Source organism: Motacilla alba, chromosome 2, assembly GCF_015832195.1.
Source record: "Motacilla alba alba isolate MOTALB_02 chromosome 2, Motacilla_alba_V1.0_pri, whole genome shotgun sequence".
NCBI lineage: Eukaryota > Metazoa > Chordata > Aves > Passeriformes > Motacillidae > Motacilla > Motacilla alba.
The window spans coordinates 64864369-65152726 of NC_052017.1; the positions used below are offsets into that span (position 1 = coordinate 64864369).

The 288358-nt window shown below is 41.8% G+C and overlaps 7 protein-coding genes and 1 long non-coding RNA gene across 14 annotated transcripts; 4 read left to right on the forward strand and 4 right to left on the reverse strand.

Annotated features, from left to right (window-relative positions):
* The first annotated feature begins 15897 nt into the window (after positions 1-15897).
* On the forward strand, positions 15898-119641 carry NEDD9 (neural precursor cell expressed, developmentally down-regulated 9). Of its 2 annotated transcripts, XM_038127062.1 has the most exons (8): positions 15898-16033; positions 44403-44616; positions 97530-97970; positions 113056-113157; positions 114012-114113; positions 114521-115744; positions 116088-116177; positions 117022-119641. In XM_038127062.1, the coding sequence occupies exons 2-8, from the start codon at positions 44614-44616 to the stop codon at positions 117511-117513; spliced, it is 2454 nt and encodes an 817-aa protein (XP_037982990.1). In that variant the 5' UTR covers positions 15898-16033; positions 44403-44613; the 3' UTR covers positions 117514-119641. The 2 variants fall into 2 exon arrangements, with proteins under 2 accessions (XP_037982990.1, XP_037982989.1); XM_038127061.1 differs by lacking the exons at positions 15898-16033; positions 44403-44616 and adding an exon at positions 81099-81359.
* Positions 88864-113049, reverse strand: LOC119697030. The gene is made up of 2 exons (XR_005255705.1): positions 101151-113049; positions 88864-94434 (listed from the first exon to the last, which is right to left on the reverse strand). It is a non-coding gene; the product is annotated as an uncharacterized LOC119697030 (long non-coding RNA).
* An 11836-nt stretch (positions 119642-131477) lies between the features above and the next one.
* On the reverse strand, positions 131478-143607 carry SMIM13 (small integral membrane protein 13). Its single transcript, XM_038129123.1, has 2 exons — positions 143425-143607; positions 131478-134870 (listed from the first exon to the last, which is right to left on the reverse strand). Exons 1-2 carry the CDS (start codon positions 143498-143500, stop codon positions 134677-134679), a joined length of 270 nt encoding a protein of 89 aa, XP_037985051.1. The 5' UTR covers positions 143501-143607; the 3' UTR covers positions 131478-134676.
* An 8543-nt stretch (positions 143608-152150) lies between these two features.
* Positions 152151-203114, forward strand: ELOVL2 (ELOVL fatty acid elongase 2). 2 transcript variants are annotated; one of them, XM_038127818.1, is made up of 8 exons: positions 152151-152247; positions 176456-176519; positions 181730-181917; positions 194471-194548; positions 195109-195280; positions 197010-197134; positions 199262-199396; positions 200032-203114. In XM_038127818.1, the coding sequence occupies exons 1-8, from the start codon at positions 152245-152247 to the stop codon at positions 200158-200160; spliced, it is 894 nt and encodes a 297-aa protein (XP_037983746.1). In that variant the 5' UTR covers positions 152151-152244; the 3' UTR covers positions 200161-203114. The 2 variants fall into 2 exon arrangements, with proteins under 2 accessions (XP_037983746.1, XP_037983747.1); XM_038127819.1 differs by lacking the exon at positions 152151-152247 and adding an exon at positions 165547-165573.
* A 3743-nt stretch (positions 203115-206857) lies between these two features.
* SYCP2L (synaptonemal complex protein 2 like) lies at positions 206858-230412 on the reverse strand. Its single transcript, XM_038130154.1, has 31 exons — positions 230354-230412; positions 230135-230220; positions 229924-230012; positions 229791-229825; positions 228927-229069; positions 228376-228428; positions 227967-228012; positions 227098-227190; positions 226948-227008; positions 226375-226523; positions 225497-225557; positions 222736-222854; positions 222272-222341; positions 222066-222111; positions 221390-221435; positions 220361-220422; positions 218797-218845; positions 217631-217686; positions 216957-217011; positions 216273-216429; positions 215136-215185; positions 214406-214502; positions 213891-213982; positions 213668-213731; positions 211965-212096; positions 211144-211268; positions 210561-210655; positions 209154-209253; positions 209016-209074; positions 208460-208529; positions 206858-207285 (listed from the first exon to the last, which is right to left on the reverse strand). Exons 1-31 carry the CDS (start codon positions 230391-230393, stop codon positions 207229-207231), a joined length of 2457 nt encoding a protein of 818 aa, XP_037986082.1. The 5' UTR covers positions 230394-230412; the 3' UTR covers positions 206858-207228.
* A 5935-nt stretch (positions 230413-236347) lies between these two features.
* On the forward strand, positions 236348-241088 carry GCM2 (glial cells missing transcription factor 2). Its single transcript, XM_038129808.1, has 5 exons — positions 236348-236389; positions 237645-237897; positions 238259-238371; positions 239830-239955; positions 240207-241088. The coding sequence occupies exons 1-5, from the start codon at positions 236348-236350 to the stop codon at positions 241086-241088; spliced, it is 1416 nt and encodes a 471-aa protein (XP_037985736.1).
* A 7726-nt stretch (positions 241089-248814) lies between these two features.
* MAK (male germ cell associated kinase) lies at positions 248815-281407 on the forward strand. 5 transcript variants are annotated; one of them, XM_038128418.1, is made up of 16 exons: positions 248816-249046; positions 253805-253861; positions 254143-254477; positions 256206-256260; positions 257188-257309; positions 258344-258423; positions 260210-260342; positions 260427-260598; positions 264835-265002; positions 266758-267072; positions 268089-268279; positions 268815-268945; positions 270876-271007; positions 272840-272914; positions 274465-274593; positions 277358-281407. In XM_038128418.1, exons 3-16 carry the CDS (start codon positions 254377-254379, stop codon positions 277510-277512), a joined length of 1959 nt encoding a protein of 652 aa, XP_037984346.1. In that variant the 5' UTR covers positions 248816-249046; positions 253805-253861; positions 254143-254376; the 3' UTR covers positions 277513-281407. The 5 variants fall into 5 exon arrangements, with proteins under 5 accessions (XP_037984350.1, XP_037984346.1, XP_037984345.1 ...); XM_038128420.1 differs by lacking the exon at positions 248816-249046 and adding an exon at positions 249482-250718; XM_038128417.1 differs by lacking the exon at positions 253805-253861.
* LOC119697544 (transmembrane protein 14C-like) lies at positions 281338-285036 on the reverse strand. Its single transcript, XM_038128423.1, has 4 exons — positions 284876-285036; positions 284462-284563; positions 282356-282440; positions 281338-282127 (listed from the first exon to the last, which is right to left on the reverse strand). Exons 1-4 carry the CDS (start codon positions 284949-284951, stop codon positions 282070-282072), a joined length of 321 nt encoding a protein of 106 aa, XP_037984351.1. The 5' UTR covers positions 284952-285036; the 3' UTR covers positions 281338-282069.
* Between the last annotated feature and the right edge of the window lie 3322 nt (positions 285037-288358).

The window sequence follows — 288358 nt, forward strand, 5'->3', positions numbered from 1 at the left end:
TTCCTATCCTGGAGGGGCCCTTCCTCCCTGCAACCACTGACTGTGGCTGCAGAGGTAGGGCAAAACCAGGCTTCCCAGCTGCTCTGGATGAAAGAAGAGCAATGGCACAAGCCATAGGAGGATGGAGGCAGCACAGGGCAGGAGCACTCATGACAAGTCAGGGCACTCCACCACCCAGCCCACAAGGTAGATTATATTCACCCAGGTCTGGGTCTCCCCTCCCCACCTAAATCACCTGCAGCCAGCCTGAGGCATCACTGTGCTCCAGCTGCCCATCAGCATTTTGGCCCTAGCTCTCAGATCTGTCTTCCAAGAAAAGTTATTTTTCTTGTATGCTTCCTCATGGTGTTGGCTCATGGTGTTGTCATGGTCTAAGGAATGCAGGAGCTGCATTATGGAAAAAAAACCCAAAAACAAACAACAGGTCAATGGAAGGGATAACTAGGAACATTATGAAAGCAGTAGGCCAGATACACCAAGATTCCAAGGTGGGTCTGTTAGTAATTTGGAATGCATTTCTCATTTAGGACAGCCAGTACCAAGAGCTGCAGATCGTAGGTGAATCATCAGGTATTTACTGGAGAGTAAGGGGAGGCAGTGGCTGTCCTGGCAGCCTTGCTGATGTTTTTCTGAAATTGGAATATGCACATAGCAATGCTTTTCTCCTTATCTAGTCCTCAAAAGTTCTTGTAAGTATGCATGCTTGCAAGTCACCCCAGGTTAGCTTTGCCAGAATAACAACCGATCATTCCACATGCACAGGCCTGGCTTTTCGGAATTCCCTTGAAGGTTGAAAGGCATTAAGTTGACATGTTTTTCTCCATGTGATTCCCCTAGTATGGCTTTGTGGTGGCCTGATGTCATACCTAACCACAAAAGACTATGATCTAACATACCATAACTGTTAAAAAAATATAGTGTCCAACACATTGGTTTCCAAACCTCACAGGGAAAATATTTATGCCATAAATCTTCTCAGCTTTTCAAAGAGAAGGGCCCTGAATAATGACATTTAAAATACCATATGGTATACTTGGTGAGTAGGAACATAAAATGGGTGAATTTGCTTTTTAAATTATTATTATTTTACAAAAACATTTGGTACTTCTATAGAATATAGAAAATATTCTAGAGACATGAAAGAACGTTCCTTTCGAAGTCCAGGTCTCTTTTATACCACTCTGGCAGTTCAGCAGTTTGACATTGCTGCAGCAGTGTAAAGCAGCCTCTGGGTGAGAATCTGGTTCGGGCAGCGGGGAATTGCAGTTTAACAAATCAATCATTTGCAGGCTGGAATTGAAGAAAATACTTATAGGAAAGAATATGCAATTCATCTGTGGCAAAATGATGTTAGCGAGGGTTAGGCTGCAGAAGATATTTTCAGGGCATTGTGAACAGGCAGGAGACTGTGAAGGGACAAAGTATATTAAAAAAACCCCAAAAACCAGACAAACCCTTCAAGACAGACTTCAGTGTTGCCATTTATTGCTGCTTCATTTCCAGCAGCTGAGATTCTGTGCCATTTTACAAACACACTGTTTTGTTTAGAGCTAAATGGGTTTATCTTGAAATGCAGCCCTTTTCCTGAGGGCTTGTGGCCTGTACAGCTTTCTTTCTGCCTTTTTTCCCCTTTGCCCAGTTATGGCTTCATTCCCACAGTTGACTAAGGTGGAAGCTGTCAGAGCCTAAGAGGCAGGGATAGAGTTGGAATTTCCCAGGTCAAATGCAGGACTCCAGCCTTCTCCCAGGCACGGGGCACAACCTCTGAGCAGGAAAGGTGCTTACAGCTGCTTTCTGTTCTCCAAGACAAGTTTAATAATGTCACTGTTTAAATTAATTCATTCTCTGCAGAGCAAGAAATACAATTGCTGCTACCAGAGGCAATCTTCAATGCATGCATTTCCATTTGCCCCTCCTTGCAGTGAGTCAAGGAGAAGGTGTTGTTCATTTCTCTCCTCACTGACATCTCACAGGCTTTGTCAGCATGATGGTCCTGCAGCTGATTGTGGCACCTCAATGATCCCAAATCCAGAGATGAAGGCATGGGGGCATCAGGCTTTCCTGGTTGCAACTCAGGCTTGGCCAGATTTTCCTGAGGGGCAGGAATTCCAACTGGTCCCTTACTCTGGTCTGATGCCAGACTCCACATCTGGGCTGATGCAGACATAGATTTGGACCAGAGCTGCATGTTTTGGGAGAGCTCCAGTGAACTGGGCTCTGCCTCAGGTCTGGCAGGCGGAAGCTTGGGCTGCAAAAGCTGGGAAATCAGTCTAAAAATACATATTTCAGTAAAAGTTTGTTTTTCAACTCTGTTTTTCTGCCTTACACACTAGAAATGTTGGGCAAGTGGTTTTTGGTACCAAGAACTGCCTTTTCATTAGAAAAGAATGTCCTCACCAACCACATCCCCATGTAAGGAAAAAGCAGCAACTTACTGGTAAAGCTGTTAAGTGGGAAGGCAGAATTACATTCTCTGCTGAACCTTACTGTCATTTCAGTGAGGCTTCCATGGTTTCGGCAGCTCCTTACCGGGTGTGATGTACACACGAAGGTCAGCACGAAGCCCACTGGGCTCAGCCGAGGGCTCCTGAAAGCAGGAGCCTCACCAGGCTGCCAGGCAGAGCCTCTGCTCCCTGCTGCATCCAGGGTGTTGAGGTCTGTGTATTTACAGAAATCAGAGAAAGCGTGGGGTGAAAGACTTCTTCATTAAGGCTGCAGCTGGGGTCGTGCCTTCCGATTTTTTGAAAAGCCCAGAAAAACGAACATTTAGCACTTAATATTTTTGGGCTGAAGGAGGAATGTCCCAATGTCAAAATGAATGCATGGAGAGTGTTATGGAAAGAAGTGAAAACGTTTCTGTTACCTTGCACAGAAGCGTACCACATGTGGCTTGATCTGTCAGCTGAGGGAAGTCATAAGCTGTAACCAAAACTTAAAGGCCACAAGGCAGTCACTGCTGGGTATTTGTGTGGAAAAAAAAATTATCCTTATAAAATTATCCATATATATATATATATATATATATATATATATATATATATATATATACACACACACACACACATATATATATATGTCCTGAAAGTAAGAAAAGGGCGAGAATAGTTTTCATTCTGATTTTGTACACAATGGAACAATCTCAAATTCCAATCCCTGGGGAAACAATAAGCAAAAGGGAAAGTTTGGGAGATACAAAGTCTGGACACAGGATGGCATTTTGGAGCACGGATTCTTCTCCTGTTAAAAACAAAACCAAACGCTGAACTCCTAACCCAACCACAGTATCCTGCTGATTCAAGAAGCCCTTCCATTCAAAGAATGTAAACTCTGCTATGACAGAAGCTGAGAGCTCTCTTTTATGGAGAGCAGGAAACTTTCAGAAAAGGCCAGTTTATGACCTGGTTGGAGAGCTGGAAATAATTAAGTGTTCTTGTCAAAGGTCAAAGTCATAGGGTTAAATTCCTAGGAACTCAAAACAACTCTCAGTGACTGTGCCAAGACTGATCATTTGGCCCTTTCCTGCCCACAATGGGCAGGCAGTGAGCAGCCTGGGACAGGAGTGAGCCATGCCTCAGTTATCTGCTCTTTCCAATTCCAAGTCTGACATTTTTAGACTCATCACACGCTTGTGGTCTAAAAAAGCAAAGCTGAGGTTAAAAAAATAGAAATAAAATCTGGAAATAAGAATTGCAGCCAAATGACCTATTTATAGCCACACCAAATATGAGCTAAATGACAAATGAAGATCCTGATTCATATTCTTCTTCTGATGTAACCCTGCTCACTTTGATGGGCCACCAGACTCTGCAGGAAGAATCTGGCCCTTGGGGAGCTGTCACGCTCTGCTGTGTGCACTAAAACAGCAGAACTGTCTACACCTATAGGGATTTTGCTGCTTAAATTTGAATCTGTGCATGGTGTTACTACTGAGCAGGGCTCAAAAACGTAATGAGGGGGAAGGGGGAGTTCACTCATTTGGTGCTTTTTACCAAATGATGACATCAGAGGAGCAACAGACTGTCTCCCCTTGTGACACTTAGCTGGAATACAGCGTAACAATGAGTTGCCAACATCCCTTAAGCAAGTTATAAGCTTGTCCTGGTGACACTCTAACCAATGCACTCAGCAGCCTGAAAGCAGAGGCAAGAGGAGGGCACCAGTGGAGAGGACTAAGACTTCCTCCACAAAGTGTGACAGGAGAAATGTGCTGCCCTCGGAGCTGCTTTTCCCATTGCTTCTCGTTCAAAGCCTTTTGCCTTGGCACCTCCAAAAACTATTTGACTCTTGCTTTGAGCATCTTTATAAGGCAAAAATTGCCCCAGAAATCCTCAGAGAGCATTTCTCAGCTCTAATTGCAAATTGTCTGTTATAAGCAAAGCAGATTTTCCTTCTACACCAGGAGAGCAGAATTACAGTTTTGCTCCAGTGCTTTAAGCTCAAAATCGTCTCCACTCAGCGTTGTGCAAGGAATTGGTTTGTCCAAATCCCTTGCTTCAGTCAAGGCAACTCATCTGGCATCAAATTTCTCCTTTAAAGATCAAGGTCTCAGACTGGATCTGAAATGTTCACAAAACTTGGTGGACATCTTACTTCACAATGGGATGAACTGAGGTCAAATTATAAATATTTCTGCAATTTTGCACATCAGATCAGGTCCTGGCATAGTGGGATGAGTCAGTCTCTATTGAAGATGACTCTTCTGCTTGTGTCTCTTCTCAAGCTGTGGTTCTGCCAGTCCTCAAGCAATCCTGCTCCATCAATTCATCCTTATTCATCTCCCTCCTTCCTCCCTCTTCAAATTTCTAAACCTGAAGAGAAATTGAGACCATCCGGTGACCTCCTGAACTGACTGTTCTGTCTTTTGTGAATCTAAATTGATTTTCCTTGCATGGGAACATCCAGGATCTACCCTTTGACCTTCAGACTGAGGTTGTGTATTAGGAGCAAGAGAGAATGCAAAAGTGGCATTTGACTGTCAGTGTTGCCAAGAAATATGAGCCATTCTCTACTAGGAAACAGTCTGTTTGTGTCCGGTGCCTGGAAATATGGGAATTGCCAGACTTGCTTAGAAACAAGGGTCAATATCCTGTCCCTGATGCTAGCCAGCACCAGATGCTTGAGAGGAAGGTCTGAGAAGCCTGCAGCTGGGCAGATATGGGATAATTCCATTCTTATCTCCCTGCTTTGGGGAGCAGTACAGCAAGCATGGACACAAACGCAGACACATACATGCAAACTGGAAACCACCTGCCTCAGAGAGCTCTTTTCCTGGGAATATTGCAGTATTCTGTGTCAAGTCCAGAATTTTTAATACCCATTACCACAGCATTCAACAGACCCCAGGAACATGGCTTTGTTAAGGAAGGGAATGAATAAGGCACGGGATGATGAAGGTTCAGGAAATGTATTTAGCACTTGTTTTCTATAATCAATGTGCAGCTAACAAGTCAACTTAAAATGGCCACTAAAAACAACCTTGTTCACATGCCCAGGAGCTAAAATACCATCATTTTGCAAAAGAACAGTGTTGTTGACAGAAATTGCAAACCCTTCACCCATATTCTACATTTGGGCATATTTTATAACCCAAGTATATCCTCGATCATGGTTTAGGGCCCTTTTTCCATGCTTCTAGGGTCAACTGTTAGGCTTCCAGATTATTTTAGGCAGGTAGTCAATGGTCTTCAAGTCTCTAAGGTATGTTCAGCTTGTTCAGCTTACAGTAATGCTCCTTCTGGTCCCTACATACTGGAAGGAAGATGAAGTGGGACCAGGCTGAGCCTAGATATGTTTCTACACTACCCTGAACAGATCACCCTTTCTACCTATGATTTAATAATGTTGGATTTTGCTTTTTCCATAATGGCACTGATTCACAGGAAAAAAAGAGGCTTTCTTTGTGTCAAGCTGCAGCTGGGGATTTGATGTGACGTTTGTCAGGGATTCTGGAAAGCTACTGGAACAGCCACTGTGGATTTCCTGGCCCAATTTCTTTCTGTGTTTTGAGTATATCTGCTGTTACATAAATCTGATGATTATGAAAACACTACACTGTTTAATATCCACAGCTCAGATGAGAGGGGGAGGAGGAAGTTTGTGCTGACCTGTAAGAGAATCTTGTTATTGATACAGTTGAGGAAAACAGATCTCAGCACACTGCTTATTTAATTAGTGTCTGTTTCTATGCCTCAGCTGTCCCACAGAACTCTTTCTGTACCAGTAATTAAAACACATAAAATTGTACAGAGCTATAAGATTATAATCCCCTTTATCTGATACTGCTGTTATTTGATAGCTCTTCAAATGAAGTACAAAGCAACCCTGACCCTCCTAATGGGTTTTACTCAGAAAAAGACTCAACACAAAGGGATGTATAACTCTGCCCTCTAAAACCAGTGGGCATAGAAAATAGGATTGCAATTTCTTGGCCAAAAAAAGAAGTGTTTCCTTGGTATTAGGGCAGTAAGCTATTTTTAGTTTTGTTCTGAAGCCTTTGTGAGGGGCCTCTCTGAATCAGTCCAAAACACAAAGTCCTTCTCCCTAATCTCGAGAACATTGTACTCTTTCTCTTGCAGTGTATGCTATTGAACAGCAAAAGAATAAACTCATGGGCAGGTTTCTCTGGAAAGGTTTCTTAAATAAAAGCACCTCCTGCCCACCTTCATCCTTTGTAGATGCAGCTCCATCCAGGGTTTACCAGCTCTTCTGCAAGCAAAGGACAGCCAGGGCTGAGTTCCAGGATTAACTCTCTCCTAGGACTTCTCTGTGTGTATCACACTTCATCCTCACTTCACAGCAGGCAAACTTTCTTTTCTTTCTACTCCTCCCCATCCTTCCCACAAGGGCAGAAAACCCATATAACTGCTTCTTTTTCTCAGGCAGGGCATCATTTAGGAGAAACAGTGCATTCTGTAGATACTGCTAGTTCCATATGGGAAACTGTCTGGCCATGTTGTGCAAAAGTTAATCTGATAAAAATTAATTCTGCTGGCTCAAGGTAGTAAAAAAAGTGTTGATGGTTACGCTGGCATTGTCAGAATTAATACCAGAGCAGAGCTTTGCCAGCAGCACAAAGCCCCCATAAGAGTGTGGAATCAGCATAAACCCTGTGCTGCAGGTTTTGGCTAACTGGTCCACTCATCATGTCAAAATGTCACTCCCTGGTGATGATCAAGTGCATACTGATGAGTGGCTGCTCTACAGAGTCTTGCAACAACAAACATCATGCTGGGTGCTCCAGGGTCCCAGCAGGTTTGCCAGTGCCATCCACCACTGCACCTCTGCACAGGGACTTCAAGAAGGGAAGACATGATTCCAGCTTGTCAGATGTTTTCTGGCCTGGCAGGCAGAAAATCCTTCCTCACCCCAGGCTGTGGCATGGTCTTTCAGCCAGCTGTGCCTCATTAGGCAGAGACATCCCCTTTACATGGGATCCTGAGGACACCAGCCCACAGAAACTCCTGGCTGCTCCCAAGGGTGTACTTCAAGTCTGATGTATCCCTGCAATACCAGTCTTCAACAGAAACATCAGTCTACAACTAAGAAACCTCTCTTTATGTCTTGGTCCATCTTACTTTCCCTGAGGAACACAGTCCAGCACTGGTTCCTCACCTTGCTCTGCTAGGAAAGCCAAGCCAAGCCAAGCCAAGCCAAGCCAAGCCAAGCCAAGCCAAACCAAGCCAAGCCAGACCAACCCAGTTGGTTCAAGGACTGCTTCCTGAGCAGCTCCACAAAGCTGCTTGGCAGCAGCTGCCCTATAACTGATCTCATCAAGCTTGGTAGGACAGGCCTAGGCTTTCCAAAAAGAGCCACTTTAGGATGTAACAGGAGAATTAGGAGGTCAGAGCCAGCACAGTGCTGCCTCTGAGGATGCTGTTCAATGTGTCCAATCCCTGTAGCTGTTAAGCAATAAATTGCTACATAAAATCATTCTGCAGTCAGGTAGAGCTTCAGGAACACGACAGTCACCAGAGAGCCGTTGAGTCCTCATAGTTAGTTGCTTGCTGTTAGAAACCCTCCCTAGGTTATTAAAGCTTGCAGGGAACACAAATTCCCCCATAAGCCCTGTTGCTGGGCTGAGGCAGTATAAGGTACCAGGTCCTGTTGGGGGGCCCATCACCTGCTCTTTGAGCTGAAACAAAACCTTTTTCCACTGAAAAAGCTTTCCTATGGAAAAATCAGGGTGCTAGTTAAATGAAACTATCCCTCATGCCCAACTAATAGAGAGTAAAATGTAACCACTCATTAAAAAAATACCTTAAATGCTCCCAAACTCAAAAAAAATTAATCAAAAAAACTGTAGATTTCAAAACCCAGGCCAACTCAGTGTTTTCCACACAAAATGTTTAAAAAAAGAATCTCTCTTTTAGAGGGACCTTCCACCTTCCTATTTTCTCATTAAATAGTCAGGATCATACCACTGTTTTGCTGTTAACAGTAAAATAAAGAAGTTATATAGGCAGTTCAGAAACAATTTTCCCCTGCTTGTATATTCATGATATATTTACACTTGGAAGAAATGGGAAGATATATGGTTGTGGAATTTATTTTTTAACTGAAAGAAAATAGAGATAATTGCTTTCTTCTGATCTTGACGTAAGTCTTTTTCCCTGGAGACTGCAGGAAGAATTTCCTGTATTTTCCCCATTAGCGATGCCCCGCTCTGCTTGATGCCCTTCCGTGGTGCTCCATTCTCAGGGGCTGCATTTGCCCATATGCCAAGGCCCTGCCCTTCTGCCTTCCAGTTTCCTCACTAACTTCACAGAGCTGTAGGAATAAGGTGGCATAAATTGAGAAGGAAGGTAATAGGCCTTCGTCCTGTAAAGTTTTCTTTTAGCAAGTTGAACAGCCTTCATGCTAAAGAGATAATGTGAAATGTTTCTCTTAAATTCAGAGGTTGAAGAACATCACTCCCTCAGTGCTCCCCATCCATCTCTTTCTAGCCCTCATACCTCTTCCTGCCAACAGAGTCCTGCCCCAAGGATAGTAATAACTTTACTATGAGTTCAGGAATAACTGTTCCTTTTGTTATCTGTGCTATTTCCAAACTCTCAGTTGATTTCTAACTTTTACCAAGACTGGAAGTTCTTAAATTACAGAAAAAAAATGCAGTGCTCTGTTCTAAACAAAGCCCAAATGCATTTTCCTCATTTCTTTACAAAAGCACAGTGATAACATTGAAGCTATCGCCAAAGTATAAGTTTACAATGAATAGCCATTATGTGCAGTACCCCACTGTGTTTTTTGGGAGGGGAGGTATGAACATCCCTCACACAAACATAAAATGTGAATAATGATGATACTTGCAGGTATGTGCTCTAAAAAGAAAAACATGGGTCCAAAAGCACTGGACACAACTTTTATCCCTGAGAGTGATTAAATGCAGATGGCTACCAGGAAAGCTGGGTTTCGCAATAGCAATCATATAGGATCCTTCAGACTATTTGGCTAGTAATTTAAGTTAGGAAAGCTATTTGCAGAATGTGACCTCTGGAATGTAGTTCTTCCAGGAAGATGTAACATATTATAAGGGAGTGAATTCCAGGACTGAGTTATTTCTGGTAACAATTGAACTATGACAAAAATATTTACAACTAACTTATAAAATAAAAACATTCAAATATTTGACAAGGAGTTTATTTACAATGAAAAGTTTCTGCAGATTGCATTAGTTTCTACTTAGGAGAGAAATAAAAGGACAGAGACTTTGGAAATGATCCTGTGTGTTCATTTACAAGATACATACCATTCCCATTAATTTTAAACAACGGGGCAATAAACAGCAAAGGCTAACAAGACACGCAACCCACAAACTGCTGCGAGTGCCCTGCTCATAGCTCAGCACTTCACCAAAGTTCTCCATTTCTTCACAGCTGGTCTCCATATGAACCAACAGCTCAGTCCCAATGAAGGCTTTTACCCTTGTCCAAATAAACCCAATGCAAAGGTAACTCAGAGCAATGGTGTTGCAGCTCTTTGCACAGAAGCACAGACCTGCGCAAGCACAAGGCACTAGAAACATGAGGGAAGATCTTAAATGCTTCCTGTATAAAACTGCCCACCAGCTAAAAAGATTTTGCTCTCACCACCAGATGAGAGCAAAAACTTTGCTGCAGATGAGGACAGAAGATTGGAAAGGATATTCCAACCCCGCGTCATACAATTCCTTTCCATCTGCACCTTCAATGGAGATTTGTTTTTTATCCCACCAACACTCCCTGCTCTCATGGGTAGAGGTCTCCTTTCAGGGCTGACATGAGCATTTGAGGTTCATTTATTCTCATGTCAGAGTTCTTCTTCAGCCTAAACACCTTTCTTTTTTTTTTCCAGGGTGTATTTGCTGAAGCTCCTATAAACAGCAATTGTATCTCCTTGAAGCTTTTGTTTTGCAAAGCTAAACAAACCAATAGGCATTTTAATACCTTTTCCTAACAAAAAAACAACCCCTAATCATCTGCTTAATGAACCCAATGACCTCTCTTGGCATCTGTCCCAGTATGAATTGATTTTGCTTGGAAGTAGGTCACTAAATTTCTAGATAACATCTTGTTGGTACTTTACAAAATAGCACTGATATTTCTATGCCCTGCCGGGCAATTTAATTCCTTTTCCTTCAGGGCAGGTCACGTTAGTGACCCTGGGTAGTGTTGTGATCAATTAGTACAAAACTGGCACCCTTGCATTTTCCTTCCCCTCTGTACACAAATCAAGCATGGTGACTGCCCAAGTCACATTCAGGCTGACCCAGCAGTTCCTTCCTCTAAAGCTCCTCTTGCCCCCTACACCAGCCTTGGCCCAGAAATGCAGATTTGAATGGATGAATGGTATTTCACCCAAAACAAAACTTTGCTTCTGAACACTTCCCACTTGTCAACAACCCACAGACCTTAACTGGGTGCCACATCTACACCTTTCTCATTTTGCCTTCCCTGTACACTACTACCTGACACTTCTCTCCAAAAAGGCCTCCCAACCACTCTGCTTACCCCTGTCTTGTCAAAACACTGTACACACGTCAGCCTCTGCACTGCTCAGTCACCCACGGAGTCAGGTTTTACACTGCCTCAGGGCCACCCTTGGCTGGTTTTCCTGGCACCTACAAAAAGGACAAGTGCTTTACTCCCAGATAGTCTCTATTGCTCTGTCCTCTTCCTACTACACTAAAAAATACTGGAACAATGCACAAACTCTTGCTCAAGCAATGCCAGTTACGTACTTCATTATTTCAGGAAGAACATTTTGCAATAGCTAAAGATAGTCCTTGGGTTTTATGTTATTTACTTAAGTGCTTGTTGAGCAGTCTAACCTTAGCCCAGATAAACAAAGTATCCCAGAGTAATTTTAGCACAATAATCTACGTGTCCTGAGAGAAAGTCATGCCTCAGAAGCTTTCAGTTAGAAAGCAATAGGAAAATGGAATTTGAAGTGCAGCTGACTATACATTATTAAGCTGATCATTTCACAGTACTTATTTCTATTACTTCTTTTGACTGCAAGCATTCCAAAGGTGGGAGGTGCATCAGGACACTGAGGACAGCTGAACTGAATCTATCAGGCCCATTGCAATGGCTCAGTTTGTGCTGTACCTTCCCTTCCCAGTGATCCCAGAACTGTCTCATTTGAGGGACGCGGGGCCACCCGGGTGACTGTTGTGCCCTGCTGGCACTGCTTCCTGCAAACTTCTCCTGCACCCTGCACTGAGGTGCATCAGAAGGTGTAGGAATCCGTGGGTTTCGGGCTGTAAATCCCCCCGGCTAGCTTGGGATTTATGCCCGCACGGATCCTACATAGACGAAGTAAAGGACGAGAAGCGCTCTCTCTCCACGTGGTTCTGATGTCCTGTTTATTAGCTGGAAGGGGACATCTGCATCGTAGGGTTTCCAGGTGAAGGAGAGAGGGCGAATGCCCCAACTCAAGGGACATTTATACCCGCGGAATGGGAGGCGGGGACGGAAGGCCACACCAGTGGGGAGGGGCAAAGGGAGGGGCTTCAAAGGACAAGACCATAGGTACAAGACTTCAGGTGTATCTGAGGGATACGCCATCGGAGAAAAAAAAAAGGGGGAAACATTTGTATAACATAACACCCAGTGCAGAACCGAATAACAATCTAGTGCATCACAACAAGAAGGGGTTCAGCTTATCCATTTATAACCCAGCTGTGTTTCATGCAACACTGCTACTTAGACCATGCTCAGAGCCCACCTCTTGGATATGTATTTTCAGTTTTGTAAAGCACACCTGGAAGCCACAGTTGTCTTTTCCCCTCAGAGCCACTGATTTTTTCAGCATCCAAACCAACAGAAGTCAGGAATACTCTGTTTTCACTGGGTGAAAAACATATCAGAAAAACATATCAAGTGCTTTGTGCTTCAGCCTTCCTGGCAAGACACAAAAGTCATACCCATTTTCAGACTGTGATGTCAAAGCAGATGTGGGACCAGATTTACTGTAAAAGGCTTCTTCTGGCCCATGAATTGTCCAAAAAACCTCTAATGCCCTGAGCACAGTTTGGAGCAATTATAGCCTCACTCGTAAACCCAATGAGATTTATCATTTCACATAATTTTGACAAAAGCCCGGTTGAAACTCAGTGGATTTTTTTACTTTTTGGTACCTGCAAATGCTTCAAGGCAGCTTCATTCCCTCAGCAAAGGCAGTGGCAACCCAGTGTGGCAAAATGAGATGGAGACAGTTTGTACCTGGTTTCAATATCTCTATATTTGGGATAGTTTAACATAGATTGTTGTTCCAGTGAAATAAGAAAAGGTTTTTTGGAGTGATTAGCAGAGTCAGAACCAAATCCCCAAAACAGAGATCTATCTGAAATGCAAGTTTTTTCAGGAAACCCAAATGAAGCTGTTCCCAGGACCTCACTGATACACACTGATGCAGACACCCACAAAGTATAATTCCTATTTTTTAAGTCCAAGTCTCACTAGTTCCTTGTTCTTTATTGCTGTCATTTTCCAAGGTTTGTACTGAGGATCACTTCCAATGTATCAATCTAATGTAGTGGCCAGGGGGAGAGGAAGTGGTTTGTAATGATGTTGAAAAAAACACAAGCCAAAAGTCAATCCTGACACAAAGGCATTCAGCAGTTGATGCTGCCAAGGAGAAGAAGAGAAAGAGGGTATTAAAAACATGCCAGAATTTCTTATCAGAGACCACACTCCATAGCAGAGCTGGGAAAAAAGTCTCAAGCCTTTTAGCTTTCAGTCCATTGCCTTAACCTTCTATACCGGTTTTGTGAACACTTATCTTACACTGGGGTGGCACATCCACCTCTTCCTGAGTATTTATTCTGCTTGCAAGCTTCATCACAGGTCGATTTACATCAAGGCATAGGAAAATTGGAAAAAAAATGCAAATGAGCCACAACCAGAGGCTTGCTCTATTAAGCCTAATTAGCTAAGCAGTGCTCCAGGAGCAGCTGAAGGACTGCAGACCCTGTCTCAGAGGGGCACGGGGCTGGACAGGACTGCCTGTCATGACAGCCACATTCCAGAGGCAGTGAAAATGGGAAAGGGGCAATTACAGAAGTCCCTGAGCCTGCTGTGTCATTTTGTGCAACGTCTGTTTCGTGTCATGTGTCATGCAACAACTGTGCTATGTGAAAGCAATTTGTGTAAAACTACCCTTTCCTGAGGAACTGGGGTGCAGATGCAGAGACAGCTCTGGGGGCTGAAGCTCAGACAGAACCTGATGAGTCTAAACATTACAAGACACTAATTACCTCAAAGGGGGCTATAAACATACAGATTAATGGGGCTGAGGAAAGATGATTTGGCCACAGATTTATCTAGAAAAAAAGGAAAAGTTGGCCACTGGACTTTGGGGAAAATTATTACAGATACTCTTTAAGAAAATAAATGGGTCTGTTGGACCAGTGTTGAATAGGAAAAGGATTTCTTTTAAATGAGGAACACCTCCGGAAATTTTGGCTAAGCAGCACTGTAGGCAGTAAGAGAATAAAAGAATTAACAGACAGCAAATCATTCAGTAGTAAAGCCACTGGTGTTTATACCAGGAGTCCTTCCGTGAGGAAGAGGTTCTCCGAGCCAAAAATGCAGCAGTAGCTGCACACTGAAACAAGCTGAAGCTGCCTTAAAGAAAGAGTCTGTTTTCTTCTGGTGTTTGAGCAACACCTTGTTGGTGTTTTTCACCAACTCTGTGGCCATCAGGAAGGATTGCCAAATTTCTTTTTTAGGTCAAGTGAGCTGGGAATTTATTATGCAACCAGTAATTTTAGAGAATAATGAGTTTCATACATGGAACAACAAACCGACTTCCATGTCCATTTAAAATGACAAGACACACAGCTGGCACCAATCTGGACACACAGCATCAGTTTGTCCAGCTTTGGAAAATGAGAAACTGGGAGTGATGGTTTTGACTTGAAAGAGATGGGAAAACCTAAGTCATTATATTTTTGTGCTCAACAAATTGCAGAAAAAGCATCTGCTTATTCCTCTCCATCTAAAGTCAATCTTTCATTTCTGAAGGAAGGAAGGTCCTCAGACATGTTTCCTCACATTTACTGCAAGATTTCTATTATTTGACTTTTCCAGGAGCATCTATCCATATCCCAGCTGGAATTTCCTATTTGAAATTACAGCTCAGAGTTTACAAGCCTATGATGAGACTTCTGAGGATCAGGCAAATGCTCCATCTCTCCACTGACATAGACAACAGCAATTTGCTTAGTGCAGAAGAATTTAATATCAAAAGGGTTATAAACACCTACAAAAATATAAATTATTTTCACCAGTAAGAGGCATCTTTTGTCAATATGTCACAGTTTGCCCTGAGGACTGTGCAGGTTAAGAAAATAATACTTTTACCTCATCAGAATAACAAATCCAGCCTGTTCAGGCCTGATGTAGTCTAATTAATTTGATTTCCTAAGGTTTTCAAATGCCTGAGGACCTTTTCTGCCTTCTGCCTGCCCTGATAATTTGGAGGTAACAGACACTCACAGCCTAAATGCATGGTTGCAACTTCAGCCTGTGCTAAGGAAGGTTCACTTCTGTGGGAAGCAGACTTTCCAAACATGGCCCACAGTGGCAGCGAGGGGGTCTGCAGGCTCTGGGCCACCATCTAAACAAGGAAAAGGTGCAAAAGGGGGAGGAGTCCCTGTAGCTAAAGCTTGGTGTCTGCCTCTGCTTCAGCTGCAGCAGTCCAGCACAGATGGGATCACAAGCCAGAGAGCTCAGCTAGCAGGCTCTGTGGCCAAGTTGAAGCTGTCACCAGTCATTTTGGGACACGTGGTCATTACCCATAAATGCAGGAGCTGGTGCCTTAGCCTGGCTGCTGCACTTGCAGAGGTGATAACCTCTTGGCCAGGGCAAGGCAGGCAACATGTTTTTGTGGACCTGAATCTGAAGCCCTGATATTGCCACCTCAAAATGAATTAGCAGCCATGGAGCTAGGAACTGCAGCCAGCTTGGATGACGAAGCAGAAGGGAAGTACACTCTTAGGAAGGAGACCAGCACGACCATCTGCTGGACATTAGTGCCTTTCTCCTGAGTTAATTAGATTTTCCCCTGCCTTGATCTGACTTTTCAGAGCTGCAAGGCTCTTCTTTAGCACTGTAGCAAGGCTGGAAAAGTCCTCAGGAATTGGGACTGCCAAGTAAATCATGGTGATAAAATTAAATCATTACCCATCATAACTCCACAAATTTGGTGACTACAGGACAGTCACAGATGACCACTGGACTCTCCCTGTGGACTCTCTGATTCGAGGAGCACTCTGCCCAAATATCTGACAAATATCTGAAGCTTGCAAAAATAAGTAGAGAGGAAATAAGAAAAACCGGAAGAAAAACATTTGTGGTTTCTCTCTTTCACCAAACTAAAAAAAAAAAAAAAAAGAGGGGAGACAGAGTAAAAATGTACTCCTACAGCCAAGCCTTCCATATGGAGCCAATGGGCAGATGCGGTTTCCTTGGACTACACTGACCTACCAAGGACACGAGAAACCTGATGAGAAGGGTCGGAGGAGGGAATCAGGAACAGTGCCCCATGCAAGGTAAGTGCTGCCCAGCAAAACCTCTCCGTTTTGATTGCTGGTGTTCTGGAGAGGAGCTGCTGTCCAGTAGCGGAGCTTGGCCTGCAAGCCCATAAACAACCTGGTCCCTCTCCATTTAGATGTGCAGCGACCTTCTTGGTTTTTTTAACAATATGGATTTAAAGTCCGTGCTTGTTAAAGGCCAAATTAATTGCTGTTTTACCCTCAAGGCCTTTTTTTGTTGAAATATTTTTTTCTCTGTGACAACTGACCATCTCAATTTAACTCCTCTGACTGGATCCTGGTAAGCCATTTAACAAAGATTCATTTCATGAGTAATCAGAAAAGCCCTGCTTCATTTCCAAAGGCAAATCAGGAAGTTGGCTTGTAGCAGTGAATTTATTTGCCACTCCTGTTTGAAAAGGGGTCAAACCCCATGTACCTGGTGTTTGAAAAGCGGAAATACATTGTAAACTCTTCTGGACAAAGACCATCTTTAGTCCAAGTTATGCATTACCAAACAGATCATTATCTCTTAATTATATCACTGATTATATTTATCAGATATGAAATTTTCGGTTTTCTTTTCAGCACTGAGTTTACAGTAAAGTACACTTAAGTTGGTCCTGGAAGCATCAGGATATACTGATAGTTCTCCAGGCAGAACTTTAATATGTGACAAAGTTAAAATATAATAAAAATAGAGTTTTAAAGACAAAAGCTGTCGCTCTTTGCAAGTGCAGATTTCACCCTAGGTCTACCTCAGTCTATCCTGTTCATTCCAAGACTTTCTAGCTAGCAGATTCTCATGTGGCTGAATTTACATCACAACTTCTTTTTTTCTTTATTTAGGCAATTTGTAGTGATGGAGGAACATAATGTAATTGCTGTACTTTCTAGTCTGTGGTGGTGGGTGAGCTGTTTTAATGCTAGTGGCATTTGATTTCTGAAGTTAAATACGTTTTGGTAAAAAAGCATCTGTGAACATTATTTGAATAACGACTACAAAGCTGTGTCAGCAGTACCTGCCCCTCTTTCACTTTCTGCAGCTGTTCACAACTGCTCTGTGATTGTACAGAGAATGGGCATGAGTACTCAGGAAATATTATGTGGACCTGCCACAGGCAGCCCAGCCTCTTTCCATATCACCATTCAGGGCATGACAAAAGGTTAATGAGGATATGACTTGAGCCACATTTTGTACTGAAAGCAGCAAATGCATTGTTTTGCCCTCTTTCAGACCATTTGAAGGAATTATTTCCTGGGCTAAAAAATACACTTGGAAAAATGCTTGTAGAGTGAATTTTGCTAAGTAATTTGCAACACCAGGGAATTTGTACTGAACTGAACAATTCTGCCAAAAAGACAAGACAAGGCTGGAGACACCTGTGTAGCAGCCTGACCTCGCTGAAAGTAACCCTCATCAATGTCCTTGTTAGTTGGTATCCACTAGCTGCACATCCAAGAGATGGACCTCCCTAAGCCAGGAAATCCATCTCAGTGCTGAGCCTTCCTCTGAAGAAATGCTGCTTCACAGGATCAGCTAAAAAAAGTTAATCTTTGCTGGTAAAAGTGTGGTATGAGCAGTAGGTAAAGCTTAACCAAGGATGGGCACTGGAGTGTTGTGCTGAGGTTAAGTGCATGGAACACGTAATTTTTTTGCCTGCTTCTCAGGAAAATGAAAGAGAGCTGATAACAGCAACTTGTGTTTCATTAGACAAGCCACACTGTCTCTTGGGATGAGCTGTGACTCTTCCCCTGGAAGAGCCAGGGAACCCACTGTGGCTGATAGATACAGCCTGCATCTGGATAGCAGAAATAAATGAATATGAGGGGACCAAGCTTTGAAGATGCGTGAGTCAAAACCCCTCAGAGCAGGAGCATTCATAATTCAGGTCTGTGACAGAGGATGTGAGAGAAGTGGCAACAGTGAAGGAGGAATCTGGTTTTTCAAGTGGGAAGGGGGATGAGGAAGGGAGAAGCAGTTTGGGGAAGGTATGGCATTCTCCATCATCCTCTGAATAGTCCACATGAATTCCTTCTGCCAGTCATCCCACCTACTCTTCTCCCAGAAGTGAATTTTTCTTCTTACCACTACACCACGCATTTTAATCTGCATGGTTTGCCACAGAAAGCACAAACTTGATAGAGCTGTTACACAAAAATGTAGATTCCTGTTAGCAATCCCCTACTATGTATCTAGCCTGACCTCCTTCATGCAAACTCAGGACTGTTCTCTGTTCCTGGAGTTTGCCCTCAATAATCAAAGTGGGCTAATTGATAATGACTGTTAAGATGATTTTATAGTTACTCTGAATAACTTCAATTATAGGTTATGGCTTGTTTTTTTTGCAAACAAAATACTTTTCATTAGTTTACTCTCACTTAAATTTGCTCCTTCAAAGCAAAGCATTCTTCAAGTGCCTGACCATACAAGCTTGGTGGCAGACATTTTATCAGAAGTAGTATATTTTAAAGAACTATTAGCATTTTAAAACATCTTAAAGTCGTGCCTTTAAGATTCAAAACTGGAAGCTATTATTCTTGCCACTCAGTGGGAAAACATTTTGAATTAATCACACATTAACCCAAGAGTATGTCATGAATATCGAACACTTAAAACACTCTTAACGGCATCTGGGGAACAGCCTGAAAAGCAAAGACTCTTTTCTGCCTGTGAATGATACAACAAATAGTGAAATGTATTCCATTACTTGGTTTGGAGCATGTGCTGTGCTCAGACCCTCCGACATTCTGTCCAAGATTACATTAATAGTTCTTCTCAGGCAGCAATAAAAAGAGATCTAAACAGATTCACAGAAGTTTTAGGCAGATCAGCATTTTACAGAACAACAGTTAATGGTCCTCAATTAATCTTCACAATCCCTCTGATTTAAAACTCAGTGGTTGTGTTTACACAGCAAAAAAGCTGGAAGGGCAATATGCCCCATAATTGGTGGACCCTGTATTCTTTTTGGAGAGACTCTCAATGTATTGCCTAGACATCTTTCCTTGGGTAAGGAACAAACAGGGATCAAACCCATATATATATATTTGTGCTCTTCCCTCTGCCTAATTACTGATCAAGGTCTTCCTGTCCTGTGCCTGAACAACACTGGGCTCCCTGCCCAAAAAGGGTATTCCAGCTGTGCCTGTTGCTGCATCATGGGTTCCCAGCCGAGGTGAAGGAGCTGGAACTGGGTGGTGTTGAAGGTTCTTTCCAACCCAAACCATTCCATGATTCTGTGATCTTCTACTTATCTTTCAGAGAAAGTGTAATCTTTGTTTCAGGACCTTACCTGTTGTTGTGGAAATGACTGAAATGTCCATGCATTCAGCATGAACAGGAAAAGCTCTAAAGGATTCTGTGGTCTTTAGGGATGCTTAAACCAGAGCTGGTCTAAGTTCTGTGGCATTTTTTCTCTAGGGTAGCTTGTCAATCTGTTGGTTTTCTCCCACAGGTTGCCTGATCCTAGAGAGAGCCCAATAGGCTCTGCTAGAGGAATATCAGGGACTGAAACCCCTGAGAAGAGGTTTATTTTCATGTGTTCATGGAAAGAAGGGAAAATGGCTCTTACTTTGCACATCATCTGAAGTGCAAGAAATGACCTCTTGTCACCAGAGTTCAAAGGTTGAGGGATGCTGCCTTGGCTTGCTGGGCACCAGTGTGTCCTTTCTTCACAAGCTCCACATGATGTGCTGAGGAAGGCAATCATGTGATGGCCCGCTGCAGGGACTTGGTTATAGGGGGTAGATGACTCTGAATCACCCACATCCCTATCCCCCTTCTTTGCCCCAAGACACAAGGAAACAAATCTGCTTTTACCGAACTTCACCTCCCTCCAAATAATAGCTTATTTCTCTCTGAATGGATGAACTCCTGTCTGCCAATACAGCATCTCTAAATGTCTCAGGCAGGACACCTCAGCAGGACTTTATTTTGCCTTGCCATTACTCTTGTATGGCTTTCTAAAAATAAGACTCCCTTGTGTGACAGTAGCACTGATTATTTCTACTCCGCTTCAAAGTAGTACAGAAAATGTTCTTTTTCTAAGATGCAACCAAAGAGTTTCAGAAATTTTTATTTTCAGAGGGGCTTTCTCCTTCCTCTAGAATTAACAGTTGAACACTGATAGACAGAAGTAGCAAATTATGCTGTTTCTGCATTAAATAAACAGCATATTAAAAGTGGTACAGAGCTAGAACTCCTGTCCTGCCCTGCCCAGACCCCATAAAAAAACCATCCCTCTTAACACAGAATGTCTTGATCTGAGGTGAGGGAAGAGGAGGAGGTTTTTACAATCATTTAAGCCCCCATGCAGGTACACAGCTCACTTTTCAGCCCAGATAGGGACATGACCCTCTTCAACGGAGATGAGAAAAGAGCTCCTTTTTTGCCTTTCGTGAGACGGATATTCTTCAATTTAGTTTATGGCTACAGATGACATAGCTGTCTAGAGGCACTCTGGTGAGGAGAAGCAAGGAGAAGAGCCAGTGTGGGGGTGGAGAGCTGCAGTTCTGCCCCTCCATTTGATGTGGTCTCTTTTAAAGGTCACCCACTGGGACCTGACATCAATCAAACTATTTTAGTAAAAATGAAGATTTATATAACACATTTGTGCTATAGGTCTTGGTTCTTCTTTCTTAAATTACTTTAAGCAATATAATAACTTTCACAGGCATATCATAGGAGACTGCCAACATTTCAAACATTTCCTTGATGTAGGATGATCACAATTGAAAGGAATGTGAATTTTATCCAGCCGTCAGTAAGGTTTTGTTTTCCTTAATCCCTGAGACTAAATCATTGGATAGTTTTCAGCCTCCAAACTAAATCTTAATTGAGACTAGCTGTCATTTAGGTAACTGCACTACTCTTATAACAAAAGAACCTGGGTACATTTGAAGAGAGACTGGGGCAGTCCCTGGGATGGGGACCCTCAGCACTTCTCATTAGCGTGAGTTGGTTGTGCAAGAGAGCTCTCTAGTACGCAGGGAAAAAAAAAAAAACAATCAAACTTTCTTGTCAGTAATAAAGTTCCTTCATTTGAAGTGCTCTCCTACTCAAACCTGTGAGAGGTGCAAGCCAGCCAGAGTTCCCACAGACTGGAAATAAAGCTGGTGGTTTGTGTCCCAGGGGGATGCCATTTTGCTTTGTGCTGCATACACGGGTGATTTTTTTTTCCCCTCCAACACGAGAGTTCAGTTTATCTCTCAAACTGTACAAAGCCAACACCTTCCATCCCCCAACAAAAGTCACTAGTGGTAGGCTTCTATCTAGGCCTCTTCAGAGGTGTTGAAGATAACAAGTGGTTCAGCTGTGACACTGAGATTAGTAGGCAAGATCCCCAGACAGAGGGGAAAATTACAGATATTTCAGTGCCATTTCTACTGCAATAACTTGGAATACCTCCAAGCACTCTGGCAGGCAAAAGGCAATACTTTTCCACAAAGTAAGTTAGGTCCCTTTTCATGAGGAGCAGAGGGCAGTTTCTGTCCCCTTTGCCAGGATCATCCACAGATGAAAGGAGATGGGAATGGAAACATCAAGTACAACCCTCTGTTCACCTCCCAGCAGCAAAAAATCTACACCAACACAAATGCAGGGAAAAAGTCCTTTCAAAGTGGGAGTGAAGAGGAAGAAGAGAATAGTGTGTTTGCCATGTCCCAAAGTTTCTCCTCCCACCCTCCACCCCCCTGCCAATCTCCATGGCACCCCTCAGGCAACACAAGGAATGGTCTGGAGGCTTTGTTTAATTTGGAGGAAAACCTAGAAGTACTTTCAGTTCTCTGTGACTTGTCTGGGGAAGAACCATTTAAGTTGTAATGCTAAGGCTTAGCTTTAATGAGGATTTTAGCCCCAAGCCTTACTTAAAGATTAATAATTTAGATGGACTGTTCAGGTTGTGCCAGTGCCAGTGAAAACAGACAGGCTATTTCTTACCCTGAAAACAAGTAGGGAAGAGGTGAAATCCAGGAAACCCCAGAGAGACCCATTTCTCCCCTTCTAGACCATGGATTCCTGGCCTGGGACTGCATATCTTACATTCTGGTGATTAAAATTAGGTCAGAGGTGCCAGGCTTTCTGCACCATGGCTTCTCTCTTTTAAACAGAGAGTGAAACTCATTCCTGCTTCACCAGGGAGTCACAAGGGTGAATCCAACATTTTGCACACCAACATTGTGCTGAGCACCAGCCTGAGCCCCTCAGCACTTCATGGCTTTTATTCCAAACAGCGCCAGCAACTTCTAGAAACAGAATTAAATGTTCTTTTTATTTGAGCTATTGAAAGTTCACACATCAGTTTCATACTTCTATTTCATGTCAGGATTCAGCTAAATAATGAATCCCAGTGAGCATTTTGCTTTAGAAAAGGATTCCAAATAAATACCAACAGGCTTTTGATATTTTTGAAGCTATACTGAATACATAGCTTAATGATAATGAATGGGTGACTGCTGCTTCTTATCACAGCTCTCAGTCATAGAAAAGTTTGCCAAAACCCTATTAATGGAATAGTACAGACTGGGGAGCAACTGGCTGCAGGAAGGGGTGTGGTAGTACTGGCAGGGAATAAGTTACGTGTGTGCTAGCAGCACACACTGGCAGCAGGGACAGCTGGCAGAACCCTGGGCTGCACTGGCAAGAGCATGGCCAGCAGATGTGAAGTGGATTTTCCCCTTTGCTCTGTGCTCATTGGAGCATATCTAGACACGGTGTCCAGTTTCATCCATCCCACATCCCCCCTGTGCCAGTATAGGAAAGGCTCTGATAGCCTTGGGTGAATTCAGTGTAGGCCATTCACCACAATGGCCATGGCTGGAGCACCCAGCCTTTGAACAGAGGCTGAGAGACCAGGAATCATTCTGCCTGGAGAAGCGATGGCTTTTGGGGTGATCTATCAGTGGCCCTACAGTACCTATGAGAAGGTCACCATGAAGACCAAGACAGGCTCTTCCGAGGCGCATAATGGGAGAGTGAGAGACAAAAGCTGTACTTCAAATCAAGGGAATTTCTGACTGGGTATGAGTAAAGTAATTTTCCTCAAGGACAGCCAAAGCGTCATCAGGTTGCCCAGAGACACCACAACATCTCCATCCTTGGAGGTTTTCAAGATCAGCTGGACAAAGCCCTGAGTGATCTGGGACCTAGTTTGAGCAAGAGGTTGGGCTAGATGAGCTCAAAAGGTCCTTTTCCTACCTGAACTATTCTGACATTCTTGTAAACTATTATTTGTCATGAAAGAAACAGTATCGATCATCACTGAATGTCTCTTGACACATAGAGAAACTAAGCTACAATGACCCGTGGGCCTTCTCTCCAAGACCACCTTATCCACTTAGTTAAGGAACTTCTGAGACAAGAACTCCAAAATTACTTTCATTATAACTACGTGAGCGGTCATGACTAAATGCTGATCAGCCAAGACCTGGTCTGGAGCCAGGTGAAGTAACTGGAAAGTTTGAGGGTACACATCAGCTGATGTAGATGTCCAAATTTGAACTCATTATTGGCAACTCCATTACGCTCCGTGAGAAGACGTACTTAGGCAGAAAACTAAAATAGGTCAGGCTGATTAATGCCAAAACACATTTACTCTCCCCTGACTGCAAAGGGAGTCTGCCTACTCCAGCTATAGCTATGTATAGTGCACATCTGTGCAGCTAGATCAGGTGGTTCCTGCCCCTACTGACTTCAGTGGGGGGATGAGGCGATGGATTATGCTTGAAGTCTCTTGAGGTCAGCACAGTCAGACTCTGAAAAAAAATGTAGAAAGTCCATGCAGAAAAGTATTTCAGGTCTACCTTCCAGTTTGGAGTTCTAGTCCCACAGCCTTACGATGTAACAGTTATTTATTGAGAATATATTTTCCTCCTTCTCTTTCATTGGTGGCACTGTCTTGAGGATGATAACGAGAAACTGGGTGAAATTTTACAGCAGAAAATATTAGGAAAGCCGAGGAGAAAAATACCTGACTACTAGCATATCTTACAAGTTATGAATGTGCTGGGGGATCTGATAACTTTCCCCTGAAGCCTAGGTACATTGTGCCAAGCTTCTTCCCAAGTCCAGGACAAGGGCAATATGAGCCTGTTCTCATAGCCCTAGCAGAGGAATAGTCTGGTGCCACCTTCCCTGTTATCAGGGAGAATGTTTCCAGCAGATGGAGTTGAGCTGGCCAGGCTGAGAAGAGCTTTGGGAAGCATGAAAAATCTGGGGTTAACTCTGTAGTTTCACTGTCTGTTTCTGTTGGCAGAAGCAGGAGGCCACAGGGTGAAGCAAATCAAGACTCCAGTCCGGGTTAAAAATAACAGCGTGGGAGGAGAGGGCTGTTGGAGGGTGAAGAGAGAGGGGCAGTGGCCAGCTCTGCTTCCAGACAGTCAAGTGCCTGGGAGGTGGCACAGGATGAAGGGTGGGAGTACTGCTCCTGGCAACCACCAGCTCGTGCTGGCTGGGACCTCCTCTAGTGGAAGCCCAACCAGCTGAGGAGCTGAGCCTGGGTGAGGGAAGGTGAAGGAGGGTCTGACTGCTGCCCCAAAACACTCCCAGTGGGGAAATAGAGCAGAAAAGAGTGAGTGACAACAGCTGAAAGACAGTGCCATTCCCACACACTGAAAATATGTTTATCCTGGTCAGTAATATGTTTAGGTTGGAAATTAGAATAGAGTTTCATTTCCTCTTCATTTCACTTATTTTCTTCAGTCTTCAGCATTTTCGCCTCCACAAATAAAACAATGTCCAAACCAGAATCCCTCCGGCATCCACCCTCCATTAATAAATGCCTGCAAAATGACTTCTCTGTCTGCACCCTGGTGATGGGCAGAGCTACAGTACTACAAGGATATAAATGACAATCAGGTCTCAGAGAAGCAATAGCTTGCATTAGGCAAAATGAAATTAGGAAAGCAACAAAAAAGCTTCCAAGTACAGAGATCTGAAGAAATGTCATGTGCCCAAACCTGATTTGTTTCCCCTTAGCAAATATGCCAGCCTACAAGTGTGAACTTCCCCAATCAGCCTTCCCCATAATTTTCTGTGTTGTTTAGTTTTCAGCTCACACTGCCCATGTTGCCATTTTATTTCATTTCCATTTTATTTTGTATTCCTCCCACGTTTACTAAGCCACCTCCAGGTACTCACCACCTATCTACACAGTGGAACTCAGGACACAAAGTGTTAAAAACGGGACAGAGATGATCATGAGGGACAGCATGTGCCCCAAAGGTCTTGCAGGCAGACCCAACACACTTGGCTGTGTACTTTGGAAACCCTTTGATATAGATCAGTCCCTGAGTATTCAGGCCTCATCTCTAGCTTTCTCCCTGCATGTTTTACCCCTCTCCTCCTGCAGAGCCCCTGACACTTGCTCTCTAAGTAGCTGGCAGCAGGCATGCAAGAAACTGTGACTTGTGCTGCATGAGCTGCCACAGAAAAACCCAGGCTGAATGAGCTGCACATCTAGAAACAGCTCCCACCCAAGGGAAGGTGTAACAATTACCATCACTATCGCAATTACCACAATTAACATCTCATCTCAACTCCCAAACACGTAACAGAAAATTCAGATCCATTTCAGACCTTCTTTTCCTACTTTTGGAAAGTAGCTTTGCGATTCTTGTGTAATTAGGAAAAAAAAAGAAAGTAATAAAGCCAATTATCTTGTCCTTGAGCAGGCACTTGCTGGCTTAGTGCTGCAAGCTGAATTCCCCAGCTCACTGAGACAGCTCTGTGGAAAGCTGACACAGTGTTTGGGAATGCCAAGCCAAGCAAGCAAACAGTTTATCAAAACAGGCTTTTCTAAATCTGCCCCATAAAGCTGAACAAGCACATGGGCAACACCATCTCTGTGAAAAGTAGGACCCCAGTCCTTAAACCTACTCCATACTTTGGCTCTAGCATAGCTGTGAAAATAAATACATGTTAAAAATCACCCCATATAAAACCTGCTCAAAGGGAAGGCCCCAGAATGGACACAATCATATTAATGTCACAAGTCCTTCTTCTGATGGTAACATTTACTCCAGTTATGAAATTATTCTGCGCTACAAATGGGTGTAAAGTCATGATTCTTTCAGCCTTCCAAGATGTCAAAGTACATCAAAAACCATGAGATGTGTTACTCACTGCCTGTGCAAAAAGCCTTGCTCTGCAGTGTTTGTATTGGAAGGAAGAGGAAGGCCTTACAGACAGAATCAAGAGGCTTTTTCAGTGCATTTGTTCTGCAGGCACTTATTCCTGGCCCATGGCATGTTTGTAAGCAGGATTGTTCAGGTATCAAACACTCACACAGAGGATGTGGATACACATACATTTTCCCACATCAGTGCAGCTCACACATGCCAGGCAAGCTTCATAGGTTGCCCACATTGACCTCTGAGGTGGTGGAGGCAGATTGCTCAAGAGCGAGACTGCTATCTCTACACTGAGTAATGACTCTCTGTGTCTCTCTTTCAACTCCTGTCTCCCCCTCACAGAGATCAGTGAGCCCCTGCCTCTCACTCCTACTTAACTCCCACCACACCTCATGCTCTCCAGAGTGCATTCACTTCATGTAAACCAGAGGTGTTCCTGCTGCCCGACTCGTGTCGGAACCCAGGACATTCCTCTGACTGCTCAGGATGGCTTGAGCCCCTGGAAGGGGGCTCTGAGACCCTGGCATGCAGCCAAAGGCACCTGTGACTTTGATTTTCACCCATGGAACAAATTACCAACTTTGTATGAAGAACGACAAGTCACAAAGGTTTAAGTAGCATAATAGTAGTAGTCACAAGGTGAAAAGCAGAATTTTGGGATTTTAGAATGGAGGTCTGGGGTCCCAAGATGAAGGAATTTCGGCGTGCCCTGTCCTTCTTTCTCCTTCCTAACCTCCATGTTCTGGGTGGTGCTGGCACTTTTAGGTTGGTTTACAGTAGAGACAGACTGTCTAACATAGGTGATAGGTATTGGAACTTAATTGTTAATATAGTACACATAGTTTTTAGTATAAAAGACGACACCACCCTTGAGGGCGGGCAGTGTGCCTCAGGCTGACCTGCTGAATGGACCTCAGCAGGTCAGAGAAAGAATGTATTAGACAAGAGAAAAGAAACAACCTTGAAAACCAGAACAGAAGAATCCTGACTCCTTCTTCGATTGCCGGGCTGGGAAGAGACTTTCTAAAACATCTCGGGGCCATCTCGACCACAGAAACTCTGAGAGACTCCTTTCAGTCTCCTAAGTCAGCAAGGAATGCCTTTGCAGTGTGCCTGCTACCTAACATAGAATGCCCCCTCTTATGCTCAAGAGCAGCCAAATGTCTAACATTCCCATCCCTATTGGACCTATGGAGGAAAGCTGGTGATGGTCAATCTTGATTCACATGTGAACAATGCAGTATATTCAATCACTGACAGGGTGATTGAAACCACTGTCATTTCAGATTAAAACCTGCTGTCCCAAAACCAGGATTCAGATCCCACAGTTGACTGAGAAGCTCATCCTGACATAGACTTACCGACGTCTAAATGTGCAGTACATCTGTTACTGCTCAGCCTTTAATGTGTTTATGTACAGTTTATGTACAAAAATTCAGTGCCTCATAGGCCCACAAAAAAGCCATCATTTCATTAAGAACTTTGTCCTTTCACATTCTTCTTGAAAGGCTGCCCACAGCTCAAAAACTACAGTGAAAACCTTCACTTTTGCTTGGTGCTTGCAATGTTCAGAAGTGAAACAAACCCAATAGTAACATCCTGGTTGCAGAACAAAATAATTGGTAGCCATGAGGTGAAAATTATTATTAGATCCGTATTTCATCCTTTTTTGTGTTTTGAACAGGCTTGTGATACTGAGCCAAAGTCTGGCTTTCCTCTCCAGGGAATTTAATCGCTAGAATAGCACAAAGCATCTATAGGGCCAGACCTTCCTCCCTAAGGCCCCCACACTGTTACCACAGAACCACCCCAGTGACCCTTTGCCAGGTCTTCTCACACATCACAGCTCCCGAGCACAAGACACCCTTGCCCAAGGGACCAAGGAAAAGCCTTAATCTATGGAGATGGACATGTATCCTGCCTGCTTTAGCACACACCAGGAATGGCAAACTGAGCTAAACACAGAGTACTGGATATGGGAGAAATCAGTCCTGTCCTCTGAAACTCATGAATTCACTTAGCCTGGCCTGCTTAAACTATAATGCCACCTGTGTATTTGGCACAAACTCTTGTGCCTTTACCACAAGGTCTTCTTTACCAGAATTGTATTTTTTTTGAAAAGGATTCAGTGCTTACTTCATGTAACAGGCAAATCCTGCATCCTGAGTTAAGTGGTCAGTTGCTGGCACTGAAAGAAAAAGGCATTTTCAGTTGCCCATTTCTAACCTGTATTTGTCCACCTCCAGCACCTAACCACCTTGCTATGTCCAGAGATAACCTGCCCTTGTTAATTCTCTCCCTGCTTTCAGTTGTTAGTGGAAGAATACAAAATGTCATCTTTGAAAAAATAAATTGATTTAGGCTCTCTTGCCTCTCTTTAGACAGCACAGTTCAGCCTATGCTCATGCAGCTCAGTCAGTCTCTGTTCTCGGCCCATCTGTCAAAATCCTTTTAAAACCGTAAACATTTCAGAAATGGTCTCATTAATGCTGTACACATGGAAATATCACCTCCTTGAACTTTACTCAGCAATCTGCTCCCATCGGGGACAGTAACATTTGCTTTTGAGTACACTGTATACACAGGGAGTGCGTGTTTAGCTGACTATCCATTACAAACAAGCCTGAGTCACTGCTTTCCAAAACACAATTTCCCAGAAAAATAGCACAGCTATTAAAGCACATCTTTGGTCTGTTAGCACCTTTAATTTGGCTGAGGATTCAGATACATATTTTTGGGGATGAGATCAGTTCACCAGACAATGCAGAAGATGCTAAAGAATAGGCATGTCCTTGACATTGTCATTTATTACTTCATCTCTGGTTGCATCATCATCATTGTCTAATGAAATAAGTCATGGGTTCTTAGGTAAGAACCCAAGCAACTGAGTACTCTAAGCCTCAAAGAATGAGCCCTTTGGTATATCCCTCAGAAACATCAATTCTGAATGCCTCCTCATTTACAATTACTTTAGAAAGCATGACTATTAGCCAGATTGCAATTAATTTGATGCCTTTATTTATTGTTATTGTCTTATATTGTTAGAGCGTGGGTGTTTTACTGTTTTTTTTTTTTTACTCACAGCATCATGGGGAACAAAATCATGTCTTACAGATATTTCAATAGGTGTATGTTTAAGTTGGTAACAAAAAACTTTACCTCTACCAATCAAACAGACACCATCTTACCAAAATTACTTTGCAATTACTTCTCAAGACAGTTTTACATTGATTACCATGGATTATATCAACTTTTCCTAATTCCTTCCTAACTTCAGTTCTGTATTGGCTTTCCTGTGATTTGCTCTAGAATTTATCAGGTTGCTACCAAATTTTCAATTATTTGAGCCATAATTCCCATTTTTTCCTAGTTTTTGGCTTCAATGTCCTGACAACTGACTTCATTATTTTCCAGTTCATGGTGCTGAAACATGATGGAAGTACATATGAGTGCAGTAAATGAGAACATACTTTTTCTCAGGTTGTAGCAGAAAAAACTGTGATTTCTCTTGGTCTGACTTCATCTACATCATGTCTCCTCTGCTGGATTAGAAAGAAAATTTCTGCATATGAGCACAAACACAATTGTTTCGGGGAAAAAAAAAAGCAGAAAACCTTTTTAAAGGTTAGACTCTAAAAAGAAAAAAGTAAAAATTCTCAAAACTTTCACCTTTGCTCTTCTTTTGGTCAGGAGAAGAAACCTGTTGAAGAGTTGCAGGTGGAATCTATCCCTTCTCACACCAACCTCTTTCTGAAGTGATGCAACTCCATCACTTCAAGCCACATCATTTGTTAAGCTTTGGGCAGCACCAAAGTCAAACACAGCCAAATCTGACAGATCCCTTCACCAGCACTGCAGTGCACATGACCAGTAATGAGAGGATAACCCTCCTGCCTTCCTTCAGCACCACCTCTCCCTGAAAGGAGCAACAGGTTTGACTTGGGGCAAGGAAAGAGGGCAGATATAATGCGGAAAGGAAAAGCTCCCCTCTCTAAGCACATTAGCCCTTTATTCCTCTGATTCATTTAGAATAACCTCTCTCCATTGCACACAATTAGAGCAAAGGCAGACACCAGAGGAGGGAGGGAGGGAGGGAGGAAGGGAGGGAGGAAGGGAGGAAGGGAGGAAGGGAGGAAGGGAGGAAGGGAGGAAGGAAGGAAGGAAGGAAGGAAGGAAGGAAGGAAGGAAGGAAGGAAGGAAGGAAGGAAGGAAGGAAGGAAGGAAGGAAGGAAGGAAGGAAGGAAGGAAGGAAGGAAGGAAGGAAGGAAGGAAGGAAGGAAAGGAAGGAAGGAAGGAAGGAAGGAAGGAAGGAAGGAAGGAAGGAAGGAAGGAAGGAAGGAAGGAAGGAAGGAAGGAAGGAAGGAAGGAAGGAAGGAAGGAAGGAAGGAAGGAAGGAAGGAAGGAAGGAAGGAAGGAAGGAAGGAAGGAAGGAAGGAAGGAAGGAAGGAAGGAAGTGGCCTTCAGGAGATGACCATTTCTGCTAGGTGCGTCTCTGCGCGTTGTCATTACCATAGGTCTGCAGAATGTGTGCTATTTAAAGAAGGGATAAAGCTGTGACAATTTGAGATTAGCTGTCTGTGTGAAATGATAGTGAGAAACAGAACAGAAACATCCCAGCCTGGACCCGGTAAAACGGATTAGTAAAGACCAGTATCTCAAATTTCAGGCTGGAGTCCACTGCTGTGTCCTGTTACATAAATGAAAACACAGGGCAATCTATCAATTCACTGCTACCTCACACTCTAACTCGCTGCTAAATGCCTGCAACAGGAGCTCAGGTGACCTTGCAAATCCAGGTGGAAGGTTTTAAGAACTGACTTATTACTTACATACCACAGGAAAGTAACTGATACTCTGAAGTGTCTTTGATGAATGTATTTTGTCTAACATTTCATGTGCTCCAAAACTGAGTCCTATTTATCACTTCTGGCAAGAAATAGGGTCACTTGTGTGGCAAGCTTTACTGATTAAGGTTGAAAACAATTTGTCCAATATTATTGCCACCTCTGTTGAAGAAGGAACAGCTGCTACCCCTCACACCAACTTTAAAGGGCAAAGATGGATGGCTGGAATCTGCACATGTATTCATGTGGGAAGCAGGAGGAAAGGAAAACACTGGCAAGACCCACGCTACAAGCACATCTGGGCTCAGAGAACAGGCATCCATGATTTAAGGAATGGCTCCCTGATGCTCAGCTTTGAAAGTGGAACAAATATTTAGCGCTGGCTCTGAATTTTCCAGCTTTTGAGTTTACAGTAACATGAAACAGCCTTTGCAGCATGGAGCCATTCCACACTGATTTGCTCATTGGGTTTGGCTTACAGGGCTATTCTGGGGATGGCCAATTCTCAAGAGGTGATCCACTGTGCCTTGGCTAGCTCTGGAGTCAAGCCACCAAAGATCATAGGAGGTTTCCAGAGGCCTCATCATCACTTCATTTAAGCACCATTTCCTTGCTGATGCCAATACTTGGAAAACTAGGTAAGAGTTAAGGACTTCCTGGAATTAAACAGGGGTGTGACACAAGACGATTAAGAGGATTTTGGGAGGGGACCTTGCACAAAGTCTTTGCCTCCACCTTTTTCTCCCTTTTCATCAGCAATATGCTTCCTCTCCCACAGCCTGCCAGGGTGTTCTCCCTTTGCCAAGCACACTGACTCCCAGCAGGAAGGGCAGTAGCAGCTATCACAACAGCAGAGTGGCTCAAAGGCAGAAAAAGCCACACTGACCTAAGGTGTTTGACATAAAAAGCCACACTGACCTAAGGTGTTTGACATAAAGCACGTTTATCAAGGAGCAGCCGGCAGCTGACCTCCTGGAAGGGACATTTTTGGTCAGCCTATTTTAATTCAGGAAAGGGTGAGGACTATTCGTCTGAGCTGTCAGTGGAAGATGGAGCAAGAATTATTACATAAAGCCTCTTTCAACCCAGCCCATGCTGTTTTCTCAGGGCAAGTCCTCTAGGACTTTCCCAGCAACTCTACTGCCGTGCTTGTGCCTTTGAGATAATACTCTGCAATTTCAGATTGGAAATTTTTTAATTTCACTATGGAGCAAATGAGTATTAAGGCTGCCCTTGATGGCAGCAATGGATGGATTTGCTCAGACTCTGTTCACGGCAAGTCCTAGGCTCTGACTCTTCTCATTGGCTCTCAAAAGCAGCAGGGAGCAGGGGAGATAAAAAAGGTAACAATAAAACTCTGAAGAAGGAAAACCCAGCGGAATAAAGCACCAAAGGAAAGAGGCAGAGAAGAGAGTTCTTGAAATTAAGTCCTATAGGAGGTAGAAGAACAGAAGAATAGGTCAGCCTCTAACAGTTCCTGCCCCATCAGCAAACAAATCATCGCTCCCAGGATCACGTCCAGATTATTTACAAGCCCATTTACTGGCAGTGTCAGCAGCCCTACAGACCACACAGCATTGCTAGTGGCTGTGGATCAAGCCATGGGTAAGGAGGGCAAATAATTTCAATTCTCCTTGGTTGGTCCTACAGGGACCTACTTGGTCCCTGTCTTGTTGGAAAATCTTGTAGGCACTGCAGCCTTCTTGAAAAGCCTTATGTTCATCACAAGAGATGTCAAGAACACTCCCCCTTACCAATACACATCTTTAGTGGTCAGTGGTGGAAACACCTCCAGTTCCTCAGCATGGCAAAAGAGGGTCTGGGCAAAGCTATCATGGCCAGACCCCACCTCCTCCACAGAGGTCTCTCCTCCCTTCCTGCAGGGTGAGGATGTCAGAAAAAGCTGGAGTCACTAGAGGAGGGGAGTAGAGGTAGGGTCAGGATGGAGCTCAACAAAACTCAGTTTTCCTGTTGTCCAGCCTCTGGGTACATGCTCAGGCATTCCATGGCACTTCACTGCACAGCCCAAACCTCCCCACACTCCTCCCTTCAGAGACACCATCCTTTGTATTTGATGAGTGCTGTCTGGAAAGCATCAGAAAGAAAGTAAGTACCCCTAACATCATGTGGGAAAGGCTTCTGGTTTGAGTAGTTCCACTAACAGACTGACTGGGCCAGATTTCCTTTCCCTCTCAAGGAGCATTTGCAAAACTGTCTGTCATGGGGGACACTGCTTTACTGCTGAATCCATAATAAACTGGACTAGAAATAAATCTTCTACATCAGAGAAAACATTTGAGGCTTTGACAGAATTATTCTATAGAAAAACCTAAATGTACAAAGCCAAAAAAACTAAAATACACCTAGCCCTTCTTTCTCTCACTGTTTTTGTTGGGGTTTTTTCCCAGCTTTGAGCACCTCAAAATATATTGATTTTTTTCTTGTTTTGGGGTCCTTATGACTAAATGTTAAAATTAAGGTAATTTTGAGGTAGAGCTTTAGTTATGAGCTGGAGTTTACTACATAAAAAATATCAAAACAGGCCATTCAAATAAAAAAATCTGAAATTTTTACAGCTCAGTCTGTCAGAACTATTAAATCATATAGAAAGGGTTAGTTTTAGACAAAGTAGGATCTAGTTTTGATAAAAAAGGACCTGAAAAAAACCATTCCCAAACAGCTTATCTCTAACCAGGCTGTCAAATGCCTTGTGTTCTTGTCCCAGAGAAACTGTTTTGTAAACTGAAACTTATTGCTATTGCAAAAGCAGGAAGACTCCTCTGACCTCCACAGCTTCCACGCTTAGAAAAGCACGTTCCAGTGCCACCAGAAAAAACTGACCTCTCGTAATACTCCTTTGAATGCACGATCATTTGCTCAACAACAGCAACAAAAAAGTTTCTATGCAACTTTGAGTCTGTGACAGCTGGCAGACTGAAGCAAAAAGATTGAAATTGCTTTCTGATTGCCCCTGTGTGCATCTGAGCACTGCTAGGGCCACCAGAAGGTTACAAATCCCAGTCCTGTCCAGTGTTAATCACTTAGCACATTTAAAAAATGTGTCACCTGTTGAAGGGCAAACCAATGTCCTCTTTCCCAGTGTTTGAATCTGCTGTCGGATTTGACAGAGTTGCCATAAGCAGTGGGATTCACTCCTCTCAAGGCAGATGGTTCCCACAGAATCAGGGGACCAAGTCTTAAAAAAATGGAGGAGTGGTATTTTAGACCTGTTTCTCATTTGTTACATGTAAGGGCAACAACATATTTTTATGGATACAGCCAGGTCTGCTAAGCTAAGCAAACAGAATGATCCCTTTCATTTTCATTTGGTACTTTTCCCTTTGAAATCAGCCTCAGCTGCAACTGAACATTAGTTCATTGCTGTTGTGCAGAGCTAACCTGGGCAGAACCTTGAACTCTCAGGTCTTCACTGCAAATTGTTCAGTGGCTTCCCTCCAGAGACATGCCTCAGGAAACTACAACTCTCCCTGATGCTCCAGCAGGTGACAACGTGTTCGAGGTTCTGCCCAGCTTATTCTGCACAACTACACTGCAGTGAACCAAAGTGATCAATTATCAGATCTATCTGTAGCCACAAAGCATGGAATAACTGTTGCACAGGCATCTTGCCATCCAAACAGCTCAGAGATGAGAGCAACAGGTACAACAGCTCTTATTCCCACACAACATAATGTTGTTGTGTGTGGTCCTGAACACCCCAGGGAAATGGGATGATCTTTCCCACAGGAGGTGCAGAGGACATCCAAATCATGGTCAGAACTATACAACACACCACTGGACTGAGCCATTAAGACTACATTCTGAGTTATTGCCCTTGCAAGGGAAACACTCTGGTTTGATTAGCAGACCCTCTGAATGACAACAGATTTGCAGCAATGTGGGCAAAACAGTCCCAGCCCCATGCTGCACCATGGCCTGGGCTCCCACGAGCTGAATTCCCCTGGAGCAGACCCAAGTCAAGGTCAGGCTTCAGTTCCTCATACCATCTCCTAGGGGTGCTAACCCCTGTGGCAGAGCTGCTGGAGCATGAAAGTCTCAAGAGTTGTTTTCTTACATGAGAAAACTGAATACTGGGGTTATTTGCATGGGTGGCTGAGCCACCTCACACAGCACATTTCATTACAGCCCTGTTTGCCTGCCAGTGGGTGTCCACTCCGCTGCCACGCTGCACCCACCTCCCCATCTGTGCCCTGAGCTCATCTGACCCCCAAGACAGTGAGTTCCAGGCAAGCATCCAATGCAACAATTCAGACCTTGCTACAAACAAGTGTTTTTCATTATTGTTGGAGTTTAAGGAAAATAGCTTACAGAACTTTGGGGACAAAAAAAAAAAAGAAAACAACAAAAACAACCAAAACCCCGTTGTGTATATATATACATTTATGTCAGAGGATTGCTGAACTTGGAGAAGCATTTAGTGCCAAGTGGCTTGCCCTTCTTTTTGTCAGCAAAACCAACATATACATTTGGGCTTGGATGATTGCCTGACTGGGATGCTAAGGAGATGTTTATCTAGGGATGTAACTTGCAGCAACTGGGGGAAGAAAAAAAGCCCACAAAAACACAGAGCAAAAATCAATTACAAAAATGCCACCAGTGGTGTTTCTGTATTTATTCCAACCCTGAAAACAATTACCCTTTGGCAAATTTTCAAATTCTATTTATTTGACAGTGCTGCACGTAGGCCAGGGGAAAATAAGCATGAAAGGGAACAAACTGATATTCCTGATGCAGAACTGGATTGGCACTTAGAGGAAAGCATACCCAACTTAACCTCCAAATGTCATATGCACGTCATGACATAAAAATGAACGAGGTACTATTTATAGGGCTTCAAATGAGTAGCTGACAACTGATACTTAACTATGCACATTTAAATACATATCTCTCTTAGGTAACTCCTGCCTTTCCCATAAACACATTTGGTTTCAATGAAAGGGTATGCTTGGGGATTTATTTACTTTTTTTTCTCCTGCCTCTGGTACAGCATACAGCCAGTGTAAGCTCATGTACAGTCAGAGCTGCTGTTCTGGGTTATGTTCACACAGGCAGGAGCAGTCTGTGACAATGACATCCTCAAGGGTCCTGGCTGCATGCCACAGGTGCCACTCAGAGGGGTCCCATCCCCTTCCAAATACATGGGCTTGAACAGGGTGGAACACCACCCTCCTGACAGCTGCCCAGGCAGAACTTGACAAGTGCCTGCAGCTCCTCTCCACTGGCACATCAACCTAGATTGCTCGTTCATAGCCTGGGACCATGCTGGTTCCTGATAAATTGAGCTTGTGCACCAGAGACTGCAGAAGGCTACGGGTTGATGACTATCTGCATCCCATCAGACACCAGGAGGCTCCTGGCATGCTGATGGGAAGAGTGGGACTCCAGGAGGCAGATTTTTGCACCCCCCCCAAGGCTCTTCTCTGCTGCCTGTGACTAATTCCTCACCTAAATTAGAACACGAGGGCTCCTGCTGATACATGCACTCCCAACAGGACAGCCAAGCTTTATTTTTCGTTAGCTTTCAACTACGGTACTTTACTTTTACATTAACTCGTGTCTGCTCTGCGTGCTGTTCGTTAGGCTCTTTAGTACCCCCTGTTTCACGAGACTTACCTCCTCCTACCCCCACACACACCTCAGGGCTCAGTGGGGGCAATCACCACGCTCACAACACTGTGAATGGGATTAGGTGAGTCTGTAGATTTTCCCAGGAGCAAGTATGTGTATAAGAGGTGTAATCATCTCCCCCAGGCACCTCCTTCAGCCAGGCCACGGGTTTGAAGCCTAGCAGTGAGGCAGGCCTCTGGCTTTTCCATGGCCAGGTTGTACCTCCCAAAGTGTGGTGGGAAAGTGGCAGGGCCTGGTGCACACTGAGTGCTCACTGGTGCAGGACGTGATCCCTGGTGTTTGGTGGTTTAATCCCAACCAGGAACTAAGTACCATGCAGCCACCCACTCTCACTTCCTGCCACCCCTGCAGTGGGATGGGAAGGAGAATTGGAAAAAGGTAAAGCCCACGGGGCTGAGATAAGAACAGTTTAATAATTGAAATAAGATGATCATTATAAAATAGTAATTATAATGGAAAGAGAGACAACCAAAAGTGAAAGGGAAATAAAATGTGAGAAGGACAAGTAGTACACAGCAGAGTTGCTCACCACCCGCTGAGCTGATACCCAGCCTGTCCCCAAGCAGCCATCAGCCCCTCCTGGACACCTCCCCCAGCTGATAGATGGAGCAGGAAGCTCTATTGTATGGAATATCCCTTTGGCCAGTAAGGGCCAGCTGTTCTGGTCATGCTCCTTCCTGCCTTCTTGTGCACTTCCTTGCTAGCAGAGCATGGGAAACTAGAAAATCCTTGACTTAGGGTATGCACTACAGAGTGACAGCTAAAACATCAGTGTTCTATCATCATCATTCTCATACTAAATCCAAAAATACAGCACTGTGCCAGCTACAAGGAAGAAAATTGACTTTAACCCAGCCAAAACCAGGACACCTATCCATCTCTTTATCATTGTTCCCTACTTGCAAATAGGTTGAGCGAGGCCCAAAGAAACAGCTTATACCTAAAAGTTCTCAAAACTGGAAAGTACAGAAGCGTATTAGAGATCTTGTATCCATCTGCTGTAACTGCCCATGCAGAATTTCCCAGTGTTTTCCTACTACCCTGCAACAGATGGGACAAAAGCTGCCAGACACTTCCAAGACTTCCCAGCTTGTTTTTTTCCTGAGCATTGAATTAGCACTACTGAAAAACAGGCCCGGCACAGTTTGCTCAGGGAGCTGACAGAGCTCAACCCAGCAGCTCCAGAGCATGCTGTCAACAGAGTGTCAGCAGCGTTTGCTGTGCCCCACAGAGAAAAGCCGCAACATCCACGCTCCTCTGACATGGAAACACAAACAAATTTCATCGACCTCCAGGAGCAAAAGGCTGGAAAAACTAATCTTTGGTTTTGTTTTCTTCCTCTTGCTAACCTCAGGCAAGGCAGTTACCATCCTGCTGCAACTTGTCATGCCAAAAGCAACACCTTGCGTCAGCAGGATATGTGCTGCAGCCCACTGGTTTTTTTGTGAATTAATATGGCAAAATAACAGAGGCAGCCACCAAAACCTCTCTTCTCCCTTGTCCAAGTGAAGCTTCCCTACAGACCCAAGAAGCATTGTGCATGCCACACTTAGCTGGTACTGCAGGGTCCTGCATCACTCTGCTTGCTTATACCTCTCAGGAAGGCTGAGAAGCTTTAGGCTTCCACTCCCTCAACTGTCCTCTCACAGACAGAATAAAGGCTGGGTGAATAAAAACCAAGCATGGGTTTCACATGAGTATATATGCTTTAAATATGTATATCCATATATGCACACATACATCAATCCTCCCTGCCACATCTCAGTCCAGCACTACTAGCATCAAAAATGTTTGCAAATTAAAAGAATACTGCAGCTACAAAGTCGAGTACTCTGAACCTAGACTGTACAAACAGCCTCTGTGTCTGCATTTCTTGTCTTTAGTCCTCATGCACATGCCCTTTATCACATACTATTTCCCTTAAGTCCCCTACCTCCTTCAGTGCCAGTACTTCAAGTGCTAGTCAGGGGCTGTGCTCTAGCTTCCTGTCTAGAAGAACCCTGCTTTATCTTCTGTAAAAACTCATAATAAGCTGCTGAAGTAGTGAACATAGTATTGAAAGAAAAATCATGGTTTCTTATACTAAAAACATTTCCATAGCTTCAGGTTGTATCCATGACATTTGCACAGCTCCTGAAAAATGCCTATTACCTTATACAACCCCAGGCTTTAAAAATAGTTAATTCATATTCATTTACTTCCAATTAATTACACTGAAACATTTTTGGCCTGCTGTGCCAGGACGGTAGGTACATGCAACAACAACCAAAACCAGAGGGCTATACTTAAATTAATCAAGTAGCATAAGAAAAATGTTTTGTATGAGTAAAAAGGGTTTTGGGATTTCTTCCTCTTAATCTCATTTTGACCTTAAACAAATCTGGTTTTCATATACACCAGCCTGTGAGCAAAGTTGGGTCAAAATCAGTAAATAGTTGTCAGCAAGTATTACAAAAAAATTCAAACATTTGGGTTTACTCTTTCTCAAAACAAAACTGTTTAAGAACATAAGTATTTAAATTTTGATATTAAAAGTATGTTTTAAGTGGAAATGAAAAAATATTTTAAATTGCATATTTTTACACCACTACCCCCCAAAATAATTGGAAGCAACAGACTTCAGCTGAAGAGAGGTTTTAGACATGCCTTTCCTCACCCATTGAGAAGTGGCTCAGATGAGATACCTGGTGGCAGGTGCAGCACATCCTGCCCTGGATAATGATGAATTAACTTTCTGTGCTCCCCTGCTCCTCCCAAAACATTGCCTCTCATCACTAGGCAGAAAAACCCTGTATGGACATCTACAACAGCAGCACTACCTGAGAGCCAAACATAAAAATAACTACATTTACTCAGGACTAAGGGGACATACAATATCTACCAGATCATGCATGGAGCCAGACACTGTGAAAAGGAAACACACTGAGTGTGCTGCATGACAAGGAGAAAAGTTTTATGATTCTATTAACTTAAACTAAAGGTCATATAGATGACCTTGACTTTGACATGTATCCACTTTTGAAAGTACCATCAGAATTAGTTAAAAGCACAAACTCACATTAATGGGATGCTCCTAGTATCACTCTCTTAATGTTTTCCAATAAATATACTGATACAACAGATTTTCACTTGTGAAAAGGGCTCTTTGAGCAACATTTACACCTCTCTGCTAGAGCTAGTGCAATAGCCCATTATTACTCCCTTTGGTCCTCCCAAAAGGTGGGAGAGACAGCTTCCAGCAGGTTTGCAGCCTAATACTGAAACAGGAAATGCAGACCTGAAGAAGAGTGACCTCTGGGGCAATGCTCTTCAACCAGTTACTCTCCAGATTACTTAACAGGCTGAGAGTACTTATGGTCTAAAGAGATTAAAGTTGCAGCTCAGTGCAGCCATCAGACCTTTCCCATGCAGCCATATCAGGAGTGGCTCCTTTCAGGAACTGGGACTGGTTACAGGATCTGTGCCTGTGGTTTGATCCCAAATCCATGAGTCTAAGCCTGGCAGACCTGTAAAAACCTCCAGGCAGGATCTTCCAAGCCAGAAGCATCTGGCAATTCTCCCTGCAGGTGATTTGGGAATTAGGATACATTCCCTGTGTGTAGGGTATGTTCTCAGTTCCCATGCATGTTTTGAACAGCAAAACCAAAGACTAACCAATCAAGGCTTATGTCTCAACCATCTAGTGGGAGGTGTCCCTGCCCTCGGCAGCAGGTTGGAACTGGATGATCTTTAAAGTCACTTCATACCCAAACCCAATTTTTAAGTGAAGTAAGGTCACTTCATACCAAATTTTTTGATTCTATGATCTACCCCTTTATTTAGCCAGCTTTTTCTGGTTCTCTCCACTCCTACCTACCAACACTTTCCTCTGCATTTCTGCACTTAGAATTCTTCTCACTGGCTCCCCTGTAAACAGAGTATGTTAGATAGCTATTTCCAGCTGCAAGTGACTATAGCTGGAATCCTGCTGTAGAGAATTGGCAAAGATGAGACCCTCCCGTGATGCCTAAAATGTGGACTCTGTTGCCCAAGCCACCATTACAAGTCACTTCAAGTCCTCATACCAGGGTTCACTCCCTCACTGTTATCTGCTCAGCTCACAAGGAGAGCCCCTGCAGCCTGTTCCTCAGACTCTTCTCCTAATTAGAATCCAGTAACTTCCTGTAGCACTTCATTTGTACCTGAAAGAGCAACAATTTGAAACACAATGGTGAAAATAAGATACCTAATAAAAGGTGAATTCAGTGTCAAGGAATAAACTATCTGTTTGTGAAGCAAAGGCACAGAGCATTTGTTCATAATGGAGCCAGAGGAGGAGATGAAATCCCTTATGGCAGATCTGGAAGGCATGTGGGTTGTGCCTTATTTTCTTTCCTCACTGCTATGAGAGGGTACAAAATAAAATCATGGAGTACACAGAGCAGCAGTCAGCCCTCTCAGTACAAGGTTGTCCTTTAGAAGAGGGGGCTTAAGATTTTATGTTTGCATTTGACAAGGATTTATTTAGTGCTTTTATTTTTAAAAGTATTTTAACTATCTGTCTTTCCATCATCTTTAGTACTGTGGTTTACCCTCATAAACCACATGGATCAATAATTTGCTCTGGTACCATCTGGGAAAAAAAAAAAGTTTTTTGTGCGCCTCAGATTGTACTACAGAACTGAAAGTATTAATTGAAATGCAAGGGTAGTGATCCCACAACATTCATTTGTGAAACCCTTTTTTACCTCTGGAGTGCTATTTTGTCACCTAAGCTACAAAGTCAAGCTCAAGTATCCTGCAGCCTTTGGTTCACGGGATTTAGCGTGAGGTCACTGCTGCTAACATGGTGGCAAGAAATGCAATTCCCTTCAAGAGTCTCTGAATTAAGCAAGAGAAATGAATGCTCTAGGCACTTCATAAACTGGTTTCATGCCTTACTCTTGGCCAGTGGCAAAATCCCACACCAACAGACGAAATAACATGTCAACAGACTTCAGACTCAATGCCCTAAACCAAAGGCCATTCGGCTTTACTCTGTTGTGTGGATTCCCCAGCCAATGGCTCCCTCCAGATCTGTGTTCCTTCCCAGGCTCAGCATGCACCAGCAGGTCAGTATCACATCTCAGGAAAGCAAGGGACTGCTAGGATCAAACATATTGCCTGTCCTGCCATAGTTGAGAGTTATCACTTCATAAATATCTCAAGGAGACTGAGTTACACTCTTGACCCACAGGCAAAGGAACTGACACTGGCATTACTGCAATGGCATAACCTCACCCTCTAGCTATGCCTGCAGGATTCCCACTGCCTAGACAAACTCCAGCAGTGCCAGCACACTTCCCAGGGCACAAGAGAGATGTGTATTCAGCAGAAGCGAGAAATTCTGCCCAAGCCATGACTGCCCTGAAGGGACACAAGGCAGGCACAGACTGCCCTTCCTCAAGGTCACACCTTGCAGAAGAAAAGGTGGCCTGGAGGGAATACAAGAGAGGGAAATAAGGGTCCTGCCCTCTGTCTCAAGAGGAGGGGCCAAAAGCAGCCTATGAGTCACATACCACAGGGGTTGGAGAGCAAAAGGAACAGGTGAGCAAAAGTGATCACTAAAGCTTTTTCAAAACAGGGTCCAGAGAGAGATGAACTAAGTAAGGCCAAAAGCAGCAGTCCTGCAGCAAGGCAGAACATGCTGCTTTCATGAGGAGTCCCCCAGAGCCATCTCCCACCTGGCCAAACTCTTTGGCCAACGTCTGATCACATTTGTGACTATATACTGTACTAAATACACTGGGTTTGGGGCATCACCTCTACCTCCTTCATTCCTCTGAACTTGAGGTATCTGATGTACACGGAAGTCTTTGATCCTGTTCTTTAAATTTTCTGCAGGCTCGATGAGGGGTAAGCAGTTGGGTCCAACATGTTGAAAACATTTTAGAAATTGGGAGGACAGAGGGAGTAAACAAGAAAAGACACAACCAGCAGCCAGCAGCTACTTGCACACAAAAATGTAATTTCTTTTTCTTTCCTGGGAAGTTCTGCTTCTGTGCTTAAGACCCAGACAGACAGGAAAAGCCCTTGCCAGGACATCAGTTTTCCTCATTTGTGGGAACAGAAAAAGGAGGCTGCTGTGCAACCTTTACCTATAGTCGTGCTGTCAGCTGAAGGAGGGCCTTTCTTATAGCTTACAGCTTACTCAGGGCCTTTCTTATAAATCTATTTTGGTTGGGAGTGGTGGCAGCTGTTAGTGCCATGATAGAAGCATACTTTAAGGCAGCAGTCATTTTGTACAGTCATGTCTTCTGTAACTTTGGACAAAGCATTAATGTTGTCTAGAAGACCTTGGGGCAGGAAGGAAGTCATGCCTCCTGAATTCTCCACATGCTACCAAGAGGATAGTGAAAGCATCTGAAGTGCAGGAGCCACTGTCATAACTCAGAGACCCCCCAGCCCCAAGAAGCCAAAAGAAACAGAGGCATTTGTTACAACCACTTTCCTGAATTTGGAAGTACAAATAGTAAAAGTTACCAAGCTCTTAAAAAAAAAAAAAAAAAAAAGCAAGTGTGCTCTGTTTCCAAGGTTTCCTCCAGACTGATTCTCCTGGCAAACAGAAAAGATCCCCAAGCCAAGTAACTCCACTCAGCCTCATCCTGCGCGTCGCATGCTCAAAGGATTAAGTTATGGTTTACTGCAGCCGTACCCAGAGCCTGCCTAAAACTTCACACCCTTCATGGGCAGCATAAACTCTTTGCATACTCCTTTAACTCACAATTTTCTCACAAGCTTGCTCAGCTATTTCCTGACACCTCCCACGGGTCATTTGGTGGGTTTTTTCCATGCAGCTCATCTTTGAAACCTGAAGTGTCTCAGAAAATTCACACTGAGTAATTGATTGTCAGTGGACAGTCACCACTTAATGCTGCAGAGGCAAATTCCATGCAGGATCACAGTTTCAGTGTCCCTTATCAGAACACGGGTGGGGCCTCAGCACTGTTATGTTTATGCTTGTTACCCAAGGCAACAAGCAGGTTTAAAAAACAAAACAAAATGACCTTTGAAAGTCGTGACAGCACGACTGGTCATTTTAAAGCTAGATTAATGATCTTCAGTGTAGAGATTGACCCTTTTATTATGTTTGCGTAATCCATATGGTGGGTCTGGCTCTAGACCCTGTCCCAACAAGAAGAGCAAGAAAAATATTCTTTAGAAGTCTGAATTATTTAAATTCATCAAGCATTATAATTTGAGACCAAAATTGTGATTCGGTTGTGCTTTGGTTTACCAGCTGCATTTCTCTCAAAGCTTATTAGTGAAGCCCACAAAGTAGCTGATTTTACCCTGGATGAGGTCTGTTTGGCCTTTTGGTTCCCCAGCACGAAGCTGCAACACAGGCTACAGATATGCAGATGAAGGAACTGCTGAAATAAGTATTCCAGAACTATTGAACAGCTCTGGGTATCAGCCTCCCCCATAAATGTATAGGGAGCAGTAAAATAAGGCTATGCAGCATCCATCACTTTATACCTGACAAAATTCCTTAGACCTTAACAGGGATAAAATAAAGCCATGCCATTGATTAAAAATATATATTGCTGACAGTGGCAAAGTTATTTAATGGCATTTTGGAGAGAATCAGAGCTTTTTCCTGAGGAAAGTCTTGTGCACCATTAGGAGAGGCATGCAGGGAAACCCTGTGCGGAACAAAAGTGTTTGAATTGGCAGGACAGTACGTAAATGGAAAGACATTTTCCTCCTTTGCTCATCTCTGTTTCATTGACCTTTTCTTTCAGAGGGCGGAAAAAAAGCACTTGGGTCTGTGAAGAAATATTTGGAACAAGGAAATCCTGCAAGTGAAAAGAAGTCCTACAACTGGGAAAGGCAAAAAACCAGCCAGTGTAACCACAATACTGGATTTCCTATGGAGATAACCATCATCGATGCACAAAGCTCCTGTGTTCCTTCAATTAACATACTGTAGGTGGAAGCCAAAAACACTGGATAATGGTAAGTTTCACTTTCTACAAAGTCAAAAGCTGTTTTAATAGAAGCTTAAGTGCCTTTCTTTTCAGTTCAGCAAGAAAGAGAGTATTTTCTCAGAGGCTGACTGAACACCCACGTTGTTCAGAAGCCAGGCAGAGCGCTCCCTGTTAAGCTTACTTGCAATTACTTGTGCAGTCAAAGCTAGCAAGAGCTGGTATCCTGGGTAGGGATAATGCTGCAAATCTTGGTAGTAAATGCAGTTTCACTGAACATATTGCCAAGAAGATTTTCTCTGGAAAAGAAGGGGATAGCTTGTCTCTAGTAAATGATGTCTCAGGGGATTGGTACAGTCTATTGGTGCGCTGTGCATAAGCACAAAGACATGAGCAACTTAGTCCATCTTCCCATTAGAGGTGAACTTTCGAAGATCACACTGGTCATTTCTCATATTTAAGGGGAAATTCTAGCTGTCAACAGGAAAAATGGAGTATCTCCTATACACAGTCAAAGACACTGCAGGAGGCCTTGTACCCCACCACTCCAAAACCTTCACAAGTTCCCAAATTCATGCTCCCCATTTGCTGGTCCACAGCAGCCAAATTTCCCTGCAGAGGGCAACACCACAGGGTACAAACAGTGAAAGAAAAGGAGATTAAGAATGCACATTTAATGAAGTATTTCTTCTTTCTGTCAGCCTAGGACACAAACATACAGGCGTGTCTATGCATTACCACACACCTACTCTTCAGCATTTGAAGTCTAGATGACCCTTGAGGCAAGAATCACGTCATGCAGAACAAAGCACAAACTCCATGCCATAATAAACATTTTATCAGTAATGAGACCAAATTGGAGCTGAACTACAATCTTAACTTTGCTCCTTAGCTTTCACACCCAAAGAACACTCATAGAACCTACATCCTTACATGGGCGATAGAAAAGATAAGGAAACATATTTATGATGTAATTAAATAAATCATGCTGATCTCCCAGTAATGAATCCATTTCTAATTACCTGAAGTCATCTTGTCTTGCATGTGCTGGTTTCACACTCATTTGAGGCACTGCCAGAGAGCCATGTCAGTAGGACATGGTTGCCAATAGAAACTTCACAGCCCAAATCTGAAGCCAGGCATGCATACCTGTCCCAGTCTCTAGCACTGTATTAATTATTGAGAAAACTATTTTAAAAGAAAACCACAGAGCAATTTTGAAAGGGGTCTGGGTGAAAGAAATCAAATAAGAGCTTGGAATTGATGATTTCATAAGCAACTTAAAATACTTTTTTCCACTTGTTACTGTTTTAAAAAATTAAATGCTTTCCAACTTTCACCATCAAACAGCCCAAACCGTTGGGTTTGATGGAGAGAAAGAATCTCCAAGTTTTTCTTGAAATCCCCTAAGATCCTAAATGCATTTCTTCATATTTTTCAGTGAATCTTTTAACATATGCCCTTTTCTAGAAGCCATACTTGTTTACAATTCACTCCTTGCCCCCTACATTTATCCTGCTCACCTTTTGCTGTTCCCACTGTAAATGAAAGTCATGTTCTTTATACCCCTTTTGAAGAAGTGCATAAATAACCACCAAAAATGTGTCCTGCATAAGGACGTCAGTTATACAATTAAACATTTTCTCCTTCTCGTGATATGTTTTATTGAGGCATAAATCAGGACCACGAGGCAATTTAGCACAGACAGGAATTTTATGGAGGGGGTGTGCAGATCCCCTGGGCTCGTCTGGAAAATGAGAAACATACTCATAGATGATACAGCTTGCTGGGTACAAGATCCACAGGAGCTAGAGAGCACTCTGTCTAGACTGAGATTTAACTCTCTCATTTAAATCAAGTGAAATAGGACTGTGCTGGATGCAATTGCATTAAAACTTTTCTGTGGTGGATTAAGGAGCTTTTTGCAAAGCCAAGTCACACTGAAGAAATTGTGTGGGCAGAATGAATTGATGCCAAATCACAGGGAGAAAGCAGGAGCTGAAAGGTAGCAAGAATCTCCCTGTGTTTAACAAGGCTTTAGCTGGGCTCACTGTCTACCATTAGGCAGAAACTTTCCCTTCTCTCCTGCTACTAAGACAGGCAGAGAAATGCTTGGGACAAACTTTGCTTTCTTAAAGTCAGGACTCTCGGTTGCAGAGCCTCCTTATTTCCCTCTAGGAAGGTGTAAATTGAGGTCAAATAAAAAACTTTGGCTTGCTTGCATCTGGAATGTGCCTGGAAACAGACAGCAGGATTCAGATACAGCTTTTTTTCTTACCTTCAGACACTGGCCAAAACCACCTCCCTGTACTTTGGCCAAAAGGCAAAGTCCCTGTGATGGAAGTGAAGTTTCCGCCTTGCAGTGCTGCCCAGCAGAGGTGATTGTCCCATTGCCATTGATGGAGGATGGGTGATCCTGTTCCTCTCTTAGCTGGGCTATGAGATGTGTACAATCACATTTGTCCCCATGTCTGCCCATTCAGACATCCCCTCCCACCACACCCCCAAGTCCATACTCGGGATTTACAGAAGGAAGCACCACAGTGTTTTATCTCTCCAGCCAGGCCTGCACCCAAGGATCTGGGGCATTAGCATCCACCTCACCTAACAAAGACAATTAGCCTTGCTTGTTCTCTTCACAGTCAATAGAATCTGGTGTTAGACTTAATAGGCCCTGGAGACACCTCACTCTCAGCATCTCAGCTAGGCAGGATACATTTCAGCTTTCAGCCTTCCTGCCCAGAGAAATATAACTTGTACCTAACGCTAGCACCTTCCAAAAACCAGCCAGCTAAGCTCTGCCCACACGTCTTAATGCCTGCACAATAATGGGGCAAGGGCAACATTTTCTTCTCTGTGCACAACCCAGCCCACACCTGGATTCAGGGTAGCTGCATGAATAAATGATATTGTCCTCTTAGCTGCTTATTTGGAAGCAAATGGCAGAAGCAAGACACAGCAGTGAATTACAAGCTGAAACAAGTCCACAGGCTCAGAGGACCCCCAGGCAAGTTATATTTGAATCGTGTACTACCCTCTTGACATGCAGCACCTGAAAACACACAGCAATCATTTTTTATCCCTATGGGCCTTCCATTGTCCAGCACTACCAGCTCACGATACATTCTCCAGAGAACAAGACTATGTGCCCCACCAGCTCCCAGATTTTGCAAGAATCCCAGCATTCAACTGAATGCTTTAGCAAAAAAGATGTATTCTTTTTTTTTTACTAAACCCTCAATGCTTTATCTGCTTCTGCAGTTCAGACCACAAGACCTATCAACCTGGTTTGTTCAAGCAGCCACAACAGGCCCTTCCTGAGGACGTTCTCTCCCAACATGCCATCATGGATTTTCTCTGCACATTCCCTGGTGCCTTTCTCTACAGCAACAAGCTGCTCTGTGACACTTGTTCAGCAGCTCATCCCCAGCCCCTGACCTTCTGCACTTCACCCTTGGATTCCAGCTGAACATATACACCCTGGCTGATTGTTAGGGCCCCCAAACAATGGCTAAAGACAGGTCTGGCATCAGCAGCAAGCTCTGGATCAGGCTTCAGTGGTATTGTCTGACCAGAGGCTAGCACAGGGAGAGGCCCCTTGCCAACGGGGAAGGGAAACTGGGATTAATACGTGTACTAAGACCCACAGAGAAAGCGTGGGAGGGCTAGAAGAACTCCTTGTAAAGAGGGTGGGGGTTAACAAGAGAGCACAGTGCCTTTCAACCCTCTGTTTTGTTTTGTACTTCAAGGTGCAGTAAAACATATTTATACCCAATTCCTCAGTTTACAAGGAAAGCAGGTTGCCTTAAAGGTTTTAAAACTGGCCTCAGCTGAGCAGCAGTTCTCCCAGACTGGATTTTGGAGATTACATTTCACTCCATGAATAATACTTTCATTCAGTTTTTCTATCTGCCTCTTGCTGACAGAGATGGTTTATTTTCATCTCCATTGAAAAACAGAAAGATAAAGGGCCTGAAGTAGCAACTACCTAAACTACAGGCAATTACAGAGCTGTTGTGCATAGAGCTTCAGATCATTAAAAATCCCCATGGAGAAATTTGGGTATAGTGTTGAGTGAGGTAGCAAAAAAAACCTGAGTACCTTAGAATGGATTTTGAAGAAAAGTACCAATTGCTTTGATTTTTAAAAATATATATATGTATGTGTGTGTGTGTATTTAAGGGGGAAAAAAAGGAGCTTCAGACTAAATTAGCAGTGGAGGCAGAAAAAAACAAGCATGTAATGTAGATAGAGAGTTTTGTATGCTTTCCATTTGTTTCCCATCTGCTGTGCAAGTTGTTAGCTCATCAACATACATTGGCCACAGTTTATCTAAAGGAAGCCTGGCCTTGGGAGCAGCTCCTGCATTTACTGATCTCTAATACAGCAGTAAGACCTCAGGGACAACTCATAAGCAGCAAGTCCATCCCCTGATGATCCTCATACAAAAGAGAGCAGTCCTCAAGACATGCTGGCAGACAAAGCAAAGTGCGGAAAAAAGCCTAAGCCTGCTCTGTATTATGCCTGTGTCCAAACCAGTAAGTCCTAGACTGCAGCCAGATACAAATTTAAAGCCAGCTCGGTCCTCCTTCCTTTCCAAGTGTGCCAAAGTGCAAGCAAGGCATATCTCATGCTCCAGCCAACTGGAGAGTAACGAGAAGCAGAGATACAGAGACTTAGCTGAAATTTAGATTATGGATGAAGGCATCCTGGACCAACTGGAGAAAGTATCCCTGAGTTAACAAGGATGAGTGCAGAAGGGAGAGCTCAGGGGTCTAGATGACAAGTTTATCAGCTGTTGAGCAACCTGGTATTCAAGGGCTGGGCTCTTCCAGTGTACAGTTCTTTAATATTTCCTTGGCCAGTTAAAGACAGCCTCTACTTGTTATGTTTCCCTTTTGTGTGGGGTTACCACAGAGTGTATCTGGATCACCAGGATTCACCTAAGAAACAGCAGAAGTAAACACACTGGGTACCAATATAAAGCCTTTATTTGAATGGCCATTTTATCTAAACCCCAATCACACGGTCACCGTTGCTATTCCACTGGAGGGGAGGGGGGGATCCAGAGCAGCTAACTAAATACAGATAGATATAAAAGGGCAGGAATAGGTCAGTGCAAACATTAAATGCTTGGAAACAATGCTTTGATGGTCAGAAGCAGTCAGATACCAGGGAGAAGTCAGAGAGAACTCCCTTTTAATCTGGCTGAAGCCATTCGTTCTGAAGAGCACAAAGAGAAAACCAAAACAAAACAAAGCCCCTACCTTTCACAGTTTCTCTAATGTCACCAAAACCAGAAATACTCAGATTTTACAAGAAAGACGGATCTACAACACACCCAGCAATGCAAACAGCTCAGTGGAGTGTGGCAAGGCAAGACACCCAGAGGGCCACCCTGAGAGCCGCCCACACATGAGCTGGCACATGCAGGGGCACAGCACCAGCCACCACACCTGCAGGCTGGGCTCAGACCCAGGGCAAACATTTGCCTTTCACAATGAAAACAAATGAAAGGCTTTGGGTTGTCCCAAATGAACATAAATATTTTTCTCCATGAATTCTTCTGTTTTGTTTTTGAGTGCTTTTTTTTTTTCCTTTAAACTAAAAAAGAGCAGGGTAGACATGAAGGGGCTCTCTGAAAACACTTCAATGATTTATTTACTTTAATACTAAAGCAAGGAGATCTAGCGTCTACTTCAGTTCCATGAATACATCCATTTCTTATTAGCACCACTATAATGCCATTAAAGAACAGATTCACTCATCTGCCTACAAATTATTCTGCCTTTGCTCACAATGCCTGTTCATTTCCCAGAATATTTTTAAGAAGTCTCATTTAACATTAGTCTTTTTCTCTCTTCTCTCATCCATGACATTTGTGTATGCTCATGATTATTTATTTGGCATGGCATTTTGATGTACGAGAACAGCCAAGCCTTGTGTGCATACACAGCACAGAATTCCCACTTTAAGAGAAGTTGGATTCTGTAATTTATAGATGGCACAAAAAACTAACTTAAGGAGTGAAAGCGGAGAGATGTTTATCTGTGCATGGCTTTTAGCAAGACAAATTGGAGTCATATCATCAACTTCAGCTTCAGACAACTTTTGACCTTCGCCCTGAACCCAATATTACACCTTGAACCTTGCTCTGCTATTGAACCAGAAAAAACATCCTGACTCTATACAGCTGGCCTGCTCTAGGGGACTGCAATACCACCAGCAGTGGCACCCCAAGCCTGCCCAAGTGGACAGGGGAAACAAAAAGGTGGCTTGTCTCAGGCTCTCTGCATGAGAGCTTAGAGATAGACACAGCTCTGTAATTTCCTCCCAGTGACATAGAGCTTCTCCCAGACCCGGGTGATTTCTTTCACAGTTCATCCCAAAGCCATTTACAAGTAGCAGAAGGACTTAGTGGCTTGTCATTGGAATGCAGAGCTCACCTTGCTGTTAAAGTCACACTTGCCTAGGTTAAGCAGCACTTCCCTGCATCACACAAAGGATGATAGCAGCAACACAGGCCGTGCCTGTTGCCTGCTTGCCCACACCTATGCAAACCCTGACAGCTACAAACACCTGGAAAAGGAACTACTGGCTGCTTCCCTCCCTGCTAATGAAGCATTTGAGCTACAGCCATTGTTTATTCAAGAACCTAATAAGGGATGACTGTGGCTATTTTCCACTTAACATCATTAGTTAAACAGAAATTGATTGCAGATGGAGAACAGCTATTGTGTTTTATTACCAATGATTTGTTTCCTGGGATTTAAGAGCAGATCTAGTTTGGCGGATCTGTTCCCTTAGGCTGCAGACACTACAAGGTGTGGTCACACTCCGTGTTTACAAGCCATTACCAGGGCTGCTTTTGGCTTTTTTCAGCTCCAGGCATGTCAATAAGTCTTAAAGGCTCTGTGTGAGAGAAGCTGAGCAGGGCTTGGTTTGTTTGTTATCAGTCAAAAATTGCTGACATGCTTTAACTATCTCATAATAGAAAAGCTATCCACTACAGGTAATCATTACCTGCTTTCAACAGAAAACCTCAGCAGCCCTGAACAGAAATGGGCAAAAAAAAAAAAAAAAGAACCTAAATGGCTTTTATATGCCTTAAGTCATTCTAGTGAAACACAAAAGATAGCTCCAACCCACCAAGTTTAGTTTGGCTGAGCCTTGCCACTCCCCCTATGCTGTACCAGATCAGATTTGTGGAACTACACCTGCAATAACTGGGATGCAAACTTGAACTCTGTCAGGCCGATCTTTCTGCATTAACACTGAATGCATATGAGATCCCACTCAAAATTTTCAGCTGGTGCCTATTAAAAACAAGACCAAGCTAATTAAAACAAGCAGTGGGTGTTCTATCAAGCAAATAGCTTCAGAAATCTTTACTGGCTCCTAGGACGTAGTGGGAAACAGTGCAAAATACCACTGTTGAAAATCTTCTCTGCAGCCTGTCTCATATTTTTGCCTCAGATTTCCCCCTTCCAAGACTTTTCCCCTTTGATACTCCAAGGACAGGTGCCCCAGGTTCCCATTCTGCAAGGTACCCTCCATTTACAGGTATGTTAGCAAATGACAGCACTGGTAGGGTCTTGTAGGACCTGATTCTCATCATTTAGCTATGCAGTATCTCTAGAGCAATTGCAAGATGGTACTGGCAGATCCCTTTCACTGTGTGCCTTTGCCATCTGACGGAGCTTCCCTCCTGAGCCTGGCAGCTGAAGTACATAGGAACCACCATAACAACTAACTGTCCTCCTGATCCATGGGCTGCTTTTGGTGTAAAGCCAGCTGTCTTGCTGAGGTACAAATAACCTAGCAGTGTCCCCAAAGGAGATGCTTGTCCCTGTTATGGATGAAATTGCCAATCTAATTTTATAAATAATTTGCCATAACCGAATTATAATATAATAACAAAGTACAAAATTTATTTCATGTTCAAATGACAGAATTTCGGTCAGCCACGGATCGGACAGAGTCTAGCCTGGGAATAGACCCTGGGTGACACGCTATACAGCTCTGAGCCCTGGCAGCTCCAGAGTGCAGCGGCACACCATTGCATTCTCGAACCTAGGTTTTATACTCTTTTTTCTTGCCGCGGGCTAGGAAGTCCTTTGTCCTTTTCTTAATCAAGCAAGTCCCAAAGGTTTCTCCGGTCTAGTAGAATGCTATCTGATGGAAGATGGTCCAGTCCTCGATGTCTTCAGGAGTAATTCATCGACTTCTGGTCTTGTGCTAGACAGGACTCAAACAATCATGCTGACAATCCACACCGTCCCATACCGAGAGAGATATCCTTGTTAACATTCTAAATACCAGATATTCATCCCTTACTGGAAGTCCCTTTTACAAACTAAGAGATTTCCCAGAAGCAGATTACAAATCTGAATAGTGTGAGCTCCTTCCCTCCGGTCGTGAGTAGTCAGGTGTGCTGTCGATGGCGTAATTCTTTGCTTAACTAAAAACCTCGAAACCCTGAGTTACTGTTGTGCTTCACCTGTAAAGTAGTCTTTTGGTGAGGTATGTGTGTGTGTGCCGGTTTCTCAATCCTGCCGCCTGTCTTTCCCTGGTTTCTCTGAAACATGTCCAGACACGGTCCCCACATAAAACCCAATCCTTTAATTCCTATAACTACTTCTAATATGTTTTATACTATATTACATTTGCTATTCACCTAAATCAAATATGAATTCTGACACTTATCCATAACATCCATAACTTCCATTGGTTATATGTCAGTTCATACCTCGGGTCTGAAAATTTATAGCCCTTCCACTGGCTTCTGACCTGTACCAGCCATAAAGCTGTCAAATATCTGCTGGCACCCAGGTTATCACTGGGATGGATAAACTCAAACAAAGAGATTGATAGATTGTCCTTCCAGGCTTCCCATGACCACAGGACCATAAAAAAATAAATGGTCCACCCTGCCATCCTCACTTCACACGACCATCCATGAAGACATACTTTCATGAAGCCCAGAGATGGCAAAACTGAACTTAGATATTTTTTTACCTTCCTACCAAACAGAAAATTTCAGGAAAAATGTTTTCAGGGAGTTACTGAGACGAGCTGCAAAATGCCTTCCCTAGTGCCATATACAGCAGCAGACATAGAAAACACACGGCATATATTGTAATATTTTAAATACAAAGCTCAACAGTCTGCTGACCCTCCCTAACGTTATGTTACATTTCAGACTAACATCTCACTGATGGCCCAAACTTGGATCAAATTTACAGCAGGTACAAATTATGCAGGGAATGATTTCTAGCAAATCTAGTTGGCTAAGGGTCCCAGAGTTTTCTTTCATGTGACTATTTCCTATCCAATACAGTGGTGAATATTAAGTGCAACAATGGGAATTTCTTTCTCATATGACAAATTTGGTATTCTTTCTCAAGAATAAATAAATAAATAAATTCCATAAATAAACACCATAAATAAATTATTATTTCTCAAGACTTAAAAGTCCATCTGCTGTGAAAATCTACACAGTCTGGTGTCACTAATGGGTGCATTAGCACTGCCTCCTGTGTGACCTTGTACAGTGGTATGGCATTTGTTAGCTTGTTCAATGGCACAAGAATCAACTTGCAAATTCAGATTTCATGAGAGAGTTTTTGTTCTTAAGCAGCAGGACTGCTGGCAGCACTGTGTATGTTGTGTGCAATTGCGTGTGGGGTTTTGTGCAATATCATCTGCAACATTTTATTTTAGATCATCCCCCTCGTTCCTCCCCAAAATGGGACTAGACTCTTTAAGGGTGAGAATAGATTTTACAGAGGATGATTGAGAGCTAAAACTGCATAGGGCCTCAAGATAATACTCCATTTGTAAAGAAAGAATAAAGAATCTGCTGAAAATACATTAAGATTAATGCAGTAATCATCTGCTGACATGGCACACCCTGGGAAAGAGGTTAATTAAAAAGGATTTGTGGAAAGTCACGTAGGATTACTTTACTAAAAGCAGTGGCAAGATATTTGGGTTATCAGTGATTTTTAAAAGTTCTAATTAAGGTTCTAGAAAACAGTTTTACCAAGAAATTGAGACCTCCAATTTCATCTACACTGGAAATACTCTTCATATTAGTTCTGCAAGCATTTACAGCTTTAGGAAATTTGGAAAAGTAAAGACTAGCATTCTATTATCTCAATACTCTAAATCCTCTTCCCATAAACTGCCGGGGTAATGACTTCCATGTACATCAGTGACAAGGTCTGAAGAGAAAAGATGGTAAAGTTCTGCTGACTTTATCAGCTGAAGCATGTGATGCACAGGACATGGCTCCCAGCAAATCAAACTAGCAACCAAATTAAGGAGCTGAAATGCCATCTCTGCTCTTCTAACAGGTATTAATTTTGCCCAAAACACATAGCCTTGAGTTTTTAAAAAGAAAACTAGAAAATGAGTCAAAGGGCACCTCCTTTTCCATCTCTTGTCCTTTGAGGACACTGCTGTGCACTTCAGGAACAGGTGTTCATACACCTGCTTTTCACCTGCTACCAGGAAAAGCTCGATCTTTCCTTGCATTCAGGGAAGGAAATAGCTCACTTACAGAACATCTGTATCATGATCAAAATCGCAGCTAACAAGAAAGAGGGACAGACACAGGCAGACGTGTTTTCAGAAGTAGGCATCCCTTGGAGTGCCATTTGTAAGAAGAGACACAGATTGTGTCCCTGATCGCAGAGCCTCCTGTGGAAACAGCTCAGGTGCTCCCTCAAGCCAGTCTCAGTCAATCACAAGCTACAGCACATGTGCAGGAAAGTTGCATTTCTGCACTTTGTCCATCACTGGGCCTTGCATCTTGCCTTGGCCTCAGAGCAAAAGAAGCTGCATTGTCAGGGCCACCCCAGCCAAGGTTCTGGCTGAGGAGCATTGAGGGATGATAGAGAAGAATAAATTCAAGAGATAATCCTTACAGAAAACACAACCTCATGTCATGATAGGGCCTCCTGTTTGGAAATTGAAGTGTCTTAAATCCCCAAGCCAGAAAGAGAAGAAAACCTTTCTTATAGAAGCGGCAAGAACCAAGACAAAGAACCTTTTTTCTTTGCTTGGTAACAGTCAAGAGAGATACTTCATGGTTTTGTAATGCCCTGAGAGGGCAAAAGTAGCTTTGTGCACTGATGTGGTTTGGTGGGATGAATGATGATGTGCATTTAATTCCTATTTTGGATTACTGGGGAATGATGACTAGAGAAGGTCATAAACAATGAAGTTCAGATCCAGGTCTGAAACACTTTGAGCACTGCAGAGCATGGGTTGACAGCCCTGGGGCTTGGGTTTTGCTCCGGATCATTGGAGAGAAAATGGTCAGCAACACAATTTAGCTCTGGAATCATTCCCGAATTTGTCTAGATTCATGGTTTTGGCTTGGACCCTTTAGTGGTAAAAACTGTGAGCGAAAGCACAAGGGAGGAAGAAAAGATAACACAATAGCATAAATTCCAGTAGCTCCTGGAAGAAATACATTTGACCTTTATTATCTACTAACTTCTAACTGTGATGCTTAACTGTGATTTTTTCCTTTTAAAATATTGTCTCTGACAGAATGGAGTCCAAGGAGAAAATAGACTCTGGAAAAAGTGTGAGACTTTGGGGAGACAGTTATTTACTGGCAGTTTCACAACCATCCCAGCACTTCTAATGAAATTTCATTTGTCAAATTCAGTGCAACTTGGTGACAAGCCAAGCTTATTCCGTCTGCCTTTTAGCTTAGAAACATCCCTTTGGTCTCTTGTTCTCAAGAAGTGCCTTTAATTCATTTGAGACTTAAAAAATAAATTAAAAAAAAATGCAGCTTGCAACTAAAAAGCTGGCATGAAGCTCTCATGGACACAATTTCTTATTTTATTGTGAAAAATTAGTTAAAATTTTGAACTGCTGTTAACACCATGTGTAATGAAACATGCTCCTCACCAATAGTACTTCAAAGGGAAATAGATACAGCTTTGGCAAAAAAAAAAAAAAAAAAACCAAAAAAAAAACAACAACAAAAAACAACCCACAACTGGTTATGATTTTCTATGGACTCACCACTGTCTGGGATGAGGCCACCTAATAGGAGTCTGGTCTTAACATCCTTCCAGCACTGGACGAAATCTGTAGCTTCTAAAGAGGGAATGGATCTAACTCATTATTGATGTTTTTTCACAAGTGAGTCCTAGTTTGTCTACATAGCTTGCATCACATTCCAGTGGTGGGTAAACCAGCTGAGCTATTTTGATTTCTCCTGGTTAAAATACTACTTTAAGCCTGTTGAAAGTTTTTGCATGTTTGGGTGTTAGAGTAGAGCTGTCAACAGAAACAGTCACAGGTTTTGTTTGGATTTAGAGAAAAAGAGAATTAATGAGAAGAGTTAGCACAAACAAAATGATCACACTTACCCCATTGTTCAGGAAAAAAAGAAGAAAAGATCCCAGTGATTTATTTTAGACAGCCTGAATAGCTGGAGACAGAGAGCTAAAATATGGCAAGGAAATTGCTACCCTAAACAAGTTTCTGTGAGGAATTTGTTGATTTTTTTTTCTTTCTGCCTGAGTTACGAGCCCTTGGAATGCACATACCATGGAATTCCTTGGTAATTTGCACAGACATCTCTTCCTGAGGTCCTAAAGCCACTGTATATCCCTGAGTTATTAACATGATAGAGAAGGACAGAGTCTGACTGTTTGCCAGAGTCTGGCTACATAACCTTGTAAAAAACACGAGACACTCCAACTTCTCCCACAAAACATGGGAGCAACTGAACATGTGCTGTCACACACAGAGCAGTGAACATGGGGATACACACACCCGCTTGCCCTTTGCTTGAAATCTTGAAACTTCTGTTCTAAGCTACCCAAAATCTCACAGAAGCATCATTGCTGGGGAATTGAACACCTCCTGGCTGCATATCGGGGGAGTGAGCATCTCTACTGAATGGGGCCTCTTCTTCCGGACAGAAATGTTGTTTGTGCAATGAAATATTTTCTTTTGTTAAAGAGGTTTGTTTGTGTTTTCATCTAAAATATAAACACAACCATAATTATAAACATAAACAGACCACAGTTTTATGGGATGAGATTTGTGTGGGTGGTTTGGTGCCTAATTGCCATGTTCTGCATAAAGCCTGTGGTTCCAACCCTGAGAACCTCTGCCTGCAGACACTGAATCGTGTTTTCTCTTCCATTTGCTCCAAACTGCTTTGTGCCTAAATAAATAAATGTTAAATACTGGTTAACTACAACCCCCCAAAACACATGCCCAAGTGGAGGCTATGAGAACTATGCCACTCTTTTATAAAGGGAGCCAATGGATAATTCAATTTCTGGGACAGCAGAAGCAAGAGCTCAAAGCTTTCTTTGCCTGATATGAAACAAATTGGTGCTTGACAAATGTTTCTCAGACTCCCAGGAGCAGCTATGTTACAAGTTTATCTGGGAGTGATCCTCCTACTATCTCACTAGAGGGACTTACTCTGCTCCCTCACCTAAACTGGGATAGAGATGACACAGGAAGTACGAGGGTACATCAGTAGTCCAGCAAGTTGGATGCTCACCTGGAAGCTGGGCATCAAGCTGCCTTTCAACATTCCATTACATCAGGGACACTCACAACCTCCCACCAGGGAGAAGGAGACCTAAACTGTAGGACCCTCTCTTCTTCCAGTTGTTTTCCTTGGGGAAAAATGGGCAGACTCCTTTTGAAGCCTTCCCCCAACACTCTGCCAGTCTCAGAGGCCAGGGGAGTGACCCACTGTGAATGGTGCTGCTCACAGCCTCTACCCTGGGGAGGGACTGCGGCGACCTCCTGTCTCCATGTCCCCCTCTTCCTACAGCAGCACGGCTCTCAAGTGAGGGGTCTGTTCCTCCCTTTCAGGGTGCATGGGGAGCACCCTGATTTCCAGCAGTAGGGGATTAAGTTCACTGACTCACACAGCTCAGCCTCCTGTCTACTTCGAAATTTATCTTTAAAAATTAGGCCTGAAAGAGACCTGCTGAGATCATCTCATATCATTTTCTGCCCACAGGCAGGGTCTGATATCTATTGGCTAACCCCAACACATGTTTATTTAACATACTCTGGAAGGCATACGAGAAAGAAGAACCCATAAACTCATTCAGATTCCCACTTCACTACTTTATGCTCACAGAATTTATATTTTTTTGTCATATACAGTCAACTAACTAATATTTGCTTCAAATTTAGTTTCTTCTTCTCCCAACATGTCTGAAAGAAAATATTAACTTGATGTAAAAATACTGAAATTAAATTTCACAGTTAAATCTCCTCCACTGAAGAAAGTAATTAGTAGGCAATTTTTCAAAGAAAAATAAAAGAGAATTGCTAAAAAGAGTCATATTTTAATGCTGTGTCACTGTGTATGGAACCTCCTTTTGGAACTTTACTGTGGATGTGGCAGCACTTTGTTTATTTTGAAAGGATAAGTTAAGCAGTCACTCAAGGATGGGTAGGAAAAGCCTGAGGCTGGAGATTACCATGTAGCTTTCTAATTAGACTGGAATGAAAATGGGTCTAAATCCATTGAGTAAACAAAATACGTTTGCATACTTGGTAATTGATAATAATTATGGTTCCCTGTAACAGCACTAAATGCTTAGTTGTTATTTTGTGACCTCAGGCAAATGAGTAGGGTATTTGTTTTTCTTAAGCTGACAAAACTTGTAAAAGAGGCCACCACAATGACATTCCAGAGCACAGGGAGAGCTGTCATTTCATCTGCTGGCTGGTAAAAAAATAATATATGATTTCATAATGTCATCCTACTAAATGCTTGAGGAATTGCACATCTCACTAGCTGGAAGGATCTGCGGAATTAAACACTAGCTGAACAGCTCTAACTGTGCAGTCAAACTTGGTCTTACCTCAGTGCAGGATAAGCAGCCATGTACACCAGCAGCAACACAAGAACAAACTTGTTCTTGAGAAACCGGTGGAAGAGTCTGATTCTCGTTTCTTTACGTTGAATAAATTACAGAAAAGAAATCAAAAAGTCAACTTTCAAAATACGCAAATGCAGACACGTGTGGTGAACATGTGTTAACAGACAGGCAAAAAATACCTAAAGAATCATTGTGGTTACCTATCTATCTAGGAAGGGAACGGAAAAAAAACAAGGGTACGTTCATACAATGGATGGTGGTTAAAAGCTGACCTTTTTCTTTGGGATCTGATTTTAATGGTCAGGACTTGCTTATGCAAAAAGAGCAGAGATTTTCAGTGGTATGAATAGAAGTTATGCAAAAGCACTCCCAAACGCACAAGCCTGGTTAGCACGTAGAGAGGTTGAGATTTGTATGTTGAAAGTATTACAGCAACCACACTTTGCCTTGTGCTCATTTCTGAAAGAGACACTGGTGCAGTCCCTGTAAATGTGCCGCAGGACAAAACAGCACTCAAGGGACCAGTACAGTTTGTTAAACTTGTCAAACTGATCCTTAAATTGACCTACAAAATGCCCATCTGTATGTATGTGCACCTGTGGGGGTGGAGTGTGTGTGTGCCTGGTTTCCTAAGGAAATGAAAGCTTAAGGGATGCACGTGTATGTATTTATTAGAAACTTCACTGTGTATGCAGATGACCATTTATCTAAACTTAAGAAACTCCCATCTCTTGACTTCCAGAGAGCCAAGGCTGGTAGCTCACCACAGCCTATCCCAGTGAGATGGAATTCCAAATTGCCTGTGAAGCCCTGGATGTAGATATAGCAACATCACCAAGAAAACCCTCTCTTTGCAGCGCAGAAATCCCCTTTGTAGCAGACATGCAGCTGCAAGCTGATTTTGCATATTGAAAATTCTGGGGATTTGTCAGGGATTTCACAGAAGGAGATGATCTATCTGCCCCTATAAGTGTCTCTGAACACTTTATGAGACAGCTTCTTTCTGCATTTTTGGTATTTGGGATTGAACTCGGCAACAGATGTGGTTTTCGGGTCTGGGAGATATTTAATCTCTGGACATGCTCAAAGCAAGCTGCTCAGTTTTCCAAAGATTTGGGAGATCCATATGTATTTAAAAATACTTCAGTGCATGTCGGTGGATGAGTTCCAGACACTACAGTGTCCTGCAAAAGCTTCTAGCTACCTCCTTTATGGCAGCCTGGATTTTAGAGAAGGTTTTATTAACAACAGGCATAAGTCCTTTACAGCACTACCTGAGAGAGCAAGAACTGTTCTGCTGGGTAGTCAGGCAGAGCCTTAGTCTTCTTTTGTTTATGTGAATAAATAAACTACTTCAGCTGTTAGCAAAACTATGATGAGCAATAAACATAGAGTTTTTAGTCTTCTAGTGGAAGGTGTTTATAATAGTGAACTCTCATAAAAATATTGGCCTAAAGGAAGGAGAGGTGCTAGCAGTCCAAGTGCTCCTTGGAAGAGGGAGAAGTAGATCAAGAGCTTAAATTTATTTACATATTAAACAAAATGAAAATAAAAATTAACCTCCTCAGTTATTACAGAGGTTTTATTCTCAGTAATTTAAAAATGCAGGAAAATATTTTCATAATCTTAGGAGGCAAAGGGAATAAAACACTTTCATGCAACATCTGTACTCTATTCACAACTGGAAACAGGGTACTACTTCCTCAGACTAGAAACCCCAAAGTTTCACCCTCCTTTTCTACATGAGAGAAAAAGGAAATAAATCAGTCAGAAATACCCCAAAATAAAAGCATGTTGTATCTCTTCCCAAAAACCAAATAATTACATTGAAATAAAGGTCATTTGGCTTTGTTTTAAAATCTCTGCCACCAAAATTTTAACAATTCCATGTAGAAAGGCATGCTGTTTTTTTTCAATCTGCCTCAGTATCATTACCTGCAGTAAAGAGATTGTTTTGAATATGCATAATTTATTTGCCACCATGTCACCATTCTCAGGATACAATGTTCATTTGATTTTATAAACCAAAAATCTCATACGCTACAGTCCTTAGCTAGGCTCTCATCCACCTGCATTTTCAATATAACAGGACAGCATTAGTGGGCAATACAATATTCACAAGTACAGCATGGAACAGAAGGAAAGAAAGAACATTTTTCTTCATTGTCTTAAAGGTTTCCTTCAATAGTAAACTAGAAAATAATTTCTATAAAGTAAAGTTAGTTAATAGAAAAAAATATCTTATGATAAAGAAGAATGAACAGTCTTAAACTAGCATCCATTTATAAATCTGTATAGAAGAACTACACACATATGTATAGTCCCAAAACTATGTAGCAGTTGGATGTGAGTGGTTCGTATTCCAGGAGAAATGAAGGCTTCCCATTCTGAAAACACCTGCAGAGGCAAGTGGAACTACCCAAGTTCCTTAATCCTAATCTTTTGCTAGGAGAATTGCAATTCTGAATCCTATTTTGAAGAAGCCCAGGGAGGCAGGGAACAATGACTTCCAGCAAACACAGCCTCAGTTTTAAAGCTACAGAGGGAAACGGTGGTGATGTTGACATTTCCAGATCTTGTTCTGTCACCCAGAAGGGGACCAGGTTCAATTACTCCATGTCCATTTACTGGTTGTTTGGTTTTGTGTTTTGTTTTTTTTTAAGCTGAACTAGAATGATGGAAAGATTTTTAGATGCAGCTTTCAGAAAGGAAGTAAGGAGGCATGGGGACAATTTTTTCTCAGTAGCCATCCAGAAGCCCATCCCCTCAAGAAATAGACAGGGCTTCCAACCAGAACCATCTATGATTCTTATTGATCTGATTCTTGTCCTTTTGCAGAGGACTAGCAACAACTACAGAAGTCAAAGATCTATATAAAGGTAGAAAGGAAGCTTTTTCTTGATTCTCTAAGAAGAGGCAATTGAAAGGTGGGAAGCAGCATGCACTAGAGGTCTGGTACCTCTTGCAATCTAGTAGAAAGATACTGGACCTTAATCCAGTGTAAATGAATGGATCATCAATCATGAAATTTATGGAATAATTTCACAGAGCCATTTTGAAATGCCAGGTCCCTGATAGTGAAGATGTGAGTTGACTCATTCAAATCAGAGCACCTGGGATGACTTATGCTAAGCCAAGGGACAATCCTGAAATTTTTACACTTCTTTGTATGTCTGCACTTGACACCAAGTGGGAATTTCTTTATGTTTCAGATAAATTGAGCTCCAGTGGCCGCTGTTTAAAATTTTTAAAAAAGAAAATTTAAGCCATTCCTTTTCTTTATTCAGGACGATACCTTTTAAGTTGGAATCTCCAGCTCTTCAACTCAACCTTTCAAGAATTGGTGTCATATGGCATAAAATAGGAAAAAAATGTGTCAAATTCATTTTGCATTCCCTTCTCTTTGAGGTGCTTGTTGCAAAATTCCATACTACATTAATCAGCAGAGGTGCTTGGGCCACAGTTGGTTGTGCTTTCTCAGCCAGAATATTTACTTTTCACTTGCACTTATGAAAGAAGACAGACAACTTACCCAATACCAGTGCTTTGAATGAAGTATGCACTCAGTACTTATTGACTGTGTTAAGGTACTTTTATGGTACTTAAAAACCAGAGAAATTTTACCACTTTGCTTGTAAACTGGTTAAACTGTAAAGTGAGTATCTTTACACGTAGATGCAATTTTCACACATGCAGATATTTTAATATCCATTATTAATTTGGAAATAGATTGCTGAAAGCCATTGTTCTTTTCAGAAAGTACAGAATCCAATATTTGGTTATCCAGACTGAAAACAACTTGGTTGATAAGTAGCATATTGAAATCAGTCATGACACTTCACAAATGAAGAAAAATCCTCCCCTAGAGACAGTTTTAATAATCTGGCCTATGGACTTCTGTACAACTTCTGTAAGAGCTGCTGCAGTCCTCACCATTGACATATTTGCATGCCAGGCTGGCAGGAACAATTTGAAATGTAAGTGTTCAGAAAGTATTCAGAGAAAAGAGTGGCCTGGGAGCAGATCCTGAGAGTGCTTTTTAAAGGGAAAAGCATCCAGTTCCCCGGGCAAACTTTGTTCCACATGAAATAAACTACACTATTAGCAGAACAAAAGATAGTTAAATGAACATAGAATCAGGGAGGGTTCAGATTATTAGAACCACATCCTGGAGTGCAAACACAGAACAATGCTGTTTGGTAGAAAAGGTAGGGGCATTTTCATGTGTGTTTGATATTCTCTGAACTTGGAAAATTATATCAGAGAAAAGAGACATGCTCACATGTTAGCACATCAAAAGCAGTGCTGTTAAACTGAGGGCCTGGCTCAGTAACCACAAGATCCACCCACAAGTGTGAGCCCCCTTGAGGCTCTTTCACTGCTTCAGGAAGAAGCTTCACAGTTGCAGAACAGGGCTGTAATATTAAATTAGAGATAAATGTTGCATGTTGACATGGCTAGATTTGGAAGACAGACTGTGAAAAACCAACTAATGCAAGATTTGCAAAACTTTGAATGTTATGAATGATTCAGTAGACCCGAGGCTATGTTTAACAAAAACAAACAAACAAACAAAAACAAACAAGCAAAAAAAAGAGCTGGAGAATATATCTTGTTTATTTGGGTTAATGCAAACAAGCCCCGAGCTGGCCCTTGATTTTTGCATCTCCACACTACCACATAACTCAAAGTGGGTTTTTTTTTTTTAGTATGGCTTAAATTTTGCAGCAACATCAGATCCAGCAGCAATTACCATCTCTTACCCTGAGCGGTCTTCTGCCATACCAGTGGAAGGATGAGCTGCTTAGGCCAGAAGCCATTTTGACATCATTGTGCAACTCATTAAAATCCCAGATGAAGTCAAGACCAAAAGTAAATGGTTGTGAAGCCTGTTTTTCACATTCAAAACATATTTATGAGAAAAGGAACCCACCCTACAGATTATGATTATGCTCTACATATTTTCTTTTGAGAAAAAGAGAAGCTACTCCAGCAAAAATGAGATACTCTGGAAAATTATTAGAATGTAATACATAGTAATGTTCTTATTCTTTTAATAACTCTTCTTTGAAATGAAGTCATGATTTGTAGCTAGGTGGTGGTTTTAGAGAAGGGTTGCTTTTTTTCGCTGTGAGGTCAGAAACCACAAATTATGTAATAATCTCAAAAGCTTGTCCTTAAAGATCAGTTTACTAACTGGTGGGCAAATATTTCCTTCAAACTTTTCTTTGGTAGCATTTTCAAACCATGATTCTAGGGGATTTTAGACTATGAAGCTTTTTGTTTTTTCCTGTGTCCTCTAAAGAAGAAGAAAGATGAAGACCTGGATCCAGTGCCAGCAGTAAATAAGTCCGTGTTGAGCATGTTCCGCAGCTCCAGTTCTGTTAAATGCGATGCTGATATAAATTTACCAGGGAGAATTAGCCTGGCCCTGGCCCTCTGGACAAAGGCAAGTGTTGGCAAATGCCCACAGGATGAGGCTGGATGTTGAACAGCTGTGCTCATCTCCTGGTCACACCAGGGCTGTCCTCAGCACACAGCACAAACGGCCTCTGCTGTTTGCCAGTGAGCTGAGGAATGTCATCAGTATGGTAAACCCTCTTTCTTCTCCATTTAATAGCAAATCTGTCACAAAGGAGGACAGAAAGCCTTTGGTCTTCCTGTATAAAGATGCATGGACTGCTGAGCTCCCTGCAAAGACTGTATCCCTCCCTGAACTTATAATTCCTCTGATGGTGAATGATGACTGCCTGCCAGCAAAAAGGAAAGGTAGTTTTCTTTCCTGTGTTATGACATTCAGCAGGATTGGGTTGAGTAAATTAATAAAACTTCTTCAGCAGCACAGCTAGTCCCTGCTAAACTAGCCCTGTGTTCCTAGAAATTAGTCAATTTAGAAGAAGCTTCAGGACAGCCACTGCATTTGCTTTTCCCTATCGTTTGGTTTAAGGAGTAGATGTCCCTACCTATGTTTCATCCATGCTAAGCCTCTCATAACTGAATGAGAGCTAGTTGCAGAAAGTAGCTCCCTCAAGCTCCTCACAGGGAGGCCCTTTGCAGACCCGAAACCCAAAAGAGCTGAGTCTTAAACACTGGCAAGGACTTGGCAGATGCTTGGAAACCAAAAAGGTGGCATATAAGGATTCCTTGTATAGGGTAGCTTTAGGTATGGAGTCAAACCAGGAGGCAAATTCTAGTTAGGTGCCCACCTAGGAGGATGAAAAATTCAATATTTATATTGGTGATACCTTCAATTTAAGCAGAAGCCAAAGCAAAAACTAAGGACCAGTTGTACTGAGTATTTGGGCAAGAATCATCATGCTGCATCCTGTCCTAGTTATTGTCCTACTGTACTCAGCAAGCAAGCACTGAGTCTAGCCTTCCCAGCACACCAGTTGCTGTTCAGAGGACTAAAACAGTGAGTTCCATCTCTTTGTGAAGAATAATAGCGAAGCATGGATCACAGCTGGCACTATACAGCAAACTTTCTGAGTTCATTTGGCCCTTGCCGCTCTGTATTGCAAGCTGAAAACCACATCCTGAGAATATGACCTTGAGTATATATGACCTTGAAACTCCCGGTGTGAGGTGTGATTTCAGTCTAAGAAACCAGAAAGATACATTTTGCCATGGCAACTAGCAAGGCAGTCTAATGATGCACAGAGCAGCATATTGATGCACGAGTTAGTTAATCAGTGATGGATTTGAGGGTGTTTTACATATTGCACAAATTAGTAGAAACAGAAACCCAGAGAGAGCAGTTTTCCTTTACAGTATTTTTGCCTTCTGTGTGCATTCCATTAAATGAACAGGCTGTTCAAAAGTCCTGGGAAAAACTTACTGATTACTTTGAGCACTGAGATGCTTGACTGCAATGAATAATTTTCTGTTCCTTGCTGGACCAGGGAAGAGGCCACTTTGTATTCAAAGGATCAAAGTGGCAGAGGTCGTGGTCGCCTAAGCAAGCAGGCTGTGACAACTTCACAATGGATGAATTTTCACTTGGCTGAACCTTAGGGACTGGAAACTGGCCCTGATTTTTCTACCACTGCTACTCTAACTACCAAATCTTTCCTGCTCCCAGAATTCCTGGACCAAATTTTTACCTGGAAACAACTCAAACGTATTTTCAAGATGTGATGATTATTATTTTATGTGTTTTCTCCTCTGCATGTCTGGCTCCTACCAGAAGAAATGATTTGAAGAGAGGGAGAAGCAGGTCTCAAACTCCAGCTCAGCTTTGCTGAGCGAGGAGGTTTAGGCATCTTGGCTATGATCCCAGTAAACATTCAGGGGTTGGATTCAAAAGGCTCAGGCCCCCCATTCTCAACTATCCACGCAAGGGTGTGTATAATGCAATTGGGCATATTGGCTATTGCTGTCTTCCTGGAGCTGCAGCTGTATGTCAGCTGGGGTATCCCAAGACAGATGTGTCCACAGACTCCACGCCCAGGTAACCCAGTCCCATTCCTGGCCGACACATGTTTACTCCTGGAAGTCTAGCCCTCAATATTCACATACCTAAGTGAACCAAACATCCAAACCACTTTGATTTTTCAGGACAAGGACAACACAGGCCCTAGAGCAAGTGAAATCCAGCCTGGTGCTATTTGTAGTACTACAACAGAGGCAATGATGTAGTGGGGGAGATCCAGTGAAAATACAGAAGCCCCATCTATATGTAATAAATCAGAATTATTACCCTACACATATGAATACAACTATCAGCTACTTCAACACAAGCTTTATCAACTGGACTGGTGTCAAGAAACAGTAATGACTCATAAAACTGAGCAGCTTCAGCGCAGCTTGTGGGTTCTCAACAGCACCAAGATCTTGAAGCAATCAAACACCATCTTTAGGATGTATGGCCAGTTTAATCAAGCAGTTATATCACACATGTCTTTAAAACTGGCATGCCTGATATAGTTCAGATTATCTGGGGCACCTGCTTACAGATCATACATCTGAAATCTAGAACCACAACTATATAAACATGTCACATGCATGTTTGTTTTCATGTTCTGAAATGCAGAACAAACCCAGTGAGAGAAAACAACAAAGGCTAAAGCTGAGCTGAAAGCTGTCCAGAGCTGCAGGTAGAAAAATTCCTCTCTCCAACAGGTGTCTTTCATTGTATCACTATGCAAAGAAAAGGCTGAAAGATGCAGACGTACTTTTTACTCACCCAGATTTTTGGGTGGTGATAAATAGGAAAAAAATGACACAAATTCACAAGTTTTTATGGAACTCTAATTTTTCTAGGTAGTAAAATAATGAAACATCTACTGTCATACTCAAAGAGGAGAACTGAAGTCAGCAAACAGAGCAGCCTCAAAGCCTGAGGGAAAAGGGTAGGAGGAGCACTTGCTACTCACCATATGAATGGCAAGCAAAGAAAAAAGCAGAGCTGACCTTTCAGGGAGACCTGGAAACAGCCCCAAGAGATCTGGTCATTAAAACAAAACAAAACACACAAAAAGGCATTAAGAAAACCTCACTCCAGTGGGAAGAGGAAGTGGTTTAAGGGGATTAGCTCCCAAAAAACAAAGCTCCACTCTTCCTCATACTGCTGAGGATACCCAGAAATCTTCTATATTGAACAGGGCTGTGAAAATGGACAAATGTTGGCAACCACTCAACAAATGATAGTAATGTGAGGTGACATCTCTGGACCTCAACCAGCCAGCACACAATTGTCTCATTTTCATGCTGTGTCAAATTAAATTTAGACTTTAGCGCTTTGCTTGTCTTGCGCTGTTACCTCCTTTCCAGAGCAGAACACAGAAGAACATTTACAAATTTACACTGACTTTGACCTGCAGACACAAATGCCAGCCCACAAAAACTAGTGCTGAATCATTTCTTTTCCTAGCTGCAACCTTTTTACCCCCCCGTCCCTTTCATGTCAGACCATTTCTTCATGAGAGGCTCTCGTGCATCTGTATCACAGAAGCATTTGGGAAGAACTGGTGGGTTTGCACTGAGTAGCTGCAGGGACATTTTTCTCAACCAGGAGCCTTTCATGTAGGGCAACAAACACAGTGCCCCTCTCCTGACTGTCGTACAACCACAACCGTAGCAACCACCACAGCAACAACCACAAACCCCAGGGCAGCTCAGTAACCTATTTCACAAAAGTGCAACGCCCAAAAACCTTGGGATGTTACAGAGTGGCAAAGCATTGATTGGATGCAAAACAGACATCAGTTTTGTCTGGGCACTGTAAAAATGCGATAATTGATTTAAGTCTTCTCTACCTTGAGACAAAACTGATGATACAGTGGCATCACACTTGGGTCAGCCTTGACGGGACCAGGATTACACCCTCTCGTTCTTTTACAGGAGTAACAGCCTCTTCAACTGTGCAAACCCAGCCCATCTGGAAGCACTGTTACTGAAACCAGACACTTTAAAAGCCTTGATGCTTTTTTTGGAGCAGGCATTAGGAGTCCAGTGTCTTGCTGCATCAAGGCAAAAAACATCAATCCCTTCAGTTGCAAAATTACTCCGAGAATTGAGCTTTAAAATGGGAGGGAGTTTATGGACTCAAAACAGGGCCAAAATTATAAGTCCTTGAAGATGTTTAGCTGATTGTGTGACTTCAGGAGACTCTGAATTTGAATCTGACTGAACAGAGAGCCTTGCAGAGGTGGATGAGGAAACGGAGATATCAAAATGAAAGTAGGCAGTGCCAGTTCTGGGTAACTGCGTGGGGATTTTTGAAAAGAAATATTGGTATGACTGCTAGATTAGATCTGAATAAGCCTGGGTTTACCACAGAAAAAGAGGACATATCTTGTCCCAACTGCTTCTGCTCAAGGTGGAAATACTAGAAAAATTCCCTCTGCTTCTGGCATTTTGGCACTTCTGAGTTCAGATGATCAGTACTCAAAGATTAAAAATCAGGGAAGTACCTGAACCAGAACCCTATTCAATATCCATTTATTTGAGAACTCACTGCACATGGATCAAACTTTGTGGATAAGTTCAATGGGAGATGGATACAGGAGAGCAAAAAGCACAGTGATTTCTCAAAAACATTGAAAAACTAACACTTCTGGAACAGAATTTTGTTGTACAAGTAGACAGAGATTTATCAAGGACCCAGTTCTGTGAAGCACAGACACAGAAATTAATAAAGGACTTGGGCATGTGTGTAAAATTAAGCATGTGTTCAGTTGCTCTGCTGATCAGAATGTAGATTCTACTCCCTAGCAGTCATTTCCCATTTGGAAACCCTTGTCAGGAAGAGAAAGGGGAAGAAGGAGGGTTGTTTAGCATGATATTTTTAGATAGATTTTTAATGGAGTATTTGTTAAGCTTTCTTCCACCCTGACTCCCCCCTGCCTGCTGTCTGGGTTTTGTGTGTATTTTTTTAATGGCTAGCAATGCATCACAGTGCGGCTGCTGTTTAAATATTTGCCTGAAAAAAATGTAGTCTGTGCTTAAGAAAAGTGGTTTGGCACAAACTGGACATTTTCAAACATCCATTTACCAGATGGATCACTTTGTTCAATTACAAAGAAAAAAAAGATGGTGAAGGAGTTGAAAATCGAGTGGAATGTTCCTAAGCACACAGCATTGTTTACTATCTGCATGTCTCCTGGCATCCTGTGAGAAACTATCAATAGGCTCTTCAAAAATGTTCCTTTCCTTTCAAAAGTCTGCATTTTTAACTATAATAAAAAGGCAGTAAATATATTCTACAATAGCCTGATGGAAAAATGTGCTAAAGTATTTCTATAAATCAAATGTAGAAGTTTGGCATTAGCTCTGAGGCAGTAAATTTAGTAAATTAGGACCAGATGATTTTAAAATAGACTCTTACATAACTTTCTAGCATTATATATTTTTTTTTTAATTTAACACAAATTTGTCTGTCTTCATAAAGTTATCTTGGCTGCTACCAGAATGTGGTTCAGTCTTTAAGGACCATATTTTTTGTTATTTATCAAGTGTAGAATATTTAAAATATCAAAGTAAGAAGTGGAACAGGTTTCTCAAAAGACAGAAAAGGCCATAATATGTACTGATCCACATAAGGTGTGGGGTGCTTTGTATTCCTGATGCCCCTGACTATTTCACTCCTATTATATTGATCAATAATAGTCTATATCCCTATGTATCTTCCTTTTTTTTGCCCTCCTTCCCTTTTCCCACAAATTCAAGGAATCATCTCTCTCCATTACTCTCTAGAGTGGTAACAGCTCCTATAAAAGCAGCTTGGTCCAACAGACTTCTCCCTCACCCATGTGCTTAGGTCAGGAGTCAGCATTTGGGACCTTGCATTTCTCATGCTATCCCACTTTGATCTCTGCACCAGAACCTCCATCTCTGAGAAATAAGGAAAAAGAAATTACAAGAAGAGTCTAAGGAGCCTATGACACCAGCTTCAGTCTAAACCTTTTGGACCTATCTACACATATATCCCCGAAACCTGCTCTCCCAGCACACCTTTGACTTTCATTTCTGCACCAACATTTACACCACCCGACAGTCACATCAGACCACTGCTTATGTTCTGAGGAGAGGGGATGGCATATATATGTCCTCCGCGGTCTTCTTTTTTGGGCAAACACTCAGCCATACCATGGTCTTTCACTGGAGGCAACAACTTCTGGAATAGCTACTGTGGAGCCATCCCACAGCAGCTGTGCTCACTACGGTGCTACAGTGACTGGGAAAGCATGACCAAGATCCTTTTACAGAGCACCCTTACCGAGCCAGAGCCAACACCCTCTATCTCAGGACTTGCAGATAAAGGACAGTCTCTCCAGTACTGACTCATGGCTTCCAGACAAATGTACTCCACAGCGTTATGACACAACAAAAGAGCTCAGCCCCTCCTCAAAAGCTGTAATGACACGTGGAGACAGACCTTTACAGCTTCCAGACAGGGCTGAAATCTGAGGATGTGAAGTGTCAAATCCTTATGACTCAAGCCCTCATCAGACTTCAGAAGCAAACACCATGAGTCAGCTGGGATGTAAGGGAAAGGGCAGACAAAGACAAGAAGAGAGGTGTTGAAGGTGAGGCCAGCAAGAGTTGTACAGAGTCTTCCTTTCATATGAGCCCGAGACTGGTGCTTCCATCACCTGTGCAAGTATCCAGACCGAAGGAAGCAGAAAACTCTGGTGGATACTTGTGAGAGCTGAGTTATCTGCAAGTGCTGTGCCCCTCAGCAGAGCCAGCCTGCTGCGAGGAGCCGGTGAAGTCCTCAGTCCAGGGCTTGGGATGCTGCATGGCATGACCAAATCCTTGTCCCAGTGAAGATGAGAGAAGTTTTGCCAATGGGAGCATGTTCTGTCCTTTTCACCCCGTCTTTGGCTACCCTGTTGTTGGAAGCATTCAGAGTTTGCAAATGGAAAAGAGAGGGAACAGAGTTCCCACATTCCTTCTCTGCTAGCATTGTTTCCTGAGAGTCCTGCAACACACAGCAATGCAATGATCTTTTCTCTAAATGACACCACACTGAAATGCTTGTTAAAAATAACAGAAGAGGAGGAGGGGTTTGAAAGTCAGTCATTTTCCTTTAAAGAATGATTTTGGGAGAGTAGACCATAAACAGATTTAGATGGCAGCAAAGAAAACCTTTTTTGGCAGTTTTGTAGAGATGCAAATTTACACTGAGTATGAGATGAGAGCTTAAACACCAACACCCAAAGAAGAGAAAAATAAGTCAGACAGTGTGAGGCATTTCATATGCTGTTTTCTGTTGTTATGGATATCAACTGATCTCCACAGATCTATTTGAAGCAAAAGAAAGACAAGATGACTGCTTTCCTATCTTATATCCTCCCTCCAAACACCTCCAAACGAAGGAATTCCTCAAGCTTCAAAACTCATCTAGGCTGAGACTTCATGGGAAGCTTGGCAGTAAAGGCAAAACAGAACTTTCTCCACTGTATTTTTTTTTCAATCCCAAACTTGCATTTTATTAAAGTTTTATTTTTGCTTCTCCTTCTACTGGAATAAACTGGCTGCTGGCTAGTGAACAACCACTGAGCTGATGGCCTTACCAGAGAGAAATGCTTTTGGTTTGAAAGGGTGGCTGATGAGAGAAGGGGAGAGAGAAAACATGAATATATAAAATACAGCAACAGCAAGTATTTTTTTTTTCTGGAAGAAATGAGGGAGATTTGTAACAAAAGGTTTGAAAAACAGAGAGAACAAATCTAACAAGCTTTGCAAAAGCAAAATGGCTAGTCCAGTCACGGGACAATTCCTTGAATGATGTGTAAAACTGATGGACAAGTTCTGATCAGGAGAGATTATATTTTTGGGTCATTTTTTATGTTTTGCCAAGTTAAAGTAGTGTGCATTTTGTAAATAGGAGGAAGGAGAGAATATTTTGACAAGGCTGGCTTTGGTCCTGGCTCCCAAAATGGGGTTAAGACACACAAATGCTCTGTACAGAAGATTCATGGGGTTTCAAGGGTTTTTATGCAGTATTTTAAATCTATCTAATACATGTATGAGTAATACAACACACCCCCCTCTTTATACACTATTTTTGTACCTTCATGTGTCTGTACAAGCTCCTTCCACACAAGTTCAGAGCAAAGTGTTAGCATATGTGCCTGGAATTGGGCCTCTCCACCCTGCCAACTGCAGGACTGGGAAGGCAGGAGGAGGGGAAGGAGAGGTAGGCAGGAAAAGTAGACAGGAGCAGGGCACTACAGACTGGAAAGAGCAGAGCTGTGCACTACTGTATTCAAGAGAAAGCTTCTGGGGATGAATGTTGCTGCATGTTACTCTGTGTGTAGGTGAGGAGGTGAGAGAGGTTACACCTCCTGAGAAAAAACTTGCTGATCTTAGTCTACAAAGCCTTACCTTTCCAGGGTGTTGAAGGAAAGTGAACCTTTTTATTCCTGACCACTCTTTCCTACATAATTGTCCATACTGACACTCCTGCTTCCATTTAGAAACTCCTTTGCAGGTGGGTTGTGTGCTATTTGAGTCAGGACTTTGTTCCGACAAACCTAGTATGCTGGGTGAATGTATTCAAAAGAAAACAAATACTGTACTCAAGTCATTCCCATTTTAACAATTTTAGTTATCTAGTGGAATAATGTAACATGTTCCATGTTGAATAAAATCCCAGCTCAGGAGTTCTACCCAGCATGGGGAAAGTTCAAGTAGAAAGTTCAGGTAAAGATCTGAGTTTTTGGATGCCAGCACTATGACTTCTTCCAACTGCATGAAAAGGTTAACACTCCTAAGCTTTGAGCCCAAGTTTGTTGTCTGAGGCAATTCCGGTCCCAGTTCTGGATTCCTTTCATCTTAAACAAGCTGTGATATCTAAACATACACTTCCTCTTGAGCAACCTCCCTATATTTATCATATTTCATCCACACAGTTGTGAAGCAGAAGAGAACAGAAGTCCTTTGCAGTCTCCATAGTTGTGCCATTTCTCAGTTTTTCTTAGGAAAAACAAGAAAAACTCTTTTGGCATCAGTAGGTTGAATGGCATGCATGCCACATGTCTGGAAGCAAGTTGGTATTTTTTAACCCATGCATTAAATATATTCTGTGCTGGAGGGGAAAATAAGGGAGTGTAGCCTGCGAGCATGACTATTAGACTGGTTCGTTTGTTTGGGAAATGAATAACCCTTTGACAGTATCTCTGGAAGGAATAGGCCAGTGCATGCTTCATGCTGACATTCTTTTCCCTCTCCAGTCTTCCCTGCATACCTCACATTCTTCTTCCCCTCCCAACAACATCAGTTCCTAGGCAAACAGGCACCGGAGATCCAATCTGCCCACCTAGATGCCATGGGCTTTTGCCATCTCTCCTCTCACCAGTGGCGCACCAAATCTGCACCAGAGCACGTGCCAAGGTTCCCAGAACTCCTACTTTGCCTCAGCTCTGCAAAGGGTGCATGACCCTTTAAGCTGTCCTCCACAAATTCCTCCCAGCACTGCTGAGGACATGAAGTCCCCCTGACTCAAGTGCTCTACACCAGCCATCTCCATGGGGAGCTGCTGCACGGACCTGGAAAAGCTTTTCACAGAATCCCAGAATATGCTGGTTTGGATCTAGTCCAGCTCCTGGCCCTGCCCCAAGGGTCACACCATGTGCCCAAGAGCATTGCCCAAACGCTTCTTGAACTCTGTCAGGCTTGGTGCTGTGACCAGTTCCCTGAGGAGCCTGCTCTAGTGCCCAACACCCTCTGGGTAAAAAACCTTTTTCTAATATTGGCCTTGGTCATGGCAAATTTGGGAGGAAACTTCCAAAGGGGTCTCTCTAGAAAGCAGATTCAAGCGGCCCCTCCCCCAACCGTTTTGGGAAAAGATTTCCTTGGAGAAAAGTGGAAAAAACCTGTTTATTTAATAAGGAAAGTATTCACAAGCATAAAAAAATGAATATTAAACAATAAAACTTCTTGCTGTTCTGAAGAGATGGCAAATTCAGAAAGTCCTTTTCATGGGGTGTAGCTCAGCTCACTCAGTCTCTTATCGGTCCCTCCTGAGCTGGAAAATGCTGTGTCCCAGGCCCAGGCGGGCCACAGGTGTGAGCACCCGGTGTTTTTCTGGGTTTTCAGTCCAGAGCAGGGCTGATCAGTCCCAAGAAAAAGAAAAGCCACAGTCCAGGGAACTTCTCTGCCTCAGCTAGCTAAAAAAATGAACTAAAAAGCGAAGGAGAGCTCTCTCCCACTGTCCATGCTGCAGAAAGCACAGTCCATGAGAGAGAATGTGTGGGAGCAAGTGCAGCTTCTAAAAACAAACTCCGTGCTTCTTTTCCCCACCTTTGCTCTCAGAACCAGTCTTAAAGGTGCAGAACTTAATATCCAGCATAAACAGAACAGACAATTGGGGATACAAGTATCATAAAGTCACCCTAGGACAAATATCCAACCTGAACTTCCTCTGATACAGTTTCACACCATTCCCTCGTGTCCTGTCATTGGTCACCAGATGGAAGAGTTCAGTGCCTGCTCTCCTCTTCCCCTCATGAGGAAGTTGTAACTGCAATGAGGTCTCCCCTCAATCTCCTCTCCTCCAGGCTGAACAGACCAAGTGACCTCAGCTGCTCCTCATATGGCTTCCCCTCAAAGCCCTTCACCATCCTCATGGCCCTCCTTTGGATCCTCTCTAAGAGCTCCGTGTCTTCTTTGTACTGTGCCTCCCAGAACTGCCCCCAGCACTGGAGGTGAGGCTGCCCCAGTGCAGAGCAGAGCAGGACAATCCCCATCCTTGCCCGCTGGCCATGCTGTGCCTGATGCCCCCCAGGACAGGGTTGGCCCTCCTGGCTGCCAGGGCACTGCTGACTCATGTTCAGCTTGCCATTGATGAGAATCATTTCTGTGGCACTGATTTCCAGTGCTGGAACAGAGATAAATTTACTTCTTTTCAATTTTACATTATTTTTCTTTTCTCCAGAGTAAGATGTGTTCCTCATGCTGTTTTAATAGCCATTCCACTGTTTCCCTTTCCCATGTCCATTCTCCCCTGAGAAGGTGACTGCTTGCTTCTCATAACAAGTGAAAACTGTAGTGGTATTTATACCCTCCCTTTTGTTGTTGTTGTTGTTGTTGGTTTTGTTGTTGTTGTTGTTTTAACTGAACACATTTTTCAGGTTTTGTTCACTGAGTCAGGCTGGTGGCTTAGTGACAAGCCAGTGCCAGAATATCTAAATTCCAACTGCCTTCCATGATTTCTCAAGCTAACAAAGGCTGGATTCACTTTCAAAACCTTTTGGGTGGGAGGACACCAGTATGTTTCTTTCTGGCTGGCATTTGAAGCAAAACAGAGAGGATAGAAGGAGCTGCATTTATTCCTCTTATCTGAAGGAGGGGCACTAAACAGGGCCTTGATGGTTGACTTACAAAGTTAAATGAGCAGTTCCTGATGAAACACTGCATAAAATGCCCTTCTCAAGAATGTGAACAGCTTTTGTGCCTAATTGTGAAAGGAGGTGGGATGCCTGTAAGATTAGTTAGTATATATTAAAGTAGATGTAGAATTATAAAGCAAGGGGGGTGAACTAACCCTGTGGTTAAAAGGCATCTAAGGCATCTTAAAATGGCAAAGGACAGGCAAATTTAAGAAGATAATTCTATGTCACAATTTTTATTCTCACAATTTGATCCTTGCATTTAAATCTCACCACTATAATGACTGCTACCCACTTCTCTGTCTGTCAGGACAGATTTCTCATACTGTTTAATGGAATAGAACACTTGCTTAAAAATATTTCCACCACTGGTCAAAGAAAAATCGAGCAGACTTTGTTTTGGTTTGCAAAATGCAAAATATTCCCTTCTTTGGGTGAGAATGAAATCTTTTTCTTATTATCTCCTACTGAGGTGGGAGAGGGAGCCTTTCTATGCAGACAGACACAGAATGCTGCCCATGTCAGTGGTGAACTTTTGTTAATGTTCTTCTCAGGAAACAAGAGTGTTTCATCTTTTTTAACAGATACGTCCAAGGAAGCAAATTCCACCACTCTGAGTGTGTGTAGAAAACCATTCTGCACTGAAGAAATTCCATCCACTGCATATCTGCTGAACCAGCCTGGGTAGCATTATATAGGTGACAGGACATGAAGCTAATTATGACTCCTACGCTCAGAAAGTGCAGTGGCACTAAAACTAAATTAATTTTAATCCAAACCCCCTGGCCAAGTATCACAGCAAGAAGAAATGCAGATGCCGCACAACATTACCCAAGAGATAGTTAGGCCTTTGTGTAGAGGGGAGAAAAAAAAAAAAGACAGCTCAATGTTTCCCAAACACAGAGCTCACAGACCCTTCCTGAAAAGACTCTCTCAACTGTGAGGGAGACACTCTGCTGTGTCTCTCTTTTCTCAGATTGTGTCAATGGAGAAACAGGAACAAGGGGATTTTTGTTTGAGTAACCTTTCAGAGCAGGATATCTGTCTCGTGTTCCCCTATCAATTGTCACAAGGTGATAGCTGGCTGATGTGCTTCAGCGGGTATTCCCTTCCCGCCCGCTGGCAGCTCTGTTCCATGCCGTATGCCGAGGGCTGCAGCGGGCCAGCCGCAGAGCCCAGTTGATAAGCAGTCCCTGTGGCTGCCCTATAGTGATAACTTCACCTGCTGGCACCTCCCAAACACCTCAGCACCCCAGCTGGCAGCCAGGGGGGCGACGGGAAGACACAGAGCAGAGACATGATTAGAAATAAAGCAAGCAATAAGCTCAGCAGGATGGGGTATGAGAGCAGGAGACAAGCAGTAGGTTGCCCAAATGAGCAGTGAGTAATACTAATTGCCCTCAGCAAAAGCAAGGAAACAAAAAAAAAGCCACTGACAGAGGCACAAGACGAAGTCACAGAACCCATTTGCTACTCTGCTAGAATTGCAGTGGAATAGATATGAGGCAGTGAATCAAGCCATTGCTGTGCTCTGAAGCAAAAAAGGCACATTACATGAATTACCCTCCTGAGAACTTCAATAGGACCTTGTAGTTATAAATCCTGGCAATACAGCTCAAGTTGCCTCTGAAACACAGACATCAGTAATGCCTGGTCCCAGCTTCCTCATCAGCAAGTTGCATTGTATAATTGAGCTGATTATCCAAGGCAACCGACTCAAAACTTCCCTAGGCTGTGCCTGAAATACAATATTGCATAGCAAAGGCACGGCCGCCACCAAGGTCACCGAGAGCAGCGGGGTGCTTGCACTAACCACAGACGTGCCTGCCGCAATCCCAACTTCTTACAGCAACAGGAGGAGCTTAGCAGATCACGCTTACAAATCTCTCTTTTAAGGTATATCGAATTCCCGATACCCGTGATAGACCATGGAGCTCCGCCATGCTGCCGGCTCTGCTCCGAGTGTCCCTCTGAGTGGGAGTGTTTCACCCTGGGGGAAATTAAAAACCCCCTCAGGGTAAATGGAGTGGGTGAGAGAGGGGGAGGGAGGGTGTGTGAATAAAATGAGCAGTGGGACTTCACTGCGCAGTGCTGTGCGATGGCAATCTCTTTTTCTCCCCGTAAAATACCAGCTCTTATGTCTGCTTCTTCAGAGTTGTAAAGCACAGCCACCAACACTGACAGACTTTGTGGGTTTGTGCCCCAAGTGTCATTCCAGTGGCATCTAAGTAAAAGTATTTAGTAAGAGTTATGGAGAGCGATAAAGGCAAAACGATACACACACAGGAACACTCCAACTAGAGTTTCATACTGACACATCTGTTACCTCATATTAAAATCAGTCAGGGACTTTCTACATGCATTAAAAGCAATGCAAGCTAAAATAATAGCAGAAGGCACAGCTTCTCAAATGTGCTTAGGTTTCATAACGTGATTGTAAAGCGTTCTGAAAAAACACCAATTACAAGAAAAGTATCACTATTGGTGGGATGCCTGGAAACCAGATGTACTCTGAGTTTAAATATAGGTGAAGTCAGAAATATGATGTTACTTAGTTTTGTCTCCAATACTTATTTGGTTCTTGCTGATGCGGCTTTACAATCCTTAATGCATTTATCTTCATGGTAATGGTTCCATGGGAGGAGATCATATAGAGCTTATTCAAGGAAGGGGATCTGGATGCTAGTCCAACATCATGCTAACACCTTAGCCATTCCATCCTCTGTATCTAAAATTAATTTTCTACTTGGAGTATGAAGAGCAAAAATATGCAAAAAGAAAAACAGTGTTTCTTTGATTCTTAACTCTTCAATTAAGAAATGCTCCAAAGAGATTTGCACTCTCTTAATAGTAAGCTGGTTATACATAATCACTGGAAGAATTCCTTTCTTAATTAAAGTGTCTAAGGACACAGCATACAAGTGAGTTTTATTCTCTTGAAACTACCCACATTTATTTTGATGCTGCACTTAAAACAACCTTGCCCTAAACCCAGTGCACATAAAATATCATCTATTTCATGTTTCTTCTAGGGAAATCAGAAGAATCAGAAGCAAAAACAAAAATGGAAAGAAAGGCCCAGAGAAAAACCCCTACAAGGGGTTGGAGCAGCAAAGCCACAGTCCAGCCACAGTGGCTCTTCTGCATTGCAGAAAGCAGGAGCTCACGCTTCTCACGAATTTGAGACTTATTTTGTACTGACAGGGACACACACCCATGAGCTATTATGGCATGTGCAGTCAAGAAGACAGCACAGGAAAAAAAATGCATTTTTGCATTCAATTACTAAATTTGTAGAGTACAGCCACATATTTTATGCTGGAACTGAAGAACAGAGGAGATTGCAGATAAAAGTATGGCATTCTTTATCAGTCAAGAAGCCATTTTAGCAATAGGATCCCTCTCTAGAGGATTAGTCACATGAGAATTTAAGGATAACATTGTACTATGGAATGTAGTCATGTTTATAATCTGCTAGTACAAGATTATTCTTTGCTATTTTTCCTTAGGCCACCAGAAATAGCTTGAGTCCATCTGTGACCTAAAAATGTTGGGTAAGATTCAGCTCGGGGAAAAAGGAGGGAATTTATTTCCTGTTCCTCTAAAGAAGCTGGAGTATAAGATTCCTATTATGTGCATCATATTAATCATGCCTGATTAAGAGATCTAACTTGAAAAGCATGGAGGATCACCCCACATCTATTTTCCCTGCTGTTTCTTGCTTCCAAGATACCAGAGTTAATTATTACTCTCTTCCAAATAATCCTTATTTACAATGGTCACTCTTTATAATGGACACCTCCAGGCCATTAAAGCATTCTTGGCCTCTGGTGTCTAACCAGCATTAAAAGAGCAGCCAGGCAAAGCGAACACTTGCCAGATTGATATGAGCAGTAGTAGTTTAAAAAAATCATCTTCTGAGGAAAAGTGAGAACAAAAATAATTACAAAGACTCGAACAAAGCAGTGTTCAGCGCCTCCAAGAGCTGCATGTGAGAAAAATGCCTATGGGAGCGAGGGATGGATGGAAAAGGTTTGCAGAATCAATTGATCTGGAAAAGGTCTCCAAGATCATTGAGTCCAACCCTTGACCGAACACCACCTTGTCAACTAGGCCATGGCATTAAGTGCCATGTCCAGCTGTTTATTGAACATTTGCCGGGTTGGTGACTCAACCACCTCCCTGGGCAGCAGATTCCAATGGGTCCCCCCCCTCTGCATGAAAAAATTCTTCCTTATGTCCAACCTGAACATCCCATTCAGGATGGACATTTTGAGGCTATGTCCTCTTGTCCTGTTGCTGGCTGCCTGGGAGGAGAGACCAAACGCCACCTGGGTACAACATCATGTCAGGTGGTTGTAGAGCGTCAAGGTCCCCCACCAGCCTCTTTTTCTTGGGGGCTAAACACCCCCAAGTTCCTCCAGTCTCCCTTCACAGGACTTGTGCTCCAGACCCACCAGCTCCACTGCCCTTCTCTGGACCTGCTCCAGCACCTCAAGGTCATTCAGTGAGAGGCCAAGACGCGGACACAGGACGTGAGGCGTGGCCTCACAAGTGCCCAGTACAAGGGATAACTGCCCCGGTCCTGCTGGCCATACTAGTGCTGATGCAGGCCAGGATGCCATCGGCCTCCCTGGGCACACGCTGGCTCCTGTTCAGCCGCTGTCAACCTGCGCCCCCAGGTCTTTTTCCGCCAGGGAAAAGTGACGGCGAGCAGCTTTGAAAAGGCACGGGCGGGGTCGCGGGGAGCCGGGCGGCCAGCCCTCGCTCTGTGGGGCTCTCTCTCCCCGGCCATGGGCGGAGGGAAGCGGCGGAGGGAAGCGGCGGGACGCGCCGCAGCCGGTCCCGAACCCGCGCACCGCCGCCTCCCTCCGCGCCGCCCCCGCGGTCCCGGCGCAGGGGGGCGGGGCCCTCTCATGCCCCAGCAGATGGGGCGGCGCTATGCAAATGAGCGTGAGAGTGGCGCGGCGGCGCGCGGCGGTGCGCGCAGAGCGCGCGGGGATGCGGCGGGGAGCGTTGGCGCAGCCATGAAGTACAAGGTGAGCGCGGGGGCGCGGCACGGCACGGCACGGCACGGCAGGCGGGGCTCGGACGGCTCGGGGCTCCCCTCATCTCCTCAAGGCGAGCCGTGTGCCCGCGGGGCGGCCGGGTCTCCCTTCTGCCCTCCGCTGAGCTGTCTTCAGGCGCAGAGCCCCCGGGAAGCTGTCCGCGCGGAGTGGGAAATGAGGGGCAGCGGAGGGGACGGGCTGCGGGGACCCCCCGGGTGCTGTGTCGGTGTTGGCGGTGAGGGGAGAAGGAGCTCCTCTCCCTTTTCCCGCTGGTGCCGGCCCTGGATAACGGGGTGAGCCCGGGATCGCGGGAAAAGTGGCGGGGCGGTGTGTGATGGCCAAGCGCGTTTGGGACAGGTACCCCCGATCCTCCCCGGGAGCTCATCCGCCTCCTTCCCGGCGCTTGTGGATGTTTCCGTATCACGGTGCGGTCTGTTTGGATGGATCACAAGCGAGGGGCAAGAAAAACCCTTAAATTTTTTTAAAATGGGTAGGCTATCCCGCATATTAATTCCTGTCATCCTCGCTTATTCAATAATCGCTTTTAGTGACCTTTTACCAGAGGGGGTGGTGGTTGGTTGGTTTTTTGGGTTTTTTCCCAAAAGACACAAATGTGGAGCCTTTCGTCCTAATATTACTCAAAAACGTCTGGGCATGGTACAGAACTGCCCACGGGGCATTAGATTACTGTACAGACATACCGTAATCTTGTGCGATTGGAAAAAAAGGGGGAGGGAAGGAAAAACTTTCCTTGCCCTGCCAAAAATAACTTCAGCGTCAATAAAAAGGTGATTCTGGAAATGTCACTCGCTATGTACTTACTTGGAGACTAAATTGCTTTGGAAGTGAAGTCCATCTCTGTACTAAACTTAGGCAGCGTGGTGTGAAAGAGTGCTGATGGACTGGCAGTGTGTGTGAGAAGTACGAGTGATACCCAGGTAAATGTGCAGGGATTTTTGTGCTCTTCTGTACATCTCTGAGCTCTGGCCAAGTTTTCAGGGTCTCTCAAGCCAAACTTTGGGAAAAGTCAGAGTTAAGTTTCCAAAGCAACTGCCAGTTTTTTTCCATCTCGTGGAAAGACAAGGGAAAAAGAAATTGTGTTAGATGTGGGTTGACAAAGGTAATCCATGGCTTTTACAATTTTGACGTGGAGCTCATAGTTTGGTTTTTTTTTGTTTGTTTTTTTTTTTAATTGTGTCTCAAACAATTGACTGATTTGAAGTCTGAGATGAATTTTTTCTCTTCTCTTCTATCTACTCCACCTCTGATCAGTCCAGGTAGACTTTATACCTGCCTTTATACCTGAAGGTGTTACTCTGAGCAGAAAACATCATGCACTCGAGGGTAGAAGATCAGTGTCACTCTTAGTCCAAAGCTCACAAACTGCTTTCAGGCTGCCCAGGGCCAAGCAACACTTGTAACCCAGTAGCAAAATAATGGTCCTGCATAGTTATACAGCTTCCTGATTGCTCGTATGTAGGCCAGTGGCACTGCAAGAAGAGGGACAGATAAGGTGGCTCAAAAGGGGGAAGTCTTCCCTGCTCTGTAATGTTTCCTTTGCCCTGTGTTGTGGGAATGAGAATTTAGGATTTGGGTTGTGATTACGTAATTCTAGACAGAGAAAGAAGAAGCCATTAAAAATAAATAAATAAAAAGAGAAGACTGAGGGGTTTGTCCTCAAAAACATTTTTGCTGGATCACGGTGTTTACTTTCCCTGGGAAATGTGAAGTAGTTGCACTGTTTAACTGGGACAAACATTCTTAGATCTATTTCTTATCCCTAGAATAATACACAAAGAAAATACCTGCACATTTGGTCTTTGTTCTTTCTGTATTTTCTCTTTCTTTTATCTTCCTATAAGAAAACAATTTTTTTATTGTACACATGAAATAAAGGCACAGAGAATGCTAATGGCCTGCCTAGGTACATATCACTTCAGAGGAAGCTTAGCATCCAGGTGCAGATTTGGCTCTGTTTAACTGCTCCCAGTGTTATACTGGGGCCTGTCATTCCTTACTTTCATTGTGATAATCTGTAAGGCCTCGTTTGAAGAAATGGTTGAAATGCTCATTATAGTTTAATTTGGAGTTTTAACAGTAGGACAGAACAGGAACTGATTCATGGGTGAGACCCTGAATATGTCTCTCCATCAGTCATGACTTTGCTTTCAGTGTGACTAAACCCAAGGTCATTTCTAGTCTAGAAATCCCTTCTGCTACGCAATCTATACAATTTTTTTCAGACATTTTCAACACTTGTTCCCTCCCTCTCTTCATTCATCTAAGCTTCTTTTATTGTCCATTGCATTCTTACATCTTAATACTCAACTCTGAATCCTCTGAAAGGGGAAATCCCTGTGGATTTAAGCAAGTTGAGAATTTTACATTACATATGTCTCTACACCACTGCCTAGCTTTGCACACTGTGTGAAATTCAGGGGTTCTGTGACTATTTAAAGCAAAAGGAAATTTAACCCCAGGTCAGGTCCTGTTCCCCCATTCATGTACTACTTAAATGCCTGAGAACACAGAAGTTATTTTAACTGAGCTATGGAAAGATGGGAAAGGTTAAGCATAAGAAATACTTGTATTAGTTTGGAGCACTTCTTAGTCCTGCTTGTCCAGAAGCCACTTGCAGCAGCTAATTCCTGTAGGGGTGCAGTTGCATGAGGGCAACAGCTCAGTTCTTTGATGACAACAGCTTGCTTTTGAGCTAAATCCCCATGTACAACAAAACTGCACCCCATCAAGTTCTCACAGGACTCCATTCCAGTGCTCTGTAATCCAGGAAAGGTAGGGTCAGCCTTTTCTGAAACCAAACACAGGCTGTGACTGCAAGGATGGGGCAGTTACAGCTACAATATACTCTGTAACCAGTGGGTTACCGTGATGAGGGAAGGACATGGATGGGAGAGGGTGTATCTGGCCCCCAATTCCTACGCTCTTATCTCAGGCAATAAAAGTGCAACAGAAGCAAAAGGAGAAGACATTATCATAACAAGGCTTTTGTAGCTTGGTGGCTGTTCACATGGAAGACAAAATAAGAGGGGGAAGGAAGGAAGAAAAGGGGACTTGTCTGTTTACTAAAACTTCCAAACAGTGAAAGAGGAGAGGGAAAAAAACCCTGCATTCCTTACCTCATTTAAGCCAAAAGGAATGACGTAGATGTAAAGTATGAGGTCTTGATTATCTATTTTTAGATAATTTGTTGGGCAAGAAAGAAACCTAAATAGGGTTCGAAATGCCTGCCATTTGTGCTAAGGCACAGTCCTGTAATATATAGACTTGATTACAATGTCTGCATGCCAAGACAAACAAAATAGTGTCCCTGGGAAGAAATACAATATTCCAAACCAGAAGTGCTTGTGAAAAGCTGCTTGTAACCCTGGCAATGAAAGACTTTGTGTGTTGGACCATGTAAAAGGAAAAGAACTGTCTGTACTTTATTAACCAAATCCTCTCTGTTTCGTTTATTTGTCACTTCTCTTCGTTTCAGGTTTTTTTTCAATATCTCAGCAATCACAGGCTGGCAATCAAACTCGGAAGCAAATAGGAACTGTAAAGCCTTGTAAGATGTAGTAGGAGAGGAACAAACCGACAAGGGGAAAACCTGTCCACGTTTGTGCCCTCTGTGTTGCTGCCATGAGTTTAGAATGGCAGTTTCATGATTTTTCTCTCACCTGTGCACCTACAGGGTGAGGTGGCTGAGCTCCAGCAGGGTCAGGCCTAAGTCAGCAGCAGCACCAGTGAGATGTAGCCAGAAGGACTGTCCCCTTCATAAAGCTTGGAGGTCCACTGTCATTTTCAGGTTCTGGCTTTAGTCTCTGTGTGCCCTCCTTCCCCTCCCATACTCCCCTGTAGATTTGTATTTGTATACTTAATAGAGGTGGAGTGCCCCAGTACCCCGGGATAGTTGACAACTCAACACACAGTTGTGTGCACAATTGTGTCCACTTGCCCCACCAAAGTCTTGGTAGGATAGCAGAGTGCTTTCAATTCTGTTTTATAATGGAGCTGCTGAGGCTTGGGATGTTACAGGGCTTTTTTTTCAGAGAAAGAATAAGAGCCGTCACAAAGCATTGCAGCCAACAGCATGCAGGTTTTTTTTTTTTTTACCTGATTTCTAAATTTCTATCTTTTTATGCTAACAGCTGCTCCTTAGTAATGTACCTGTGAATCTATTGAATCAGAAACTGGTAGCCTAATCTGTCTCTGTCCAGTAGTTCCTAGTGTTTGATGGGGAAGCAGAACTACCCAATGAACAGCCTTCCTTAAATTTTTGATAGTTCCAATTCAGTTTGATTCTAGATAGAGCAAGAGGCATTAGGTACTTGTCTGAGAGGGTTTTACTCTTGCTTTTAAGGTCCTGCTAAAGGTTGCAGGTTGCACGTTAGACTACTCCTTGGCCTAGAGGTATCTTGACTCAACTCTACTGATTCCAAACAGTGACATACTATCAAAATACCTCATCAAGGGGGACCTATCGGATCAGAGAGCAGGAAAGCTGTCTATAGTAAGACTTTATGGAAACATCTTCTGCAAAGGAAAAATGAAAGCACTTTTCAATGGTTATTGTCTTAGGCTGCAGAACTCTGCTATTTTGCAGAATATAGGCTAGACATCAAAGAAGTGCCATGAATATTATTGGGAACTTGCTAAAGTGTTAGTGCACAGCTCCTAAGACTGCAGACAAACTAATCTTTGGAATCTTACCATCTCAAGCTCAGCAACAAGCAGGGTTAGAAGACTATACTTGCACTGATACTTGATCACTGAACTCCTGTGTGTGGTGTTTGAGAAATTTGTATTAGAGTATTGCCTGTGCTCCATTATAAGTACCAGAATAATTTCAGCAAGGCCATGTGCATCTAGTGCATACAGAAATGTAGAAGACCAGGAGCATAGAGCTTCCTACTTGTCATATTGCTGTTATCAAAGGTGTTAAGGGCATGGGAGTGCCTTCTGCACACAATAGATGTGCTTAGGTCACTTAAGGGCCAATGTGAAGTCATTTTCCCTTGCTTATTTTATTTGGACTAACTTATTACAGCGTTTAAGTACTTAAATCCCATTCATACCAGCAGCAATTAGGAACCCACCTGTCTCCCAGGGTCCAGAGTTTAGTTCCATTTTTAAAGCAACACGAGTGCTTAAGAGGAGTATGCACAGTCTCAGCCTTGGCTGCAACACTTGTGGAGGACCTTTATCTTGCACTGTTCCCATTTCTGGCTGCACTTGATGGAGACAAGTAGCTGAACTTCTTAGGACATTAAAGTCCACATGCCTCTGTAGGAAACCACCTTCAGTGACATTTGGAATCACAAATGCATAAGTCACTTTTCAAGAGGCTTCTTTACATAATAGATGTGCTCTGAGCATCCATGAACGCAGTGGACATCTCCTGTTAGAGCAGTACTCTGGCCCCTGAAAGGTGCTTTGTGACAAGCCTTCAGTGGGCTTGATCAGACACTCCTCTGGGACTGTACTATGAAAATAGTATTTATGGCAGGTATTGAGCAATGTTTACTAAGTCTTTTATTAAGTAAATGCTTATTAAGTAAAGCTGCATGTCGAGATGCTTCTGCCTGTAAATGGCTGCAGCTCTCAGCATCAGTGAAGCTGGCTCACTTTATAGCAGCTCAGAGTGCAGCCTCTGCATATTATTGCCTGATTATCACAGCCTGTTCTTGGCAAGTGCCCATTTTCTTTTGCCTTTTGGTCTAGACATTACAGTAGTGGAAACTGTCTTAATTTTAAGGAGCTCATTTTTCCACAGCAGATTTGGATGTAGTTTGTGTTTGACATGAAACAGGGCTGCTAAAGCTATAGTTCACACTCCTAGAAACACAAGTGCAAAGCATGACAAAAATTGTATATTTTTTTTGTCCATAGGGATGAGGCAAATTCTCACCTTTCTATTTTTATGTTGGTTTTGAAAACACTTTCTTCACAGTCAGAGTGGATCAGCCTGCCGGAAAAGGAAGAGTAATAAGAATGGGTTTACTCTACAGGAATGCAAGTCAACACATCAGAAGCCCTTTCTTAAGCGGGCCTCATTGACAGCAAGGTTGAAAATTTTAGCAATAGCAATACCGTAAATCATTTGGTAACAACAGGTCTGAGAAAATTCTGAAGGAGCCTAGGAGTAAATCTCAGTTCTTCCAGCGAATGACCTGCTTAGGTGCAGACAGAGAGAGGAAGATACAGACCATTAAAAAAATCAGTAATTCTCTTTCTAAAGAAGTTTCTGATCCAAAGGGTTAATTGCAAGTCAACCAGAAGTGTGCACTCTGTTTAAGATACAGCTAGGAGTAGGTAGTGCCATGGGCACTCATGTCCTGTGGACTTTACATCCAGTTAAAATGCTTAGGGTAATAAACCAATTTTTACTGCTACAGAAGGGCGTATTTACAAGCAGATATCTTCTTTTGTCTTCTGTCTCTCTTTTATACTGTTTTATTTTATTTGCAGTCCAGGAACTGCCCCAGCCAATCTCTCACACAATCAAGATCTCACATGATCAAGCTGAAGTTGTGTTTCAGCCTGAGATTGAGCAGAGTAGCCAGAGCTGCTTAAAACTCACCTACACATTCACCATCCCTCTTCCCTGGGGTTATACTTACCCAGCAAATGTCAGCTTGCCAAAATTGAGCTGTTCTAGGAGGTTTGTTGGCTTTTGGCCACTGCCCTGTAGAATGGAGATGGCTCTGACTGGACCTGGCAAACATCAGCTGCCAGCCAGGCTTGGCTCCTCTGGAATTCTCATTCACAGGCAAGGTGCTACCTGTCCCACCAGCCTGCTGAGGGCTGGAAGGAGCCTGGAAATAAGAGTTCCTGAGCTTGTTTTTCTTTAGTTAGCTGGACTCTCAGGGCATCCCAAATTGCAGCTGCTGTGTAGTATCCCGGAGGGTGACACTAAATTGACTGAGTAGGATGACTTTCCCTTTCAATGATTTTTTTTTTTTTTGTGAGACTTGGAGGAAGAAGAGCATGTCCTAGTTCACCTAGGTTCTAGACTTTAAAAAAAAAATTAAAATCATGCCTTTCAAAGCTGAAGCCATCAAACAAGTAAATTGGTGGAAATACTGAGGTCCTTTGTTTACATAGCTATGGTTTCTTGACAGTCGTTATAATTGTTTCCCCAGAGCTGCAAAAGGAAGGGTTAATTTTGGAAAGAAGGTTTGGGTTTGTTGTTTTTTTTGTTTTTTTTGTTTTTTAAGGAAGCTTTGTCTGGGAGAAGACTGTTCACAAATGCCAGAAAATGGAAAACTGAGAACTCAAAACACACGTTTTGGGATTCTTTCTTTCCGTACTTTTTTTTCCCCCTTCTGCTCTGCTTCTTCAATTCTTTAGCATTTAACATCCGATCTCCTTTCATTAAGTTTTTAATTGCTTGCCTGAGGGAAAGAGGTTAAGTTTTACATCTGCTTTTTGATTCTGATGTACTGTGGTTTAATCACAGTGAGATCATATTTACTCTAAGGGTATTGTTTGCATGTTTGATTTTTTTTTTTTCCTATCCCTGTTGATGTCACAAAAGGCACACAGCCCTCAGACAGATTTGAAAAGGCCTTTTAAAGTCATGGAACAAGATCACACCCTTCCTTGGGTGGGGGGAAAGGAAACCAGTTACGAGGGTGAAACATATACAGAAAGCTTAGTGAGTTAGGTGTGGTGGAATTTCCCAAAATATTAATAGATCCTGAAGGTAAGTCAGGGGATGTGGTTTGTATTCCCAGAAAGAGCAAAGAGAATGCTATTCCAGCACTCCTGTAAAACCCCAGGAGGTCAGGGGGAGTGAGAGGAATAAGAGGAATACATGATCAGCGGACCAGTGCTCTGCATGACTGTAGGTGTTTCTGTCGCACTCCGTGTGTGACGCCTGTGATGGCAGCAGCGCGGGGTGGGTGGTCTGCCAGCCCAGCAGCGCCGTGCTCAGTGCCAGGCTGTTGCCCCGAAGGAGCATTGCCCCAGCCGTGCCCCTTGCCAGCAGACCCAGGACCGCCGCGTCCCTCTGGCTGCGCGCACGGCGCTGCCGCGTAGGGAAAGGGAGAGGCCCCGCTTCCCTTGAACTCCTCCTGCTCTGTGCCATTCACGTGGGGTTTGTGATGCAGTACAGCCCTGGCGGCATCAGAAACACCTTATTTAACACCTAGGATATTATGTTTCTGTGATTACCTGTGTAATGCCTCTCACCCCCTCTAACTGAAATAAAACTGGGCAAGCCAATAAACCAAAACTCAGTCAACAGACGAAAGAATACCGTCTGAGCAAACAGAGACAGCCTGGGGTTTTTTTCCTTCTTGCCAATGTAGAATTATTATTTTGTTGCTCTCAATAGATATGGAGCCAGAAATCTTTCTTTTCAACTCACTTTTCCATTGGGAAATATCAGGCACGGCAATAAGCTGATGCACTCAGTGCAGAATTGTGAAGTATTTTATTCACACAGGCCAGAGCACCAGTTAGGATCTTTGTTCTATCCTTTATTTTCACATTTTTTCTTCTTTACTTCCCCCCCATACCCATTTTTTCTAGCCTCCTAATTCCTTCTTTCATAAATGTGCATTTGGATTCCCTCCCAAGCTGCAGGTTCTCTGCTGTGCTTCAGTTTCGCAAACTACTTTGCCAACTACCTACAAAAAAAAAAAAAAAAAGGATACACAAATATCTCCTATTTTCTTAAAATTAAGCAGTTGTGGTGCAGCAAAAAAGGTTCTCAGACCAGAGCACTATTGGTCTCTCGCATGTTTATGTCACATTTGAATCCCAGTCTTGGATGAACCAATGGGCCACATCAGCATCTTGGGCAGGAGTGTGAAGCGCCTGAGCGCTAGGTGGTCTGCTCTGTGCTTGCCCACCCTGCTTGGTGGAGTATTGTGTTTGCAAAAACTGGCAGTGAATATCTGGAGCATGACAGCCGTAGTGCCTACTTTGGCTTTCCCAAGTGTGGTCCTGTAAGAAAGGGAACATTCCCATTTTTCCTCCTTTCTGAGTAACTTGTCTCACTATCAAAAAAAAAAAAAAAAAAAAAAAAAAAAAAAAAAAAAAAAAAAAAAAGTCCCAGCCAGGGCAAACTCTGAAAATCAGGCCTCTCAGGCAGACAGAGGGGCTGGGACAACTTGGTGGAACTCTGAAATAAGGCACTTGCCTCTCTGCCCTGCAGAAAGAAGGTTTTCCACATCTCAACCTCCAGGCAGCTTGGTCTACTTTAGCATGACTAACAGCCTGTGTTCCAGAGATGCACAGGACCAGAGAGTAAGGATACTTAGGGTGGATAAAGACCTTTCCTGCTTATGGCTCTGCTGTGTCTGTTGGCTCACAGCTCTCTCAGTAGCTGTGAAGCCAGTCTTCCAAATCTGTGCATGGAAAACTGCCTTAATTTCCATCCAGCAGGACTTGGAATTGTTTGGGTGAGCAGTGCTTGACCAGAGAAGTATCTTCACTAAACCAAGAACTTGTGGGTTTTGGTGTTAGAAAGCAAGAGAGTGCCTGAAAACTAGAACTATGGGCTTTGCCTGAGGAGTGAACTGAAGCATTACCATGGGGAGCATTTCCAGCTGGGCTCCTTATTTTGTCATTAGCTGAGAGCCATGGAGCTCAGAGTTCCAGAGCCAGGCACAGGTGGGTGCTCAGGGGCCTTTCCCTTGCTGCAGCTGCTGTAGCTGTGACACCCTGCTGGTGCAGAGGCTCTTTGATACATGTTGTGGTAGCACTTCCTGCCTCCTCTGCATAGCTGTAGGCTTCATATTGAGATAAAGAGCAAAAGCCTGCACCCATCTTGTTGCTGGCAATGAGTTGTTTCAGGGCTGCACATGGATGGGGCTGTTATGGCCAAGTGTTGCCATTTCATAGTCCATTCCCCATGTCACTGCCCACAGGGACCTGCCTAAGGACATGCCAGTGCAGCTTTGTGTGTATCAGGTACTGCCTTTGCTGTTTACACTGCCTTCTTCCAGGTTTGAGCAGACCAGCAAAAGACATTTTTCAAAGCTGAATGTCTTATTCAGTGACCTCTGTCAACTTCTGTTAAGTAGCCTTTGTGATAGGTTGCTTGTTACAGACAGACCTGTTACCTACTGTGCCTCAAGAGTTGCTTTCCTTGCCAGCACAGCACAATGAATGCTTTATTTCAGGGGCAGTGACAGTGAGAAATAGAAAAGGAGATGGGAGCTGAAAAGAACCAAAGTTAAACTGTCCAATGACTCTTGCGCTTAAACCCTTCTGTCAGACGGCACAATAGAGCTAAAATTTTCCTCTCCTCTGCCAGTCCTGCTTGTAGGCAAACGGTGTATCTCAGACTAAAACTCACTTTTTACAGGGTTTTCAGAACGATCCTTTTATCTCGCAGGCAGATCATTACTGTTGGGCCTAATGCAGCCCTACAAGGGTATGTAAATGCTTAAGCTTACTTTGGAATAGCAGTCATTCATTTTAAAGAAATCTAAAAGATGGGAATCTGTATCAAAAATATCATGAGATGGATAACTAAAAGTGATCCAGCCAAAATTAAGCTACTGGTTTGTTCAGAGACATTGCCTCCACCTTTCCTTCCTTTGTTCCTCCCTTCCTACTCCCAAGCTAAACATAGGAGAGAAGCTGTTTCTCATTTTAAGGAACAGTTTGCCCAATAATAGAAAAAAGGGGTCCCACCCTCTTTCAGTGAAGAGCAGAGGCAGTTTTCCCAGTCCTGTTTGCACATAAACTCCACACACAGGAAGCAATATTATAAAACAAGACAAAGCCGAACAAAACAGTACGCCTCAGCAGCCAAGCACAGAGCGGGGATCAGTATCCTCATATTGCACCTCTGAGGGATGCAGCAGGAATCCTTTGAGCTTATGGTTGGTTGAACCTCTTCCTCGAGCGTTCATTCATTGTGGAGCTGGCTGAGAGGAGTCAAGTCGGCAGCCCTGTGCTGGGAGCTTGGCACCGCCGCGCTCGGCCCTTAAAGAGACCATTGTGTTTAATCTGTAGCATGTAATTTATTATTCCTACGTTTGCTTCCATGGCTGTGGGCACCTCACACACTCTCGTTACCCACGTCACTGGATGTGTTTACTCTAACAGAAGTGGTAGATGTTTCCACTACTCTCTTTAACTCTTGCCTTTTCCCTCTTCTGCCACTTATCCTCATCAACAAACACCCCCTTCATCCTCCAGACTATGAATTACAGAATTCTGTCAGTTCTCCTCACTGCAGAGAAGGGCAGCCAGAACAGAACAGATCGTGGTCTTCAAAGTATTTTCATGTGTCTTCATCCAGCTGGACATGTGTTAGCCACCAATTGCAACAGGCTAAGGAGAGAGTAGACACCTTTGACAGTTCTGTAATAGACTTCATTTATCCAGCTGAATTTGGCATGTAGTTCCTTCAAGATTTGAGAAGAAAAACAGTTTACAGAGTCTTATTTTTTAGTTTGGGTTCTGTAAGTAGAACAGCTGACAGATTTCAGAGCAGCATCTCTTGCTTACTGGGTCATGCATCCTAGGTGCAAAAGAAAGAAAAATCTGAGGTGTACAGAGAATACAAATTGCACCTTTCCAGCTTTTATCTAATGGACTTTAAATGGCATTAAAGGAAACCTCAGACAGAAGTTTCAAACCCCAGGTTCACTTTACCTAGAGAGAGCTTGAAAGCTTTACTTTTGTCTCAACCAATGTAGAAAGTTGGGACCACGGGCACTGTAATCTACATTTGATCTTGAGAGTATCCGTTTCCATTCCCTTACTTTTAGACAGTTTCTGACAGAGTCAGCAGACTCTGCTGAGCCTTTTCCTGCAGTATGTTCCAGCTAAAATCCCCAGGCAGCAGTCATTAGGGTCAGGCTCCCTTCTGCTTTGACCTGCTGACAACTGAGATAGCACTTTGTTTAACAGAAGCCTGTAAAACTTCTGGTTTTCAGTGATTTTACATAAGATGCTTTCTACTGCACTCACGAGCCCAAGGTTAAGAGGAATTTAAGCTTCTTGAGAACAAATGTGGGGGTTTTTTGTTTTGCTTGTACAGAGCATTAACACTGTGGAGGCCTGACCCTGGCTTCAGCTTCCAGACATCCCAGTATTGGTAGCAAGGCTTGACACAGAAGCTGAACTGAGTCTTTCCAATCAACCATTAGTTGTAGAGAAGCACTCATTACTTGAAATGGGGCTGTAACAACACAGGGAGCTCAGGAGAATGGATCTGCTGCACAGACACCACAGGTACTTTTGGATTTTGCGGAGTGCACCACTGCACCTATCATGTAGTTAATTTAACTGGACCAAAAGACAGCATCAGACACTTCCAGTATTAGTCTTATTAAAAGAAGCTGGTAGCTTCCAGTGTCTTCATTTTATTTATGAAATTTTTGAATTTATGAAGTGCAGCTGATTTCTATAACAAACTTTTTTTCCCTATCTAGCATCAGGTAATTTTTCCCCAGCCTTTACAGAACTTGATTTTGTAGCTCTGCATCTGTTGCCTTCCCTTTTTCTTTTTATTGAGAATATAAAGGGACTTCTGTGCAACTTACTAGTTGTGAAAACAAGTTCCAAGACAATTTTCTCATTGCCCTTTCTCTGTTGCTGATTTGTCTAGGAAATGGCCAAGGTTTTTTTAGCATTTAATGATACAAAAAGCTCACTGCTGTGCTTTTGTCTTGTCATAGCTGATCTTAGTGCTTACTTGGTGCCGGTTCTCAGACAGTTGATGGACAGATCCATGTCTCTTCAGAGCAAGTCCAGTTAATTTCATGTAACTGTCCCCACTCTCTGAGCTGATGAGACCAATGAGAAGGAATAATGATATATGGGCTACAGTGCCCACAGAATCAAAAAAATTTTCAGATTTGTCAAATCTTTGGAGATAAGGCCCACAAGTGTTGAAAGATGTCTTTGACCAGAACTTCTTTCCAGGTGTTGAAAAGTAGAGACTGCCATCTTGATCACCACAGCAGGTTAAAGGTACCTCTGTGGTTTCCAAAAGGTTTCTTGCTGTGGTCACAATTGCGTTTTTCTCAGGGCTGATTCTGCTGACTCGTGAAAGTCACCGTGACACTGTTTGTGAAGCTCGTACTAAGCAGTCCTGTGAAGGAAGAATGAAGTGAGGGAAAACACAGAAGGTTTGCTTAGCAGGAGCAGTGCCTTTGCTGCTGGCACCAAGCAACACGCTTAGTGTTTCTGGTCCCAGTGCTTTTTTGAAGGAATATTTTTCCTGCTTCACTGCTCCATCAGTGACTGGTGCTGGTGGCATGGCTCTGGGCTATTTAAAAGGCCTTGGGGAAATGGCTATGAAACAAGAGGCAACCAATTAGTATAATTCACATGCTGGTGCCTGAGTTAACACCAACAATGAGAATCTGAAGCTGTTTGCAGCAAAGAAGTTCTTGAAGCACATCCAGAAAGTGTTAATGTGCTGCATGCCAGGTGGTGAGAAGGTCACTGGGACAGAGATAATGAGCAGCTAGAAAAAAAAATTCACATGGGAACTTTTATCTGCTCTAATTTTACCATCATTTCAGCTTTGTTCTAAGAATTGCTTTGCTGTAGAAGCTAATCAAGCTTTTCAAATACCTTTAAACACCAAAGTATAGAAGAATACACATTAATCATTGATTTAGCCTGCTTGGTTAGTGCCTCCCCCACCCAGCTGTAATCTTCCTCCTTTAAACAACTCCTCTGTGAAAGTCTTCTTTAAGTTGCACAAGCTCTGGTCCCATTAGTAAAGACATGCTAGTAAAAGATGTGGAAAGATAAGAGATTGACTTGAATATTCAGATTAGGCAGGGCCTTTTGTTTTCTGAGCTTCAGACTCCGCTAAGCAGCCTGGTTGACCCAGCAAGAACATAGAGGTAGTGCTCAAGAAGAGACCACTGGCTTTGACAGTGCTTAAATGGTTTTACAGTCCTGCCAAGGCATGGACAAAAATTGCTCCCTGCTTTATCTATATTGAGGTATCTTAGTGTTGTTGACTGATGTGCTGAGTACATCAGAGGGAATGGTGGGCCCCAGTGCTGCTGTTTACATGGGAGTTCAAAATGGCAATCCTGCTTTTCCAAGCCAAGGCTTCATTTACACCGACCTCACTAATGATGCTGATGAAAGGTGAAGCCAGTGTTTTCTCATACAGTTGAAAGCTGATCTCCCATTCAGAGAAGAGGAAACTGATCTCGTGCACCCCATTTCAGCACTGCATGTCTTGGGAAATGCAAGTTCATCTACCTTTTATGTGATACCTGAGCTTATCCCCCTTCCATCTCCCAGTCAGCCCTGCACACAACCTGCTACACTGAGCAAGGTCAGACTAAAGTCTCTGTCTCGAGGAAGCACGGGAATGATGGGAAAACATCAGTCTGTCAACAGGGAAAGATAGAACAAGTGAGGGATGATTAAAAGAAAAAGTTCTGATATGTCTAAGGAGGAGGATAAATATGACAGATAAAAACACTAAACTGTACTCGACACTATTCCTTTGACATAGGAAAGATAAATCTTTAAGGCAGCTGCATATCCTTTTTGGTGGATTAGCACCATTTCAGTTTGTGTACTGCATGCAAATATTTCAGCTTGAACACTCCAGATCCAGGGCTCTGTATATTTTTTCAAGTGCTTACAATCAGATTATAACCATCTCTGCTGACCGCCTTCACTGAAAATCAGGCAGTCAGGGAGCTATTGTTTCCAATATGTCTGGAAATATCACCAGAGCCAAGAAATTAAATCTTCATGGCCTTTCTGAGGGATCCAAGAATGTTAGTGTAGACAGCCTGCCTACTTTCCGTTTAATACCTTGGCCAGTTACTCAGAACTGGATGTGCCTGCAAAGAAAGAGGGAAGGGAGGTGGTTCCATCTGCAAGGAGAGGTGGTACTTATCAGTAACACATCACAGCCAACAATCTTACCTTTACTCAGAGCTGGCTTAAAACTGCATAGCAGAGGTACTGCTGGAAGTAGAACCCCAGCAGGAGAGAAGTCAGGGCAAGCTTCAGAGCCTGCCTGAAACTCTGGGCAAATGCTTGGGGGTAGAGCTGGGTGAAGTTCCTTGTGTTAATGGTACTGCTCCACTTGACATAATCAAGCAAAGTGGATCTAAGAGTGCCTAAACTATGTTGACACAAGTCAAAGACACTCCTTGGCTGCCCTAAGACTCCCCTTCAGTCACACACAGAGGCTCTTTATGGTGCTGGTTGATATCTACATTCTTAGATTCTTTGAGATGGGCACTGCTTTCCTCATGGCACAGGCCTGACCCTGCTTGGGGTCACTGGGCACATTATTTTTTAAAATTATATTTTTCTCTTGAAGATCTTTCTACGGAAGGTGGACCTCGGAGGAACTGTGTTCTTTGAGGTTATTTTGGAGGGTGTTTTTGTTTTTTTTTTGTGGTGGTGGTTTTGAGGCAGCAGGGGAGGAAGGGTTTTATCTATTAAGCTACTGCTATGCTATGCTGTGCCCCTGAAGAAGTTTGCAGAAAGTGAGAAGGCACAAAGCTACATGCAAAGACGAGCATCCTAGCTCAAAACCTGTGATCTTTTGTCAACTCATATTTTAGACAGTTTTTCTTACTTACTTTTTCTTAGGTGGTCTACAGATCCATCACTTTTAAGGCCACCTGCAGGTATCAGGTAAAAAAAGCCAGGCCACTGTCTTTACACTGATGGGATCTGCACCTCTGTGGAAAGTCTTTTGGGACCCCACAAATGTAAAACTGTTTGGGAAAAATGACTCTGGATTACTCACTCCTTGTGAGTCTTGTTGAGGTTTATTTTTAATGGCTGCTAGCTGGCTGTAGCAGTACACAGAGCACATTTGTAGGGAAATCAGTGTCAAGAGGTTAAGGTACAAGCCCCTCATTCACAGGAAGAGCACCTCAGTGCCAGGAGCAGAACTCCCCTGACTTTCTGTCTGTTCAGGTGACTAGGCCATATAAAGAGCTTCTATCTGACCCACTGTTGCTGGAAAATTTCTCGCTAGCAGTGTTGCTAATGCATAAATCTCTCATTTTCCCAACTTGGGACAGAGGAGTCCTGTGCTTTATGATTTTCCATGTTTTTTTTATTTCCTGCATACTTCTTTTTCAATATCAGTTCTTATTTCCTATCACTTAGAATGTGTTTGAAGACATAGAACAATTCTGGCTTGTTTGTTGACTTGCTATTCTTGCCTTTGTTTCTCCACAGAATCTTATGGCAAGGGCCCTGTACGACAATGTCCCCGAGTGTGCAGAAGAGTTGGCCTTCCGCAAGGGAGACATCCTGACGGTGATAGAGCAGAACACCGAGGGTCTGGAAGGATGGTGGCTCTGCTCCTTACATGGCCGGCAAGGCATCGTCCCAGGCAACCGAGTGAAACTCCTGATAGGTCCTGTGGTACAGGACAGTCCTCCTGGCCAGGATATGCCCAGCTCAGGATTGATGAATCAGCCCTTCAACCACCAAAAGCTCTACCAAGTGCCAAGCTCACATGCCTCAGCACGGGACCCTGTCTACCAAGTGCCGCCTTCCCACCAGAATCAGGGAATTTACCAGATACCCACCAGTCACGGGCTGGTGGGACAAGATATTTACCAGGTGCCACCTTCCATGCAGAGGTGTATTGATGGTCCAGCTGTGACTAATAAGGTGTGTGCATTTGCTTTTACTTCATAGGTCCAGAGCAGCTCACTTGTGCTGAGAGAAGTATGGGATTCAGATTCCTCCCAGGACGAAGCACATTTGGCCTATGGCACTCTCACATTATGTGTTCAAAAGAGCTGCTGCAGCAAGATAAACTCTCCTACTTACTAATGAACAGTTACATCATCTGCCCAAGTAATTTTTGTTTAATTAAAAATTATATACTGTCTTGCTGGAGCAGTCCTAGTGGGTCTAAACTACAAAGAGGAATCAGTGATTGATGTGACAAGGGCCACACTTGTAAAAGTAACAAGAGGATGATGATAATGAGGGATGTTTTAATACTAAACCTAAACCTTTTAATAGTGCACTTGATGTTTATCTACAGTTACATTTCTTGGTTGAAAGTCAGAGCTGCAGCAGCTCTACGATGCAGCTATTACTGCATTATTGCATTTTGCAAGGGTCCTGCCTTATTCCTGCTGTTCTTCTTAAGTTCTCCCCATCTTCTGCTGCTCCCTCATTTACCTTCACAGGATACTTGCCAGGTACCCTGGTGACTGAAAAGGATTAAGGAAGATATCCAAAGAAGGAAGTATTACAAAGCTAAAAAGAAATTCTTACAGTCCCTCCATTCCCAGTTCAACAGCTCCAGATATCAGCATCCTCCTTACCTTTACAGCTTAAAGCACAGCATTAATATGCAATTTATGTGAGTGGATGATGGCTCTCTCAGGAAGTTCTTTACTGGTTTAAACTTTCATCTAATTTAGTTTAGCAAGACCATCTGTTTTGTGGTTTTCCCCCACATCACCCACAAGTCAGCCTTTTTCATATCAGGCCTTCATAGAAGACATCTTCTAATGCTTTTATTTCCTTGTTATAATTTCATTTTCCTTGATAAGAATAAATGGATTTTTGTCTTCTGAGCAAGGGAGAAAGATCTGTGAAACCATTCCAAGTCAATTTATAAAGAGGTTTGCTTGCTCAGCTTTTCATAGTTGTTATGCTTTATAGGCTGTGCAGGAAGATAAAACAAGAAAATTGCACTTGCTGCACAGGCAGAGGTAGGAGCTTTGTTGGAGCAATTACATGAGTTTTCTTGATAACTCCCATGTATTTTCTCTCATTTCCTTCTTTCCATATAGACTACATACACAGAAATCTTTTCCAGGATATTCTTTGCCTATCCACAGTGAATACCCTCCAAGGTAGTTAGTGCACCCTGGTCTGTTGCTGTGGCAGCAGAGAATAGATCTCATTTTAGGATATGGCTGCAGGAAACATTTTACAGCACTGTTCAGAGATGCCTCAGCTATCCAGCTTGGACACAGGACATGCACCATACAGCAGATCTGTACTAAGGTCTGTAGGAAAGCCCAAGGAATGAGTTTGGAATGAGCACTATATGCCTTCATTTTAGTACATGACTTGCCTAAATACTATTGGGATAGTTTGCTTAGCATAATAAATGTGTGTTTCTACTCCACAAAGAGAGAATTCTCCAACTGATAAGAGGTTTCTTCTCCCTCCCCACCCTCTCCAGCTCCAGTGAAAATAACAGGACATTCTGCATAAACCTGTTGTCTGCTAGGACTGTGCTAAAACCCTTGAAACATTAGAATGAGACTGAAATCTTTGTTTTAGTCGAAGTGCAAAGTTCTTGTTGAGATACAAAAATCAGAAGCTGTGAAGCACTTGTTTTCTCCAAGTTTCTGCCAAGAAATTTTTCCAGCAACCTTGATTATGAATTTTTCTGAATTCAAGTCACCTTTAGAAAGTTATCTATTTGTCAGAGCTGTGACTTGTTTTCATTTAATTCCTTACAACCCATGAAAGGCCAGCTGTGCTGCTCACTGTAAAATAACTAAACATACATGTTTGTAAAGCATTTCATCCTCAGTCAAAGTAAATGCCAACCTGCTTAGCCCTAGCCAATATTTGCTACTTGCTTTAGTCCTGACATAAATTTATTTAGTCCAAGAGTCCTTAGTCTCAGTATTCACTGTGTTGAATTAGTGTCTGGCAAACATCATGGCAGCGTCCTACTTTGACCAGAGGTAGATGTGTCTCTTCCTCCTTGCAACTGCTCAGTTCTACACTAAAAGGAACCTGTTGGGATTGAACCCATGACAGGCAAGAGACAACTTGCTAGTGAAGGAGGTGTCTGCGGTAAAACTACTCCGTTCTGTATCGTCCCAGTCTTGCTAAGCTGCTTTTTTACAGTTACAGCTGCAACTCTGCTAATGCCTTTGTGAAAGAAAAGCCTAATTAAAGGGAAGCATTTAAGCACTTGTCTCCTTTGTATGAGGAACCAGTCTGCCCTCCAAATCCTCCTCCTCTAGGGAACAGTAAAAACAATCCATAATATTAAGAAAAGCTGGGCATCTTGAAGGTTTGATTTGGGGTCTCCTTGCTTTGTCTTCTGAAATGAATAATATCTTTTCTCAGACTTGTGACACCTGCTTCAAAGGCTTAAATGAGCCACTCTGCCTCCTTCCATCAGCAGAACCAGCTGGTCAGCAAGCTGTGTATTTTGGTAGCTGTAAGGACGTTGAAGGGTTTTGCTGCAAGTTCTTGCTGTGTGCAAGACTTCTCCCTTCCCACAGCAGGAGCTAGAGAAGAAAACTGTGTCCTCTGGACACCAGTCTAAGTGGGACCAGCAGCAGTTTCTGTGCCATCCCTTTCTGCACGTGTCTGCTTGCTTCCCTTGTGCAAACGTGTGGCTTGGCTTCCATACAGGTTTTGCAGGCAGGGCTTAGGAGCTGCTGTCAGGCAGGAATTGTCTAGCCTCAAGCAGCAGTAAATCAACAGCAGGCATGTTATTAAGCTGTGCTGAGGTAACGCATCTTCTAAGCCAGCGAGGCAGAGTGAGTCAAAAAGGAGTCCTGAGGCAGGTAATTACAGTGATTAATTGATTCTGGCCAAACTGGTTGCTGACAACAGAGCTGTATTGGCTCCCTCTATCAAATGAAAATAGTACCTTCTAGAACTCACTCCACCAATGACAAGAGATAAGGAGCCTTAAAATTAGCCTTAGTTAGCCCCAGGCTTTTGTGGCTCTGCTGCAAGTTCAGTCAACAAACGGTTCCACCCCAAAGCGTGGAGAGTGTCTGAGTACCGTAAAGAGGCAGAAGCTGTGTCTTAGAATTTATTCCTTTTTCTATGCTCTACCTTGGAACTTACTCTCTTTTGCTGCAGCCAGTAAAGAGAAGGACTCTTCAGACAAATCTGACATCCAGGAAACCTGGATTTTATCCTTGTCGCAGAATTCTGCCCGGTCTTGAGTGGTACTTTTGCATCTCATCTGCAAAATATGTAGGTTAATTATGAGGGAAGTCATTCTATACAGATTGCTTTGAGAACATCCTTTGGGAAAGGTGCCAACAAAGGACAAAGATTCTTTTGCATCTGATTAATCATTAGTGATTAATCATTAGTTCACACCTAAGTTGTCAAGTAGGGAAAGCTACACATGAAAAAAAGAAGTCACTGCCATAATTTAAACACTCATTTTCTGGTTCAGTGTTTCCCCTAGCTGATCTGTTGTGCTGTCCCTACCATTCTGAAAATAGCATTGGCCAAAAAAAATTAAGGGAATTATTTCCTGGTTGGAAAACAGCTTTCTGTAGGAACCAGTAGCTGTCAGGAGAACTGTTGGTCAAGGAACCTCTGCACAAAACAGAATGAGGCTGATGTTTGTCCAGGGAAGAGATCACGCTGTGGGAGTTACCAGCCCTGAGCTACAGCTCCCACAGGGCATGGACCAACTCAGGCAAATAGAGATTAATGCCAGCTTGGAGCAAATCACCTTTTTTGTTTGTTGGTCTGTTTGAACTGGAACGCTGCAGTTCAGGAAACACTCCGATTTATCCACCTTTTAAAAGTGGTTAGAGCGGAATAGGGAAGAAACTCATCTTCATTCCTGGCCCATTTCCAAGTATAAACATGTCCCTGACAAATCAAGGGTTTCACACCCTGCCATCCTGCCTTTATCAAGAGGTCGCTGTCTTCAGCAGGAGGTTTGGGTAAACCATGGCTCTGGGAACAGACCTCGTTCCCTGGGTTTTATTTATGTTAAGAGTCATGCTGGTTCAATGAACGAGAAAGGAGAAACAGCACCCCACAAGCAGCACCACCCTGACAATTCCAGCACAGATGTCAGTAACAGGAGCCAGTTAGCCACATTATGACACTTTTCCCTTCCAATTACACAAGTACTGTCCTAGCTGGGAAGAAAGAAATGGCTCCTTATAATGTTAGTTCCAGAAATAGGCCTGCCTTTACATTATTGTCTTCTTTTCCTTGCCTATTTTCACATTTATGAAATAAGAGACATTAAGCACAGTAAATAGTTGTGCGACAGATTATTTTGTTATCAGAAGGAATGGGATCATATCTCATGTTTTGCAGTTTGTTGGTAAAATGTATTTACATTCCAAGATAATGTCCCCATTTACCCTCAGCTGAAATACCACAGTTTCCTGTGATGGGGTTTCCATAAATGGCCCCAACACTGATCATACAGTCCCTCTTCTCTTCTGCTTTCACATTACAAACTCTACTTTGGGGATTTGTATCCCTCGTAACAAAATATTGCTTCTGTGCTAAAGTGCTGAACACACAGGAAGTTTGCTGAGTGCAGCAGGAATGGAAACACATACCTCAACACTCAGAACTCGCTTTCACAAAGTGTGCTCTAAAGGATGAAAATACCTCAAGTTAAATGCAAGCTCAGTGGTTAAAACAGCACGCAGCTGTTTTCTTAGGCTCGGGAGTTTCCCTTGTAACTTTCCATGTGACGTTAATAGGAGAACAACCATTTTACTGATAAAAAGTCAGTGCAGTTAATCCCTCATCCACGAGGCAGAGTAAGCAGTAGTTAGTCACTGATGTGATTTGTGGAGAAGTATTTCAAGAAAAAGACTGCATTTTATTAGGCTGAGCAAATATATGAGCTCAACATTACTCCCTGTTCCTCCCTGAGCACAGGGCTCTTTTTCATCAGTTCTATTTGTAGACCAGAGGTATGCATTTTTCCCTTGGAGTATCAGAAAAAAAGGCCGGTCCTGCAATCTCATCCAATAACCAAGGTCTCCAGGGACAGAAATCTGTCTGCACAAAAGCAGGATCAAACCTTGCTAAAAATAGTAAAACAATAGTAATAGTAATAATAAAAGAAATATGCAAGCTTATGGGCTCTTTCTTGGTGGTTAGAAACCTAACTGAACCTTTCGTTATGTCTGAAACAAATCACTAAATTCAGGTAACCTAAATTGCCCTCTAAGTACTAAAAACTAAGCACAGCAGCAGAGCATTTTAGAAAAAAAAATCCACATGAGTGGAAAACTGATTATTCAGAAAGTGAATCTCATCATAAGGAGGAAGTGTGGTTTCTGGAGATAGGAAATGGGTAGATGAAGACATGCTGCTGGCCATCAGAAAACACAATTCTAGTGAAATCTTAAGTCTTGGCAGGCATTCTATGATTTTTTTAGATGTTTCAGTTTGGAGGATGTCTAATCAGCATCAGAATATCATCATTCCATATGTTTGCATGAAACATTTCAATTTTTCTTTTTTATATAGCAGTGGCAGTATTGCATCTGGTTTTTTGGTTTTGTTTTTTTTTTTTTTTTTTTTTTTTTTTGACAGACTGTTTTTAAACAGGCTGTTAAAATGGGAGCAAAGTGAACTTAAGGTAGTTAAGTTCCTAAGAGACAGGAACCTTCCATAAGCCAGTCTATCCCTAATCCTTAAAAGACAGTAATATATTCCCATTGGGTTTTGCCATCACAACTTTAACGTATGCACAGTCAGTCGTGACTGAGGTCTGGTATAAAACCAGTCGTGACTGAGCAAAAAAAAAAATTAAGGATGGAGTTTATATCTGTTTAAAAGGTGTCTTTGCCTTCCATAAACTTGCCAAAGCAAGCTGTGCTAATCTAAACACCACTTACTAGAAGCACTTGTCTGTACAGCTGCCCTTAGATACCCAGACAGAAATGGAGCCAATACAGCTTGTGAACCAGAAAGCCTCTACAAATGAAATACAATCAAATCAAGTTTCTTCCTTATGGAAGGTTTTATTTGCCTCTCTCTCTCAGAGCAGCGTAGTTCCCAAGTTAAATGATTTAGGGGCACTTCCATTGTTTCTGCCCAAGTGTACCTCTGAGAACACTCTTGTGGAATTGAAACTCTCTGGCAATGCTTCATCTCAACCATTTTTTTGCCCACTGGGAAATGCCAATTCACAAAAACTGAAATTGTTGACAGGGAAGGATCTGTTCTGAGAAATGTCTTAAAGGAAGGGAAACAAGAAGTCATGGAAATACCCTGTTACAACAATTCCCAAATGAAGCTTCCCCCCTAATCTAGAAATTTAATATAGGAGGAAAGAAATAACAGAAAAAAGATGAAGCACCTCAAAAGAATTAAAATTATTTGCATGAACTGAACCAAACTGATTTTTGATTGTGAGCCTTTAGGATTTCATGTCATTCACAGCAAGACACGCTCTGCTCTATCTTTCTTAACACCCCATCCTCTTTCTTTCTTTCCTCTCCTCTGCCAAACTTGCCCTAAAGTTGGGCTTCTGTCTTTGAAAAGAGACAGTCATAGTATTATGAGCACAGAAAACAAGCTCTGGTTTGCAATTGGTTCTTCATGTGACAACCTTTTTAAAGTAGGGAGACTGGACAGGCTGGGGTGGCCAAAGCAAGATGCTCTTTTCTATCGTGGACAAGAGATCCAAATGCTGAGGTGCTGAGTCTTGCCACATACTTTTCATTTATCAAAACTGTGGCTCAGACTTAATCACGGTTTTCCAGAGAATGCTTTAGCAGACATGCGTATTCCTCCACTAAAACTGATCACACAATAACTGGGGGGGATTCTTTCTCTGTAAGACCCATCCATAGACGTTACTTCAGAATTCATGCCTGTTCTATCACCAGTCCTGTACACATCAGCTTTTTAGGTCTGTTGGCCAATGCATGCAAAAATGATCATGTCTGTGCCTAAATATGAGTAATTGTCATGGAGATGACATGACACTGGTAAAACTCTTATCAAGAATGTTGGACAGCTATCCTCTTCACTCTCCGCTTTAAAATGACGATAATTTAATAGTAATGGTATGATTTGCTCATCTCTCTTGTTCTCTTCCTCTCCTCTCAAAAATGGGACATTCTCAGAAGTGTTGGCTTGACTGTCTTTAATTACATTTTGTGAGCAAGAATGACTCTTACCAGAGTCTTGGAAATACCCCTTCCCAGTCAGCCTTGCAATTCAAGGTCAGCCAGCGCCAAGCCTGTTCCACTGAAGCAAGCAGAAATGTTACTCGTAACACAACTGGCAGCAAGCCCTAGAGTTGATGTGAGAGAGAGCGGGATCATGTCACGAAAACATCATAAAATAAAGAAGAAAAAACACCCAGTCAAATCTTGCCAAAGTGACAAAGCTGTTGAGATTTTTTTTGTGCTTTGTACAGCTCATTTGGTAAGATCTGGAGATACAGACCTTTTTATCTGCGTTTAGTTTGCAATCATGAACATCAGTGAGAAAAAATTCAACGCTATCATCTAAAGCGAAAGCTAATGCAAGTTCAGCACTATTCCACCACACTTCATAGAGCCCTGTCATTTTATACTAATCAGAGCTTAGAACATTTATGTAACTCCACAGATTTATTTTTTTTTAATTGTTTGGAAAGACTATAAACCTTCACTTCAGATTACGAAAAAAACAAAACTTAAAAATATTGTATGACCCTGCTTTTGTGTGCTGATTAATGGAAGAAGTCATAAGAAGTCATACCAGAAGTTAAAAATTCAGGATTAGGCTAGTTGCAAAACAATTGGTTATACCCTTTTCACCAGCAGTGAGGGTTTAAATCTAGGCCAGCTTGTGATGTCACATTTTTTACCACAACTTGTCCTCTGTATCTTCAAGACTCACAACCCAAAACTCATGTAAGTCTTGTTGAAATAATACAGCCTCAAAATTGTAACACCCATTTTCCTTACGTGCTGTTATGACAATACCACATGGGCATTTTCTAAGACTGGGCATCTACTGGCACTTCATAGGCACATTTAAAAGTTTCTGTTTAAGTGCTTGAGCCTGCAGACATAAGCATTTTTAACACACCATGAATAAGTGACATCTGGACCTGCTTTAGGTTTTGAGAGCATTTACAGCAGAATCTTCATAGGTGTAGACCTTGGACAGCACATGGAAATAGTGTAGGAGAAAATAAGCGGGTTTTTTTAAAGATAAAAGCAGCATCAAGAAATAAATCAGCTCTGTGTCGGGGTAGTATTTGTCATGTGTTCTTATCTTCGCACATCTGAGTATTCTAAGAAATCTCAGTGGTGAACGCCTCCTCAGAAACAAGCAGAGGTGTCACAATGCGCCTCGGTGCTGCGTTCCTTTTTGCCACGTGCTACAGCTGATAACTCGCTCAGCCCAGAAAATCAATACAGCCATTTCTGTCAATTTCCTCTTGCCGGGCAGAGACATTTGGGCCTTAACCCCAGAAACAACTCATAGTTGAGCTACAAGTCCAGTGCCTCAGAAAAACTGCCTCTACAGACTTCCTCCACCTTCTTCCAGCTTGTGAGACTTGATCAAAGCTCTCCAAGAGCTCAGGCCTGGCAGAAAATACTACACCAGAACATTTTTTAGTGGCCCAATGTTCATACATTATTTGGATTAAAATAAAGTGCTATGAGTTCATAATCTTAAGACCTGTAGCAACTGACAAACCCAAACACTGATAAGAGTATCCTTAGCACTCCAACCTTTACTCGTTGGCAGCAGGGAAGTACACTGTCATTGTATACAGCAAATAAGTAAGTAAAAACACGATTGCTTGGTTTTTTCAGAGCAGGCAACAGAAAGTGATATGGTAGGTATTACTGTCAGGAAATTTATCATCAGTCGCTGGAAATCCTGATGCAGCTTGCAGAATACATGAGTGGAAACTGTGTGCTTTCTGTAAAAATGACAGTTTTAGCCACCTAGCCAGTTTCTTTCAAATACCTAAATTACCTGGGTGTTTTTCAACCCAACCTTCCTGCGGTTCAACTTAGGCACTAAAACTTCCCCTAGGGGAAAAAAATTGGAAAATATTTAAAGAGACACTCATGGCTTCCTAAGTACATGCAGCAGAACGGAAAGAAGGGCTAAGAAGTGGTTCACTGTCTGATCTGACATAATTCAATGGCTTCTGTCACTGCCTTGCATAAGGCTAGGACTTCAAGAGAATAGGGAGTTTTTTTTCCCCTTTATTCTCTCTGCTATTTCCCTATACACTCTTTGTGTGTTTTATGCTTGTTTCAAGCCTAAGAGAGCCCAGGTGGCTCTTACGTATCCATTTAAGGGGCTCAGCAACGGAATTTCAACAATTAGAGCTTCATGTTAAATTTACAGAAATAATTTACAACAGTAAACAGACATGACTTTTTTTTTTTTTTCATTTTCTTACGCTTTGATTCATTTTTCCCACACCCAGCCTTTATGCAAGCCCCCTTTTATGCACCACCACCTTGCCTCCTCCAAGGCAGAACTCTTCCCAGGGTAAGCAGTGGATGGCAGTAGCTCATCAGCTGCTGAGCCCTGCCCGTGGGGTGAAGAGGAGAGCATTGTGGGGTGAAAAAATGTTTTATTACAGTTATTTGTCCTGATTTAAAATATACACCCCTTCTTTCCCACCTTCAAAAAGCACTATTTAAAATCTATTTAAAAAGCAGTCGGCAGGCATCAGTGGGCTCTTGGGGTTGAGAGGCCATACTGGGAGATAGCAAGCTGCTCTTTTTAGCTCCCCTCTGCCTGTGGTTTGGGTGGGTGCAGGGGTGTAATGTACCTCTGATCAGTTCTGTCACCTGTAAAACTCACTTGTTTCCCTTCATTCTGCATACCAGGAACTGCAGTTCATGAGAACAAGCCAAATTCTGTCCTCACGGTACTGCTATAAAGTCAGAGTAATTTTGTTTGCTTCAATAGGTTTATTTGCTCTTTGTCCTTGTGAAACAATGTAAACTACAGTGTTGTGTATCTGCTGTGAGCAGGAGAATGGTCTTCTTGTTGCCATAGTTAGGAATGTTCTCTGTTGCAGCCTAACATGCATTTTAATACTGGAAGAAATAGAATGTTGGTTTTTCACCCCCTATATTTAGGAAAGCGGGATTTAATGAACCACAGGGCTGGATATTTTGTAAAGTACATGCACATTCAGCTCCTTTTTCTTGGTTAGGGACATGCCATTGGTATGAAAAAGGCCCAAGTAATTGCTTTTGGAAGAGCGTGGTCTTCAGAAAGAACAGAACAAACTTTCTGCTCAATTGTCTTTGTTTTGCAGTACTGAAAGTTTGAAGGCTCATTACATGTTTCACCAGAGCCAAAGCTGGTCCCTGTTAGCTGCTCTGCACGGATTAAGTGGTTAACAATGTTTTGAGAATGTTGTTGGGCTAGATAGTTTGTGGGAACACCATCTGTTTCCTTTAACACATAAACAAGGAAAATTGCTGGTTTGAAATGCAGGATTTTTTTTTATACTTGGGTGACCACAGGCATTCTTGAAAGAGAAGTGGTAAAAGGGAAAATAATCCTCATGAGGTATGAAGTGCAATGGCATTTGTTAGAAAATAAATGTGTGAGTGTCAGATGGGGCTGCTATCCCTGTTCTAGAAGTGGCTAATATGGAACATTTCCTTTGCAGTCACCTCCTTCCTTCTGAATTCATCTTCAGAAGTAAACCACCATCAAAAATAAAACCAATTTAAAAAATTGTTCAACAATGCAGTGGAAGGGCTGAGCATCACATTCAGAAGCAGCAAGTTAATTTAATATATTTACGGGTAAATATCCAAATTCAAAAGTTATTTCTAAATATACAAAATCAAAAACTACAGAAGTTACTTCTGTCTGTTCCTCAGGCAGAAGAAGCAGCACAACTCCATGTCCTGATGACCCATGTGAGATCATGAGAGTAAGAACAAATGCCCCACATTTTCCCTTTGTTGAGTAGTGTGGGCATTCTTTTAATTACTGTTACAAAATGTTTACTCAAGATAAGCTTTGGTGATGAGCTTCTTCTGTTCTGAATTGACCAGGAGTAAGCAGTCCAGCTTAAGGAAAAGCGTTGGAAGGAAAGAGGGGTGGAGGTACAACAGGAAACATTCTTGTACTCACTACAGACCGGATTATCATCTGCAGGAGGTTTTGCTGTGAAGTTGCTCATCACATGTTGTTACTGGGTAATAATCCTCCACACAGGAAAATATACCCAAGTCACTGGGAGAAAAAAGCTGTCTTTCATGTTATCAGCAAACCTTGGTTGTTGTTGGATATCTTAAAATCATATTTTCTGCCTTTCATATGACTTTTTTGAAAGCCTAAAGAGAAGCAGACATAAAAGCATCTGATGCACTTTTATTTGGAAAATAAATGTCACGATAAGTAGAGTGCACTGCTAACCACAGCCCTGCAGACACCTCAGGTCTCCTGTCCACAGTTGCACTTGCAGGCGGATTTCACTCGTGAATACCCAGAATCAAGCCTTTTGCACTTTAACCTCTCACTTTCTTTGACAGCATTTAGACACACCCAGAGCACTTCTTTGTTTCAAATAAAGGAGTGACTCTGCTTGACCACTGCTTCAGGTCTGGGAAAGAGCAAAAGTGCCTAGATGATATAAAAAGTCCTGCCGTGCTGAGTGAAACTGGTTTCCTTTGTGTGGTCTGTCTATCTCTAGTGTAGCTTTTTAGAATTGTATCAATACAGTAAATAAAACCAGCATCCTTGTAGTACTGTAAATCTTTCAGATGGCATCTGGGATGTCAGGATTTTTTGAAAAGTGGGAAAGGCCTCTAAAGATGGGCTACCAGAGTAACTGCAGCTGCATGAAACTCCTGTGTGCAGAGTGAGGGAGAATTTCTCTGCAAGTACTGGACATGAGCAAGCTTCTCTTCCATGCATGTTCCAGGCTCCATGGTGCAAGGATATCATCTGTTTTGTGACCAGGGATTCTTGTTACAAAAGCAAAATACCATGTTTATCTGTGAGAAGAACAAGTGGTTTTACTTGTGTGTGCTTAGGGACGTGGCTTAGTGGAGGACTTGGCAGTGCTAGGTTTATGGGTGGATCCGGTGATCCTAAAGGTCTGTTCCAGCCTTCTGTGATTCTATGCCTTATTACCTGTGCTGCTTGGATCAACTCCTTTTTTTATATTAGAAGCCTGTGACTTTGTTCATGGAGATCAATTCTCTGAGCAAGAAGAGTGGTGGTGTCTTTTATCACAGAATCACAGAATGAACTAGGTTGGAAAAGACCTTTGAGATCATTAAGTCCAACCTGTGAGCTAACACCTCCTCATCAACTAAACCATGGCACTGAGTGCCACATCCAGTCTTCTTTTAAAAATGCCCAGGGACAGTGACTCCACCACCTCCTTGGGCAGACCAGTGCCCAATCACTCTTTCAGTGAAGAATTTTTTTCTAACATGTAATCTAAACTTCCTCTGGCACAGCTTTAGATTGTGTCCTCTTGTTTTGTCAGTTCTGTCTGGCAGAAGAGATCAAAACCCCCAGCTGGCTACAACCACCTTTCAGGGAGCTGTAGAGAGTGATAAGGTCTCCCCATAGCCTCATTTTATCCTTAAGCAGTTCAGTCATTCAGTTTCTGGTGTAGAACAAAACTGAACAAGTGGGTATAAAAATTTCACACTGAGCAACCAATATTTGTCTTTTTGAAGCTGACACATTCTGAGTCCTGCATTGTCCATCTAGGCAGCAAGCAGCAGGTGAAGCAGAGCCAAACTGCAGCAGTGCCCCATTCCTCCTGCTTCCAGCGCTGCGTGGGGCCTCTGGCTGCCTGCCATGAACACCCTGTTGTTTCTTTTCTCTGGGATGGTCAAGCAGTTTCCCAGCATATTAGCAAGCAGCCGAATGCCACTGTGTTCACAGCAGGAAACGGGCTGGTGGAGATGGGCTACCCAGGAAACAGCCCTTTGTTTTTACTGAACATTGTCAGTTCTCTCAGAGGATCACTTCAACACACTGAATGACTCACTGAAGCAACTCCATTGTTGGTTGTAATTTTGGAGCTCTTGGAAGGAACTTTTGAGTAAACATGACTTAAAACCAAATCCTTCTGTTCTTGACTTGGGTAGAAAGCATTTGACTGGCAGTACACAGCTGGGGGAAAAAAAGGGATGCAAAATATATATGGCAAACTATTCTAGTCTGGTCACTAACCGTCACTGGCAGAAAAAGCATGAAGAAGTGATGTTGATACAAGTTAAAATTTTCTCTGGCAAACAATATAATCCCAGTACTACATGAGAGTGGCCTGGGAGGGATACTGTCTGGAGTGACCCATTATGGGAAGCTTCCAGTAACTTCAGAAACAATTTCCTTAAAAGTTTTGTCCTTAGATACCTTTTACAGTGCAGTAGGTGACTCTGCGGAACAGGAGTGACCCGTCATAAATGCAATATTTTTCTATTCTTTTTTTAAAAAACTCCTGTGTATGTAAGCCCTATTAGCCCCATGCCCAATTGAGCAGTTCTCTCATATGCAGCACTCTGGAGACTCTATCACTTCTAGTTCCTGTTTTCTGATGGTAATTCAAGGAAAAGCACTTTCAAAAGCCATGGCCTTCCCCCCCTGACTGTTCTTCCTTCCCCCAGGGCTCACACAGTCAGGGCAGGGGCTGGTGCTGCCTTGGGCTGCTCACTGAATCAGACCTGTACTTGTGCTGGCAAGGCACCCACCCGAAGGAGAGTCCAGTGGTTGTTTCATGGTACTGGGACAGAGACTGCTCAGCCAAATCTGGGCAGCAAGTGAAAAAAAGGAAAGCCTGTGTTGTTAACATAGCAGAGAGGAGGTAGGGGGTTAGCATGAGGGACTTTCCCTGAAGTCAAGATAAACTCACTGTGGAATCTTGCCAGGATGCGAGGATTCCTTACAGCAAAAACTGCCTTGAGATCCATACTGAGCGTTTGGGTAGAAATGCTGTTGGGATGCCTCACATACATTTCTAAGGAGAGCTTGGTAGCTCTGTTATAAAATTTTCCCCAGCTGAGTACAAAGCCACATCTTATATGAGCCTATGTAATTTGCCATGTTGTGCCTTTGGGTTACAGTATTTATATTTTTTTCTTAAGGCTAAATAGCACCAGCAGGGGTTAAGATGTCAGCATTTCCACTACAAGCCCAGGGGTTTTTTTGGGGGGGTTAGGTAACATTTCTTTAATACCACACTGGACTGAAATTCTGCTGTGCAGATGCTGTCCAAGACTTTAGGCATTTTTTTCACCAGATTTTATTTGTAGTTATTATGGTAGTTAATGGTTTACCAAATGTCAAAAAATGTAAATTCTAAGCTTTCTTGTTTTTCAGAGGCTGTTATTGCATTATATACTTCAAGAATGGCTTGACATTTCCCATCTCTTAGCCACTAACATGGATAGACCAAGCAGAGACAGCAAATTGAATGTCCTGCTTTGGAAAGTTTAAGCATGGTGTTTCTATGTAAAGAATTTCCAAAACCTCAACTCACACTCATCTCTCTAGGATGTTGTGCTGTGGAGCACAGTAACGCATGGAGTCCTTCTGGAGTAGGTGGGAAATACCTCTACAAGCAAAGGCATAGACTCCCAGAGACTAAACACAGTATTTTAAGCCTCTGACAAGGAGTGGGGGCATTCACACCTAGTAGGATCAGTGTACACAGCCCTGGTCTCAGCGAGTGGGTGGTGCAGCCATCACCTCGTGTGGTCTGTGCTAATGGGAGGTCAGTGGGAAGAAAGGACAGAGCTCTCAGAATCTGAAAGCATAGAATCTGTGCTTGGCAAGTAGAAGACAGTGTAGAGCACTAGCAAACAGTCATGTCAGGGCTGGTCTGGAAAGAAAAAATGCTGCATTTGTAGCTACTAACACTCACTTAAAGTGTTCAGCTCTCAGAAGGGTATGCAGACCGGTGTTACTAACATTGCCAATGATGCATGAATGCTAACAGGATTGGATTGTTACAGAGAGAACATCCTCAGAGACTTAACATTTCCTCTTTTTCCTTTACCCACAGGTAATAATACCAGTCAGGTCAGGACAAGGTTATGTTTATGAATTCCCTTCTAAACACCAGAAGGATGCCTACGATATCCCCCCCGTTCGCCCTCTCCAAGGGGTAGGTACCAATAAAAGTGCCAACAAGGCTGACAGAGTACAAAAGGTGATGAATTTCTACCAGACTTTTATAAGCAAGGCAAGTTCTCTCATTTCAGAGAGAAAATATGTTTTAATTAGATGCTGTGGCTTATTCACAGATCACAGACGTATTTCAAAGTTTTATTTGATGTTGACTAAGATTTGGCAGCAGACCAAACGCAAAAGTCCCATTTATTCTCTCTGTTTTGATCAAAGAGTATATCTAAACAGAATAAACTTGCTGCCTGGGAACATTTCTTTTTTCCCTGTACTTTGTTGATGCATAGTTGACAGTAATTCACTCAGTAAGGGTAAAATTATCGCCTAGATGAACAGCTGCTATGCAGGGAGTTGTTTTCACCACCTATTGACTGCACCATGTCACTGAGCTTGAGCTATATCTTTGTTCTGGGGAGCACCCTTAGCAGTCAGTCCCCAGGACCACAGGCTTGTAGAGTGGATGCTGGCAGGACCAGGAACTCAACCACCCTGAATGTAAGGGTGTGATCAGTTCTGGTCATGCGTTCCCCCCAAGAGGTATTTGTAATAGACTGACCCTGATTTACCTCTCAAGAGGGAAGTCAGCCTTGACTTCATCTCTCCAGCCTGCTGTCCACACTATTGCCCAGAGCAGACCTAGCAAAGTGCATTTCCTCTTAACTGTCCAAAATTCTAGGCAAATCCAAGATGTTCTCCCATATGAAAAAAAAAACTGAAGAGCTCTGGTCTTGTTCAAACTTTCTGAGAGGAAACACAGAAATTATGAAAATTCATCTAATAGCAGAGTTTTCCCTGAGATGACTTGTTTCTGTAATCAATTTATTCTTTCTTCAGATATATGACATTCCCCCCACATCGGTTAAGGGGCCTGCACTTCCAGTTCCCATGGGAGAAGCAAAAGCCTTAGGAGTGTATGACATACCACCTGCCAAAGGGGTAAGCATTACTCTGTTTCCACAAGATCCTGCATTTTCGTGTCTAGCCAAAGACATGTTCTAACAAGGATTCATGTATGATCCTGAAGGAGGAGATTTAGTACTTCAAAAACTTCCTTAGGTTTTTAAATTGTTAAAACTGGTGAAGTGAAGCACTGCATCAAAATTAAGGTTATGAACTATAAATTGATAATTAGACCTACATTATCTTTGTGGCAGCATGCTGCCTATGGGAATTTGCATTGAGATGAGTGATAAAAGTGAGATACTAAAACTGACTCTCAGTCAAACCTAAGATAAGTATCTGACTCTTTGAAAGTCAGTAGCAGATCTTCCATCCCAAATGGAAGATGGTAAATATTTCGCTATTCTAGTCAAAGGTTTCATGTTTTGTTTTCTGTGGTTCAGGTCTATGCTGCACCTCCATCTGCATGCCAAGATGACACAGCGCTGAGGGAAAACTTGCAGGATTTTTCATCTCCAGTGGGCCACAGTGTAAGACCAGAAGGAGTATATGATATTCCTCCTCCCATCACCAAAACAACTGGAAAAGAACTTAATAGATTTTCTCCTGAGAGCCTATTATTGCCAGGTGGAATGGCACAGACACAGAGTGTTTATGACATCCCTACGAACCATCAAAACCATTTTCTTGGACAGCAAATTGCACCTGAAAAAGATGTTTATGATACCCCAAGGGGAATTGCATTTCCAGGACAACAGACAGGACTCAGTGAAAATCCCATTGCAGAAGGAAGAGAAGGTGTCTATGATGTGCCACCACCAATCCTCCAAGACAATAAAGGCTTACAGGATGTGACTGATGGGATGAATAGGTTGTCTTTCTCCAGCACTGGAAGCACGAGGAGTAACATGTCCACATCGTCAACGACATCAAAAGACTCTTCTCATTCAGCATCAACTGCACAGGACAAAAGACTAATCCTTGATCCAGACACTGCTATAGAGAGGCTTTATCGCCTCCAGCAGATGGTGGAGGCAGCTGTCAATCACCTCACAGCCTTCATTACACCAGACTGGCGGTCCTATGGGTATATGGAGAAACACATCAATGAAATTCACGCTGCTGTGGATAAGGTAGAGCAGTCGCTGTTGGAGTACCTCCACTTTGCCAAAGGATCGGCAGCCAATGCTTCCTGCCTGTCTGAGTTCAGCCTCCTCAACAAAATGAGGAGGGAGGTGCAAAGGCTGGAGGATTCTCACCAGATCCTTACCCAAACCAGTCATGACTTGAACAGCTACAGCTGGTCTTTGAATGTCCTGGCTGTCAACAGACTGCAGAACAAGTGCGATGACCTGGATCGATTCGTTATGGTAGCAAGGACGGTCCCGGATGATGCCAAGCAGCTGACCACCACCATCAGTGTCAACGCAGAGCTGCTCTTCAAACAGGCACTGGGCAGCTCCCATGTCAAAAACATGCCAGAGAATATAATGAACGCTCCTGACTGTGTGTATGACAGTCCTCAGATGCAGCGTCATGGAGAAAAAGCACAGAACCACTGCAGCTCCCTTGCCCCACTCCTGAGTAAAGGCCAGCACCCTTACAATGCCACCAGTGAAGGCTCAGAAAAGAGCTGGATGGATGACTACGATTATGTTCACCTGCAGGTAGGTAAACCCAACACCTTGTTCTGCACAAGGCCCTGTAGGAATAGTCTGGTCTGTGGTTTTTGTAGAATCTTCTTGTGGGAAAGCAGCAATTGATTGCCACACTAAAGCATATTTGAGAGTAATTTCACTAGGGTGATTACTTCCTGTCAGATAGGACTGTTGGATTTCTAATAGTGATAGCCTTTTGGTCTGCCACACTAACCTTTCATTTTCTGTACTCTTGGTGGAGCACTACCAGTGAAAAAGCCAATACAAAGCATCCTCTCTCTTGACCTTTGAGCTGCCATTTAGCTCAGAAGCAGTTTTGATTTAACACAGTCTCTTGTGTTATGCAAAACAGGGGAAAGAAGAGTTTGAAAGGCAACAGAAGGAGCTTCTGGAGAAAGAAAATATCATCAAGCAGAGCAAAATTGAGCTAGAGCACCATCAGGTAGGTTCTCCCAGGTGAATAATTGCCCTGAAATGCAACATTCCTCACACATGGGGAACGCTGGTCAAATAGAGCAGGAGGAGCCCTCCCTTTAGTAGTGTCCAAAGGATACAGATAATGAAAAAGCAGAGTTTAAAAACTCTAAAAGTTCACCACAGAAGAGAAGCAAGCTTCTGTGATGTCTCACAGCAGGTGAGTCACAAAGCCAGCTTGAGAGCTTGGCTTTCCTGACCTGCCATCCAGGGCCTTAATCACTGGACCATACTGGATACATGTGCCACCTTCACATCTGCTCAGTGAACATCAATACCATCAGCTTAAATATTGTGCTGAACATCACATTTAGTGCTAAAAAATGTAGGTTCACAAGATCAAGATCACTTTTCCCTCATATTAATTCTTCAGTATGTTGTTGCCATATTGTATGGCAGAAAATTGTACAAGCACTGAGGAGGTGAGATTTAAAGGGTTTTCATCTCAAAATCCTACAGAGATGACAGCTTTTAAAAGATTGTGTAGGAGTCATTGCCACTTGGATCCATCTCTCTCACTTGTGATTTCAGAATATTTCAAATGAGCAACAGCCTGTAAATCCAGGAGTTTGTGTTGTTGGGTTTTTTTAATGCAAATTAAGTATTTAAGATGTTTCTCTCTTCTGAACTCTGCATGTTTGGGTTTATGGTAATCAAAGCAGTTGATCCTGGAAAACATACTGTTACTTTTTACTTAGCATAAGGTCAGTGTAGGATACCCAGGGATGTCCTGAGGCACAGAGTGAAATTGTAACACATAACAGCATCTTATGAGAATGCTTGCTGATGGGAGCTTTTGGTTTTCTTTTCAGATCAATCAGTTTCAACGTCTGGAGCAAGAGATCACAAAGCCAGTGGAGAACGACATCTCCAAATGGAAGCCTCCACAGGCCCTCCAGACCTCCCATGACAGCCGCCTGCTTTTGTTCTACTCCGACCAGTGCGAGACTCACTTCAACTCCCTCCTGAACGCCATCGATGCCTTCTTCAGTTGTGTCAACTCCTCTCAGCCCCCCCGGATCTTTGTGGCACACAGCAAATTCATCATTCTGAGCGCTCACAAACTCGTGTTCATTGGGGACACGCTCGCGAGGCAAATGACAACTCAGGACATGTGCAACAGAGTGATGAACTCCAGCAACCAGCTGTGTGAACTGCTCAAGAGCGTTGTTCTGGCCACCAAGGCAGCTGCCTTGAGTTACCCCAATACAGCATCCCTGCAGAAGATGGTGGACCGAGTAACAGAGCTCTCTCATCACGCACAGTTGTTCAAACTCTCACTGGTCCAAATGGCGTCCTTATGAAACCCAGCAGAATCCAATCCGAGAGCAGCAAAGCAGAAGAACAGACAAACTGGAGCTATTTTTGTGTAAATATTACCTTTTTCTAGATATTTTTTACTAAATATTTTAAATACATTCTTATGCATTAGAGAGTCTAATCAAATCAGGGATCTGGGAATATTGTCTGGTTCTGTATTATGTTTCTTATACACATTTAGATTTGTATACACAGCGTATATGTATATGTTGCTACCTTCCCTAAAACATCAATTAAGCACCTTAAAAATTACGTGTCAGGTAAACAGTGCATATCTTTTGTATATACAGCCTGTTTCCTCAGCATATTTGTTAACTGGATGCTGCATTCTTTTTGTTTCATTCCATCTTGATGCTGGTGCATGGACTTGGTTGTGAAACCTACTTGTAGCAATCCATGAAGCAAGTGTAATGGTTCTCATAGAACTCCATTCCCTTCTTAGAAATTACTTTCTATGGGTTAATTCTGTGAAGTTTAACTCTTCTTGGTGTTACTTTGTTGTGTAAAACATTTGGTCATTCTGACCAACATACATGCACAGCTGCAATAAGCAACATATCAAGCAAGGTGTACAGCATTTGGGAGAAAAGCATTTTTAGGCCGTGTAAGAAACAGGACCTTCAAAGGAGGAAGGCAGAATTGTATATATTTAATATCTTTTGGCATTCAGATTTTGCTGTTTCTAATAACTGTGCAACATGGAATTTCAAAACCGTGGATGCATTCCCAGCAATGTAATTTCATACATGTTTACTTTGTATGTCCATTGCATTTGCAGTTTAATTTAACAGTCAGGTTTGAAAGCCTTATTGTTTATGGACTCAAGAGTTATCCTGAGGGTATCTCAGGACCCATTGGGCTCATCTTTGAGGCTGTGGATGAGAAAAGTTTCAAAATACCAATCCCTTTCAGAAGGATTAACATACAAATTATATTTTGTATGGAAAAAAAGAGTTTAATTTGAAACAACAGATATTTAAACATCTCTATAGCATATACACAATTTAATGAAGAAGTAGCACTTAATTTTCTAGGACATATTATTGGGAATTAATTGCATCTGTTGCAAATCTGATTTCCATTCAACTACTGGGCTTTTTTTCCAGAATTCTGTTGTGTAGGTGCTGGTCTTTTCTGCACTACACTGTTGCCAAAAATGATGTCCTGTTTTAATGGGACTGTTCCATCAGTAAATACACACAGTCCCACCTAGTATTTTTCAATGTAGACCCTGAAAAATTGTTATCAGAGTGTTAGGCTCCTTTAGAAATGTCATGTATGTGGGTCACTCCAAAACTTGTATAAGCTTATTTGTCATCGTTCCCTTCTGTGAACCCCCTAAAAATAAGTCACAGAATCACCATTTTCCTGTGGTCCCCAGCCTAAAAGCTGTGCTTCAAAGTGAGCAATAGCTCCAGAAAATTCCAGGTGATTCTGGCATTTTTAAAGCAGAAACACTACTGTCCTTATTAATTCAGGGTGATCCCACGTTAATGTGTTCAGAGCGTTTGCCAGATCGCTGGTAACAGCAGGGTTGTGAGATCAGTAGCACCTGGGAAACAGGTGCTTCTCACTTCTGCCTGACTCCTGACTTTCCCATTTTGTAGCCAAACATGTGCCTTACTGAAATGGGATTTGTTGTCTTAGGTGACAGAACCATTTCAGCTGTATATGAAACCCTGCAGCCTTAATGTATTGTCTTAGAGCGAAGACCACTGTTCACTACCATAACATTCCAGAGTGCTTAACATTCCTGGAAGGTCAGTGGAAGCCGGCACAACCCAACTGGCTTAGGATGGGCTCCAAGGCTTGGCCTGGTGTAACATCCTGAAAGAGCAGTTGTGATTTTGTAACCTATAACCAGATGCCAAAAAGCAATCTGTGTGAACCTGTTTTGTACTATTGTTGTTTGGGATTCTTATGGATTTCCTTGTCCATTTTATTCACTGTATATTCTTAGAAAGTGAAAACGTGTTTCTAAGTGTAGTGGTTATGTTGATAGTTTGTGCTTTCCAAAGGAGAACTTTTATTGCAACCCTGTATTACAGTTTGTTATCTTGTAGAGAGTAATTTTGGAATGATTAAAATTACTAGCTTTTTTATATTAAAAAAGCAGCTTCATCTTGTTTTTTCTTGTTTTCAGAGTCTTCTAAGTATATTAAAAGGAAATATTGCTGCTTGCTGATACTATCAAAGCCATTCTAAAATGAGGAACTAATTTTCTGTCTTTTCACTAGTCAGTGCTTATAGTGTGAAATGAGAACTTGGTGGTTTAAGAGGAAAGGACAGACAGTTCTCTGCCTGTCCAGAAGCAGCAGGTGAAGCATTTATACAACTCAGCCACACAAGCTATCAAGTCCAAAATACATCTATGAGAGCCTACAGTACATTGAGCCCCAATCCTGCCCCATTCCTTGTGTGTATTCCTGCTGCATAAGCTGCATCCTGAACCACCTCAGCCTGGCACTGACAGTGATCCTTCTCCTGAGTGGGGCAGTTCCTCTCAACACGATCCCACAGGAAGGTGGGGTTGCAGGACACAGCTGTGCCTTCCACCCATTCTGGCCTGCTCCCCCTCTCCAGCACTTACTGGTGAGGCCATTATCCATGCAGGAACTGGAAAAGCAACTTTGCAGTACAGGCACCTGAAGTACAGGCACCCCTCTCCCCACAGCCAGTGGTAAGAGCACCCCTCTTCTACTACATGCCAGGTTGAGCATTATGTGGGTGTGACTTCCATCTGAAACAACCCCATGGCTTTAAGGATCACAAAGTTTTCCCTAAAGTTACTTCACATTTCACTGCTGCCAAGGCACTCACTGCTCAACGTGTCAAACACCCAGGGGTGTAAGGAGGAGAGAGAAGGCCCAGGGCTGGCGCGCCCTTGCACCAGATTTTGGCTGCTAATGAAAGACGTCTCTGCCAGGAGGCGTAAGAGCAATGAAGACCTTGAGAGCAAAGTGCTTGGTTTGGCTCACCATGTCCGTGCAAGGGAACAGATGGGGATGCAGGGTTGCTCTGTGGAGTACTCTTCTACAGAGTGCTCCATTTTGCTCCCCTGCTAAATGTAAAAAGGTCAACTAACAACAAAGAAGGGACTGGACAAACAAAATAGCTCAGAACAGAAACCAGAGCCTCTTTGTTCCCCTCCCTAGAGCCACAATGTCTCCATGCAGTTGTCAAGAAACTGCTGGTGTTTGGCAACCAAGATGATGGCCAGTGTAAAATGAGTGCCTCATGGCCAGTGTGGAAAAAAGTCTGCCTCATGCTAGTGGCAAATGCAGAACACACGTGGCTCTTTATTGCATACATTAAGTAATTACTTTTTCATGTTTATTAGAAAAATGCTTACTTCTCTTCCAGGATGATGAGAGAGGGAGAAAAAAACAGGCAAAAGCCATCCTTGAAATGGGCAAGTTTTAGAGATGTTACCAATTAATAATAATATGACACAGGACATAATTCATACTGCACAACCCCCTGCTGCTACCTCTGCCATTTCTTGCAAGCCACAGGGTTGTGCAGCTCCTGCCTTTTCCACAGCGATGCACTGCTGCAGCCTTGGCAGAGCCACTGCCTGCTGCTCCAGCACAGGCAGTACGGGTGAAGGACACCCACTTCCCACACCATCACCTGATGCCAGAGTACACCCCAGCATCTTCATATCCCCCAGAACTTCTAGGCCCTCTCTGAGCTTTTGGCACTCGCTGACACGAACATCTGGGCTGCATCCCTCCCACACCTGTCACCAGCTCTTCAGAGTGTTGTCACACCAGTGACACCTTCCCTCTGCCTACAAGCCAAGCATCTGTAGCTTTTCAGATCCAAATTCAGCTTTTCCTTATGGAGCTTCCACTTTCAGGCTGCGTGCTCTACCTTAACATGCCTCAATCTCCACCTAAAGGCTTTAGAGGCTCATGGGATTTTCTCCAAAGGTAATTTTTAACCTTCCCTTGCCATTTCTCCCCTCACAATGTCCACAGCTTTAGTCAACATTTAGACAGAAACATTTCCAGGGCAAAGCCAGGATCATGCCAGTCCCAGAAGACAACACAAAGCATTTCTCCCTACTCTAAAATATGCCTGTTCATTTCATCTTAGCCTGTCACACTGGCAGTTTCAAAAGCTGCATGTGCACCTTTCTTAACTCAGCTGAGCCCTTTTACTGCTAGAAGGTTTCCTATCTCAGAGGTGGACTAGACTTCCATCTAGATGATGTAAATTTGGGGTCTTTTATAAAATAATTTATTTTTGTTACTTGCTCCCAAATTCCACCTATGACAGCAGCTTTCTCTGTCTAAGGGCCTGGATGTAGCTGTGTGGCTTTTCAACGCCACAGCAAAGCTACAGTTTTATCTTGTGCTGCAAAGTCCTTCCCAGAAATTCTTCTGACTTGAAGAAGGCATTGAAGCCAAGGCTTGAGAGTACCTGCAGAAAGTGAACAGCAGCAGGAAAAATATCTAATCCAGCCCTATTATAAACCAGTTGACTTCACAGAGAGCAGGAATGATTGACTTCCTGGGAGGTTACATGAGGGGTAGCACAGACTCTCAGTAACTTGTACTACTTCATTTTCCCTCTGATGTACTGCCCAGAGACAATTTTACTTTGATTAAATTAGAGCAAAATTTGGAGTGGAGTTCACATCATGAGCAAGGCCTGACCATGCTGGACATATTGCCAGCTGTTGGATTTATTTCGGAAACCCGAGTAGATCATTCTCTATTCAAAATCCAAATATTTAGCCTTCAGTGCCAGTGACTTATGCAGGGTATGAAATAGCCAGTCAGCAGCTTGAGCTTGGAAGAAACACCTCCTCAGGGCATTGATTTGAGCTCCTGGGAAGCTGCTGGGTTCAGATCAGGGTGATCTTCATCCCCTCACTTTCCAGGTCAGTGGCTAGGACCACTTAGGGGTGGCTTCCCAGAGCAAAGGACCAACAAGGATAGCTTCGGGTCAAAATTTTAGGGTACAGTCTGGGCATGCACACTGCCAGCTGCTGTAGAGGCCTCCTCTTCAGCTCTCAAAGCAGCAGAAAATCAGTAGCTGCCCATTCTGTGGGCAAAAGCTATTTGTGCCTCCTGATAAACCCTTGTCTCTGCAGAAACAGCCTTTGCTCTCAGATGTTGTGGACTGCTGAACAGGAGAAGCTGGAATGCTCAGAGGGAGAGGCAGTGCTGAGCAGAAGATCACTTTCCCATCTCTCCTGGGGTTTCATTTGCAATAGTAACCTCCTTACAGCAGTTTGTGCTTCAGTTCTGTCTTTTCAGCAGACAGCATCAGGCTTGGCTCAACCCATAACTGAGCTGCAGTTTGCTTTCTTCTTTCTGCACCTCTCTGGGTTTAACTTCTGACCCTAGCCCCCATGAGCAAAGTCCACCAAGTCAATGCTCCTCACAGGAATTCACCTTGTTGCTATTGGCCTCTCCATCTCCATGAGTCCTCCCAGTCCCTGCTGAGGGCGAAGCCCAGTGCCTGGGAAACCAGTGCCTAAGGAGCGGGGCTGCAGCTGCAATGGGCTCAGCATCCACACCACCGCCCTGACAGGGCTTCTTTTTTCTCCGCTGAACACCAAGGGAAAGGATATCTTCTGTACAATTCCGTGCCCTGGGCTGACTGTGGTAAGACCAGGAGCATGGAACAGGAAGTCTCAGGTCTCCAGGAGATCCATGGAGCTCAGCTCATCTGCTCCGTGCTGCCTTTGTGGCAGGAACGGCAGCAGCTGCCGCCCGCAGCGGGCTCCCAGAGGGCTACGCATTCCATAAGGCCAGACAAAAATCACAGTTCCCTGCTTCCGTGCAGGCTCGTGCCCACAGAGTATCGGCTCCTGTCAGCCAAGGGAGGAATGTAAAAATCCTGCTGCTGAGTGGGGGGAGTTGTCCTCTGGAATCACGAGGACTTTTTTTTCTCCTTCCACGTAATTTCCCTTAATTACAGCAAGAGTGATCAGGGCCCTTTCCTTGATGTAAAGCTGCAGGAAACCAAATTCAAGAGGCCCTTCACAGCTTCCTACTTAGCCAGCTTTATCTTGCTCAACACTGCAGCAAGGGCTGCCCAAACCATTGCCAACCAGGAAAGCACAATAACAATGTCCCAGAAGTATCTGCTATTTATATGAAGCACACTTAACCGTGGTTAAATGAAGGTTACAGTCAAGGACAAGCAGAAAAATCTGGAGGAGAGCAGAGAATAAGAAAAGACAAAGAAAAAAGCCTTCTCTGGCTTTAAATTTTCTTACAGAAAGGAATCCAAGAAAATCTTACAACTTTTTGTGCAGTTAGAGGACTCCGGAGCATTTTCCTGCACAGTGATTCAAGTTCTCCTCTATTCCCAGTCAAGCACAAAGAGAAAAAGCTCCAAGGGTGAGTGGCCATGAACATGAAAAAGAAAAAATAGACTTTTGCTGTTTTTTCACCCTATGCTTTGTTTTTATGAAGGATGTTAGGACCAGCCCACCCAAAAGCCTTTTAGCTCAGGAGGTGACTCGAGCTGGAAACAGGTACCTGTAATTAGCTTGCATTCCACAAGGGAAGAAGTTAATTTACCTGGCTTTTCTTCATGAGGCATTTCAAAGAGAAATTAATTTTTGATGAATGAGCATGTGCATTCTGCAGTGCTTGACCTGCAGTTAGTTTTCAGGCCTCGCTGCTCTAGACACAGCTTTCACTTGTCCATTTACAGATGTACTAAAGAAATAAGCACAACAGCCCTGTTGGAAACCTGTATCACTTTCATGGGAATTGCAACGACCGAATGGACATTGCCAGAGCAGGGCTGCACTGCACAGGACACTTCACCCTGAAACAGCAGCAGGTGGAGCTGCCTTTGCTCCTGAGAAGGTGGAAATCCACAGGTCCCTCAAATACAGGCATTACACAGAACCACTGGTTCCATCCAAGAAACAGAGCTGCCGAAGACACCAAGATACACAAATAAGAAAGCTTCTTCCTCATTCCCTCCTTTTCTCTCCATGGGTGGTGATGTTCAGAAATGCCTCAATTTGGATGAGCCTGTATCTGCTCTCAGTTTGAGACACCTCAGATGCAATTCATCCTGCCTATCTAAAGACATTTGTTTGTGAGAAATACCATCAGAGTACCCTTTAAGCTGATCAGAGTCCAATCTATGTAATTAAATCTACTTTAGGATAAGTCCTCAACAGGCTCCAATGATTGATTGCATCTTCTTAGGTCTTCAAGGCAGCCAAGATAAGCAGCTCAGGTGCAAATGACCACATCATACACTCCTAAATTTTGAGGATGATGAACACTACCTGGAGACCTGCCTCCTGAAACTTGGTGTGGCCACAGACACAGCTCAAGTCACAACCTGAGCACTAAAACACTGTAGAAACTCATGGACTCCCCCTGGCCCACCAAGCCTAAATCTAGTGTTGGCACATGAAAGCACTTGTCTTGAGGGTCCAGCAAGTCAGGGCACTCCTGGAGCCTGAGCCAGCAAATGTCACAACCCGCATCCAAACTGAGTACCCCCAGTCCTGCCACCTCCTCCTGCCCTCAGACAGCCTTCAGGCTTTGCAATCAGCCCTGGCTCTACAGGCTTATCAACTAAAACATGCTCTGTGCCACATGGGAGAAAAATTGGACATGCAAGTAACTCACAGCTCTGTGCCTCCACTCTCCCAGCAGTTTTCTTGCCAGCTCTGTGCTCGTAGCAGTGCAAAATCCAGGTGGTTACAGAGCTCCTTCCTCAGGAACTCTCAGCCTGAAGGATTCCTGGGTAAGGTTGCTCTTCCTTGTACCAGAGCAGAGAAACACAGGAGAAGAGGAAAATGAGGCAGATTTCCTTAAGGTCACAGAGGTGGTTGATAGGTGAGGTTTAGCTCCCCTCCATAAGTAATCTGCATGTATCTCTGCCCTGCTGAAAAGCGTAACCTGCAGTTTCAGACACTCATTTCCAGAGAGAATATGCACCAGATGCCAGGTTAAATGGCTTTGGCACAGGAAGGGCTGAATGACCTAGAGAGGGTAAAGGAGAGTCAAACGATAGAACAACTCTTAGTTTTAAAATGTTGGCTTCAAAATTATTTTCTGACAAAGTGAATTTTCTTTCTTCTTCTAGTTAGAAATGTTTTGTGAAAGTCTTTTTTTGTTTACTCTGAATGCTTCTCCACTACCAGCACATATGCCTCATCCCATTTTTGTCTGTTTTTCTCCTCGTATGGGAATGAGGATGACACAACTGCAGACAATAAGTACCTTACATGGTGAGTATGTAGATCCAGCTGAAAGAGATTTCACATTTTTATTTCCCTCTTGAGAAAAAAAAGAACCTTCTAAAGATCTTATTCTTGATGCTGTATCAGCCAGGCACTGCCAATGCAGTGACCTGCAGTGGCAGCTGGCAGCACAGGAATAAAGAGTCACACATTTAGGCACTGTGCTCATTAGCTGTTAACCAGATAGAGAAGTGTTGAGATACTCCTAAGCTACTTCTGTCCCACAAACAAACAACATACTGGTTAAAACAAAAGTACCCACTTGGAGGCCAGCCAGCACAGGATACCAGTACTGCCATATAATCCAGAGCCCTGCAGTTGACTGGTTTTCCAGCAAGTGATTCTGCCTCAGGCTGTTCTAGCACGGGGGGAAATCCCATAATTCTTATATTTCATATGGAGCCATTACAGCTCATCAGCTACTTATCAGAGGGGCTCTGCTACAGTTAAGTTTTTATGCTAAAATTCCCATAATAGGCAGAAACAGGAGCCTGTGGCATCTCTTCTACAGCAAACCAAAATCTTTGGAGCAACCCATCTGATCCATATAAGTTATTCACTAGTAATAACTTCAGCAGAAAATGCCAACCTCTACTTCCAGGCAAGGCAACAGAGCATAAAATCTCCATGCCCTGTGATCATTGCTCAGTTTCTCATCCTATGAAAAAATCAATCAAGGAGAAAAGTGAAATTCAGTGTTTCCCACATGAATGCATCCATGGCTTCCCAGGAGGACATTGTGTGACAAGCAGCTAGGCGGCCATTTAAGTAGGCTCTGCTCCTCAGCAATGCTGCTTTTCCACAGGCTCAATGATGAAGGCACAAGCCTTACACACACAAAAGCCACAGCTGTGGCTCCCTCACCAGCTGATATCTATTTTTAAAGCTCTCTCCATGTACACAGAAGCAAGTCCTCCAAGCCTGATTTTTCTCTAGCCCTTGCACTTTAGGCAAAGAACAAGTAATAGCTTTTGCACAAGTAGGAACCTATAAGGAACCTCTTCAAAGCTCCCCTACACAGGTGAAATCAGCTACAGGAGGGTGGGACGGTCTCACACCTGCTGGCTGCAGCTCAAAGCCCAAAGTCCAGCTCTGATCTCTGCTGGTCCTGCTCAGCATGCAGGGCATCCCAGGCAGGAAAGGCTGCCATCTCCTCCCATGGGCTGCACTCAGTGCTGGCTTCCTACTGAGTGTTCAGAGCAGTAAATATGACAGCTACTTGTGAAACAAAGGAAGGGTTCTCTTCATTCTCAACTTGTGAGACTTTTTTAGTTGAGGGAATGTGCATGCATTCCATCGGTTTTGTTCTCTGAGCATTTCTAGCTATCAGCCTGACAACATTTATGTAAGAATTTACCAGGTGGGTCAGGCCATGGAGCACACAGCCCCATATTCTCTTTCTGAAGGGGCAGGTGGGTCTGTTCAGGGTACATTTGCAGGCTGCCTCTCCCTAGTGTACACAATCATTGGATATTGAGTGTTAGGAAACACAGTACTGACTACACCTCTCATTATCCTATAGACTTGGGGTTTGCCCATGGAAGTATCAATTAGTTGGTATCTGCAGGTTCACAACCTTATCTTTGTGACATCCTGTGGCAGCAGATTGCAGGTTTTCATTACCTACTGTGTGAAGTGTTTATCCACATGTGGGACATCCCAAGAAACCAGCATCCCTGGTGCTGTAGCCACCACTGAAGTGCTTGGCGATCCTAGAAAAGAGACTGCTTCTGTCACATATCTGTACCTTGAAACGGTGTACTTAGTCTGTTGTGCTGTGTTTCCTGAGTGGGAAGCATGCACTGAACCCACCACTCCCTCCACACTCCCCTCATCCTGGCACACTTTCTTCCTTTCCCTAGGACAGGCTCACCCTGCTCTCTGTCACAATTACTTCTGATGCACCCGCCAGTCCTGGTTAAAGTGTTGATGACAAGAACATCTCACTTAACATGAACTGAGAGCAAGGGTCTTGGAGGTAGGAGAAAATACAGTGGGACTGAAGTATTTGCCGGTCTTGTGGTCAGATCCTGGCTTGTCAGCCTCAGGCTGGAGTCTGGCCAAGGGAAAAAGAGAAGCCCTGTCTCTTTCAGCCTTAAACACCACACATACAAAAGGTTGGCTTCAGCTCTTCCTCCTGCTGGCCACAGGGCAGAGGCTTCTTCCTCCTGTCCAAGCTCCCACAGGATGGGTGGGTGGCCACAGCTGCAGTGGTCCAGAACATCGGCAAGCACCTACTTTCCAGTGGCATTTGTGCTCCCCATGGAACTGCCAGCTGCCAGGCAGAGGAGTGGTGTAAGAGCCAGTGCCACCCTCAGCCCTGCTTTGGCGTTACAGACAGCCCAATTTTTAACCCCAGCATTTCATCTCAGTTTTGACTTGGACAGTCTCACAAGCACTAGAGATCACTAACACAAGAGCAGCAGCCCTTCAGACCCAAACAGCAGATGAAGACTCCTCAGACACACACCTGCACAGCTGGAATAAGCCTGAATTTCCCTCACAAGCCACACAGACTGAAAAAAAAAAAAAAAAAAAAAAAAAAAAAAAAAAAAAAAAAAGTTTTTTTTGTTTTTAATGCCTGCAACCCTTTAAGTGTAAAGGCTAGATTTGCTAACAGGGACTGACTGCTGTAAGTCTTGAGTAATAAATGAGGGACTCAACAAGAGGAAAACAGGTTTCTCCCAAGTCCTGTGCAACAAAGTGCTTCCTCCTCCCTTAGCCTGAATACAGAGTCAGCAGCAGCGTAACTCAACAAGACTTCCACCATATCTCTATCCCCTAGCTTTTTCTCAAGAATTTTGGTTTTTAATGTAAGGAAAATGTTACACAGGCTCTCTGTCCCCAAATCTAATATTAATATTGTATATTATATTATATCATATCATATCATATTTTAATGGTAGGCTACTATTGGACTAATACTAATACTAAACTTCAGGAGAAGGCTTTATAGTAAGCTGATCATAAGCCCTTGTTTTACCTGCTCAGTAATTAGCAGGATTTAGACCAGCTTTGATGGGATGGAATGTCACATCCCATCTCAATTGGATGCAACATCAAGAGGATGCAACATCAAGAACTGGTTTTGAAGAGATCTGAACAGCAGGCAGCTTGCCTTTGCCATCAGACTAGGGAAAAACCCCACAAAACCAATACTTTTCCTAAGCTGCTGTAGACACTGGTACAGTATGTTTGTAACCCTAAGAAGAAGTGGTGTGTTTCGTAGGCTTTTCTTTTCTTCCTCAAGCATGGTGAGATTTAAGAAAAGCAGACCTCTCCTGGCATTTTTGAGACCTCTCTTCCTGAAGCAGATAGTTTTGAGGTCACTTGCCTTTGCAAAGTACAGCAACGCATCAGTGCCCTTAGACTCGAGGCTCCATGCATTCCCACAGGTTATGCAGTATACAGCCAAACAAGAACCAGGCTCAATACCTACAAGCAGCTGCCCTTCCCAAACCCACTAAACAACAGCAGAATTACTATTAATTAAAATAATAACAATAATAAAACGACAGCTCTAGCAAAGGAGCTCAGCAGCATCGGTCCTGCCAGGAGAGCCCATCCCCAAAGCCTGGCGGCCTGTGCCATCTAGTGGTGACACGCGCCCTTCCCACCCAAACTGGATACTAAAAGCCTCCAGGATTTTACTATCTATTTCTTTATTCAGTATTTCAGACTGAATCTGTAATGTCCACTTCAAGGGTGTTTTTCGCTATCCATGATATCCCTTGAGGGCTCAGAAGAAACGTGAGGACATCCTGGAAGCAGGGACAAGGAAAAGCAAAACCAGGTCTACCCTCAGTATGCGAATCTTTTGGAAAATGTAAAACTAAGGCTGCAGTAGTGTCACTGCTAGTACTTCAGTGCCACAATTGTTAAATGAACTTTGTGATTTTGCCCAGAGAAGCTGTCAGTGCCCCATCCTTGAAAATGTTGGTTTGGATGGTGCTTTGAGCAACCCTGTCTTGTGGAGGTGTCCCTGCCCCTGTCAGGGAGGGTTGGAACTAGATGGTCTTTAGGGTCCCTTCCAGCCCAAACCATTCTGTGATTCTATGATTTTGGAAAATAAAGAAGCTAACAAAGAAATTCAGTAAAAGACCTGCAAATCAGAGCCACACAGTGAAATTCACAGCTCCCTGCCTTGGCGTGGCCTCTCTGCTGGCCTGAATGAAAGATGAACATTTCCCCACGTGGCTGTAGTACTCATGCTGGCTCGTGTTTGCCAATGTGTCCCCAACCCACTGACACCAGGGGTTGATCAGACTGGTTCTTTTCTTGGAATATCAAAAATCAAGTTGTGCCAGGATCAGAAGTCACAGCAGATGTGGTGCTACCCAGCCACCAACATGAGAGGGCTTTAGGGGATTACCATCACTGCAGAGATGCTGCAGACCTGGCATGTCCAAGCTAAGCACATCCTCTGCCTACACCTTGCAGACACCTGCACCCTGCACCAAGCTCAGCCCTCTTGCAACCACCCAGGTCACCAGGCAGCATCTCCTGCTTCTCCTGAGGATCTTCTCAAAGCAGGGTCTTTCCAGAACCTGAGGGGAGCAACTCTTTATATTTCTAATAACTGAGACCACTGATGTTGGAAATAAGTGGTGGGCAGGGATAGATTTTGATACATTCCACTATGGCAAGGAAGTTGCCTAACATTTTTAAACACATTAAAGACCAACAGCTGATCATCTGGCATCGAAAGACTCATTTGCCACAGTAACTACAATTAACCCAAAATAAGCAAGAAGTTCTCACAAAGACAGAAGGCTCCTGATTAAGTCCTTAAGTAGGAAGGAGCAGGGCACTGTGCAAAGAAGTTAAAGATTTAATAAAAATTCAGTGTTGACACAGCCCCAGTGGTTCAACTTAGCACACAGTTGTAGCAAAACTTGCTTTGAGCTACAGCCTGTGTTAACTTGTGAAAAAACAAATTTGCTGCTAGAAGGCTTTAGACTCCCCAAAAAAGATGTTTAAATACCCTAGTGTATTTAAAGGAGAGGAAATTGATGTGACATAGAGCAAGGTATTCTCCTTTGTAGTGTTCCGAGGAAGACACAGGTTATATGTAACTTCTCATTTTGAAACCTTACTGTTACCTGCATAGAAGGTTGGTTGTTTTAATAGAGCGTGGACAGAAGTCAGCTGCCTGAATTGTTCAGCACACCCAGACCAGGGAGAAAGATTCACAGGCAAGTACCGCTCAGGCCACAGATCCCACGTCTTCTTACCCTTTTCAGTTCAAGTACACTGCCAGCATTTGGGATGAGTCATGGTGGCAGTGGCACAAAACAAGCCAGCAGAGGCAGGTAAACCACAAACAGTAGGTTATGTGTTCAATTCGAGACACTTATTTTAGAAAAACTAGAGTCTACAACCACTCTTAGAAAGATCAAAAAAAGCAGAGCGGGGAGGTGGCTTGATTTTTAGGGGGTTTGTTGTTTGGTTTGGGTTTTTTACTTGCTAAAATGAAATGACAACTTTCAAGGTATAAGGCAGAAAAAAACATCTTTACTAACAACTACTCTAAAAGATATACACAAAGCTGCCCTTTACAATGAAATCATCTGCAGGTATTACACCAGCTAGAATGTGACTTTTTTTGACAAGTCCTCTTTTGTAGTGTTTCACACTCAAACAAGCAGTCTAATTCTACAGACAAAAGCCCACTCAAAAATATAATCAGAAAATCATTCAGGTCAAATATTCATATCAAGACTGGTTATTTTATTTTTTCATCTGTGCAGTCAGTTAACAGAACAGTAATGATGAAAACAGACAACCACAGAAGCTTTAGGTACAGTTTTGTGACACTGAAGAAGCAAATGACCACACTGAACACATTCTTTACACTGGTCATTTCCAAATGAAACAGAAGGACATACACAGGTCTAGTTCAGTGTAAAACCTGATATTAAGCAGCAATGTGATCACTAATTGCAACACTGTCACATACAACACAGCAAATTACTGCTTATTCAAAGTTACACAGCCCCTGCAACAAAGATGATATGACTGTATTTAAAATAAGAACCCAAAATACATTCAAGATAATGGCTGCAACAATAAGGCAATCATTTTAAAAATAGATCTCACTAAACAAAACAAGACCAACAAGTTGCCTTCATAAGGTTTCAGACTTGGATGGGTGAATTCAAAGTTAAGTGCTTACCCACCACTAATGTTTCAGAAGGACATTGGTAACAACACCTGAAGACATGAGTATATTGGACTGCCAGCAATCACAACCCAGGTCTTATCACAAGCACATGTCCCACACACACAGCTTCGCTCTTACACGTTTACATGAAGTGCCCCATACAAAGACTTCACTACAGTTTCCTTCAAGAAAAATTAAGCATTGACAGAAGACATTAGCATTTCAAAATTCTTCCAAGCCACATTTTATTATATTATATGCCTTTGGCCTTCTACTAGTAAGATCATTAAAGCTAAACACTAGGGAGACAGCATTATTGGCAGCTACATCACAACAACATTAAAAAAATAGCTTCAGCTGTTTAGGAAAAGAAAGAGACTGAAAATAACTTGGGGGGTGAAACGTACACTTACAGACAGCACGGAAGGGAGAAGGAAATTGTTTGCTAGAGCAGATGAGCTACCCAGAGGTTCCGCGTCCATCTTATTGCATATTCGATCAGTCTGCATTCAAACCCACATGGATTTCTCCTTCATTATCTTGCTCCAGAGTCTTGATTGTTGCACCCTCAGAGCTACCCTGACCTAGCCATGTATATTGCCATAACTTCACATTTCTTCACAGGTCCTACAAGCAGGGACTAAGTTACTGTTTCTTAACTAGCGACACTATAAGCAGCAGCCTTTTGCTGCCTTCTGAGCACTAAAGCCTAGGTAAAGTGAAGTGCAGTGGAGTGTCAATATCCTATGTCAGTACAGAACAAGTTTATTTGCAAGCCTGTATTAACAAAGCTTAAGACCAAGGTGCTAATTTCTTAAGAAAAATGTCCCAGTATTTGATTAGCACTGCTAGACTGGAAGTCTCACCATGTGACAAGACATAAGCACACAAGAAAATTGTGACATTAAGTTACGTGAGGCAAACTGAAAGCAGCAGGGAATCGAATCTGATTGTTTCTGCTCAGTTTGAATAAATGGGAAGTTTACTAGTTAAAGAAAAAAAAAGAAAAAACAATCAACCATCGTTAGACATCCCTTGCCCGCACACAAGACAGAAGAGGAGACAATCAGTATTTCAACATGTGTTTACAGGATATGTGCATAGCACTGCCTAATCATGCTTCAAAATGTAATCTTATGCTGAACATATACATGCTAGCAAATGAAACAGTCTTTTAGACCCCAAAGGAAAAGTCAGGGCTGATCTATCTTACGTATTTAATACTGAAACATCTAAATTATTTTAAGAAGTGAATGCCCTTCATTGGATTTTGATCACTATCCAAAACTGACAAATTAAAACATAAAGGCACTAACAGAGTGCTTTTTTCCCAGATGTAGGCCTACTTGATGAAAAACCTAAATGCTGCTGCTTTCAGCCATGTAACTGAACCAAATAACAATTTGGAAGCCACAGGTTTAAACTTCTTAACAGCTAAAAATACAAGACTGATTTTAAAGTCCTGATTAAGTTTTTATACATGGAACAATGATCCAAACACTGCCACATATCCAAACTTTGAGAGAAAACTGAAGCTGTTCAAGATGAGACCTGTTGGTAGTTCTCTCTCATACACACCGAGGTGGTTACATGCATGCTCCTCATCTTTCCAAAATCTCATGCATCAATCTTCAGAGTTGCTAGATAAACAGAAGTGGAGCACTTCATTCTGAAGTGCAATGTCAAAATAGCTGTAGAATTCATCCTCAGAGAAAACAGGAGTAACTGCTGATTACTGGTAAAAATCTGTAAGTCCTCCAGCAAACATGAGGTATCAAATTCCCCGCTGGAACACTGTCAGAGTGTCCCAAACTGCTAAGAGAGCCTTAACTGCTTCTAGGAAAAGAAGTCATGTTAGATACCAAATACCTGATGTAAAGGTGTACAAGGAGAGCTAAGAGAAGGGCTCATTATCCAAATACCAAAGATGACACTTCAGAATACTAAACAGTGAGCAGTGCATAACCCAGGCACCTTCCCATCTTCAGCACAGGCTGGACTTGGAGTAAAAGGTTCAGGAAAAACATTCAGAAGCGTAGCAGGACTGTTTAAACTATAATCCTTCTTATACACCAAAACCAAGAAAACAGGTCTTGCCATCCAATTGCTTTCTTTGCATCTCCTTCTTTTTTAAAAAAGAGGAGATAATAAAAACCTCCAAATCATGTGCACCTAATAGGATTTTTCATATTTCATTTATACTTTTTATATATACAAGAACTTAACTAAAATCTCACTTTAGAATACGTTCTAAAGCAGGATATTCTTTCAACTGATTTTTTAGTTCATGTGCTTTCTCAACGTTGAAAAAATATATATATTCATATACAGCTAAGGAAATAAAACTCAATTTCATTATATGTAGTTACAGTGCTGTCAAAAAAAATAATTTATAAACTATTTCAAGTCTGAAATATTTACTATGTTCAGACTAATGCAAAGGCTAAGCCTATGGTCCAGGACCTGTTCTTCACCTGCGTGCTGAGACGGGAGATACAGGAGCTCAGCATTTTTGTGATGGAGATTTCTCTCCAGCCCCCCCTTCTTCCAGTATTCTGTGACTTGCTGCTGAAGCCCTCCTTGAACCTCTACCACAGTAGCATCATCCATTGGTAGCTCAGAAGTAAAGGTCCACAGAGATAATGGTACCTCTTAGGTCAGTTTCTCAGTAAGGTCACACCACTGAAGGACACAGTGCAGAGGTGTTAACCATTCACAGTTTACTCAGAAGTTCGATGGAGTACTTTAAGTCGTGTCTTCCGTAGGCACCCTTCGCTGCCGAGCCGATTTCTGTCTCCCTCTCTGAGGCGAGGGCGGAGTTTCCTGTTCAGTTTCAGTTTCTGAAGGCTCGTTGTCTCCCTGCTGGGACCCCGTATCACCTATCAATTCTCTCAGGAATTTGAATTTAGACAGGAACAACTGCCAGACCACATACCATCCTGAAGGAGAAAGAAAAAAGATACTGCTTAGTTACTTCATAAAAATTGATATTCAGCTCGCCGGCAAAGTGCATCACAAAAGGGAAAAAAATTTTGATCAGCTCCCATCCTCTATTTGCCAACCCCAACAGGCCTCCACAGCACATCCACTCCTTTTCACAGTCCTATAAAAACCAATTCAACTTTGTAAAGTTCGCCCTCATCCAAAAGCAACATTTAAGCTCCAGGAAAAGCCCTACACATTCCAAACTGAACTGCCACAGCAAGTAGGTGGGTAATCACCATCACCATCACACAGATAAAGGTCTTAATTGTCAGGAAAAAAGAAGTCTTGTGGTTATATCTCAAACAAGGACTCAGGATTCATTATACAGGCACTGTGAAGGCACAAAAATTTCTCCCCTCACCCAGCAAACACTCCATTCTGGAAATCACATTTTAAAAGTCGCATTACATAACCACTATTAAGCACACTTGCTCAGATCCTCAAATTAATATAATATTTTATAGAAAATCCTATTCTGAAATGGACAAGGTCTTCGTTATGTTCACTAAAAAACCACATCCCCCAAATTCAATGAGATCTCTCACCATGCCCAAATCCCACTAAAGTAAAATTAACATTCTGCGATAAATCTATGTTCTGCTCCACCGCTAAAATACTCTAGGTTCCAAAATTATGCAAGTAAAGAGCTGAGATGGCCACATTTCTAGAATCTATCTTAAAAAATACTTAAGATCCACCTCCTCCTCCTCCTCCTCTGTCTTGTCTAAGTGTTTCTGTAATAGGTAGGCAAAAAACTTGAAAAAGCAGATATAAATACATCTAAACCTAAGCCCAAATCTTCATTTTAATAGAATCCACTGAACAGGAATACAACTTCTCTGTGAAATACAGTTAAGTGGAGCAAAATGTAAACAGCTCATTGAAAATAAATGCTATACAAACATTGTTTGAAACACCAACACCCATCTGGCCTGCACAGAGCTATATATTTAATAGTCCCATTCTCTGTTCAGAAGGTCTTGCCAGCTATTTAAGCCTATACTGCTGACCTATTCAGATATTAAGAGCCCTATTTTACAGAGCTAGGGAAAACTGTCCTCCCAATTACACAGCTTCCAGCAGAAGCTGACTTCTGGGAATGGATAACAGGACATAATAGAAAGCGGGGAGAAAGACTACCAACTAACTAATAAATAAATAACACTTAGATAACCACAGCACCTCTGTATTTCTTCGTGTTCTGTAATCAGAGTCAATACGGGCAATCCATTCCTTATGACAAAAACAAGATCCCATCCACCTCCTCCTTCCTGGAATATTTTTCACATCCTGCAGTTTTTTAATTTCAGTAACTTCTCTGCTCCTGAGGAAATGGAAGAAAAGCTTCTATATGACAATCTTTTATGATCTAAATTAATTCCTAGAGCCTACACAGTATTTCCTTTCCCATGAATACCTAACCCCTTAAATGACTCGTGATTAAAATGAACCTGCTGTCCCGCAAATGCATTACATTCCCTTGCACCTAGAAAAAAAATGATGGTAGATGGTTGGGTTTGGCTTCTCTTTTCTTTCAGAACTAGAAGTAAAAATTGAGGTAGCAGCTCTTTGAAGGTTGCTTCCATTGAAAGGGGAGATGGAGGAGGATGAGCCAAAAATATTCAGGGCACTCCCAGAAGGGTTTTAGGGCACTTTACAGAAGCATGACTTGAGGATATTTGGTGTAAATAGATAATCCATTAGAGGAGGTATTTTAACTTAAGCTAAAAAAAGTGAACTACCTACTTCCTCTATCACTGCAAACAGGCTACTTAACACCAAGAATTACTATGGGTGTGTGTTGGGGAAATTACTAAACAACTTACGAAGTTCATTTGCACTCCCAAGAAAAACAGCACTAATTTCTTTTCAGTGTTTGGTCTGAGTTCGAGAGCACAGCAGAATGGTCTAAATATCCAAAACGCCAAGCACTATAAACAGATTCTGGAGCTTTCTAGCTTCAGACTACAAACAAGACAGTGAAATAACCAGCCAAGGGGACTTGTTCTAGCAGCCAAACAAACAGACCAGGGGCAACAGGCAGGTGAAACAAACCACAATACAGCAGGTTGAAAAGAAAATTACAACAGGCTAAGCCAAAGGCATTAGTGGGAGGGGAACCAGGCTTGAAAACCAGAATAAAAATCCTCACAAGGTCTCCTAGCCTGTACCAGAAACCTTTAGGTATAAAGTAATTAAAGTAGAAAGATTTCTTTCACTTGCTCTAGTTATTGTGCCAGCTTGGGTGGAAAGGTTAAAAAAAACAGAAACGCCCAAAACAAACACATTTGTCCAAATCAAGTTTGGACTTGCCTCTTCAGCTGAGCATCCCTGTCACTAAATAAATAAGAATTACCTTGGAAATAACTAGACTACTAAAGGACAAGTTATTCTGGGTAAGAAAAAATCTCTCCAGCAACAATATCAGCTAAATACATCATTAAACAAAACCACATGCATAGACACAAAGCCTGGAGGCAGATTCACATTGTCTCTGAATCAGAAGACAATGCATTTTCTATTAATTTCTCATTCTCTTAAGAACATTGCAAAATGGTAACACCCATCACTGTGCCATACTGAAGTTACATAACTGTGTTTAAAAAAAGAAAATAATTGTAAACGAATTTAAAATACACACACAAGAAAAGGAAAATGGGCATCTCAAGGCATTCTTTTCTGTATGTGGCTCAGCTTAGCTTTGTGGGTTTTTTGTTGTACAGCTCTTATTACACAAATGACACAAGGGACACATAAGTGACACCATTGGTTTGCATCTCTTAACACTTCCACTCTGTTCCGGTAAGCTGCTTTCAAAGAAGTCCTACTGGTTTAGCCTCACCACACACAAAACATTTTATTAGAATCAGTATTTCAGTGCTTGCTTTATTTTATTTAGCTATTTGATTTGCCTTTTAAAATCATCCTTAGCTTGACTGAGCCTGTGGAAGCCAAACAGCACACCCACAACACGCCTTCAGTAAACAATCAGTGATGACATGCAGACTATAATACATAATATTTCTACACTGACTGGTGAAAGAAGTTGCCTCTCAAAGCAGTAAGCCAGATCAAACATACATCAGCGCAGTGCAAAGCAGGGGATCCAGCTCTTGATGTAGCACATACCTGAATCCAGTGTTACAAAATCTAAGCTACCAGAGTTTTGCAGCTAGGCAAAACAGCAGCACCCAGCCTTGCAGAGTTTAGTACTCATTAAAAGCTGGGTGCCACCACCTCACTTAAAATGCCACAGCCAGATGCCATGCAAAGACACATCTGGTACGGTGCCATCAGCATGTCAACCCCCCTCTAATAAATCACGGTGCAATGTGTTTGTGAAAATGGGGCTGTGAGTCAAAGCCTTTGACTAACTCATAGAGGACGTATGTAACATCCATGCAATTCAGATGTTAAACAGATTTTATGGTTTGACTAGACTTCATGAAAACTTCTTTTTCTGTTACTTTCCACATCAGTTCCTGGTTCTTTGTAAAGGAGAAAGAAACAGTGATCCAACTACAAAGTTACTCTCCAAAAGTGAGGGATAACAAGTCTCAAGCCCATCTACTTCATTCAGCTTTCATTGGCTTGTATGCAACAGCTGAGTTTTCTTTATTGGAGCAGATTTGCCTCTTCCATTTGAGTCAGGAAAAGCAAACAAAAGAAAAACCCCAGGGTTAATATGGAGTTCTGGGTAAAAGCAACTTGATCTTTCTTACGTGAAATACAAATGAAACCAAGAAAGGCAGGATGATGTGATGATGCAGTTAATGCAAGAACAACACAGAGAAGACTGGGCTTCCAGTTCTGACCCTGCTGTGGAATTCCTGTGTAGTCTTGCAAGATCATTTTACTTCTTTGTCTCTACTGATTTGAAAATAGGATCCTATCATGCCAGAGCATGGGTACTAATTTAAAACTGGGGTATCACCATGGTGAATGTTGCCTACATTCAAATGCTGAAGTGCCCATCTCAGAAAATCCTAAACAGCTACAGCTGCCAAAAAAAAAAAAAAAAAAAAAAAAAAAAAAAAAAAAAAAAAAAAGAGCACGGAGCTTGAGATCTTGAGATGCTAACCTGAGATTTGGGAGAACAGGGTTCTTCTCTGAGCTCTGTTAGATTAACTCCTGCAACCATGCATAAGTCACTTCATCCACATCTCTGAAAGAATGCAGCACTAGTATACTGCCCTTGTGGATAGCTTTGCTATGGGGAGGATCAGCCTGAAGGAAGCACTACTCTGACACCGGGATAACAGAGGACATCAGGTGACATGGTGCTTGGCTCTGCACAGCTCCATAAACCTGCTCCCATTTAATGCACCACTACCACTTGCTGCTTGCTGACTGAGCAAAAGGAAACTTGCTCTCTTCTCATCTCCCATTTACAACTGTTTCAAAACTCAACTTCAAATTCAAGGATATTTTCTCTTCATAAGTGGTCTAATCAAGCATGACTTTCCTCATCTGTTAAAGTGTTACCCAAGAATCACTCGCTGAAGATAGTTACAAAACTGTTTAAGCAAAGCATTAAAGAAAAGGAAGAATTCAGGCAGAATTTAGGGCTGAAATGTTTTCCCATCTGCAACTGAATTAATACTTCTGAAGTGAACCACACATTCATTTCAGCACTTAGAGTTACATGATTTTTATTTTAAGGTTGTATGTCTCAACCCGCATTTCATTAGCCTCTTTTGACAAATGAGATGAATGCTTCCATCTGTTCCAGTGAAGGCACTTTGGCAATTTCACTTGGCTTCATGCATTGCTACACTGGGAAAATAGAACAGATACACAGAGGTAAGCAGTACTAGAGTTCACCTTGGCTGGTATTTTATTTTATCCTATATCCTTGACTATGCACAAATTCCTCCCATCTCAGAGGTACATGGAATATACAAAAACAGCAATAAGACCACCAGAAAAAGAAAATCAGAAAAGGTGGGAATGAAAAAAGTGGGAGCAAGTTGTCTTGGCTCCACTTTTAAAAGAGCAACTGCAAATTTGCTGTGTTTACAGTACCTCAGTGGTTTCTGTGTCAGATGTGATCAGTTTACAAATGCTAGCTGCAAGCCTCCAGTGCTTCTTAACTAATTCAGATTAACACTGAAAGTAGGAGTTGCCAGCATTCTGACATATTTTAAAGAAAAGGAAATCAGGCCATTTATTCAAAGTACATTTATAGACATAAATGCCTAATTCACATTGCTGAAGAACCAGACAAAATTATCTTCTGATAATTTGTGCTCTGAACTTTGCTTTTTGTGTTTAAAAAAAAAAGGGTAAAGTGAACGTTTTACTCATTGTTTAAGTTTTGATAGCCGTTACCACATTATAGGCGGATGGGCACCAGAAATCCACGTGATCCTGGATATTTAAGTTTATTACTCTCTACAGGCAATCACACCATGAGTTCTTTTATGAGTCACTCAAAATCCAAGTCCCGGCTCTTTACACTCTTGGCTCTTCCTCTCAAGGCTGTTTCAACACCTCTTGTCAGATGGCTGGAAAATATTCTCATCATCAGATCAGGCTTACTCCAGATTATATACAGCCCTTCCTATGTCAGATTTGTCCATTAATTTGTACATCTCACTGGCTGGCTTTTGCTCATATCCTGTCACACACAGCAGCTAGGCACTTTCTCCACCACCTTCTCATCTAGAGGTTGCTACTTTTTCCAGCCTTCCCAAGGAAACTGCATGTCACTAGCACAGATAAACAATTAAGTTCAAAGTACTCTTTATTTTTTTTTTCTTCCCCATTAGTGGTCTTGACACTGTTTTCCTTGAATATTTCCCATGGCAAGAGAAGTATAAATGGTATAACCAATATTAATTAATTAATAAATGCTGAGTGATGGAAAAATAATTCCAAATACTATAAATCACTATCAAATCCCACTTATTCACTTCTAACATGGTAATAGTTCAAATCTCCCCCAAAAAAAACCCAGTTAATGTGTCAGCTTCCTGTGTTCAGTACATCTGAAATCTAGGTGACTTTTAGCAATCATTTTATAAAGTTTGACACTGATTAAAGTAAAATACAATGAAGGATTCACACCAACGTATTCATGGAATTCAAGATGAACGTCCAATATGTAACTCCAAACAGCTAAGTATTTACAAGCCACTTAAAAATAAAGTTGTTCATTACTTCTGCTTTATTTAACCAAGAAATCACTAGGCAAATGATTGTTATCAACCAAAGTTAATGCTTAGCATTCCAATTCTATTTGTCATATGGACAAAGGCAGAAGGGCCTGAGGAAAATGATGCTTGTTTCTGAGTTTGAACAGCAGGTTGCAAAATTCTATTACACTTTCGGCAAGACAGTAAACAAGGATCTTGTATTCATACTTGGATATAAAAGCCCTAGCAACTACCATACTGCATCTTCTAAATGTTGAAAAGTGGCCAGTCAACACCTAGTGAGGGTAGAGAAACTTGAATAAATGTCTACTCAGGTCACTGTTTAGTCTGTAACAACAGACAGTACAGGCCATGCAGGAAAAGAGCACGAGACCAAGCAAAGTGTGGCCTTGCAGTTCCAGTTATCAGCACTTCACAGATTTCCTCACCCAAGATCATGACCAAGATGTTGACCTTTCTTCCAGGAACTTTAAGTGACAGAAGCTTCAGCATCCAAAATATTCCTTGTTAATAAGCTTGCAAATTATTTCCCCATTGTGTAAAAGACAATTTTTTGTTTTCAGCCTGTTGCTCGACCATTTAACTTCACGTACTCCAACTCCTCTGCAATGATGACATCTCACAATGCTTCCCACTTCACTTTTGATTTGCTGCTCAGTGATATAGCCATCACCCCTTCTCCAGTCACCTATTTTCCAGGCTTGACAGATCTAACCTGTTTAGAGATTCTTCATGCAGAAATAATTTCACAGCTCTCAACAAAGAATTGCTATGGAAACCCTATCTTTTTAAAAAGAGACTAGGATTTCATTTTTTTAATGAGGTAATGCACTGTAACAAGAAAATACACTGTGTGAGACACATGCACATGGATGATTCCTATAGCAGCATAATGACATCTCTTCTATTTCAGGCTTCTAAAGTTTGATTGCCTGTTTGCTAGCTACAAAGCATTACAGAGATATTTTGGAGAAATGCTTGCAATTATTTTAGCTAATCTTTTCTTTGCAGCTCAGTTTGACTCCATTCTATTTCTCCATACAAATTACATGTGTAAAAATTTCACAGTTTCTACATGCCTTACTTCATACATGTTAATACTGGACTTCCCATTTTACTATCCAGTCCCTTGATAATGCAAAATCTTTCCACCATGCTTTGTCATTTTGACAATGATTAGCAGTTTTTAAACTATTAAATATCAGTCTTCACTTTGCTCCCTCAGTTTTTCAGAAACCACTTGTAAACACAGCTGTCACCAAGGTGCCAGGTAGGTTTATAACTGGTTGTAAGTCTCACAAGCCTCTCATCACATATTATGGCATCATTTAAATTTGCTGGTGTGGTTTTTGTTTGCTTGTTTTGGGAGCTGCAAGTTCTGCATATTGGCCACAACAGTCACACACTGCACTGCTTATTCCTTCCAAAAACTCCTAACAGACCTGCAAGTCATCCCTCCCATCAAAATAACCCTTCTCTCTGTGTATTTAAAAATAAAGAAATTAATTAACTAATTAAAAAAAAAAAAAAAAAAGCCTTGGATGAATCATCGAGGTTGGAAGCTTTAAGATCATCCAGTCCAACCATTCACCTAGCATTGCCACTATAACCCCTAAATCACTAAACCGTCTCCTAGCACCACATCCAGACACCTCTTGAACACCTCCATGGATGGTGACTCCAGCACCTCCCTTGGGAGCCTGTTCCAATCCCCGACCACCCTAACAGTGAAAAAATATTTTCTAATATCTAATCTGAATCTCCCCTGTCTCAGTTTAAGGCCATTTCCCCTGGGCCTCTCACTGCATGTACCGCAGATGGACCTCTCTACAGCCTCGTGTCAGGTGGTTGTGGAGGGCGACGAGGTCCTCCCTGAGCCCCTCTCGATCCACGTAAGAAAAAACCTCCTAAGAGCTGTCTTCAGCCAATTCCAGCAAACAGATGTCAGAAGCCGAGGGATGCCAGTCCCAAGTTTACTTCCTGCACTCACTGGCATTTCAGACCCACGCATGCAGGCGCCGCACAGGGTGACTCTTTTTTTTTAGCGAGCCCCATCACTAAAAAAGCCCTAATTTCCAGAGGAAACAGAGAATTAAACACCGAAGTAAGGCTCTGGGAGCCTCTCAAGGCTGGAAGCGACTCGGGAACAAAGAGAAGAGGGCGCTGCACACCACACACGCTCCCCCACAGGCCGGGGCACGGTGCCCTTTTCCTTCCCCCAGTCAATCCGAGCCAAGAGGAACCACCACAGATTGCGAGCCCGGCGCGGCGCTGCGAGGGCGGGCGGGGGGCACCGGCACCGCCCGCCGCAGCCGGGCCAGCAGCCGCCGCCCCGCGCCCCGGCACTCACCGCACAGCATGAAGAGCAGCACGCAGGCCAGCGTGGCCACGATCACCAGCAGGGTCAGCCCGATGCTCTGCCACATGGCGCGGCCGGGGGGAGCCGACGGGACCCGGGCCGGGCCGGCGGCCGCGGCGGCCCCGCTGCTGCTCCTCCTCCCGCCGCCCCGGAGCCGGCGGCCAGGCGGGGCGGGGCTCGCGGAGCACGGCGCTGGCGCGGGGCGGTGCGCGGGACGTGCTGGGAGCTGTAGTTCGCCTCCCTCCGCAGCGGCCGGAGGGAAAGGTCAATCCCCGCCAGCGAGGACTACAAGTCCCGGTGTGCCTTGAGGAACGGGGGTGAGGGCTGTGTGAGCGGCGTGTGGGGTAAAGCCCAGGGGCCGTGGCTGGAGCCCTGAGCGGGGCAGGGGGCTCGTAGGACCCACGGAGAGGTGATTCAAGGCCAGGTTGGCGCGGCTCTGAGCGGCTTGATCTGGTGGAAAGTGCCCCTGCCCAGAGCAGCGGGGGTTGAACTGGATGGTCTTTAAGATCCCTCACAGCCCAAAGCGTTCTATGATTCCATTGCTCTATGATTTAGATTTAGGGATGGGGCAAACTGATTTCTTAATCCTTCTTTTCCCTCTTGCCATTCCTGCCCTCGCGTCTACCCAGTGGGATCGTTTAAAGGGACACCAGGAAGATCCAGGCCTTAGTCAAGGAAGCGATTCTCTGCCCCGACACGGTTCAAATTCCACCTGGCCTTGGCTCTTGCCCTCTGTTGACGTGGTGGTGGCACATCAAAGCTGGCCCTTCCCGCTTAAAAGAAATCTGAGGAAATAATATCTCTCAGAACTGTGAGATGATCTTGATTGTGATATGGACTTTGCTGTTAGCACTGGAATGAAGTTAAAATTTTCCTTTGTAGTGTGTTGGCTAATGTTTCTAAAACTACGGGAAATGCGTGTAAATCCAGTACTACAGAAGCTTCATTTCCCATGGGCATGCCAACATTGTAGTGACACGTCAGAGAAAACTAGTCGAGTTCTTTGTTTCTTTTATATAGTATTTGAAAATCTCCCTGTTTAAGCAATGCTAAAAATTCTTTGTTTTCCTGGACTCCAAGCATGCCACATGCCTCCTCCTTTCAACACACCTGTAAACCAAAATTACCTGCACATGTGGTTCCCCCATCCACATCCTTAAATCTGCTGTGACTTCACTAAATCAGCCTAGAGTTCTTTCTTTACGATCCTAGCCTTCTTTTCCACACGTTCCAAGCCCTGTTTAATACTCTGCCTGGAGTATTGAGCCACTTAGCGTATCTTTTGCAAGCATCATTTAATTTGAAACATGTTTTCTGTTATTTTCCGAGTTTTAACTTTGACGTGACTCCTGATCTTTAGATGTTATTACAATTCTCACCTCAGCACTTGTTACATATATTTAAACAAGGTTTCCTTTTGTATTACAAACAAAGCAAAGTAGTAACAGTTGCTACCACATTATTTTTGAAAAATAAGCTGAGCTGTTCTGTTTCTCTGATTTTTTGCTTATCAGCTACAATTAGAATAAGTTCTCTGGATATGGAACTACGACCTTCTCTTTTCTGTTAAATAGCTGCCAAATGTATGGGCTATTAAAATAGTCCAAATATGTCATCCTATGGTTCCAAACTGGTATAATAATAGTAGTGATAGATTCATTCACACCACATCCCCAAGCACTGCAGAACCACACAGCATTCGGAATTGAAGAAAGATGTAATCTTGCAACCAAATAATTTTGGAGCAATAAATAGATGTAATCCATGTATATAGGCCTTAGATATACATGGATGGATATATATATATATATATATATATATATATATATATATACACTCACACACATGGGTCATACATTCAAACATATATAGTCCTGCTCAAGGCAATATGGAATTTCAGGCACACAGTGATTCTTGGGGTGTCCTGTGTCCTGTGCAGGGCCAGGAGTTGGACTTGATGATCTTGATGGGTCCCTTCCAACTCAGCATATTCTGTGACTCTAATAGACTAAAAAGTAAAAAATGAAAACAAGTAGCAATTGAAGTTCTCATATGTTATGTACAGGTTGAATACCTTCTAGTCAATGTATGTTCAGTTTGGAAAAATGTAATTTTACTTATTTATATTGTCCCTTTCTCTGGTTCATTCACCAGGCTAGTCACCTTGTTGTAGAGGGCCATCAGGTGACTTAGGCATTATTTCCTGCCTATAAATCTATTTTGACTAGTCACAATTACCTTGATCTTCATGTTTTCAGAGACTACATGAATTCCAGGAGGATTTTCTCTCTGACTTTTCCACGGACTGAGATAAAGCTCACTGGCCTGTCCAGACCTTCCTTCTTGCTCCCTTTGAAGACAGAAGAGATGCTTGGTCTCATGCAGTCTCCAGGAACATCTCCCATTCAGCAGCATATTTCAAAGCTAATTGAGAACGGCCTCACAGTGACATCAGCCAGCTCTCTCAGCAGCCAAGGACCCAGCCTCTCAGACCCTGGGAAATTAGGATATTTCCATTTTGTGTAAGTGTTCCCTAACCTGGTCCTCCTCCACTGAGGATAATTCTTCCTTGCTCCATTAGGCTTTCCCTCTAATCTCTTGCCTGAGACTGCTGAATGCCAGTACGGGTGAACTACTGAAATTGTCCTGAGGACAGACATAAAAAAGACTTTCTGGCATAACGGCCAGGGAACTTCAATAGGAGATAGATGTATAGGTGGGGGGTAACTGGGGGTTACACTATAACCAAGTCATGAGCTACAAGAAGAAACTTTTCCTCCTCCAACCATTTGGTCACCACAATCTTTGTTATTCTATTTTTCCCAATACATGAAATAAACCCTTTCTCTTGAGCCACTTTGTATCAGTTAAGATTTATATGCAGATCTTCATATGAATGGAAAAATCCAAACATATTACATGTATTTTACCTAAGACTTTTCTTCGGATGAAAGTTAAATGACACAAATAAATAGACATCTATCCCACTAGGTATCATTTCATGTGCTAATGTGCCAAAAATCTGTAAAATACCAATGATGATGCACTTGGGATAGGTGAGCTGCAATGTGGACGTGGTTATTTTTCAAAACCCCATAAAATCACGCAAAAGAAAACAGAACTACTTTTGGACACATGAGGTTTTCTACTCACTGAAGTTCAGATAAAATGTTACTTACACAAATCTAATCCTGGTATATCCAGTTCCTTAAGTGTATATGTGTGATGCGGAGTCACAAAATTGGAGCTCATCCATTCCCTGAGGAGGATGGGAAAATCTCACTCCTGACATTACGACCGTCTCTCCATCCTCTCGTTAGATGCTCGCTGCATATTATCAATATTCTACATTGAACAATTTTTCCTGTGATGCTCAACACTGATCGATCTTCCCACACCTTCTCTCTGCATGTACAACCACAGACACACTGAGATATATTTTGGAGGTAGGGAAAACAGGGTGCTCTGGCCATCAGGCAGCAGAAGGACTGCAGCACCAGACTGCAGCGAGGGGGCACTCAGGGGGCCTCTGCCCAACAATGCATCAAACCGTGGGCTGGCTCACAGCAGCAGCATTTGACATGTTTCCTCAAAGCAACGAGGCCCCACAATGCTGTGAATAAGAGAGATAAAGACTCTTTAGCTCAGGGAAGAGGGGTGCAGATGCTGAGGGCACAAACCTTATTTTCAGGGTGTGAGAGCTGATGCACCTAGACCAACCAGTTTATTTCACAGCAGCCAGTTAAGCACTGTTTGTGTTTGCATAACAGGACAAGGGGAGGGATCTTATTATCCCTCCTTCACCTGGGAGAGGGCTGAGGCAGACAGACAGACACATTTGAAGAATCAACTGATTTTTGATTGCCCCTTCTGGCCTGCTTTTGAGCTGGCATGTGGGGAAAATCTCATACCTCCCTTTATTTGTAGCACAGCTTTTGCTGATGTCAGGTACTGCTGCAAGTGCTCAGCACTTCAACAAACCCACACTTGGTTACCTAGAGGGAGACAGCAGAAGGAAGAATGAAATCGTTGACTAGCTGTAAAAACTTATATGTAAACAGCACAGAAATTATTCTGTATAAGGCATTTATTCTTGTCCCGAAAAGGATTTCAGCCACTTAAGTTTGTTTTGTTTGTTTTGGTTTGGTTTTTTTGTTTTGTTGTTTGTTTGGTGGTTTGGTTTTTTGTTTGTTTGTTTTTTTTTGGTTTTTTTTGTTTCTTGTCCTTTTTCAGATCCTTGCATCATTTATGGCCTCCTGTTTGTTTATTATCATCTGCACCCTGCATTGATGAAGTGGGAGTGTTGCCGAAGGCTATTATTGCAAATAAGGCTTAGTGAAATGAATGTGGGCAGGATGAGCAAGTTAAAGTAATCCAGGCAGTTTTTGTTCTACAGTGTCCTAATTTTTTAAGCCTTCTCTTGGCACATATAGTATCTCTGAAGGTAACTGGCAACCATATCAGCAACCGGAGCCAAAATCATGTATAGGAACTTAACTGCCTATCAGTTGTACCCCAGAAGCCTGGCAGATAGTTACAGTTCATGCAGAAGGTGCAAATTGTAGCCCCTTCTGCAATTCAGAATGTACTCATTGACCTTCCCACTGCTGATTTTCTTTAGACATTAATACACTTATCTTTTTCCGGGGTGGGAATACAGAGAAACAGCTTCCTCCCACACCTTTCCCTCTGTGTTACACTGTTACTCATGACACTGTGAGCTCTTGGATGTAGGACACAGCAAGACCATCGTCTCAAACTCATTGTCTCCACAAGCTACCCTAACACCAAATAGTGGTGGCTGTAAGAGAGAACATTCAGGTTCATCCTCAACTCCCAGCAGTTAATGCCAGCAGGCTCCTCACAGGAGATATGCAGACAGTGAGGAGCTACGGTCTTTCGTAACAACTCGCCTTCAGTATTTGCTTTGGAGCCCTCATGCTTTCCCCAGTTCTTGGCTGACTTAAATGAACAGCACAGACTATTTGTATAAAGATGATAAGCCTAAGAGGGATGAGAAAGATTTACTTACGTTAATTTATAGAATACAAAAATAATTAACTAAGCTCTATCTGTGACTGCAGCCAAGCACTTTTCCTGTTGCAAATGCTTTCCAGCTTTAGCCAAGCCTTTTAAGAGTAAACACCAGCAGTGATGGTTTGTGTCCGAGAGAGGGTGCTAAAACAAAATATTTACTATAAAACTTTAGAGCTCCACAATTACTCAATTCAGTGCTCCTGCCTGCATAAATTTGTTTTGACTTAGTTTTTATTTTACTTGCTCGCAGCTGGCAATTTAATGCAGGCATTAGCTTAACGGACATATTACACCAGCTGTAGTTTCAAAGCTGAAAATAACATTTAGAAAGAACTAACCATACCAGAGAAAAACAAGGGAACAAACTTCTAAATTTTCACTTCAGCTTCATTACTCAGATTTGATTGCATGCAGTTTCACTACTGACAGTTCTGAATTAATAAAATTAACAAAAGTTAACTGAAGGAGGAGATATTTAGGTTAGATTCATAGAAGAAATTCTTTACTGTGAGGGTGGTGAGGAACTGAAACAGGTTGCCCAGGGAAGCTGTGCATGCCCCACTCCTGGCAGGGGCCAGGACCAGGTTGGATGGGGCCTTGAGCAAGCTATTGTAGAGAATGGTGCCCCTGTTTATGACAGAGAGCTTGGAACTAGATGATCTCTAAGGTCCCTTCCAACCCATTCTATGATTCTTTAAATTCTGTCACACTGACCTTGTAACTCCCCATGGTGTCACTAGCAAAATCGAAATCTACAGGTACATAACCATTGTGCTGTGCCAAAAAACTAGAAAAATAATGGGTAACAGAAGAAATATATCCTCTTTCATCTGAGCTAGATGCTCAGAGACAGAAGAGACATTTTGCCAATGAATTAGATAGAGGCTGCTGGCAGAACAATTTTGTGAAACAAGTGTGTCCTGAGTTTAAATCCCAAGCTTTGGAAGAGGTCATGGTCAGGTCAAGAGCAGTGACTGCTAGTAGGTGACATGGTAATGGGAGACAGAAAGACTTTTCTCTCCTGAATTAAACTTTTTCCTGCTGATTGAAACTTAGTGGGAGCTGAGCGTTGCTGGTAGTTGGCTGATCAGTGATATCTTGTCCATCCTGATTCCTACTGAGCTGTAAGCCCAGTGGGATCTGTCAGCTCTGAAGTCATTGTGACTCAAAGGTGCTTTTCCTAAGATGCAGAGATATCCAAAACCGGACCGGACACCACCTTGGGCAGATGGCTGTAGGAGACCCTGCTTGCACAGGTTGATTGGACAAGATGATCTCCAGAGGTCCCTTCCCACCTCAACCAGTCTGCGATTCTGTAAATTAGGTAGTTTGTGATAAAGTACAACCTAGAACCACCCCTAGACCAGCAGTGCTCAAGCTAACTCCTTGTGGTTTTGCACTTTGAACAGCGGTGGTTGTGTAACAGCATTGCCCCAGAATGAAGTGCTGTTTAAACTGCCTCTTCTTACTCTGCCAGTTTCCAGGGAATTTCAGCTGGAGCTAAGCAAGTCTATTTGTCCATATGTTAGCTTATTTTTCTGCCTTTTTTCTCAGGACATTGGTCTGCTCAACAATCACTGAAAGCTGGCTGGCAGATATCTGCTCTGCTTAGTGCCTGCGATCCAACTAAATGCATGGCATCACTCTCCCTACAAAACAAATGAATCCAAATCCTACCACAGCCCTTAAATCTCCAAATTCAGGTCATTAGAGAGGTGTTAAATATATCTGTAATGCTATTACAGCTTCTCTCAGATGCCACCAGAATCCTATTTGTTCTTCACTGGAGACACTATTGTTTTTCTAAAAAAGAAAGTTGCTACTGTAGAAGGAAACTAGTTAAGGAAGAAAACTATCAATTAGTATGAATATAATGTGTCAGGAACAAGGAACTGAATAAATTAGAAATCTGATATCTTTACCAGACTTGAACATAGGTTTCCTTTCTGTTTCAGACAAAGAATAACCAGAATAAAGACAAAGATACCTTGTATTACCACATTCTTAGGTCTAGACTGGGCTTGACACACTAACCCAGATTGTCCTGGACTAAAAAGAAATTGGAATAAAAATTGTGAAGCCAAAGCATTTCAATGCACTGGGTCACTTCTATGTTTCTCTTGTCAGTCAGCTTCCAAACTGTTCCTCACTCAACAGCACCTAAAGAGTGACAAGTTTTTTGGACAAAGAGGACAATTTTATGTTTAGTGAACAATTTCTCTGGGGAAAAAATAGGTATAGAAAGTATTTCTCCTCAGTATTTCAAGATGGTTTGTAATGACGCACAAAGAATTAAATGAATAACCTATGGAAAAGATGAAGTAGGGGAAAGGTTGGCAGGTCAACCTCAGGAATTGGGGCAGTTAGTTTGGACTAACATGCTGGAATTTGGAAGCTTGAGCAAACAAGTTTGTGTCTGTAAAAGTGGGTTAGAAATTACATAAGGTCACGCTTTCACATGAGTCTCCTGGCAGTATCATTTCTGGGCAGGCAGCAGCCCCGGGAAGATCGCCATCCTCACTGCCTTTGGTCGACCTGTGCGTCTAGATCCAAGAGAAAGCAAGGGCTGGAGTAGTACATGGACAAAGAGCCGATCAGGAAGGAAATCTCAAATTCCACAACATCAGTGCTACATTTTGGACAAATACAGCATGTCTGTACATCAAGTATGCTTTAGTTTGTAAAGATGACACCAGTCCTGCACCACACATGCTCTCCTTGACTTATTTCCACTGTTTGTCCCTCTGACATGGCAACACATCTCTGAGCTGTGGTCAACCAAACTATGAACACAGAATTGAGAAGGCAGGTATGAAAGTGCATGTACGGATATGTATTTTCTTGACAAATTTTCCTTTAGAAAATAAAAATAAAAATGAGAAATAGTAATTGTTTTTAAGAAGTATTATTTTGATTTCTTTATTAAAAGCAGGGATAAAGAAGTAGGAGATTTTCAACCAACTTTGATAGTTTAAATGAATGTTTTATAGTGACTGTAAGACTTTGTTACCACTTGGAGTTTTGAAGGTGTGAGATTTTGTTTGCTGGTTACACCAAGCTTAAAGCCACTTTCTTCTCTGACTCTTTTTCTGTTGTGTATCAGGAGCTGAGTTGTGATGGGATCAGTAGCTCCTGTTCTGTGTGATTTTTGCTTCCTTCCTAGCCAGCCTAAACATTTTCTTAGCAGTTCCTCCCTAACAGACAGATCTCCCGGGAGATGCTACAGTTGGAATCATAGAATCATTTAGAGACCTCTGAGATAATTGAGACCAACCGGTAACCATTAGGTGGTGGATCTCACTTTGGCATAGTGTGTGCAGGATTCAGGACTTCGGGTTAGAGAAGTTCAGCTTGTAAATACGAGTGCTGGGCCACAGACCAAACCCAAGCTGAATCCAAGAGATTCAGTGACCCTGTCTGCTCCCAAAGTGGCCCGACAGTGAATTGAATCTTCCCGACAGGGTAGATTCCAACAAAGGCAAACGGCCACCATCTGCCGTGACAGCTGGGTGGGTGATGGAACAGCACCACACAGCCTCTCCCCCTGCTCAGATACCGCTCCCCACCGCCTCCCCATCGCTCCTCTTTGCTTTGCCCTCCCTCGGCGGAGCCCCGGCCGTCCCTCCCGCCCCGTGCCCGCCCTCACCGGCGGGGGCGGGCGCGCCGGGGCCGGGAGAAGGCGGTGCCTTATAGGGCGGGCGCGGGGGCCGCGCCTGCAGAGCCGCGCCGAGCCCGGCGATACCCTGGACAGCGCCGCGCCGCCGCTCCGCCGCCATGGTGAGTGACCCCCTGCATCCCCTTCCCGCACACGCACGCATCCCCCCGGGCCGCCTGCCTCCGGGCCGCCGCTGCCCCTCTCCTCCCTGCCCCCCGCTCCGCCTCTCCGCTCTCCGGCGGAGAGACCCCGCTGCCCGCCCTCCCTCCTCCCCTGCCGCTCCCCCCGCTCCTACGGGCCACGTTCGGGGCGTGATTTTTAGGGGGGAAAGGGGGGTGATGGCCTCAGATGCCCCCAGCCCCCACGCGAGGCACCCGAGCGGCCGGCGGGGGTCGGGTCGAGCGGCTGAGCTTGGGCATTGTAGGGAAGGAGGGAGGGACAGAGGGACCCTTAGAGAGCGGGGGAGAAGGGGTGGGGGAGAGGGAGCCCCGGGGGCACCCGAGCAGCACGGGGAGCCGGGCGGCGTGCGGGGACAGGCACGTGGAGGAACGCGGTCCTGGTGGAGGGAGCGATGGAGAGAGGGAGCAAGAGATACGCAGCCCCAGGGCATGCATCTCCCCGGGCCCCCTGCGCCCTGCCCCGCCCCAAGCAGGTGCATTCTGCTCTACTCCGAGGTGCGTTTGAGCGTGTTACATAAACCGATTATTCCCGTTAATTTGTTATCTTAACAGAAGCTCTTGCTTTAGCCATGCTATCTGTAGTGGAACACTTCCTCTTTTTTTTTTTTTTTTTTTTTTTCATGTAATGAATGAACAATGGAGTTTTAGATTCTAGTTCACCATTTAAAAGAGTTAAAGTGGAACAATGAAGTCACCTACTTAGTGAGCAATGCCGATTCCCCATAGCACATTGTGTCTTTGCAGTCATAGTAACTTTCCCAAAGGGGCTCATCCTGTTTATAAACAGCAATGCATTTAGTGTACTGCTGACCTTATAAAGTAGGACGCTATCAAAGAAGTGTTTTGCAGCCTTAAATTTTGAGGCACATTGGGATCAATAATTTTGCAAAGGTTCTTGTATCAGAAGCTTGAGACATGATTAACAACAGAGCCTAGTTTTTGTTTTATACACTTTAACAACAAAAATACTTTTTTCCTCCAAAAATGTCTTTGCATCATATATAGTAAATTCTGCCTTCCTTGAGCAAAAATCAGTTTGGACCCTTTCTTCACCCGTAAATCCAGACATGAATAATATTCAAATAGTCATTTTAAGAATTAACTCCAGTCCTTTTTTCTAAAAGTTGTGTATCCATTTGCTGTCAGTCTGAATCTGTTTCTCCTATGTATTCTATTTTCCACCAACTCAGCTTTGGGATGATAGATATGAAAAGACTCTATTGAAAAGACCTGAAATTGTGCAGTAGTTTATGCTGCCGGAGCCCCCTTAGAGTGACATAACTGAATTCCTATTTCCTATCAATTTGGCATATAAACACAAAAGCTTTGACTAAATTACCATAGCTGCACAAAGCCTAAGTTAATACCAGCTATTGATAATGTCTCCCTTGTGGAAGAGGAAGAAGGTTACAAAGATACCTGCTGTTGCAGAAGATAATGTGCATTATTTATCAGGAATTGGTACAGGTAATACCCAGGTGCTCAGGACTACTGAGGCAGCTGGAAAGAAAGGTAAAATACCCAGAACTAGTTAAAATGTTTCATTTTGATTCCTTCTAGGACTGAGAGGAAGTCAGTTATACTAGCGCATATCAAGGAAGCATTAATTGGTAACATAGGCATTGGCAACCTCATACAAATTGAAATTATAGCTGAGACCTTAACCTGTTCTTTCTGGTTCCTAGAGGTGTTCAATTAACATTGACATTTTTCTTGAAATGGCTGGAAGCAATAGCCAGAAGTCTTCACTCAGAGCTAAACGTAGGTTTGGATTAGCAGATGTTGTGCTTCTGTATGTCCAATAATCTTAGTGTTCGAAAGTGGCAGACATTTCCCAAGTTTTGTTACTCATACATAAAGTCATTCTGAGGAAAGAATTGCCAATCTGAGAAAGTCCTTGAAGTGGTATAAAGGCTGAAGGTTACTTTGGCTCTGATAGCTGGAAAGAGTGTCCTTGGAGTAATAGTTACTGAAACAAATACCTGAGATATTGATGAAAGCTGTTGCAATGATGCTACTGCAGGGTTAAAAGTTACAGCACATAGATTTCTAGATGAACCTGAGCCTGGGGGCAAGGGGTCATGGGGACATCGGAGTATACTACCAAAGGTATCAGGAGCAAATGTAGGACAAACAGATTTTTGGCCCAAGTGGTGGGAACATTGATTAAGCATGCCCTTCACTTCTATAGAAATAGAAATAAGCAGGCTTAAGTTGCTATTGTCCTTTAAACTCAACTGAGAGTTTTTTCAGCATCCTGGGTCTTCAATAATCATTATTATTTGTAGAAAGTCACATAAGAAAACTTTTTGTTTGTTTGTTTTGAAATGACATTTTGCTGAAGCAGCAAACCACTGCCATCATAAAGCATTAAGTATTTCCTCATCTTCCTCACTGTATGAGGGCAACCACAGTGGCTTGGTTCTTCTGTTTATGTAGTTCACTGCAGCTCTCCTTGCTTCAGTGAATCTAGGTCAAATTACACTGGCTCAGGATTTGGCTGCACCCTTGAACTTTAAACCGATTACACATTTTGATTTGTCAGTGTATTTTCCATGGGGTCAAATCCCACTTTCATGGAGTAAGAGGGTGTATAACATTGCACAGTCATGGCAACTTATGCTTACAAAGAGACTAGGTAGCACTAAGGTAAGCATAAACATGAGGACTGTATTTAGGTATTATAGACACTGTGCCAGTATCCATACTCTACAAGAATCCAGTGGTAGAGGGAGAGACAGAAGCTAGAACATACTTTTCATTACCTTCAGAGGCTTTGATACGCCTGTAATCTGAAGTCAACACAGAAAGACACCTGACTCTTCTAAGCATTCATCAGCGTCATGGCCACCATATCAGGATATGGACCTTGATATGGGCATACACTGATTGCAGAACATACGCAAAGAGCCCTAGAGAGAGCAAAAAATGCCTCTTCTTTGTTGACAGTAGCCAAAATAAGCCCCTGTCTCACTGTCCATTGGTGTTTGTTCATTTCTCTGAATACTGCATGAGAAAGGGGATTGCAAAGACAATGTTCTTGCCCCTGAACAGTGGCACGCAAATTGGAGGAGAATGTTTTTCAGCAGACAGAGTTCAGCTCAGCACAAATACCTGATGACACAACATCCAGTGCTACAGCACCCACAAGATCTCTCCAGCTCCAGCAGGGTGAAGAGGGAATGGACTGCAGCAGCCCTGCCATCCAGAACCACAGCAGGAAGGCAGGGGTTTGCCAGCTGACACAGAATTCATAGACTATGAGAAAACATGCTGAGAAACTGCATATAGAACAGGAAAGATAGGCTCTACTTGCATAGAAACTCAAGAAGAGACACTGAATCCTTTTGCACATGGTGGAATTGATTAGGGAAAAAACCTTCCAGGAACTGAAGTAAAAGTCCACCAATTCATTTGCATAGTTACAGATGCCTGCTTACCAAAACCTGCATGCCCTTGGTGTTGATCCCTCTCATCTCTAGGAAGATCCTCTGATTCTTGAAGACTGATCATTGTATCTTCATTACAAGCAGTCTGGTCTGTGAAAAAAGCACAGTCCTCTTGTTCATCGGGCACTCAATTTTACATTCATTTAACTTTATAACATCTCTTGACTTTATTGAAGAAAAAGGTTAATCATAGGCAAACACTTTAAATTTGAACCTCTGACTCAATCAAAAGTTGAGAAAAAACCTGCAATAGTATTTTCTTGAGGCATTAGTAAAGTCCAAAGTAAGGCAAGTCTAAAGGGCTGCTTTATTCCCTGATCTAAGCAAAATTCAATTGTAAATAAATAGAATAACATCATAATTCTTCTTGATGCTTTCATGCCATGCTATATGAGAGTTTTGTTAAACACTGCCTGTAAAACTGATTTAAAAGCTGAGACATTTTTAAGCATCATACAAACAGAGTCTGAAATCTATATTCAATGATAAAATAATATATCACAAGTGCAGTCTGATTTGTAATTAAAGAAGGTAACGGAGAAAGGAGGGAAATTATGAGGATGGAATTAAGTGTGCAACTGCTTGTTCCAGCCAGAGAGCTGCTGGGATGAGCCTGCCTCGTGAGGCAGTGGTGGAAAGGTACAAGGAGGATTGCCCAGCTGTAACAGAGAAGAAACAGCCTGGGACATGCAGCTCTGTCACATCATAAATGCCACACTTCAGACTTTGAGCACACCGAATTTATCAGCCAATTTGTGAATGCCTGGCAACAGTGGAGCTTGTAAATCCATTATCTGCATACACCCTCCATGGCTTGCCTTCTCGTATGCTAAATACATGGGCCACACTATCTGAGTGACTGCATCTTTACCCATGGGACTGCTGCACAGCTGACAAGTCGAGTACAATATGAAATGAAGTGAATATTTATGACTTCTGTGGGGCATCTTATCTACCTAACTAACAGCAAAAGCCACTGTAAGTTTTTGAGGAATAGTTAAATTCAGATTTAGGAGAGTAATTAGAATTCTTTACATCTTCAAGAAATGACTACATTATATTGGCATTAATACTGGAAGTACTCTGACTTGATGTCAGTCTAACAAGAACAGAGTGATAATTTTGAATATTGAGTTCATCTAGGTAATGACTTTTAAACTGCCCTGAATTTCCTTTTTTCCAGTCCAAACTGACTGTGATAAAGTGGTAAAGGTCAGCTCCCCATAATGAAGGAAATCAAACCCTCTCTAGTAGAAATTTGTATACAAAGATATGTAATTAGAGAATAAAAAATTAAGATCATTAAGTTTTCATCATTGTTTGGAGAGATTTTGATTTTTTTCACCCTAAGGAGGACAGATACGGAAATGAAGCAAGAAATAGCTCATATTCTGTGTCATCATTTGAAAACCAAACACAGCAAGAAATGGAAATTAGAAGTAGGGTGACCAAGTTTCAAATAAATGCCCTAAACCCAAGCATTAGGAGCCACAACCAAACCATTCTTCCCCTAGTTCTTAAAGAACCTCCTACAGGATGCTAGTATGTAGTCACCATAGATGAAGCTTTTTTAGCCAGCGAAGACAATGTAGTGCAGCAGCCTGACAGGGGGACTGACTTACATACATGATAAAAAGTCTGCAGCTGTTGTTATTTCCTCTAGGTGACAATAGCTGAGGCAGTTTACAGACATTTTGTATCATTAGGGCATTACCATGCAGCACAGTCATTAGCATTTTTATTCTGGGGAAAGTGTTGGTCTGGGTGTTTCCATGGTGTAATGGGTTTAAGAGTCTGGGCTTTAAAATTCCAGTTATGTGTGGATTAAACTCTAGGATACCCACTGTTGGGGCTGATGGAGAAAGGGAGCTAATTAGCTTGTGCACCCTCTTATCCTGTGCCAGCAGACAGTGCTCTGTTATTTGGATTTCATGCAATTTTAAGAAGAAGTGTCCTTAGAGTTCATTAGGGTTCATTTAGGTTTCTAAAGGAGGTAAATTTAGAATTGTTTTGGAGGAGGAGACATAAGAGAACTTCCATACCCTCTGTTTTCTTCTTTATTAAGCTTGAAAATCAACTGTCATTTCCTTTCCTCTCCTTGCCCCATCTTCTTTATACATGATTGAGGTCCAAAACATGAATTAGCATTTGAAATACAGGGTTTTGCCCTCCAGGATTTAAGGGATAAATGGAAGGAAGAAAAAAAAAAAAAGTTAAGGACCAGTTTATAGAAGAAGATATTTCCTTCTTTAATTGTTGTTTTGTGTGCTCAAGTGACACTTTGGAAAAGAGGCATCAGCTTCTGTTTCCTTGTTTCCTTATATTACACTTGCCTTTTCACATCCAACTAGAAATGAAACAATATTGTTTCTTGCATTTTTCTGTAAGCATGGATAAAACTGTTCCAAAAAGCAAAGTGCCTTCAAATTGGCAAGGAATAATGGTTGGCAAACTTTTTGAGAGTGATTTCCTTGTCAGGGAATTGGCACATCTCTTGGTAAGGCAGTTCTGAATATTACTATCCACACCTGCTTTCACTCCCATTGCTGGCTGCAGCCAGCCAAGTTACTTCTGCTGGAGTTTAAAAGATTAACTGTGAGGTTGTGCAAGTTCTGATCTGATAGGAGTTGGTATTTGTGCCAGAGCCATGTTTTACTGTGCACATGGTGCAATTTTTTTTTCAGAGTTTGTCAGTAGTCCATGGAATTCCAGGCGTAAAAATCATAAAGTCTATTTTTATATTTATATGCTTGTCAATTTATTATTTAAATATCTTTATGTATTAAGTAATTTACACAATTTGCATTATGACTGGCTACTCAAAATTATCCTCCTCCCCAAATTCAGATGCCTGTGTGATATGAAAAATATCCCATGCAATGGGATATTTTTTAGAACCAGCTGCATCTGTCCTCTCAGCTGTTAGTATTACATGTCTTCCTAGGGTAGCATTTCAGTGTTGCTTTGCTGTTACACCTGACTGTACTGTGGATTTACATCTTAAAATCAGCCCTTCTTACCTAGGAGTACCCACTTGACTCCTTTCCATGACATATCTCTTAATACTGACAGAAGAGTGTGCATGAATCCAGACAAAAACTCCATATTTTCAAATTAATGGAGGAAAAAGCAAAATCAAAGAGTTAGAAAATAAGTGTATCAGAAACCAGTTCAGATTAGCAAAGTGTTTATAGGTTCCTTTCTTCTTCCCACTTCCTGCTGCTACTGAAAGCAGAAATGAGAGATGTCTTCCAGCCAGCAGTGATCATCACACTCCAAGTAGTAGACAGCTTTTTTTTTATGTGAGTTACCTAAAGAATCCAAATCTTCTCCCAAAAATTATGTACATCCACTGAAAAATGTGTTAAAAGAATCTGGATTCACCCTTAAAAGCAACATTGGAAATTTTTCCTGTTGAAATACTGGAGCTATTTGCTTTATCTGGCAGCTTTCTCATGATTAGGAACCATGAGAAAGAACTGCTCAATCAGTCCTTCCCCAGAACCAGAGAAATGAAGTACATCACATCTTTAGTTTTATAGCGTTCTTTTCAATTTTTTGGGCAGAATTTAGTTACATATTCTCTCTAAGTTTTGGGTGTTTGTTTTTTTTTTTTTTTTATATGTGGCAAAAGCATCACAGGATCTTCAAGCTCTCCTTTGATAGCTGAGATACAGCTTGTGATTTCTTGGTGCTGAAACACATTTGAAACTTGTCTTTAAAACTGGAAATTTGTGCAAGGCAGCAGAAGAGGTAGCATTTAGCTTTATTGTTCAGCAAAATAGAAAAACCTTTCCATTTCAGTGAAAACTGAAATGAAAACCTTTTGGGTTCAATGCAGTTATTTCTTCCTTACTGCTGTAGACATTGTAAGCCTGCATTTTAATAATATCTTCAAAACCCCTTCAAAGATAAAAGGCTAGATAAGAGTTGTTTTGCTTACAATAACTTAAAGAAAAACAAAAAAATACCTCTCATAACCTACCTGCAGAAAAAGAACCATTTTTTTCCAATTTTACATTTACTAAATTAGCAGCATAATTTTATTTGAAATCTGGTATAATTAAAATGTCCCTCCAGGACTACATTTAATAGATTATTTTTTCTTACAAAATAATTTATTTTTCATCAATCAGAAAGTAATTTTCTTCTGTTTGCTAGACACCTTTGGGAGATGTCAGGATTCAGATCAGAAAGTGTTTTGAAGGAAAGGTACAAAGCTGAAAGCCAAGATAGAGAGCAGTGTCATTAAGACAGGTGTAAAAGGGAAACAAGACAGCACTGTTTTATTTTTCCCCCAGATGTCTTTTCCTGAGTTTAAAGGAGTGTGAGTATTTCAATATTCTGGCTTGTTAAACCTCAGTTCTTGCTGAAGTTTGACATGCATACAGCATGCACTTAGTAAACCTTACAGGTCCTGAGCTCTCAACAGGATAAGGAACATCCCAATCAGCTGAAAACAAGAAACCCATACTAGTCCCCTAAGTCTTCAGGAAATTTGGGGTTTCATGTATTCTTGCTTCTTTTACAAAGGCGTCCCCCCATTGTTCCACCTCCAAATATGAACAGCATTGATAAGACACTGGTGTAAGTGTAATTTTCAGAGGCTTTCATTGGATGCAATAAGGTGGTTGTTTAAGCAAAGAGGATGCAATACTATCCAAATAATGAGTCCATGTAAATTAAGATCACTGAACTCAATAACAAAGTAGAAAGCAACGTGAGATGATTTAAATACCTGTGACACTTCATTCATCCATCCAGCATTAGACAGGGTTTGAGAATTTGTTACCTGAAATGATCAGGCATTTGACTCCACAAGCCAGTTTAGGATATATTTTGATCAATATACAGCTAATCAAGTCCTCAGGTTAATACTGCAGGTAACTGAATTTAAATTAGGAGAGAGACATGTACACAGTCAGAATGAAGGAAGCTTTTGATTTCAATTAGAACCCTCAAATAACACAGTGTTTATACCTAGTTGGGGAAAGTACCAGAGGACATCTTCAGACATCACCTCCTGCTTTCTTTCTTATAACCTTAATGGAAGAAATCATTCTAAATAGATGGGTTTTCTTTAAAATCATTGATACTTTGAATTCTTTTACTTTACCTGCTTACCTAACTCTCACAACTGTCACACATTTACTCCCTCACCACATTTATAGGTTGCACCAACTTAAACAGAGGTATATATTTCTTGCTATGGTTGGTTTTCCAGGGGAAAGCTTCTTAGCACTGCTTTTTTGCCTGAAACCTCTTAGTGCTGTATGATATTAAATAACTAGATTTATCATTATTACCTTTGCCACTCTTTCAGACAATGCCTTTCACCAGCAAATGATTATTCTGTGTCTGCTAGTTGGTTTTTCTCCCTTAGTTGGTGTTTTTTGGGTTTTTTTTTGAGTACAGAAGGTTCTCATTTTATCTGTTTTCAAGGTTATCTGTACTGAAACTTAAATCAGCTACAAGTGCCATCAGTGCTGTTCCTAACTTTTCCTGTAAAACAAACGTATTTATTGCGTTTACTTGTAAGAAATTGTCATCTCTTCAAGTAGTTGCTCCTAACAACACATATATGATGCAAAGTAAGAAGTGATGCTTATCCTTCTTGGAAACCTAAGCTGGTAAGGATATTCATTTTCTGGAAAGCGGTACTTGATCGGTGCATGTGATGTATATCAGGTCTCAGATACTTCAAGCTGACCTTGCCAGCAACTCTGTTTTTCTCCCACCTGCTATCTGTCCACTACAGAGCAGCACTGAACCTCATCAATGCTTAACTATCAAAGGAACCAAAATTTTTCCAAATGATGTCTATCTTTATAATGGCTGTTTCTTCTGAGAAACAATCCCTTCAGTCTGGATGGGTGTGACAGCCACTGTGATGCAGGGCTCTCATGGAGCTGTTAGGGCGCATGGAAATTCCCAACTTCAATGGTGGCTTTCCTGGTGACTTTCCAGGTCAGCTTAGGCTGATCCTGTCAGATGATCTTCCTGAATGCTGAAGAAAGCTAGCTGTGTGAAAAGCCTTCACCAAGAAAGCCGATCTTCTAATGCTGGACATAATTACAAAAGCACAAGATGTATTGCAAGACAGCAATACCTGAAGTACTGCATGTTTTCTAATCACGTTTTCTTTACATATTGTTAGATATCGTGACATGCTTACCCTTCAGAATCTTTTGGGTTTTACTTTTCTTCTTTCAGTCAGCAGTCACTGGTAAATGGTATCTACCATCAAATGATAAATTAGGAGATAAATGTCTATTACAACTCACAAGCTTGAAATCTGCTTGATTTAAAATCTAAGGTACGGATTTTAGAAGTAGGTATTTTTACTGAAAACTTCATGCTGCTTTCCCAGAACAATTTATATTCCCAATTGAAAAGCTTCCTGTACTGAGTTTTGTGCCCACATTTGTCACACAGCAGTTAGACGGTTTTGTACATGGGTAATGACCTCGAAGTGAAATTGAAAGGCTTTGCATGTGTTGGAAGATTAAGGCTGAAACCTTAGAAGCTGGGATGTGAACTCTCTAATCCTCAGCAGCATGCTACAAACACCTCCCCCTCCTTCAAATTCTTTTCTTTCACCTTTTCCAACTTACATCCCTATAAATAGCTCAGGAAAGGTTCTATCCATTTGGGCAGAAACTACCCAAAGAAATGGCACAGCAAATGACTGCAAACCAAGGAAAAACATTTCTCTAATGGGCAAAAGAACACACCCAGATCTCCTTCACCCAAGCTGTACAAACAAGAACAGCTGAGTGCTGTTACTTTTAAGGATGGGGCTAAAGCAGGATACAACATGACCTATGTTACCAGTCCCTGCATGGAGAGTAACAGATAGAAAACATGCACACACACACCTCAAGCTTAGTTACCTTGCCAGAGTCCTGCATTCCCTGTTTTTGAAGAGAAATTAAGATACAAGCGCTCCACTGCTGGCAGTGGGTCCTGTGAGTCTGGCCAAGGGGGCTGTTACATCCATGTGGAACTCTGCTGGTCTCTCCAGCAGCCAGCATGGCATTTACCCATAACATGTTGGGTTATAAGTGTGCTATGGACATGTCCCCTCATAAATCTCCTGCTTCTTCCAGGGGCAGGGAGATGGAAATTTGTCCTGGTTAAATGTCCTTGTATAATTCAACAACTTGAGCAGGTTAGACAGAGTATGTATCAGGGTAAGTTTTGCCTTTGGGCAGGTACTTAGCCCAGTTGACTGTTTATAGGTGCAATTTTCCACAGAAATTCTGCTGGACAGAATTCATCTTAGTACATTTAATGCATAAATAAGACATTCAGTAGAGGGTTTGGGGGGAAAAAAAAGCAAACTTGTAATAATAAGCATTATTATAGATGTGCTTTTGTGGGTTTTAATCCCACTTTGTTCCTTTCTCAGCTTTCTGAATTTACAGAGGTCAGTAAAAATCTTCATTTAGAGGTATTAGTTTTAAATATAATCCTGGTTTTACTATTAACAGTGAAAAGCTTGAAAGTATGACTTTAACTTCTGGATCTATGGAAACAAGAACTTGGTGGCTTAGTTCAGTGAAAATGCAGGGCAGAAGGGGTTTGATTTGGGGGATCTATATGAAAGAAGTCACTGCTAGCCAGAGATATGAACACCTTTGCTCCTGTTCCAGCTGCACCAGCTCCCAGGCACACAGCACCATTCCTTTGCTGCGTTCACTGTCCTGCACAGCTCACATGAACTTGGTACAGTGTATTTTAAGAGCTCCAGTTTGGATAGTTTCAATTAACCAATCCCTTTATCTAAAATAGGTAACAGCTGTAGGACCAGCACTGCCAACAGCTCTGCAGTGTCATTCCCAGCCCAGAGGAAGCACAGCTGAGAAGCCTGTGCATGGCAGTCCAACTCTCCAGCCAGCACAGTGGCTTTCATGGTACTTAAAATGCCACAGATGTTTATCTCTGATTTAGTTTTTCTGTATGTTTATAAGGAGTTCAAGGCAGTTAAATAATTGCATCAACTTAAGACTGTTTCACTCGTGAGGATGAAAGTATTTTCAGGACCATTATTAGTTTCTGAAAAAATAAGGTATCCTACATTACAATTTTATGTTTACGCATGGAACCTTTAATATTTAAAACAGGCTTCTGTGCACAGTCCCTAGCTATTGCAACTTTAATGTACTTCAGGAGTACGAAGTTAATAGTAGTGAATTTCACAAATTCATAAGATATTGCCTATATGTACTGTACATGGTTAAGTGATGCAAACAAAATCTGCTGCATTTCATTAATTTTCTTACATACAGTACTTGTAGCATTTTATATGTTAGAAGTGCATTCTAAATCATGCATCCTGACAAATGAGACTTGGTAACTGGTTTAAAACAAGTGTTAATTATGTAGGGAGCTGTCAGTTTTTCCAGCATCTCTTACAGTTTTCCTTTTTTTTTTTTTTTTTTTACATGGTTCAGAGGCTGTGTTCAATCTTCTACCACTCTTGTCCTTGGCAAAAGTATGTCTATCAAGGGAATTAAGACTGCAGGAAAAAGTCTGAATTAAGCAATTATTTAGTTAATATTTTACAAGTTGAGTTCTTGACTTACAGTTTTCTGAAGGGCTGCTGACAATTGCCTGTCAAAGATTGCAAGATGTAAAAAGCAACCTAACACTTTATCTAATTTTCATATGTTTACATTTCAGTACTTTATTTTAATTTAATTTCTTGTCTTTTAAAGAGAAAAACACACAGCCCTACTTTTAAGTGTGCCCAGAGGAACTAGAAATGCTACCCACACAGATTTTCAAATACTCTTGCCTTGTCTCCCCTGCCAGCAGCCAAGGACCCCCCCAGCACTGGTATGAGCTGATTAAGAAACTCAGGCAAAACTGTTCAGTGGGGGAAAGCCCCAGCCAGGGACCACATTTTATAAAATCCTTTTTGATCCCTCTGCCTCTATCAGGAGGGGCAGGCAGTCCCTTGCACATTAATCCCTGCCATGGGGACACAGTTGCAGACATCTGGGACGGCAACCAAGAAACCTACTTCTTTGGCATAGAGTGCCCTTTGTCCTCCTGCACTGCCAGGATTGTGGGAAAATCAGAGCTCTTGCTTTTGGGTTTTTTTGGGGAGTTTTGTTTTAGTTTGGTGGTTTTTTTTAAGGTTCTTTGTCCCGCAAGCCATGAGATCGTGTGCAGAGGCTGAGGATCCGTTCCTGTTAGATCGTGAAGTTTGTTGCCGTAGAAAATTAAGGGATTGTCACAGTACTATAAAGGATATGTGTCAGCTTGTCCCTGTTTCTTTCTCCAGAAAAATGATCAATTGTGTATGCAAAGCACAAAATAGAGTCCTGCATGCATTATACCAGCTTATGGAATCAGCTTCTTTGCAGCAACAAAATCTGCCTGCAAATAGTGAGGAAAACAAATTTATCATGATATGGCATACTGAGAAAACTTAGCTGCCATATAAACTTGTTGTTGTAATTCTCCTCTACCATTTCATTTGCCCTTTTGGTTTATTTATTGTATGGGTCTAAATGTAGGATGCAAAATCTTTGTTGCAAAAACCGTGTAGTAGTAGCACATGTAGCAAATTTTGGGCAAACACTCTACACCCAGTACATATTTGGGGAATATTCTGTTCCAAAACTAAATAATCTGGTAAATCCAAAGCCTTAAAAGGGTGATTGCCTCCTTTGTTTTGGTAGAATTATTTTCCTGTGCTTCTCAAAGTGCAGCTGGCTGTCTTGCTCTTAAATAAGGTGAAATTGTATACTGTCTCTTCAGATGCAGTTTGGTTGGGCATCCTTTATCAAGCCTAGTTGTTTGGAAGCAGGTAAGTTAAGCTGTGCTGGCCTCCGTATTGCTGATGTAAAATTAATTCTGACACTGATCTGTCTTCCCAACGCCTCATAAAGTCAACAAGAGCTAAACAGACAATTAAGAAAGCAACCAAAACAGAATTAACTTCTCTCTAAAAAAAAACTCATCGGGGTTCTTTGCTTGTAACTTTAAGACCTGTCTGCTCCAAAGGAAACCTTTTGTTATTCAAGATAGAACCCATGGCCAAGGATTGTTGCTTTGCTTGAGAAAGTGATGTATTCACTCAGGCTGTTAGAAGGAGGCAGAATTTTTTATCTACTGTTTCATTTTTAACTGATTTCCTTTTTGTTTATTCCCTCACCATCATACATTCTTGTCACATCATCACTGTCAGGAATTACGCTCCAGCCCAGGTCATTCTGTCATTTTAAATCTGATTGTTAGAGCAAAGGAAAATGAGGTCAATAATTGCTACCATTTTCTTGGGAACTGGCAGGCCACATCTGAGGTCTCCCTAGAGAAATCTTCTTTAATTACAAGTTAAGCTGATGTTCCCCTGTGTAGCAGGTAGAATTGAGCAGGATTACTTTTAAAAGGATTGCACTGATCTGCTTTGGTGACAGTTTCATTTTGAAATTCTGATAACAAGCAAGAGGATGGATTACAAAGATACAGTTCTTGGGAGTGTACATGACTGACAGATGCTGCAAATTGGACCACAGCAGCAATTCTTTTTACTCTTCTTTTAAGGCCATGTAAGATCTATTTTAAGAGCTGAAATTGGCTTGCATTACTTTAGTGATTGCTTAGCATGTTCACAAGTAACAGAGGAAAAAAAGTTTGGTAATTGTAGAAGGGAAATCATGCAAACAGTCATTCAAGAAATGGGATTTTTCACTTGGAAACATTGTGATCCTCAGCCTTCGATAAGATCAAGAAATTAAAAATGTGTAAAGGGTGGAATGCTTTTAAGCACTTCAATTATGAAAGGGGTTTGTAAAGTCAAGTAAATATTAATGGGTTCTTAAATCACTTTTCTTCTAACCCATGCAATTGTAGTGCAGAAACCTTCCAAATTCTTTTTCCTTGTGCTTTAAAAAACCCCAAAAAACAAACAAACCAAACCTTGAACAGCTGATTAAATTTGCAAAAGTAATTTATCTCACAATAACTGATCTGACAGTAGTGTGACTGGTAAAACAAGTCTTGCCTCATTTTATGTGAGCAGTTAATATTTTCTATGACTCCTAGCAGATTGCATAGTCCCGAAACAAGACTGATATCTGAAATAGCTCACATAGTTACAATGTTTTCACTAAAATTCTTCTGTCTCTTAGTGCTTTCTCACCTATGGTATTGATGGTGTTTTAAGCTGATTTGAATCCTGATGGAAACCATAAAGCAGCTATTCCTCCATCCTTATTCCCATGTGTGGGATGAGCAGGTGCAGCACTGAGCAGGACTACAAAACCAAGTGAAAATAAACCTCTTGTTAAACAAAATTTAAAATCCCAAAGCAGAAGGGAGCTAAATATTAGTACCCTTTTATCAGAAGTGAAAAGTCTGGAGTATGTTGGGTCACCAGCTGAAAACAGCTCAAACTCTCATTTCCAATGTGAGTCATCAACCCACAACTGATCAGGCTTGAGAGAAAACTCTTCCTCCAGCATCTCCTGGTTGTAAAGGCCTGCCACACAGAACTGAGGTGCTTGCAAAGTTCCTGCTTTTGGCAGCAATCCCCAAAGCCAGGCAATCAGTTTTCAGGAGTTTTACACCAAGTAAAATGTTGCACAACTCACTTCTCAAATGTAACTGCACTAAAGCAATACCTGCTGGGCTTTGGGCTTTCGTCATGCATTATTATAAGTTTGTCAGTACGAGGCAGACCTTGCCCTTCTACTTCACTCCAGCTAAAATCAGGCATTTTCAGAGAGCCGTAAGAGCTCTCTTTGTGATACCTCAGTATCATGAGTTGAAAGCCAGGCTTTTAGAGGAACAAGGGAAAAATAGAAAGGGTATTTTTGTTAGCTAGGAAGAGAGAATGAAAACACAAATGCAAAGCTTTTACAGTTTGATCTTCATTTTGTATCCCAGTCTTTTAGAAAGGTGAATGTTAGAAGATCCAAAGGTAAATGTAATTTTATTTCTTTCATTGCATTGGGTTATTATCCATTGCATTTTCCCTTATGTGTGAGCTAATGTGTCCAATCCTTACGCTGTTGTTTCAGACAAGCAGCAGCAGGAAGGGTTGTCTATAGATTTACACCTGTTAAAAAAAATAAAAAAGAGAAAAAATTCAGCAGTGAAGGTGGATATTGCAGCTGTAGATGAGAGGGATTACAGCTGGTGTGAGGCACTGTGGTTACAGCCATGAACAAATGGGGCGCAAGCATGTTTTGGGAAAGAACAAGCATAGCAGGTCTCCTTGGGTCACTCTGCCATTCTGAGGTGATCAGCCAAAGCTTGGCCTGGAGCTCAGACACCTGAAGCAGGGTGTGCTTGATGTTTTGGGGGCAATGAGCAAGCTCAAAGGGATCTGCTTCCTCAGGGTGAGGAACAATTGTACCCACAACTTGTACTCACAGGTGCCACGAGGACAGCAAGGCAAAGGCTCTGCCTTTAGTAGGCCACTGTTTCTGTAAAAGCTCTCTGAGAATAATACTCAGAGAGCCATAAGATGCCTAAGGATGGGTTGTTAAGGGAGCCCTGTGCTCTGACTCGTGTGGAGGCCACCCAAACTCACACTCCGCAGAGGAAAGTGTGGCAGTTTCTCAATCTTCAAGCCACAAAGTCTTCTTCCCTTTCACCAGAAGAAAAAGATAACAGAGGAGCGGATACTGAAGGATGGGGCTGGCTTTCTGCCCCCAGCTGCTCTAGCAGAAAATGAGAATTGAGTCAGAGGAGATCTGTGCCAAGTCCCTTCTGGCCTTGCTCTTTCCTGTGGCAATTTCTATCTGCCTGTGGGAGCTGTTGGTTTGACTCTACTGCTTCTCCACTGTGGGCATTGACAGGGGATGTTTGCTGGCCCCACTGTTCCTATTCCTAATGTTCTGGTCTGGTTTGGGTGTGGAAACACTCACAAAAAGTACCATTGGCACAAATGGAACTGCATAAAGGTGACATTATTCACCAGACACATGGAATCTGCACAGAAACTTGGTTTAGGTGCATGCTTGCCAAAAGATCAATTTCTAACTCCCCGAAGTGCAGAGGCACATTATCAAGAGGAAGGATTTCTTCTTTGAGCAGCCTGGTCTGGGGGAATGTCCCTGCCCATGGTAGGAGGGTTAGAACTAAATGATTTTTAAGGTCAAACTACTTTTCTACCTAGCTTGAACTCATGTCTGACATCTTTTTATGACTTTCTTAACTGCCTGGGCTGGCAAATCCCCCTGATTTTTTAAGGGTAGTCAGCTATTACCGCCATCAAAGAAAAGGGGAACATTGGAACTGAAATAATTTATCTCAACATCTGGATTCTAGTCCCTGCTGTGACACATATTTAAGTTTTCCATAGGGAGACAAGAACTGTAGTTGCAGAAAAATAAATTCCAGAGTTAACTGCTAGTCTGAGTCTCAGGGCAGATTTAGAATGCAAGTTGAAGGTCCACTGACAGATTAAACAGAGAGCAGGTGTGAACACTTGTATCAGAGGCACACCTGGCATGCCTGTATCCAGGTACTGCTTTCTTATCTTGGCTGTGTTTGCAAGGGGAAATGCTTGTGTGGGTGAAAGATCTGTTTGAGTAGAGAGAACACAGAACTAAAATTGAAGATGAAATTAAATTCAGTTTGCCAGTGTAAGGAGCATCTTTCAGCATGCTCCTGGTAATTTAGGCAGTAAAATATTCTGCTTCAGGTTTGATGCAAATACTACTGGCAGCCTCCCGCTTCCCTTCAGGCACTGCTAAGCTCTGTGGTAAAATTTCTCTGGGCAGCAATAAATTAAGAGAACCTGAAGTCAAGGCACCTAGACAGCTCAAATGCCAGATAAAACTTCTGGCTACATTTAGCTGTGTCTTTCCATGGTTACCAAACTTCATATCCATTCATTTTTTTATATCAGAAACAGCTAGCCAGTCTTCTTGTTGAAGAATCCACTGAGAAGTTGCATTTTCTTCCAGGCAGTGTAACCTGAGCAGCTGCTCAGGGAAAACCTGCAAGCCTGCCTTCCCTTGGCAGCTGCCTTCCCCTTATCTTTGCATCCTCAGTAACACCATCATCAACTCAGCTCTCTCTTCAGTGACTAAATCAGCACAAGGGAAGGTGTTCAGCACTTCTGGCTGTAATCCCTGTTCAAACAGCTGTTCTCAATTCCTTCCAGAAAAAAAACCCACCTATTTGATGAATCAGTTCCCCCACCAATTTGCTTTGTCAGATAACAGGCAGACCTGCAAGCTCCCACCCTCACCTAGGCTGCCAACCCACAGCCAGTCATTTCCAAATACATGCAAAAAATAGCCTTCAACTGCAGAAAAAAACTTTCACAAAAAGTGCTGAATTTGGTTATGTCAACTGGGAAAATATCCAGACATTTGCACCTATGCATGCAAGCTTTATCAGTGGAATGAATCATATATTGCACAGTATGAAAAATTAATAGGAGTAAAATATGATCTGGTTAAAAACCACTGAAAATCAGATAAAATTTCTCTGACCAGACACAGCTCTCAGTAAGACCTTTTAGAAATACTATATTTTTCTCAAACATAGACAATGCTATTCTATCCTACCTTCAAAGGTAGGTTAGAAGTTTTTAAAATAATTTACTGACCACAGTAGCAACATCTTTCTTTCTTGGAGTGCTTACAGTTTAATTTGAAAGCCTGTAGAAGAAATAGAAGCATGCAAAGACTATTCATTTTTTATTTTCTGTGCTAAAGTTGGAACGGCCTTCTTTTATTTTTTCCCATTGTACTGTATTTTTCAGAGATTTTTGCATTATATTAGAATATATTACACAGCCTGCATTTCCAAAACAAAGATACAGCTCTCTCTTTTCTTGGAATTCTAAAAGAATGACTACATATTTAGATGGAGTAGTTAACATACAGTTATTTTCTTAGCTATTCTTGGCTATTTTCTACAAAGTAGGAGCATTACCAAATGTTGTCCACATATTATGTGGGCACCTGTCCAGACCCAGACCACCAGCTGGACTTCCCTCACTTCCCTTGGTTTCAGTCACTTCTGTCGCCATAAATTACATGCCTTTGAAGGAGAGATGGAAGGATTCAGGCAGTGAGATTGCTACAGCAGCAAAAACCTTTCCCCTGGATCCATCTTATGTTGGCAAAAGAGCCCTTTAGTCAGCCCAGGTTACCACAGAGAGCTGTGCTGCTCCTAGGAGTTCTGGCAACACCACTCTGCTGGGTAAGGCTTTTGTGGCACAGCCCCTAATCCTGGTCAGCCACCCGAGTGGAGAGAATGTCCCAGAATGTGGGACACAAATTACCATGTCAAGTAAGGACTCCAGTTTCTGTCTCTTCAAATGATTAGTCTAAAATGCTAATAAAGAAGATCTAAGATAATGTCTCTTCTAGCTATTTTTTCCCTCCCTCCCAGTACATCCATGGGACGTAGCAGCAGCCTCATGCCCCATCTAGTTGTGCTTCTCTCATGAGCTCACTCCAGCTTGTTCCTACTCTCAATGAGATTATCTGGCAGTGAGATCAATATATTAAGCATAAATTACACAAAGCAGCAGTTTATTGGCAGCTCCTGGATGTCCTGCCTCCCAATTTCCTTGAATATCTCCCTTCTTATAAGACACAATTCATAGAAGCATCTGTCTCACCTTTCTGCCTTCAGCTTCAACTTTCTCTGCAGTTTACATATAAATCCCCAAGTAAGTGCTTCCTTTTGGGATTTTTTTAGTAAAATTTATATGTATCTGTTTCCCCTGAAGGTATAACACACAAATCATAGAAGGTAAAGATGACAATATCCTAGAAGATTGTCTGAAGCAATGGAGAATTGTCCCTCACTGTACATCTTTGTTCAAGAGTAATTTTAAATGCTTCAAGCAATATAAAGTTAAACAATTTAATCTATAAGCATTTCTGAGTTGGACTCAACTTTGCTTCATTTCATCTGCTATTTCAGCCATTCTAGAGCCAACACTACAATTTAAAAAATCTTCTTTAATATTTGTATATTTAAATATATGCATGGTAGCATCTAAGATCAGTTTCTTTAAACATGCTGCTAAATTTGGATTCATTCCAGTACTTTGCAGACACTGACTATGTACAGAGCAGAACTCTTTGGGGAATCAAGGAAAAATTAATAAAATAAAGCATGTATGTGTTTTCAATCAGGGTACTTTGAAATATCACTGTTACTTCTAGGAGCTGCATCAGAGAGCAGAGGCTGGCACCCATTTCCACTTTTTCTTTGAAGTCTGAAATGAGATCTTGTTTTTTACAGAGTATTCTAATTTCTATGCAGCTGTGTAAGAAGGAGCAACTAATTATCTCAGATTTTTGAGGCACTGAATGACATTCAAGGCTTTTGAATTAAAAAACGACGAAAACAAACCAACAGTAATACAAAAAGTTCCAAATAGCATAAGTACAATTGAATGCAGTTTAGTCACCTGTAAGAAGTTTATTTCAGAGAGTTTTTTCATGTTTCTATTGGATCCAAGTAGTTTGGTTATAAAACTACAGAAAGAGCAAACCTAAATCATTGAGGCAGTGTTTTCACTGATCAATAAATAATGCCTAATGGCCGACCACTGGTATTTTGAGAAATCAAAGGTATTTTTGACAAATCAAAGTTATTTTGATATCTGCGCTGTTTAGATAGCATTTACCTGATTTTTACATAGCTTATACTGCTTTTGCTAAAACTGCTAGAAATCCAGTAGATATTGGTCTCTCAATGTATCTTACAAAGAAATATAAATATATAATAAGTGATATATTTTTTACATACCCTGTGACTTCGAAATTGTGTTTTAGGTGCAGTGGCATGAAAGCTAATTCACTTATGTGCACCATGCTACCTATTCACTTACCTACATTTCTGTGCAAAAATACTGAAATATCTCATTAGAGAGATCTCTGTCGCTTTATCATCATTGACTTTATACTCCCTCCAGATCTTTCCATTTGGGTGATTTCATTTGCTCAGATAACCTACTGTCTTTTTAATAGGTTTAAGTAAATAGATCTTCAGCAAATCTGTCCAAAATCCTGCCAAGGAATATACATTGCTAATACCCAGAGCAATGTCCTATACAAAAAGAGAAACAACATGAAAGACATGTTGATCTTTAGCCTTGTAACCCAAATACCTTCACTGATAAAGGCTATTACAGTGATTTGCCAGAGAGAAGTGAGTTGACTGAGCACATGGATTTTTGGTTTTGTTTGCTTTTCTTTAGAAATATGACAGATCATGCTCAGCAAGATATGTGCATCTAATCTGCACAGAGGTGCTATTAAAGACATGTTCTAAAACCCAGAAATACAATATAGACACTTGTAGCAGTGTTGACAGGAAGGTGTCAAGACTAGTCACATAAAATTACCTACCTTTTTTAAGAATTTCTTTTCCCAACCAATTACTACTAGTTTTAGGTATATAAACAAATATAATTTCTATAACAATCTTACAAATCTGTATCTTGTAAATTTCTATTTTCCTTCCTGTAAACTAAAATAAGCTGTACAGTGTTGAAAGAGATGCAAAGGCTGTCATATTCTTCTTAAGAAGAATATTTGTTTCTCTGCTGCCCCTCCTAGAAAAATTTCTACTCTCAAATTACGAATGAAGGCAAACCAGGCACTGAATTTTGTAGAGCTAATTAAGATAGATGGGACCAAGTTTGTCAGCTGGTACAAGTCCTCACTGTGTCATTTAAGCACACTGATGAGAGGGTAGATTTAATTTCAGACTGGCTCATCTACTCAGCATGCTGTCTGCTCATTCTAGCCGGGTGTAAGAGGTTGCAAGTTGGATCAATGAAGACAGTAACCTATGCTGGGTGGGAGCATTGATCTGCTGGAGGGTGGGAAGGCTCTGCAGAAGGGTCTGGACAGGCTGAATCGATCATGTGAGGCCCAGCAAGGCCCATGCAGTGTTACAGGCTTGGGGCAGAGTGGCTGGAAAGATGCCCTCTGGAAAAAGAACTTGACCACCTTGTTCCGCTGACTTGGCAGTCAGTGGAATGTGAGGTAGCAGTGTGCCCAGGTGGTCAGGAAGGCCAGTGACATCCTGGCCTGTATCAGCAACAGTCTGGCCAGCAGGACCAGGGCTGTGATCATCCCCCAGTACTCAGCACTGGTGAGGCCACACATCAAATCCTGTGTTCAGTTTTGGGCCCCTCAATACAAGAACATTGAGGTGCTGGAACAGGTCCAGAGAAGGGCAACAAAGCTGGGGAAGGCTCTGGAGCACAAGTCCTATAAGGAGTAGCTGTGGGAGCTGGGGGTATTTTAGCCTGAAGAAAAGGAGGCTCAGAGGAGACCTTATCACCCTCTACAACTGCCTGCAAGGAGGCTGTAGCCAGGTGGGGGTTGGCCTCTTCTCCCAGGTAACAAATGAAAGGAAAGGACAAAATGGCCTCGAGCTGGGCTGGGGAGGTTTAGATTAGGTGTTAGGAAAAATTTCTTCACTGAAGGAGTTGTTGAGCTCTGGAACAATCTCACCAGGGAAATCACAGATTTTATCGCTATCCTTGGAGGTATTTAAAAGATGTATAGATGTGGCACTCATGGACATGGTCTAGTGGTGGAGTTGGCAGAGCTGGGTTTACAGTTGGACTTGATGCCCTAAAAGTCTCTTACAACCTAAACAATTCTATGAATATTTTCTTTTATTCTGTTCTTTCTACTTAATACCCTACAATTCCTGTTCCTCCATCTAACTGTTAGAAGCATTCAGTACCTAATTTCCATTTCAATGCAGCTGAGAATAGGTTTGTCTACAGTATTTTAATATAAAAGGAATATACATGGTGTTTTACTTTGTTCTGGACATGTAAAATTTGTTTATGTAATGTAAGCATGAAAGCAAATAGCTTTGCATGCTCATTCCTACAAGTCACTCAAATCCATTACAGTATTTTTTCCAAAGCAATCTGTTAAGTCTAACCACAAAACCATGAAGCACAGGAGTAGGTCTGTTTCAAATCAATGCAGCAGGTGGGCACATCACAGACAAGCAGCAGTGTGGCATTTCCCAAATGGGAGTATCATTGTCATGAAACAATAACAGAACTACTGTATAGCTTTAGGGGATAAAAATGGAAGCAGATTTTTGCACAGGTACCACACCTAGAAATCGAGTCACCTCCTGTGACATTAGCCATCATTAGACTGCTAAGGTAATTGTCTGAAATTAGGAAAATGCCTTTCTTTATGGGTTGTAGCCAGGACACCTTCCTAAAAGCTAGTTTATTTCCTCACTGCTGTGAAGTATGACAAACGTTTTTGTGTTGTGAATCATCAGTTTCTTTTGAGGAAATATTTTTGTTTGGTTGGTTGTTTGTTTGGGGTGGTTTTGTGGTTTTGTTTTTTTTTTTGGTTGGTTGTTTTTTTGTTTAGAAAAATATACACTTTTCGTTTTGGGGTTTTTGTTGGGTTTTTCTCCAAGAAAATGTCAGTGCAGTAGCATCTTACAGAGACAGAGGTTTATAGCCCAAGGTGCTGAAAGAACCTCCCATTACCAGTTGTTCACACAAAATCTGTCCACTTGGAACAGTCTGAGGACCAAAATCAAGGTCAGAAGAAACACAAGGAAGGGGCTTGGGAGTGCCAGGAACTTGGTTTTTGCTGGCTTGGGAGTGCCAGGAGCTTGGGTTTTGCCCAGATCAAAACCCAATCCTACTGAAGGCGTGGGGAGGTCAGGGCTGGAACTTCCAGTGTGCAAATATGGTTCTTCATAAGGCAAATCTGTTAATGGTGTCTGCAGTCCAGGCTGGTGTGGAGATATCTGTCATCCAAAGGCACCCAGAGGCCTCAGCAGCTCCTGGCCTGCAGAGAGGCTCAGCATCACTCTGTGTCTTTCTCCTCAACCTGGCAGCATTTTCTCAGTGCTGAAATTAGTTCATCAAGCACAGTAGGACACTGTTGGGAAGAAGAGAGGGAGAACCTGGGGTTCTCCTCAGGTTGTGGCAAAGAATTGTTCAGGCACAGGCATGCAGGAAGCCACTGCCCAGAGCTGCAGTCTGGAAAGAGATCACCACATCCAACTGGGGGAAGGATTGTGTAGGTCATGGCTTACCTCCCATCTCAGTCAAAAACAGACACAAATTTGCTAAACCTGCCAGCTTAGCAGATTCATTGACTAAGACCTCAAAACACAATGTCTCTGTAAAGTTACCTGCCTCTTCCTGCCACCCTACGTGGCCTGAACTTCATTACTGGACCTCTGGGTTCTTCTGTAGGCTTGCTTTATAGGAACTTGGGGCCTGGTTTAGAGAATTCTCAGTTGGCTCAAAGTCAATCAGTCAGTCAATCTCAGTTGGCTCAAAGTCACTTCAATCACGTTAAGATTTCCTTCTTTAAGTGTAAAGCATTGAGATATTCAGTTGAGGAAACATAATAAAAACAAAGAAGCATCTTTGTCAGAGTGAAAACTACACCCATCACAGATGGGCTTACTGTGGTACTTGCTGATTGTCATAAACCTTAATTTCCCTTCCTAAAGAGTTCTGGTTTGGCCAGTTTCCAGGAATGAGACCTGTATTGCTATCTAGACCACAATCTGCCCTAAATTAATTTTTAAAGAGGTTTGGGGTTTTTCAGTATACATCATGTTGCGTACTTTGGAAATACTTGTGCATGAGAAATCTTTTACAAGTTTGTTGGGGGTTTTTTTAATAGTATTCTCTCTGTGGCCCTGAGCTAATGTCTTTTTCACATGGCCTTTTCCATGTTTTTTAGGAGACCCTGAAAGCTTTTGACCGGGAAGTAAATGCATTTGTGGACTATATGTTTGGACCTCGAGGTAAGCTGCTCCATTTACAGTCCTTTAAGGAAATAATACTTCTAGAGATTACCACTCAAAAAACTTCTAAAATTTTTGCTGAGTAACTTCTTATTGAAAAATGTAAACTAGGCAGAATCACAGTATTATCAGGAAGACACCATTATTGTAGCAAATCTATCAATGCAATGATTTGTGATTCTTTTGCTTCTGAGAATATCAGAGAAATTCAGTTTTTCATCCTAACGTGGAACAAAAAGCCTGAAAGCCTGGATCTTTCTGAAAGTGTAAGATCTGCTTCAGGACTGATTGTCATTCATAATCCAGTTTGTTTGGTCCAGCTACTTATTAAATTGCCTAAATCAGAAGGATGCTTGGAGCAAAAGCAACCTGCAGGATCACATCCAAAATTTCAATAAACCAATAGACTGGGTGAGAGAACAGATGCATCTTTTGACTTCCTATTATTGCTTTTCTGGAACAGTTTGGACAACAGTAACTTAAATAATTGTAGGTTGGAGGTGCCTCATGCTCATGTTAGGATTGAAACAAGTAAGTAAAAAAGAAACCTAAAAATAGGACTGCAGCCAAGGAAAAAGCATCAAAGTCTGGACTAAGAGAGCCAAGCAAATACAAGAAAGGGATGAGACAGGAGCTTAGAAAGGACACAGTCTTCAGAGTAGGCCCCTGCAAGGCCACCTCTGTTGATAAGGCTGGGTTTAATTTCAGGAATTGCCTTGCAAACTTCTACCCATAGTAAAATCCAGAACTGCTGCTGTGGGGATGGATGCATGATTATGGATTCCCAATTTGTTGCAGTAATGTTCTCCATGTCACGGAAACAGTTCTTACTTAATTGGAAGTAAAAGGGAAAAATGTGTTCTTAAACACAAGAAATTATAATTTTTCTTAGCCGGCTGGCTGGCTACAAAATCTTTTCCATCATGTCTACAGTAGATGTGAAGTTGAAAGAAAGATTTCCAGTGAAGAAACACTGAATAGCTTGGGAACTGCAGCAGGAGTGGCTAAAGCAGAATAGGTTTTATTAATGGCTTCTACAATAGTACATTTTAATATTAACAAAGAAATGTGATCAGAAGAACAAAAGCACTATTTTTTGGTGTTTCATTTTTGGGTTTTTTTGTTGTTTGTTTTTTTTTTTTCCAAATAAACATGATGTTCTCTTTTATTTCTCTTTCCTTGTTGGTCCAGACAAATTGTCTGAAGGAGTAAGCTATAGTTGATCCAATTCTGAATAGCACAGAGATCCCTTTGGGATTTTAGAAAGCCCTTCAATTAAACAAGTATTATTTGTATTGCTTGCCAAGTACATCACCCTCCTTCTCCAGACATCAGTGCTGAAGATAGCTTTGTTTGTCCATGCCTCTGCACTCTGATCTTTAATTTAACTGGTGGTATAATGACACAGTATCATACATTTCCTGAATAGCATATCTCCCTCCAGTGTGTTTATCCACATAAATAATTCACATAAATAATTCACAATAGACTGCAATCAGTTTTAAATCAAATGATCCCACAGATGAATATCTAATGAATTTGAGAGCTTTCCCAAACATCTAAACCCACAAACCATTCCTCTTCTTTCTCTCTACTGATTTTTATCTACCACAGCACACATTTCATTCAGCAGCAAGATGGATTGAAAGGATAGATAACAGCATTCTATTCTTTTAAAAACCAATCCCCTATTTATTGTTTGTATTTTAGGCAGTAACTCCTGAGATACTTGTGTCACTGTGCAGGTCTTTGTCATCATTAACAGATGTGTCTGAGGGCACTAGAAGAGACAGAATCCTCTGAGAACTAGAGCTTGGCTATCTCTGTCACATTGGGAGCATCAGGTTAATACAAGCTGCAGTACTGCCCTACTACAATGAGAAATAGGCTATCAGAGGTCTGAATTTGATTTATAAATATTGGCATATTTTGTACCTTCATTCACTGGTATCAACTGGGCTTTGTAGAGAACTTAACCTCCATGTTTGCTTTGGAACTAGCAGAACAAGTCCTTTGGGTCAGGGAATAGCAGCCATATACCTACCCATTGGTTTCATCTCTAAGTAAGGGGTGGTCTTACAATTTGGTGTTGGTCCCTCTTGTTCTTATGTTCAAGGCAAATTGAAAACAAGTGAAATAACAATTTTCTTCTGTAAGAGATAATTTTTCCAGGGTAACCTTTCATCCGCGGAGTACTGTTTGGTGTTAGGAAAAACTACATAGTATTGAATTGCAGGAGTTAAATCCAGTTAACTGGTTGTTTGTTTTATCTGTGAAAGAAACAGAGGTGGTCAAGAAGAGATGTATTTTGGTAAAGTTATTATAAAGTAAAAAGCACTTTCCCATCTACCCTCTACACCTTAAAAAGGAGTGAATCTACTCAGACACTGACTGGCCAAAGCTATACAGAAACTTGAATCAAAGTGTTTCTAAACCTCATTGATAAAGGCCTGATACGTTTAAAGAGCCTGGGAGGCCTGCCACTCATTTAAAAGGAGCCAGGATTTCACCCCAAGGGTTTGGCACATCATGGCCAGTGACCGTGAATGAGCTTATTCACAGAGCGATCAGAGCTTGCGGGCGCCTGCTCCTTCCCCTGCTGTAGTCCAGTGCTTTCCCACTGTGACTTTATTCACTGCTTCGGTCTCAATTTCAGATGCTGTGCAAGTTCAATACTGTAAAAATAATCTTTTCTCCTATCGACAATGTAACTTTATAGTACTTGAACACGGAGATTTAACTGTCGGTCAACAGAAATACTTCTCATCTCTCATTCTTCTGTAACTTCTTTTGAAATACATTCCCTTTCCTCCCCCTTCTTGACACATAAAAACCTCCCTCTGCTTGTCATTCAGGGATAAGTGGAAGTGGAAACAAAACAGTCACGTTCCTTGGCTGCCCTTTATAAACCACTTTCTGCCAGAAACTGTCTTACTCTTCAAGGTATTGAGGTTGTGGTGGGAAATATTCAGGAAGGGTACATGTTTAAACAATTTCTCTTGAAACTGGAATACTATAGAACTTAAAAATACTTGGCATGCTGACCTGAACAAGCACACGAGTTCTGCTTTTGTGTGGATCAGCCCACATGCTTGTGGCCACTCACAGCAGAATAAGAACTTTCTGAGGGCATACTGGGGCAGAATTTATTCTGTGTAGTTTAATTGGTATTCTGAACGCTTCTGAATATTTTTCGTTTTTGAGCACACTTGCAGTTTTTCTATCTACTGATGCCAATTTACCTTTGTGCATGTAACCTTTGTGCATCAAGTGTTGCAATCCTCGGATGGGAGACTCTTCCTTAGATAGCAGTCTTGCTGACATGATTGCTTTCTACATCTTCATTTAGGTAGCAATTAAATAAATTAAATCCTTATGCTCCTAAAACACACACTCCTAAGACATCAGCATTCAAACACTCAACCTTTAGCTGTCCTGTGACTCCTGTGTCATGTTGAGAGCCCATAAGGGAGCAGAATCACTTCTAAAATATTCATTCCAGTGCTTCACACATGGCTTGTGAGCTTTAGGAGATTGTTGGAAGTGTTTCCTTCTCACACTGAGGTGATCCTAAGAAGTACTGAGATCTGAAGACAGACAACAGGCGTTCTAGCTTGGTAATGCACAACAAAGCAAGGCTGCCATAAAAGGAAGGATTGTGCTGTTGTGACTGCTTTAATCCTACACCTCTCTGCTCCTAGAGGTTTTTGGGAGTCCAAAAGGGAGAGTCAAAAGCAGGAGAGCACTGGATTTCCATGGCAGTGGTGGCCTGGTTGAAAGTCTTTCCTGTGAAAGGGCTAACAAGCCTCATGGAATCCAAATTCAACAGATGAATGTTACAGCCACTGTGATGGAAGCAAGGGGGGAGGCAGAGGGAAAATGTATTGAGGAAGAAAGCTGGTGTTCAAAGCCTGGCTCATATGCAGGTTACTCCAACATACGTAAAATTTCACTTTACATATACCCGTATGCAAGTATTTCTGAGGAAGGAATTGTTGGAAAGAATACAGTACAGCAAAATTCCAATCAATTACTAATTGTTTGAGCACATTTACTTGGTGCATCATCCATTGCCCAGTATTTTCCAATTTCAACACAGGCAGCAAAACAGTAAAATGTTTCTTCATGCACTGTGAATAGCTTTTGGTTTACAATTTTTAACACAATCTTGGCCTTTGTAAAAAAAATAATCTAAGTAATTTAAAATATTTTCCAAGAGCAAAAACATCTTTCTAAGAGTGGAAAGAACAACTTTCTATGAGACCTGCACAATGACCTCACTGACTTCTTTGTCACTTACTCTGTAAGCCATTCTAAAAACCTGCCGTGATGCGCCCTTGTTCTTTCCATAGGTAAATGGCTGAAGAATGTTGCTATGGAAAATTGACTCTATATTTTTCTCTGTCTTGTAAAAAGAAAAAAGAAAAGAAAGCACACCCCTTTCACTCATGACATCCAGTTGCTCATATGACAACAAAGTTGTGCCTCCAGCTTGGCATCTGGGATTAGGCTTTGCTCATATACACTGAACTGACTGATTACTGCCAATGGGATTACTTGTGTGAATAGGGCAAGCAGGATTTGGCCTTAATATTTCATTTCAGGACCAGGCAAGTGGGACAGAAACTGTGAGAAAGTGAGCCCTTGCCCAGCCAAAAATCTTTGATAACCATCAAAGTAAACATTTGCCACTGGTTTTTCATATTTAATATTTTGGAAAAGTCTTCTCCTTGTATGAATGTTTTCTAGTCAATGCTCTATACCTTCCTAGCTCTATGGTAGGTGCAGAATTAAAATAACACATGAGCTGGCAACATTACCTGCATACTTTGGATTTAATTCTGTCTGCAGATTTTCTGTTGAGCAGATTAAGATAAGATTTAAATAAATATTAAGTTAATATATTAAATAAAATTTTTAAAAGCATATAAGAATGGTGTTTTCCCTTTTGTTTTCTCTTTACTATTAAAATAAGGTGACTTAAGTGACCTTAAATTATTAGGGAATTCCATGGAGTTTTCAGCCCACATTCTCTGAACTTATCATGCAGTTTTGATAAGTTAAAAGGAATGGATAGCTTTTGGGAGGAAAGAGTGGCTGGTTCCATCTCACACTTTTAGCAGATTCTTTTCATTGTGTGTTCTGCCTTATTTTAGCAATACTTCACCATAGCTTTCTTAATTGCCTGCTCCATGTCTTTCTTTTTTTAGATACCAGGGTTAGAGGATGGTTCCTTTTGGACTCTTACCTTCCCACATTTTTCCTTACTGGAGCATATCTACTCTGCATATGGCTGGGCAACAAGTTCATGAAGAACAGGCCTCCTTTCTCTCTCAGGCCTCACCTCATCGTGTATAACCTGGGCATCACGCTGCTCTCCTTCTACATGCTCATAGAGGTAAGTGCTCTGCCATGCAGCACGGCTGAGGGAGGTGACCAAGGTACACTTTTTAGCAGAAATATCTTAGTGGCAGGTGGTTTTGCTAGGGAAGTTTACATCAACAGCAAAATAATATTAAGAAGTTCCTTCTCATCATAGATCTTGGCATGTTTTGGTCATCCTTCCTGAGCTACAGTCCACACCTGGGGACAGCTCTTTGCCGCCAGGACTGTGTCCACAAGCATAAATTTGAATCTGCAACAATCACTCTGCTCAAACGTGCCTATACCTCATCCTTCAGCACCCGTGAAAATGCCTTCGATTGGGTTTTATTTGACTGACTGTGGAATGATTTTTCCAGGCCCATGCTTAAACATGAATAACTTGTATCTTTATAGATGAGAGCAAGTACTGATTTATTTATAGCATTGGCAATTGAGTGTTATTTTTCTGCTTGTGTGGCTAAGAAGCTTTCCTCATACAGTCAGACAGTAAAAGACAAATGTTAAAAACTTAGCACTATGTCCAAAAGCAAGGACTGTGGGGCTTGGAGGCTGAATATGATCACATAGATTATTTCCCAAGTACTTATCAGAAAGGAACATGCTCCTATAATTCAGGATCCATTTAGAATCAGAAGAGAGGTTTGAATGTATCTGATGATTTTACAACAGCAGAGGATTTAATCAGTGCTCCTCAGCAGACATGCAGTTTTACTTCTGCGGGGAAACAGAAGCCAAAAGTCACTATTTGGATATTATTTTGGAGCTGCCCATTCTCAGCCTTTTGATAACTGTGATACTTTTAATATTAAGGTGTTAACATACATTACTTGAAGCCCTTAAAAACAAAAACTAGAAAACAAAATCCACAAAACCTTTTGTTTTCTTTTTTTGCTGAAGAGGTGACCCTGGGCAGGAGAAGCCCTGGCTGAAGAGTGTGCTTGATTTCATGTGCTTGATTTCAGTGTCAGCATGTGCCTGACACTGCTCTGTTACCTGCACAGCCTCGCAGCATTTCTCACTCCCGCGGCTCTCAGCCACAGTTTCCACCTTATTCTGTTGGCTGGACAAGAAACTTTTCAGAAGCCAAACAGGACACCTAAAGACTTCAAGTTTTAAATTAATTTGAGCTAAACAGCAAGTGACTGGCCTGGTGAAATGGCTGAGGAGCAGTTTAGGTTTGTGCCTTTGTGCAAGGGACCGACTGTGTTACATACAGCTTTATCCTGGTCAGTGATCCAGCTGGCTTCAGGGGCTGCTGTGGGTGTCTGGGAGTGCAGGATAAGATTTACAGCAAAGAAGAAACCAGCACAATTGCTGGAAGGTTTGATGACTCCACAGTGATTGTCCTCCAGAATTTAAACTAGTACTTTGATGTTTAAATCCCCATTTTGCTGGAAGGTATGCAGATAACTGGTTGCAGTAGCAGGACTCAGCAAAAAGGATTAACTGAATAGAAAACAATACTGCTGCCCCCTTTCCCTTCCAGTCTGAATTGGCTTGCCACAAGTAAATAAATGGAAGAACAAAGACAATTTTAGCAGGTCTCATTTGCATGAATAAAGCAAATTTTGTTTTAGCCACCTTCACATCCTGGTAGGAACTGTATTTAGCCACTTCCTGTTCAGCTGCCTTCCTGCTCCATCCTTCCTGAGGCGAACTTTGCTGCAGACAGTTGCTGAGTTGTGTTAGTCCTTAGATTAGTCCCTTGAAACCTTGATTGAGGCTGGAGGCTGCTGATTTACACCTCCCAGATGGCAGCTGGGCATGGCTGGCAGTGCCAGCTCACAGCTCCACATTCTGCAAATTTGGGAACCCATGGAACATGATGGCTGATCTGCACTGCCAGCTGTTCTACTGCAGATTTCTCTCTCAGCTCTGGACTGTCAGCTAGGCTGCTTTTACACTGTACAAAACATGCTTCCATTATACTGGCTCTGTGTTTTCTTAGTCTACATCCCTGGCTCCCATCACGGCTTCTCCTGTGAAAGAGCAGAATGGAAGTTAATACGTGCAGTATTGTACTGCCTGAGGCAGCCTGCACATCCCTGCTCAAGAAAAACAGGCAAATGGGAGAGCAGAAATCATCTTCATTACCACATAAAGTAATGGTGATTTGAGATTTCAAAATGTCTAATTTCCAAGGCTTCTCTCTATGTCCCTTATTCTCTCAGTCTTTTGTGGACAGTAAGCTCTTTAAGGCAAGAGTTACCTATATTTAGCACATTCTGCACAGTGGTTCCTTATGTAAACACAGTTGATCCTTCCAGTGGCTGTGATCTGGGATCAATTCCTGGTTAGATACATCCACAACAGTTGTTTATTCCTCCATCCTCTCACTGCATCTAAATCCCTCTGGTCTCTATACTGGGGAAAAATCACAAAATAAGAAGCTCTACAATAGAGATAAGACATATTCCCCCCACCCACCCACACCCCACCAAAAAAAAAAAAACCCATAACCAACCATCTTTCTTTGTTTATAAGGTGCCACACAGCATTTCTTGCGGTAGCTCCAGAATGCAGGAGTTGCTTCTTAGACATTCAAAAGGAAAAAAAAAATCTCATTCACAAGATAGGGTGTATCTCCAAATACAGCCTGTCCCACGTGATGGGTGTCATGAGAAACATGGTAAACCTGCTGGTGGGGGTACCTGTGCTTCAATTCTTCATCTCCTCACTCTCATCTCCTGACTAGTTATAGCTGGCACTTCATGACAGTTGATTTGTGCAACCTCAAGGGAAGAAGGCAAAAGTTACAGCAAAGAGTCATAACAAAAGGGCTGTTTTTAAATCTCCAAGGGCAAATTCCTCTTTTGAGCCAGAGCTCCACGCACTGCACCGTGGGCATGAACTATCTGGGAGCCGATTTTATCTCTGAGCTTTGAGGTCAACCAATCCGCAAAGCACTTGGAGGAACAGCTCCAGGACAACTGTAAGATGTGCCATTAGCCTAAGGCCAGATACCCCTACGTCCCCCAAGGACAAGGTCTAAAGATAAACAGTTCTGCCCAGCTGTCCTCATCCTAATGAGATATCTCAAAATTTTTGAGTCAACAAAGAGTGAGCTGTCCCTGAAGGCCTCCCAGAAGGGCAGCTTGTTAGACCTTTAGACTTGTGAGTAAGGCAGTTAGATTTTCCTGAAGTTGTCAGAGGTGCTTGCCTTCCCCAGCTGAATATGGTGAAGTTGGCACTTGGGTTTGGAGCTCCTTTTTTTCAAGTACCTGAAGCTTAGACAAAGGTCCTGTGCTTAAACTGGGCAGGCTGCAGGTGGGCTGCTGAGGAGGCAAAAAGCCAATTCCTTCCACCCTTGCTGCTACCAAAGAAAGGCACATCAGAAATTTGTTATTGTTGTGTACTTTTCTGTACCAGTAAGTGCTCATAGATCCAGATTAACTGTACTGATCCAACAATTTCTAGAACATTGTCAAATTCTGTATAAGGAAAAACAGCCAGCACCTTTTTACTTCAACAAAAATCAAAACTGTTAACAATTTCCCTTAAGAAATATATGCCTTTTCTCTGCACAAATCTTTGCTTAAGATGCTAAAGTTACCAACTGTGAGCAGTAAACCAGCTTACTGTGAAAAAACATCACATCTGTGCATATTTCAGAATTGTTTCATATGCTTCCAAACCATGCTTCAGGAATGCAGCCTGAGGCACCAGAGGCCAAACTGTCACAAGTTCAGTGATAAATTAAAACTGGAAACACAGGAGACTGGTGCTGCTATCTGAATTCTGAAATTACTCAGGTGAGGATACTGCTTCTCACTAATAGGAATAGACATAATCTCTGCCACAGTCCTAGGCTGCTTTCCCCAGCAGTATCACCTCTGCCCTATTTAAATCAAATCTCAGCTGGTCATCAAGGTCTCACCCAAGTCCTTCTGTTGATCAGGCACTGAGAAAACCAGGACACTGGCACCATTTGGGGCAGATTAAAGAGGAGATCTAGAGATATGTGTCATTAGCAGAGGAGTGGCGTGATGTCTCAAGCTGCCTGTATCCCCAGGTAGCTTCTCAGATTTATTACAAATCCATGGGATTAGTAAGCAAGCAACCACACCCATGTGGGGAAGCAGGACTTGCATGTGAGGACCCCTCGTTTCAGAGCAAAGGGAAAAGAGCAGAACTCACAATTATTGCCAGCCTAGTGCATTAACCTTTCTAGAGGAGCCAGGAAAAAAGTCTTCTACCTTGCAAGATTAAATAAAATAAAAAAGCAGTAAACCAAATGCACTTTAGCTGTTTCTAGGAGCTGAAAATCCATCCAGTTTCTGACTTCTAGCCATAACTTGCATATTCATAGATGCCAATGTGGTGAGAGGATTCCCAGGAGTGCCAGAACGATCAGGGCCATCAGCCACCACTTTTAGCCCTACACACTACAATTGAGGATATATCTCACATATTCCTGGAAAGTAGAATGCGTGAACTAGGCATAATGGGGCAAAACAAAAGGAACAAATCAAAAATAGAAGGAGCACTAAAACTCTGTTTTATTCCATCATTATAATGGCTTACATCAGAAGGATTTGCTTCCTGTTTGTGCAAGTGTTGAAAAGATGGATCTTGTGTAACGCAAGTTCTAAGTAAACCTTTAATGGTGCAGATGATGGGGAAAGGTGAAAAAGATCTTAATCAATTTGAACTGTCCTTGAATTTTACTGTAGAAATCCAACTTCAACATAATCTTGCTTTTGGTATTTGTTTTGTTTTGATTTTGTTTCGGGGTTGGGGTTTTTTTGGTGGGGGGGGGTTTGGGGTTTTTTTGTTTGTTTGTAAGATTGTGATAAATTATTTTTTACTTCTTCATTAAGTGTCCAGAAGTTAACAAATGTAAATTAAGTACAGAAATACGGAAAGATTCTAGATCCATCAGTATTGGTGCTTGAGGTAAAGGCTTCCTTTGAAGCAATTATTTTACTGAAAGACTCTTTGTACCTTAGGGCAGAAAGAGAAAAAGTGAGAAACCAGAAGAGATGAGGTGCACTTCTCTATCATTTGAAGAAAAGGAGAAGAGGGAAAAAGAAAAACCTAGAGAGCAAAAGGTCACCGAGAGTGCATTGTAAAGCAGTGAAATGTAAGGGCAAGAGCAAACTGATCTTTTGATTGAGTAAGAACTTTGTGTGAATGGAGTTAAATTACTAGGTGTTCTTCTAGCTTAATCAAATAATTTGTTTGGAGAGCTGAGGCGCTGACTTTACTGTCCTTGCCTGCAGTTATTCCAGCTGGGCATGTTGTCTTCAAATCTCAGTTTTCATCCTCTGTATTCTTCTTGTCTTTCATACTGACCTTTCTGAGCTCCGCTTTCAGTAGAACATTTCACCTGATCATTGAAAAAGGCAGTGCTCTGGATCTCTCATGCACATTCAAAGAGAATTCAGTAGAACCTTATTGGAAATCAAGAATAAAACTTCATATGATGAGGTTTTCCATATGTGCACAGCTTTTAATACCACCACTGGTACCACAAAATATGATAGGGGTGCTACTCAGAAGAGATGTAATCAAAGACTCGTGGAAAATAAGCCTAGACATGATTTCTTGTAGCCTGTCCTGCTATCCCAGACCACAGCAATACTCAAAGTAATTACCATTCATAAGTAATTTTGAAGTCATTAGTTCACTAATCCTTCCATCAGGCTCCCATTTCATTTATTACTCACATTAAGGAGTAATAAATAGAACTGGCTGGTAGTTTCTCAACAATATGGCTTTATATTTGAAAGAGTTTTTGATAAAAATATTCAAACAATTATCTAAACTTCACTTTGGAAGTGGCTCTCATTTTTTCTCACCATGTTTTGAACTCTCTGACCTAATAACAGGAAGAAAGCATAGGACCACATATTTCTTCCATCTGGAATGACCAGTATCCTTTTAGCTACAATGCTCCAGTTGTGAGAGACATCCAACTTAGGGTCCAGCAGTACATTCTGCAGATCAGGATAGCAAACTCCCATTGGTGTATAACAGCATTAGCAGATCTTTTCAGGGGGAGACACCATGCACACAATTTTTTGACCTCTGACCAGACCCATGGAGAGCTGCAGAGCCTCACCAAGCAGTAACCCAAAGCACACTTTTCTGTCCCCATGAAAAATATCTTGAATGCATCATAAAGAGGACCAACAAAATATTTCCCCTGTGACAAACCTTGTGGGGTGTTTCCTATTCAGCATCTGGGATGGTTGTCACAACACCACCACTAAGTTTTTACATTTGGGGAAGCCATGGCACTAACCAAATGGCAAGGCTGGAACATTCTGGGATCTCCCCATCCTGGGCTGAACCATCAAACCCATGCAGCTTCCCTGTAGGGTTTTAGTCATGCCAGACTACAGTTTATCCAAGATCTTTGAGGCACAAGGGTACCAATCTGGAAACACAGCCTGTTCTGCATCTCAGCTATCCATCTAAAATCTGGGATTATATCACAATTCTTGGAGTCTTGCCTAAAGATAGGCAACCTCTATAGAGAGATATTCTTCAATAAATAAATCTAATGAGAATTCAATTGCTTGAGAATAGTGATCATATCAAGTTGTTTTAATTGTTCTGAGGGCTGGAGTGCCTTAGAAAACCCAGTAAAACCTCATACCCAAAATAACATCCTGCTCTGTTTTTTTCACAAGAATGCTGGTGCTCATACTCCTGGCTCTGAAGCTTTAAGAGGAATTTTATTTACTTGAATACTAACTCTATTATTAGTTTTTAGCTTTCCTTCTTAACTGTTTCCATATAGACAAACCATGTACTAGATAGACTATTTCAGTTTGAAGGGACCCACAGCAACCACTGAATCCAACTGCCTGACCAATTCAGGGTTGACCAGAATGTTAAAGCATGCTGTTAAGGACACTGTCCAAATGTCCCTTAAACATTGACAGGCTGGGGGTATTGCCCACACCTCAAGGAAGCCATAAAGAAATGTTTTACCACTTTTTCTTTCTTGTGGTAAAGAAATGCTTCCTAATGTTCAGTCTAAACCTCCCCTGGTGCAGCTTGGAACCATTCCCACATGTCCCACTATTCCTGTCTCCCAAGGAGAAGAGCTCAGCACCTTCCGCCCCGCCCCCCTTCCCCTCTTCAGGAAGCTGCAGAGAACAATGAGGCCACTCCTCAGCTTCCTTCTCTCCAAGTTAGACAAGCCCAAAGACCTCAGTTGCTCCTCACGGGACCTGCTTCCAGCCCTGTCACCACCTTTGTTGCCCTCCTGGTACGTTCAAGAATCTCCACAACCTTCTTAAATGGTGGGTCCAGACCTGCACCCAGTGCTCAGGGTGATGCAGTGGGACAATCCCCTGACCTGGCTGGCTGGGTGTGCCATGCTCAATGCACCTCGGGATGAGTTTTGCCCTTGGGGCAGCCAGGGCACACGATGGCTCACGGGGAGCTGCTGCTGACCTGCACTCCCAGATCCCCTTCCGCAGGGCTGCTCTCCAGCCATTCCTCCCCCAGTTCATTCTTGTGCCCATGATACTCCATCCCAGGAGCCAGATCCAGCATTTGGATTTGTTAAACTTCATCCCACTGATGACTGCCCAATGCTCCACTCTACCTCTCTGCAAGGACTCTTGTCTCTCAAGAGTGTCAGCAGCACCTCCCTGTTTCATACCATCAGCAAACCTGCTAAGGGCCATTCAATTCGTGCCTCCAGATCACCGAGAGGTATTTTGAACAGCACTGACCCCAGAACTGATCCTGAGGAACACCGCTGGTGACTGGTCACCAGCCAGATGTAGCCCAATGCTGATGCCTCACCCTTTGCCTTCCTCCTGCCCTGGGACAAGGGGGAATATCTTCTGAGCATTTCCTTCCTGAGAAAGTCCAACCATGCACAGAGATTTTTTTATAACTCAAATGAGCATGGAGAGCCTGCAGTCAGTAGAAATGGCAATATCCATTCAGAAAATCACATCACTTTCCTTTCTAGCCTATGGGGAACAGATGAAAAACAAGATACAGCTGTGAGATTTTTGAATTTGAAAGCCTGAAATGAGAAGGGCACAGGCCCCTGGGTCAGGCTATTAGAGCTTAGTCTGCTACTCAGCGAGGTGAAAGGGTTACATCATCTTTTGGTACCTGCTGCCCACCCCCACCCCGAAACCTCTGACAAAGGAACCAACTTTCAATTCTGAAGACTTTGATTCCCCATTTACAAAAATAAGGTAGGAGTTGGACTATAGTGCCAAAACAACTCATGTGAATTCTTGTGCTGTTTATGCTTGAGTAGATGAATAGAAGTAATTTATTAGTGTAAAAACATGAGTCTGTTAAGAACAACATTAGGGCAAACAGCAAAATATAAAAATTCTACTAATTAATAGGATGTTGCTACTTAGCAGAAATTTTTCACAAGTCAGCACTTTGCTCTTTATGTAATCTGTTTTTCCAAATAGCTTCAATTGATACTTGTTTTAATATTATTTTCAGAATAGGCTACCAAGAATGCAAAGAATTCAAAGAATTATTTTCCATGGGGAGAAAATTTGTGTTTCAAAAGATAGAGGGGATTTCTCATCTCTTTGATAGATCCTGCACTTGCACCATGTCTGAGTGATTGATACACCATCAGCTCTGCAGAGTTGTGCCTGCTCAGTATACAAAAGGGAACACAACTGAAACAGTACAAGTAATGTATGGGTTTGGTATCAGAAAAAAGAGATCTGGTACCAAAATGTCTCGTGTCAAGGTGCTGGCTTCTGTTCCAGGTATGCATCTGGTTCATTTAGCACCATGGAGTGAGCTGCTTACCTTCCACATCACTGAGAGCCAACAGGAAAGTCATGGCCTAGAATCACCAGGATCCCATAAAAATTGCTTGCTGCTTTCCAAATTTTCACACTTTCCTTTTTTTTTTTTCTTTTTTTAATTAGGAAGTTAGCCAGAAATCTTGAAAATTATCTTGTAAAGCAGAGGAGTCAAAACTCAAAGTGAATTATTTTCCTTAAAGGAGACACAGCAGTATGTTAGGCACCTACAACAGAGAATAGAAATGTTGAACTGATGTGAAAGACTGAGTTTCCAAAAATATCCAGTCTAAGCTACTGCCTTTTGAAATGCAGACACAAACCAGAGGAAACTCTTCTGCCAAGTAAAATGACTGGGGAATAAGCAAACAGAATGATCTGAAAAATCTGGCATTTTTAAAATCATGGAAGAATGAACAAAAGAAATTAAATAAAACCATGCAGTCTGACAGAGTGGTATTCTGACTCCAAAGCTTACTCTGCATTTGCATGCTGACCATTTGTAAGGAGTTGCTGATTACCTAATTACCAAATTAAAAAATTGTGACATTGAAAAGAAATATTGATGTTGAAAAGAAATATTTTCTTTATGAGCCTCTAAGGGTTTTTTAATCTCATTTTCAAACATGGAACTTTTGAATTACATACTTGAAAAAAATAAATCCAAAACCTTGAGATACTACTGAGCTCACCTGTTCAGCACTGGCAGAAAAGCTTCGTAAAATACGTCAAGTTGGAAGACACCCATCAGGATGATTGACTCCAACTCCTGGTCCTGCACATGACACCCCAACAGTCACACCATATGCCTGAGAGCATTGTCCAAATATTTCTTGACCTCTGTTGGGCCTAGTGCTGTGACCACTTCCCCGAGGAGCCTCTTCCAGTGCCCAACCACCCTCTGTGTGAAAACATTACTATGGATATTCAACCTAAACGGCCCTTGACAGAGCTTCATGCTGCTCCCTTGGTCCTGTCACTGCCACCACAGAGAAGAGATCAGTGCCTGCCCCTCCTCTTCCCCTCACGAGGAAGTTGTAACTGCAATGAAGTCTCCCCTCAGTCTCCTCTTCTCCAGGCTGAACAGACCAAGTGACCTCTGTCTCTCCTTGTAAGGCTTGCCCTCAAGGCCCTTCACCATCTTTGTTACCCTCCTTTGGATGCTTTCTAACAGCGTGATATCTTTTTCATGTTGTGCCTCCCAGAACTGCCCCAGCACTGGAGGTGAGGCTGCCCCAGTGCAGAGCAGAGCAGGACAATCCCCATCCTTGCTCGCTGGCCATGCTGTGCCTGATGCCCCCCAGGACATGCTTTGCCCTCCTGGCTGCCAGGGCACTGCTGGCTCATGTTCAGCTTGCCACTGACCAGGATCTCCAGGTCCCTTTCCATGGGGCTGCTTTTCAGCCTCTCATTACCCAGTCTGTCTGTACATCCAGGGCTGCTGTATCCCAGGTGCAGAACTCTGTTTTTTTTTATCACAGGGACCATTCCATCTGTTACCCTCCCAGTCTGCTGGAGATGCAATTTAGTTTACTAATCTGCACAATGTCAGGAGGATTTGGAGCCTGCATAAGCATTAGGTCTACTTTCTCCTTCAACTTTTGTTTCTCTTGCTGTTCCTCCTATAGCTGTCTCTGGAGCTGTTCTGTTTTGAAGGACAGTAGTAATTCAGTTGCTTTCCATCTCAGTTTTCAATCATTGTTTGTCTCTAATATTATCTTTTCTGTAGTGGCAGGCAGCTTCTGGAAAGGTATCTACCACTTTGCAAATGAACACTTTCTTTTTCCTAGCCTTAATATAGCTCCTAGCAACTTATAGGTGTTCCTCCACAGCTTTCCAATCATACTAGTTATCCTGAGCCCATTTGTCTGAGAACTTAAGACTTGGACTTCTTCCATGATTTTGTAAGTAGTCACTGATAGTGCTTACAAACCTGCTGATTACACCAATTTTTAGTGAATGCGTGTTTTAAGGTCACTTATAAAATCACTGGCAAAGGTATCATCAAAAACAGGTTTAAAATAGAAGTGAAAGCACAACAGAGTTCTTTGGCAAGGCTCACTCTACTACTTACCAGATGGTTAAAAAGAGGAAAAAAAAAAAAAAAAAAAAAAACAGTATCAATTAATCCAGACCAAAAATATCCTCAAAATATCTCCATGGAGAACTGCAGCTCCTGACATGTGATGAGACACCACCTTCCTTCCTCAGGGCTTGACCCAGGACCTGCTGGGCAATCAACTGGCCCTCACTCCTGACCTTTAATACACAAGAAGATAACATGCAAAAGATTTTCCAAAAAATCAATCCACTGTAATCATACACAAATTGGAACAGTTGTAAAATAGACTGATCAAAATATTGAAAATTGCATATTTTCCAGCAAATTTCTGTGAACCAACATTTTACCTACAGCAGCAGAAAATTTTGAGGTCAAGTTTCTTCAGCAAAGCAGAAAAATGTGAAAGAATATGTTTTTTTCAATTGTTACATATCAATTGTCTATAAAACACTCTATAACTCTATTGTCATCTCTCTCTGCAATTTCTATGGGCTGTTTTGGCTACCTAAAACAGCAAAGCTCATATTACAGGGACAATGACAGAGTGTGAATTCAGAAAAAAAATAGTAGAAGACTGGTTCTCCAGGTTTCAGTGCACTTTAATGTGAATTTATAATAAGCATTCTAGGCTACTTTCTAATCCTCCAAATACTATCAATATTTTTAAATGTATTTACTCTATGAATTAATTTAGTTTGATCACTAAGAATGTCTCTGATTCTCTTTTGTATGGACTGCCACAGATCCAACACAGAACAGTTCTTTTCATTGTGAACTAGAGGGAAAAGTTCTATGCTGACACACATAATCCTGTGAATGTAGCTCCAGAGCTGAAAGTAACCCACTTCTCTCAGCATCTTGCAGTTCTGCTTACAGCATAACACTTGAATGCATTTCTCCCACCTTTGCTCTCTGCAGTGTCTGTAGAGGGTGAGAGAGACCACAGAAGATGAGTTGTTCAGTTTGTCCCCAAACCCACTTTGTGCTTATTTGAGAATAAGCAAGATCTTTTAAAAATCAATGGATTCTACATGACAGTTATAAGCAAGAAATTACATTCCCTCTTCCGAAAAGGCTGAGTGATTTAGGTGGCTGTTACTCTAAAAATATTCCATATTGAAGACTACCATATGGTTTTCTAGAAACCTGCTCCATCCCAGTGTGGCACTCTGATATTTCATTGCTCTGTCTGCTTCCCCGTGTGACATGTGCAGAATCTAAGAAATTGCTTGTGTGCTATTCACGCCTCCATTCAGCACCGTGCCTGCTCTCCTTCACTTCCTCCAGCATTTAACAGTGGAGGATAGAGACATGTATGGCATTGGGAAATATTTTTCCCTTTGCGCTACTTTGCGTTTGCCTTCTGTTTACTTGGCAAACAGGGAATTTTTCTCAAGGACAGCTTTGCACAAGTAGCTGTGTTAAGCTCTGTTCATACTGCTTCAGAACAAAGATAGACTATTCCAGTGTTTGCTTTGGAGTGAGGATTTGGAGGTGCATTAAATAATGAGAGATTTTAATGGATGCCTTGAAGGCTCTAAAGCCAGAGAAAGAGAAATGCATCATTTCATATCTCCAGCTTAACTGATGCCTTTCCCCTTTCAAAACACAAGATATTAGCATGTCATCTGGTTCAACAGCATCAGTTTGTTGAAGGAGTGGATACCCACCAATGAGGACAGAACAACTGCAGGGGGAGAAACCATTCCATCTGTTCATGAACATAATTCCTCTGTTTTCTGTTCCAGCTCATCCTTGCCACATGGGAAGGCGGCTACAACTTGCAGTGCCAGAACCTTCACAGCGCAGGGGAGGCCGATATCCGGGTAAGACACAAAAGCAGCTCAGCCCTCAGCATCCTTTCTGTCTTAACTGTCTTTAACTGTCCTAGGACATATCCTGAGCTCTGATACAATATCTCCACTCTAGAGGAGAATATATTTCATTACATTGAGTATCAAGTTTCGATTTTTTCTAAAGAAGAATCTGGCAGCAAAATCTGTTCAGTGTCAAGGGAATGGTAGCACCCTTAAAAAAAGCTGAACAAACAACCCCAAAATGAAGCAAAAACCCACCCACAAAACTGTACTTTTGGGAAAAAACCCAACAAAACAATTAGAAAACCCTTTCTCAAAGTTTATATTTCTTAAATTATGTTTTGATAATGATATATTTATACAATTTCTGAAAAATATAAGCGGCTTTTTTACAAAACTGCTTCATTGAAAAGCAAAATAAAGTTGAAGACAGAGCTTGTGCTTCACCTTTAATAGCATACTAATGCCTTCTGGGAAGTTGCATGCCTAGGGAGTGAAGAAGTACAGTAATATTTAAGCATTGTATGGACAGATATTGATCTCCTTCACCTTTGTTCTTGCTTGTACAGGTAGCTAAGGTGCTGTGGTGGTATTATTTTTCCAAAGTAATTGAATTCATGGACACTATCTTCTTTGTACTGAGAAAGAAAAGCAGCCAGATCACCTTCCTTCACGTGTACCACCATGCCACTATGTTTAACATTTGGTGGTGTGTTCTGAACTGGATACCTTGTGGGCAGAGTAAGTCTTTGCTTCATCACCCCCGGTCTAAGTCAGCTGTAGCTGGGGAGGAATCCTATCACCATGTAAAGGAATTGTGTAACTGTGCCATATGAGGGCATCTTTAGGATTGAGAGCCTTTCAGAACTGCTGACCACCTGCAGAGCACAGGAAAGTAAAAAGCATTGTTAAAAGTTCTGGCCAAAAATAGCTGAGTGTTAGGCCCTAGACTTTTCACTTAGCTGCCACAAACTCATGTATTTACTTATCTTCAAACCACTTTTAAGCATCACAGCACTGAGCAGCACAAAGGAGCCAGCACACACAAGACCTACTCCAAAAGCAGATGCAGGAAGAAGTCATGGCCCTGGTAAAACCTTTATCAATCACAACAAATTAAACCAACAGCCCTTTTACAGGCTCAACTCTTGTATACATCAATTTCTGCTTTAGCAAGATACTTTTCTTAGTTAGTCACTAATTAAAATACCAGTTTGAGTTTGTTCTGTTTCATATGAGAAGACACCCTCAGAAGGTTATAGTAACTGCCATCATCTTCCCTGTTAGGAAGAATCTGTGATGCCACAGGCTGGTCACTTGGCATTTGTATAAGCCCAAACAGCAGAGAACTACTTCAGCTGTCTCACAACAGGCACACTTTTGCCGGGTTTCACACAGCTAGAGGCTTCTTGTGGAACTGTTTTCAAAGTTGAGAAAAACCTCCGTTTTCTTACAACCTATTAGAGTGAGTCACCTCAGCCCGTTGTAACATTTTGTAAAGAAACTTGTTGCAGGTCTTTTTCAGAGCTAAAAGCAGAATTCACATTTGTTGGCACTTGCTGTGGACAGCACAAAATCAAAGTAAATCACTGTTAGAGGTAGAAGCAGGGATCAGAGATTTCATAGCAATTAGGAGCTATTTCTAGAGGTGTAAACAAATCAGTGGGGGTTTGTGCTTTGTAACGTGTGGTCCCCGCACTTTACACTAGCACTGCCCTACTGTAATTAAACCAGTACCTAAGTAATTAATCAGTGGCAAAATCAGAACTGGTGAGTGCCTCTTGTAGTAGTAGCACTGCCATCAAACTCACAAGCACACAGCAGAGAGTAGTGCTGCTGCTTCTCCAAAGTCTGCAGAGTACAGAGGATAATTAATTTCCTCTAGAACTAGTATTCACTAAATGTAACTAATAAGAGCAGCAAGGTATTATCTGAGATGAAATTCTATAAATGTGCATCTAGCAAAAGAGCCAATGAAGAAAACAAGAGTGCTGATCAAACACAGGCACAAAAGGCTGGTTTCATTCAGAGTAAAGCCCTTGCTACTGCATCAGAGAGCAGAAGTACAGATGTCTCCCAGGGTCCTAAGCTGCATGCTAGCAGCGATGTCATCCACAGCAGTGTTTAAAGCTTACAGGAATAATAGAAAAACTTATAGCAAGAAGGACTTTAGGAGAGTGAAAAAAATAACCTCTAAACTACAGAATAGGAAAAAGTGGAGGAGAAAAATATCAGATAAAAATACAAAATTCAGCATGAGAACAACCCTCTAGGAAGTACCATTTGGTTTTTCAGTTGTCCCTAGGAGAGCACATCTACACATCAGGAATGTCTTTAGCATAAAATAAGCATGAATCTCTTACCATTTGCAAGAGATTCAATATCAAAACAACACCACAAGCAATAATATCCTCTCTCACTTCTTTAGCAGTCGGTACTTAATTATTTTTTCCCTGATGGATTTTTATAGGCTTCTTTGGACCCACTTTGAATAGCTTTATCCACGTGCTTATGTATTCTTACTATGGACTGTCAGTCATCCCTTCCATGCGCAAGTATCTCTGGTGGAAGAAATACCTCACTCAGGCACAACTGGTATGTATCTGTCTTACTCTCATTTTTTAATTACCAGAAATCCTTCCAAATGTGAGAGGAGACTAAATGAACTATAGGTAAACATTGTTATTTACACAATTAAACCAGTTAGAATTGAAGTATAACTGAACTATCATCTGGCATAAGTCACTAGTGCAGCTTGGTAAAATTTAATGAAGGAAATTATGTTCAGAAGTGTTTTCTGTAGAAAACAAACAGTAGAAACTCTTTAGTCTACAAAATTCTGTTAGTTTTGAACCATTGCATAGAAAGTGACTGCTCCTTAATTGTGGAAAAAACTGATTTAAAAGTCACAAAAAAAATCTGACCGAGCCAGCTCTGAGACAGACCTCCCCTGCTGGCCAAAGCTGAGCCCATCAGCAAAGCTGGGAGTACCTCCATGATATCATATTTATTTAAGGGTGAAAAACATAGCACAGCAGCTGAGAAAGAAGACAGGAAATGTGAGAGAAACAGCAAGTACCCAGGTCAGAACAGAAAGAGGGAATTAGCACCAAAAACTCCCCTGCAGCCTGTGGTGAAGATGCTGGTGAAGCTGTTCCCCTGCAGCCCATGGAGAGCCTCATGCTACAGCAGTGGACATGTCTGCCCTGAAGGAAGATACAGCCAGCAGGGAAATAGGCTCCTATGGACCCATGCAGAGAGGAGCTCACCCTGGAGGTTTGCTGGCAAAATCTGTGACCCCATGGGGACCCACACAGGAAAAGCCTGTTCCTGAAGGACTGGACCCTGTGGAAGGGACCCATGCTGGGGCAATTTGTGAAGAACTGCAGCTCATGGGAAATACCCACATTGGAAGTCTCTCCCGTGGGAGGGACCCCACACTGAAGCAGGGAAAGAATGTGAGGAGAAAGGAGCAGCAAAGCCAAAGCAACCGGGGCTGACTACAAACCCCATCCCCCTGCACCACATGGAAGGAAGTAGAGCAGTGAAGTTCAGAAGTGAAGTTGAACCTGAAAAGAAGCAGAGGTTTAGAGAAAGGTGGTTTTAATTTTATTTCTGGCTATCCTTCTGTGTTATTAATTCACAGTACTTGAAACTAATTTTCCTCAAGTCAAGTTTATTTGCTTATAACAGTAATAGATAAGTTTTATTAATTACCCTCCCTAACTTTATCTCAATCCACAAATTCTTTTCATCTTATTTTCTCCCCCTATTCTACTGAGGAGAAGGGAGACGTGTTGGGTAGGCAGCTGGTAGCCAAGCCAAGTTAACCCACGACACAGCGGTACAACTGCAAAATTATGTAAACAAACTTTAGGCAATACAGAAATTGACTGATTTCTAAAAGTCTGTTCCACCTGCTGCTGTACCTGAAGAGCTGAGCCACATCAAAAGTTTCTATCAACAAGATATAAGGCTTGATATGAAAAAAAGTTCTTTTTACTTTTTTTTCTCTTGGAGCCTGTTCATATTTGGAAGTTCAGATGGTTTCAGTGAGCTTTAAAATGCCTATGTAGAAATTTGCTTAGCAAGAGCTGCTTCTCTGAGACCATCCCTGAAGGTGAAGCACTCGTCACTGTTGGAAATGCACCTCAGTACACTGGTTTGGAGGCACACTTAACTGGCTGAGGAAAAATCAGGTGCACCAGTGTGGGCTGTGGCTGACAGTTCTAAATACAAACAAGTCTCTGCAATTTCTTCCCTGTTGCATTTTTGCTTCCTTTGTCCACTCCTTAACTTTATTAATGCAAGTGGTAGATTATCTGAACTCCTCGGACTTGAGTTTTGCATTTTCTGTTCAGACTTCTAAAGCTATTGCCAGGAATCTCCGGAGTTTCCTCCAATTTCTGCCTAGTAACAGAGACAACAACTGTACCTGTCACAAGGACTGGAAGACAGAACAAACCTACTAAATCTGAGAGAAAAAAAAAAAAGCTTCCCTTTTGTCAAGGCCTATAAACTTACTTTTAGAAACCTCTAACCCCTAAAGGTTTTATTTAATTTCATAAGAGTACCATTTTAACTTAACCTTCACAATGCATTCAGAGGTTATGAAGGGATACTTTTTCAAGAGTACTCAAACTTTCATGGAGCAGGACTAGGGCACATGGCTGTGTCTGACCCTTTCTCAGCAAATATGCCTGCATTATCTTCTCTCCACAGATCCAGTTTCTGCTCACTATTGTGCACACACTCAGCGCAGCTGTGAAGCCATGTGGATTCCCATTTGGCTGCCTCATGTTCCAGTCTTCCTACATGGCCACACTGGTCATCCTCTTCATCAACTTCTACATTAAGGTAAGCAGCCTTCTGAGAGCTCTCTGACAAAGAGGGGGAAAACAGAACTTTTTGGGTGGCAGTCTGGGTGGACTCAGATGTAGAATGATCATCACTGCTTAAAATATATTAGTCTTAAAATATATAAATCACTTAAGAATAACAGATACGGTCATGTCTGAGAGACAGAGAGAGTAACTCATAGAGATGACCTCCTCATTGCAGTTCAACTCTTCTGCACTTGTATGGCAGATCAGGTACTGCATTCAGTATGTAGGAGGTCTGAATTTGCTTTGGTAGGCAAATTTTTGAGTCTTTCTCCTCCTTAGGGAAAAAAAAAAAATTAGAGCTCTGTCTTTGCCTTGTTTATTTCAACATCTTTTAGCGGGGATTGCTCTAGCCTGCCTGCATATGTAAAGCTTTTAGTGTACAAGGCTCGAAATCTCTTTTGGCATTGAGAAGTATTACAGTAAGGCTAGTAAAGTAACATCACCCACAGCAGTAAAAAGGTTACTATACTCCTAATGCAGTCGGAAGCAAATATATACATCTGCACCAAGAAACAGCAGACAAGCTTCATTTCCAGTTAACCATAAGTAGTGTTTGGGCAGGCACTAAATGGATCCAAATGTTTATTTTGGGTTTTGCTTTTATAGACATACCGGAAAGCACCTTCAAGAACAGCTGTAAAGGAAACCCCTGTCACAACAGAAATCAAGAATGGTTTCCATAAGGACTACTTTGCTGCTGCCAATGGATTGCAGAATAAGAAGAAGGCACAATAAGTATAGCGTTTCCTATGATTTTTTTTCTAAAAAGAAAAAGAAGAAAAAAGACTGAATTACAAGCTTTAGCTTAAAACCTATTTGATTACACTTATCAGTTCTTTGTACCAGACACTTATTAATGTACTGCTATTTAGGTTTTAACGAAATGAGTAGAATTACTTGTCTTGTCAAAGATCACCATCAGAACAAAGAAAGCCAAGATCTTTCTCATATGAAAAAGAAAACCTTTCTGATCTCTAATGCTGACACAAAAACGCCTTATGAAATACTTGATGGATAAATCCATCAATGCCTTCAAAAGGTTAGGACTCCGTTCAGACTAACATGGTGAGCACTTTCTGTGCATGTGAGAGGTCTTGAGGCAAGGCTTCACAGTGCACCCAGTACATCCAGCTGAACTGCGGCCAAGGCCAGGAAAATAAAGGAGGGGTGGTAGGAAAGGTGAGAATTGTACCTCTTCCATCACCATACCCCTCTTTTCTTCTTCTCAGCAATTCCCCAAGGCACACTAGAAAGGTACCCTTTGATCCTGTGGGAGCCCTGGGGAAGGACATGATAGATGGCAGAGCCCAGGTGCACCATCCCATAGTTTGCAGGCAGCTGTGGCTCCACACTCACTTGCTTTACACAAGTGCAACCTGATTCAAATGCCAAGAAGGCTGACAGGAGCTTTCTGTTTCAGGGGGCTGGGCTGGTAGCCCCTAGCACTGCACAGAATGGTATTCTGAACACAGAGCAAAACAAGTCACTTTGGATGTGCTAAATTAATAGGAGTTGTAGGTAAACGGATTTTGAAAGAAATAGGGTCATGCCAACTTAAGGCACATAAATCCATTGAGTGTAAATGTGTGTAAAGTTAATCCCACACAAACACTGATCATTCAAAGCAAACTGTCATGCTACATATTAATAGGCTGGAAGATGCAGAAAATTTGAGAAGCAAGATCAGCAGTGAGCCAAGCAGGTTATACAGGAATTTCTGTGGCAAGTGGACCTTACTGAGACTGGTCTCTGGCTGGAGAAACAGATGGGATCGAGGCACAAGCTGCTAGAGGGGAAGTAAGGAGATATCTGCTGACTGCAGCTATAAAGGTGTCTCCCAACAGTCCATCACCATTCTTGTTGCTTCAGTTCACTGCATTTACCCCCACTTAAATGGTTAGAAATGAAGAATATCCAGGGTTAACTTCCTGGGTCTGCCCTCACCCATTTGTCATTTAGCCCTCTTAATTTCCTCTACTAAAAATAGACACAGACTTTTTCCCTCACAGTAAAGTAGTTCTGATCTCTTCCATTCTCATGTATAAAATTCTCTCATCAGAAATCACTTTTGGAGTCACTCCAGCCCAGCAAGTCCCTTGGACTGAAGCAGTTCTGTAAAGGAAATATGTCCTCTCACTCCTGTCACCTTGCAGAGTCCCATAGCAGGAGGAGGACAAAAGACACACCCAGCGAGCACAGAGGGCCCAAGCAGCCACATAAGGCCCACATGTAGAGGAGGCTGTCCCAAATCCTGCTGTCCAATTCCTCTCCACCTCTAGAGTGTCAGTTTATCCCCTCCAGATATCCCTATTGAGATGATCTGCTGTCAGGAGCTCTTGGAGACTGCAGGCATAAAGGCAGGAGGACAGTTTATCCCGGTAAGCAGTATGGGCACAGGGCAGCCAGCCTCACCAGAGCAGCCCGAGAGACTGCAGCCCTGAGGACTCATGGATAGGAAGGAAAGAGGCTGAGGAAGTGGTACAGTAGAGGAAGAAGAACAGATGGGATTGTCCAGCGAGAGCAAGAGAAGAAAATGGCATGAAGAAGTGCGTCTTGTGTCAGAGTCCTGCTTGACTGTGTGCTTGAAAGTCCCATTGAATGCCATCTGTCTCCAGCCAGTTCCAGCTCCATTGCAATGTGGACAAAACTTTTCTGCTCCAGCAGAAAACAGAAATTCCCAAAATGCTACAGCAGAAGCAGTATCTCTTAGCAGCCTGACTGCTGAACTTCATCATCATGAACTGGGTGACCAAAATAACTGCAATATCCAAACACTTTTACACCACCACACCAACCTAGATCTAACCAGTGCATATTGACATTTGCTACCCTCTTCATGAAGATGGTCATGAAACCTCACTAACTGAAAGTCAGTGTTTGCTTTTGTTTAACACTCAATAAGGGGGAAAGCAGCCGCCCAAAAGAAAAAACCCAGACAAAACCCCAAGAACCCTGCATTCACAAAGCCTGGACACTGTATGCATATACTATTTCTCACTGGCCCTTCCAGAACCTTTACAGGCATTTCTGAATGGTACAGTAAAAATCCCAATATGTAAGAAATTAGTGGGTTTGACTGAAGGTGTTTTACACAGCCCTGAGTAAAGGGAGAGATTCAGAGCTCTGTAGAAATCAGCTTAATACTGGAAGCTAGGGTAAAGGCAGAGGAATTTGAAAGAGCTGACAAGACAGTGAACAAGGCAATGAGCTGGACCATGCATCTAAGGCAGGCAACACAAGGGCTGTGTGGCCCAGCATGGATTTTAGGCCGAGTGGAGTCCATAATCTTTTGATGGCAAAGCATGCATTTGACTATCAAGGTGGAAAGCGTCAGCTGTGCTAAGTGTTAAAGTTTACTATGGCAATCAAACCCACAGATATTGTCTTCTGTTCTGTTGAAACCTCATTCAAAAGAAAAGGAAATAAATAAATGCCTTACTTGAAATTCAAAGGGCTGGGGAAAAAAAAAAAAAAGAAAAAGAAAAAAAAAAAAAAAGGAAAAAACCAGATGGTCTCAGACCTTGCAGATCCAGATCATCCAGGAAGGCTGGAATCAGGTATGTTTAAAATTCTTCAGATATGTCTTAACATCTTCAAAATGCCGCAACTTTGAAGAAAGAGAAGCATTGACTTTTTAAACTGATTTTCCTGTAATACGTAACACTGTAAATAAACAAATTTTACTATCAGACTGTCTCCACTTCTCCTTAAGGCATCAAATTGGGCTGGTAACTGGTTACTTGAGCCTGCTTTTGTTCTCCAGCTTTTTCAGAAGCATTTTAAGGCATTCATATCAGAATCAAAAACAATCTCCATAACTTTATACAACACCTTCACTGGTATTTGTGTAAAGCTTCCATGCAGTTTTTTTGCCCCTCTACCTATACAAACATGAGCTTTTGAACAAAGGTAATACTGAAGTAGAGAACTCCTTTGTTCAAAGCTTGTACTTGCCCATCAAGTCCTTGTTTGATTATCAGATTGTTTTCAGTTGGAACATGATGGTTGAAAACAGGGGACAGACAATAGAGAAATCAAAATCTCAAAAATAAATCACAGGATCTCAAAAATAAAATTTCTTTCAGATGGAAAACACACAATAGCTCTCAGCTGTTCCTAGAAACATGTCTATTTTCCAATGCATTACTCTTAGACACACTTCTACTGCCTGCAGAAGCAGGACCTGTCCCTGTGTGCTCCAGCTAACCTCAGCACACCTTACCAACAGCAGGGTGGGCTGTCCCCAGGCCAGGGTAAACACACACAGCTCCTCTGCCCATTTCTAGCCACAAAGGACATCCTTTTTTCTGGCTTTATGCAGCCTTGACATGAATTAGCTGTAGCCCTTGGATGAGCCACTGCACTGGCACAGAATGTGCAGGTAAACTAGCACGTGGCACAGCATCATTCTCTGAAAGAGATGCAGCATAAATGGCAGGGGTTATAGTCAGTTTAATATTAAATCTTATTTAGAGCTTAAAAATGCATAAAGCAATTGTCCTTAACCAAAACTTTTCTATTTCCCATTTCTTTTTCTGGGTATTGATGCATATTTTTTGCACCTCAGCACCTACATCGTTGTTGTTCTGGCTCAGAAGTGTCAAGGAAACTGAACAGGTTGAAAACTGAGCTCTACATATTTGCACTGAAAGGAAGAAAATAAAATAAATATCTGGATTAATAGCACTTTAAAAAATGGGAAGGGTAAAGGAAACCTGCCAGCATCAGCTACCTACCTTCCAAAAGGTAATTTTAGGATAACCCAATTACACATCTGTTGCAGAAATCAAATGGACTTCAGACTTTCAGGAGGTTTAAGGTCAAACATGTTTAATTGACCCAGTAGTGCAGAAAGTGGTATAAGATGGGCTGTCCAAAGCCAGAAAATGTCATTTCTATCCCAGTGGCAGTCTCCAAACACCTTTATGCCTACAGATGGAAAGACCATTAGTAAAATCCAAAGTTTTCACCTTAGGCAGTTCACAGGTTATCAATCTGGAACACACTGAGCCTCTCAAATGCTAAAATGTTTCATATGAAGGGATAGATGACTGCAAGGGTAGAAGGTATTTAAGCAGTGTGACGTCCCTTTCTGCTCTCCCATACCCATCATTAAAACACCCTTTTGGGGTTCAGACTTTTCCAATAAAACAGTTAAAACCAAAGGTAAGTGCATATAACATTATGGCAATTTTTACTAGGTAAGGAACCCTGATTTTCCCTTTATCCATGCCCTCTCAAGTGCTCAATACTCAAGTTCCAAGCTTTCTAGTTATAGGTTATGCAGAGATGCAACAATAAGAGATACAGAAACGCACTCTAAGTTATCTAGCAAAGATACTTAGATGAAAAGCATTCCTAACTTTTTACAGTTAGAGGAGACACCAAGAGAGCCTTCTGCCAATGCACATGAAGGGTGAGGAAATGTAGCAAAACAAGCGTTTCTACACATCTACTTCACAGTGCTGACAAAGCTTAAACACTTAGCAGCTTGAACTTAAGATAGCAATGAATCCATCCAAAACATCAGATTAAAAAAAAAAAAAAAAAAATCAAGCATTACTGTCATAGTTTGGAAAAAAAACCCCCACACCTTAAACCAGAGAGAGACATCCCATCCTCCTCCTATTTCAAACCTTCCCTCAGGGCAGAAAACTGCTTGGAGATGCAGATGAAGGAACCTAAATAGGCCAACACCCATCCCAAAGGAGATGACGTGCCCCTAGGGTGCGAGTTCTCAGCGCTGTTTCTGTGGCTTTGCCGAATTCAGTGGGCTGAAACAACCGCAGTGCAGGCAGCTCATCTCGATTCTTTGGTCTGCTTCACATCAAGCACCTCGATAGCCCAGGTTGTATCACCATGTTGGGCCAGGTAGTGGGGAATAAAAGCAAGGAATGTAGGCATTTATGTGGGAATTACTGGAAGGCTCACCTTGGAACTTAGGAGTGGGAGCAACATAGCACAAGGCATCCCTTTACATTCACCAGTGTGAACTCTGGATCACAATAAGAAGCAGCAGGGCAGTTCAAGCCTTATCACTCTCCTACAGCCAGGACCTCAGGTTACTACTCAAGCAGTGAAAGCTCCAAATTTTGGACCTGGCTCATCCAGGCAGTAGGATAGTGATAGGATCAGATTATTCAGGCTGATGTCTTAAAGCCTGTTTTGGTTAATGACTCTGCTGGGGCCATCAGAGTATACCACCACACTAGGGGGACCAGAGCCTGCTGAAAACTCTGCTGCCAAGAGATTTTACCAGGCTAAAACAGGCTGCTCACAGAGGCTACAGCTTCATCTCCCAAATGCCATGGCTGCTTCAGCCGAGTGCTTTGAGAGCCTAGAATCAAACAGCAGCTGTAAGGACACTGAAGAGTGGCAGAAGGATGTAGTGTAGCCAGGTCACTAGGGCCAGCCCTCAAAGAAACAAGCACAAGCCAGTGGTTGTAAAACCAGCACTGCAGCCCTACACATTAGGAATAGCAGGGGTAGACCAGTAGATTTGAACCTTTGGAAAGGGCAGGGTTGAAGAGGTCTTTTCTTTTAAACCACCCCACGAAGAAAGCACCAAGTGCATCTTGATGTGGATGAAAAAACTTCAGCTCATGCCAACCCTAGTTAGGGCTACTTAAGGTAAAGAAATAAGCATAAAATGGTAACACAATGGCAACAGCAGCTTCTTGCTGTTCTCTCTGCTGGTGCTACCCTGTGTGAGCTTCTCAAGTAGGAGCAGCATCAGTCCTATTTCAGTTATGAAACAAACTTTGTCGGGGTTTGGGCTTTTGTTACAAAGGTACATTTAGTGCAGGGGAGAATTCCCTCAACTCTAACCCATACAGCCATCTGAGGTTGGTTCTCTAAGTTAAGGAGATAGAAACCCAAAGCCTGGAAATCTACCACATTCCCACAAATTCATTAAGGTGCATTAGCACTAATGCTGTTTTTGCAAGAACACACACTCTCTTGTGAAAAGCAACTATATTCTGTGGAACCCTGTCACAGCAGAGGACAATATTAATAAGCTTGGATTATCTGCTGCTTACTTTCCAGAGACCTGTGATGCTATTTCATCTTATTCTAGCGTTGTTAACTGTGTTGTGAACTCTCCTTGGAGCCAAAAGTCACTGGCAGCAAAAAAAAAATTTCTTCTGCTTCACTTCCCATTTTCTGTTCAGTTCTCTGGATTTCTTGCCCTCTGCAGTCTCCAGCTTGCCATCAGGCATCTGGACAATAGATCCCTCTCTGCTTTCAGCTCTGCAATCTGGAATTGAGTGGCAATGGTGTCAAGCCAGCAGCTCCCACATTTATGTGCACACAGGAGAGGCTATACCTAACACATCCTATGCAAGGTACATAGAACTCTAGAGTACCTATCCAGACACTCACAGTGCATCAATTTGAAGGAAAGAGTGAGATTATCCTATGCAAACAACTTTTTACTTTGACTCAATTGTTAAGAGCTTTTACACTTGATAAAGGTGTTAGCAGAACAGTCAATAAGCCAATATATCCATCAATTTGATCTCTATATCATTATCTTTAGTTCATTTTTTTTAATTTCTTTGATATATACAGGAGCCAACTTTGCAATTTTTCAGAAAAGCTTGTTATCAGTGCTGGGGTCACAACTGGACCACTTAGCACTATATATTCTTTTTAGGCCCAAAAAAAAGGTTCAACATAATGCTTTTTCCTTCTCCTTTTTCTTTTCATTTAAAATAGACTAGCATCCTTCACAAAACCATCTTCTCTATGCTGCACAAAAAGTGCTCAAATGCCATGAGCAATAATGAGTTCAGGGGTTTGCTAGTCAGATGGAACAATGAACACGTTTTCTTCTGCCTTCTTCACTGAGTGTTCATGCTGCAGGGAAGAACAAAAAAAAAAAGGTAAGAAGACATTGCAAAAATTTATACAAACATCGAAACTGTTCAAGATAAGAAATTACAAATATCCTGGAAGGACATTTAGACTCAGCTCCTAATTCTCAAACACCTACCCTGGAACAAGTGCTGCAGGATGAGCAGCTCTCATGACACAAGTGCTTTTTCTCAGCCCTGCTGCTCTTTCAGTGTCCTTATTCATGAGCGCCTGTGTCCCTCAAGAAACTCAATGCTCATAATGGAAACTTTTCCCTTCAGAAAGGCTCAGCATTCCAACTTTAACTGCTAAAACACACAAGTCCTTGGTTTTCAGCATCTTTTCTAAAATCCCAGGCTCAGTCCACTGTGGTGACCACAGGCATAGTTGTTCCTTCAAAACAAGGAGCTTTCTCAGCCCTCTGAAGTGCAGGCACATGGCGTCCCACACGTGGCAGTAATGCATCAATATTACTGCAGAAATGCTAAACTCCCAAAGCTATCAGATCTGCACATAGACCTGGAACAGCAGCAGTAGCAAAAATACACACCTATATGATGGGGTGAACCAGATGGAAACTAAGCATTGTATCTAAGTTAGCAAAGTATTTATCTTAATTTACAAATTAAAACAACAACAAAGTAGTGATTAGACTCTGGAGAGTTTAAGAACTTCAACAGAATATTTAACCAGGATGTAAGTTAAATAAAAAAGATTTTTTTTTTAAAAATCAAACTTAAATACATCAAGGCTAGAAGCTATCAGACCTAAAGAGCAGATGAGAGAAAGAATGCAAAGTGTTGTTAGACTGCAGAGGCCTTAGCCACAGGTTGTCATGGATGTGTAACTCCAAGGGCAAAGGCATTGAGGGTCACAAACTACACAGAAACTGTCCCAGAGTGTGAATCCAGGAGAAACATCACTACCTGATGGCCCTTGTCTTTATCTTCTCCCACAGGAAGATACCTGTTTGACCTCTTCCCCTTGTCAAACATTTCTTTCTCAGTGCTTTCCATGCATCAGGGCCAGAGGTCTCACAAAGAACAAGCCCCACGAATCAGCCAACCAAAGGCTTCCCTTCCCAGGACTTCATTTTGTTTTCTCACTTCTGACACCAATCAGCCAGGCCAGAGCTCAGTCCCCCATCCATAGGGGGCTGCTTTTGTATCACACATACCGTTGTATTCTGGACAGTGTCAGCAAAACTCTTTACTGTTTCACCCAGGGCTGAGTCAACAGATTCAATTCTGAAAGAAAAATGATCTTAGCTGGTTTATCATGAAGCACTTACTGGTGAAGTTTGAACAGATATATTTACCAAAAATAAACCTGAGAATGGCAGGGTTTTGCTCAGCATTTATGCCAATACTGTCTTTTATACAGAAAATGATCACCTTCTTCCACCTCCTCTGACCCCTAGACACAGTCACGTTGAGAGGGTACATTGGACGCTGTTCCAGATCCTGGTACAGCTTTCCTGAGCAAGGTTCCTCTCCTGTACAACTTCCCATACAGGGCTCCCTCATTACACTCTAGTTTCAATTGAAAACCCTCACAAGGCTGCAAAAGCTCCATCAGTGGACACCAAGTGTAGTGGTGCTCACCAAGTGAAGATGCCATACTAGGTTTAGAATCCTTTCCCATCTATCAGCAAGGGGACCACCAGCCTAACCAGTGCCCTCTATGCCCATCAGAGGACATGTGAGCACGCAGGACAGCTGGCAGAGATGTACCTTTCCTTTTGCTGGTTGTAGAATGTATTCAGTTTGAGCAGCTGCGCATTCCAGAAATCCTAAAAAGACCCCAAAGAAACCCTCTGTTACCCAGGAAGGGGCACCTTTTTGGGCTGGCACCCAAGAAGCTGTACACACCAGTGCTTCCTTCTCCATGGCTGCCAGAATTTGAGTTTCCTTCTCAAGGTTGGCAAGCTCTTCAACAACAATCTTCTGGAAAGTCTCAAATTTATTCAGCCTAGTGATGGAAAGCAGAAACAATTTTACCACTTTAATGTGCAGTCACACAAGGTGGACAACAACCCCTTCAACAACAGACCTACCTTGAGGCAGAGGAAAGTTCCACTGCTGAGCTACATGGGGCAGATTTGTTCTCAGATATGTCACAGAGCATGTGAATAGCTGCACCAAAGGCACACTGCAGATAAATATGGCTCAATAGCCTGTCCCAAACAGCAGCCAGTAACAGAGGACTGGGACAGAGCATACAAATGAATTCCCAGTGCAATACTTGCAATGCACGCTCTCCCAACCTCTAGGGAATTCAGCAGAGATTTCCTGTGCTGAAGACCTGTTTAAGGTCCCTTTCAAACCAAACCATTCTATGATTCTATCTTGACACAAACCGCCTCTATGGGTTTTCCTGCCTTAGGTTTGACATGTACAGGATGCCAGCAATTTCTAAACCCTAAGAAGGGTTGTGGTTGCAACATCCTTATTGACTTGGGTTTGCCACCATTCCCAGCTGCATTGAGGAAGCCCTGCATCCACTATCCTGTGATCCTGGTGAGATCCAAGTTACTTACTTGGCAACCAAGCATTGAAGCATCTCACAGCCACCTACTCTTATCTTCCACCACAAAACATCCCTTTTTTTTTTTCTTTTGGAACTCGAACTTCTCCATGTACCTTAATGACAGCAAATTCTGCTCATAGAGGTCCCATTGATACCAGGGATTTTTGACTTTAAAGGTTATTATTTCCTACTAAATTTGATCTAAATCCTAAAAAGTGAATGTGCAATAGATACAGAGGCCTGATACATCCTATACTGTACTTGTAAGGGTAAGTATCTCACTTATACCAAATTCATAAATATTAGAATTTGTTTTTCATAAATATTAGAATTTGTTAGCTCCTATCTAAGAAATTCAGGATCTGAGAGATCCCTTTTCTTCCCCTCCACTTCATTAAGCAAGTGACAGCCTGGCTTCTTTCTTAAAAGATTTAGAAATAGAAGCTACTAAGTTGATGACAACCAGAAGACAGTCCAAGGACCGCTCCATCAACTACTTGTAACTCAAGCTTGCTTTGCATGAATTAACCCATCCTTTCCTCCTATAGGAAAATTAGAATCAATCCCGGGAATTATACTTCTGAAACTCTTCTTGCATAAAAGGAAAAAAAGAAAAAAAAGACACACACAAGTAGTCATTTTGCCAAATAAACCATAAGCGCAATATCCAACTCTCAGGTTGGCTTTTGCTATCAACCAAAATTGACTCAAAATTGAAGCTGTTTTCAAGCCAGCACCAGACCATTTACCTGCACTTATGTATCTGGTTCAGCAGGGCAGACAAGTTCTTCTCTGAAGATCTCAGGGCATCCTGTGTGTTGATCTCAATCCTTTTGTAGCGGGACTAGCCATGGGATGCACAGTTAGGGACAGAAATAGCCCAAGTCAAAACGTAGAAGTCTAGCTTGCAAAACCTTTCCCTGGAAACATGTTCCTCTGCAGGAAATTGCCATTCATCTTTGCAGAAACCATTTTACATCAAATTTAATCTGCAGTTAGATGACACACATCACTGCTGCAGATACAGTCTGATTTAATTCAGTCACAGTAGTTACACCAACAAGCTCAGTGTAACCTATGTGACTTCAGGGCAGTGTTATGTGAGGAAAAACCTAATTAAAATGTTCTTTATGTCTTCCCTGTAACACTTCTCAGAATATACAAGTTCTGTAGAATACCTCTAAGAGCTCCAGACTAACCGACACTGCCACCAAAGCCCTGCTCCTGAACACAAACTAAAGATGGAGTATTTGCACCAACTCTCCCTGAGATAAAAAGGTAATTTCACATAAGATCATCAATTGCCACAAATGTTGAAAGAGCTCATGTTACCCAGAACAATTTCTTCAGTTGGCCAATAAAGCTTTCAAAGGCAAAAATCACTCCTGAATCACTCAAGTCTTCATGGAGCATCTTGGAAAAAAACACATCATCTAGGCTATTGTCCATTTCCTGACCTAGGAGGAAGCACATGCCCAGTTAGCATTATGCAGGAAGACTTCCTGGAATATAAACCTTCCTGCTACTCAAGGGATTGTCATTCACGTGAGCAACAACTTCTGTTAGAGACCTGGAACTTGGGGCTTGTTCTAGAGCTCACAAGCAGGAGGGAAACTGGCTCAAAAATCCCCAGACAAGTACTTGTTAGAGAGCAGCAGGGAAGGATAGGCACAATAGAGCAACACAAAGAGCTATTTACAAAGACTGAGGCAAATGCACAGAATAAAGGCAGAAAATAGTCAGGCCACCACTGCTTCTGTCTTCCACTTACGCATTGCAGAGAAAGCCTGATCCTCTTCTGCTCAGAGTTAGCAGTATTTTGCAGTTAATTCATCCATTACCTGCATGCTTTTTTTACCAGCTTCTGTGTTTGATGGTTTTTTAGTAACTCTGGAAAATCATACTCAGAGTAGAAAGTGTGGGTGTCGTGGAGCAGCTGATCAAGTGAATTTCCTTATTCACACCTCTACATACACAGTATCCACTGCCATTGGCAGTGCTGCAATATCTCCTGCTAATTTTCACTTTTGGACTTTGGAAAAGTTGGCCTCTCTACAAATACATCTCTTCAAGCTTCCGTGTGACTATGATATCTACCACAAGAAAACTGAAAGCATTGAAGAACTTCACCTTAATTACCAACTGGATTTTACCTTTCTGGAACTCCACTTCCTCTTCTACTGAATCAGAAATTTTCTTTGGTGTGTGGTTAATCTCAGAGGGCAAATGATTTTTCTCCAAACTAGAAAATTTAGGCTTTTTTATGATAGTGCCACTTAGTATATCTAGAAAGAGAATAAAAGATGTTTCAGAAGAGATCTGTCCTTTTGCATGAGGTACATGACAGTGCCTGTTCAAGGAGAAATCACTACTGGAACTACCAGTGCTTCAGAAAAGGAGGCAGCCTCATTTTATGGTCTGGCATCACTCAGGACAGGATAAGACTTCACCTGAAAGCATCTTCCCTCGCAAAAGCAGGGAACTAGCCTGCCTAGTGTTATACAGGTATTTGGAAAGCTTCCATGTCTCCATCCTAAAGATTAAGAAATTTCCTTTCTTGGCCTGCCAGCTGTAACCATCAAAAACCTTTGGTGTCCAGCTTCTTCCCATTCACAACCCAAGTTCCCAAACTGCTTATGAAGAAAATTTTTGAAAATAAAATTGAATCAATCCAAACAATGCAAATCAAAGCTGCAGGGGATTTGCAGCCTCTGCTTTAGGGAAAATTTGCTAAGGCCCAAAGAAACAAAGTAGACCCCCATCCTTTTGTCTCACTGTGCACTTATTCTCAACTCAGTAAATTGTCTGACAAATCACGTCCCAGGAGTCTCCAGAGGGCAGAATGTAAAGTGGGGGAGCCCAGAACAAGGGGAACAGTCAGACCAAGAGAAGCACTCTGGAGTAGATTTCAAGTTCACAGAGAGAGTCCAGATGCAATCAGAGACCACACCTGAAGTTTCTGAGCATAACCTTGTTTGTGCCTTTGCATGGTAACAACTCCTCTCCAACTGTAAGGCTGTACAGCAAACAGTGATAAAAATGAAGTCCTTGGCATCTATCTTTCCCCCAAAATTAAAGAGATGTGTTATTGCAGTGAAGGTGTATTCAGAAGATGCTGGACAGGTAAAAGATACATTGGTAACACAAACAGAGCCAGCTCATGAGAAAAGGGATGCTTTTGTCCAAGACCAAAACTTCACTCCATAGTCACATCAGTAACTCAGACTCTTAGAACTGCATCAGCACTGATAATTATTAGGATGAAAACAACCCCCATTGCTGCTTGATTTGCTTGAAGTTCAGCTGTTTCCAACCACAAAGAGACTGTGCTACACTTTTGAACTAGTTTATGAAAGTTCAGTTTCATTTAGAAAAAGATCCTGATGTGCCACTAACTTATTAAAAAAGCTACAGCAGTAATAAATATTATCCAAGTCCCCATTTAACAAATGCTTATAGCAATGGCTTATATCCATGTTCTCAGGTATAAAAAAAAATTGGCAACTTGAAGGGATGCTTGTTTTGTTTAAACTGAAGTTGCAGTTCACTTTCAAAACATTAAAAATTATCTTTTGTGTGTGTCTTGGGTCATTAGCTTGTAAATCTACACTACAAGTCCCCCTATAATCAAGAACAGGCTTTAAGTGTTAGCAATGATTTCAGGAATGTAAGTAAAAGCATCTTACCAGTCTGTCATCATATAAAAAACAAAGAGAATTTAGAAAAAAAAAAAGTAAAAGTAATCTCAAAAAAGTCAGTGTTAATTTGCCTTTGAAAGAAAATGACAGCTTTGGCACCACCTCTTTCTGCTTTTACCCAACTCTTCCATGTTATCAAGAGACCAAGAGTAACAAACCTGAGTCCTTCCGCTTGCTACTTTCTTCCTCTCTTGATAATTTGCCCGGTGTACCATGAAACTTCTAAGGAGAGAAAGGAAACAAAATAAGAAGACATTCACCCTGCAGACAAGCTGCCAGGGACTTGTCTTGTTATGGGAAGCAAAAGGACACGAAGCACTGGTTTCAGGCAGAGGTAGCCTGACAGCACACTGGGAGGAGGCTAAGCACTGCATGCTGCACCTGTGTGGCTTTCTCCACATCACTGGATGGGCTCCTGGCTGACACACCAAGTAGCAGGGGACTCCCTCCAAGATCATCTGAGGGCGTTTCATCTGTGTGAGAGATTAATAAATGACAGGGGCAACAGATTTTGAATCCTGTATTGGCTGGAAATCACAATCTAATGACAGAAAATAAAACCCAAGCCCTTTATCCTCTCCTTTATCTTGTCACACAAGGAAGATGCGGTGGCTCAGACTCAGTCCAAAGGCTGTTTTCTTGGTGGCTGTCAGTTAAGTTCTTTCCTTCACCTCTCAATAGCACCAGCTTATCTTCTCCCCGTACAAGAGAATATCTATACCTCACAGCCATCACAAAGAAATAGCACAAGGCAAATATTTATGGAAAAAAATGTGAAGGAAAAGTGGCAAAATCAAAAAGAAAAATCCACCACCAAAAAAAAATCATTCAAAAAGTACAGACCCACACATATCAAAACTCTTCTAATGCACTCAAGAATATTAAAATAAAAATACCAGCAAGATTCACTGTGGGTAAATCATTTCCCTTGGAGCTAAATGTGCTTTTTTTCCTGAGCGTCTCCTTTTGAGCTCTTTGCCTTGATTCTCCCTCCTAAAACAAAACAAAGTCTAAGCATTATTTAAACATTACTACAGAAGTAGGGGTTGGGGTGTTGTTTTGGAGGGAGAGTTTTGGATGATTGGTTTGCTTTTTAAATACACTAAGAGTAGATATGTACATAAAATTTGCCTAACATACTGATGGCTCTATCCAACACCAAAGGGGTCCTGTGCCCTGAAGTTCAATGCATGCAAGACCTCTCCCTTTAGGTATTGGAGATGTACATTTGATGATGTTTTTCATAAGCAGAATAGAAGCAATGCAGTCAAGAAAGAAAAGTTTTCCAGGGAAAAAGAAAAGCTTTTAGTGTGACTACTAGTTCTAGGGATTGTTTTTCCCTAGACTTTCAGTATCTCAAATATGTATATACAAACATACATATACACACACACATATATATTCGACATGCAGCATTGAACAATTGTTTCTGTGAGGTTTACCATATTTTCCCAGGATCTCTTCCATTAGACCAATGAGTCTCAACAGCACTAAGCAGACAAATCCCTCCATAAGAACAATTGAGAATTAAAATGACATCAGCTTATTTAATTCTCACTCATTGGTACACATTTTACATCCATAATGTTTTTAAATCTGAGGCACTAAAGCATGACACCTTCTTACCTTCTTTGACTCATAGTCACTGCCACTACTTGCAGAAGATACTGGAAGCACTGCAAGAAGAAAAGCTTCCCTGGTTATTGGCAATGTAAAGGGTGTACTTTACCCAGTTAACTGAGTCACAACACAAACCTTTTCAGTTTTGGTTTTCTAGCCATTTACAAGATAAAACTTCACAACACTTCCATTAAATTTCAAAAAACACCTCTCTCTAACAAAGACAGATGCAATGATGTAAACATGCACAACTCACTGCATCCAGAGCAGCCAAAAAAAGTGTAAAAAACAAAAGACAGGCTCAGCATCTTGTCTGACAGTCCCCAGGTCCCAGGCAAGACATGTGGGCAGACACGGCAGTGGGAACAACTGGCCTGGAAACCTAGTATAAAGAATAATTTGAGGCTCAACTTTGTTTTGCTTTTTAGTCCATGCAGAATCCAACAGCTACCTGACCAAGCATCATTTCTCCAGGAGTGGGAGAGAAACATTCCATATCATTCAGGACAATTTGGTTTCCCATTTCATGGTCACAGCAGCACACAGCCCTGGAGCATGGCTGCAGGGGAGGTCTGCTGCTGGTCAGGGCCAAGCAGAGAATATTATCAGAGATAATCACATCTGACACTCAGACGATGATTGGCTTATTACTGCATAAACAGGGGAGCAGAATGCCCTGGTCTGCAAATTGTGACGATTTTCAAGGTTTACTTGCCAAGTCAGTGATGTTTCTGGGGAGGTGAGGAGGGGAAAGCTGCAGGAAGGAGGTGTGGTAGCTTCAGAGAGATCTTCCTCCTAGTGCAGTCAAGAGCACCAGCACAGCCATCAGCTGAGGGACCATGGGCTCTTCAGCGCCATCACAGAGAGGGCTGCACCCACAGTTGGTTTAGGTGCCAAATGTCCACCTGGCCATTTGAACCCAAATTTGAGAAGGAGACAGGAGGCCAGTTCAAGCACAAAGGTTTGCATTGCATCTCCTCCATAGGACTCCCCTTGCTGCTGGCCTTAAGCCTGCTCTCTCCCACTGAGGAAAGCCAGGATTTATTTGGCCAAACTCTCATTTTTCAAACCATCACCAGCATTAACTTTTCTGCAGCACAGTACATTATGCATAGCTAAATGTCAGTAGGGAACTAAGCTTACCTTTTAATTTGCTTCTCACCCTGGGTCTTTTTCGGGTATAGTCAACAGATTTTGGCACTAGCTGTATCTGAGAGTCAAGGATCCAGCTTTTCTCACTCTGACCAGGGCTTGTATTTTCATTGTTACTTTCAGAGAAAAGGTGTTTCCTGTAACTGGACTAAAGAGACAATTAAGTCCTGTTCACTCAGAAGCCCCTCAGCCATTCCATTTCAGCTGCTACCAAGTTATCCCATTTTTTCTCCCCACAGGACAACATGTAAAGCTGTGAAATCTCCCAAAACAGACACAGCCAGCTGTTGAAACAGCTGTATAAAACATCCAAGAGGCAGATGCTTGCCTTTTGCTAACATGGGGTTTTTACAGTATCCTCCTTCCTCCTCTCTCTCCTGTGCCTAAAATAAAAGCACTCTTGCAAGGAGAAAAGGCTCAGTGTGTCTGAGCTGCATCCAGTGGCACATCACGGGGGAACAGGTAACAATTCACTAGCTGGTCTGGCAGTGATGCTGCATCCTGATCACTGCTTTCAAAATGACAGACAGTATTTAGAGGCTGTCAGAAACACATTTCTCCAACTCTGCACTGGGTAGGCCTTAAACTTCAGCTTCTTTGTAGAGGTAGAAATACACAACATTCAAATAGACAACAGTCAAAGGTTCTGGGGGTGAAAAAGCATAGATAACCTACCTGCCTTCTCTCAAGACTGCTTGATTCCTTGCTCTTGCTTCTTGTTTCATAAGTCCTGCCAAGTAACACAAAGACCCAGATTAGAGTAGCAAACACAGCAACAACACACCACAGCACTGTGGAATGGGCACAGATAAGTAGAGGTGGCAGGAGGCCCCTTAACAGCTCAGCAGAAGAACCAAACTGTTAAAGAGCATACAGTAGCCAAATTTTTCTTTGCCTGGATTTTGAAAGTAGCAATTCAGGGATATCAAGAAATCAGCATCTTTTAAAATAAAAATTAATTTGCATGCATAGAGGTGGTGAGTTCCTGGAAGCTTACTATGACTGGAAGGCAGCTGAAGCAAGGCAAGGAGTTTAAGCATTTTTCAAAAATTAAATCAGTCATTTTTGCATATGGTCAGGAAAGGATGTTGTTTAAGAGTTAAAATATTATTATTATTGTCAAAGTTAACAGGAGTCACTAGTCTCTCCAGTAACCTTCATATTTTCAGGTATTAATTTAAATATTGGTATCAATAACATCCACAGATAGTGTGGTTGCTAAGCAAGGAACTACTGTATTAGAAAAATCACACAGCCTTTTGGATCCTAACTTAAAAGATCATAACCAAAGCTATGACCCTTTATTCATATAGCAAAAGGTAATAAACACTGAATTTATAATACTATACCTCTGACTTTGTGAAGAAGTTTTCTGGGCAAGAATCTTTCCTTTGGCTTCAGCAACCTGTAAGAGAGTTGTCTTAGAGCCCAGTTACCCCATAAAATACTCTATTATATTGAAAATAGATCAGAATTCAGAAGGGAAATGGATTACCATTCCCGCTCAGAAATGTCACTTTTTAATGGAATGGGATATGTTGAATGAAACAGTGTCATAAACTATAATAGACAAACAGCTGAGCCTTAAACAGAGTTCCTTTCTCTTTTCCTTGGTTTATGAATAATGCTCCAACATCACAAAACATGTCATTTGAATCAATAGCAGCACTGGCAGCAGCACTGTAAGCACGGTGCAGGGCCCCTGGACAGCCCTGGGAGAGGCTGCTGGGACCAGGGATGGATGCCATGGAGCAGGGATTTATGCTGACACCCAGTGGCAGTAGCAAGGATTGGGCCATGTCCAGTTTATAACGGAGAAATTTGAGGTGTTTCATTCAGCACCCATTGCCTCACAGTTAGCAGGCACCAGTGACAGCCCCCACATCAGGAAAGAGGCTGAAAGCCAAAAGGTTTGTCCAGCACAGCCACCTTAAAGGAAGCGGTCAGGAGTAAGTTCCCAGCTTCCTGGGAAAGCCCACACTAGGCAAAGTTTCAAAGCAGTCAAAGTGATTAATTTTTATTCTTTTTTTTTTTTTTTTTTGAGAGTCTGCAAATGTAAATCAAGCAGAATTCGCAACAAAAGTTTTGTGAGGACTGAGTTTTAACCAGGGTTCCCAGCTTGCAAAGCACAGCTTAAAGGACATTTCAGTCTCTTCTATTTGGCCTAGGAGGGCAAAGTACATGCTCAGCAATCTGCTTTCGATATTCAGTAAAGCACAGAGGTTGGCCTTCAATCACAGGGACATCCCATGGCCTCACTGAGGCAACAGGTCAAATGTCTCTTGGTGTTATCATGCATTACCTGCCACAAAATTCACATAGTGATGAGCATTCTTGCCACTCAAAAAATCCATTTCCACCACACAAAGAAAACAAAAAAAAAAAAATCTCAGGTTCCCAGTTGTCTGTCTTGCTACAACAGCATGTCCACCCTTAGAGCATTTCTGCAGTAAATTATGTCCCCTGCTTCAAGTTACTACTCCATTAAGGTGCTGAGCTTCTGTCTCAAGTTTACCTTTTCACGACTTGAGGAGTCTGAGTTTTCAAAGTCATAGACTTCCTTCCTGCAAGACAACATAAATATGGCAGTGACGTACAATAGTGAAGAATCACCCTACAGAATTCCATTAAGAATAGGGAGTGATAATGTGGTTTCTTCCTGAGCCCCTCTCCTCAGATACCTGATATGCCTAAAAATACTGTTTTCTAAGCTTCTGAAAAGTACTTGCTCCTTTTCTTAGTCTTTTTGCTGTTTGTCTGGATTCTCATTTTTTAAATAGTAACTGTTTTAAGAAATATTCAAAACATAGACATTAATCTATCCCTGTTTATGTAGAGGATATTTTGTTCTCACATTGCCTATAGTAGTACATGGTAGGAAGAAGTAATGAGTGGAAACATAATATCAGAAGCATTTTAAGAATTCCTTTTAATTATCTTTTGAAAATTCTAGTATTTAATATTTGTTCTCTAATCTCTTCTCTACATACACCTAGATCTTGTTTTCATGTCCTCCAACATTTAAACTTAACTGTAGTTCTATAGCTCTCTCCAAATCATAACTATTTTTAAAAAATATTACAACAATTGCTCAACATACAGTACATCTTCTTACTAGTAAAAGAATTGGAGGACTAAAGAGCTGAAATATTCGCCAAAGCTTCCCGAAGGAAGGAAACCCTCATTTCCAGACGAAACACTAGAGGGAGCAGAATGACCAAGCTAAGTTCCCCACCCCTAACTTCTACACTGCTGCCCCTGTTTTAAAACCGGTATTTGCTGCATCAAATTGCCTTAATGTACACAGAACAAAAAACTTATGAGGCCCTGCATCAAGTTTTTCTATTCTTACCTACAGTCAGCCAAAAAATCATCTAAGCACTTGGGGATTTGGGAGGTTTGCTGAGCTAAGAGACAGTGGGCTGAAGCAGGACCCCCATGGAAGTGCCAGAACAGAAGCAGAGATCCTCACACACAGTTAACTTGCCCTCCTGCTCAGCAGCAGGCATTAGCTTGAACACAGCACTTGGCAGAGCGTAGGAGGAGGGCTCAACAAGGCAGACGTTCAGCACCACGGGCTTCAGCCCCCAAACCCTCAAGTGCTTCTTCTGCAGTGCCCTCAGCTTCAAATGCAAAACAGACAGATGTGGGGGTGCAAGGGAAGGGGACAAATTGAGAAAAAGGCCATCCTGAAACCCTAGGACATGTGATGCCAAGGAACTGGGACAATATTGGAGAAAACTTAAATATTTGTGAAAGAAGGTGGTGCTCAGAACTCAACCCACTGGAGGATTATGGTTGGGCAAATAAAAAGCCAACATGCCATGACATCGCATCTATCACAGGGGTAGAGGGCATTTTTGACAGGCTAGGGTTAAGCTTCTGAGATCTTTACCACTTTGGGCACCCAAAAGGTCCTACAGAAACAAGTTATGACCCTTCATAGCCTCATACTTGTTTTTCTGCCTGTTCTAGGTACAGTCAGGCCACCCCCCATGGGGATACCCTTCTTCCCTGAGTGCTAGAAAAGGTTTAAATTACTTGGTACACCAGTTCCTGCATGGGCTTGTGTGTCATACCTGCCGTCAGCCCTCTTCTTGGTCAAGCTTGTTTTCCTGTTTCTCTTTTTGCTGGTAACGTCCTTTGGAAAAGGAGAAAGTTGCAGGATCTAAAACAATGATACCCAGAGTCATGCTCTGATTCTAGAGCCCGCCAAAAGCAGAGAAAAGGTGTGCCAGGAAATTTCCCTCCTCCCTCTACAACAATTTTCCAGGTGCAACTGTTGCCTGTGGTACTTTCCTGCCACAAAGTTTGGGATTCACAGAGCTGAAACTGGAGGGGGGAGTCAAGAGGGTAGGGGTAGAGAAAGTAGCTCAAGTAAACTCACTCTAGACTGGACAAATGCTGCAAAACTGAACTGGCAGTAAAAAATATTGTTTAAAAAAATCTGAAACTAGCACCTGGAAACATAAACCCAAGAATAAATCTAATATGTGATTTCTTATAAAAGTACCTAAACTCAAAAATATTGCTTTGAGAATTTAATTGTTCTCACATAGTGCATTTACTTGTTTTAATACATGGATATACCAATAGAACTTTCCAAGTGCAACTACGGATGACTCTCAGTTACTTGGTAATTTATCCAGGTTGCAAGTTCCTACATGGGAGAGTCATTAGAGTGCAAATCCCAACCTGAATAAACACATCTGTAGGCTTCCAAGGCTTGCCTCCATTCAGGAAACAAAAATTCCCCCTTGAGGAGGGTGTGCAAGACTTGTGAAACACAAGTATGTCCCACACACCACTGCACTCCTGGACACAGGCACAGCACATTGCTTTGGGGCTGCATATGTGATGAATAAACTCCAGTAAGCTTGAATCACTTGGCTGGGCCCCTCTAGGATGAGGCTGGCAGCTGTTGCCTCTGCAGCTCACTCCTGGTGTTAAATGGCACAGCACATCAGGTGTGACATTCTGTGGGCTCAGGACACTGCACAAAGGCACGAGTGGGTCAACCCATCCCAGCTTTCTACTGCAGCTCCACCAGAAAATCTCTTCCCTACCCTGTATCTCTTCACTCAGGGGGACCCCCAAGGCACACATACCTCTGGTATCTGCTCGTCCATGGATTCTACTTCCAGGGGCTTCTCACTGGGGACAAGAGGACATGAGAGGGAGCTGTTCATCTAAAGACCAAAACGTTTGTGAAATATTAAGGGGGGGGGGTTGGGGGGGGGGAAACAAACTTGGACCAATTAGCACCAAAGCAGTGGTTTAACATGTAGGGAAGAAAGGTAATCAATAGCTCTACAGAAGTCCAGCTCCTTAACTCAAAGAAATTCTGTCCTGCAAAAGTCTGAGAAAAAAGGTGAATTCAAATTCACATCATGTTTTCACTAAGTCATGGTGCCCATAATGAACAATCCCACATCTGCCAAGCTCAGGTTTCACAGCTGAAGTTTAACTGTCTGTAAAACAGCTGTGGGTTCACCTTGCATTTGGACTAAACCCATGATGAGAAAAAAGTCACACCAAAGCAGCTGCCAATCTAGTAACCAAACCATTCAGCAGCTCCAAAGTATTGTAACTCCAGGCAAACAGCCTTGATGTCCACGTGGCAAAACAGAATCTTCAATTTAATAATTGATGGAATAACCTCAAAGTTACATGCATGAAAACCCCAGGGGGGGAAAAAAAAAAAAAAAGAAAAAAAACCCAAACACACACATAAAAGAACCACAAAAAACTCACTTTGCAATTTTCTGTCTGGGAGACACTCACCTAGGCTTAGCTTTCATCCCTGAAGATGGAGTTTTGGAGTTTTTTTCTGAAGAAAGCAAAGAAACTATAGTTTTACCCTCTGGAACTACTATGAAACTTTATCTATTTTTTGCTGTAAGACCCACAAAATCAGAGCCTTCAGCATGTCACCTGGATGACATTTAACTGGGTCAAACTTAAGGTACTGAAGGGAGCCAATGCCTGACCTTGGCTAGTATCTTCCAGGTCAGTCTGCTGGCTCACTGTAACCATGGCAACACCAGAGTTGACCATTTTCTGCTTGGAGACATGAAACCATGAACAAAACACACATATGATCAATAAAAAAGTAGGGATTTCTACAAACAGATTTTTTAGTGGTAGTGTGTGGCAAGAGCTGCATGGCAGGTTCATCATGGTCTGCACGTAAAAACCTTTTAAGCTGCGTGCAGTTGATACTATGGGTTTCTCACTAAAAGCATTCCACTGTCCTCTTACAAGAGGAAGTATTTTTTTTTTCTTTTTTTAAAGCAATTTTGCCAAAATTGCAGCTCTGGAGATAAGTATTTGAGCTGAATAGACACAAACCAGTTTTCTTTGAAAGAAGGTTTTAGTCACACCTGTAAAAAAACCAGACTGGAGGAAGGGAAAAGGGACACAAGGACTGTTCAATCATACACCAAACACTTACTGCTACAGTCCCTGTTAACTGCTGTCTGTGCTGAGAGGTAACATTGTCGTTTTGAGTCTCCACATTTTCAGAGTTTGAAGGGTCTTTCCTCCTCTGTGCATTAGAGGGCACAGGTGTTTCTGCAGAAAAACAACCAGGGTGAGAATGCCATTGCAGTAATTGAACACGCTCACTACCCCTTCTTTCTGTTCCCACACATGCACGCATAAATTGCAGCAGTACAACCTTCTAGGCACATCTTAAGCTCACATTTAACAGAACAACTCCAAGTACCTTCAAAGTACCCAGTGAAGAATTGCAATGCTAAATAAACAACATCCAGGCTCATCACTACTGGATCGATGTATGCAAGTTTAGCATCTTACTTATATTGCTACGTTGACTGCTAAGATCTGGAGGACATGGAACAAGCCCTTGTGTCTGACTAAAGCAGGGCAATCTTCCACCATCTATGTTTTCCTCCCCTGAATCTCTATCAGATACTGCAAAATTTGTTTCACTGCAGATTAACTACCTTCTGCCCTTTATCTTCCTGGACTGCTTCAAGCAGTGCCCACCTTGCACCTCTGTGTGCTCCATGGTGGGCACTGATAAAGGAACTCCTAGCTCATCTGCATCTCCACAAGCTGGAGGACTTCCATTCTAGCTTGTTTTAGGCTGTAACTGGAGGAAAATGGGAAGGGCTGCTGAAGAAGTTACTGCCCCAGACATTTAGAGGTATGGAGAAATCTGAAATGCACAGGAACTTAGAAGAAATTAAACACTTCTTTTTAATATTGTAACAGAATGTGACAGGTATCCTAAGAGCTCTTAAAACTTGATTTGTTTTCAAGACAGTTGGTGGTAGCAGTAGGAAGAGCTGTGATTTCACACCCTTAGAAGATGTGGAAATATCTGTCAAGTAAGTTACACCAAGAAAGGATCCACACAAAATGTAATCACTCTAAAACCTCAAATACAGCCAGTTTTGGAGTAAGAGCAAATCCCAGCCTTCAAAGTTAAAAGATCACCATACAGGGAAAAAAAAACAAAAAACAAAAAACAAAAAAACCAAAAAAACAACAAAAAAAAAACCACCTTTCAAAAGATTTGATACCAAAGTTGAGCTGAGGAGGCTTTTCCTGTTTAAGACCAATTTTGATCACACACACCTCCTGCTTTTTCACTGTAAGCAGCTTTTCCTTAAGGCTGTGACCTACAGTTTGTGGGGACTTGCAGAAGAATTTCAGAGCATGAGAAGGAAAGAAAGGAGTTACTCTCTCTTTTTCTTGAGAAGTGCTGGGCTTCGACCTTCCTTTGGGTCAGACACAGAAATCATACATTGTCACTATAAGACACAAAACCCACTATGTGATCACTCTGCTGTCCTCAAGGCAAAGAGAGAGCCATTTATTTTCTGACTCCAACATTTATAGATTTCCAAAAGTGACAGTGGATTGGAGGGTGAACTTGCCACCTCTCCCAATGAGGCTGGACAAACCAACCGTCCTTCAAATTTCTCCTCCTCCATAAAAGAATGCAAAACAATAAATTATTTACAGAAAGTGTGTGAGAAAGTTCATTACAAGAATGTAAACATCAGGAGACTTAGAGAATCTTAAAAAAAAATCAGGGTGACATCACATCTGCACTTCAGGCTCCAAGTTACCTCAACAACTACTGAATTTAGAACAAAATAAAACCCTGCCAAATGATCCTGGAAGAAGATGCCTTGCAGAAGATGCTCACTGGCAGCAGCACAGGAAGCACAACCATTTGATAATGAAAAACTTAATGAGCCCAGTTCGAAGAAACATGAAGCATTGGCTGTAGGGTGGTGAGAATATGGAAATAAATGCTATTCCAGGTGCAGCCAAGAGCCTGTCCTGCCTCAAGGCAGCTACTTTTGTAGCTGGGGCACACACAGATACAGCCCTGCAGCACAAGGTATTTACAGCAGCAGGTCATATCCTGCAGAGGAGCTGGGCTGCTGCTCACCTTTACCCACAAACAGGGATTGCAGGAGAACACTTCTGCTCCCCCAGCTGTTATTCCACGACAGCTCCAGGCACTTCCAAGGCATCATCCACTGCACTGAGTGACAGGGGACTGGAGCACATCATTCACTGAACATCACCTTGTTCAGAAAAAACAGAAGTCGCCTCTTTGCAGGAAGCTTTAGCAGAGGGTGCCCCACCATATGCACCCCACTGCACAGAGGGGAGCTTGTTAAGTGCCCAGGTGCAAGCACTGGCCCATCAGAGAACCTGTGCCTTCAGGAGGCCAGAAGCCACCACATGGCATGGCCAAACCAGAAACCAGACATCAGGCAAGCCAGAGGGGAGGACAGGAGGGTGCATCCCACCACACCTGCAGATTGAGATACAGTTCTGCACACCCTGCACATCAGAGGTCACCCAGCAGCTGCAATGGGCCTTGCCAGGCCACCTGCCAGCACACAGATCCTGTCTCCATGAGCATTCTCCTGCTCATGCAACCCCAGCAGCACATGGCCATGGTGCCCAGCCCTCAATCCCTGGACTAGAGGGACTCAGAATCTGCCTCAGAATCTGCCAGAGAGTTACCAAGCTAACAAGGCAGGAACAGTAGAAGACTGAGCTTGGGCATGGCTTGGTTTTTGTTGTGGGTTTTGGTTTTGTTTTTTTTTTCCCTTTTTCTTGTTTTAACTTCACAAACTGTAAGCTATGGGCTACAAGTGAAAATGATAATATGAAAACAGATACTTAAATTTAATGAAAAAACACAATTAAAAAAAAATCACCTGCTTCATTCTGCATGGGTTCCTTCCCAGAATGGACAATCTCATCTTCAGATTCAACAATCTGTTGGTATGAATTAATCTCATGTGAAAGTGGTCTTAAAAAGAGTAGTCTTTACTAGATAAAGTCAGCTACTTAATACAAAACTAACAGTTGCTAACTGCCAACAACAAATCACTGGATACCAACTGAGTTGATAATTTGGAAAGATCTTAGCTCCTTTAAGGGCAAATGACAGCCACTATATTATGGTACTTTACTGTCATGTAAGCTTTTCTGCAAACACCACAGACTGTGAATGAATTACAAATCAAAACATATTAACACTTGGGGGAAAAAAAGAAAAAATTATACACAATTTATGTTTTTACATTAGCTAATAAAAAACCTTGAGGTTTTAGGAGTACTCTATTCTTTGTCTTGAACTCCTATCTACAGTCTAAGATTTGTATTTTTCAGCACACCTCCAGGTTTTTGTGTAACAATTTGCTCATCTTGTGCAATGTAACACTTGGAGCCATATATAAGAGCATGTCCATACTTAAAGTTATGTAATTAAATGCCATGGACTTTATTTTCTACTTCAGAAACTCAGGAAAAGTTATAACACAAGGAATTAATTAACAAATCATTTTAACCTTCCAGCTTTTAAACCATAAGTTTGAGTATCTTGAAATTTCTTTCCTAAAACACCAAATTTCTCTTCCAGGGCAAAGCTTAGAACATCTAAGTAGAGTGCCATAAATCCACAGTGAGAAGACAAATATATAGTAAAGGGACACAGAGAAAAAGAAACCACAAAACACAAATCCCACAAACCTGAATATTTTACACTAGATAAAACCATAGTTAAGAAAAAACTCCACATATTAGAGCTTACCATCAGTCTTTCATCTCCCAGGACTTTTCTAAGTACACTTAATATTTCAAACACATCACTGAAAATCAGTTTGACTTTTATTGCTTCTATTTTGTTAAGAGAAGTGGGTATCTTCATAAAAATTTTAACAATCTTTTTTCTATCCTTCTCTGTGTAAAAAAAACCAAAACAATAAATTACATTTGTTTTAGACCAAGACATTCTTTTGTTAATCCCAAAATGTCCGAGTAATTATTTGGGATTTTAAAAACAGTCTTTTACATCTTGCCCGTGCATTTCCAGTTACTCTGTTTGCTCATTTCTTTCCCTTTGAGTCTTGGTTATGCTGCTCCGCAGGACACCAACAAATTGACACCTCAAGGTGTCCTGTTTGGGTGGGTGGGGGGGGGGTATTATGCAGAATGGGCCCACACACTGTCCAACAAGCAGAGATAGTGCAGGATGACCAAAGGACAAGGCAGAGAGGAAGGAGAATAGGCAGGAACATCTTGGTGATTTTTGAATTTTAGGTTTACTCCGTGTGTCTCATGGACCCCCAGCCAAACAGGATAATGTTGTTGAGAAAAATCTTACCCTTCACACTGTAACTGTTGACATTTTCTTTTGACAGCCTCACAGAGTCCCAAAGAGCTCCCTTTGAAAACCAAAGCCACTGTGTCAGAAGGGCTGAAGGAGTGCCCACTGGCTTAGGCTAACCCAAGGCCACCTAGGCTTTGCTGTTACCTCATCACAATCCACATAGAAAGTCACACTCTGGCTGCCAGTGTTGAAGTCAATCCAAAACTCCTCCAGTTTCTCATCTGATGGCTTCTTCACCTAGGGAAGAAGAGCAGCACTGTTGTTCCCCAAAAAGTCCCACAACTGCTGTATCAGTCACAATTTTCTATAATGAAAGAAAACTGGAAAGCATTACCCTACGTAAACATCTGTACACCTTGCATAAACAAGAGCTCAGATGATGCTCTGGGGTGCCAGCCCACCGCTCACCCAACCACACCCATGTCAGATATTCCTCTGCTTCAGCCACGGGAGCGGAAATGCACAAACGCTCACATGATTGTGCCAGGAAAGAAGCTGTGGAAGCTCTGTTTCTGAGCACTTGAAATAAGCAGAAACAGTAGAATCAGCTTCCATCTACATGGGTTTAATTCAATATGACTGTCAGGAACAATGCCACTGTTCATTCAATTGAAGACCAGTGAAGCCAACTGCAGGATCTGCAACTCTTCTCCAGGGGCATCAGGCTAATCTTGTTTTCTGGCAGTCTGGAAACAGCTCTGCCAGAGGACTCAGTGCTGTCCTGTCCTCCTGTTTCCTTTTAGAACTCTCTTCTGTCATCACCATGAAGAGAAGCATTGCCTCTATCACTTGGCTGATACAACAGCAAAGTCAGCAGCAACAAATTGGGAGCTAAGCGACAAACATGAAAACTTTCCAGCTAGAGCAGAAGGTTACAACCTACACTCCAAGAAATTGAGCTCTTCAATGAAAAAGAGGCAGGGGGGAAAACACTCCAAACATATACCACAGAAAGTAACACTTCAGCAGCCATAACACTGTAGGGAAGGTGTCAGAGCTTTAAGAGGTATTACCTCATTCATGTCAGCAAAAGCAGATATGCAAGGAAATGAGTAGACCCTGGAAGAGAAGCAGACTTCACATGATATGTTCAACATAAGAGTCTGACTTCAGTGATTTTATTTTTAATAAGATTAGTAACCAGTCTCATTGTTCAAAGAATAATTTTAATTTTTCTAGAAGTAAATTAAGCTTGGACAAGCTAGAAACTACGGTATTTTAGTAGTAGTGTGCTATCATCATTGATTTTACTTTCAAAAGAAATCACCATAAAAATCCATAAAATTTCCTTCTTAAAAAAAAAGTTTAATTTTACATGTGATGTAAAAAATTTTTATGTTTAAGCCAACCCTTTCCACAATTCCATTCATTCCCCTCTGCAGTAATGATGGCACCAGCTTATTCTGTTGGTTCTCAGCTTACCTTCTTTTATCTCCAAGCCTTTCATTTAGTAGATTAAGGAATTTTCTGCAGTCCTTCAAGACAAATGACACATTTTTTTTTTAAAAAATAGGCTATTTTTCCTTTGCAAATAGTTATTTTATTGTGTAGAATAACTATTTGCTGTGTAACCTCTACTTCCCAGTTAAAAGCTTTAAGCTGTGGAACACCAAAGACCACTGGGCATAAACCTTCAATTTAATATAAAAGGTTAGACCCAATTTAAGACCAGTAAGAACTCAAATATAAACCCTGCAAATTAACTTATTTATGCATTATTTATATTTTTATTTTATTTTTTAATAGGTAAAATAACTTAAAAGTAGGAGCTATTTTAACATCTCATTTAATATTTACCATATTAATAAGGAGGAAAAAAAAAGAGGTAAAACATGCCATCCACAAATAACTATGTGTATTTATGAAATCAGTTTTGTAGGAACTTCTTGCAAGGACACCCTGGCTTAACTCAACCAAATCTAGCCCCTATACAGACTTGTCAGCTATGTTGTTTTCAAAATAGGGACCCTCACCGTCTCAAATTCTCGATCCTTGATCTCTTTGAAAGCTTCAGCAAGATAGTTATCTTCAAACCAGTGGTGAACAAGGTCGTCCCTCCATTTTTTTATCATTAACCTACAAAGTGCTTCTGAAAGGGCAACCTGAAGGTCATAATCTGCCAGGTAATCATAAGCACAGGGTAAATATCCTCCCTCCGGCACAACAGAGGGTTATAGCATTGCTACTCCTGCCATTTTATGCTGCACAGTCACATCCATCCTCTAGCCTCAGTTCCCCCTAGAACAGGGGAGGGTAGCAGCCAAGTGTTGGCTCAGGCACCCTCCCATCAGCTCCCCCAGCTCAGTGAGATCGAGGTACAGAGCGCTGCAAACCTCAACACATGCGAGTGGGAGGTGTGCTTGGGGCTTGGGAAGGGGATGAGAGCAGAGACTCATCACTAACCCATCAGGATTAGGCCACATTCTGTATACCGTGGCAATACTCTAGAAAGTGCTATTATAAAGAGAAAACAAAAAAGACTTCACTCAAGAGGCCATTAACCTCATTAACTAAATTTCAGCCACATCATGGCAAAGCAATTAAAATTTAATTTTTTTAAGACTAACAGCCAGCATATTCTGTAAACACAAACATAAAGCTGATCTAATTGCTTTTCTACATAAATCAGTTTAGCTTACCTGATTAGTCAATATGCATTACTAATACCAACCAGAAAGAGCTAATACATTGCTGTATTTAACTTTTTTAATTTTTATTTTGTTAAAGCACATTTGACTTGCTTCCCTAAAAATCAACTCTTGACAAGGAAATATAATTTTAATTATAATTTATCTGTAATAAATGAGCAGATGAGGTAAAGCTGGAGAACTTCTTACCACCAACCTCCAGTATAGTTTTTGCAAGGTCTTTCCTGAAACAACATAATGCCACAAGTTAAAATGGAAATAACTAACTCCTAATGCAGAGGAGGGTATTTAGGTACAGAAACTGGAGGGGAAAATCTCTTACGTGAGTGAGCATATATCCTCAGAGAGAGGGAACTTCTTTCTCTCCTCCCGTGGGAGACTGTCAAGTATAGAGTTGAGGGTCCTCAAGGCCTTTCCCCCCCAACAAGAGAAGGGGTAGAAAATGAAGGTGAATAAATCAATAACTTAATTTCACATGGTTTTAGCTAATTGCACAAACATATCCCATTTTCTCCTCCTAGTAAGGATCTTACCTCCAGATGCAGAGCACAGCAAAGATTTGCTTCTGTCACGAGGCGCCCTAGTTCAGGCAAAAATAAATTCACTAGCTCTTTCTTCCCTAGAAAAACAAGAAAGGTACAGCTAGAAATGGGTGGTATCCATATAAAAGTAGTTGAAGCAACAACGGTTTGTTGTGCTGAAGGAATAAAAACACCCCAGCTGTAAATTCATTTTAACACAAAGCTTCTAACCCTCTAATCCTAGATAGAAAAGGGAACTGGTAACTTCCATCTAAAAAAAAGTGTTCCTGATACACTAACTTCTGACCGGGGTAACTATTTAAAGAGGCACAGAAAGGGGAAGCTAATTACTAGCCACTAGAGAAAACCTGAATATACAGGTTTTGTCCAAGTCAACAGAGTAAACCAATAAACTATTAACCAGAAGATGCTTGTGCCACTCTGCTCGCACTAGAATAAGGTACAAGGACAAATAAGCACACATTACCTGACTCACAGTGCAATGCTTCATTTTTACATGGATTGTGAGCCTGGTCACAGATATTTTCTGAAAGCACCTGCTTCACCCCCCACCCTAATGTAAAACCAGCCTCTGCCATGGAACAAAATTTTGCTGCTGAAATGAATGAGAGATGGACAGACATCTCTCTGTTGAGTTCAGAAGGCTGAAGGAGTTACCACGTTATTCTGTGGAGATGGTTGCCTTCAGCAAGGGAATGACACCTGATGCTAGAACAAACAGATGGGCAAGAACAGACTGTCTAGACTGAACCCCTCTCAGAAGCCTCTTACTCTGATCAAGTGAAATGCTTGATGCTGACCATTTAAACAAGATAACAGACAGGTTTTTTCAGCATGTACATAGCAAGAAAACAAAGAGAAACAGAGCAAGGTTTTGTGCTCCAATATAAATGTTAACAAAAATAAACTGAAGAGAAATCAGCTGGAGAATTTTAAAAAGTATATTGCAGAGAGGAAGAAGTAGAAAGCTGAAGAGAAAAGAGAAAGGGAACAGAGTTCAAGCATAATTAAGAAATATGCTCCTGAGATTAAGATTCATGATATTGAGGAATGGAAGGAAAAAAAATACTGACCTTCATTACTGCATTTGCAAATCACCTGATGGAAAGAGTAAAAGAAGCCTTCATTAGCACACCACCACCCAAGAACAGCAGTACACAAAGTGCAAAGCTGTTCATGCACACCTTCCTCACCCCCCAACTTTCAGATGCTAAATAACATAAAACAGTATGTACCCACATCAGACTAACATAAAAAACTGGTGTGCCCACATCAGAAAAAGCCACCTGATCCAGGTCACATATGGTCACCCTCCCTGCATGTTGTATGATCAGGGTAAAGGTAGCCAAGCACCCACTTCCCCCAGGGATTTCAGCAGCACTTGAGAGCGCAGTGCCTACAGGTTCCTGGAAAACCCACATCATGACATCATCCTCTTATTTTTATTACACAGGTGGGCCTATGTGAAAGCACATTCTATGATTATACACTATACTACTGGTTATCACAATGTGTATCCGAAAGGTGTTGAATTCCCTTGAGGAAAATTAAAAACAACTCCATAATACAAAACATCTCCTCCTCCACAGTGAAAGCACGTGGAAGAAACATAGCAGGGAGACATAATTCAAAATAAATTCAATTTTTGGGAAAATAAATGGGTAGTTTATAATTTCAAAGTGGTTAGTACAGAAAGAAGGAACCTTGATTTTGCTCAAATATCTTGTAGCAGAACTCCTGAAAAGAGCCATAGGTATTGATATGAATTCTGATGCACAAAGGGACACAGCTCCAGTAGGCTACAGACAACAAAACTAGGAGCAACAGCTTGGGGGAAAAAAAACTAAAAAGCATTCTTCCTATTACAAATGTTACATCACCAGGCCTCTAACATCCTTAAGGTCATGAATACTTAAAACTGAAACCTAAATGTGAGTTGTAAGCAAGTTAGATAATTTTTTAGAATTAAATAATCTGTTTCAAGCAGAGTAGGAACAAACTGTCAGGACCACATTAGCAAACATCTTTGCACATGAAGTGCAGCTCAGTGTCAGTAACTTGTGGATTTTAAAGAGAGCTTTGGCTCACAAGCCTTTATTTATGAAATGCATCAGTATTTCTTGCAATTTTTTTCTACAAAAACAAATACTTCAGGTTAGAAAATGAGAAAATGCTTCTCCCAAGTGTGTCAAATCTCAGCCACACCCCAGCCTGGAGCACACTCCTAGACACTGCCCACCCACTCCACCTAGGCTGCTTCCCAGGCTCAGCCCGAGGGCTCCATGTCCATGTAATTATTTATTTTCTAAGAGGAAATTTTTTGTGAACAATAGCTATCCTAGCCAATAAAGGCAACCCTTCTGTCCCCTTAAATGCACAAACATACCAATGCAGAATCAAAGAAGTCTTCAAGCAGTAACATCAAAAATTTATTCTCATTTGGGTCGATGACAGTCACAAATGCTCTTGCTCTTTCAAACCAAGATACCAGGTAAAAGTTAAAAAAAAAAAAAGAGTTAAAAACTGATAAGAGGAATTAATCATCCTAAATTATATATGTCTGCAGGAAACCTTACAGAGTTCTTTACTCTTTAAGCTTTAGAGCCATGTACTGTGACAAAAGCTACATGGCTTTAAGGAGTTCAAGTTTTGCTAGGAGAACATGAAAAGAGCCATTTCCCCCTTCCCTCTCTAGCCCTCCTTTTAGCCTCCTTTCTTGTCCAAGACACCCACTCGTGGTGCTCAGACATGATACATGCTGCTAGTGGCACCAAAACTACTATAGACATTTTTAGAGGACATCAACTCTCAGCAAACTACTGTTCAATGTTTTCAACCTTTTCAAGGTAAATATTTTAATACTTCATGGTTTTAAGCATTGCATAGCATCACACACAAATGGTGAACTAGAAATCTACGTTACACTGAAAGTGCAGAGCTCAGACTGGAAAAAAACTTATCAATTTATCTCCATACAGGAATTTTGAGCTACTGTATCCCTGAAAAGTATAACTACAAGGCAGGATTACAACATTTTGGACTGAGGACTCCACAGTTAGCTCTCTGCTAACAGAGAACATGTGTTAGCTGTTCCCTGGCACCTGTGTTAGATCCAGGTGTTACTCATCTTCAGCACAATTACCTTTCTGCTACTACAACTATTACCAGCTGAAATCAATATAGTGCCAGAAGACAAAACACAACTGCAGATTAAATGCATCGGGTTTGCTACATGACTAGAGAGGGACCTTCATAAAGAATATCTCAGTTTTTTAAAAATATAAAAGCACAAAGTACTCATCAATCATATTACTTAAATTGTATTTTAGTAAACTGTATTTTGCTGGAGTATTTAAAATGCATTAAGAAAGTCTATATAATTTCACCAATGGGACTTATAGAAATTAATTCTCTCCTTCCATTATCAGCTTAAAAAAGACCCAAACAACCAAACCCTTTAAATCAGGTAATAAGTGGAGACATAAAATTGGCTGCTATGCCAAAAGCAATAAGAGTAAATATTTCTTCTCTAGTCAGTTCATGCAATATATTAAAAAAATATTTTGTTTCTGTGTGGCCAACAAGCCATCCTTTAGTTTTCACTTCCTTGGAGTTCTTCTTCTGATGCAAACCACCTTAAATTACATTAGTAAATTGTATACAGTATTATACTCATCTTTGCTACCAGTCCTTGCTCGATAAACAAGCTCTTCCCTTCTTGAAGATCACTTTTAAGGTAGAGCTGAATACATTTCAACAGCAATGAAACATTCTTGAATTCATTCTTGTCCAGCTCCTATAGAAACACAGAGTGCTGTGTGTCATTAGCCTGCTACCCTCCCAGTTAGCTGTTAGGAGAGTTGAGATTATTTATGGTACTTGCCTTTCTCAGTGCTTTGTCCAGCTGGTTAAAGAGAGAGTCACTGTATTTCTGGGGAGGCTCTGCTTCCTTCTCTTGAAGCAGTTCGTGTATTTTTTGAAACCCCTTCCCTTTAAAGGCTTCAACGAGCAATGATTCAAGCTGTAGAGGGAAGGAAACAATTAGTGAGTAAAATAAGCAGGCATTGAAATTATAGCAGCACTAATTATGATAAAATATTTGTAATGTTATTTAAAAATCACAAGTTTCTGTTTATTTGTTTTACATTGTTTCTCTACTTTCATTTTACTACTACATCCAAAGTGAAACGTCAGTCTTAATGTCCAAAAGAGACACAACCCTTGAAAATGAATAATCATAAAAGATACCAAGTAAGGAAATAAGCAATTTAGTACATCTAGTTTGTAAGTCCCTCAACTATCACAATAATTTCTTCCAACTCACTAAAGAAAAGATTAAGAGGACTATTGCACTTCCCACTTTCAATAAAATTACTAAAAGTTCTGGGTCATGCCATATCCATTTAAGAAATGCACTTCAAACATATATATATATATATATATGTAAAATAACAATTTATAAGATAAAGATGAGGATGCATTTAAAAGATCCTTACGTAGTCTTCCGCTCTGTCTGCCATATTGCCACTTACATCTCTATTTCGTTCTTCACTTCTTTCTTCCTTTAAAAATAAAAGGAAGAGAAAAATACAGGAAAAAAAGTCATCTTTCCCCGCCCCCCCCCCCCCCAAAAAAAAAAAAAAAGAAAACTCCACCAACCAAAATAACCCCAAACACTTTTTCTGCCCAAAGCTGAAGTGCACTTACTCCTGCCCTCGCTTCCAAAAGGCTGGTTTTCCTTCGTTATTACCTAAACTGCAAAACCCCCCCCATACCTCCCGGCCCGAGATTTCTGGCGGCCGCGGGTGTCTCCCGGAGGGAGCACGGAGTGTCCCCCTCTCCGCCGCGGGGAGCGCCGCTCACCTGGGCCATGGCGCGGGGGCTGCTTCACACCCCGCCGCTGCCGCTGGACACACCCGCGCTTAGGGTGGAGGGTGACCCTCGCCGGCCTTTCCCACAGCTCCTCAGCAAGCCCTCACTCTATACCCTAGCAGTAGGGAGAAGAAAGGGGAAAAAAAAAAAAAAAAAAAAGGAGGAAAAGCAGCCCGGTTCTCATCCGCCCTAAAAAGCCGCAGCTGTGCGGCAGCTGGGACGGGCCCCTCGCACCCCGGCGCCGCAGCACTGACAGAACCCCGGCCGAGCCCCAGGGGTGCAAAGGAGGAGCTCAGAGCCTCCCTGGCGACAGCTCTCGACCGAGGGATGCCGCAGCTGGCGTGTGCTGCTGGCGGGTGGGCTTTATCGTGCTCAGGTGAGGGTAAAGATCAATACATTTTGGACCAGGGAGGATGGAAGCGAATGAGAAAAATCATTGCGAGCAGGTGGGATCGTTTAACGGGTGATAGCAGCGCTCGGAGTTCAACGGCTCGGTCTCTACGCTGTTGTGGATGGTTTTTTTCCTTTCTGCTTTTCACACCAAAAATCAATCCCCCCCTCCTCAAAAAACCAACCAACCAAAAAAAAAAAAAAAAAAGAACCCACAAAACCAATAAAAAGAAAAACAAACTCACGAAAACCAAACCAACCAAACAAAAAGCTCCAAACTTCAGACCCCATCGGCTGTTTCTTTCGAAAATAAAAAGGTAACAAAAAGCCTGTAACTGTTCAAGAAGTTAAAATGTGCCTATCAATACAAAGGCACCAACACCAACTTCGCACTTTAAACCAGGTACTATAGAGCATAGGGCGAAGGGGAAAGCTGTCAGGTAACGCCGATTTCGTTTACATCCAAAGAGCAGGTTACTCACATCTTTGCCTCCCTCCGGAGGCTTTACAAGCTGCGGGCAGCTGCGAGCCACGCTCAAAACTCAAGATCAGGAGCATCCTAGTGGGACAGAGACAGGTGCCCCAGCTCCCCATCACCCCTCCCATCATCCCGGCCACCTGCGGGAGCGGGCTGCAGAGCCCCGCGGCTGTCGGGTTAGACTTCCAAACCCAGCTCAAATTTGCCGAGGTCACAGCCCCAAGTGTTGGGGGTTGGATTCGCACACAACCCCTGCATCTATCCCACTCACACACCTTCAGGTGAGGGTAGCGAGACCGTCCTGTGGCGTGGAGGCGGAGCGCAGCCCCTACCCCACCCAGAGGCCGCGGTGAGGTGCGGTGATGGTGCTGCTGGTCCGCCTACGAGGCCGGATGAGAGCTCCCCCCCACACCTCGGCGACGGCATAAAAAACCGGGAGCCGCCACCCACGGCCACTCTCTGCCATGAAGCTCACCTGGGACATCAACGACCCCAAGCTGCCGCAGGTACCGGGTGGGCGGGGAGGTACTCGGGAAAGTCTGCATCCAGCTCTAACGTGGAGCTGGGGAAGAGTGGAACGAGCTTTGCTCTGAGCGAAGCTTTGTTTTACGTCTGCTTCACCTCTCCTTTCACTTTGTGTTGTTCTGTAGTCTGTATAAAGTGACTTATAATAAAAGCATGGATTTGATGCACAGCTTTGTCTAGCTGGATATGAACTCCAGAACAACCTGTGGCTCCATTTGGATAGTTTCCTTCTCCCTCCTCCTCCTCTTTCAAGAAATGTTGAATTGGAGATTGAATTGATTGTTTACTACTATTAGCCAAGTTATCTAATTATTTCTTTGGTTTATTGATGCAACACTTTAATGTCAATGAGCATTCCACTTTTGTCCAGTTGTGAGTTTCAAATGTGTTTTTTAATTTGCAACTTTTTTCATCTTAGAGTTTACTTAAGTTTACAGAGCCCATGCTGTTATGTCTGAATGAATGTCCCAATGCTGTAAATGCTGGTAGTTTCCTTCTGTTTGCTGAGATTGCTCCCAAATGTAGTATATACATATGTTAAACATGTATTGCATAATAAATATTTGCAGTTTAAAATCTTCATTCATAGCTCTGGTAATTACATTTTCGTAATGAACTCCAGAAAGCTGTGAAATCCCAAACTGAAATGTTCTTCGTTTGTGCCTCTATACATATATTGGAAATACATTTGCAGTGATAAATCTTTTTATCTCTACTTTTTTGGGAAAAGCCTTATTCAAATCATATTAGATGCACTTTAAGAAGCCATTCCATAGCTAAAACTTCTAGTTTCCTGCCTGTAGTTGCATTATCCCTCAACAAGGAGAACTTAACAGCAGTCGTGATCAGGGTGGCTTGTGTCCTATGTGGATACACTGATAGTACACTAGTCAGTAAATTCCGGGAGTAAGGCTGATGTCTTAAAGCTGATAACTTCCCTGTAAAAGGGAGAGGACCGTGTCAGCAATGGATAATGATTCAAAAGAGGAAAGGATACTCACTTTCTTTTCAGATACAGAATCTCAGACTGCCCTAGCCCTTTTAGAGAGCACTTCTGAACAAGCTATTATTTCAATATTTCTTTTTCTGCTGCTTGGCTGGTGACAGAAAAAGCTTTTTTGCCCTCTGTAATGTGTCATATAACAAGGCAAACATATCAGGTTGTAATATGCTAATAACGTTCTCTTGCTCTTCTCCTTGCTGCCTTGCCCTCCCACCCCACCTGCCCTGCTGCAGGAGCCCAAGCACTTTGACGCCTTCCAGGAGTGGCCGGATGGCTACGTGCGGCTCATCTACTCGAGCGAGGAGAAGAACGCGCAGCGGCACCTCAGCGGCTGGGCCATGCGCAACACCAACAACCACAACTGCCAGATCCTGAAGAAGTCCTGCCTGGGCGTGGTGGTGTGTGCCCGGAGCTGCGCTCTGCCCGGCGGGGCCCGGCTGCAGCTCCGTCCCGCCATATGCGACAAGGCTCGGCAGAAGCAACAAAGTGAGAGGCACCCAGAGAGAGCTGTGATGCCCAAGGGTTTCTTACATCTGGGCTTGATTTCCAAGCTGGAGTCACTCTTACTTGCATGCAGACTAAGGCACAATTGCAATGACTGATTAATTCCAAATTTCATCAATGTCTGTTTGCAACTATTTAAGGAGATAAGGGTTTAAATCCTTTAAATTATTAGCATTTACATCTAGTTCATACCTTTAGCTGTGCTTGGTAGTCTACGTTGCATTTCCTTGAACAATACATTTTAATCTGAATTTTGGAAGTCTGATTGTGTTGCTCTTGAGCTCTGCTTCCTCTCAGGCAGCACCCTTAACCAATCTCTTCAGTAGTTTCTGTCTGTTCACAGAGAAAGCCTGCCCCAACTGTAACTCTGCCCTGGAGTTGATTCCTTGCCGAGGACACAGTGGCTATCCGGTCACGAACTTCTGGAGGCTTGATGGAAAAGCAATATTTTTCCAGGTAGAAAGCAGCTGTCTGTATGTATTTATGCACACTATATAAAAAAATACCTGTAAAGAGGAAGATTTCTTCCTCTTCCCCCACTTTTTTATGTAACACAGACCATGATTAGCATGATGGAGGTCTAGTCCATGACTGAATTTCTCTTTATGAACATGATAAGAATAAATAAAACAATAACACTTGGCTCTCTCTTTAAATTTTATTGGCAATATTCAATTTTAACTACAATATCACTGATGGGTAAAATTCTTCTCTTTACAGAGCACAAATACGAGCAAAAAGGTTGTCTTGCACCCTGGTGCATACGACAACTGGATCTCTCCAATGTTTTTTCCAAATATTTATTTCCTACTAAAATAAATAGGAAAAAAAGAGCCTTAATTTACATTAATTGAAACATAAAAATTCTACTTCATGAGAAACTAGCTGGCCTTTGAATTTTGAAGGATTTAAAATCTTGACAGAAAAAAAATAAGAATCTTAGCTGAAATTTGAAATTTCATCTTGATTTTTCTTTTTTAGCAACATTGGAACAAAAACCAAAAAGTTTCTGTTCTATGAGATCACATTTTCTCCTGGATAATTTTTTCCCCTGACTCACATGGCCGTGAATTCTGTTCTCCACTCAGTAAATGGAAGAAAACTGGCTATATTCCTAGATTCCCTCCTATATTATTCTCATTCAAATGTTCTCTTACAGACATGCCAAACTGGAAGACTTTACTATCAAAAAAAGCTGATAAATCCTTGCTTAGAAGTTAATTTCTGCTTCAGAAAGCACAGTGTTTTAAAAGCAATTTTTAGCTTCCTACTTAGTTTTAGGGACGGTGTGTAGCTCTGTTCAGACAAAAGAGTAAGGAAATATAGTGTCCATGACTTCATCATATGCCAGTGTAACTTTGGTTATATAGATCTGCATACCACAGATGTTCCAATAGCAGAGCATCTTCAGATGGTTTTCCGGGATATAATTTTCAGTCCTGTTCAAGAAGGTGTATTGCTTTAGGAGAATATTTTTCATCTTGTGGCATGAAACCTCTTTAAGTCCTATTTATATTATTTATCTATGTGCTTATAAAACAGAACTGATATACTGGGCTGCAGAAAACCAACAGAACTAATTTTTTTCCCCCCTTGGTTCTAATTATCTTCTCCTGAATGTCACAAATTTAGGTAGCACTTTTACTTCTTCATCAGCTCTGCAGTCCTCACTGACTTCTCCCTCCCTTTTTCCTTCTATCTACATCCAAATCATGATTTATTCTTTATTATTATCCAAATAATTATTTATTCATTATTTTCACAATGAATTTGTCCTTTTTTAGTTTCTCCTTCCTTTTTCCTTGTGCCAAACCACAGACCATACAGTGACTACCCCTCATACTACCTAGAGCATTTTCTCTAATCTTACCCACTTCCAGGTTCACATCTAATTCTTAGTTAATCCTAATTTAGGCTAAAGGAGTCCATGACCACCCCCGGCCAGAGAGTAAACTGGAGGCAGAGGCAAGAAGAAGTGCAATTAAGAAGCAAATGTCCTCTTATCACCACTCCCAAAAAAAGAGATCTCTAAATTCAGAGGTAAGTCAAAGTCATTAGTAAAATGAAAAGGTGACATAAATGAAGCATTTTTGTCACTTAGAAAGATGTGATAAGCACGTACTGGGGATCCCAGGGCAAAACAAAGCTTTACACCATGCTATTAACATGTGCTAATAACAAATTAACATCTGTTAGTTTGGGGCTGAAACTGGCAATAGCACAAGTATTGAGACATATGTGTGTGGGCAGTATTGATTCTTATATCATTAAGATCTACTTCTCCTTGTCAGGCAGGAAGGTACCCTGACAGCAGTGGTTATACCAATAACCTACAGAATTTTCACTGCATGGATGGCCCAGAAAGAGTTGGTATCTTCACAGACACCAATTTTTCAATTCCAGCCCAGTCTTACCCTTCACTGCAGAACACAGACCTCTACAAGGCACCTTATGACTCAGCCAGCTTCCAAGAAGACCAGCTATCACCATACCCTAAATGCCCAAATCCAAGGATCTACATGCCCATGCCATGCAGTTACGAGTTTGGAGTTCCTACCTTTATAAGCTCAAGTCCTTACCCAACATTTTACAAAGATATGCCCAGTCCTGCCATTGATGCAGACCCCCTCAGTCTGAACGGGTCTCACTACAACGCTGTGACCACCCATGATAAGAGCTTTGATAACCCTGGCAGACATTACGGGCTGAAACCAGCGTGGGGGAAAACCAGCAGCGGAGACTGGAGTGACTACGGGCAGATGGCAACAAGTGCTTCCCACCCTTACTACAGTGGGGACTATCCCTGCAGGTACAGCTCCAGCCCCTCTCCCATGGCCCCACCACTGCAGACGGTCATCACCACCACCACCAAGGTGTCCTACCAGGCCTACAAGCCACCCGCGCTGAAATACAGCGACAACCTCTGCGACGTGAAAAACCTCCAGAGCTACACCCATGTGGCAGAAAACATCTCGGGTGCCGTCTATTCTGGGATGAAGATTCAGGAAGACTTTGGGATGATAAAGTCAGCATTGCTATACCAGCACGACTCCATCCCTACAAAATCCAAACCAGCCGAGAGCATGGAGAGCTATCGGTATGGGCTCCCTCTGGGTAACAGCTTTGCTGAGCATGAAGGCCAGGCCCTAAGGTTTGAGAGCGCTGAATATTGACTAAATGATGCCTAAATGGCAAATACCTGCAGATGGGAGAATAGGTTATTGTGCTGACCATGTGAGTGCTAAGCCAAGTGGTTTGGGATTTGAGGAGATGTAAGGAAGCAGAACATCAAGACAGGTTTTTCCCAAAAGCGCCTTTCTGGAGCTGTGTGCTGAGTGAATTATATTTTGCATCTAATTTCAAAGAAACCCACACAATCTCTAAAATGGCACAAGGAACTGAGCCCAAAACACACCTGGGAGAAGGTAACATGGAGGCACAGCTCCTCTGGAAGTCAACAGCCTGCTCTGACAGCAAGTGTGATCCACTTACAGCTACAACTCCTGCCCCAAGCTTTGAGAGAAAATGCTCCATCTGTAAGAAAGAAAAGACTAATCAGGTAATTGGAAAAAAAATGAAGGAAGGTGGCTATAGTCAACTGAAGGAAATGACAGGGAAAGAAAGAAATAACAGAAATGTGAAAGCAAGACGATTTGCAGTATAATTCACCTGAGTGGTTCATTCACCTGCCATGATCCTTTTGATAAATGGAGAGATCAGCTAAGTTTTCTGAAAGGAGAAATGAAAAACCTGAAAACTGAGAAATGAAATTTGCTAAATTCATGTTGCTTTTTGATCCCCTGTATCAAAAGTAAAGATGACCCAGCCTTTTTATCTAAGAAGGACAACCCAGCACAGCCACCCCAGAAACTGATGCCCTGTAACACTCAGCCTGGAGGCAGGAAGGCTCAGGCAGCCCCCTGCTCAGCATCACATGGCTATCAGAGTTAACTTACGTGGTCCTGAAAACCATTTACAGTGAAACTGGTTTTTGCTTAAAGGGGCCTGGCAAGCTGGTCAGGCCAATTGGTTATTGGTGCAGAACTCTCTTTACCCATGAATACAACCGGTCCTGTCTAAGAATGCAACATCCCAGCTGCTTAGTACAGGTCAGTGCTGAATGACCCTTTCCTGGCTGCCTCTCTGCACCCCATCTCCATCAGGTCTTTCTCCCTCTCCCAAGGGATTTTTCTTTCTGTAAACATAGCTCCCCATGACAGCACCACTTTGGAAATTAAACAACCAGCCAACAGAAAGGTTACAAAACAAAATCTCCAAACTGAGTTATACAAAGAATTACAAAGAATTTGTAAAGAAATGCATTCCCAAATTCATCCCTAAAACAACTAATTCTTCTTTAATCTGGAAAGAAGGAAAAACAGACCAGTGCTGGTTTAAAACTCAAGATATTTTGAAAGCTGCCTAGTATTGGGGAATAGAACCCCCACCCAAAATGTGTGTGCCAAGCAAGGGAGCTAAGTAGACACAGGGGATTGATCAGGGTAAAAAAATATTCTTTTGGTATCATTATTATTGAGTTACCAAGTATCTTTAACTTTTTGAACACTTTTTTTTTTTACCTCTGTCTTATGTATATTTTTGCTGTGTTTTGAGAAGCAGCATACTACTGTAGTCATTCAATAAACATGAAATCTCTGTTAAAAGCAAGGCACCATGTAATGTGAGTAGCTGGCTAGTTAGAATTATAAGGTTTTGTGCACTGAGGCCATCATTAAACTGGTAAACAAATTGTATTTTCAAAGAACAGCATACAAATATCTGAGGTTTAAAAATAGTTATTTCTGATGTAGTATATTTTCTTTCTTTATATATTTTTATGAAAAATGTGTTCAGTCTGAGATGTGAAACTGAGCCTCACAGGAATTTAGTTAATAGCATTCTGTTTCAGCAGTGGATTGTTCAGCATTTTAAAAATTCAAGCCAGACAAAGATGGAATTCACAAAAAGACTGAATTAATTCACCTGAAGCAAGCTTACCTTGTCTTTTAGCTCTACTGTACTTTCTGTACACTTTGGCTTTTGTTAAACTCTTATGGTAATTCTTCTACCAAATGTTTTAAAAATCAATTTGATAATTAGCCCACATACTTTAAAACCTCTTAAAAAGGAAAAAAAAAAAGTGGTTTGTGAGTTATTACCCAGAAAGACTTATGCAAAATTTTAGAGTTTATGAATATATAACACTACGCCTGTTTACAGAACTGGGATTTCTCAGCTGTATGCCAAATCATATTGAGGCATTTGACATGTAGAATAATAATCACAGCTTACAGCCTTGTAAGTTTAAAGGTGGGGGGAGGGAAGTATAAGAGGGGACTAAGGCAAAACAAAATGACTAAAAAAGCTGGAAAGATTCACTGCAGATGGGAAAATCAAGGAAAATATTAAAGCTGTAAATTGCTCTGTTTTATAGTGATTTTAGAGGAGTTAGCCAACCACAACTCAAGCACAAGTTATTAAAATGCTACTCACTATTAAAACAGACAAGCTGTGGGGGTTGCATGCTGTTTACATTACTGGTATTAAATTTGTAGTTGTATGCTTAAATTGTTATGCTATCCAAATAAACATAGCTTTCAAAGCAGAACTTTGTACACCAGTAAAGAAAATGCAGCCAATTGTGTTAAGATGCTACTTTTAGGGTGCGGATTTATTTGTAATAAACATCACAGCTGTTTAAGCACAGTGGAAAGCTATGGTGGTGATTACCTTGCTGCATCATCTGAGCAGTACAACAGATAAAACTGCTCTAAAAATTATTGCATTCTTTCTTCGCCTTGATTCCTCTCATGTTCAAGTGTCTGGGATGAGATTATCTGTATATTACCTTTTAGAGATTAAAAAATCAGATGGAAAAGGCCTAGAGCTGTAGATAGTTTTTCCTCTTCAAAATACATAAATGTAAAGGCAATGGGAGCTTGTGTAACAAAAGAAAAGAAAAGCTGAAATTGAAAGCCTCATTGTAGGTTTATACAGCTGCAGCTTTGACTTTAAAAGCATGTTCCTCAGGCAAAGCAGCATCCTGAAGCAAGATGGTCTCTAAGTAAGCACCTTCTCTTCCATTAATTGTTCCTTTCAAGTGTGGTTTCTGGTCCTGCATTGAGCACCTGAAAGGAGCCCTTCACCAGCCTGTACCCTCTACTCTGACAGGCATCTTCATCCAACGAACTCCAGTTGTTATGGTGCAATCAGAGAGGGAGCGGAGGAGAAGGTGCTTTCAGATCTGTCTCCTGTGTCTCTGTCTTCAAATGGGTTACAAGGGTCCTACTGAGGTAAAGCACCACCGGTCCCCATGCTGAGGATGCCCTTTGTACCAAAACAGCAGCCCCAGAATGGCAAAGATTAAACGCCCAACCATTTAATGGATGCCTCCCAGTGACAAGAGGCCCTGTGACAATGTTTTTCACTCCTGTACCCACTAAATGCAGCCACGTGTCACACACCTGACAGATGCAAAAACCTATGGGCATCACTTCACATCTCAGGGGGGGCAGAACCTGGCAAACTGTCCTGCTCCATGGCCACCTGCTACAGAACTCCTGTGAGAGTCTGAGCAATCTGCCTAGCCCTTGCTCCTCTTCTGGAGCCGGGTTATCTCTGGGCTTTCCAAATATGCTAAATGCTGCAAACAAGGCATGCAGGAACTTGGCTGTTTGGGGCTTATTGAGCCTGACATAGATGATCTCTTCATTTGGGGGTACAAACTATCACCTTAAAGGCAGAGACAAGCTAGTTCTGAGTTCCATGAGTGGAAACCAGCAGTGTAACGGAGTTGAATATGATTTGAGATATGAATATGAGACTTTTCCTTCCTGGGGATTTTTTGGGGATTTCTTCTAGATTGCTGGGTTTTTTCTTAGTATCTTTTTGGGGGAAAGCTGTCTAAAACAAGTGAGACAGCTTTCACAAAAGTAGAGCATGTTTCCTGAGAGACACCATTTTAGCAGGATGCACAGTGCAGCTCTAGGGATGCACTTAGGAAAATTCATGTCATTCCCACCCTTATCAGTAGAAGCTACATGCAGACAAAAAGAGGAGAACTGAGGCATTTAGTCCTGGATTGGTTCCTCCAAAATCACAGAGTGAAAAATTAATCCAGGCCAGTAAAAATCCCTCTGCCTGAGAAATAACAAGAGTGGTTTACAATGGTTATCCATGCCTGGATTACTGCCTTCAGTGTTCTAGCTGCCTAAAGTTAAGTACCTGGCTGTCACTCATGAGCAAAGGGAAGGTGAACCAGATAGTGTTTACGTAGTGCTACACCTGGGATTGTGCAAAATGGAGAGCGCCTTTCAGCACAGCACCTCTCCAGGCTTGCAGGAGTCCACATGAGACACGAAGATCAGTGGGATGACACAGGTGCAAGTAAGTATCACAGGGAGACATTGCTAGTTTGGCTCAACCTTATTCAAACAAACATAAAAATGAAGTTTACACAATCCCTATAAGCTTCAACATGCATGCTGGTACTTGTGATGGTGTTTGGGAGTAGGCAGGTTCAGGTATTTTGGCACTTTGGCCAGCACTTGAGCCATCAACACCAAGGACCACAACCAAAGGAGGTCCTTTCAACAGAAGATTACTCAGTGGGTCTGCATGTGTTGTTTTGTAAAATAAGCAGGGAAGCAGGTGCATAAGGATGTTCTCAGAGGTCCTTTAGAAGGGCTCACAAACATCCTGGGTCTCTTTGTTCCATCCTGTTGCTTTTCCTTCAGCTTCCTGGTTCATAGCAAGAGCACAGGACAGCATCTCACTCCTGTCTTTATGACAAAATGAAGTGTTAAGTGACTGGCTTGCAGTGCTTGTACTGCAACTCCACACCATATTACAGTCTGGCTCAAACACTGGCAAGTCCTTGTCTTGCCTTTCTGCCTTCACGTGTGAGAAATATTGGGGACCATTACAAAAAGTACCAACAACTGACAGACAGGAGGTCCTGGTAACAGAATTTAGGCTTAAATGTTCTCTTGTGCAAAACTAATACAGAAATTATTTAAACATCAACCCCTTGCTTATGCCAGCTCTCTTATAAGTGACTGTAATTAGACTGGAAATGCCCCACAGGCAACCAAGAACATTTTCATCTTGTTCAGCAACGTGGACAGTGGGACTGCATGCACCCCCTGCAAATCTGCTGCTGACACCAAGCTGTGTGGTGCAGTCAGCACTCAGGAGGGAAGGGATGGCATCCAGAGGGACCTAGACAGGCTGGAGAGATGGCACTGTGTGAACCTCATGGAGTTCAACAAGGTCAAGTGCAAAGTCTTGCATGTGGGTTGGGGCAACCCCAAGGACAAATACGGGCTGGGGGAGAATGGATTGAGAGCAGCCCTCAGGAGAAGGACTTGGTTGTGTTGGTTGCTCAGCATGACCCAGCAGTGTGTGCCTGCAGCCCAGAAAGCCAAATGTGTCCTGGGCTGCATCCAAAGCAGCGTGGCCAGCAGGCTGGGAGAGGTGATTCTGCCCCTCTGCCCTGCTCTGGTGACAACCCAGCTGCAGTGCTGCATCCAGCTCTGGGCCCCCCAACATAAGAAGGACATGGAACTGTTGGAGCAAGGCTAGAGGAGGCCATGAAAATGCTTAGAGGGCTGGAGGACCCTTCCTATGAAGACAGGCTGAGAGAGCTGGGGTTGTTCAGCCTGGAGAAAAAAGGGTTCTGGGCTGACCTTGTAGCATCCTTCCAGTACCTAATGGGGGCCTGCAAGAGAGCTGGAGAGGGACTTTTTACATGGGCATGTAGGCATAGGACAAGGGGGAATGGCTGTACACTGAGACAGGGTGGGTTTAGATTAGATATTAGGCAGAAATTCTTTACTGTGAGAGTGGTGAGGTGCTGGCACAGGTTGCCCATAAAAGCTATAGATGCCCTGGAAGTGTTCAAGGCCAGGTTTGGATCAGGCTCTGAGACTTCTCGTCTAGTGGAAGGTGTCCCTGACCATAGCAGGGAGGTTGGAACTAAGTGATTTTTACGGTTCATTCCAGCCAGCACAAACCATTCTATGATCTTATGAAACTGAGTGGCAGCACCAGAGGAAGAGGATGGAGCCCATCACTAGGAAAGGACAGTCATGGGACATGGCTAAACTGTTGAGAGAGGAAAGGACACAGGGGCAGTGAGGGGACATCACAGGGTTAATTGCTGCATCCTTTCCACTGACAGTGGAGAGGTGTTTTCACATATTTAAGGTACGGATTTATCCATGTAGTAGTAATCAAATATATTCTTAGAGGTTAATGCATGGTTAAATTCTTTGCTACGTACAGTCAGCTCCTGCTGAATCTCTGAATTCTGCTGTGGGGGTTATGGTACTTTCTTCCTTCTCATGTCCAAGTCTCACCTTTGAACTTTATTTTACCTGGCAGTCACCTGGCTGTCACCTCTGATGTTTTATTTCAGTAAAGGAAACAGGCATATTTTGTTTCAGAAAATATAATGTTGTTTTCTTGTACTTTCATTTCAGCAAGCTATGTGCAAGTGGTCAAATCCTCTGAATTCCGGAAAACCGATTCCCATAGCCTCACGTTCCACCCAGTTGACTTGAGGTAGAATCAATTAATCTGTCAACAGTTCTTAAACCATCACAAAGTTACCACGCCAATTAATGAGGAACAGGGAGGGGAGAGAAAAAAAAGGTAAAATGAAGACAAGACTCCCATTTTTGCTCAGCAAGCCTGAGCTGCCAGCGTGGTGAAGCAGGTAGGAATCTGAATTTCTAAAACAATTTTCTGCCTTTCCCTCCATGGTGCTTCTAGTAGTTATTGTGTTTAAATTATCTCCCTTTTTTGCCCATCACTCTCAAAACCATTAAAATATAGAAAGCTCAAGCTAATGTTGAGAATTGAAGCTTAAAATGAGACTTCCCTGCACAAAGCACCTCTGGATCAGACACTAAATATGCCATTTTTATTAACTGTGCCTTCTGTACACCCTGGAGAAATGTAAGATTACAAAGGACCAAGGAGAAAGTTCATTATTATTTTTGTAATATAAATACATATATTTTAGAATGCATAGAGTACTCAAAGTTTCTCCTCTGCATTAGTATTAGCAACTTGTATTTTAATAAATTGCTTACAATAAATATTTTTTTAAAATGCTAGGGGGAAAAATCCCTCAGGTTCCACTACAGCCATGAATAATACAGGTGGGAATTTCTGTACAAATTCCAAGTACACTCTGTCTTAGCTGGTAGCTTTATTTCATAAGATCATACAATGGATCGGAAGGGGACCTTGAAGATCATCTAGTTCCAACCCCCTTGCCATGGTCAGGGACACCTTCCACGAGACCAGGATGCTCAGAGTCCCTGGCTTTGAACACCTCCAGGGATGGGGCACCCACAACTTCCCTGGGCAACCTGTCCAGTGCCTCACCAGCATCACAGAAAAGATTTTTTTCCCTGATATCTAATCTCTTTCAATTTGAAGCCATTTCCTTTTGTCCATGCTCTTGTAAATGGACTCTATCCATTTCTCCTGAAAGCTCACTTTAGGCAGTGGAAGGCTGCTCTAAGGTCAGCCTGGAGTCTTCTGTTGTCCAGGCGGAACAGCTCCAACTCTCTCAGCCTGGGTTCACAGGAGAGCTGACCCAGCCCTCTGGGCCCCACAGAGCATCCAGCCCTGGACTCGCTCCAGCAGGTCCCTGTCCTTCCTGTGCTAGGGACCGCAGAGCTGGATGCAGCACTGCAGCTGGGGTCTCACCAGAGCACCAAATATATATTCAATGCATAATTACTGTTGGCAGTAATTATAATAAGGACTGTCCAAAGACGATCTCGCGTATCATGGGGCCACCTTCAGGGAACCTGTGACGCGGCTCTCGTCATCGGGCTCAGCTCCCGTTGCGCAGCACTCCTTTCCAACGGGGTGCTGTCGCCGCTCCCCGCAGAGCTGTTTATCCGCCGCCTCCCAGCTCCTCCGCTCCAGCGGGCACTCCCTGCTCGCCGTGCCCGCGGCCCGGAGGGCGGTGCCGGCGGCGGGGCCCGCCCCAGCCCGGGGCCCGGCCCCGCGCCCGTCGCCCCGGTGACGGGGCAGAGCGGCCCGGCCGAGGGAGGCGGCGGGCGGGCCGGGGGCTCGGCGGCATCGAGCAGGCTCCGCCCGCAGCGCCGCGGTGAGTGAGGGGCGGCGGGGCCGGCGGCGAGTCCCCCTCGGGCCGGGCTGGTGAGCGCCCGTGCCCCGGGGGCTGGGCCTCCCTGGGGTCCTCCCAGCACGGAGGAGGTGCGGGTTTGGGCTGGAGCGGGAGCGCTCAGAGCTCCGTTCCTAAAGGGGAGGGCTGCTGCCGGGCCCCAGCGGGGTTCGGGGGGCTTGGGTCGGTGTGCGGAGAGCTCGCGTGTGGGGGGAGCTGCCCCGCTGCAGTGCTGGGCTTCGGGAGCGGCAGCGCCGCGGGGGCGCGGAGCCTGAGGGGACAGGGACCGGGACCCTGCCTGCTTTGGCTTTGGGGCGGTAGAGCCGGGCCTTGGCGGCCTGAGAGGTCCGTGGTTAATGAGAGGAGGTGAAGCTTTATTTAGTTTAGGAGAACGGGGGTGAAACTGGCAGTCCGGGCGGTGCCGAGTTTCACAGCCTGAGTGAGCGGCAGGAGCGCCGTGCTCCCCTCGGCCCTGTGAGTGCTAGGGAAGGCACTTGCGCGCACTCGGGAGGCGACTGGATGTCACCAGGTGGAACTGAAGTGGAAACAAGCATTTGTTTCCATTCTCAAGACGAAGAGGCGATCTCATTAGTGCGTATAATTATCTCAAAGGCAGGTGCCAAGAGGATGGTGCTAGAGTTTTCAGTGGTGCCTGGCGACAGGATGAGGAGCAATGGCCATAAACTGAAACACAAGAAGTTCCACCTCAACATGAGGAAGAACTTTTTTACAATGAGGGTGGCAGAGTGCTGGAACAGGCTGCCCAGGGAGGTTGTGGAGTCTTTCTCTCTGGAGACATTCAAAACCCACCTTGACGTGTTCCTGTGTCACCTGCTCCAGGTGACCCTGCCTTGGCAGGGGGTTTGGATTAGGTGATCTCCAGGGGTCCCTTCCGACCATAACGATTCTGTGTTTTATTGAAACTTACAGTGGTGCAGATGCTGAAAGATGAGTGGTTAATGTTCCTTCTGGATGCTGCCCAAAGCTGGAGACTTGCAGCTCCAGCAGCCCTGAAACCACGGTTATCCTGAAACTTGCTGTACTGCATTGTGGGAAGGGGTTTCATGTGGGTAGGAAGTGGTAGCCTTGCTGGCATGGTGGTAATCTGCTGAAAAAGTTGGTGTGAATAATTTTGGTTTGAAACCAAGGCTAGTTTGGAACAAAACAGAGGAAAATACTTAGAGCAAACTGGAGTTCTTAATTTGATACATCCCATCCTGAATGCCTGACACACACAAGTGGAACAATATATTAGATTTTTAAGGGACTTAAAAAAAAGTCTTTTTCAAAGCACCAGTATTTATTGTCAATGTTACTGACTTCTTTCTTGCAGCTGAGTGTCGTGTTTTTAAATAACTGCTGGTATTTAATTAGAGTAATGGATTTGAGGTTAATCTCAAGAACTGGATCCACCTGTCACGGGACCTGATTACTGGCAGCTTTAGTAATATACATTTGCTACCAAGGAGGTTCTTGTAGCAAAATTTGTTTGTTGTTTTGTGGTTGGATTTGATTTTGGGTTGTTTTTTTTTTTTTTTACTTTTAAAATCAGTATCAGCATACATTCTGTGCTGTGCAGTATTGCCAGTTCTGATCATTGAGAACAGTACTGTGCCACGCAAACAGTTTGGGTGATTTCATCAGTTACTGTAAACAGGTTGGTAAAATTTGGTTGGGGTGTTTTGCTTCTCTGGGTCATAGATCCCACTTTCTAATTATTTAAGAGTTGTTTGTTTAGAATGCAATTGTAGAACTCTTGGTAAAGCCTAGAATTTGTGTATTAGAAATATAGGTGATTTGTTGCTATTCATTGCATTCTGAAATGTAATTCAGATGTCTGAAATAATATAAAATTGCTGCTAGTGCTTAAGACACTGCTAATACAGTAAAAGTGATGATTTGTTTCAATTCTCTAGTACTAGTTCAGATTTGCTAAATTTACACAATTTAAAGATTCTGTCAAGCTATTTTATTTTGTCCTCTATTTGTCCCTGGCTTTAATCTTTCCTTAATCCTGTGTAAAGAGATTATGCACAGTATGTCATTAAGAGTAATAACAAGCTGTTGTTTAGACTAGGATTTCTCTTGTCTGTTTGGTACCTGTTATGACAATTTTACATTTTAGAGCTTTGCATTTCTGAGAAAATAATATCATGTAAGCATTAGTATGGAAAAGGCCACTCCAAAGGCTTGTTTTAACCAGAAAAGCTAGATTAGGCCCTTGCTTTTCCTCAGGTTGGTACAAAAGACAAAACTGAACTGCAGATTTGAAAAAGAAAATACAGATAGACCACTGAGGAAAAAATTGCACACCTGACCTGGGTATGAGTGGTGAAAATTACAAACTGTGCAGAAGTCTGTTGTAGTAAAATGTGAATTTCTGGAGCATTTCTGTTCTAATCATCATGCTCTGTAATTCCAGTGCATGTCAGTGTGGGGTAGGTGTGATGGCACACAGACATTGTTGTCAGGGTATGTGCTTTTCGCACCTTGTTTTGTGCATTTCCGTGGAGTGGATTTGACACTTCCACTTGGTCACTGACGGAATGCACCGAATTTTCTGTACTTTACTTGATCGCGTGTTTTTGTACACTAAAAAATTAAAGTACATGGCAGAAATGGAGTAAGGCAATAAAATATATTACAGAACAGACAAAATGAATAATTTGGTCTGTCATGTGTTGTATTTCACAGAATTTCTGGAGGGAAGGAACAGTCTTTGTGAGGTTGTTTTGATTGCACATGCCAAAATGTTACAATTGGACAAAAGGAATAATTGTTAAAGCTGGTGATTAATATATATTCCAGTGAAAATTACTATTACTTGATAGGATTTAGGCACCAAAATTAGAGGATTTAAAGGTCAAAACTTGAGGTTGTGTCTAGATCTTGTTCTGTTTATTGCAAATACAAGATTTTCTCATGTTGTTTTCGGTACACTTTGTTAGAGGACAAAAACTTGAGCATGAAACGTGTGCAAATTCTCCAACTTCTTAATGTAACTCTAGGAGTTCAAGCCAGGGCCATCTGTAGCAGATATTGCTGAATCCCCTCAAAAAACCCCATACCTTGACAATGCACAGTGATATTTGTTGAAACAGAGAAACACAAGCACCCAAGACTTGTTACATTTCACTTCACATTATACGCCTGTGTACACAAAATGCATACACAGTTTATGATTGCTTTAGATGTGATGCTGTGTGTTAAAATGGATATAAGAATACACTCAAGGTTTTTGTGTTGGTTTGTTTTTTTTAATATATAACTAGAACTAACCAATGAGAACTTGCAAGATGTGTATGCAGAATGTATCTTAATCTGGAATAAATCCATTTGATCATCTGCTAATTACCAGACAAATAGCCTTGTTGATTGATGGTGTTAAAGACTAGAGTGCGTGCAAGCATTCTGGGGAATAAGATATAAAGCTGAACTATAAGAAAAACAATTTGCTTAAATATATGAAAGTCCAATTTAAAAGCTCATCATCATTTGAGATGCCTATGTTACTTTTTGTTAAATCTGATTTTTAGCTTTGTTTCAGAATACACTATTAACCAGAAATCTTATTTCACTATAGCTGTGGCTTTAGGGGAGGGGAGGTGTAGATGGGTGTAGAAAAAAACTTCTCTAACTTTCCCTGACAAAATGAAGGTTGCCTGGTGCAAAGATTATAAATTGACATGTCCACTAGGCCGGTGGCATCTTGACAGGTGATGTGAGATTCTTTGCTGCTAACAGAAGCAACGAGGAGTAACACTCTGTGTTATGACTTAGAGGAAGCAGGATTTCAACTAAGAATAACTTAGAAGCATTGGTCTGTTGTCCAGGCAGCTGTTTCCTTTACACAGCAGTCTAGTCTGCTTGAGAATGTGTATTTCACACTCCTTGAGAGGCTAATTTTATTGTTATTTTGCCAGGCCTGTAAATCTCAAGCCCGAGTCTTGTTATCAGCTGAATCAGAGTTTCTTAATCTGTTTGAACAGACCAGACTGTAGCTAATTTTGGCGTAAGGATAAGGACTAGAGAGTTGCATACTAAGTTCTCATCTCCTATAAAGGTGGACTGATGGTGTGTTCTCATTGATTTGAGTTTTATTCTGTGTATATATTGGTTTTGAGTTTTTATTTTTGTATGCTAATATTCAGTTAATATTCAGTGTTTGTGTATTAGCATTTGGGTTACCGTGAGTAGATGGGTTGTTGGTTTTTCCTAGTCCTGCATAAATGAGTGACTCTTGTGAGTGTGTGTGTTTAACATCAGGCAAACAGCCTTCATCTGAAGCATTGGTGACGGATAGTATTGTGTGTAATGGAAGCTGGGTTCAGATTCAAACTTGGATTGGGATTCAAATTAATATTTGCATGGATTCAAATGTGGTGATTCAACATTGTTCAATATGAGAATATTTTCCAAATGACAGTTCAGATTTAATCTTCCATACCACTGCATGTAAGCTCTATGCTTCTCTCTGCAAGCCTTATAAATTTGAAGAATAACCTTAACTCTTCAGCCGTTACCATGCCTAAGAATTATGTGAACTTCAGAGCAAGATGTCCATTTATAACATATCAGTTTATGTGGGTGAAAGATGCAGTGGTTATCTTGCTGCTCCACCTCCCTTCCTCACTAACTTTGAAGCATAGGAAGCCTGCTTGCATTACCAATCCAAACCACAGTGTTCAGACCCCAAGTTTGCCATGGCACCCTGTGCAAAATTTGTGTCCTTATGTTTTCCAGAACTTCAACTGTGCCTTTGTTATAGTTCAGGAAGCTGCTACTCTCTACAAATTCAGAGTAAGTGCTTCTATCAGAATATACCAGCTTTAGAAACATTTTGCTGGTCCTAGGGAATTATGACAGTAACCTTGACTCTCCAATTTCTGCTTACTCTAACCCGAATTGTACAGTAGGCACCTTCTGTGGTTTGAAAAATTTAAAGAAGCTAACTGCATTTATGTCCATTTAAAAAGCACATATGGTTCTGGAGGGTGTTATTGTTTGATACAAGTAGTAGAGTGTCTCTTTTCTAGAATACTGTAAAACTACCTAGTCTTTTTTTGGGCTTTTTTTTTTAGGGATCTGTGTGAGAATGACCATGTTCTTCTGTCTTCTATTCTTCGTAACTGGATCTCAAAGCAGCTACAGTTTGGAAGAGAGCAGTGAATATCCTGCTCAGTTATGAGAAACATTCACCAACATAAAACAGTCTGGAAGAAGATTTCTCTTCAGAGAATCAGAGAACACAGAACCCTTTAGTAAAACAGAATATATTTAGCATTTCATAAGCTTTTGGCTGAGTTGTAAAAAAAATGAATCGTTACACAATTATGAAACAACTGGGTGATGGCACCTATGGCAGCGTGTTGATGGGGAAGAGCAATGAGTCAGGAGAACTTGTGGCTATCAAAAGGTATGTAGCATTTCAATTCAGTAAAGGTGCTTGCAAAATCTTAGATTTTCACTTTTGACTTTATTGTTGTCTTCCATTTGTGTAGAATTGAAAAAAATCCCCTTTTAAAAGGAAATGAACAAAATAACAAAATTATTTTTTTTAATTAAGATGTTTAACAAGGTGATTGTGAGTCAGATTTCTGGTAACTGATCAGTAGAGAGACACGTTAGTTTAATTTACTGGTTTACATTGGCTTGTAAAATTGCATGCTGCTTTTGTTCAGTTTGAACGTGCTTCCTTCTAAAAATGTTGTTAGGCCAGCACCAAAGGAGAAGCAAAAGTGAATGGGATTAATTATGGAGTTTATTTATATGAATGGCAGGAATAGTGATCTTAACAAGTAGATTTGAAATTCTATCCCAGCCCCCCAAATCTTTGTAAGTGCTGCATTAAGTTTCAGGTGTTGCTACAGTGATAAACAACAGTAACAATCTGGTCGGGTAAATACAGGCTGTCTCCCTGGCTCTAGTAAACTTGTGTTCTGGGTAATCAAGAGTATTGTCACACTTGCCTTAAAAGATGATTACGAAACAAGAAAAATTCTACTAAAGGCATGAGGAAATTCCCCTTGTATTCCTAGGCAATTTCAAGAAGGATATAAAGTGTAAGTTGAAATACCAGAAATTGTAACTTGCTCAGACTTCCTCCTCTCATTTATGGATCTACTGCAGTAAGAAAATTGACTGACTTTTATTGTAATATAATTGACTTTTTCTTTAAGAATTTACTGAGAAATTCATGTTTCACCATATCTTGCTGGTGCTGTTACTGAAGTTAATATTAATCTAAGCTAAAGAAAGATTCTCCAATTGAATATTTTAATTATTATTAGCAAAAGGAACAACATTTTGTGGGAAGTGGTTCATTTTGTGATTTCAGGATTTGGAATTCTGTTGTGTGATTTTTAAGCTTGGAACTTCAGAAGGTATAGTTTTGCTCAAAGATACTTTTATTTTAAATGAAAATTATGGGTTTAATTCTCTTCACTTTAGGTGCTAAAACTTTACCAAAATACAGTAATGACATTGATGACTTCATCCCAAGATCTGAGCAACACCAAATGTCCACATTTGGATTTATGCAGGACTTATGAATGTACTACGCTGTTACGTATAACAATTAGTTTAGAGGCTATGATGTTGCTTGAAAAACATGAAACTTTTTTTTTTTAATTAATATATTGCAACAGATTTTTTTTTTAATTACCAGTCAACTCAGTTGCTTAATTATAATAGAAAGCAGTGCAGATATTTTGCTGATTTCAAAAATTAATTTTTTTTGTTTTCCTGCAAAAAAAAAAAATGCAACTTATGCATAAGGATGTAATTTTCCATGTTATATGTGCAGTGTCATTGTTGTTTACTTTATTATTAAAAGCACAATTCAAATTATACAAAGGGGTGGTTTATGTCCCTTTTACTTTGGCGTAACATGGTTTCTGGCTGTACTCCTCTAAAGATACTTCAGTTTCAGTGTTTGATGACTAATCACTATAAATTTTTAGCAATTAAGTATTGTATTTTTTTAAATTATATTGCTGATGGATATGCTACAATGTTTTTAATAGAGTTCAAAATATTAAAAATACAGATAGTGCTAGTCTTAGAAAATATCATTTAGGTTTTCTAATTCTAAAAGCATTGTGTACTGTTCACTGAAAATACTTTATCTTGGACTTTATTTCAGAATGAAAAGGAAGTTCTATTCATGGGATGAATGTATGAATTTAAGAGAAGTCAAGGTAAAGTGGTGAACATGCCACATTTAAAAATAAGTATCTGGTTAGGCTTGCATGGAGGAAAAGGACAACTACTATGTCCAAGCGAGGCCAAACTCTGTGAACTCCTTAAATGCTGACAGATTTCACAAAACTGTGGTGTGCTGGCGCTCTTAGAGGTCCTGCTGATTTGTGAAATATCCCACTATTCTCAAGCAGTGGCCATGTCTCATAGCCAAGACTCTTATCCTTGAGAAAGAAGAAATTGATTTTGGATGTGTGTATTTCTGTGGTTTACTCTCCTCCTCTTTCATTTTACTTCCAGATTTCTAGCAGTGTATCCATTCAATAAATCTTGTGTTTGGGGCATCTGTAGAAAGCTCTGGGAGTTTTGGCTAGCCGAGTGATAGTATAACACTTGAAAACCTGGGCATAAATTCCAACATGTTTTGGGCATCTGATTTTCTGTATATACAAAACTCCCTACTAAAGGGCTTTTGATTTAACTTATTGGAGACTTCATACAAATCAATATGTCCAAAACAAACATCTGTAAGAGAATCCTTCTTCATGGAAGTTTCATGCCAAAAAGAAGGGGGAAAAAAAAAAGCAGGTTTTCTTATTCAGTACAGTGAGCAAGAGCTCTTACAGCTTCAGATTTGTCTTTCGTTGTAGGGAATTAGGTTTTTGTGCTAATCTTTACTTCAGCTCTGAGGTAATCCCTAGAAATAGGTTTAAACTACTATTAATATAGTTGTTGCTTTTCATTTGATATTTATTCAAACTTCTGGGTTGTTCTTCTTTAGAACAGATTACAAGATAAATAATGGGGTGTCATATGAATGTGTTGTGTGGATTCTGTGCTAGAAACTCACATGTTAAAAATTTAGCTCTGGTAAGGAATCAAGGTCACTCTGGGGTTATCTGAAGCTGTATTTTGCTCTGTTGCAGTCTCTAAAGAAGCTAAACCATGCCAATGTAATAAAATTGAAGGAAGTCATACGAGAAAATGACCACCTTTACTTCGTATTTGAGTACATGAAGGAAAATCTCTATCAGCTAATGAAGGATAGGTATGGTTTTTTTCACAGAAAAGTAGTGTGCTGTCATGCTTTATTTAATGATTCTCATACTGCTTTGAAGAACACCTTGGGATGTCCAGTTTTGGCTCCTCTTGTAGCCCCATTGATGTGAACAGGAGTTGCTGTACCAGTTTATTTGAGGGTAGAGTTCTGCATTGCTCTGTTACAACACTGCATATTGTAATGCTTTTGGAAATAAGTTTGATCACTCGTTAACAGGAGAGTTGGCATGCCTTTGTGTAGAGCCATGAGAGAAATTCCAAATAGTTATGTTTTGTTTTTTTTTCTTCATTAGCCTTCATTTTAATGTATGAAGGATTGGCTGAACACTGTTCGTGCTACTTTTGTTCATGGGTTTGACTTAAGGTGGGGATGGTACATGGATGCATCTTTGTAAGAATGACCTAATATAGGCTAACTCTGATGATGCAATCTTGGACAAACAGTACATAGCAAGGCTTGCAAAGTGGTCTTCAGAGTGGGACCTGCCTTTTCAATAACAATTTTCTTTTGATGAATTGTTTTGCCTTTGGTGTGGGTTTCCTTCAGACTTTGTCATGTACTTGAATCTCCTAATGTGCCAAGCCCTTGGGTTAAAGTCCTGAGGTAGCTGCTGGTGACATGAGCACAATGTTACTCTGCAGCTGAGCAGAATTGCTCTTAGCAAGGCTCCCTTAAGGGCACCACTGTGTAGTGCACCTACCTGTGCTGCACTGTGCCACTTCTGCCTTGCTACAGCTCTGTGCATTCCACACTCACCTGGTCCAGCGCACTGCTGGCCAGCCAGCTTCTACAGAGAGATAGCACCATGAACATCTCAGCACACAAGTTCTGCTGCTGCATTTTAAGTGGTTGAGATTAAGGCCCAGTAGAGTTTTGAAATGAGAGTTGCATCTCTTGTACTTTGACTTGATGGGTCTGTTTTCACATGTTCATGATGTGTTAGGCAAAATAAAGAAACACATATGTTCTGAAGACACATTATTTTTCTTTATTATGTACATCCTTACCCTGTTTCTTCACAGAAACAAGTTTTTCCCTGAGTCAGTCATCAGAAACATGATGTATCAGATATTGCAAGGGCTGGCTTTCATCCACAAACACGGTAGGTTTTCTACTAGAGTTTAACTGTGTAGGACTTTTTTTTAGAAAATAAGATAATGCACAGAAATAACATGAATAAAATAACCTATCAAGGGCTATTAATCATCTCTGATAAAATCATGGTTACCTGTTTCAAGTGTGCTGCAATTTTAAACTTTGCCTCAAGTTACTCTTTGTTTTCCTATAACTGGATTTTCCTCTTTCTTTTGGAAAGCACAGGATGTTGTTCATACACTGTGCAGTAGTGTTTTCTACTTTAGTTAGCAGATGAATAAACAAACTAAAGAAACTTGTATGCTGTGCTGTACTGATCACTTCTGCATCCTCAAAAAGATTTAATTGAGAAGCATTACATCAATACTCTTGTGTTGAGATACTATAACTAATATGATAGTCTACATATAAAAATACTAAAATAACTTGTTCACTAAGAAATTTAAACAGTAGCCTTATCAAATACAACCTGGATTTAAATATTTTAGTAAGTGGGTTGTTTCTAGGAATTACAGGCACAGTCTAAATAAGAGCTGAGGTGTGCTCACAACAATAAAAAGTTTCATAGTGTTTGCAAAACTCCTAATGCTCATGTTTAATCTCTGTCTGTGAATTGTATTCTGAAATACTGGTATCAAACTCCTTTGCATTTAAAAAGGTAGTAATTTACTCTCATGCTCAATTTTTATTTTGTAGTTGTTCTTTACATCACATTGGAATCCTTAAAACTTTCCAAAGACGATAAAACATTAGCTGAAAATAAAATATGTTTTTAGTGAGGTTTGATTTGCTTTCAGTGTACCCTGAAGAGGCCTGTTGGTGAATTAAATGAATAATTAGTTTTATTCAGTAGTATCAAATACCCAGAAATTGACATTTTCTTGTCCTTCTCATCAGGATCATATACTGTTCTCTGATTATTAGCTTCCTCCATTCCTACCTCATTTCTTTGTGAAATCAATTAGAAAATCCAATTTTAAGAAAAACTTCCAATTTTAAATTACAATATTAATATCTTGATTTGACCGTAAGTGTATAAGGGAATACCAGGTATGATAGATTTGAACATTTACATTTCACTGTAACAATTTCAGACAATTTCTTACAGTTGTTTTCAATTTATGCATACAGAATTTCAGTGCTTTATTCTAGCAAGTGGATTTCAATCAAATTAATGGATAACATAACAAATTGTGTGTTCCAATTAAATTAGTGACTTAACCGCTGCCCAAGTATAGAGGTCCTCAAGCCAACAGCAAGCACTGAAGAAGCTTTATGTGCCTGCATTACTAATATTAGCATTTCTGAGCAGGATTTGGATATCCTGTAAATGTATGTATCTCCAAATTGTTGTCACAATGATAAATAACTAGCTAAAAATCATTCAAGCAATTTTATGAATCAAGTAAGTGTGTCAGATGCTCCATTTTCCATTATCCAAATCTGACAAAGCAGTTGTAGTTTTTGCAAAAGATTTCATTCTGAAACTGGTTTTTTACTTGATGTTGTTGTCAGCCAATTCATTTTCCTTACTGTGCTAATGACAGTTTTCATTTGTTAATTTAAGAATCCTTGGTGTAATAATTACTGGATGGAAAATGTGTGCATTTGTTGGGGGAGGTTCCAATTATTTTATGTTGAATTAAAAAAAAAAAAAAAACACAAAAAACTGAAAACCACTATATTATTCCAAAACATCCCAAAGTAAATACTGTATTATTCCTATTAGAAATTGCTGCTTAAGAAGTGATTCTTTGATAATTTGCAATTCTTTTCTGTTTGGTCTTCTACAGGATTTTTTCATAGGGATATGAAGCCTGAAAACCTTCTCTGTAGTGGACCAGAACTTGTGAAAATTGCAGATTTTGGGTTGGCTAGAGAATTAAGATCTCAGCCACCTTACACAGATTATGTTTCTACTAGGTGGTAAGTATATCAAGAATTTAATACATTGGCTTAACTAATTACCCTCCTATGACCATTTTAACTTATTTGCTTCTATCCTCACAGGTACCGTGCTCCTGAAGTTTTGCTGAGATCTTCTGTCTATAGCTCACCTATTGATATATGGGCAGTTGGCAGCATAATGGCTGAGTTATACACACTCAGACCGCTTTTCCCAGGCACAAGCGAAGTAGATGAAATCTTCAAAATTTGCCAAGTCCTAGGGACTCCAAGGAAGGTAAGGCTTAAAAAACCTCACACGATTTTATTACAAACAATTTTAATCAAATTATTACAAAATATTCAGTGTTATCTTTCAGACCATACATATTGAATTATTGAAATAATAAGTTTCCTGCAGACTTAGTGTTTGCTCAACTGTATTTCTTTTCAGCTTCCATTAAGGCATGTAATGCTAGTCTTTTGTTGTATATTAGCATCTGTTGTATATCATAGCATTATGTGAAGCCTTGCTCTCCTCTGATGGAAACCAGATAAAATTGTTTAATTTAGTTATTTAAAGCTATTCCTAATGGAAAACAAATCAGAAGTCTCCTAGGATTTAATTTACCAGAGTCAATTTGCTTTCCCTTCCCAAAAGTGTAATTCTTCTGTGCTGGCACACTGAATTTGGAGCTTGTAAAAGTTACCATAAATAAGACAAATTATGCTTTTCTTATTTTTAAAGCATAAAAGAAACATTTCATCTCAAACACAGATGTCTCATAAATATTATTAGCAATAAGAAGTAATTGAGGGAAAATGTGCAGTATTCTAGAGAGGAAACAATTATTTTCGCTTATTTTCTGGATGAGCTAAATACTATTTAAAATTACAAGGAAGGTTTGGGTAGTGCATATAAAAATGGATGCAATTATATTCAGTTTAAAAGTTGTTTTACTAAATGAATGGAAGATTATGCAAGAAAAGAATAAGGTTACCTTCAAAATTTTGAATGAACTGAAAAAAAAAGACCATATGCCATTAAATATTTTTGTAGACTAAAGTAAGAAATGGCAGATACATAGCAGTATTTTATGGGTGCAGATAGAACTTGGTGGAATAACTGACCAAACACAGTCCACCTAGATCTGAACAACCTAAGGGTGGAGAGAGATACATCAGTTTCATTAGTGTTCTTCCTGTATAAAATACAGTATCATTCTCATCCAGTTGTTATCAATAGAGAAGTAAGGAACAGAAAACTTTAAAACAGAAATAGATTAAGCTTAGCTAAGAACATGCAGAGCTTGAAGTGGTGGGAAAACATCCAAGAGAACATTCTGAGAAACAGGTGCAAACTCATGACAGAGCAAAGAGGAAAAGGTCAGGTGGAGAGTTATAGATGATACATTGTGGTCGGGGAAAATTGAGTCAGGAGGACTCAGTGAAAATTGGTATGATGTGCAAAACAGTGCTTGCCATGGCATAGTTGTGCCTCAGGAATAATGTGCAAATAGGAGCAATATTTTAAGACTTGAGTTTTCAAATGCAGATGTGAACTTTCCTAAGTAGATCACAAATCTAGGATAGTAAGAGGAACATTTTGATGTATATGAAGACTGAAAGACAGCACCACGCTGGCTTGTTTATGCTGGCATTTTCAATGTACAGCATAAACAAGCTCTGAAGTGCAGGGAGATCAGAGAGAGGTTTTCACTGTGTGCAGTAGCAGAACAGCACTGAACTGATTGCTGTGTTTTTTCTCTAACCTTACAAGGAGCTAATAGAAGCAAATCCTGGCTGTTTAGAGTCTGTCATTCTCTGACTAGAAAGCTTATTGCTTGGGAAAGCAGGAAGCATTACCAGCTGAATAATCCAGAAAAAATTGTAGCCTCCCTTAAAGGCCCTAAGAATGAAGGACATTGTAAGTCAGCCCTCTAGAATCAGGAAACTGTAATTAATTACTTTGTGCCCCTGTCATCTGCTTGGCAGACACAGGAATTTTCTCTCCTTACGACAGTACTAAGGTACTCTTCAGGGAGATTGCTGTGTAAAAGGAGTGCTTAAATACAATGATAGGAATTACCACAACAAATAATACATTTGTTACAAGTACTTGCATTCTGAAAAATATAAGTAGTTATTTTAATAGTCTGATTTTGCAGATAGTGTTGCAAATACTAATTTTTTTCACACATGCATTTTCATTCATTCTGTTATCCTGTAATAATGAATTACAGGAATTATGCCCAGAAGCTAGCTTCATTCCAGTTCACCTTTCTATGCTTAAGTCCATAACAACATACCAATGACTTTGGTGAATCTGGGTGTTTCAAATAGTGACAGGCAACTATTTTGTTTTATTTTATAAATTAAGTTGCTTTATTTATTTTATAAATAAATTAAATTGCACCATTCAAGTATTGGCAGTGGTGGTGCACTTGTACTATGTGAATTTAATGAAAAAATTGATGACCATCTCAATAGCAGAGATTAATGAAATGCATTTTCATTAGCTGAAGGTTGGCAATGGCACTTGAAATCATTGCAAATTAATTTTTTTTAATAAATAGAAATGTATTTTTCATTTTGCTCTTGTACTGTTTTCACCTTATCCCTATGCTTCATCAGTTAAACATGCAGCCCTTGGTACTTTGTTGTAAACTGTTCCTCTATTTCTACCAGACAGAATGCCACCAAACTCAATAAAGAAGGGCAATGCAGTGAAGGAGGGAAGTTTTTCTCCATTGATTTAAATGAACAAACTGTTCTCTGAGGTGAATGAGGAAGTCAGTTGAAATCTTGAGACTTACTTTAAGCAGATGTGATTTATAATTATATTTGAGTTCTTTTGTTACTATGGACTGTGCAAATGGAGCTAAAACTATTGTACATAAAAAGATAAGTAATGGCTATCATGGTACCTTAAGACTAAATTATATCAAATAGGTCCAGTTTGCCCTGTATCAGTGCAATAGGCTTGGTGGATAGAGGAAGAGCACAAATGTCATACCTTGTCTTCAGTAAGGTTTCTGATGCTGTCCCTCATAACATTCTCAGCAGCGATAAAAGCATACCTGTTTGGAAAGAGTTACCCAGAGAGTAAGCTTCACTGGCTCTTATTCAAAAGATTAATTGACTAGAATTCAAGTGGTTCTGCCTCTGATGAAATTTTTAAAATTGTATTGAAGGCTGTCTGGTGGAGTAAATTTTGCTATTTAAACTAGTCGATGGCAGGTGGAGAAGAATTATGTTAGAAAAGAAGATTAGCATTTAGAAGGGTTTTTTTATGTATAGAATTAGAGATGTAGCTTTAAATAAATTTTTTTTCAATAGCACACAGAATGCTGTACTTAGGCAGGAATAATCAGCTACATCAATAGCAGTGGGTAGCCACCCAGCTAACACATCTGTAGGAGAGGCCATAGGAGCTATGTAGTATGTCTAAAGACAAATACCAGTTTGTAGAAAAAGGAGTATTGCCCATTAACATGTGAACTAATCTTTCTGTTTCACTTGCTCTATTATATTCAGTTTAGAGTTTTCCTTTTCAAGAGAGAAAAATCAGAGTCTAGAGAGGAAATAAAACTTAAAAAGCCTAGACCCTAGGAATTGTTTGGGTTTCTTTAGTCTGTATAAACAAAGACTGGAAGAAAGGAAAATAAATACACCTTCCAATGTATAAAAAAGCCACTCTAGAGGGAAGAATCAAATAGTCCTTCTTGGTATCTATGGATGATAAGATACTCAACAATGGTCATTTTTGTACAAGAAACCTCCATTCTCCTAATCTTAAGGAAGTTACTCTCTGGAGCTATCTGTATAGTCTGGCTGTGGATTGCCAGAAATTGGAAGCTTTTTGAGATTTACCACCTGTCAGGAAGGGACAAGGGTGTGGAGTAAATGGTCTCTTGAGGTCTTTGATAATCCTGTAGTTCTGTATTCCAAGAATGCAGTTATTAAGCAACAAAGGACTTCAAGGTTTACTTTTGGAAAGTTAAACACATTTTTAAAAAGTTCTTATCTGGTGGTCATGGTTTTTTAATGTTGTAATACTGTCTGGTTGTAACTTAATCATTGACTGTCATAATGGTGGGATCAGTGCTATAATGTATAGGCTGCATCGTGGTTATACAGCTGGGGCATGGTGAATGGAGGGGCCTTGCCTCTGCTATTTCCATAAAGAGGCCATTGTTGAAGTCAGCTGCTGGGCTCATTTCTGTGGCAGATGGGATGCTCAGTACCATTCCTGGTACTGCTGCACTCTGGTCTCCTTCAGATAGAATGTGTTCAAGTGTGTTATTCCTGGTGATGGTTCCAGCTGTAGCTACAGGAGACCTCAGGAGGACTGTTCTTGGAGACTGATGCTACATTCACTAGTGTTGTAATAATCGTCATGGAAAACAGGAATGCTTGTTTTCAACCATATAGGAAGGAGCCATGCAGACCAAGCATGACTCAAGCTGCCTTAAATTTTATCTAAATACATCTTTGGGTTTTTTTATGCTGATTTTTCTTTCCTTTGAAACAGAGTGACTGGACAGAAGGATACCACCTTGCTTCTGCCATGAATTTCCGTTTCCCACAATGTGTCCCTATAAGCCTAAAAACTCTCATCCCAAATGCAAGCAATGAAGCAATACAGCTTATGAGTGATATGCTAAACTGGAATCCAAAGAAGAGACCTACAGCAAGTCAGGTCTGAGCTCATGAATGATTAAGTATAAAACTGAATTTTCTTGCATTGTTAAAAAATTGTAGATACAGAAACCAGTTGATTGTCATAATTGTGATGGCCACAAATGTCTCCTCATTTTGAACACTTTGGAGGGAATGAGACTAAGTGGTAGTTCTAAACCTGGCTCAGTAGACATCAGAAACTCTTTAGTTATTTCTGCAATGTTGTCATCTGTACTGCGTATCTTAAAATTCTCTCTGTACAGGACAGAGAAATAGCTGAGGTGCAAATGTTTCAATTGTGTCTGTCATCACTTTGCCACTTCTGTTTTCCTCCCCATCTGTACAAAGGGAGGTACCAAAGGAGGTTTGAAAACTTTGGGTTTTGTGAATCCCCAGATGGAATGCAGTAGGGAAGAGCTAAGGCTTATTTTTACTTGGAATGTAAATTGGATGAAGTGATAAAGAAAGAATTTTGTGAAAAACATGCCAATTGCTCACAAAGGTCACAATTTTTCTCTAAGTTAATTTTCATAAAACTTGTTTCAAGGACCAAAGAGGTTACATTCTGTGGATTTCTTTTTGTATTATTCATACCTAATGTAATCCTATTTAGAACGTATAAAAGAGGAATACAATTGGGAAAGAAAGGACATATTGCAAGGTACCCTAGGTGGATGTAGTGTAAGTGATTCAAAAGCAGTTAAACAGATGGTACCAAATAAAGCAACCATTCCTCTCCACTTAACAAAGCATGTCTATTGTACAGTGATGGAGATCTATCTGTAGTCCACTACTGTGTACCTCTACACAAAATACTCTATGGTGCTTTATAAAAGCAAATAACCAGCTTTTACCCAGGTGAGTTATCAAGGAAGCAGCTGCAGCAGTTGTGTACTCCACAGTCAAAAGCAAGAGTTTAATGCATATACATGGCAGTGTGTTCAAAGGCAGTTATTCTTGAGTGCAGCTGAGGCAAAACATGCATTTGAGAACTAACAAAGAGTAGGATCCTACCCAGAAGGATTGACGGAGTGGGTTGTTTTGATATAGCAGGAGGTGTGTTACTAAGGTGTGTCCATGCTCTGCATGTAGCAGAGGACATGGAAAAGTCAGAGGAAAGGATCCAATGAACATCTGCATTAAGACAGACTATATTTTCTTAATGAACATCATGAAGGCACAGCAAGTACAGTGAATGTATTTTAAAGAAAAGCAAAAGCTGGTGATAAGAAAAATGGGGGAGAAACCTTGCTCATCAATATCTTCTAATCATAGAACTCATACATGGCGACCATCTCACTTCTGGGATTTTTGTTGTTGTTGGTTTTGTTTTGTTTTTAATTAAAAAACCCCAGGCTATTCACTGAGTTGCCAAAACACAGTCAGCAGTGGAGGCATATAATAAAGCATGTGGTAAAGGTAGTGGGAGCTACCTCTTTAAAACAGAAATTTGTTACTGCATAAATATAGAATGTCGCTAAATGTAAAATGCACCTCAAAATACAGACTCCACCTAGCAAGAAAGAAGGGAACAGAAGGATATGACTGCTGTCACATGTACAAGTGGATCAGTCTTACTAAGTTACGGAAGAGTCTGAAATACAGAACTGCCAGTTCTCAATATACACTTTACATATGATCTCATTACCCATCCATCTTCCATCTGTTCTGTAAAGCTTGCTCAAGTGTTTCAGAAACCTGCTTAGATCCTTGATGAGGTTACCAAAGTCAACTTTTTGAAGTTAAAATTAATGTGTTATATCTTCTTCTACAGGCTTTGAAGTACCCTTACTTTCAAGTTGGCCAAATTTTAGGACCTCCCCCCCAGTATCTGGAGAAGCAGACTCCTGTTAAACCAGTTCAGCCAACAGAGCCAAAGTCATCTTTACCTAAACTGGAAGCTAAGCCAGAACCTCTGTCTTCACCTGATTTACCTAACAAAACACAGCCACAGCCCTTGCCAAAGGTTAACCACCAGCCTCTCCAGCAAATTCAGTTGCCTCAGAATACAGCTAGCCAGCAAGTACCAAAGCAGCAGCAGCAACAGTCACAACCACTTTTTCCAATTATCAATAAAAACTCGTCGCCTGTAAGTTGTCTTCAATAACTACATAGATGGTTTTATTAAAAGTTCTTAGTATGTTCAGCCAGGTGATCCCTTGAAAATTGTCGTATGTTTTATTAGAGGAGATGCAGATAGATAACTAGGGAATAAATGAGGATATAACTGTCTGCTTATTAAAATTTTATAGCAAGTCAGAAGAATAGATTGCTTGTAACACAATGTTCATTATAATAGCCCTCAGTGATATGCGTATGCAGTAATGGAGTTGAAACAGCTGTTACTTGTTGACCTTTGAGAAACAATTCACAACAGTACTTTCAGTACACAACAGAGAAGTGGAAAGGTAGAACTTCACTTGTCTCATGTAGGAAAATGCCCTAAAAGGTTCATCCAGCTCCTAACCTTGTAAGAATTTAGCAATTATGATTTTTAGGAAGATTAATAGTAAACTTTGGTTTGTAACTTCCATTTTGCTTTCTACTTGTACTCACTGAACTGCAGTACAAAATATGTTAAAAAAAGCAGGTATTCAGAGCATATAGGAAAGCAAATGATAGTCAGATAGAAGGACAGTTTTAAAATTTAGTCATTTCATTGAAACAGAATGTTAAAGAAAAGTTTCTTTTATTTGCTGTATTTACTTTGGGGGCACAGCAGTGTTCTGCACCACTGTGCTCTATTTCTTGACAGCTCACCTACCACTGTTCAGAGCAGGAGTTCAGCAAGTTGCCAGAAAGTAGTGGTTGAGCACTGAACTGGAGTTGCAAACAGAATGTTAGCCTCACTGGTTCAGGTAGACTTGAGCAAGTGAAGGATGACAGTCCAAAAGAACTCCACTTCAAATACATGCTGGCATTATTATGTTTTGTACTGAAAGTCATAATGAGACTATGATTAAAACAGGTACAACACACTGGGAAAAATTCCCTCAAAGTCTGTAAGCAGTAGTCAGGAGTTATACTAGATACAAAATACAAAATTTTAGAATTGAAGTACTTTTTTATTATTATTTTAACTTTTTTTTTTTTTTTTTTTAATAGAAACAAGCAGCTAGTGGCCCTCTGAATGGTGTACTAGGTCCTAAAAACTGCAGAAGACGGTGGGGTCAGACTTTGGTAAAGGCTGTGGATAGCTGGGATGACTTGGATGACCCTGAATTTGGAATGTCATCTTCAAAGAAGCCTAGCATTGCACTGTTAAAAGAAAAGAAAAACAAGGAATTTCCTTGTAGGTAGGTCCTGCAATTATAAAATCACAATTTCTTTTAGTAAACAGTGTCCAGAAGTAGATTTATAGACTGATTTAGACAAGTCTATTAAAATTCAAGTCACCAAAATTCTGCAAGAATGCCAAGAACTGCATGAGCATATCAGCTTTGTGTGTTATGTTGTTATAGTGCCAGTAATATCCAAACAGAATCAAATTTGTTTGCAGGCAGTATATGGTTCAGGTGTTTGTTGTGTATTTAAGAAACTGTTATACTAAAATTTGACATGCTAACATTACTTCATTTGTCAGTTGAATGGTATGATGTTCTGCCATTTGGCCACATTAGCTTTTATTCCACAGTGTTGGATACATTTCTTTCTTCTAATCCCAGGTCAGGCTCTCCTGAAGTGTTAGGTTTGACTGTTACTTTGTGGAAACAGACTCTCCTGAGAAAAGCAGGATAAGCAAAGAGCACTGTATTCTTCAGGCTAAGGTCAGCTTATGGTATTCTGAGCTGGAGCTGTTGGTCACGTGATTTGAAAATTTTGATTTTTCAGTGTGCCAGAACCAAAAGCTTCACGCTGTATCCAGCCAGGAGGGGAAAACAAGATTCTGATGAGAAATGATTCTGAGAGATCAAATACATCAGCAAAAGATTACTATATAAACCAATCAAGATATCTGCCTGGTAAGGTTAAAAGTTAATACATATGGAAAATACAAGCTGTGCACAATCTACATACAATACATTAAAGCTTTAGATTTTTTACTGGATAATTTTATTTTTCTTAACCAAACTAAATTTTCATGTTTTGGACTAAATGCCTTTCCCAGAAGATATCACAATTGATGCAGCAGTTCCTGGCTATATAAACATGGCAGGACCTCAACACTGCTTGTACACTATAAAAGTTCATAGGCCCTTTTATGACCTGTAACATAAAAAAAATCCTCAGTAATATAAATCCAACATCTCTTGGATTACTAGAATATATCCTGATTAATCTATAAGCAGGTGTATGTGAGGACTAAAGAAACTACGTACATGTTTTTCATCAGGACTGTAGTGATAGGACTGGGAGTAATGGATTCAAATGGAAAGAGGGGAAATTTAGAAAAGATATATAAAAGAAATTCTTTACTGTGAGGGTTGTGAGGCACTGGACAGATTGTCCAGAGGGGATACTGTGGATGCCCCATCCCTGGCAGTGTTCAAGGCCAGGTTTGATGGAATGTTGAGCAACCTGGTCTAGTGGAAGGTGTCTCTGCCCATGACAGGGCAATTGGAACCAGATGAGCTTTAAGGTCTCTTCAAACCCAACCCATTCTATGATTTTATATAGTGCATGTTTACCAATTTTGCAGTGTCAGGATGTTTGGGGTTTTCTGAACATACAAGTTCTGATAAACACAGTCCCCTTCCTTGTACAAAGTGTTTAGAAATATCCATCTCCTGGCACTGATAGGAATTCACTCACTCACTTCCTTTCTCAAGGCAGTCATCATTCTTTAGAAATAGATATCTTAGTCTAAATCTGGGTGTTTTTTGTCAGGAAAACAACATGATATTATTTAATTACTGGGAATGAGAATGGAAAGGAGAAAGCAAAGAGAATGTTTCCTTTAGTTAGTATTCTGAATATATTCTAGTCAAATTATTTTTGTGTTGTCACACTTACTATCTTTTGTTACCATAGTGGTTTGTACAATTACAGTAATCATATCATGACTTCTGTAATCCATGTTTGAGAATTTAGGCAGCTCACATAGGAATTCCCCATTGTCAGGCAAGTTGTTTTGATAGAACATACGATTAATTTGTCAGGAACTCATTAGGGCAGTGATGACTTCTGAATATGAAATCAATTCTAGAATGTTAAATAGGATGCTCAGAGAATCAACAGTTTAAGTCCAAAAAAAGAGAAAAGTATAAAGAGCAAGGAACTTCCCTATCTAAAGGTAACACAAATGGAAGAGTCATCTGTATTTCTTGTATTTTATTAAGCACAATTCTAATGTCTCCATGGTTTTCAATGAGAAAGGCATAGATTTAAAAAATAATTAATTTCAACATTTAAGGGAATAATAGGTCCAAGGAACATAGTTATTATTTATCCATATTACTTTGGTTCTGCAACCACTAAATCTGGGAGCTGCTTTCATGTGTTGTAATCCTATTAACTCTTGTAATGCTTGTAACATGCTGAAGTCACAAGAACCTTTGTCCCACTTTTTAACTTAACCCTCAAATAAATAGTTTATTTTCAGCCTTGGGAACCCCAGTTTTTGATAGGTATTTTTAATTTGTGTGTTCCTTTTCTGGCAGACCAAAATATCAATTATGGCATTATGGTTTCATAGAAACCAAGCACTTATACTGAGAAGTCTTTTAAAAGTTCTCTTGAAAGCATGAAGAGAATTCTTAAATTAGTGTCACTGATTTTCATGGTTCGGCTTAAAAAATCTAATCAATGGACATCATTAATTTACATTAACAGTGTTTTGCATTATAAGACTAATGATTCAGTGTTGGTTTTCTGTTCTAGAAATGTCATTTATTGATTGAATTAAGTTTGAAATTTGGTATTTATAACATTTTCCATAATTTGTTTTCTAAGGTGTAAACCCAAAGAATGTCTCTTTAGCAGCAGTCAATAAAGAAGGATCACATGGAACCTGGAACAACCAATTGTTTGCTAAATCACTGGCAAATTCTGGGGGAGGACTGACTTACAGCAGAAATACTACAGGTAAAAGTGTAATTGAAAATGGTCATATCTTCTCATACTTTAATTAATTTAGTTAAGACCATCTGGTTTAACTTCTGCAGTTAAGCTTAGGTTCTAGGCTCTTTTTTTTTCCTCTTGTTTTAGTGAAAGACTCTTAAAAAACCAACTTTTTCATATGTGATATGATGTATTTTGCTTTCAGAACATTAAGAAGGTACAGACCAGACCCTATTTATAAACTTTTGTCAAGATAAATTTTGTATATAATCCACTGAGACCATTATTTTACTGTATTTAAGCAAGGAGTTTGGCCTCATTACTGCCTGCTCCCTGTGCCATGGAACACTATCAAACAGCAGTCTCACCCATGAAACCAAGGGTGGGCGGTGTGCTCATGTAATAAAAGTGCTGCCTAATATTTTAGATATGTCTTTTATCAATTTACTGGCCTTGTCCTAAATCCTTTCCTGCAAGAAAAGTCCCCCTATTTCCAGGAAGGAACTTCCAGTGAGACTATGTTTTGTGAAGAACACTATTATCAGCATTTTATAGGGTGTAGTCCAACCCTAGTAAACACTTTATCTAAGATTTCACTGAGGAAAGCATCAGAATGTGGACTGAAATCTGTCTTCTCACCACAAAGCCCTATAACTCAGGTACACTGTCCCTGTTGTGGGAGGTTACCTGGTTAACCACTCTGCAGCCATTGTCCAGCTAGCATGAGTCAGTGCCAATAAACCACCCAGCTTTACATGCTTCTTCAGCAAGAACTTCAGAAGGTTTGTTTACATGCAGATGCTGCACCCATTTTTAATAGAACTTTAGTAGCCATTCTGCAGTGTCAACAAACCTCATTTTCCCCTCTGAAAGTCAGGCAAGCTGAAGTTTTTCATTTGAATTAATGTGCAAAATTTTAGAAAGTGGAGAAACAACAGCACTTACCAGAGTTTTTTGTGGAATAAAAGAGGTTTTTGTGTATCATCTTGTATACCTTTTTTGTTTTCTGAAATAGAGTATCCATGTGCCTCAGAAGTAAATTATTTATAAATAGTCTTGCAAGGGAATCAGGCACAGAAAAGCAAATAGCTGCTTCCAAAATTTTTCATGATTAGGCTAGACATCTACCTACTGAATTGCAGTGAAGATAAAATTAGAATGAATGCTAATGGTAGAAATCCTGCATTTGTCTTACTACCAAGAGTTTAAAGAAATAAAGCACTAAAACTGATTATTTATTGTTTGAAAATACTTGGTATTTCCATCAGTATCTTAAATTGCATGTGATGTTTCATGTACTGGGGAGACAGCAACATTTAAGACACACATGGAACCAGGATATATGGATCACAGAAATACAATACATGTAAATTATATATTTTCTCTTTTCATATTGACAGTATGAAAGTCGATGCTGCTGTGTTTAAGTAACTATGTATAGTTTATTTAAGTAGGCTTTTTTTTTCATCAGCCCCAACATTGATCTAAGGCAAAGTAAGATAAGAGCAAATAGTTACAAATGATTTATTTATGAAGGATTGTAAGTTTACAATCAGTCAACTTTGAAGATATGACCAAGTCCTTAAAATTGTAAATGGAATGTAATTGCATTGTTGGAAAATCATATTGTTAGTCCATAATTAGAATGGACCTTGTAAAGCAACCACTTGGAGTTACATTTTCTGCTCAAGAAAACAAGGATAAGGCATTTTACTTACTAATGTGTCAGATATTCATTCTTCTTTGCTTTTTTTCCTTCCTCATTTCTTTTACGTAACCTAAATTCGTTCTTCATACCCTTCTTCTGAAGTTCTGTCTTTCCATCTTTTTCTTCCTTTAATGTTTCTTGTCTACAGATGAGAACTTAATTATACCTATTGAAAAGCTATCATGCAAAGAAAGGTTGAATGAAAAATTAGAAGATCCAAAAGGTAATTTGTAGCAATTATAGCCTGGTTCTTTTGTACATTTCCTATTTATGTTTTACAGTTTCTTGTAAAAAAAAATTACACTTATAATACAGGTACCTGATGATCATATACTGCCATTTTTAGTTGCTATCTGTTTTGTCAAACTTTGCTTTCTTCATTGTGGCAGTGTGGTGGTTTTGCATGGGAGGCATTTATAGAAGTGATATAAAGGCTTCTTCTGGATTCTTGGAACTTACTGTGCTTTAAAAGGCAGAGAATATTTTATTACCCTAATCATAACCCACAGCAGGTCACTGGATAATGGTGAGGAAGTGATCCTAATGTAGCACATGTATGTCCCCTCAGGGATGGCTTGTCTCTGACAGCACTCAGGCCTTGTACCTTTTCCTGCATTTGGGTTCTCTGCCCATCACACTGATCTTACAGTGCTGTGCTTGTGCAGGTTTTGGTGGAGTTACCTTAGAGTAAAAGGGAGGAAACTCAGGATTCCAGGCTGCCTAAGTTTGTGCCTTATAGTTCCACTGCTCTGAAATCATCACAGAGATCTGAGAGTGTTTGTGTGAAGAGGAACATTATGGGATTGCTCAAAGGCCAAAGATTTAGGAGACAAAAACTGGCAAAGCAGAAACTGTGTTTTATTGTAACTGCCACTGAAGCTGTAATGAATATGCTCACACATGATAAAGGTCAAAATAAACTTAATACCACTGAACACAGAACCTTACCACTAGAGAAAAGCATTTCTCTCTGGACATTGTGCTAGCACAGTGTTAACATTGTCCCAAGTGATGACAGACATGAAGATGGCAAGGGATTTTCTTGGAGCAGGGAGTAAGTATTGTAACAGACCACTCTTCCACTGGACACTAATTTCAGAACTTATTTTGTGTGTACGTGCACAGTGCTTCCTAGCTTCCAAATGAGGATGGTTATGTCAGCCTTCCCAGGATAGTGCTGGTTTAAAGAAAGATATGGACCAAAACTAGGCACAAACAGAATTATAACCAGGGTTAAAGAGAGAGGAAAATTGTGTCTGACTTGTATAGCAGGCCTTTAACTGTGGGAACTGTCAAAGTCAACTTCAAGTGGTGCACCACTTTCCACAAGAGACATTGGACTCCATTATTTTCAATAGATTTAGGCCAAACATGTTGAGCACAAGACTAATACCGAGCACTAGTTAAATCAGCTTCCAGTAGAGCAAATAGATGTGAACAAACGGTAAGATCCTCCATTTCTCTGCAAGTCAGTGTAAACCTTTCTATGTGGTCTTAAGTTTAGTGGAAGCAGTAATGAAATGTTCATCCTGCTGTTTTTCTTTATTCCTGCTGAATTTCTGTCTGCTAGTGCTGAAAGGGATCCAACTAATATACAAAGCAAAGAATGAATTCAATGAAAGAATGTTTGTTTTTCAAGAGCCGAGCACTAGGGAGTTTATAAAAACACTCATACTTCTTGTAGTACTGCAAATATAACTTGAAGCTAGTATAAAAAGTAGGCAGAGTTTTCTGAATGCAGCTGAAAATTCTAAAATTCTGTCATGTCAGCAGGAAATCCTGGCTTTGTCAGTAGTGGTACTTACAACCCATTGGGACTATACACATCTTCCTTCCATAAAAAAGAAGTTGGATCAGCTGGACAACGGATACAGCTTGCACCTCTTGGTACATCTGTATCGGGTAAGAAATATTCTTTTACTACTCATATCCAAGACAAAGAGAAATGTTCATTTTCCAGGCTTCCTAAGAGATTTATTAGCCCTTGGTTTTCCTTAAGTTTTGTAAATAAAATTGTAGGGCATAAATTCTTATACAAGTGAACTGCATGTAGGTGCATTGAGGCTGTCCTGATAGCTAGAGAAATTACTGCTACTAATATTTGTTACATAAAAGAGAAAATAATTACAAAAGGTGCAAAGGAGATTTGGATCATTTGTTAAACTACTGTGCATTAGTGCTGATGGGCTAAGCAGAATTGTAAAAACATGTAACTCCACAACTCTATAGTAAAGGGTCATGTTTTTAACATTCATTTGTTAAAAACTATGTGAAATCTCTTCTGAATGTAACTGTTACCTTGGATCCTCTGCAATGTGGGTGACATTCTGAGCACCTTCTTCATTGTCATGTTTCTGATGCAGAGAAGATGAACAGCAGTGCTCAGGATGCAAGAGAAAGTTTGCGAGTGAAGATTTAGAGCTGTTGTCCACAGCCAGCAGCCAGCCCACTTCTCTGGTTACTTCAGAGGAAATAGCAAGGCCCTAAACCAATGGTGAATTGTTTAACCAAAGGGTCCATGGCAGGCCAGTCTCATACAGTTCTGCTTAATAATGTTGTCCTTTTGCTGACATGCTCCTTTTGAGTTACCTCCTCTCCTTAAGAACTTGCAAGTGGCTTCAGAGAACTGGAGCAGGAGGGAAGGAAGGAGATGGCACACACCCCCACACACACACTCATAGACATACATACAGATATATCTATCTATCTATCTACATATACAAAATATGCTGAGATGTATGCATATTCTGTGTCTGACTTGATCAGAAACCCACCAAGAAAGGCTGGAGCTGCACTTCATTATTTTTTTGATCCACTGCTGAAACAAAACTGCGAGAGTTGATTTGTCACAATGCATGGATCAGGAGGTTTACTGGAGGACAAAAATCTACAGTTCTCTCTAGACTGCTGTGAATAGTGAAAAAAAAATAATCACATGTGGTGTTCCAAAGGAAATAAAATTTACTGTTATCTGTAATTAGAAATGGAATATGTGTAGTAGAAGTCAGAAAGGCTGGCAAATGGAGGTCAGTTAAGATACTCTTCCATGTCCTGGAGAAGAACAAGAATCCTATCACTTAAACCACTCATATTTAGCTTAAATATAATAACTCTTCAGAGTTGTATGGGAAGAAAGATAAGGACAAAGCAAATGTCAGGCTTTATCTCCTAGATGTCAGTATTTGAACATTAACATTTTTGGTGACCCTTTGCATTATATTATCCAAAATGTAATAAGTTATGCTTTTAATTGTTTTTTTCTCTTTTAATTTTTCTGTTAACTTTTTCTTTATGCCATAATTTAAATAATTTAATGTAGTATACAAGATCCATTTTTCTGAGGAAAATACCAGGAAAAGTGGCCTTTATTGTCAAGATAGTGTAGACTGGAATCATACTGCTAATGAAAGATAGGGAATGGCAGCCTACAGTAAAAAGAAACAGTTTTCAAAGAGGTGGAGACCGGACTCCAAATTTCAGCTCATTGATGTTCTCCCTTTTTAAATGTGTTTATCCTTACCTGTTCCTTAACAGGTTCAATCCACTGCTGAAAAAAGCTACCAAAACCAGGTGGTTTTCTCTAAGAAACAGAATGATACCTAGGCACCAAAAACCCCATTCAAGTTAAATGTTAAATTTTATTTTAAAGAGTACCAGTACATAATAAGACTAAAATACAAAAGTAGGAATGGAAGGGGCAGGAACTATGTTAGGAATGCTAAGGAAACAAGGGTAAGGAATAGCAGGAGTCTGGATAAAAGAGGTCCCGGCTGGCTGGTTTTAAAGACTTGGAAAAATGGTTGAATTGGTCATGAACATGAAGAAATATCAGCCCCTGCAGCAGGGCAATTACTTTAATCACATGAAACTTGAGGAAGTAGCCACTACCTGAAATGTCAAAAGAGGAAATCTGAATAAGAAGGCCAGGAATACAGCAGTGTGCTACTGCCTATAATGTGCCTGAGATCAGGTGGGTGCAATTATTAAGAGAGAAAAAAGGCCTTCAAACTTGGAATAAATCCAATGAAATCAATGGAGAAATGGGGCAAAGAAGACTTGCCACCAAGTACACCAGGAGTTCTGAGCTAAGCAAGAGGGGAATAAAAGGCATAAAAGCTCAAAAGGAACAAGGGGGTCTCCAGAAGCTGTCCTTCAGGCTAAGCTGTTTCAATCTTAATCAGTTTATCAATGTTATAATGACATGCTTTTTTAAATACTTGAGATAGAAGAAAGAACACTTTCATACTGTAGCAGTTTTGTAATAGGAGATCCAGAGTTTGCATTTGCATCAGTTTTTCCACTGAACTTCATTCTCAGCGTTTTCTTGAGGGATTGCTGAAAAATAACTATTCAGTAGGTGAGAATAATACACACAAACTATTGGAAAAAAATGATCTTATCTGAAAACAAGCATAGACAGCATGGTCTTAGGCACATGGTGTGATTCTTGGGGTTGTGCTGTGTGGGACCAGGAGCTGGACTCTATAATCGTAGTGGGTCCCTTCCAACTCAGGATGTTTTATGACATACAGGAGACCAAAGCAGCATCCTGCTACATTAGCATTCTTGAGGACCATAAGTCCTCTGTAAGCACTCATTCTCTTCTCTGTAGAGCAGTAAAATACCTTTTTAGTCATAATTAATTCTGAGTTCTTATTCCTTTCAGATTATTCCTGGAAAAACAAAGCTGCTTGTCCTCCATTACCAGGTCCTACTTTCAATGCAGCAGCTAAAAACATGAGTATCTTCACTCGCCCCCCAACAATACAGCGAGTACATGGGAGAACAGACTGGGTGGCCAAATATGGAGGAAACAGATAGAAAATACCATCCTGTGTGGATATTACATCCTCTGTGTTCAGTTCCCCTGCACTTGAGAACCTGAAAAGCCTATTTGCTCCAGCTTTTCCTAAGACTATGCAACAGTAAAGAAGAAAAAAAGACCTTGTGTTCTATTATTTTATAGTATATATAACACCATGTAAAAAACTGGCTGTACAGTATGATGCAATGAAGTATTGTACAACACATATTGCCAAAACTGAGACATAGATTTCACCCAATGTTTTCTATAGATAGATCTCCTGTTCTCATACTCTTTGGAACAACTAGGGTTAGTATTGTTCATCCAGTGCAACATCTACTGCTGGGATGTGCTTGAAGCACACAAGCAGCACAAAGAAGGGCTGAAGCAGAGCAGCACCAGGTTTCCAGGTGTTAAGCTGGTTCCTTAGCAGGAAGACAAGAGTGAAAGCACAGATCTGACTTTGTGAAGAGCATCAGTCTCCTGCAAGGATTTCAGAACTCACTTGTAACTAAGAGTTACTCAGGGTCTGTAAGGTACAAATATTCATGTAGCAATGACAACTGAAACCTTGTGATAGGACATAGGCCATCCACTGATAGATAATACACAAGGAAGGTCTAGAAATCTGGCTGATAGAGGGCTGTTGAATGATACAGCAATATTGGAAAATAGCTAAACAAGTACTGAATACTACTTGCCAAGCTGTGAAGTGAAGCCTAACAATCAGATTCTGCTGTTTTAATTAACTTATTGCCATTTTTGGTCAAGATCTGTAGAGATTTATCTCTGTCCTGTCAAGGGCGTGTCACAGTGACCTTTAAAGAGCCTAAATCGCTGCAGTCTGTCAGTCATTTTAAGGGTGAATTAGCCAAAAATGCCTAAATTGTCACTAAACTCATGTTCCTACATGTCTTTATTGGGTGATCAGACTCAACTACAGATTTTTAATAGGCTAAGTGAAGTTCTTCAAAGACATTGCTTTCTGTTTTAGATCTTAAAGGTCTATTTAGGTACCTGAAAACACACACAAAACTTTAATAATTCAGTATGTCAGTGTTTATATGCTCACTCAGTACTTTCCCCAGCTTTTATGCTAACTTTTATAATAATATTGCCCAAAGGACTTTGCAATGTAAAGTGAATTTTTTATTAGGATGTTGAGCTGGGCTACTTTTGTTAACAACTGCATTTAGAATAAATGCTTTAGACTTTATAGTAACGTTAAACTTGCCCTTTTAAAGTAAAAACTGAGTATGCTCTTTAAAGATGTAAAGTTGTTAATGATGACTTCAAGCATTTAAAAAATTATTTATTTGTATGGCTTTTATAAATGAATATTAAAAATTTAACTCCTTTTGTTGACCCAATGTGTCATAATATATGGGTTACTTTAACTTCCTGAAAAGCAATTTAATCTAAAACAGTTGTACCAAAAAGTCAAACATTTTGTTAGGAAAACTGCACTTAAAGAAAATGCCACTTTTTTTTTTAATACTGTCAGAGCTGTGCAAGGATAGAGCTGTCTGGTTAGTAATGCACTACCGAGTTTAATTCAACTGCCACTGGATTAAGTATTTGCCATTCCCTTAAAACTAAGGTGTCCCTGTGCTACTTAAATGCATCTTAATTTAATTGTAGAACATATCTGTAACTTGCTACGGCAATGAAGGACACCCTCAGACAGTTGGTAACAGCCATAAAAGCTATGACTTTATAATTAAAAAACAAAATTAATCACTCTTGTACAAGACGCCAATGGCAGTTAAAATCACAGCCTGGTCAAGGAGTTAAGTAATGATGTGCCAATAGCTCACGTGTCTGTGAGTCAGTCACCTTAGAGCAGAAAAATAAACAGCTACTGTTTATGGCACTAAATATGGTCAGAAGAAACATGCTGTCCTTGGTGCATGTTAATGAACCTTGAAAGGGTTTTGACATAACCAGATCAGTCTTTACCTGTCCACAAGCAAAGCATGACAAGTGTTGAATAATTCTTGTTGCAAGCAGCAAGAAAAGGCTAACAGGCTTTGTACAGTCATTTAATTCTGATTTATTGGTACACATTGGACTGCTAGTGCAGAAATGCTTTAAAAAATTATTATATGCTAATAAAATTTCAAAGGGGTAAAAAGTATGTAAGGCTAAAATTTTTCTCTTGTCCCTTTGCCTGTATTGCTGCTGTTTATCCTGAGCCATGAGCATTCTACCACAAGTTCTAAATTACTTCTACCAGCATTTCTCAATTCAACCTATTGCTTTCCAAAGCTCAGGAAACAGCAGCAAGGGTTCACACTTTGATCTAAAGTATAAAAGCTTACCAACACACAGACCTGCCCAGTTTTCTGCTTTCTATTGTCTTTATTCTGTTAAAGACAACTGCAATTCAAATTCACAAGTTACCTGGCTTGAGACCAGCATTATACAATTACAAAACTGCTGGGTCATGGCTGTTCTCAGTTTATTGCAGGAGATGCACTTATGTTTGCTTCCTACTCCTATGGAAGAAAACTGCTTCAACAGTAATATGAAGAGGCAAAAAGCCCCCCCATAAAGCAGTTTAAGGAGAAGTGTCTTAGATGCTAATGTCTGGCTTAGTAACTTTTTCAAATTCGAACAAAGACATGGGGACACCTGCCTACCAGTGCTGGGTCCTGGGCTGGAATTAGGCACTTAAAAGGGTGACATGTTAACAAACCATTTACTGTCCTTCATGCCCCTTATTTCTATTCAGGGAGGTAGGAGAGAAATATAAATACAGGTGAACACCTGAAGCTGAACTCTGCAAGGTGATGAATAAAGGCTCTAAGAAGATGCTCTGAGCACAGTTCCCCATCCAGATCTGTCTGTGCTCAAGCCACCTCTGACCCTCGCTGCCTGGCCTGGGACCAGGCTGCTGAGACACTTGCTGGAGGTGCACCCATTCCTCGCCACGTCCCTGCAGATCTGGAACCCAGTCTGACTGACCTGGCATCCTGGCTTGATCTCAGCCCTGCCTCATCCCTGTGACTTGCCTGGCAAACCACCTCCCTGCTGGCAGAGCCTGGCTGTGGCCACTGGCCCAGGTCTGTGCCTCCTGCTCACACAGCACAAGGTCACTGCCCTGCCTGTTCTGCTGTGACCAGGGAGGAGGAAATGAAAACCACAGGATGTGACCCTCATGCCAAGGTACAGCTCTGATACTCTGAGAATTTTGAGCAACTTCAAGTCTCACCAATCTAATCCACCAGCCCTCTTGCTTCCATCTCTCTCAGTACCAGGCACCAAAGAAATAAGGTTGAAGAAATCAAAGCTCGGGATCTGTGCAAAAGGGACAGAAGTTAAATGTGACCAGAAAAGGGATACATTACCAACTGTGTCTATCTTCCAGGATATTTCTCTATGGAAGGTTTATATTTAGAATGATTTCAGGCATTAAGGGAATCAACTGAGGACAAAGACTGATTAAATAAGCCCGTCGGTCTTTAAATAAACTTTCATACAGCATTTTCTAAATCTTAAGTAGACTATCTCCTCAGAAAACAAAATAAAACAAAAACTATCAAAAAACAAACAAAAAAAACAAGCAAACAAAAAACCCCAAACAAATAAAAAACCAAAACTCAAGCTAAAAAACTTCAATATAATACTTGTCTGAATATGTAGTCTGTATGCTTTTGTGCTCTCCACCTCCCTCCCAGTTCAGATTTTTATATTTACAAGTTACTAAATTCAGGGATACAATAGATTACTTATACAATTCATGCTCACAAATATATCCTGACACCCTGCAGGAAAGGCACCAAACTGTATCAATCCAGATGAACGATTAGAGACAAAATAAGCTGTGTAGAACACAAAAGTTTGCAATAATAATTTCTTAGTTTATTTAAAATAATGTTTTAATAAAGCTGTGCCTACAATTCAGCATTACCTAATAAAGCATATTTTTTGTTTATGAGTAGTAATCTGTAAAAGTGAAATGAATGGCATACAGCTGAGCTTACAAGTGATTGCAAGGCATGGGTATGCTTTTATTGCATTACAGCAGAGCCTCGACAGCTGGCTCCGTGATTGTGTTTTGTGGGACCAGGTTCTGACACGCAGTGCTGGGAAAACAAACTCCCTGACTGACAAGCACTGTGAATGGATAAACTGGCATGGAAAGGGAGATGGAACATCATAAGCACATTTATTGTATTAATTACTAGTGACAAATTGGCAACTCCTCTCCCCTGCTTTTAGAGGTACGCATGATTTTAGAAGGACAAGTCAGATGTGCATTTATGCTTCAGTCCTGCAACTGTCTCAATGTAAGGGCCAGGAGGTCTTGGCTGACACTGAATTGCAGGACCAGAAGCTAAACTAATGCTACACTCATATTTTCTTGCTTGCTTTCAGTGCAGAAAATGTTAAGACAAATACCATGACAAGGGCTCTCTATGTCGGTCCTTTGAAAACACAACCCACGTGCATTAGGATATGAAAAATACAATGCACAGGTAGCAGCGCCTTTTCCACTTATGTGCAGCACATTTAGGCAGTTGCATTTTTCGGCTTCTCAGTCATGTGTCTTCAAGTCATTTGATGCAGATTTATGGCTTAATAGGTTTTTCCATCATCTGCAATCCAAGCCGTCCAACCATCAGTAAACTGTGGAACAGAATAGTTGTTATAAAAAGAAGGAGGTGGAGGCAAAAATCCCATAAAGAACAAGAAGGAAGAAAACACTGACATCATTTCATTTATCTGAATACCACCACAAGATTTCATTTTTCACAGAACTTACCATGTTACATTTTTAAAACAATATAATCCACAAATAAGCTAAATAAAATGTTTATTCAATAACAGAGACAAGAACAAAGGACAGGTGGTTACCTGGCACCAGCAATTATCCCGGGCATTGCCTTTTTGGTGTTGTAAAATCTCATTCCCATAACAGTAGACAAAGTGCCAGATGCCACTGTTGAAAATAAGCCCAGTCAGAACCATTTGACACAGAAATGCCAGCGCAGCATTGCCACACTTGGACACTGAGCAGCACCAACCAAACAGACCTGCACATACAGACAGGAATGCCTCCCTCTGTCAGTAAACAATTTGATTTTCTTCAGCACCAAAGCTGTCATTACAGGCTTCTCAGCAGCTTTGGTAAGCATGCTCCACTGCTCAGCAGAAGCAAGGAGATCTCACCAGGGTTGAGATTGAGACCATGGTCTGATCACCCACAAACTCTAATCCTCTGAACAGGTCACTAGCTCTCCCTCAACCCTTACTTGCAAAAGAATGATTATTCCCTCAAATACAGGCAGGCTCAAAACTGCCAGAAAGCTGGGATGGTGACAGTATTCACTATGTGGGAGGTAAATATTACTTTCACTTCCCATTTCTCTGTGACATTCTAAACTGGAAAGTGAGAGTAAATACTACAACTGGAAAGAAAACAACCCCACTTGAAAATATGATTAAAAAACAGCAATCCAAAGGATCAAACTGAAAGAACAATTAGCATCTTAGACATTACTGCAAATTATTTTATCTCTAAATGTAGAAAAGGAATCCCAACATTCACATGAAATTTACAGAGCCGTTGTTTCTTTGAAGAAGAAAGGCAGGTGAAAGTGCAGTATTCCTTTTTCCAAAGGCTCAAGTTTGTTTGCACCAGACAGGGTAAAAGGTATTCTAGAGATACTCTGTCAAGGTTCTATTTCTGCAATTCTACTCCTGATGTACTGGAACCAACTTACAGCTCTGCAGGAGCCACAGCTGCACATTGCAAGGAGCGCTGAGGAGTGATGGAGGGATGGATGGATGGATGGATGGATGGATGGATGGATGGATGGATGGATGGATGGATGGATGGATGGATGGATGGATGGATGGATGGATGAAGAGCTGTACTAGACTGAGACACATCACTGCTTTCAAGAGGTCCATTTGAAAACACTCCATGCATCACATCAGGTTATACAAAAGCTGTTCATCCCTCTTCCATTACACTGCCTAAAAACCTGTGCCAGAGATACATAGCCACTCCCATAGCATGCCAGAGTGGAAAGACAGTTCGCAAATGGAAATTGTGCTTTACATTGAGCTGCATTTTATGTTTCATTCCTTACTGATGAGGTTGGTCCTCTATAGAGGCCTTTCAGCACATTGGTCCTGTTGGTTTAAAATAGTATTAAATCACTGTAAAGCTATAGTATCATAGCACTAGTAACACTGTGGAGTAGTTACAGAACTAGCAAGATCCTCAAGAAGTCATCTAGGATACCTTAGTGCCTAAAGGCACAATCAGTTCCTGATAGTGGTTTAACCAGATATTACACTCCTGCAGCAAAGGAACTCCCTGACGTTCACCTGAGTGCTTCATAATACTTTCCACAGTGATTCCATCCTTCTCCTTCCCCTGAAGATTTAACTGCAAGCTTAACACCCACACCTCCTTATAAGCTCTACTGAAAGCAAGCAGAATAGATCACCGCCTCTTTTCTTCTGCATACTGTTTCTTCCAGAGTGTATGATGCATTAGAACATGTACTGCTCCCTTGAGATGCTTGTGCAAACCAGGGTTCCCTACGGCCACATACCACCTGTCACACTGCTGTCACTATTGCAAAAATAGTGGTTATTACACCACCACAGGCTAAAAAACACTGCTTCACAACCAAAAATTTTCCACGTATGTTTCCTGCACCTAATGTGTTGGTGTAACACATTATCTAATCTGGCAGAGGAGACAGGTATTTCTCACCAACTCTGGATTCACACAGGACAATCCAGGTCTTCGACCCAGGTATTATGGTCTTACACAAATACCTCCTGGCTGTGGGCACCACAGCCACCACTTACACCTGCCACCACTTACAACATTTGTATAGGTACAACGGCACAGGGCAGCTGAAACATGCTAGGGGAAAAAAAAAGGGTTACTGTTCCCACCGCTACCAGTAACACTCAGTACTCGGCTCCGAGCAAACTTACCGAGGGAAAGCCACACATTCTTTGGATCTTTGGACTGCTGGTACGCGCCCAGTCCCGCTAAGCCGCCGAATAGAAGACCGGCGGCTAGAGACGGGACGCTGCCTTGAATAAAAAATAAAGCAGTCAGCGGAAGAACACGCACAGAGCCAGCCCGCACTTTCCCGTACTTGTAAATCCACAAAACCAATCCAACCACAGCATTACGCTGAGGGGTTTGGGGAGCTTTTTAACACACTTCGCAGACCTCCGCGAGCACCGTTTCGCTGCACTTGTTTGGTGGCTACAAGGACTGAGCGGGACTTGCCCTGTCACCGCCGGCAGCGGCCCCGGAGCGGGGCGGAGCGGAAGGGAGCCGAGCGGGGGCTGCCTGCGGCCACCACCGGGACAGGGACAGCCACGGCCACCAGCACCCACCTGCCTTGGCGTAGCCCACGACACCGCCCGCCGCCACCAGCGCCGCGTAGCCGAAGCCCAGCCAGTCGTACTCCATCTGCGGGCAGCCGCGCCGACCTTGGGCCGCCCTCCCGCCGCCGCTCCCCGCCCGGCCGCCCCGGGGCCGCCTCCCGGAGGTCCCGCCCGCCGCCCGTGACGGCGCCCGGGGAGGGCCCGTGCGGGCCGCAGCGCGGCGGCGATGCTGCCTCGGCTCCGGGAGGGTTCGCTTGATTGATTACCCCCCAGTAACGCAGTTGGAAAGGCAGAAATGAAGTAGAAAACACCCGCCTCCCCTGTTCTTCCCAGGCTCGGCATCACCCCGCAGTGCCAGGGGTGGGAAGTGGAGGTTCGGTCGGTCCATAGCGCCTCACCTGCGCTGCTGCTGCCTCCTCGCACTCTTGCCGTGCCCTAGCGTGGGGTCCCTCCCACGGGAGACAGTTCTGCACAACCTGCCACAGCGCAGGTCCTTCCATGGGGTGCGGTCCTTCAGGAACAGGCTGCTCCAGCGTGGGTCTTCTGCGTGGTCACAAGTCCTGCCAGCGTGCTTGCTCCGGGGTGACCTCCTCTCTTCGTGGGCTGCAGCCTCAGCTTCCTCCGCGGCGCGTCCACCTACTCCAGCGTGGGGTCCTCCATGGGCCGCAGGAGGATCTCTGCTCCGTGGGCTGGAGGGGGTTAGCCCACCTCACCGTGGGCTGCAGCACAGGCTGCAGGGGAACCTCCCCTCCTGCCCCTGCAACACCTCCTGTCCTTCACTGACCTTGCTGTCTGCAGGGCTGTTCCTGCCAAAAGGCTCTCATTCCTCTCTCCAGCTGCTGATGCTGTCGTGCAGGAAATTCTTTCCGCTTCTCAAATACATCACGGAGGTGCCACCACTGTCGTCATGAGTTCAGCCTTGGCCAGCAGCGGGTCTGTCCTGGAGCTGGCTGACTCTGCAAAAAGTGAGGGTAGGTCCTGGTTGTCTCCTCTCAGAAGCCAACCTTGCCCTGGAAGCCCAATCCAGATGTCAAAAGAAGGCATCTGGATTCCTTGGCAGCTCTGCTGAGGACACCATGCCCATGGCAGAGCGATGGTGATGATGTGGTTGGTGGTGCTACAGGGCACAGTCCCCAGCACCCCGTGGAGCAGCCTGCCCAGCACTGCACTGGATGCAGGCCTTTGTCCTGAAGGCTGGCTTCCTAACTGGTGCCCAGTGCCAATTCACTCACTGAGACAGGTATTACCATCTTTCACTCTAGTTTGCACAAAGTAGAGAATTTGGTCCGCTCACTTCTCATCAGTACTTTACACTATGTATACATTTTAACAAACTGATTGCAATATTTATACATTTTAACAAAGTAAGGCAAAAGCATTCATTGTTAACATAACTTTTCTATAATTACTACTTGACCCCTGTCTATTTGCTATTTATATCTTCCACTTCTCATGCTAATCAGTCCACAGGTGCAGCTCTCTCCATTAAGTTTAATCAAATCAGGTAGAAAATTTTGGTGTCACCTATTTAATGCCATTGTTTTGCCTTGAGTGCCTATTTCTAGGCCTATTTCTTGTGCCTGTTTCCAGTCTCTTCAGGGGCCCCTCACAAGAATGACATTCACACACCAGCCATTTGTTAATCATTCTTACTAGTGAGTCTTCATGCCCACATAGCAAACCAACGCTGTGCTGGCAGTCACCAGCCATGAGACAACAGGATTTGCTAGGCAAAGACCTTTTCTTGGATGACTCTCTGTTTCCAAATGTCTGAATCTTCCCTGGATTCCTAAAGTGTGGAGAGGACAGAGATGGAAAGCAAAGCCATAGCTAGAGGGTGGCACTGTGAATCTGGAGCAATGAAAATTGGTCTTTGTTTAAGTCCATTGAGAATGATTTGCAGAGGGTCACCAAAAGTGCCCCTCTGCTGTGGAGTAATGCCAGTAAAACTTTTTTTTAAGCATTATGTCAAGCTGTTAATTAGATGTTTGTATGATCACAGGCTGGTTCCTGGTGAAAGCTGAGGGGGTTGATCTTTTCCTGCACAAAAAAGGATGTAACCTTTTGTTACATGATCTTATTGTGACCTCTGAATCAGTGTGTCCTAATGGGTTGATTTTGAGACCATCCTTCATTATGTTTGCAGCACTTTCATTCATCATTTGGTGCTGCTGATGTCACTGCTGACCTCACAGCTCACATAAATCAGCATCTTTGATGCTTTAACTGGACTAGAAACCAGTGACTGACTCAGAAGCCAGTGAGCAGACAATCCTACTGGCTACTTCAGTTTTATGCCTCCTGTGGCTATGCTATGATTTATTCATAGGTGCCAATGCTTCAGCCTTGCATTTGTGGCTTTCAAAATGATGGGTTTGTGGTAGCTGTGTGCTCACAAATTAAGTGAAACAAGGTTTGAAGGTTAAGGCAGAGGAATTGATACAGCCAACAGAGGAATGCAATCTGCAAGAGAGAAAACCAAGCCAGACTGCAAGCTCACTAAAGTGTGCCTAGATTTTTCTTTGTTCTGCATCTGTGGGTGCCCCTGGAAGTGTTCCAGGTTAGGCTGGGTGGGGGCCTCATCTAGTGAATGAAATTCCTGCCCCTGGCAGGGATTTTGGAGCTAGATGATCTTTAAGGTCCCTTTCAACCTAAACCATTCTGTAATACTATGATTCTACATACACATTGCTTTCACTACTAAAGTGAAGTTGGATACTTTGGTAAACATCTGGGATGTTTGTTTCGGTTTGGTTTTTTGTTGTGGTTTTGTGTTGTTTGGTTTTGGTTTTTTCCCTCTGCTGTATTCATAGAAGACAACGAGGTACTGATACAAGAGCTCAAGCTCTCTCTGTGGAGGTGTACCACAGCTGCTGAACTGAATCACTGCTGTCACTGTTGTGTGCAGGGGAGTCTAACTTTCCTTAACATCCTTCCTACCAGACACCCCCTTCAGTTTTTCATCATTCCCTGTCTTTTACTGCTATTTCAAAGTAACACCAGTATGGTAAGGGCTCACTGGTTTCGATGCACTTATTCAGTTTGGCTCTGCCAGAAATCATAGTTTTGTCTCTTGTACAGTGAATAACTGTATTGTTCTTTCTACAAAAAAAAAAAAAAAAAGGCTGATGAGGCAGGTGTTGCACTCAAAAATCAGTCACAAAAGCAGATTGATTTACTTACAGAAGAGCATGACTTGGAGTAGCATTCAGGAAAACAAAGCAAAACAAAACAAAAATTTTTAAAGCCCCCTTAAATAACATATGGACAGAAATCTGTGATGTTTTTCCGGATTCTTACTTGAACAGGCAATATAACCCATAATATTACCTGTACACCCATAAAATATCTGTATTTCTTCAGGTTCAGAGTGCTACATGCCATTATATCCATAAGTTTCAAACTGCCAAGCTCATTGCTTCTGCTGTTGACATTTTGCTATACACCTCTGGAATCTTAACAGTGAAATGTGATGTTGTTTGTACTCTGGGC

Coding starts and splice junctions, on each gene's coding strand:
- LOC119697544 (XM_038128423.1), bottom strand. CDS start 284,951: ATGGAGTACGACTGGCTGGGCTTCGGCTACGCGGCGCTGGTGGCGGCG. Junction 282,441..284,461: donor GAATGTGTGGCTTTCCCTCG/GTAAGTTTGCTC, acceptor TATTTTCAACAG/TGGCATCTGGCACTTTGTCT. Junction 282,128..282,355: donor GGGATAATTGCTGGTGCCAG/GTAACCACCTGT, acceptor TCTGTTCCACAG/TTTACTGATGGTTGGACGGC.
- SMIM13 (XM_038129123.1), bottom strand. CDS start 143,500: ATGTGGCAGAGCATCGGGCTGACCCTGCTGGTGATCGTGGCCACGCTG. Junction 134,871..143,424: donor GCTGCTCTTCATGCTGTGCG/GTGAGTGCCGGG, acceptor TTTCTCCTTCAG/GATGGTATGTGGTCTGGCAG.
- SYCP2L (XM_038130154.1), bottom strand. CDS start 230,393: ATGGAAGTTACCAGTTCCCTTTTCTATCTAGGATTAGAGG. Junction 227,191..227,966: donor CTTTTGCTGACATGAATGAG/GTAATACCTCTT, acceptor CTTCTTCCCTAG/GTGAAGAAGCCATCAGATGA. Junction 211,269..211,964: donor GGAAGTGGAGTTCCAGAAAG/GTAAAATCCAGT, acceptor GCTTCCTCCTAG/GTCAGGAAATGGACAATAGC.
- ELOVL2 (XM_038127818.1), top strand. Junction 181,918..194,470: donor CCTTCTACATGCTCATAGAG/GTAAGTGCTCTG, acceptor TTTCTGTTCCAG/CTCATCCTTGCCACATGGGA. Junction 199,397..200,031: donor TCATCAACTTCTACATTAAG/GTAAGCAGCCTT, acceptor TTGCTTTTATAG/ACATACCGGAAAGCACCTTC.
- GCM2 (XM_038129808.1), top strand. CDS start 236,348: ATGAAGCTCACCTGGGACATCAACGACCCCAAGCTGCCGCAG. Junction 236,390..237,644: donor ACGACCCCAAGCTGCCGCAG/GTACCGGGTGGG, acceptor GCCCTGCTGCAG/GAGCCCAAGCACTTTGACGC. Junction 239,956..240,206: donor AGAGATCTCTAAATTCAGAG/GTAAGTCAAAGT, acceptor TCTCCTTGTCAG/GCAGGAAGGTACCCTGACAG.
- NEDD9 (XM_038127061.1), top strand. CDS start 81,114: ATGGGCGGAGGGAAGCGGCGGAGGGAAGCGGCGGGACGCGCCGCAGCC. Junction 97,971..113,055: donor GTCCAGCTGTGACTAATAAG/GTGTGTGCATTT, acceptor CTTTACCCACAG/GTAATAATACCAGTCAGGTC. Junction 116,178..117,021: donor TTGAGCTAGAGCACCATCAG/GTAGGTTCTCCC, acceptor TTTTCTTTTCAG/ATCAATCAGTTTCAACGTCT.
- MAK (XM_038128418.1), top strand. CDS start 254,377: ATGAATCGTTACACAATTATGAAACAACTGGGTGATGGCACCTATGGC. Junction 268,946..270,875: donor CCAATCAAGATATCTGCCTG/GTAAGGTTAAAA, acceptor TTGTTTTCTAAG/GTGTAAACCCAAAGAATGTC. Junction 272,915..274,464: donor AAAATTAGAAGATCCAAAAG/GTAATTTGTAGC, acceptor TCATGTCAGCAG/GAAATCCTGGCTTTGTCAGT.